The sequence below is a fragment of the Ixodes scapularis genome, unplaced genomic scaffold, assembly GCF_016920785.2.
Source record: "Ixodes scapularis isolate PalLabHiFi unplaced genomic scaffold, ASM1692078v2 PGA_scaffold9__187_contigs__length_104089568, whole genome shotgun sequence".
Lineage (NCBI taxonomy): Eukaryota > Metazoa > Arthropoda > Arachnida > Ixodida > Ixodidae > Ixodes > Ixodes scapularis.
In genome coordinates, this window is record NW_024609884.1 from 3,313,559 (window position 1) to 3,530,147 (window position 216,589).

At 45.2% G+C, this 216,589-nt stretch overlaps 6 protein-coding genes across 16 annotated transcripts in view; 4 read left to right on the forward strand and 2 right to left on the reverse strand.

Moving 5' to 3' along the window:
- Positions 1-2,205: 2,205 nt before the first annotated feature.
- Positions 2,206-17,380, forward strand: LOC8036307 (probable malonyl-CoA-acyl carrier protein transacylase, mitochondrial). Its single transcript, XM_029988299.4, has 5 exons — positions 2,206-2,911; positions 3,419-3,631; positions 6,438-6,525; positions 11,535-11,752; positions 14,624-17,380. Exons 1-5 carry the CDS (start codon positions 2,543-2,545, stop codon positions 15,017-15,019), a joined length of 1,284 nt encoding a protein of 427 aa, XP_029844159.3. The 5' UTR covers positions 2,206-2,542; the 3' UTR covers positions 15,020-17,380.
- A 4,289-nt stretch (positions 17,381-21,669) lies between these two features.
- Positions 21,670-103,933, forward strand: LOC8036305 (piezo-type mechanosensitive ion channel component). 10 transcript variants are annotated; one of them, XM_040207901.3, is made up of 42 exons: positions 21,670-22,399; positions 25,687-25,870; positions 26,167-26,259; positions 32,791-32,908; positions 35,085-35,230; positions 35,520-35,826; positions 37,987-38,167; positions 39,439-39,585; positions 48,221-48,286; positions 49,483-49,518; positions 52,975-53,199; positions 55,281-55,411; positions 57,282-57,471; positions 57,684-57,762; positions 58,235-58,452; positions 58,578-58,726; positions 58,891-59,040; positions 60,824-61,026; positions 62,074-62,207; positions 62,285-62,458; positions 63,355-63,471; positions 63,553-63,753; positions 66,940-67,141; positions 67,280-67,381; positions 68,677-68,848; positions 69,711-69,896; positions 72,132-72,189; positions 72,397-72,502; positions 77,416-77,763; positions 81,662-81,792; positions 82,501-82,662; positions 84,576-85,649; positions 87,820-87,880; positions 89,851-89,896; positions 90,806-90,953; positions 91,083-91,130; positions 91,736-92,067; positions 93,160-93,324; positions 93,890-94,130; positions 95,824-96,149; positions 99,356-99,631; positions 102,815-103,933. In XM_040207901.3, exons 2-42 carry the CDS (start codon positions 25,807-25,809, stop codon positions 103,086-103,088), a joined length of 7,587 nt encoding a protein of 2,528 aa, XP_040063835.2. In that variant the 5' UTR covers positions 21,670-22,399; positions 25,687-25,806; the 3' UTR covers positions 103,089-103,933. The 10 variants fall into 10 exon arrangements, with proteins under 10 accessions (XP_040063835.2, XP_040063840.2, XP_040356031.2 ...); XM_040207903.3 differs by having other exon boundaries at positions 21,886-22,399; positions 39,439-39,564; XM_040207902.3 differs by having other exon boundaries at positions 21,886-22,049.
- A 3,673-nt stretch (positions 103,934-107,606) lies between these two features.
- On the forward strand, positions 107,607-110,791 carry LOC8036310 (density-regulated protein homolog). Its single transcript, XM_002402167.5, has 2 exons — positions 107,607-108,102; positions 110,494-110,791. The coding sequence occupies exons 1-2, from the start codon at positions 107,780-107,782 to the stop codon at positions 110,723-110,725; spliced, it is 555 nt and encodes a 184-aa protein (XP_002402211.1). The 5' UTR covers positions 107,607-107,779; the 3' UTR covers positions 110,726-110,791.
- Positions 110,792-113,280: 2,489 nt separating this feature from the next.
- On the reverse strand, positions 113,281-115,945 carry LOC115327302 (Fanconi anemia core complex-associated protein 24). The gene is made up of 5 exons (XM_029988301.4): positions 115,618-115,945; positions 114,850-114,989; positions 114,094-114,246; positions 113,524-113,668; positions 113,281-113,420 (listed from the first exon to the last, which is right to left on the reverse strand). The coding sequence occupies exons 1-5, from the start codon at positions 115,745-115,747 to the stop codon at positions 113,320-113,322; spliced, it is 669 nt and encodes a 222-aa protein (XP_029844161.2). The 5' UTR covers positions 115,748-115,945; the 3' UTR covers positions 113,281-113,319.
- Positions 115,946-119,737: 3,792 nt separating this feature from the next.
- LOC8036309 (beta-1-syntrophin) lies at positions 119,738-188,883 on the forward strand. Of its 2 annotated transcripts, none has more exons than XM_040207909.3 (7): positions 119,738-120,336; positions 155,303-155,495; positions 160,543-160,744; positions 161,313-161,455; positions 171,111-171,325; positions 173,522-173,700; positions 185,499-188,883. In XM_040207909.3, the coding sequence occupies exons 1-7, from the start codon at positions 119,892-119,894 to the stop codon at positions 185,589-185,591; spliced, it is 1,470 nt and encodes a 489-aa protein (XP_040063843.1). In that variant the 5' UTR covers positions 119,738-119,891; the 3' UTR covers positions 185,592-188,883. The 2 variants fall into 2 exon arrangements, with proteins under 2 accessions (XP_040063843.1, XP_040063844.1); XM_040207910.3 differs by having other exon boundaries at positions 119,745-120,336; positions 171,135-171,325.
- Positions 188,884-213,699: 24,816 nt separating this feature from the next.
- The window catches only part of LOC8032069 (aminopeptidase NAALADL1-like), a 32,680-nt gene continuing 29,790 nt past the window's right edge, over positions 213,700-216,589 (reverse strand). Inside the window, exon 14 of the mRNA XM_042287171.1 lies at positions 213,700-214,027. Coding sequence (XP_042143105.1) covers positions 213,823-214,027 — 205 coding nt within the window. The 3' untranslated portion in view covers positions 213,700-213,822. The remainder of the gene's footprint in view (positions 214,028-216,589) is intronic.

A 216,589-nucleotide genomic window follows, 5' to 3' on the forward strand; every position in this document is an offset into this window, starting at 1 on the left:
TCCTTGAATCGCCCGGTAAAAAGCCCCGTCACAACTAGGGGTGTCGCGAACCGACCGCGGTCGACTTTTTCGAACTTTTAGTGGAAAGGTCGGCGAACTTTCTATTGAGGTTCGACTCGTGTGCGCATGCGCGACAGGCAGAGGCCAGTTGGCTTCGGATTGGATGATAATGGCTAAGAGATTAATTAAGTGCACTGCTGATTGGCTATATCAGTTAATACAGTACTAAAAATTAAGTTATTAACTTCTTCATTGATTAGAATTAGTTTCTTTTAATTGCAGCTGTTCACAATATAAAATAACCCTTTGCATATTTTTTTTTCTAAACCTAGACATGCTTGTATCAAGGTCTGGCCACACTGTCCCTAAAAGTCGAACAGGTCGATTCTGGTGAAAAGTTCGAAAGTTCGTCGAACCGGTTCGACCCAGTCGAACCCCGAAAGGTCGACCAAAAAATCTGGTTCGACAAAAGTTCGCGGCAGCCCTAGTTGCAACACAGCGGCAGACTGCGGCGGGGTAGTGCTTTGCCCAAGCCGTTTTTCGCAAAATGGTGGCATGCACTGAATCGCCTGTGAGCAAGGAGGTTAGAACCTAGAAGTACTAGGAGGGGGCACGTTACAAGGAGGATAGAAGGGTAGGAGAGGGCATGACGTCGGCCGCGTAGCGTTGGCGTAGGCTTCACAAGCCATGCTCCCTTGACGCCTCGCCTCTTTCTCATTTTCCTCCTTACTCTCCTCACTTACCATGCCAACGTGACCACATCACGTGACCGTAGCTAGCCTTCGTCTTGCTATGTGGTACTAGAATACACCACAGTGTAGCCTTCGATCTGATAAAACCTACCGGACGGAGCGCGCGCAAGCCTGCAAGGAGTCCTACAATCAACCATCCATCTCGCACGTGACATGTCACGCGCACCAATCGACAGAGAGATCTGTGGTCACGCGGGGCACAAAATCGTTTAAACTTTTTATGACTAGGCTTCACCAATATTGCACCATGTCCCCTCCTAGTACTTATAACCTCCTTGGCACGTTACAATATTGGTGAAGCCTAGTCATAAAAATTTTAAACGATTTTGTGCCCAGCGTGACCGCAGATCTGTCTGGCGATTGGTGCGCGTGACATGTCACGTGCGAGATGGATGGTTGATTGTAGGAGGATTCCTTGCAGGCTTGCGCGCGCTCTGTCCGGTAGGTTTTATTAGATCGAAGGCTAGACGAAGGCTAGCTATGGTCACGTGATGTGGTGAGAGTAAGGAGGAAAACGAGAAAGAGGCCAGGCGTCAAGGGAGCATGGCTTGTGGAGGCTACGCGGCTGACGTCATGCCCTCTCCTACCCTTCTATTCTCCATGCCTGTGATCCAATAAAATCTGTTTTATTATCCAAAACAAGTGAAGCAGTTGGCGTTGAACGTGCTGGGAGTAGTGCGAAAAGAATACGGCAAGGGAGCGTCTGTAAATTCCATAGTTCCATAGCGTTTAGTAAGAGCATTTTAACCTACCTTTTATTATCTTTCTGGTCTTGGTCCTGATCGGAAGGTTGAAAGAGGCTACTCACGTTCATTGGTAGAACAGAAGATAAAAGTGACGTTTAATACTTATACAGGGTGTCACAAAAGAAAATTTACACGGTCTTTTTTACCGCAAAAATAAACTAGGCATCGCCGAACGCCGAACGCAAAAGACCGTGTAAATTTTCTTTTGTGACACCCTGTATTTATACGTTTAATACTTATAGTGCGATTGGGGTGGCCACACAGGCTGAGGATCCGTTCACCGTCGCCACACAGCTGGCGTTCGAGTTCCACACGTGCGCGTGCACACACAGTGCTCCGGCCTCACGAGGTATCGTCGTCGTCTTTTTAGGGGGTCGCTTACTTGTGGGAAAAAGTCGCACGACGTTTTGAGCAGAGTCTCGTGCCTTTGTCGTCGTTCGGTCACCACGAGCCAGTTGCCACGAGCAGACGACAAGCAGACGACGCACGGAAAAAAAAAAACGTTAGGGGGGGGGGGGGGGGGGGAGGTTGGCCCTCCTGATTGGCTGAGAACATCTGTAGGTTCCACACTGCTGCACGGAACTACTGAGATAAAGTGGAGTTGCAGGGAGGTAAAGGTAAAGGGAGAAAATTTTTAAGTAAGAAAGCAAAAAAAAAAAAAAAGAATTAATTTAAGGCTAGGGGGCGCAAGCTACCACCCGCATAAAGGAAACAGCCAATATTTCTTTATCCATCCAGAGACGGCTCTGGCTCGTGTTCTGGCGTTCCGGCTGCGAGGAGGTTCCGGCAGGCTCTGGCACCCAATGCAGGCACCGTAGTTTTGCCGGCTTTGTTGCTTTTGCCACATGTTCCACTGTGCCTTTAACTTTTGGTCGTAGTTTCGGAAGTTTCGTCGTACCAGTGGTACCAGCGCGCTAGCGCCCGTCTACGCCGTGTAGTCGGTGTAATGTCGTCCGTCGTCTGCACGTGAAGTGTAGGTTCCGGAATTCCCTTCGGACTCCTGAGCGGTTATCGTAATCCTTAGAGGAAAATACCATTCATAGCATGACCATGGGCCCAGCGTTGCCGCTACTGGAACGTTCCTGCATGTTCCTGTTGTCCCGAAGCCGAACTTGCGTCTCGCGACAGCCCCTCCTCCGTTTGAGTACGGGCGCTGCACAGCGCAGCCCGGACAGTCGAGTCAGGGACGGTCTTAGCCCTGAGACGACGCACGAGCCCGGCTTCAAAAAAGAGAGTGTCGCAGAGCTTTTCCGTCGATCCGCGACGTTCGACAGCGACAGGCCCAAGGATGTCCACGATCTGTGGTCGTCGGCCACCTACCCCGTCAACTTCAAACTCCCGGAGGAGAAGGAAAAAGAGGAGTCGATCAGGATTGACCCTAAGAATACGAGCGTCGTCCTGTTCCCCGGACAGGTGAGGCGAATTTCTCTCGGCGGTCATCATTTGTTAGAGAGGCACGGAAATTGCTTATTGCTAGAATACTCCTAAGGTGCTGTTAACCCATGTAGCCAAGCATGAATGAAGCAGACTCCCAAAATTACGTTTGAGCGGTTAACTTAATTCATCAATCGGTACTTAATTAATTGCTGCAGTTAAATAAGTAAACAGGGGGCCACAAGCAACAAACTCCAAGTCTGTGGTCACAGACTGTCTCAATGCTTTTTTTCATTTTGAGTAACCTCATCTAGCTCGTTTGCGACCTTGCATTTGGCTTAGAAACTCCACCTACGCAAAAACCGCCTGTGTTAATTTAAAAAATAAAAAAAAAAAAAAAAAAAAAAGAGCCCGAAATAACTTTTATAGATTCCTATGTGTGCAGTGTTTGAATTTTACTTCTTTCTGTTCTATCACTTCTGTTTGGAGACAAAACGCAGAGTTTGACAACCTTGTGTGTATTTATGGAGCCATTTCTCGTCTCAGGGCTCGCAGTTTGTGGGCATGGGCAACGACCTGCTTCAGTACCCCAACGTGAAGGAGATGTATGAGCGGGCGAGTGAGATCCTCAAGTATGACCTTGAGAGGATGTGCTTGGAGGGACCCCGGCAAGATTTGAACCAGACGGTGCACTGCCAGGCTGCTGTGGTAGTCACCTCGCTGGCCGCTGTGGAGCGCCTCCGAGCTCTCCAGCCTTGGGTAAAGCACTCACTGCCAGTCACCACCGCAGCCACATTTGTCCTCCTGGGCACCTTTTCATCCTCATTTGCAGTTGACCACCACACTTTTAACACAAAATGTGTTTTATCTGCCCAATTCTATGAGAAAACCGTCACGAAGGATTGCGACGTCACCAAATGACATGACGTCAAGAGTGCCGCACGACATAATGGTGTTAGGTGACACTATGACCGCATGACGTCATGGGGCGTCGCACACACACACACACCATGTGCCAAGCTCAATTATGGCACGTTTTTTGCTCCCCAGTTTTTCGGCATGATCAAGCTAGTGTTATAGACCGATATCACCACCCAGCTTCATTACGTCGTCGCCATGCATACTGGGAACTGTAGTCTTTCTGCACAAGCAGAACACGAGACAACTCGTGAGACAGCACAAGCTGTCTCGTGCACTGGTGTCTGCCTTCTGAGAACTACAGTTTTGGTGGCGTCACTTATGCGTGGAATGTGTAATGAGGTTGGTCTATTAATCGCAATGTAACACTTGAAACTGTAGTGTGGAAAAGCTAAGAAACTTCAAGTCGAAGAAAAAGGCGACAGTAGGAGAACGTTCCGAGACATTCTCCTATTGTTGTCCGTTTCTCTGACTCGGGCGTTACATTATCCCAAGATTAATCATCGGGTGTTACGTTATGATTATCGCCTGCACACTCACAACTATTTCTGTAATTGTCCCCGAAACAAGCTTATTTCCTTTAGACATTGTGCGCTGCTTGTAGGAATGTGCTGTGTGTATGAATGCTTTTGCCTTCCTACACGTAAACAGTCTTAAGTGTCTCTGCCAAATTTTTTTTTGTGTGCCCGATATTGGTTTTCGGGACATCCAAGTTAGTAGCGGGTTCTTGCGTGTACATCGCACTGTGAAGTGCAAATGCACATGCGTCCGTGTTCTGCTACTGTACCCGTGACAGGGGACTTCATAGTGAATTCTTACGTACTTAGCGCACCGTGCAACGCAAATTCGCCGTGTCTGTGATCTGTGGTATCATTAATGAAAAGACAGAGTTTGCAGGCGAGCTGGTGACAGTTAATAATGATGTTTAAAACCCGAGACTGCGGCGAAAGAAAGAAGATAAGAAACTTTGAAATCGAAGGGTTGCCGTTTCACTTAAGTTGTAGCCCCCCCCCAACAAACACAAAAACACACACACACAGACTATTTATATTCATTTTGGGTGGCCATTCTTTTAGGGCTTTATGGTATATAAGCATTCCTAAGAGCCATGTTTTCACCTATCATTTAATCTCTGGGGAAAGGGATAGCTGCTCTACAAAATTAAACAAACATTTGGCATAATATTCCTTTTTATAATTAGAATGCAATTAATTGCAGAGGTGCAAGCGATCTGGACAAAAATGATGCAAATAATCCCTGGAGAAGGGGAACAAGGGGGACAGTCCCCCTTGTTCCCCTTCTCCAGGGATTATTTTCATTATTCCTTTTTCTTTTTGCATGTTTGGGGTGTGTGCTTTTGCTGAGACCACTTCCTCGCTCTTGAGTTGTGTCGTAAACGTAGGACTTGTCGAACAGCGTTCACCCACACCTTCTCTAATTTGTAGTCTGTTGGAAACTCGTGAAAAAGCACCTCCATGTTGTGCAGCGGGTTGTTTGAGCAGCTAGCCCACAGCGCTACAAGTTGCACATTGGCATCTTTTGAGGAACAGCTGGGCAGTCTTTGGCGCACCGAGTTGCTCGCTAAAATGAGTCTTAGAGTCCTCACAAGAAAATAAACAAAAGGCTATACCGAACCTACACGGGCTACAGATAAAAGCAACGGCTAAACACGCAAATCATAAGCCGAAGTAGCGGTGGTAGCGGCTTAAAGAAGCGCACTCCGCGCAACGCCCGGACTGGAGGAAAAAAAGAGAATGATATTGACGTCACGGCTCAATGTTGGTTTAGCGATCGGCAACCTGCTGGCTGCCCGCTAAGGAGCAGCGGCTCGCAGCAGGTCGCATTTTTATTATCAGCATTAGTTGAGAATGCGGCGTCCAACGGACGTAATATTTTGGCTGCGGTTGCATTTTGTGTCACTACAGCGATACCAGTAATTTATTTCATTTTGAGTTTTGACCGGAGTTGCCCTTTAAGGATAGGGTATGTTTTGGAACTGGTTCTGGAACGTCACAAACAGATGCTTTTTCGTTGTAATATTTTTCGTACTTAGAAAAGCACATCTGGGCTTTCACATGGCTTGCACAATACCTCACATTGCACACTTTTGACCACCATGAAAGAGAGGGAGAGAGAGGCCGCTTTTGTGGGAATTTTTAGTGACTGGTTAATTTTCTATAATCTTCTGGGAGAGCGACGTCTGGGCCAATTGCTAGGTCGTGGTAAGAGGGAAGCTCCCTTTGCCGTTCTTTCCCGGTGGCCATCGAAGCACTCTTTGGATGACATCATGTGCAAACCATGTATAGCCCCAAGTTCGACCTGGGTGACCAGCTCTGCAGATTTACTTATACTGCTACAAAACTCAACTTTTGTTGCTCCTGAGCTGCTCCAAAGCACAACTCTTACTGCCCCAAAACTGCTCCAAAGAGGCATCTTTGCCGCTCCTAGACCTGGTACGAAAGGCTGAAGCTTGCTTCCACCCCTGTTTACTGCACATATCTGGGAAACCCTTAGCATGCCTGTCTTGTCAAAACGATTATGTGCCATACGTAGCTGTTGCATCGAGGCAGGCAAGCCTAACCGAGTTCAGTTTGTTTGAAAAGCATTTCAACTGTGCTAATCACTTGTTTTGTCTTTCATCATTAAGGCTATTGAAAACTGCGTGGCTGCAGCAGGATTCAGCGTTGGAGAATACGCTGCCCTTGTATTCAGCCAGGCCCTCTCTTTTGAGGATGGTAAGGTTTTTGTATCTCTCGGTCAGCATCCTTACTAGGTTTTTTAAGTTGTGCTCTAGAGCCTAAGGAAACGGTAATTGATTGGGATCACTGTTATGAATTGGGCTAGACTTAAAGATCCTCCTATGCAAGTTAAGTGGATGAGGATACTTATGTTGATCTTGCATGTATAAGGGGTGTTCATATAAAATTCTTGTTATTTGTGGCAAAAAAAGTGAATATCGCCAAAACTTCCATGGTGGGACAAGCCCACGTCCCTGTACTCTTGGCTCATTTAAAAACATTCTCTCGCAGTGCCGAATTATTTGCCCCCGCATGGTGCGCTTACATTTTAGGTGTTACGTGCTTGGTGAGTGGCGTCACCACAGACCCCAGCCACGTGAGCCGCCATACCCAGGATGCAGGGGGCACCTGCTTTAGTAGGTGCTTGGTGAGTGGCGTCTCCACGAACCTCGAGCCATGTGGGTTCGCTCACCCACGCCCGGCTGTGCGTGGCTTAACCCGTGTCGTAGACGGGTGTCCTGGCTTGGCCCGACCAGGATGATTCAGTCGGTTGTCTTTCTCCACCTCTATTTTCTTTAACTTTCTCCTACTCTTCTTCCTTCTTATTTCACCTTCTTCGGTGTCAAAGGCTAACCCTGGGTGGTGACGGATTCCTTTCTAGACCCACACTTAGTTGTAGTTTCTTAGTACCACTAGTAGCTTAACTGTGTCAGCCAAGCCACTCCTGTTATGACACATTACCTATCCCCTTGTTGGGCTCGGTGGTGGGCAGTGCGCCACAGATTCCGAACACTCCTGCCTTTTTATGGCTGCCCTCTCTTCCAAAACCAACACGGTGCACTCCCCATAAAAGGGGTTGCACCATACTTAACTTTTGAAAAAGCATGTGAACCATCAAAGTTCCCAAGATTCCTTGTACTCCAAGTCTAAGATGAAGAAAACCCACTAGCTAAGCGTTTGCCTTTCCTTGTGTCAAAATGCCTTGATGCCATCATTGGCAAAGCTTTCAAGGCAGAAAATCTTTTGGTAATCTTGTCGAGGTCGAAAGAGAAGTTCAAAGCAGAACGCTTCTAAAACGGGCATGTCTGGACAAACACCAGATGAGTCGGCCCCCATCGGACGCTGATTAAATAGTGTTTGAGGTGTTATCTCCGAGGCTGATCTGATAGATTGCATTGAGGATGAAATCTTTACTGGACTTCAGAAACAGGCTGTGGTGGCCATCAAGCTGATCAATATATATAGACACTGGCAGGAGACCAACTAACCGAGCATTCAATCCTGACCTTTGAGCTGCAGACGCTTCCTGCCACCGTTACAGCTGGTTACCTCCATTGCAAACTCGGGCCATTTATCCCAAACCCACAAAGATGTTTTCGATGCCAATGCTTTGGGCATGATTTGTGGAACTGTCGGGGCCGTGAGACCTGCGCGTAGTGTGGTGGCACTGATCGTGTAGCCGACAGTTGTGAAAGCGCGCTCAAATCTATCAAGGAATCCATGCTGCTTGTGCCTGGGCATGTCCGCATGAAAGCAAGAGAAATAAATCTTAACCCTCAAAGGAAAAAACAAAAAAAACATTAGTTACCAGGAGGCAAAACAACAATTTTCTTTTTTGTCCAAAGGCATGTTTGCCCAGGCGGTGCGGAAGGGACCAGCTTCGCGAACAGAATCAAAGGCCACCCAGGTCTCGCCTGAGGTCCTGGCAGTGGCTCTTCAGTCCCCTACCACCCAGCAGGGGCAGTGGCTTTCCCCGGCTTCTGGAGGGAGTGCACCAGCTGCCCCTCGGCCATGGGACAGGCAGGGAGCCCCTCTGTCTGTCCCCACTCTGTCTCCCCCAGGGAGAAGGAGCGAGAGTCCCCCAACTCGCGGGAGAGGGCACCATCCAAGGAGCGGCATTGCGCCGTTCCTTCAGCAGCTGAGGTGCAGGGACGGATGGAGTTGGGCAACGCTCAGCCCAGCATCTCCAATGCTCACCCTTTGAGTGGGGGCGGTCGTGGCCGGGGTGTTTTGCCTCCCTCGACTCTGCCCAGACCTACACTACAAGCCTCGTCTCAAGAGGTGGAGGCGAGGGACGAGACCGCTGAGCCTTTCGTTCTTTCGTCTGACCAGGACGATATGGTGACTCCCAAATCTAAGAAGAAAAAAAACAATGAAAAAGCCAGTATTTCTATCAAAGTAGTTTTCCCTGGGAACTTCATTCTTGGGTTGAATTAATTTACTGTGTCCCGTATATCTGCATGTACTTCCGATATTAATGCCTTCACTTCTTTTTCACTGGAACTGTCGAGGCCTTCTTGCAAACTATGGTGATGTTACTGACCTGCTGGAGGAACACAGCCCCATTGCCTTCTGTTTGCAAGAGATTCACCTGAAGGAAAGTCACTCGAAAATCCTGAAGCCTTTCCAGCTGCATACCTGCCAAGTTTTACGATTTGATCGTAAAGTGTCTGCTTTCCAGCGCTTTCTTACGATTATCGTATTAACAACAATATTTGTATAATTTTCCGCACCCCGTGTAAAAAAAAAAAAAAAAGTTTTTGTTTAAGCTGCATCTCGCCTGTTTACAAGTTGGGGTTGGCAACACTGGTACATCGACTTGTATGCCAGGGGCGCAAGCTACCGCTCCAGTGTTGTAAGGGGTGGTATAGCCGCTAACATCCATCCATCCATCTTAATCCAAAACTGTTTAGGAAATCTCCTTTGTTGTGGCGACGTTGGTTGTGGCGAACGTTGTGCATTGTGTTACTGAAACTTTTACTCATGATCCCTTGAAACCATCTTTGCTACAGGATGTTGGGAAAAAAATACTTTCAAGTCTTTATTCCCAGCTGTTCAACCGACTTTCCATTTATGAAGACGTCGCGCAACCTGTCCGACCATTTAGTGGAACTCGGCACTCCCGTAACCGATTTGACTACGTAATTCTCGTGTGAGTTTGTGGGCCACGTTAGAGGTGACGTCCTTGACGAGGATGACATACTGGTTTCTTGTCCCCCCTAGCTGTGAGAGTTAGTAAAATAATGATATGCTCCCTTCGTACACATTGTTGACAGTTCAGGACATTGCCATACTTTCCATTTTTCGTCCTAACCTCGCGTTCTGTGAGCTGACGAGATGGGAGGTTGCCCAATGGGTAGTCTGTGGTTATGGCAAATCTCGTGGAGCATGTGGAGGAAACCGCTCTACAGCGGAGATTGCATCCAGTTTTATAGGCGGTACGTGGCTGACACTTTCATAATTAACGACGTGTAATCGACTTTGAGCAGTGTTGAACCATCCGTCCAATTCACCCATTCAGTAGAAGAGAACAGTGCCTTTCTTAGATGTACGCTGAAACAGCACTGGACATAAGAACCACTGTGTACTGCAATACCTGCGACACAGATAAACTCCAATCAACCTGTAGAGCATAAAAGAGTAGTCATAAAAATACATTGGTCTGAACACATTCCTCTGAATTTGGAACTGTGTGTGCTCAGAGATGCATATTGTTGAATCCCGTGAAGCGCGATTATCCTAGGCGATTTATTGAAAAGAGACGTAAACAGATTGGGATTGCTTTCAAGCGGGGGTTGTAACAATTGCATACATTAAGACCTCTTTGAACGTTAGGACTTTCAAAGCCCATCTCTAACTTCGTAATTTCATTTCTGAACTGCAAGACAGACGAGCCCCACAGTCCCAGTGCGATGTTGTCTCAAAATTGGGCTGTCTGTACTGTGACCGTGGTACATAAGGGCACCGGCTGGAAACAGCACACGTCTCCAAGAACAGATTAACTTGTTGACCATTGTTGGAAGACAATTTCAACTCTTCGGAATTTATTGGCCTTGGTGCATGAATAAAGGTGGGGCCCACCAAAAGAATCGTGGTGATTCTAAGTATCTTCGGAGTGATTCGTCGGCCTGCAATACTAACCAGGATTCCCTTCCTCAAGTCCTGGCTGTCATGCCTTCTCATTCATGCCACCTTGGCAGCATGCCACCTTGGCATGCCACCTTGGCTCCTGTATGGAGGAGTAATGTCCGATTAAGTTGTTAATCACGTTTAGGCAAGCCTGTGTATTTTGTTTTATCTTCACGGTAATTATACAAACTTTATGAACACCCCTTAGATGCTATCATGGCTGAGTGCACTGAGGATTAGAAATATCTGAATTCACTTTTGCAACTTTCCGCACCATGTCCTATGGCTATCGATCATGTATGACTTATGATTTAGTTTTCAGCTTAAATTTGGAATAAGTGTGGAAGCATTTTACCTCATCTCTCTCAAAAGAACAAATAATTGACTGCACTTGGATTTGTCATAATTTTGGAAGTTTATGACAGTGAAAGAACCAAGCATGTGCTACAGTGCCTAATAATTCTATTTCATTTCTCCTTCCCAAGGGCAAAGCAAAATTGATAAAATTACGATGGAACATCATATAACAAATTAGTAATTTTATTTTTAAAATCGGCAGTGTCTTGGTCAGACTATGGGTGTCGGGAGTGATTCTAATCAATGGAGGTCTGGGGAAGAAAAGGCATTGAGAAGGGACGTGGTACAATGGGGGATGCCTACTTTTAGCTGATGATTGGTTTGAATCGTGTGATATTGTTCTAAAATTGATAATAAAAGTAACAGGGAAGACTGAGGTGAGCTGCAGAACTTTCAACATCATTATGTGCGTTGTCCCCTTTTTTCCTCAGTCTCAAATTTCCACGATGCTGAAATCAACGTTTGACAAAGTATTGGGTTAGTGTAATAAATCTTGCAAAACAAACATAGATGAGATATTTTATTAGGAAGGAATTTCTGGATGGTAGGGACCAGACAACATTTTGGCTGTTCCTATCATAAGAAAGAGTGCCTAGTTTATTAAGAGTGCCTAGTCTACTAAGTACATTATGCAGGAAGGAACAGAGAGATATTATGGTGGCAAAAGTTTCTCCACATGAGGCTAGATGGCGGGTACCGCAGTCTGCAAGCTGCCGGATGTGCATATTTTGTGCATGCAGCGGTACGACTGGTGAAGATCCGTGGAGAAGCCATGCAGGCTGCGTCGGAGCTTGCGCCCGGAGGGCTGATGACCGTGTTCTTGGCCACCACGGCCAGGGCGAGTTACATTTGCAAGCTGGCCAGGGAGTGGTGCTACCGCCAGGGCTACGAGGATGCTGTGTGCAGCGTAGCCAACTACCTCTTCCCCCACTGCAAGGTCATCGGGGGCTCTGAACAGGTGGGCGTTCCCCGAGATTGTCTTTTTTGGGCGGCAGAGAAAAGCTCAGTGCCAAACTGTACGATGCGGAGAAAAGCTCACCAGCCTTTTGACCGATGCGGAGAAAAGCTCATCTACAAATCTGTGAATCGAGCGTTGACTCGAGTGAAATACGTTCACTCAACTGAAGTATGCTGTGATGCCTTAGGCGCATGCGGTCATTTTGCACTTCACTAGCAGAATATATTTTTAAAATATAAAAACATAGTGTAACACATCAGGCGTTGCACAGCGAAAATAAAATAAATAATTTCGATAGAACGCTAATTTTAAAAAAAATAATAACGGGGGAAATACGACTTGTGCAGAGGGCTGTAACTCGAGTAGTTTCTGGACACCTTTTATGTAGTATACGGGCACCGCATTGCCAAGTCACCGTATTTCACCATTTGTTGAAGAAACGGTGGTCTCAATTCTTACCTTATTCGAACGGAAAATAAAAAAAAGAAAGTTTGTATTTCCTCCATCCCAGCTATGTCAGAATTAAATATGGTGACACTCGTGCGAAATGGGTTGACATAAAAGCGGAACAAGGACTACAGTCAGGGCGGAGAATTAAAATCAAGATGGTTTCAATCGTGATTCAAATCGGACCGGTTTTACTAAGATGATTTAAATCGAAACTTGGTCGCAAAAATAATTTAAAAATTTTTTTAAATTTTTTTTTTGTTTTTTTTTTAGGGCCATATATTTTGTATTTAAATAGAAAAAAAAAAATCATCGCACATTAAAGACTTATATCGGACTAAACGTGAGAAAAAAAGTAGTAATCTTTGGAGCAAATCGATGCGTTGAGCTTTATTTCTACCGCAGAGTTTGTTCGTCAGTTACATTCAGAGCTTTTTCTAATGAAATTGGAACTTAAAATATAAAAGCGAAAACTGAAAAAGTATTGTCATATTGTAGAAAATCAGATCGAAAAAAAAAAAAAAGAAAATACAGCTTTTTTTGTTTAGAAAAAAAAACAACAAAACAAAGCTGTTTTTGTTTTACTGTGGCGGGGTTTTCATGAACCACTGATCGGAAGCATTGATCAAATAACCAGCCGTGTTTAGAAATGCATATAGTGATAAATAATCAATATATGCTTTTTTTTAATCTGAATTTTTTAAAATTATTTTTCCCACAGCAGAGCGATCTGGCGTGAAGTGTGTACACTGGGTGACAGTGTCAACATAAACAAACCATCAAATTTTTTCTTTTTCCTTTTTTGCATTTTAGTGTTTACTAAACTACCTACTAGTTTGGTGGAAATAGCTCATTCGAGGTATAAACTTATGCAATAATAGTTTGACGCTAATCAACACTTCTAAGTAAGATGCGAAAAATCCCTTTGTGCTAACTCTGTTGCACGGTGTACCGCCTGCGTGAGAGACGCATAAAACCTTGGTAGCACTACTGCTATTAACGTCCACTTTGCCTAATGATTTAATTCAAGGTGAGCTTTTCTCTGGGTCATTCAAGAGACTGGTGAGCTTTTCTCCAAACCCGCACAAAAGGGGGTGAGCTTCTCTCTGGTGAGCTTTTCTCCAAACCTGCACAAAAGGGGGTGAGCTTCTTTCTGGTGAGCTTTTTTCCGGTGAGCTTATCGCCGGTGAGCTTATCTCCGGTGAGCTTTTTTCTGGGATTTGTCTTTTTTTCTGCGGTCCAGGGAGGGTGGATGGGTACATGCAGCTGACATAAGAGGGAAGAAGCAACAAGTCTCTATGCTTCACAGTTGCACATTTGCTTAAATATTCCAATGTGAGAGGTCTTGTATACTGACCAAGCGTTTGCGCATCGCAATCGGCAAGTTACCAGCAATCGTTGCCCACCTTGCTGGGTCTTCTGTACGGTACATGTCGTGCACCTCATGTAGGAGTGCAACGTCTTCCCATCTTGAACATTGCACTTGCGAGGACGCCACCGACATCGCACTCACGGCAGCCATGGTGCTGCCGCTTGCAGTCCTGGGAGCTGCCATTTTCAAACTCTACACGTCTTGGCTTTAGCCAACTTCTTGACCTTGTTAGAGTAACACAAAAGTCTGCATTGCTTTTGTGAGGCTCGCGTAATTTCTGGAAACTAGCATATGCATGCAAAGCTCGAAAGCATTTTGTGTTCGGTGCATGCACAGTGGCGACGATGCTATTTTAAAACTCCCTAATATTTGAGGAAAAGGTTTTAATGAAATGGAGGCGAGACCTAAAAAAACATTAACAATTTGTATTGCAAAAAAAAGAAGCTAATTACGAAAAACAAAGCCTAAATTAGAAATCTGAATACATATTTGCAACAAAGATGACGCAGTGTCCAGTTTGGTTCAGTCCGGGCCAATCTGAGGAGTCAAGCCAGTGGACATCTCGTCACCATTCTCAAGGGCGTAAAATCATTTGCTATCTAAGAACAAGCTGTAGCTGGACCGTGGTGAAGAACTGGGGTGTAGGCATTGTTCACCGCCTCTCGGAAGCCATGTTGTGTGTCAGTGACTTCCGGCAACTGCCACAGTTTTGGGGGGTTGCCTGCAACAGCCCAGTTCCAGTTTGGGGCATGCTTTCCCTAGCACCCAATCCTGGCTGCCGGCTGTTCGGCGCAAACTGTTTAGTCTCCTCGCATGCCTCGCGCACCCTTATTCCCCTCCCTTTTTCTTGCTACAGTATTTGCATCATCACACGTACAGTCACGTATATGAGATCTTATAAACTCAGTCCTTTGCTCGCACAGGCCAGAGACTGTTAGTTGGTTAAATTTTTTTGCCACTCGGGGAAGCGGCACATTTTTGAAAATAGCTGCGACGGGTGGAATGCGAGTTGCGGCAGCAGTGAGTGACGCTGCCTCGGTTATGCGGCTCAGGCACTGCAGTTTGTGGAGCTGAACGCCCGTGATCTGGGCATCAAGCGGTACAAGCGGCTGTCGGTGAGCGGGGCCTTCCACACACCCCTGATGCGGCCCGCCCAAAAGCCGCTGGCTCGGGCGCTCCAGGCGGTGCACCTTTCGCCGCCACGTATCATGACCCACTCGAACCTGGACGGTGCGGCCTACACCCACCCCGAGGAGATAAGGCGCAAGCTGGAGGCGCAGCTGGTTATGCCGGTCAAGTGGGAGCAGCTCATGCAGCAGGTGTACAACAGGGACGTGGGGGAAGAGTTTCCACGGACCTTTGAGTGTGGGCCGGGCACGTCCCTGCGTGCTGTGCTCAAGATGGTCAATGGAAAGGCCTGGAATGTGTCTGAAAGCATCGGTGCGTAGCCCCCTGTTGCTGAAATGGCCTAGCCTGAGGCCGAGTCTCGCTAGAACAACGTTCGACCGACCCTGCTCGTGGTGCACAAAATCTGGTGCTTTGCTCTTGTTGACTGGCAATTGGGCAAGTCGGCACGTTCCTCTTGACTGCAGTTTTGAGCCTATGGTGCATGTGACACCTCAGTTGTTTAAATAGATCGATCATCATTTTCTCATCAGACACAGAAAAATGTTGTTGGTTGACTGACTATTAAACATGTTCATTGAAAGCTAGCAATGTTTGTTCAATAAGCGAGGCTGTTGTCATTGAATAAGTGTGCAATAAAATGGAACAAATGTTGAATATATTCACTCTGAAAACAATTCCGATTGCTAAACTGCAGTGGCTGACAGCATCCCATCTCTCGCTGCCAAAATGGAACCAGTGAAATCACTAATTGTCTTCTAATGGCATTCGGAGTGTATCGAGGGTCCATAAATTGATTTTTGTACTTTCTGTAAATACTGCTTAGAATTAATACTTGACATAACCTATGAAACAGATATTATTTTTTCTCTCCATCCAGTGGCACTCTCGTAAACATTTAGCGAATAACGAGCAGTATTCACCCCCCCTCAACTTGCAGCCAAAACATTGGTCACGTGATCTGGTACCAATGTTTGTCAAAGTCACATATGGGTTGGCAAAGCACAGAGCATGTGTTGAGTTGAGCTCCAGACATTATTAACGTCTGGCTATTCCTGTCATTGCGGCGATTGAACGTAGCCACTATCTAAAGGTAAGGCATTGATTGTCACGAGCCCTCATCATATACTCGTGTCCATTTTACTTTCGTCGGCATGTGGTAATCCCTGCGTCTACATCGACATGGTGATCAGTCTGGCTTATGGGGCTTTGCGCAGGAGGGACTAAAAACAAAATCCACATTTAATCCTCGAATTCTTCCCTTGAATTCACTTGATGACAAGGAATAAGCTTTTATACTTCATGTCACTAGTTGCGTGCAGCACAGGCAGAGGCAACGCCAGGCGAGGGGAGAAAGGGCAAGCAGTAGGAAGGCTGGGGACTAGGAGAGAAACCTCTCCCCTCTAAAGTTCGTAGTGGCCTCCCTTCGGCCTCCTTCCTAGTGCTTGCCCTTTCTCTCCGCCTGGCGTTGCCTTTGCCTACACTGCACACAACTAGTGACACGGAGTATAGGTCAGTGTGCACGAAGCATGGGGTGTGCTTATCTAGCAAGCGTCATTGTTTGTGACGTAGCCGGTAGGCTTCATCATGCAGGCCCCTCAGCTAGCTAGCTCACTTCGTACGTTATTTGGCAATGCGACAAAACTTGTGTTATGCTTTGTGTTTAATCAGTAGAGTAATATTTGTGGCTGGACCTTTCAGCATTATGTTAGATAGGCAAATATTTTTTGCGCTGAAGTGTTTAAACACTTTGATGCATAATGGGGCGCTTATTTGAATGAAATTCAATGGAGGAAGGAACCAAGCTAAAAATGGGCAAGTTAAAGGCAAGCTCTCGTGTGCAGGGACGGTGCCAAAGGGAGGCGAGGGGCGGCGGGCGCCTCCCCTAAAATTTGACCTACCTCCCCAAAATAAACTCACCTATACCCCCCCCCCCCCCCTCCCCTCCAAATGGCACTGATACTTGCTGGCCTGCTTGTCACTTTCCTAGTTCTCTCGTCCGTGCATTGTCTTGAAGCACACCCAGCCTAAGGAGGCCCCATACCGGGTGTTCTCAACTTCTTTGTGTCGCCTGCTTTCTTTCTTCGTACCCTGTGAAGAATGTAGGATGTACGGATATCGTGACGACCTGTCGAGGTGACGCCTCAAAATTGTCCAAGGTCGACCATGGAACATTTCCCGAAAGCAGCGTCTATAGGATTAGGGGCCGAGGTACTTCGCCCAAGGGATTACTCGGAGATCTGGAATGGAATCTTATCTGTACCGCTGTGTCGCTTCAAACCTGGCGGACAAAGGAACTCAAGGGCACTGTCTCTGTGCCTTGGCACTTATTAAAATATTATAGCGCAAAATGACGAAGGAAAAACGAGGGAGACAGGAAGGATCTTATTGTAGTTCCTTTAGGCACTGCCCACGTTCTGACCGAGGAAGTCCACCAAAGTCTTCCAAGTCTACGACTGCGACTCTGGTGTGCGACTGGTCCTTGAAGCAGCTTTGGTGACGATGACCGTGTGTTTGTGTGTGTGCTCGGTAAAGGGAACGGATGGAGCCTGGCGGTTGGAGAACTGCCACACTTTCATCATTAGTTGCCCTCGACCCTGGGGCAGAGTTTCCAGGAGTATGAGGTGTGTTGGTCTGTTTGCTCTAGGGGATGAAAGTAAATAAATACTGTTGCCAGTTGGGAATCATGTCTGTCTGTCCATTGATGTTCTCTCCCTAAACCCTGACCATGCCTCGAGAGCTGGGTAAAGGAGACTGATCTAAAGAATTTTGTGAAATGACACTTGCTTTCTGGTTCTAACTGAGCACAACAGTGGTTTTCTATCAAAACGCCCTTGCTCCCAAGGTTCCTGTTGCAGCCACGTAGTCGTGCCTGGTCCCATCCGAGCTCCACCAAGGGGCCAACCACTTGGTACCCATAAACATTGAGAAATGTCCGAGGAATTGCAACGGTGCACTATGGCATCCAATCGTCCGATTAGGGACTTTTTCCAACGAAAGGCAACAAAGCAGAAAGTTCCAGAAAACGCCTCCGATCCCGAAACTTCTAAAGCCAAGCGTTCACCTGATGAAGAATCCATGGTGTGTGCAGACACAAAGGAACATGAATTTGAGTCAAGTCTTTGTGATGGCAATGACAGCGGACCGATTGCCAACTTTCGGAATTAAGCACTAAGCCCAACCTCCTGGACTGAAGAAGTGCCACCAGATGTAGCTCGAACAGCTTATGATATACCATACAGCTCTGACTAAGTATGGTGGCGACTCCAGGACCTTCCAAGTCCAACTAGTAAACCAGCTTCCGTAGTTTGAGTGCAGCGTGTCTTCGAACTCTGCTTTTTGTTACCCCTGTCGGATGTTTTCTGGGCAAAAGAGGGGCAGCGCTGTTTTTTGTGACAGAGGGGTCTCGAAACTTGAAGAAGCAGAAGGACTGCGACTCCACTCCAACTGTGGGGCACACAAGATGTCCCAAGCGTAGACAGATTGTGGTTTTGCTAGCGTTGCTGAGGCTGGCGGCAGCATGGCAGCGTGCTGAAGACACGTTTTCTGCTCGTTCGTTGTCATTCGGCAAAGAAGTTTTTTAAGACCCTGTGTAAGTGTTGACTTGGCGTTGAGAACACGTGGACATTTTTATGAACGCGCAGTGCCGCAGGAAAAAGGGCACAACTCATCGAAAGCAAGTTTGGCTGGTCTCGCGGCGTCGTCAAAGCTTCCTTGGCACGCCGAAGTGCAAAGGAAGCTGCTCGTGTTCATCAATTGTGACTGAAAGGGAGTTTTTGCTCGCCTTTACTTTCATATAAGGAAGGCAAAGTGACTAGCTTTTGAACAGAAATATTTTTCACAATGACACATTCTTTAATATGTCAAGTGGCCACATTTATTATGGCCTATAACTGAAAAGGAGCGGAATAATAATAATAATATTTACAGCTATAACAAAGTTGAAGGAGCAGTCGTAATTATTTCGTTATAACCATTAATTTGTAATAGTCATTGTCCATTTCTTCCCACTATTAGCAAGCAAGGAGAATTATGATTGCTTTGTTATATCCGTTATTTTGTTATATCCCATTTTGTTATAACGAGGTTTTACTGTAGTGATAAGACGAGGTGCTCTGGGTGCCTCGCAAGGCTAGGGGCAGGTAGGTGGGGCCCGTATGCAGGAGCGTCTGCTAGCCAGCCATCCAGAGCCAGTAAGAATAGTGATGTACGCTTCTATGTCGCACCCACCCTGGTCGCACCGAAGAGACAAAATTGCTGCATTGTGCAAGGAAGCTTTAAATAGTAATTCATAGACTTATACAAAAAGAAATACTGCAATGCCTTAAGATAAAGACTAATCCATGACTAATAATATTTCGTGAAGTGCTGTCGTGGCCGTGTGTTCGAGTTAGTCTCAATTGTGCTACACCTTCTTTTGTTTTTGACTGACTATTTATAAAAAGCGCTAATGAAGCTATTAAAGCGGTACCATCAATGTTTCTAGATTACCTCAGTTGTGGAACTGCCGTAGAAGGGGGCACCCCTCTCACTAACTTCAGTCTGCCTCCCGTCGTTCGAAGTGAGTTCTAGATTTTCTTTTCATAACTGAGTTTCATAGAGTATGTGGAACGCCATCCAGACGCTTTGCTTCGAAACATACGTATCCCATAGAATACACTGCCGTAACCAAAGCAGCCGTCCGGCGCATCGAACGACGGGAGGCGAGTCATGGTGGTGTGAGGGGGTGGTGGGGTACTGCTCGTGCATGCAGTGTCTATGAACTAATCTAATAACATTAGGTATCATGTTCCGAAGACGTGCATAACATTTCACGGGAAGATAGGGTTTCATTTGTCAGTTTGAAACTCCCAGTAACACGAATTCCCGTCGCCATGCAGATTTGCTTTGGCCACGGTTTTTGCCCGATAAACTACAGGGTGAGACAAGGAGACGGCAGGCTCTTTAAATCGACCGGAAAATTCGGTTTCTTAACCTATCGCGCTACGACTTTGTGCAGCGTTGCCCACAGATGGTGAATTTTTTTTGTAAAATTTGCAAAGAGCGAGCTTACCTGAGGAAAAAGTAAAGAAAGAAAAAGGCCTAGCTCCTATGGAAACTGCGACGCCACTGGTCTGCAAACAACACGGCGCCGTTTCGCACGGGAGACAAGAGATGGCGCAAGTGGTCGCGACGCCAATTGCCGTCAACGAACGAGCAGACGACGCCGAGAGCCAGCGTAATTAGTAGACAAGGAACTGCAGTTCCTTGTTACCGGGCCTGTTTTAGAGCGCAGCTCTTAGGGGCCCGTTCCCGGCTTGAGCGGCGTCGCCGTCGGCGTAACCAAGGTCATCCCAAGGTCACTTGACCCCCAAGGTCATCCCAAGGTCACGTGACCCCTCCCCAAGGGTCACGTGACCCAAGGTCACTTGACTCCCCAAGGTCACGTGACCCCCGATGACGTCATCAGTGACGTCACTGATGACGTCACCGGCATCCGCATCGTCATCATCACTGATGACGTCATCAGTGACGTCACTGATGACGTCACCGACATTTGCATCGTCATCGTCACTGATGACGTCACCTGCATCGTCATTGTCATAATCACTGATGACGTCATCAGTGACGTCACTGATGACGTCTCCGGCATCCGCATCGTCATTGTCATCATCACTGATGACGTCATCAGTGACGTCACTGATGACGTCTCCGGCATCCGCATCGTCATCATCACTGATGATGTCACCGGCATCCGCATCGTCATCATCGCTGATGACGTCTCAGTGACGTCACTGATGACGTCACCGGCACCTGCATCGTCATTGTCATCATCACTGATGACGTCATCAGTGACGTCACTGATGACGTCTCCGGCATCCGCATCGTCATCATCACTGATGATGTTACCGGCATCCGCATCGTCATCGTCATCATCGCTGATGACGTCATCAGTGACGTCAATGATGACGTCACCGGCATCCGCATCGTCATCATCACTGATGACGTCACCGGCATCCGCATCGTCATTGTCATCATCACTGATGACGTCATCAGTGACGTCACTAATGACGTCATTGGTATCCGCATCGTCACTGATGACGTCATCGGCATCGTCACGTGACCCTTCTAGGTCACGTGACCCCCACCCAAGGTCACTTGACCCTCCCCCCCCCCCCAGTACCCTTCCCTCCTCCTCCTCAAGAGCTGCGCTCTAATTCGGCGTTACAGGGAGTTGTAAACGGCTTTCACTTTTTTGTTTCTGCGACTGTAGCCGCCTGCGGAACGCGCGCCGCTTTTGAGTCGAAAAGATTGTCTGCTAAAGACGCTGGATATCTCGGCGCCGTATGCTCGTTCGTTGGCGGCGTTCGTTGCGCCATCTCTTGTCTCCCGTGCGAAACGGCGCCGTGTTGTTTGAAGACCGGTGGCGTCGCTGCGTTTCCATAGGAGCTAAGCCTTTTTCTTTCTTTACTTTTTCCTCAGGTAAATTCGCTCTTTGCAAATTTTACAAAAAAAAAAAAATGCACCATCTGTGGGCAACGCTGCACAAAGTCGTAGCACGATAGGTTAAGAAACCGAATTTTCCGGTCGATTTAAAGAGCCTGCCGTCTCCCTGTTTCACCCTGTAATGCACGCAGAGAGCAAGTTCATCCAGTTCATCTGCTTCTTTTGCAGGGGTTTTGGTGACGTCAGAACGACGTCGAGTTTTGATTGGCTCTGATCGAAGGATGGGGTAGACCTCAAAGCAAGCTGCCTTGAAGTCTACCCACTATCCTTCAGTTAGAGCCAATCAGAGCTCGGCGTTCTGACGTCACTGCAACTCCTGCAAAAGATGCAGATGAGCTTGGTCTCCACATTCATTGCAAAACGTATGCAAGTCGTAAAGGCTATGCATAGAGCAAGTCGTCTGCTTCTTCTGCACGTCAGAACGACGCCGAGCTCAGATTAGCTAATTTGGTTGAAAGCCCTCAATGCTAGATGCCTTGTGAGCTCTGACATCATAGCAACCCTTGTGCAAGAAGCAGATGAACTTGCGCTCCGCATATTTTTCATAATGAGAATGGAAGTGAGGCAGAAAACAAATATTTAGTATTATATGGGCAAGCGAGGGAAATTTCGGCCGAAATAGAAAAATTTCAAGTGTCCGCTAGGGAAATTTTGACTTCCCGTGTTGGCAGCACTGGTAGAGCGGCTAGAGCGGAGCGACTTGATCGCTGTTGACTTGATTGTTTCGTCCAGCTGTTCTGTTGTTCTGCATGCGGCTCTGGGCTGATGGGTTGTGACTTTTACCTAGCGCTCACTCCAGACAGCGAGTTTCGCCCGCCCATATTTTGACGCCCCTCACCAATATACGACGAAGATATGCAAAACGACGTAAGTGGGACGGCGCTGCGGTGATCCCGCCAGGCAACTGTGCACGACACTTGGAAGTTTCTGCCGAAGCGTGATTGAACGTAGCTGCTATCGGCGCGATCGATATCTGGACACGTCCGGTGTGTGTGTGTGTGTGTCCGCGCGCGTTATCGGCGAGACTGTCAGTACAGTAGTGCCCGCCAGGTGACTGAGGTGACGGCAGTCCGGCCCTGTGGTCCGGCCTACAGTCTGGACCTGTGGTCGGGACGATGGTATTTCTTGGGTTTCGGGCCGTTTGACACATGGCTTTCGTCACTGGGTATCGTTCCCTCGGGACCTCCTACCCCGGCGCTTCGGCCGCTGCCGGCCCGGTAAGTTGACCGAGGCGCATCTGGTGCGGCCTATTTCTGTCACACCGCCCCTTCTCCCGTCGCCGGCGTGCTACGGGCGAGGCCGACTCGCGAGCTTTGCGACAGGCTCAGCTCCCGGTTTCAGTCACGCGTCCGACAAGGTTGAAGCAGGGACGCGTACACACTTTGCGCGCACAGCTGCGTAAAATTCGTGGAAAAGCTGCGTACACACGCCTGTACGGAGCTGCGCTTCCCCCGTGTCGGTATGTGTCATCTACTACTGATAACGAAGTGCCCGGGTGTCGGATCGGTGCGTGCGACAAGGAACGAGGCGTCCATATCTTACGGCACATATGTCCTCATTCACGTCTCTGGGTCGGAAGCAAAGACGTGGTATTTTCTACTACCTGCGGGATGGCACAGCGCGGGTCGCACAGAAAGGTGCAAACCGCCCAACCCTACAAACCAGAGAAGGTTTGAGTTAGTTGTCATAGACGTGGCACGAGCAGGTTTAAATTTCGGGCGGTTTGTTACCATAATCCTGGAGCACGTTGGTAGGTTTTGCTGTTGCAGTCCAAAGCCCTATCGGCGGTTCCTGATGGGAGTGTGCAAATATAATAAGAGACTTGGAAAATAACTCTTGGTAGTTCCATGGAGGGGCATCGAGCTCGATTATTCATCTAGGACATTCAACTTGGCCGTACAAAAAAACGCTGAGGGAGGACCTGTTGATGTTGTTACAGCAAGTGTCGTATCTTGCCTTACAGCAGGATAATCTTGAAAACCAGTCTCAAAGATAAATTTTTTTTTTTTTTTATGGTATTCCAGACTGAGAACAAGTTGTGGCCTGTTTCTGAACAAAATATCACGACGCTGTGTCGCGATAACCTCAGTTACAGTCTTGAACTGTCCACTGTGTAACGTGCTCATAGACAGGTGCCTTCAGTTCGCAGTAGAACAGACCCATAATAGTTCCATTTAGGTCGTTCAAGACCAAGCCAGAACTTTTGCTTCGTAGCCCCAAGCTAACGAACACATTGTTAGTCTCGGTGATCATTTCTCACTGAGGGTGCGTACGGAACATAAGAAACTACTTGATCGGTACCATGGCTCAATCCAACTGTTCTTAACTCTGTTTCCCTCAAACTGCACTGTTTACCGAAACAATAATCACGGTGGCTATGTATTTCTGCTTGTAAATCGGAGCTAGAACAGCACTCCCAGAGACATTAGGGCCGTGTCTTGTGAGACAGTCTTTGGGAAGATTTCTCTTTCCCGTGGTGAATATTTAACAGTTAGCTCATTTTTTATAGACCTCCATCCAGCACTGTCCAGCCTCTTCTTTCACATGCATACAGTGCATTAACAGGAGTTGATCCGGGTCAGGTTGTTTTGGGCAGAGATTTTAATCTTCCAGATTTTTTTTGGTTAAACCACCGAGCCGTGATTAATAATTTTGTCTGTTTATTCCATGTTTTTGGATATTCTAAATTGCTTCGATTTTTATCAGTTTGTCACTGTGCTTGCAAGAACTGGTGTTAGTCGTTCAAGGGTTTTGGACTCTTGTCTCTCTAATTCTAGGTATAAGTGATGGCAATTGTTGCAACTTTTAAATGCACCAAGATATCGAAGCCAACCTAAAAAAGTTTACATGTACAACAGAGGCGATTCCGGTAGCTGGGGTTGTGATCTTATGCACTTTTTGGTTGAATTCCAAGTGTAGTGTGTCGACTATGTGAATTTCCTGTATAATATCTCTGAGGATAAGATACAAGAATTGGTCGAAATTTATGTTCCATCCAAGATAGTCTGTGCAAAGTGCAAGCAAGATAAGTCATGAATCAATTCAGATATTAGACGTTCAGTAAACAAAAATAAACGTGTTTTCACACAATATAAGAAAAGTAGTCATTCACTTATTTTAGACCACCTTAGAAACCTACAAGGTGAGCTGAAAATAAGTAAAACTGCACAGTCAAATTACTCTTTTTTTTTCACTTGGTCATGAGCTTGCTGTCCCAAAGAACTATGAAAATATGTTAAATCTCAAAGAAAGGATCTGGCCGACATTCCCGCCCTAATGGTCGATGGTGAGCTTGTTACATATGATAGTGCAAAAGCATCCACTTTCAATATGTATTTCAAATCTGTTTTTTTAACATTCACCCCTACATCTTTTCTATCTACTTTTAACAAAACTACCGTAATATCCCGAGAGATGCCTCACCCCCGAAAAATAACCCACCCCTATTTTTAACTTGATTTGCTATTTTTTCTTAAACAACGAAAGATAGCCCACTTCTAGTAATCAGTGTTTGGATCAATGATGGCCACGGAGTAAATGCTGCTAGTTAGCTATGATGGGATATAAGCAAACATTGCTGTCTGGGAAGTACAGTCATCTTTGCTTTATTGCCCCTTGCCGCTATAACAAGTTTGGCAGGAACATATGACCTAAAAATAGCTTTTTTTTTAAACTTTTCTTGATTGCACATCGAAAGTTGGCCCACTCCTAATTTTTTACCCGATTTGCTCTTGATTTTAGGTGGGCTATCTCTCGAGATATAACGGAGTGGGAAAATGAAGGAAATTACATTTTACCACAGCGGAATAAGAAAATTACTAGGCAATATTAAAGTAGGAAAAGCTTCCAGACCCGGTGGAATCCCCAACAATGTATTACTGTTATTCATGAAATCGCTGAAAAGTAAGTATGTCCCGGATGATTGGATATCCGCCAACATAATCCCAATACACAAAAATGGTAAAAAAAACTGTTGAGAACTATAGGCCCATATCTCTTGCAAGTGAATGCTGCAAAATCGTGAAACATGTGATCTATTCTAACGTGCACCACTTTTACAGTTTTGTGTTTAACCGTTTCACTTTTACAGGTGTTTAGACATTTTTAAAGGTGCACCACTTTTACACTTTTTCAAAAGCCCACATGTTCAAGCTTTCTCTTCACGCATATAAAACTAATTTCATATAAACCAAGTTTACTGGTAGATGGAACCATGTAAGCAAAACCAGTTAGTGCATGCGTCACGTCGCTGTTATCCTCAATGGCCCCTGTGGTAACAGTGCTAGGGGCACAACATTGCAGAAATGAATGTTGTCGGGATAACTCGTTTAGCATCGGAATTTTCGCAATCTATGAAACCCTTCAACTGTGTTTGCACGGGTCACTGTCTGCACACAGACACATTACCCCACCTACCATAGATGAGTAAGACAGTCCGGTGCCTTCCCTCCCCTGGATTCCTGTCCTCCATGTTTGAAACTGAAGCATGCCATTCTTCTTGCAGATGCAGAATGGCGGAGCAGAGAAGAGCTCGGTGATTTGAGGGCGAGGAGCGCGTTTGTCACGCTTGGGACCGGTTTTCCTTGCACGGGCTGTGGATTGGTGCTGAAGGGGCAACAAAACCATGGTTCGAGCGGTGGTGTCGCAAGCGCTTTTCCGCGTTGCACTTCCCATCGTCTTGCTCCTGGGTGAGCTCGCATTTTTTGTTCTGTGTGTCTCACGCATGTTCCGTAAGGATTTTTGGAGGGCACTCTGGTGTGGAAGTGTATGCTGCAAGCAACAGTAAATTTGGGATATTTGAGGGAGGGAAATTTCCTAATTAGGGCTCAACTGTCCTGTATACTTTTGTCACTTATCCTTGCCACACGTGCAGAATGTGTCTTCATACTAATTCAGTTAAGAGTGATTATGCATTTTGTTTTCTCTCGCACGTACACCTCGAGTGCGAGCAGTGACCTCAAACTGTTCCTTGTCTTTGCTGCAGTGGTGCTCTTTCGATACAATGTGTTCTCCTTCGTGTACCTGCTCCTTCTGCTTGCCAACCCGTTGCTGCCTGGCCCCACCTCTCGACATGCCGGTGAGGGATGTCTGTCTGTTCATCTGGCACCATCTGATATTGTGCATAGGACTGGCTAGATCATACAATTTCTGCTGTATACACCTGGCTGTTTGATATTGAGGCTTTACTGTGCCAAATTGGATGCTCTTGAAGGGCAACTCCGCTCACTTCCGAAGATTTCGGGCCGAGTGATTTCGCATTAAAAAGCCCTAGTAAGAGACACTGCGTCATTTGCTTCGCGAAAAATGGGATATATATTTTTAAATCTAATTTTTAACACTAGCAGAAATCAAAACCGAATATTCGGCTCCGTCCGACAACACTTGCCTCGGGCCGCAAAGAACATGGCTGTCACGTGGTACGAGATGTTACGTGATCCTTTACGCAATGACGGGCGGGATTGGGGCAGGCGTGTGCCTGGTGCAACTGTCGTCTGCACTGCACTCTTCACCATGTTTTGGTGTCTACGACATTCAATGACGTCTTTATATCTGCGGCATAAGTCTGCGCACATAGTGTCCGTAGTGTGAACAAAACTCCGGGAGACAATAATCACAAATGGTGAGTGGGTTAATAGTTTTGTAATTAGCGGCAGCACACTGTTGCGCGAAGCAGCGTGAACGCAGGCAAGGGGCTGGCTTAACTTGTTTCCCAGTGATACACGCGCCGTTTGAAAAGGGTGACCCAAATCGCGCGAGCTCTCCGCGTCGTGCCTATAGGAGGTATTTACTGGACGCCATGTTTGAGGTAACTGCTCACAGCGCATGCCCGGGAAGAGTTTCCCGTCGGCTCTTGGGCAACCGCTCGAGAAGAGGGGAAGGTGAAATCCTCTTATCACCGAGACTCTCCTTTGTAGGACCCAAGCTTCCCCAGACGTCGCTATTCTCCCATCTAGAAGATAATAGAAGATTAACTTGCCACTCAAAACTCTTACAAAAGCATCGTTCCCCTCTCTCTTCCTTGGTGGTAAGAAAGCAGCAGCGAGCTCAGCTATGACCGCCAGTGAATACTCCCTATAGCCAATGCCAGTTGAGGTGCACGACGTAGTGCATATAGCTTTACTCGTGACGGAAACATAGCTGGATGAAACTGATCAGAGGCGAACTCCCGATTGCTTCCAGCCAAATGGCTCACAAATTCTTACCTGTGTAGATTACCTCTCAGTACTGAAACCGCGGCCACAATCATGACTGTTGCACAATTCTCAGAGTAGTGAAGCCGCTTTTACTGGAACAGACACATTTCTTCAGCATTAAAACATGCAAACGAACTAATTAAGCCAGATCTAGTAAAATATTGGGTGTCTCAAAGAGCGGCCAGGCTCTTTAAATCTACCGCAAAATTCAGTTTCTTAACCTATCGCGCTACGATTTTGTGCAGCATTGCCCACACGTGCTGCATTTTTTCTATTAAATTTGCAAACAGCGAACTTGACTGAGAAAAAAAGTAAAGAAAGAAAAAGGCTTAAATCCTATGGAAACCCGGCGAAGCCACCGGTCCTCAATCAATAGGGTGCCCTATTGTTTGAAGACCGGTTACTTCGCTACATTTCCATAGGAGTTAAGCTTTTTTCTTTTTTTACTTTTTCCTCAGGTAAGTTCGCTCTTTGAAAATTTTATAGAAAAAATGCAACACGCGTGGGCAACGCTGCACAAAATCGTAGCGCGATAGGCTAAGAAACCGAATTTCGCGGTCGACTTAAAGAGCCTGGCCGCTACTTGAGACATTTGGTAGTTGTTGTGGTATGCCAGGCTTACGCCAGTCCCGTTATGAAAACAAGCACCCGCACAGCACTTCCGTAGGTCTGTACCTGGGACAGTTCTTTGCTAAAAACTTCTTCGGTCAAGGACATCTTCCGCTATGGACCTCGGTGGACGCAAAACAACTTGCACCCATTAAAAAAAAAAAAAAAAAAAAACTGGCAAAGTTTAACGAGCTACTCAGTGTGTCAAACGCTCGCCGCAAACGTCGGCAGCCATGTTTGTTACCATTTAAAACCAAAACAGAAAGGATGATCTTTTGATATTTTTTAAAACAATAATTACTCTAGTTATATAGTTTGTTTCTCAAACAAAAAAAAAATAGACTAAGACTACCGCGGCACGGAAAAACAATTTCGCAATAAACATTCCGCATGTCAGTCTCCAACCAATGAGAGCGGGCTACCTCCATCTAAATTATGTCTAACAATGCAAATATTGCGGAAAAAAAGCACTACCTTTTCTAAGCAAAAATTGTGAAAAAAAAAATGTGTTCAAAATAGACCCATTTAAGAGTCTTGGAGAACATAATGGCGCTTCACGACAGGGACGAAGAGTAGGAATGAGACAACTCAATGCGTTAACTTCAACTGGTTTGATCGTCAGAAAATCGGTTAGCGCATTGTGTTGTCTCGTTCCCACTCTTTGTCCTTGTCGTGAAGCTCTATTATGTTCTCCAAGTTTCAGTACCAACTCGCCCAAGAATCCGCATTACTCAACTTCATTTAAGAGATGTTTTTACAGCGGAGCTGTTAAGGGCTAGGTTCCCCAGGATCGTGTCCGTGTATGTCGATACAAACCTACCTGGACAGCTACTGCCATCTATAAGCGACGACGGCAAGCACACAACCTGTATGGTTTCCGCCGTCGCTCGTTGATGGCGGCAAACTTTCCAGCTATAATAGAAGAATGGATAGTTGGGCGCGTTGGTGGGAATTCATTGTAGGAAACAGCGCGAAAAACAGACGACTAAGAAGAAGCACACAGTGTATCGAGTACAGCTCTGCTGGTCTTCCTTCACGAGAGTGGAAAAGCTGAACGTTTTTTTTTCTTTGTTTTATTTTAGTGTTTTTTTAAGCATTTTAGCAATTTTTGTATAAAGAAGCTCTGAAAGTGTGCATAAATGCAGTGACTGGGAATATTTTGTGAACATGAAAAGGGTCTAGATAGGGTGTTTTCCCAAATATACCTCGCGTCTCCGTAAAGGACACATGCAAAGAAAAAAAACTTTTTTTTTAAAACAGGCTAGATGGGAAAAGAATATTATAAAACAAATTTACAATGAAGAAGAGAAAAAATTTAGAGCTATATTTACGGCGCAAAATTAATTTGTAGTTGGCGCCTGCATGAGCCGCCGCTGGTCACGTGGTAGTCCTGTGCGCTGCATCGCCGCCGCCGCACACTGAGCGTTGTGCGACGCCACTTCAACGCGTTACTCCACGTCGCCGCCACCGCACAAGCTAGTCTGCTTCGGGGCGCCGCCGCCGTCGTCTGACCGGCGCACAGGTCTATCACGTCTGCTTGCGCTTTTTCAAGAGTTTCCTTTGGGCTCTAAAAGCTATTTATTAATCTTAATTTTTTGTTATACTTCAAACAAAGATGAATAAGTTACTTTTAGAGGCCATAGGAAGCTTCTGAAAGAGCGCAAGCACCACATGACAAATATCTACCAGTCACGTGATAGATAAGGGCCAGCTTTCTGCGGCACCCGCGGGCGCCAACTACAAATTAATATTGCGCCGTAAATATAGCTCTCAATTTTTTCTTCTTCGTTGTAAAATCGTTTTATGACATTCTTTTTCCATCTAAGCTGTTTAAGAAAAATGTTTTTTTTCTTTTGCAACCGAAAATCGAATTTCAGAAAACAGTGCAGAATCAATGAGCGGGGACGCTACAAATCCCAAAACGTCACTCATAAAGTGGTATCTCCAACAGATCGTCGTATTTTTGTAAAAGAAGAGCGCACTTGCACAAGGCCGACAAGATCTGTAATCTCACGATTCTCATTTCCTCCTCTTTTTGCTTTGACTCTGCGAGGGCGCGGAAAGGAAAGGGAGCGAGGCCATTTCTCCTTCTTCTCAACTCTTCTGTAATGAGATGACGTCAACATTCTCCCTCATTCGCTCCTTTATTTTCCAGAAATACGGCCAGCCACTCGAGATATGCCTATATGAGTGATGTTTCGTGGTTTATGGCGCCCTGTTGGAACACTTCTACAAGCTTATTTTGTGAAACCCGAATTTCGGTTCAGCATCCCTTTAAGAAGGCATTATTGTGAGGAAGTGGTACAAAGACATTTGAGCAAAATACAGAATGTGGTGCTGAGAGATATGAGAAGAATGCAAAAAGAACAAAATTTAAGGACTACAAGGTGGTTTTGCAGCAGCACGAACATAGAAAGCAATAGGATAAATTTTCTAAAGCATTATTTAACACATTTTTGAAGAGCGAGGTTGCTGATTTTGTGGCAAATATTTCTTCAGGCAGCGAGTTCCAGATGCTTGTTGTGCATGAAAAAAACATAGCATTTAAAGGCATCCTTTCTACATTTGTACTCTGGCACCTTTTTTGAGTGGTGGACCTCTGAAGGGCAGTAAAGATAATTAGGTTTGTAGAAACTTGTTCTATTTCTATCTCTAAGTGTTTGATGTTTCCCTTTGCTTAACAGTCTCGGGTATAATTCATTGTGGTTGTTGAACATTGAAAACCACTAAATAAGTCAGTTGGCAAGAAATTTGAAGCGTATGCTTTGTTTTTCTGGTTTCCAAACATAAATCCACCTTCAACGCCGCCCCCCCCCCCCCCCCCCCCCCCCTCCCCCCTTGGTTTATTAATTTCTTGTCATCCTCATTTTCGCTCCGCTATTTTGCGTGTGGCACAAACGCTAACTTTTGCTCGCCACCATGCTTCCCTTGTGCTCCGAGCCGTTATAAAATTGACTCATTTATTGGTTTTCAATGATGCCCAGCAAGTTCCTAATTAGAACTATGTTTACTTTACTAATTAAGAAATTAATTATGCAAAACTAATTAAATACTTGATTATTCAGTATGCTATGTACCTCACCAAATTGGCCCCTTGGCAGCACCAGTTCTTTTTTTGTGCAGCGAGTTTTTGGAGAAGTTTAGCCAATGTTTAGTGAAACACCAGGGGCCCTAAACTCGTCAAACACAAAGTTGGAGCCCAAAGTTCGAGAAGCGTGCTGATTGAACGTAGGCGAAAAAAGCGCCGAGTCATCGTCGTGATAGGCCAATCAGTGCGCTCCGTCAACTTCGGCCCCAACTTCGTGTTTGACGAGTTTAGAGGCCCAGGTTGTATATCGATAAAGCACTCAGTAGTGCTGAAGTTGTGACATATGCTTTCTGCGCAAATTTTTCTTTCAAGTTGCTTTCTTTGTGAAGCTTAAAATGACATCTTCACAATTCCAAATCTGGCTACTCCTACAGTTTTTCTAAGTATTTTTTTTTCTTAGTATAATAGGTGTGGTACAGTTGGCCTAGTGCTCTATAGAGGGCTTTCCATTCAATTTTTCTCCTTATATTTGGCCCTTATTAAGTTCTTGTCACTGTCAAAGGACATTAGGGACAACTACATTTTGTTTAATGGTGTTTTTGTTTTGCTTTCCAGTGGGCTCAGTATAGTGGCCATTATTTTTGTTCAGAGTTTTTAGGCAAATATTTTCGCATAAATTCAAGTATTTGAGAACTGGCAGAAACGAGCAGAATGGCAGTTTGTTCTAAGAATGCAGGAAACAGCTGACTTGGGCTGTTTAGTTGAACTCATTGCAAGTCTCTAGAGAAATTTAAAACTCGTGATGTTTATGTGTTGCACTCACCACCTGCTGTGCACCTGGCATTACCAGTACAATTTGTTCGTCGACTTTATCGCTTGATTTGCAGCATAAAGGATTGTCTGTTTATAGTATATTAAAACTTGATCAGTATGGCAGGGGATAAGGCCGTAGCATGCTAAGATCATAAGACTGAACTTGAAAATCCACTTTAGTGTTTCATTTTTCAAGCTTTTATTTCAAACTATATTTATTTTTGTCAACTGGTCGGCACTTTGCCTGTCTCACTACCCCAAAAATGAAGTGTCCACTGCTGCACCAGCACCAAGGAGGGGCGTGGGGCATGCGAAAAGGTTCCGAGCCTTGGTTCTCTTGTTTTCATGTGTCCTATTTTCTGCTCGGTACAGAGTGCAGGAAAGGTGCTTAAGATATTGTTTGACCTCTCCGGCGGCACTTTATGGCCCGGGCAGTTTATAGCCCTCCACCGTCAATTTTCTTTATCTGTTTTGGGACTTTCTCAGGCATTGAGTTACGACAGGTCTAATATCGCGGCATGGACCAAAGTCAGTTTTATTTTTTTGCCGAGTCGAGCGCGGTTGGGGTAATGATTGTGCTCCATATATATGGGCTTATGGGACCAATAAGCTCCGTCGTATTACCGCTTGGACGGCAATGTTTCGGGCTTTTATTTTTGGCTGATCTTCATAAAATCTGGTCAAAATAGCCTGAATCTTCCGGCATAATTGACCTTAGTAAGTTTGCCGACATGTTAAACATTATGCAAAGAGCTAGATACAAAAATGTATTTTATAAAATTTTTTTTGTCCAAGTGAGATATCTAGGATTAAAGGCATGGCCCTTGAATTTTGTGAACCTCTAATTTTCCCAGCCGATTTAAAATTGTTTGGTACTTATGGGAGCCTGGAATCGGGCCGACTGGTGCCAGTGCTTGAAGGTGGTTTGTCATGTCCGAGGTCATCTGAGGTCTGGCCATTGCAGGGCGAGCTGCATGCTACCTCAAGCTGGTGGTGGCTGTCAGTGCAGTCTTCTGCCTGTGCCAGGTGGTCTACCAAGTGGTGCTCATGTCGACTCAAAGCTACAGCAAGCCCGTGGAGAGGTGGGGTTGGCCCTGACAGGGCACATGCCATGCTGCGGCAGTCAGTCGCAGCCTCACTTAGTCAGCACAAACTGCAAAACTGTTCTAGCCATGAGAGAGGATTCTACCAATGGCAAGAGCTTTAGTCTTGCTTGATCTGCTTAAAATTCGAGCTTTAAAAGAACAAGATTATTGGAGCTACTGATATTAGTTACAATTTTGGTAACTGTGACTCGGTTAGATGTTGACAGAACACAAATTAGAATTTATGTATTTTAATGTCGGCGCTGTTTGTGTTGTCGTTTACTCAAACTGCCTCAAGCAGAGGCTGAATCAAGATGAAACTGCCAAATAACCTTTCTGCATGGAACCGTTTGTCAGTAATCGCAGCATACCTTGACATCATATGTGATAGTCTAGATGAGACTGGAATGCAATGTGGTGACTTTTGTGGGTGTCTGTAATTTATCAAAAATGAGTGATAAGCATGGGGGTCACGAAAAATTTGCGTTTCACGGTGTGAATTGCACGATAAACACGCGGGAGTTCGCTACTAACTCCCCTGTCACGGGAACGGATAACGCAGACTCGGCAGATTCGCGCTTCATGGTGGGATAAACACACGAGAACCCGCTACAAACACGGGTAGCACGGGAACCAATATTGTGCACGCAGATCGCCGACAAAAACGCAGGAACTCTCTACGAACTTGCATGTCATGGGAATGGATACCGCAGAGCAACGAGCTGGAGTTGAGCTAGTTGGTGCATGGTACTAGGATGGGGCCAGCTTGAACTTGAGAGAGAAAAATGTGAAAGTACAGAGATAAAAAGAGAGATTTCGGTGGACCACCAACTGTGGTTTAATACTTCTTCCTCTTTGTGTACCTTGACTACCTGCTTCTTTTTCTTCTTCATTCTAAGAGCTATAGATATGATTTAGTTTGAAATTACCCGCATTCCAGCGGGACGTGAAGCACCGCAGATATTGCCGGTGTTTTAAAAATCAGCCAACACAGATGGAAGGGAGTAGGCGAGAACTAAACAAAAAAATCGCAGTAGTAGGCTACATTCATGGCATAACCAACAATTTAAAAAAAGATAGCCGCGAGGCAGGACATTAAGCTTACCGGTTACCGCAGATCCAGTACCGCAGATCGTGCAGTTAATGAGATTCCTGTTGGACATCGCGTAATCAATATCCGACTGGAATCTAATTGGTCAATGGTTCTGAAATTTTGTTATCGAAATTCGGCCCAACAAGTGGAATGGACGGATCTCTTGGGGGCGGGGATTCATACAGGAGTTTGCATAGATATATTTTATAAATGTTTCTGTATTTATAACAAAAACTTCGTCTTTTAGCCCATCTTTTTTTTTTTTTTTTTTTTTCTCTCACATTAATTTTTGGTGTTGTACAAACAATTGGCATTTATGGGGGCTTATGTTGAAGAAAACAAGACTTGGGTTTTGGGGAAATGGGTTTTCCCAACTTCCAGGATACGTGTATGTGACCCGAATATTTAAAGAAATTGTGTTGAGTGGGGTCTGTTCCGGGGGACTGCAAAATGAAGAGGAAAACTTGTTTCCGTGAAGCTTGGGGCTTTTCATGTTCAAGCAGAGCTCAACTTCGGGGCTTTACAGTTTTCCCCGATTTTGGTAAAACTGACTCGAGGGTTTTACAGGGTTTATCGGATGTAGTGAAAAGACGGAACTCTACATGGTTACATTTTAACTCGGAACAACTTTTGCTGTAATTTAATTGCAAACTGTTGCAGCTCTGCTCTTGATTTATCGGTCTTTTCGGGAAAAAGTTAATTTTCTTGGGCGGCAACCATTACGCCAAATTGTGCGCGAGTAATGGGCAAGTCGTTGTATAATGAAGTTTGATTGAAGGGGGTGTTTCGGTATCGGTATGGCCAGACTATTTCAGACTAGATCTGAGCGCAGTGGACGCTACAATTGGGTGGATCTTTGTGCGTCTGCTATCGCGGGCTAAGCTAACGAGACACGGTGAATGTGCCATGGTGGGCTTTTCTCTGCGAGTGATATGCACGTTGGGTGCTGTTTGACCGGCTCCTCCGGATAGTTGCCTTGGCTGTGGACGACTGCTCCCAACCGGCCGAATGGGAGCCGAAGGTCGCATAGGGGCGACGAGACTGCAGCCGTTGGCTGACTGTTGGGGGTGTGCGTGTCAGGTGCCTTCTCCAGGAGCGGCTGCTGTCCCTGGCTGGCCTCAACCGTGCTGATGACATCCGGGCGCTGGAAGCTGTGCAGCTTCTCGGGTTCGACATGGCGGTGCTCTTTGCCAGTGCCATCACATTGATACTCTGCGACAAACTCGGTGAGTCCACTCTAGCAAGACAGTGTTTATTTTCTTCGAAAGCCACCTTGGCACTTGGCGACACTTTTTAGCCTTTTGCTCTACGAGTAAGTGCTAGTACCGCCTCGAGTGCTGCTGCGTGCATGCGCTGTACTACACGTTTTAATGACTCTGCAAGAAAGAAACGCCAGTGTTCTCCGCTCTGTCTGCTCGACGAGCTGGGGGCGTTTACCTAAGCGTGACCAGTAGACAAATTTCCATACCTCTCTCGGGCCAGGACAGCGAAGAGTTCTTGTTCCATCCCCTGCAGCTCTGGAAGAACACCGTGTGGTACCGCACCGTCGCCGCCGGGCCTTCCTGCAGCTCTTTGGCGAGTTTGTGGTGTTGGTGCTGATGGCAGCCGCTGGCGTGCTCCAAGCATCGCTCACCTCGCTGGCCTACTTCCTAGTCTTCCTCTGGGCCGCCACCTGGCTGGGCATGCACAAGCCCCTGACCAGCGGCTATCGCGCTGTGCGCACGGTGCTCCTGCTTTACAGTGCCCTCCACTTCATGGCACTGTACATCTACCAGCTGGACTACCTCCAGGAGTTGGTGCCTCCCTCCAGCCTGCAGGCCAGGTGCCTTTCTCCCTGCTCTACTCCGGCTGTGTTTAAGCTGACTCGGTCACAGTGACCATTGCTCGTCATTGCTGCCAGCCGGGAGCAAGTCTGCAAATTTTGTCATATTTTATGCGTTTTAGATTAAAACATACAAAAATAGTGCAAGAGTTTTTTTGTTGCACCTGATAGGGCACATTGTAAACCTTGATTTGTGAAAAGTAAAAAAAAAAAAAAGAAAAAAAACCCACTAAAGATGCTTTTTTTTATAAAATTGATTGTCAATTTATTGCAATGTGGTAGCCTGCCTACATTTGAGCGAAATTTTGAAAACTATGCACATTTTCTACTTTAATGAAAAGTGGTACCAATTTTGAACACAAGCAAAACAGTCTCTAGGATTTCTGAATATGGATTTACAAAGTCCTGGATTTGAACCAATTTGCATTTTTGTTTTGAGATTTTTATTACAAGTATAAAGTTTTGTTAACAGACATTGTATTGCAAGTGCAGTTTTTGCACACAATATATTAAGCCCACAGCAATAACAGTTTTATGTCATACGTTTCCGTAATGTCAATCTTGCGCATTTTGCAAAATGCGCTCTTGACTGACTGCAACTTTAAAATTTTTTTTTCCAATAAAAAAAAAAAAAAATTGAAGTTATTTTGGGGGCGCAAGCAGAAAGTATTTTTTTTTTTCATTGGAATTAAAAATTTTAATTGGACATGGTTGTTCTATCATCGATCTGAAAATGCCCAGTATGAATATTGCAATTGCGTGCTTGAGAGAAAAGCACACTTTTAAGGCAGAATGTGCGTGCGTGGTGTATTTGAAAAGAAACAAAAACAAAAAAAATGTTGATATCTGCATTGCAGTAAAATTGTCAAACTGAAAAGTAGGGCTATTATGCAAGAGTATTTATTAGGCAGAGATGTCCCAATAACCTGCGTATATCATTCATAATTTTTATTTTTTTTAAATTTGAGATTGAAGAAAAAGACATTTACATGCAGAAAAATGTAAATTCATTCATTTAGGTAAAGCTGGACATCTTTATAGGTTTAATTTAATGTCAAATCCGTAGTTTACTTGCCATCCCAAGGCATCGGACCTTCTGAGGTCGCTGTACAGAAATATAGTTTGATCAAAATTAGCTTCTAAATGGACGAGTGGAAGCTTGAGAACAACCTTCATGAGATTAGCTGGGTTTTCATTTATGCATGGTGCAACAGTAGTGAGAGGCTTGTATAGTCGATTAGAAAATATTCAGCCTAAACAACTAGGGTATTCGCTTCGAAGTTGCTTAAAAATCCACTATTCGCATATGACTAAAACGTTTATAATGCGATTGTTGCACAACGGGTCACTAGGTATCACGCTTTTTAATTTGTTCGTTGGATTAATTTTTATAGGAAAAAGGAACATACCTGTGCAGTGGCATAGCCAGGAAAGATTTTTTGGGGGTGTTGGCTCTGGAGCTGGGCGTGAAGAGTTGCGGGGGAGCAGAGGGTGCTGGATCCCGAAACCCGCCCTCTGCCTCTGCCACTCTACCTGTGGCAGTACTCTGTGAATTGCGAAAGAACCTTAGGACTTTGGCTTTTGCTTAGGTCAAACTGTCTACTTGCATAAAGCATGAAACAGGTAGTATTAGCTTTGAATTACATGTGCTAGTTTTTGTGAAGAAGGTTTCGGTGACACTCAAATTTCTTTTTGTTCCTCGACTACTTTTTTCCCCTGTGAGGGAACAATCTTGTGCGTACTAAACACGTAAAAGAATCTTTTGGCAGTAGGTCATTTGTTTAGTTGGTTGGGTTAGAAAAGAGCACTACTATGATGCCAGAGAGCTTTCACGGTAGTAAAATGGGAACAATTAGAGATACAAGCCCCGCATAGCCACTTGCAGCATTTTCTTGGAAAGCTGCAATAATGTCACAGTGCTGTAATCTCAAGAAAAACTATCCGGTTTGCCACCGTTTCGTTATCCTTTACTCGTAAAAGACGGTTCATACTCATATTTTTGGGGGTTTCTTGTTTTTTGTATGTATTTTATCTTGTGTTTGTTCTTGGGGTTTTTTCTACTGTACATTTCATTGCGGCGAGCAACTGTTCATGCTCCTGTTTGTTGCACTCTCAGCTGCTCTGTTTCAAGTGGACCTCGGACTGAAACTGTTGTTTCAGGCTCATTGGGCTGAGCCCCCTGCGAGTGCTTCCCTGCAATGCAACGGGCCCAACAATGCCGGACACGAGAGTGCTGATGTTTCGGCCGCTACACTGGACGCTGTATGTGAGCCCACTGACGGTGTTCTGCTTCTACGTTGTGGTGGCCACCGTCACCCGTTACCAGTTGCTGCAGCAGCCTGTGAGTGCTCTTCTCCCAAGTCTTGCAATGGTGACTTCTCTTGACAAACTCGCCCATCCGATGAGGAAAAAAATGACCCCATCTCCACGGGGTGAATGATGTTGATTGGGGCAAAGCTCTAGTTGTGCTGATGATACTGATTTTATTGTTCATAGGTAGTGCTGATGATGCTGATTTTTTTTGTTGCTCATAGGTAGTGCTGAGTTCCGGGTTGCGTTTCGACTTCATTATTACTGCTTTATGGTTGTTGAAATGCAGAGCTAGTGGTTCTTCTAGCGGATCAGCTTGGATCCGCTAGTAGCCGTGGGAACGCATCTCCACCGCTTATTGTAAAATACCGGGCAAGCGCCCACTCAAACTTTGGAGATAATCGCGAAAAAATGGGTATGGGCGCTTGTCCGGTCATGAATTTTACACATAAATGTACCATGCATATTTTCTCAGATCTTAAAAATTTGGTAATGGGCGCTTAATGTGGAATGGGCGGATCCGCGGCACTCTACGTTAAGTCAACGTTCCATGTCAGAGAATGTGGTATGGAACGTGGTTGTATATGCATTTGAGCATTTGACTGCAGCGCCCTCTCGTCTGTGAGCGTTGAGCCAATGCATGCAAAGTTTAACGCGATTATATATGCATTTGACTGCAGCGCCCTCTCCTGTATAGACTTTGAGCAGCTACATGCAACGTTTTATCCATGACAGGAACCCCAGCTCTTGAGTTACTGCCACATCTTGGAGCCCCCTACTCGTTCCGCAGTCGTGGCCGAGTGGTTAAGGCGATGGTCTAGAAATCCATTGGGGTCTCCCTGCACAGGTTCGAATCCTGTCAACTGCGCAAACATTTTTTCTTTTTATGTGAGCACGTACGCCGGACGGACGGACGGACAAGGCTAGACCCTAAGGAGCTTCGACCCTAAGAAATGGCCGCGTGGCTGGTGCTCAGTTTTGACAGCATTCGTCGTCACTTTTTTCTTGTTATTTGAAAAGAGCAGTGATGTCTTCTCTCTGCTTTTACTTTTGGTGTCTGGCAGATTTGGAAGTGTATCCAAGTCTGGCAGACATATTGTTATGAAAGGGGATCTTTTTCTTCATTCCCACCGGCTACTTGAGCTTGAACAATTTTCCTATGGGCGGGAAATTTTATCAGCAGCTTGGTGCTTTCATATTTGGATAAGTGCAGTTGGCAGAGACTGTAATCTTCAGTGCAAAAGAGTGTCCAAATGTGCAAATCTATGCTACAAATGTATGTCCATTGCTTCACTAATGCAGGCTCCTGAGTCGTCTGCTGTGTCTATGGCGGGTGGTGCCCCTTCACACAGTGGCAGGCTGGACTCCAAGCGTGGTTCCCAGCGTTCCACAGTTTCCTTTGCTCGGAGACATCGCAGAGACAGTGGGGTAACTGCGCCTGTGACCCTCTTACGGAAGGCATTTAGAGCCCTTTGTTACATTGTGGTAGAGTACCATCGAAACGGTCTACAAATCTCGTTCTCACAAGAAAATGGGTGCACAATTTTGAAAAAAGAGATATGTAGGTTTTTGCTGTTTGGTGCATTCTAGAGGAGGGTGTCTGCTGGAGCACGAGTGCAGTATCAGCAGACTCCAGCAGATTCTACCTTCTGTTACAGGTTCATGTTTTGTCTGCCACATAGATCTTACCTACTTTGAAAGCTCTGTGCCTTTGTTACTTGATGTCAAACCATGAACTTGAGAAAGGAGGTACAACCATTTATTTGGTAATGCACCGAATATTTGCAGCTTGGCTGAGAGGGCTGCTGTTTGATGCACTTGGTGGTGGAGATGAGGAAAACATTGATTTTATGTGCGGACGATGGGTGGTAGGTCTCTTGTATTTCAGGCTGTTTGAAGATTTTTCTTACTCAAACAGCCTGCAAAAACATTCTGCATCTATGGTGTTAATTATATCTTGTGTTTGGCTTTTTCAGTTTATTTTTTTTTTTTTTCAAATTCAGCATATTTTTAGAGACTTGATCTATAAACAAGTTTTTTAAAAATGTTTTAGTGTTTTTATGTTGACCGGTTTTTATAGTGGTAGCTGTTAGTGTCTCTTTGGGATGAAATCCAGTGAGATAAGTATGTAAAAACTATTTCACGGTGGGGAGAGCGAGATAGTAGTGCCGCCATATTTTCACTCTTGCCGTCGCTTCTCGCATTGCCCTCGTTCCTTCGTTTGATTTGGCGGACGACGGCGTTGCCCTCGCACAGCCAGATCAACTGCGGCAAGGCAGGATATTGGGCTGTTGCTCCCCCTCTCTCTCGGCCCCCTCTACTTTTAGGTGCTCGCTCGCTTCTCTCCTGCCCTCAGACATAACCGGGCCATGCAACATTTGCTCTCGGTGCAAGAAGCAGGAATGGCAAGTGCGCCACACTGAGCAGAGTAGACGTGTGCAGGGCCGTGGCGGCACGAAAACAGCACAAAGCCCCACCTATCATGCACATGAGGCACAGCGTTAAAAAAACATTTAAATTAAATTTTTTTTTTTTTTAAGGCAATAAATTAAATTGATTTTTTTTTTATACAAAAAAAAATAAATTTGCGCAATATTTATATTGTTAGACACAAGTTGGGTGGAGGTCATGACCCGCTCTAAGCCTCGCCCGCAGATAACTCGCCTCGCCCATTACTACTGGATTGGCTTGGCTGCTCGGCCGAATAAGCTAGCAAACCTAGTGTCTCCCTTTCGCGACATCTGGTGCGTCTAGCCTGGCGTCTGACACCGCCTGCCAGTTGTGCGAGCAGATGCGCGGCAGCCTCCGGCATCATCTGCTATTCCACCACCGTGTATTGTCATCTGCAATGCCCGAAAGACGCGGATATGAAAGCGGTGCGTCGGCGTTTTCGCCTTCATCCGTCTGCTATTCCGCCCTAGTCTAAAATCTTCAGCAACACTCGCAAGACGCGACCCTCTTAAGCGGCGTTCTAGTGTTCTATCATGTCCGAGTGACAGTCCAATACAAGCGACTGAGAGGATTAAAGAAAAAAAGACAAAATAAATACTGTAAACAACCTACTTTTCGCGAGTACCTAAATTTCGCGAGTCTCCTACAATTCTCGAAAAATAGGTCCTGCGAACAATTTCGGTAAAATGTAAACACGTTGGAATCTATATTGAGATCTTGAAAGTAAACATTTGGCAGAAATCTGCCTGGTTGGGTAAGAACAATTAGAAGAGGAGGAAGGAACGCCAACCAAAAATAAAAAGGAGCCCAACGTTTCGAAACCTGCTTGGTTTCTTCTTCAGGGGCGACTGTGTGCGCGAGGAGCAAGTGGTCTTCTTTTACGGCGGTGGACGTGATGTTTTCGCGATCGTAATGTGGCTGAGCCCGCTGACGTAAGCCGACGGTAAAGCGCCAAGCGACCGATTGATGTTTTGCGGTGTGGTTTGAATGTGCCATGACTCGACGAAGAGCCTTTGCCGGGAATTGGTCTCAATGTCGAGGATTTTTTAAATCCTCGACATTTTTAAGAAGTACCCTGACGCGCGGAGCCTTCATCTGCGGCTTCTGTGCAGGAATGGGTTTGCGCCCGGTTTCTACGGTCTTCCTAAGGTTCATAAGCCTAACGTCCCTCTCCGGCCGATCGTGGATTTCACAACCTCACCACTTCGGGGATTGTCGAACTACCTCCACAGCACTCTCTCTCCTCTCGTTGGAAACACAGCGACCTATGTGCGGAACACCGGGCACTTTGTGGAACAGGTTGCGCAACTAAAGGTAAACGATGACGAAAGCCTGGTGTCGTTCGACGTCGTCTCGCTCTTCACCAGCGTGCCGGTTCCCCTGGCAGTCGCCACAACCAGAGCTGCCCTCGAGGGAGACAAGAAGCTGAGCGAACGGACCAGCCTTACGGTGGACGAACTGTGCCGCCTGCTAGAGTTCTGCCTGGGGAGCACCTACTTCAGCTTTAAAGGAGAATTCTTCAAGCAGACCAGCGGAACCGCAATGGGCGCATCCATCTCCGTCACCACGGCCAACCTGACAATGGAAGCCATTGAACATCGCGCGCTGGAGTCTTTCACTGCACGCCCTAAAGTGTTTTTACGGTATGTCGACGATTGCTTCTGCATTATGAAGAAATCAGAAGTGAACAACTTTTTGGCACACCTCAACTCCATCGAGCCGGCCATCCAGTTCACCGTTGAAACTGAAAAGAACGACGCCCTGCCGTTTCTTGACGTGCTGGTCAAAAGACAAAAAGATCAATTGGAATTCACGGTGTACAGGAAACCGACACACACTGGGCGCTATCTCCGATTTGACTCAAACCACCCTGCGAGCCACAAGGCGTCGGTCGTCCGGACACTCCTGTCCCGAGCGAAGACTATTTGCTCGTCGGAGGACTACAGAAAAAAGGAAGAAGAAACCATCATCTCCGACCTGCTAAATAACGGCTACACACGCAGTTTTATTCAGCGAATCGCTCGTCGTCAACGTAAATCTGATCGACGCCTAAGACCAATCGGCGAAACACAAGAAATCGCACATCCCCGCTCAACCACGCGCATCTGCGTCCCTTACATAAAGGAAACCAGCGAAGCGCTCGCGCGTGTGCTGGCAAAAGAAGGCATCCAGATGTCCCACAAACCAGTGTCAACGCTTGGACACCTGATGCCCCGGCCAAAAGATCGTCCCCCAAAGGAAAGAGCGCAAGGCGTTATTTACCAGATTCCTTGTGCGGACTGCCCTGCCACATACATCGGCGAAACCAAAAACTTTAAAGAAAGACTTCGCCAGCACAAAACCGACGTGCGAAAATTCGATCATGAGCGCAGCGCGGTTGCGGAACACAGTGACTCGAATGACCACCGCATTGACTTTGACGACACACGTATCCTCGACATTGAGACCAATTCCCGGCAAAGGCTCTTCGTCGAGTCATGGCACATTCAAACCACACCGCAAAACATCAATCGGTCGCTTGGCGCTTTACCGTCGGCTTACGTCAGCGGGCTCAGCCACATTACGATCGCGAAAACATCACGTCCACCGCCGTAAAAGAAGACCACTTGCTCCTCGCGCACACAGTCGCCCCTGAAGAAGAAACCAAGCAGGTTTCGAAACGTTGGGCTCCTTTTTATATTGAGATCCCATCACGTCGCGAAAATTAAAACCCGCGAATTATTCCAGAACTTTAGCTCTGACCTAAATCGCGAAATATTGAGCCCTTGAAAAAAAAGTCGTTTACTGTATACAGTTCTTCCAACTTTTCTGTTTTTTTTTGTTTTTTTTTCGTGGAATCCACGAGCAAGTTGGGTGAGCGTCTTGACGCACAATTACAACACAACCTAATGATATTTGCTTTGGCAGGTGAGGTTCACTGCAGAACTTGAAAGCCACTTGCCTTTTGAAGCGACATGACGGGAACATACCTGGACAAACTTGATGCGAGCCGAACGCCCGATTGCTTCCAGCCAATTGGCTTGCGAATTCTTACCTGTTCAGATATCTTCTCGGTATTGAAACCATGATTCCCTTAAAGGCAGCGGGGCCGCCTTTACAAAAACCAACATGTTTATTCAGCATCAACGCACACAAACAAACAAATCTAGCAACATTGTTGACGTGGGATTTTAGGCATAGGACAGTCCCGCTACGAAAACGAGCACCTGCACAGTGCTTCCGAAGGCGCATACTTGCGACAGTTGTTTTCTGCAAACTTGGTTGACGATGCCTTCCTCTAAACACCTTGGTGAACACGAAACGACTCGCACTCATAAAAATGGGCAAGCTCAATGAGCTTCGCAATTTGGGAAAGTGCTGACTTCAAACGCCAGCAACCATGTTTGTTATCGTTTAGAACCAAAACGGAAAATAGTCTAGTGATATTTTTAAAAATAGTGACGACTGTCCATATGGATTGCTTCTCAAATAAAATGCCTTGAATAAAAACTACCGCGGCACGGAGAAACTATTTTGCAACAAACATTACACAGTTCATTCATCTCTCCAACCAATGAGAGTCGAGAAACGGAGTGTACGTTTTTGGGCGGGACCTAGGGCAGGCTCCACTTAAATTGTGTCTAACAACATAAATACTGTGCAAAATGTTTTGTTTGTGGAAAAAAAAATTAAAGAAAAATGTGTCCCAAATAAGCCCTTTGAAAATAATGTTTTTTATTTCAGTGTCCTACACCTGTGCTACTGCTAGAAGAGCTCTTAAAACAAATATCCTGAGGCACACCTTTCAATAACCCAACGGCTGCCAGTGTAGCATATCAAAAAAAGAAATATTTTCAGCTTGTCTTTTTGTGAGGACTGGGTGAATATTAGAAAGTTGTCTTGTTTATCATGGTGCTGTCATGGGGAGTTTGCAGCTGTCGTATACAAGGTAGGAAATCCTGAAACTATCTATAGGGTTTAAAATCCAACAAAATAAGTTCATAAACTAGCTTTTTTTTCTTTTGGCACAGTAGCGTGTGCAACATTAATTTAACGACGGAACAGTCAAATGTAGGCGCCAAAAGACAGTACCATGTTCCAAACCCCGCATACTTCATGCACATGGTAAACTGATTGAATGCTTCAATCTCGTCATTAGCCCCGATAGAAACTTTGAAAATGCCCTCATACAGTGTGTTCTCAAAGAAATGTAGAGTTTTTTTTCACGACAAAAGTAAACTACTCTATGCCGAACGCTCAGTCGTGGCCCGAATGTTGCACCAGTGGTCCAGAGCGCATGCCAAAGTTTTTGAAGGAACAGTGTTCTTATTCTGGAAATTAATGTTGATTTTGTGGAAATTTGGATGGAAAAATGGGTCCCGTTTCCGGCAGTTGATGCCATTCAGCTCCATACATTTGTGGGATTGGTTGGCCGCCATTTTATCATTTAAATTTTCTGGAATCACTGATTAACTTTTAACCCATTGCATAATCTATTATACATAGCTGTATTCTAAATCTGCAATTTGCACAAAAATAAATCAAACATTCCCTTGGCCCCCAGATGTTGTTTGTTGCTCTCTCTATTGATTCTTCGACACCCGATACATTCATTCAGTAGTTGCTACTGTGTCGTACTGTTGGAAACATTCAGGAAGGTGGAGAGCAACAAATATAGCATCTGGAGTGAATATTCGATCTAATATTTGTGCGAACTGCCGAATGTCGTCAGATTGGTGGCAAGACTCGTGACCGGAAAAGATAGTGCAGTCGTCCCTTTCAAGTAAAACTTTGTTCATTTCTTTATCAGCTAATGTGACGCTCCACGTTGAGGTAATGTCGGCTTTCTCACTCTCTGTCGAGACCAACCGAATAGTCTGAAGGAGATGGAGCAATAGTGGTATGCCGTGCACAAAACAAGCTTCGAAACCGTAACCCAAGCGAGGTTCGTGTTCGGGCTTCCTGTTCTTTAATGGACAGCACGAATAACACTTGGTGATTAGTATAGCCAAGGGGTTAAATAAGATAGTGGTTAATTCAGAAACTTTGGTATCGGTTTCGAACCACTAGTGTTACATGTGGGTGGAGACTGATCATTCGGCAATGCACAGTTTAATTTGTTTGATGATGAAGACACTGTAAATTATTTCTCAGGAATATGACCTTTTTGACAATAAAAAAAACGTCTAAACTTGATCTCGAAGGTCCCAAAGGAGAACAAAAATATAATCCCCAAAAGTATGCCTGTTGTTGAACCCCGCCGTGGGCATAAGACGGGGCAGTCCCGGAGATACATAACTCGACACACAAGTGCGTCGCAAGGTTGCACAGAAATGGCCCCCCTCCCCCCAAAACGCCCATCAGCTGTGCCATACTGCTCTAAAATACTGACATTTTCATATTCTGAAAAATAAATTCGGCATATGTTCGTCGGTTTATGTCGACAACACCAAATTACCCACCTTCTTCCCGACAGCCGGGCATCTAAACTTAAAAGATGTCTTTGAAAAAAAACCTCAATCAAATTGGTAATGCAGTTTTAGTGCAGGCTTGTGTGTGTTGCCAATAATGCATGCGAAACTGCATGCATGCATGGCCGACCCGATTTAGGCTTGATGCCCCAATGGAGTGGAATGATGATTGAATGCTGCTCTTCATATGGACACTGATGCACTAGTATAGCGATTTTCGAGACTCGGTTTCTACCTTGCATGAGCGTTGACCCCAAGTTTTATGCCGTGCTGCTAATACTTTCCGAAAGGCTGTTCAGAGTTCCTGGATGGAATGTATCTTACAGTATTTGTATCGTCCTGTTCATTCTGCCTATGCATACCTGTTTTATGTCCCCTTTTCTTTGGGCATTACTACTTGCTGCTAAGGAATGGATTACGACTGTGCAAAATGCACATGCCTCTACATTCTTACCGTCACCCTTTTCTACGAGAAATTTAAAAATGGAACTGCTTTTTCCGTTTCACGATTCTCCTCTCTTGGAACTTATTGCGATTAGTATTCAACTTTTATTGTGCATTTGAATTGCTTCACCAAATAGTATACTAGTCTTTTTTTAGGACCGGGAAAGTCTTGCCTTCGGAAAGTCAGACTTGGGCTATAGTATCTGGTTTGCCAGGGCCGTGCAAACTCTTACTGGTTTTGAAAATCTCATTATTGTCAACAGTATCCTTAAAGGGACCATGAAATGATATCGTATGGAATATCACTAAGAGCATATCGTGTAGTGTAGTGGGACATTCGGCGAACTAGAATATGAGGGCAAGGAGCCAGAATAGTGATTTTCACTGTGGCATTTTTAACTTTATTGGGATTCACTTAGTTCCGAATGCTGTCAGTAGCGTTGCAGCTGAATGTCTCACGAATCGGACAGCAAAATCCATCGCCGGTTTGCTTGCACAGAGTAAGAATTGGTCTGTCGACGAATATTCGGGTTTGCGTACGTGCTCAATTAACCTTTTGTGGTCGTGCAACTTTTCGCCTTGTTGGGCCCCCGGGTCAGAATTATTTTACACTAAAAACAATACAATTACTTAGTGGCCGTAAAATTAAATTCATTATCAAAGTGTCTGTGAAACCGTATTAAGGTGGCGATGCAAGCGAGTTGGTTTATGACTTGGGAAATTGGAAACAGCGCGCAAAAAGACGAAGACAACGAGAGAAGAGCACAGGACAAGCGCTTGTCCTGTGCTCTTCTCTCGTTGTCTTCGTCTTTTTGTGCGCTGTTTCCAATTTCCTAAATGTCTGTGAAACACGTGTTGGGTTCTTGGATTGTACAACGAGGAGTTTCAGAAGCTTGTTCTGCACCCATGTGGGTGTCAGCTGTGACAAATGGCAATGTCCATAAGGCTCATTTACAGAACTGTTACAATCATTCGGTTCATCACAGACTTTCAAAGCTCTCTTCAGGGTTGTCCTCTCGCTAAGCCACCTTCACTTTTACTTGAATTGCTAAAATATTTTCTGTCAAAAGCAAATAGAGCAAAAAGCTGCCATGATAAACAATGTGAGAATGTGCCAGGGAAACTTGGCTCGTCCAGAGGAAAAGAGTAGAAAAAGTCAGTTTCTAATGTAAAGCTAAAAAATTAACGGCATCATGCTTACGCTCCTGATGAGAGATGGTACAAGTTTAAATTGTCAAGGTGTACGCGACAATTGGTCGCAAAGCATAAATGAGACTGGGGGGGGGGGGGGGGGGGGGGGGGGTCGGGGCGGGGCAGGGCGGGGCGGGGCGGGGCGGCCTGATCGCAACATGAATATTCCTTTGTTAAGTGGCATCCGACACATGACCTCAAAGGGTTAATGCGTGACAGAAATTGCCGAACAACAATGTCGGGAGCACAGCATGTGCACTAAGCATCATCAAACCAGGCATGAGCCAGGAAAACACTAGACATGTTTTTCTGTTCACGAGTTAAGGAAAAAGCGCTGCTTGATTTTCTGCTGTGCATTCTGTAACAGGAAGTGCGTGGAACTAAAGATGGATGCGTGTCTTAAATACTGTGAACATTGGTGATCATGTCTAAGCGGTAGTATTTACTACAAAAATTGAGAAAACACATTTAATGATCCATTTAAAATATTCAAGAAAAATTATGCATGAAATGAAGAGAATATATGCTTGATTATTTTTTTGCAACAGTTTGAAAACCATGGCTGCAATATTGCTCTTGCTGAGATGTGCAGAGTCGATCCAAATAGCCCTAGGGTAAGCCAGAGTCTCAACCCTGATTTGTTGAGGGATGTTTGTCGCTTATGTCGAGTTCTTTCGCTTCATTTTAGCACTAGTAGTAAAATTATGCTCTATACAAACAAGTCCCGAAGGTACCATGTGTTATGGTGCAGTATTAGAAATGCCTATGTCACTTCACTGTGCCAAAGAATTCTGCTTGCTATTGCATCCTGGTTTTTCTTTGTGCCTTTGTGATACACTATACGAACCTAGTGCTTGCCAGGCTACGAGAAATAAAATTGGGAGGGCCTCTGGAGTCTGGGTTTGCACGACCCTGGTTTAGGCAGGGCCACCAAGCAGTCATTTGATCCATGGTCGACTCTTAAAATAATTGTTTTGGTCATCGGGAGTTACCGCCAGGTCCAGAAGGGCATTGGGGCTGCCAGCTGTTTATTCTTAGGCTTTACAGGTGTAGCCCTGAAAGCTGTGGTCTCTGCGGATGAGCTATATGGCCAGGAGGACACGATATAGGGGGCTAATTGTCACAATACGTCGGATAACTAACCACCATTTGCTAATTAACTCCTTCATTAGTAAAAATAAGCATGGTTCTTGTTAGAAACTTGCTGGGCATCATTGAAAACCACCAAACGAGCAAATATTAAAAATATTTGGGGCACGTGAAAAACACACTCCAGTTACTGCGGGGGCAAGGCTGGATGTGTGAAAATGCACATTAAAAAAAAAGGAAGAACCATGTGGGCACGCCGCCGGCCCTGCGCACTTTGCACTAGTAGTAAATTGAGCAGACCATCGCGCTTCTCACACACGGCACCAAGTCCTTCTAAAGTTTTCTGGTTTTCAATGATGCTCAGCGAGTTTCTAATTGAACCATGTGTTTACCTTTACTAATTAAAGCCCCCCTGGCCGTAAAACTTGTCTGCATAGGTCGCATCAGTGTAGCTTTTGCAGCTTTTTAAAAAGAAAAAACAGTTTGTAAAGCCGCCCCCGTACATCTGTATTTGAACCACTGAGCTGCCCGGTTGACTGGCCGAGTTCCGACAAACGTGCTGTTCTGGCTCGATGATTGCTTGGGATTCCTCCCGAGACTCCCTGCCTTTCTCCCGTGTTTATGGGCTCTTCCAGGTTCTGCCTTTAACGTGAGTTTCCTTTCTTTTCTTCCCTCCTTTCCCTGGGGCACGCCGTATCTTTTGCGTTGATGTGCTCGGTAGGCCGAAGTAGACGAAGACGCCAACCAGAAGGCTCCAGTACGTAAACTAATCTGGGTTGTTGGCTTTTTTGTTTGAGAATTTTTCTGTTTGAAGGACTTCCTGCATGAGATTGCATAGTAATATTTGTGACTTAATTAAGGCACTGGTCTTGGCATCTCTCGTAAGCAGAGAAAAAAAATAAAGAAGACAACTTAAAAAGCATGTGAATGGCTTTTATGGAAGACAAGCTTGCATTGTCAGGCTTAAAAGGGATGACATAAAGGCATGTCATGGCATTGGAGTTTTTTTTTTTTTTTTTGGAGGGAAACAATAGTGATGATGCTTCTAAGGCTGCTTTTAATTTGGGGACATCTGTCTCTTGGTGGCGAACTTTGTCACTGTTTGGTTGGGAGCTCGAAGAAATTAGAGTTGAGACAATAGTCACCCATGTTGGAGGTCCTTCCATGGGAACTGCTGCTCAAACTTGAATCACAGCTGCACTGCTGCATGCTTTTGCTACATTGCACTGTTCTTTTGCCTTGTCAATGGCCTGCACCTGCCTGACTGTGGATGCAACGCATGCTTCCCTTGTGGCATTTCTTGACGGGACCCAGCTAACATGTAGACAACATAATGTCTGTGACAAAAGATGGCCTCGAAGTTGGGCATTTACTTGAATGATTAAGAGGGTCCTTCAAAGTGGCTCCAAGTTTATTTTTGTCTCTTAACTTTTCATGAGAAGATTTTATGTGGGCGCTTCGAGGCTGATATACCAAATTATTTTCAGCCCAGCTGTAGATCCCTCCTAGTTGTGTTCCTTTCCACACTCCCCTCCTCCCCCCCATGCCACGAGTTTGGAAGGTAATTTCCATGGAAGGGGAAAAGGTATTTTTTCCGCAACATAGACCCAGAGTCAACCACAAACCTTTTCTCTAGTTGTGCAATGGTCTTTAGCAGGCCTTGTTGTTGCTTGCATTTGTGAGCTTGTACTTTGAACTCTGTGGATAAAACTTCACTGCGAGAATAGTGATAATATTGGGAGGCTTGACTTGCAGCTTCTGGTGAGCAGTGAAATGACTGCTCCTGGCTGACAGTCACGGGAAGAGTGTAGTCAGATGTTAGGTCTGGTGTTCAGATGTCCAGACTGTTTTATTGAGGGCTTTAAAAAGAAAAACCAAAAGTAGCGTGGTTGAGAAAAAAATGATACAAGCTTGATCGTGCTGACAGCCTGGCAAGCACAGATTGTGTGCTTTCCAGGGAAGAAGAGAAGGGCGTCTGAACAGCACCGCCTACCCACGGTTTCCTCTTGTATATAACATGCCCCGAGATGGCACAGCATGACAAGAAATGCCGTGAAGCACTAAAGATTTCGCTCTTGCGTGCTCCGACCACCGACCCCGGATAGCTCAAAGGGGCTTATCAAGTTTCTCATTAGAAGCTTATGTTTACTTTCACTAATTAAAAATTGCAAACGACCACACAGTGTGCTGCGATTGACGGCGCTAACTGCTGCATTGTGGAAAGGCGTATTGAAGGAGATTTGCCTTTAGCCAGTGTGCTGTACAATGTTTGCCATGGGTTCTTTGCTTTCAGTGGAATTGGTGTAGGAGGCGTGTGCGAGGAGGTGTGTGATTTGGTGGAACGATTGTGCGAGATGTCGCGTGTGTTGGAGTACACAGACTTGCTTCTTTTTTAGCTGAAACATTTTTTTTTAGATTGGGGGCACCCGTGTTTGTGCCTGCGGTGGAAGAAGGGAAAGTATGTATATGAGCTGTTCTTTAGAGGCACAGAGAGCACGCGAGAATGGAACCTGTGCGGCAGCAGTAGGGTGGCAAGGGAGCGGGTGGGTATTTGGCAATGGCGGCTGCCGAAGGGGTGGGGGAAGGGAGAGCGTCGCCGGACGGGGATGTAGCAAGCACGATGGGGAGGCGGAGAGTGCACTCTTCGTGATCACATGGAGAGCTGGAGAACAGCGGTGGCCTGCAGAGGGGAACGACGGGGAGAGCAGTGGTCTAGAGTGAGTTTCGAGTTGATACACCAGCATTTTTTTGCTGGGGCACTAACAGCTACCGCTCTAAAAGTTAAGTAGTAAATATGAGTTAATCTTGCAATTCCTGACGTCCGCCGTGGCTGGCAGTTTGCTCCCGGAAAGAGTCTTTTTTTCTCAACCACCCTATTTTTAGGGATTTTTGAAAGCCTTTGCTGAAGCACCCGGTATTGGGATGAGTATGCAGAAAGTTTTAACTATTCATTTAGTTTTCTTAAGTTTAAAAAAAAAAAAAAAATTGACTTGGGCCACTCTTTTAGAAGCATATGCCCTTTGATATAGCTGTCATGAAGCAGTGCTGAAATATAAGGTGAATATTGATTTGCTACCAGCCATGCTTAATGTGGATTATTGTCTTTCTTGCCAAAATGTCTTGACTACAACCTTTTAGGCTCATTGCAACATAATGCAAAGTGCGGTCGTTCGTGGATCGGACAAAGATAATGCTGCTCATATTTTCAAAACGGGGTTGTAAAGATTCAGTAACCCTATGTGAGTGCCAGTCTCTCGCCTGTAAGCAAAAGTGCCAAGCTCCCAAGGTGTTGAAATCTTTTTTGTATGTCCTTTCTTGTCAGTCTCAGCTTGGATTATTGTAAACAATTTTAGGGCTATAGGCTGAATCAGGAATGCCTGGTGTTTGGGAGAGAAGAATTGCACATTTTTCTAGCTGAAAAAGTAAACTGCATAGACAAGCGTTCAGTCTCTGCCCAGATGTAGCACTAGTGGTTGCGGCCAGTTGCCCAAGTTTCAGCGCATACTGTTTTCTGATTCGGAAGTTGGAGCTCGCAGACATATGGAGTTAAACGGTGTCTGCTACCAGAATGGGCCCTAGTTTCTCGTTGAAAATTTCCCAACAATGCTTCTAATTTTTGAATCGGCAAAGGGTAAGAGCCGAAACGTGAGCGTCTGGTCACAACTGCTAGCGTGCATTTTATTTGGGCAGAGACTGAGCATTTGACAGTGCATAGCTCATTTCTGCAGCAAGAAAAACATTTCAAACGCCCGGTAAACTATTCATCTCTCAATTTCCAGAATATTTGGCATGAATGGAACTTGTGATCCGGAATAAGTGGCCCATGGATCCACGCTGGTTCATAACCTTGGAATGATGTGTCTGCATGTGAAATGTTTAGAATGGAGAGGTGGGCTAGTTGGTGCATTGCTACGAAAATAAAAGTGCCAGAGAATGGGACAAGGAAGGTGAGACAAACAAAGAGCTATCAGCAAAAAGAATTTGAGTACATCACCGAGTAGAAGGTATATATTTCTCCGTTTTCCTGCATTAAAGATGAATTTCTCTCCTTGGTCCCAGTCTCTGGTGCTTTTCTTCTCGTTGAAGTGCTTAGCTCCACAAAAGTTCACTGCAAGAGGTAACTCGTTTGGAGTGTACTATACATACAGGGGAAAATATGGAAAGCACAAAGAACAATGCCTTACTTTTGTGGTTACCACGACACCATTTGCAGCTGTTGGACAATGATCATGTGGGCCGCTCGTACCAGAGCATGGCACCAAAAGAAAGCTCGGAGCCAATGAGCAGCGGCGGCGGGTCTTCTCAAGACGTCGGACACGTGACTTGTGTGGGGGGTCACGTGGCTGGTGCCATGGCTGCAGAGGACGACACCATGGCTGGCAGTGCACCTGAGCGGGGCCCCAGCGGCCGCCATGTTGCATTCATGCTTGGACTCCAGGCAAGGCCAATGCTTTTGCGTAATTGCAAGCAGTAAACTTTAGCAGCACTGAATTTGATCATAGATCACAACGTGATCCTTTTTTTTTATGCAAAAGTCCAGATAATGGTTTTCATAGTGAAATTGACCGTAAGCGATAGCAGCTTTTGTGTTCTAGGATGTTTAGAGTGCTTAGATTATCACTATAAAAAGACAAACATAAAAACCCTTTTAGTTCCCCTTTGACGTTATGTTGGACACATTCCATCATAAGAACAGACAGATTGAACAACATTGAGGCTTTGAAGCTGACCAAGATTTTGTCAAGTGTTCTGTGTACTTTTGGCTTGGTGTAGCTAATACATTTACTCACAAATGTTAATTGTGTCTTATATTACATTATGTGTAGGGTGACCACCCGTCCCGCAACTCGCGGGACTGTCCCGCATTGAGGGCTCGTGTCCCGCGAGAAATTCGAAAATCATCAAAATGTCCCGCCTTTCACACTGTCGTAAAATTCACTCCGCAACTCATGGTGCTGCCAAACAAAGGGGCACGGGAAAGTGCGGAGGTCGCATGGTAATCGTGTGAATCGCAATGATATGTTATTTTCTATCCAAGCATTGCGGGAAGCGACCTTCGTTCTTGCAGGATATTCGACGCGCATGCGTGGTTGTGCCTCTCCCTTTGGTGGCAAATATCGTAAGAAAAATTGCTCGCCAAAAGTTTAAATATGAAATATTGCAATAATTTTCAAATTGCTACGTCAATGCGAAAAGGTTGCTGTAGATATTTTTTTTTAGTGAAGGCAGCCGCATTTGCATCGGTCGGAAAAAAACAATGCTAAAACATTGTGTATGACCATGTTGATAAAAGTAAGCGTTGGCAGGAAACAAGAATTCGAATAAGATTTCCTGTTTCTTATTGCCATTTCATGCATTGAGTTCTAAGATCGTTGATTTTTATGTTTTCAACTTCGACACAATAAATAACATGTTTGGCATTAAAACAAATATATCAGTGGGAGTGGAAATTATTTGAGTTTAACTGCTGCAATACAATTATCAGGTGTATAAACCGTGCAGGGTAATAAATGCCTTAACAGAGCTTAGGTTCGTTGTGTGCGTGTTAATATATTTCCTCTAACCCCCCCCCCCTTGCCCCGCGTGTCCCGCATTTCGCTAGGAGGGAGGTGGTCACCCTAGTTATGTGCATCCAGTGCTTTGTTACTCGCTTTGTTTTTGTTGTGGCAATATTATTGTATCCTCTCTCACACAATATTCTGTCAGAGTCTCTTAAAGGGGCACTCAAGTGGATTCTGAGATTGTCTATTTGTTGTCATAACTCAGTTTATGGGCTCTAAGCATCCTAAAAAACCCGAAATTACATTCAAAGGCGGCCAATTTCCCTATTAAAAATCCAATCGAAGATTGTGTCACGTCCCCCTTCCTGCGGTGAACTAAATTTTCGAATATGTGCGCCTTCAAAAAATTAGTCCTCCGGGAAGCCGTCACTTGTGATAGACTGTTGCGTGCCCTCCCCTGCTGCCTTCCCGTCCGGTGGCGCCACCTGGTGTTCTGCGCCACAGCGCAGAAAAACAATTTTTGATTAGATTTTTAATAGAGAAATCGGTTGCCCTTGGATGTAATTGCAAGTTTTTTAGCATGCTTAGAGCCCATAGATTAAGTTATGATACAGTCGAATCTCGTTAATTCGAACTCGAGCCGAAGCCGAAAAAACATCGGCTTTACTCCGCTCTTTTAGGATCGGGGAAACTAGGTGCCGTGTCTAGGCTTTTCGCGTGGTTTCATAGCTGGGAGCTGGCTCCACTTGGAGAAAGGATTTAAGGTGCCGTTTTCGCGCTTCAAACTGATGACATTGGCTCGCTCCATGAGACAGTTGATGCTTTCGCATTAATAAGTGAACATCTCGAAGGGCAATTTTCATCTTGTGAATGAAAAGGACTGTTTGAATGAAGATGCCATTCAAATTCATATTATCTCCTTAAAAATTATTTATAGGCAAACACAATGGCATAAAAAATTGAAACCTTTAAGTGACTTCTGAGAGGCAAATTCCAATGTGACTTGTTTGTGCTGCAGGGTTGCCGTCTGATAACGCGAGGCAGCTACGTGGTGACACTGATCATGATGATGGCTTGGAGCATCACCTACCACTCGTGGCTGACTTTCATTCTGCTGCTGTGGTCGTGCGTGCTCTGGATGGTGCCCAGGTCAGTGTCCGCATTCACTGGGAGCGCAGGAACCTGGATTGGGGGGCACGTCCCTGCTATGTCTGCAAAATATTATCTGTACTCTCTTGGAAATATTTGCCAAAGCAAGGTACTGTGAGCAACCTAGGTATTATGAGAACACAACTTTTGTAAAATTTTGCAAATGGAGGGCAGTATTATAGACCAGGGGTTCTCAAACTGGGTTCCGGGGAACACAGGGGCTCCACGAGCTGGTCTCATGGGTTTCACAAACACCCAAATTGCAACCCCCATCCCCCCCCCCCCATGCCGCAGGCTGCGCGGCAGGACCATGCAAAGCACCTTCATCTCACTTTGTACTGACATTGCAATTGATATGGTGGGGATATATGGGAAGCAACACAAGCAAAATTGCCTACAATTATGCATCTGTCGCTTCTCGGTTGGCAAATATGGAGGGGGGGGGGGGGGGGGGGCAGTTTAGAAGCTTCCTGGGGTTCCGCGAAGCCAAAAAGTTTGAGAACCCCTGCTATAGACCTTTGCAAAAATTGCCTTTTGTGCTGCCATCTTTGTCTGCTGGGCTGTGGAACGCCTTGTGAGCATGCGCTGTTTGTCTGCTGTGCAGTAGATCAGACCCTGCGCATGAGTCCACAGCTCAGTGATTCAGCTTTTTTCACTCGAATGATAAGCGATGATAAGGTTTATACTACAGTAAAACCTGTTTAGAACGAACCCACGTACAGCGAATTATCGTCGATATCAAACTCACAAAAAATTTAAATAAAAATGCATGTAAAAAGTACCTTTTATAATGAACAACACATTGGCTATATCAAACTTTATTCTCCCGGAAAGGCTTTCAAAACTCGCTAACGATCGTCTTCTAGCCTGTCCCTTCCCCCCCCCCCCCCCCCCCCAAAATAAAAGAAGTAGGAAAGAAAGAAAATTCCAAAAACTCGAGTTGCAAACAAAATTGAGCGAAGAGAAGTGATTCAGAAGGGGAGAGAATGCTAAAAAATACACTTTGCATGCACGCACAGAAAAAAAAAATCTTCATAAAGCGTTTGCTTACGAAGAGAAGCAATTCTGAAGGGAAGATAAAAAAAACAAAAAAAAACTGCACGCATGCAAAAAAAAAAAAGCTTTCTAGCACGTTTTTACAAGGTGGAAGTGAAGAGATGGAGAAAGAACGAGAAGCTCCCGCGGCCCGCCTTACAACGAACGCATCGTGGAAGTTCGTTGTAAATGGTTTTTGCTATATCAAATTACTTGTTATATCGAACTGATCTTAGTGTTTCGTGCTGTTCGTTATAAACGGGTTTGACTTTATACCTGTGAAATATTGAGAAACTTCCTCATTGGTTGGATTTACAAAATATTGATCCTACTATGTTCTAGATGGTTACATTTATTTACTCTAAAATACTGGGGGAGCACCCAGCCCACTTTCACTGAAAACTGGGTTAATCTAGGCATGGGTGCTTAATGTATAATTTGCAGAATTCCCAAGCTTGGAAAATGTTTATAGTGGGCGCTTGTCCGAAGTTCGCTCTTCCGCGATATTATATGGCATTTATGTATTTATTTGCAAATACTTCATTCTCCAGTCGGAAGACTTGGTGGAATTAGAAAGAAGAAAAAAACAATTTCAAGGTAAACACAAACTTAGCTTTAGTAGTTCTTCAGTAGGATCCGAGGGGGATAGGGCTTCTCTTTCATCTTTTGTTGCGATTAGATTTGCAATGGCAGTTACTAGAATGGCAGCCACTACAATGGCAGTTACTTGGTGGCAGCTGCTTAACTTCCCTACCAACATAAATTAGTGCTCCTTGAACTGTGCTCGTAGACAGCGATCTTGAATCGAGGTCTGACCCCTCCGGCGGGCCCCTAGCTCGCGGCTGGCTTGTCTGCGGTCATCGCCGGCACTGGTGGCATATGCGGAGCTGCTGCTGCTCCTGCAATACCTGTACAGCCTGGCCCTGACGGATGAGGAACTGCCGCAGAACCTGAGTACGGTCAACCTGGCTCAGGTGGGGTTGATCAAGTACCACGAGAACTCCTACCAGCCCCTGGCAGTCAAGGTGGGCCCATTGTCTCTTGGTTCTTCGATTGGCGAGCATTGATTTCTTTCCCGACTAAACTTGGCAGATAGACTCCGTCAGTCTTTTAGTGTAACATGCAGCTGGCCTTAGGTTGCACTAGTATGTTACTGGTGTCGTTAAAATTAAAACCTGCTGGTTTTATGTTTCTGGTTGGGCCTTACAAACAAGTGCTGTATTCTTTCCTGGCACAGATTCTGTTTACTGTGATGTTCTGGATTACACTACGCCAGTACATCGAACACAAGACTGCACCTCCGGAAGCTGGCATTGGTAAGTTTAAACTCTAAGGAAACGTAATAAGCGATGAGAGCTGGCATTGTAGGTGCATTTGCATTCAGATAAAAAAGAAAACGGGACAAATTACTTATTTCTCGTGGTCTAGTATCCGAAGAAGGCGTTTATCTTACTTTTTATACCATATTTTGGTTGGTTTTCTTGTAGTACTCAATTTCATCCCACAGATTTACCGCTGTGGTATCTGACAGATGCATTCATCACAAAATGTGGCAGATTTCGACAATCTTTCTGTACAGTGGCAATGAATAATTGTATTCCATATCTAGCCTGCATTGCAACTTTAGTTAAGTATATATCTTCTACAGCGGGCTCTTTTACGTGCTAACTAGTCATGAACCAACTCGCCCGCATGGCCACTTTATTCCATAGCGGTTGGCTTTGCTGGGCCAGCTGGTTGCGCAGAAATGGGGTCTGCCGCGTGTGACTGGGTGGGGGCGGTGTGCAGAGCTGCGCCGGCAGATGAGCACAGCCACCAGCAGCCTGGGCATGGGGACCCAGCTGCGTGTGCGCCATTTGGGGCGCCTGATCAGCGAGTGGCTGACGCACTACTGGATCTGGGTGGTGGCCATCATGCTTATGGTGATCTCACTGGGAGGCACGGACGTGGTGCTCTACCGCATCGCCTACATGCTGCTCTTCCTCTTCTTCATCCTCGTGTTTCAGGCAAGTGGCAGGCGTTCCTCGGAAGCGACCAACATGTCCGGTTGGCCGGAGGGACTGGGAGACTCGCGCTCAGCAGCAGTAGCTATCTGTTACTGGACTTTCTCACATTCCTCTTGTGTTTCCAGATTTCGTACCAGCTGTGGATCAAAGTAATGTATGGCTTCTGGCTGACGGTCATCATCTACTCAATGTTGGTGCTGATCCTCATCTACACGTACCAGTTTGAGAAATTCCCAGAGTACTGGAGCACCTACCTGCACATTCCACAAGACATGTGAGTACTTTTGTCTCGAAATGTGCCGGGCATTTGTTCCTTGGTCCTTGTCCAACATAAAAGGCCCCATCTTCTGTGCCTTGTAGAGTTGCTCTGAGATTTACTTTTACTCGAACCACATGCAGCAGAGCGTGTTCAAGGTTTGCACTGTTCTCTGCTTGCAGTCAAAAGGACATTGGTCTGGAGGTATACCAGTCGGACCCTGGCACACTGTTTCTGAAGCTTCTGACACCAACATTCTTCCTCATTATAACCATCATTCAGCTGCATTACTTTCACAAGGAGTTCATCACTCTCAATGAAGACAACTACCGGTGAGGAGGCGTCCAAGCTTGTCCAACCAGTCGGTGTTTGAGGAGGACTCTCTTTAATCTAGCTGCATATGGTGGATACACTTTGTTCATCTGCAATGTCACGAGAATCTGAAATGGAGCTAAATCGAGCAGTTTTTTTTTATCTATTGATGAACTTTTTTTGTTAATGCTGTATTGGTATCTACCTGTCTGGCACTCTGACAGCGAAGCATTTGAAAGTGATTGATCACTTTCAAAGACTAAATTACACTTCCACCCGAATTGGAGCTCATCTTGCCCCCCTAGACGATCGTTGTGCAGCTGAAAAAATTTGCCCAGTCCGGGCTTTGATTCTGGGACCTCTTGAAGACTAGTGGGGAGCACCCTACCGACTGCGCTATACTCTGTTTCATCTTAAAGGGGCACTGACACCCCAAAAGTCGTATTTTTCTTTTTATTGTTTAAAACTATGCACATTGTTGTCATAAACACAAAAAAATACCGCATCAAAAAAAAAAAAAAAAAATTTTCACGCGCGCGTTCGCCTTTTTTTTGTTTTCCCCTCCCGCTCCTCACCTCCTCGCTTATTTTGATTGGTGACATCAAAAATCATGAAATTTAGAAGCTTTGTAGGTGACAATTCTATCACATTTAATAACGGCAATCGTGAAACATGTTTTTTAACACAATCGCGAATGCACTACGGCCCTTCTTTTTCAAATGCCAAATATCGAAGTCCGTTGTGATGTTGCCTTCTGGATTTTATCCTCCCTCGGAAAACATGGCGGCGCTCGACGCATGTAGCAGAGGGTGATCGGTGAGTCGGGGAATCGGACGAAATGGCCTTTTATAGGTGCCCGACGACCTCTCAGACTTCGAACAGGAAATCGTCAAACGGTCAAAACAACTGGGTTTTGGTGTCTGTGTATCGTAGTTTCGGTTGTGACACCGCCGGGGCACCGTCATCTGCTCGAAGCGATAGGCAGCACGGCACTCACGCAGGAAACCGGTTTCCTGGTACGGTAATTCCCGCGACGCCGGCGCCCTTCTCTCCTCGCTTCGGGTCGCGAAGTCACATTTTGGAGCGGAAGCGCGAAAGAAACTCGACTCTCAGGAGCCCTCAAAATTTGACGTCACTCCACTGGTGCGGATCACGCAGGAACTTCAAATTCGGCATTTGGAAATTGTTTTTTACTCCACAATTACTGAATTCCCAATTTTCGAATTTTGAGGGTAATGTCCAGGCATCGTTTTCAAAAGATTTTGATGTGTTAGTGTAAGTCCGAACGGGACCAAAAGGTAGTGCAACACACACAGAAATGCGCAGGCCGCCATGATACATTCTTTGCTCGAGCCTGATTAGATCATTTGGCGGTAAACATGTACAGAGAAGCCAGAAAAATGCTGCAATCTAGCACTTTCCGAGAAGCTTCATTGGCCCCATTCACTGGTAGCAGTGTTAGTGCTTGGACTTCAGTTGAAATGGAGTATAGCCTGGCATCAGGTGTGAACAAAAGCAGATGGAGAGCGCAAGTTGCACTCAGACTCGGGTGGAGGCACCATTTCTTCTGGAAGATTTCTTTACCTATTTGGAGCGTCCAAATTTTGAGACTGCTTTGACGTGCCATTTGTAGTGGCAGCTCTTGGGGCTTTTGTGTCTGCGATGTGGCCTCAATGGTCACGTGACCGTCATGGTGTTCGAGACGTTACGAAGGACCTATAAACAGGTCCTTAGGGATATACTGTAGAGACGGGCAGTTCTCTCCGACCTAGAACTTTCGGAGCAATGGGCATTCCCTTCTAGCCCTGCACCCAGCCGGGAGGAAGAGTCAAGCGAGAGCCGGTCACGGGTCAGCCCTTTGCCGGGAGACCACGACGTGTCCATTCCCGTCGAGGACGGCCCCCACCCGCAGGACGACTCGGAGGATGCGGCCACGCCGGCCACCATGGTGCCTTCCGGCTGTGGGCCGGGGACCACGATGGCGGATGTGCTCTGCAGCCCCAAGGGTGAGTGCCTGGCTCGCAGAACTGGACCGGTGCCCGAAGTTGCAGCAGACTTTGGCGATTGCTTCTTGAGTCCACCCGACATGTTTCTGAAAACTTTTTTTTTAGATAAATTTTCCCTTACTCGGAACAGAATGTAGAGGAGTGGTGCGATAGTTTAGTGAAAAAATATTTATTCCTCAATTATATTGAGTCTAATCTTGGTGTGATGAGCAAGACGGCACGATTGAGCATTCAGCTCTGCAGTAAGTGGCACTAGCCAACAATGAAACAACATTCATTCTTATGCTTGAGGATTAATATCACCATTGATTGTCATTGTCTTCCGGGTTGTCACTCTCATTCTTGCCCTACCTTCCGTGCTTGGATTTGGCACCACGCCGGGATTTTCAAACTCCAAGGAACTCCGTGGTTTTCCGGCGTTGGGGCTTCTCAAATGCGCCAAACTTCTTGGTATTTTGCCTTTTTAGCTGTCTGTTGATCTGTCATTAGGAACCATTCAATCCCACGTTCCTGCGTAGCGTGTATAGTGCTGGTGTGTCTGGGCATGTTTTGCTGCAATAACGTTCAGAGGGCTGGGTTTTTTTGTTTTTTTTTGAGGGCCAAAGGTTTCAGGAGCTCTTTACAACAGCATAAATGGAATGATTCCCACACAAACCTAACTCTCATGCAGAAAGCTTCCTTACAAAAGAATTCTTACAGTTCTTTTTCTGCAGGATATTTGGGTAATTGGGAAATTTTGTCTTAGTGTCCTAAGATTTTCATGTTGTAATCTTCATTTGTCATAACCCGTCTCAATGCTGAGACCAACATGCGTTGGGCTTCCGAGCATGATAACTTTCACGACCTCGGCTGTCGAAGGTTTTTGTTTACAACAAGTAAGCATGTTCAGGGCCACATTTAATCCCTGCAACTCCCTGCACCAGGCCTGCTTAAAAACTAGCGTGACCTGCTATCGTTTTACTAGTCAATACCAGAAAGGAGCTGGGGGCGTCCCACTTGCTTCTGCGGTGGACTGAGCTTGTGCATTCTTCCGATTGCCTTCATCAGCTGGCAGTCCACACATCTCTCTGGAGCGGATTGGTCGGTTCCTGTCGCAGGCCGCCGAAGTTGGCTGGCGACTGCTCGAGATTCACACCATGAAAGGAGTGCTGCTGGCGGTGTTCGGCCTTGCCATCTACGACGTAAGTGGTTGCTGCTTGTACTTTCGGGCGTGCGTTGAGACGTGAACCCCGAGGTCAGCTGTTGGATACATTTTCAGGTGTGTGCCGTGCACGTTGTTTTCGTTCTCCTGGCGGTGGTTGCCCTTCCCTTCCGCTGGCTCCAGTTGTTCCTTGTCCACTGCTGCTCTGTGTGGGCCTCAGTGCTGCTCCTCTCCAAGATGATCTATCAGCTGAACTTTGTCGACAAGTATGGCTGGTCCACCAACTGCACAGTGAGTGTGGTCCGTGCACCTCTAGGTCACGCCTGGAGGTCAGGACTGATGGCGTGTATATTTTGCTTGCAGTTTGGAGTCAGAGTGCACTTCCTTCTAGTACACATTTTTTAGCATAATGTTTTTTTTTATCACTCCGTAAAATCCAGATTAATTTGAACTCAGTTGATGAAAAGTTATGGAAGTGTTCTCAAATTCTTTTCCTGATTTGAAAATCTGATTTGCTAATGGATCAGCATATATAGAGTCAAGTCAAGTCAAAATGTCAAAACGGGGGTGCGTCTCATTGAACATCAGCCAGAATTTTTATCGTGCTTTGCGCAGCACTAAGATTGATATGTTTGTCACTATCAACGGTCTAGTTATCAAGTTAAATAGCGTTTAGTATAATCAAGTAAATTTTTATCCAGAGAAAATAAACATTGTTTCAAATGGAAATTTGATGGGCATCATGAGAAACATTTGGAGTGCATGCTTCGTTTTTCTGGATCTCGAAATCTATCCAACTTGGGTGCACCTGTGCAGCTTTTCGTTTTCTTACTGTCAGCATTTTCGCTTGTCCAGGCTTGCTCCTGTAGCACAAGCAGTGACTTCTGCGAAACATCTATGCTTCCCACGCCCTCCAAATATTTACCGATTTATAGTGGTTTTCAGTGACGCTCAGCAAGTTTCTTATTGGATACATGGGTCTTTGTTTTAAAAATTATGAATTATCTGGAATACTATGTACCCACTAAATAGTTCCTTTGGCAGTGCGTAATACGGCACCAATTGCTCTTCTGTGGAATGCATAGTTTTTGCAGGAATAGTTTGGCCGATGTTGGGTGAAACTCCCTCTACATGCTTGCTCTGTCAAATGGGAGTTGGGTTTGGTGACCCTGGAAGGTTTGTTTCAGGACGTCATTGGCATCCCCAGTAACATGACCGGCTTCCCAGCACCATTCAACACCACTATCGACAACCGCATTTGGATAGGGTTTGAGAAGACTTCAAACCTCACGTCTTACTGCAAGGTACGCCTTACCACTAAGTCTTGTCAATAGCATTGCTGTCTGGTTTAGTGATGGTACCTCTGGTTTCACCTTGTCTTCTAGGGCTACATTATGCTGATTGTTGTGTTCTCGGCACACGCCATGGTACGCTATCGGCAAAGCTTCTCACGGGCCCGTCACCAGCTTCCAGAGCCACGTCCCGGCGTGGTGTTTGCCTCGGTCAACCGCTTTAATGCCGACGATGGCATCCGTCAGTGCCTTATGTACTTGCTCAATTTCTTTTTCTACAAGTTTGGTGTGGAGGTGAGTTGACTTTGTTTGCTTTGCTAGTAGACGTGCATGAATAGTGATTTTTGGGGATTGACACCAATTCTAATCGGAGAGGCGTGCCATTTAAATAGTTTTGAGTCGAACATATGCAGTAGAACCTCATTGTGGGGTTTTAGAGAAATTTTCATATTTATGAAAGTATACTTGTCATATTATACACTGATGTAACACATCTCACACCTATTCCAAATATACAATCAGATATTGAATATCTTTACTAAAACCCAGGTTATGGAAGATTGATCTAATTTGTTGCGGGTCGTTAAAAAAATTATTCATAAATTGTCAAAATTTTTAATGGAACTGCATTCACAAAGGTGTGCGGTGATGCTATTTTAGGGCTCACCTGAGAGGGTTATGCTACTAAAAAAACAATTGTTAATGTAGTGTAAAAGATATACATTCTCGTTATTTAAGATAGCAATTAATTGAATAGAATAGTTGGAAGACTATAAAAATAGCATCACTGCACAGCTCCATTCTTCTCATTAAAATGGCACTAAACGTGTTAATATTGCAAAAGACAAACTTCAGAAAACGCCTGTAAGGCATCGGTACTTGTGAAAGAAGTGTGAAGAGAGAAAAAAGCACTTGGAAGTATGTGTACTACTGAATGTTCATAAAAAAATTAAGATTTCATTTATTTTTTTTTATATATTTAGAAAATAATCTGTTAGCTGGTTAAAAAAAATCTATCACGATTAAAGCATTAATCAATTCATTGGAAGGTTAATCGATAAAATGCCCAGCCATACTATTATTTTGTGTTTCGAACTTGGGAATTCTGCAAGTTATACGTCAAGCACCCGATTTGACCGGACGAGTGCCCATGACTAGATTAATCCACAGTAAAAGTGGGGTTGGCACTCTTCCAGTAGTTTATGGTAATGTGTGTACATGTGTAATTGTGTGGTTCTAGCATTAGTTTTAGTAGGTGTGTTAACAATATTAACGTCCCAATATTACGAACAAATTTCAGTGAAACCAAGCAGACAAGGGCAGTTTTCATGTAAAACATGTTTTGTCTTGTGGGGGGGGGGGGGGGGGGGGGGTCTAGAAATATGTGAAGCCGCAAAGTGAAGCCGCTGATTGACTTGATGCCGATTGGCTGAGCCGAGCCATGACGTCATACCCCCTAGTTCGACGCCGATCGGCCAACGGTTAAGCAATCGCTCCCGTGCCACCGCTTGCCCACCGGACGGCGGTTGGACGTTGTCGGAGAAACATCTGCAGCTATAGAGGGTTCTGGAAGAGCGCCAGGGGTTGAAAACCCGGGTTAGCGCCAGCATCTCTATTCTAGGAATTGCCATGGAGCGTACATGCCAAGTATTAAGCCAGGCGCTAAACTAACGATGAAGAGCGCCGAAAGCATAGACGTCGAACTCGGAGGAATCTGACCGAACATAGGTATCCCTAGTGCACCCGACTACGCGTCCCTGCGCACGTGACCGGGAAGACTGTGTAGGAGTTGGTACTTATGAAACCTCGAAAAAGGGGGAAAAAAAAAAACTAAGAAAGAAAAAAAGAACACGACGACGTAAGAAAACAAGTGTTCAGAGGGGTTCGGAGGCACTCGAAACTTAAATCTTTGACAATTTTTTTTAACTGATGCACACAGGCAAAATTGGTTTTCAGTACTTTACTCAAGACGTGACAGGGAGCAACTTTCATTAAGTCGGAAAATTGTTGCACGGCTCCTTTACTGCATCCAGGAACCACATTCCTGTATCCCACATAGAGATTTAAACGCAGTGTTTTCAAATATTAATTTTCCCCACTGGCAGTATAAGACTTAAATTCACTCGAAAATGATATAACGTAAAATCCTGTAAGAATGTCTACCCAAAATGAAGAGAAATGGTGAAAAACATGGAGTGGGCTATCTTTGGGGGTGCCAAAAGCAAAACTTCATCAAAAATTAATGATAAGCACCGGGGCACCTCCTACAAACCACATGACGCGGGAACTGATACCGCAGATCGTGGACACGGCAAATTCGCGTTTTACGATGCGATAAACACGCGGGAATTTGCTACAGACTCCTGTGTCACGGGAAAGGATACCGCAAGTGGCCGACGCAGCAGATTCGCGTTTAACGGTGCGAAGGACTCGCGCAAACCCGCCGAGAACTCGCATCTCACAGGAACGGATACCGCAGATTGGGACGCAGCGGATTCAAGTTTCATGTTGCAACAAAGACGTGGGAACCCGCTACAATCATGCCTGTCACGGAAATCATTATCGCGTGCGCAGATCGCGGACAAAAACGCGGGAATATGCTACAGACTCGCATATCACGGAAACAAATACCGCAGATGGCGGATGCAACAGAATCACATTTTACGATACAGTATACACGCAAGAACAACTTGCGTCTGTTACAACTAAGAATCAATATCGCGCGCGCAGATAGCGGACAAAAACATGGGAATCCACTACGAACTTGGGAACAGATAGCGCAAATTGCAAACACGGCAGATTCACATTTCACGATGCAATATACGCGCGGGAACAACTCGCGTGTTACGGGAGCCGATATCACGCGCGCAGAATACAGACAAAAACGTGGGAACCCGCTATGAACTCGCTTCTCGGTCGTACCAGTACCGCAGATCGCGCCATTGATGCGATCTTCCTGTCGGACATGGCTTGACGTCCAACAGGAATCGGGGGGTGGGCGATGTTTTGGAATTTCTATGTTACAGATATTTAGCCAGAAAAACGGGATGGTCGCTCTCTCGGGAAGGGGCCTCCTTACAAGATTTTACGGTAGTTTACTTTCCTCAATTGATAATATTACTGCTGCACTCAACAATATATTTTCTGAAACTGCTTTTTATGTGTTAATTTGGTTCTCTTTTTAGAGCACCGTGTAGTGTTAGCATTTAGAAATAAAAATTGTATTTGTTTTCCAAAATGCAAACCCTTCTAGGAGTGCTTCGACAGTTGCGCTTGACTGCGCTGCAGGAAAGCGCCGCCCTCGTAATTGCTGCCTAGTGCGGCAGAAAGCAGTCGTGCCACGGGGAAGCGCACTCAATGAAAGTCCGGCAGTCGCTACGTAACGAGTCTCAAAATGGCCTGAAACTTTTGGGAAGTTTGAAGGTTTCAATGGGTGGTCCCCATGGGGCTTGCGAGTGTCTTGCCCTTCCTGCTGCCCAGGTGTGCTTTGTGACGATGGTGAGCTGCATCGGGGTTCGCCTGGACGTGTTTGCCCTGCTGACGTCTCTGTGGCTGTGTGCCATGTTCCTGCTGCGGCGGCACAGCCTGGCCAAGGTGTGGCCCTTCTATGTGGCCTACCTCTGCCTGGTGCTTCCCCTCCAGTACCTGGTGGTGGTCGGACTGCCACCGGGCCTCTGCATCGGTAATCAAAACTGCTCTTGCGAAAGACCTTTTTAGTCGGTGCTGCAAATGGGTGTAGGCTTTTCGATAGCTATTGTCAAGTTATGATGAATGAAATGTCTGGGTCTCCCTTTTTTTTTTTTCCTACTTGGTGGTGCAGAATATCCTTGGTGGGACCCTTCTAATAAAACGCTTCGGGAGACCGCATTGTGGCTCTACCTGCCGGACTTCCAGGAACCTCCGCTCGCGAGAAAAATATTGGGTAAGTTTTTCTCTCATTTGTGTCTGAAGGTGGAGATTCACGAAAAAAAGTCTTGCACTGAACTACTTACCTGGAATCTGCTTTCTGAAACCCTTTTTCTCGCCAGCTTGACATTTCACACGTGTGGCTCGAAACAAGTTTCAAGATGATGGAGCTATCATTTTGGTACTTTTGGGGAATGTAGAGTTAGTCTTGTTCACACTAGAGGAGGATGGAATCTCAACCTTTATAACTAGACTTGCCATGCCCACCCTTTGAATAATGATTAGGTCCATCGAAGAAACTTGAGGATTAATCATGGTCTTGCCTTCTCCGAAAGTGCTCAAAGCTTTTTTTAAGGATACTGGCATAATAAATGCCAAGAACCACGTCACTATTATCTTAAGTCCTAAGAGTCGTGACGATTTTCTCATAGAAAGCGACCCATAAGACATTCTGTTCTATGGGCAGCGTAGAGGTGACGCAGGTAGCACTGTGTTGACTGCACTGTTGATTGCTCCACGACTCGCCTCTAGGATTAGCAGATTTTGTTGACTTGGTGCATCTCAATTTTTGTTTGCCAGTTTAACAAACATTTAGGCGAAATTATATTGAAATATTTGGCTTGTGGTCTTTGTAGGCGATACTAAAGAGAACTGCATTGTTTTCTCAATACCAAAAAAGAACCGGAGTTGTCCTTGCCATCACATTGCATCACCCATGACTACAATATTCACGAACCCCAGTGTTACCATTGTTAAATGTAAATGTTTAGGCTTTGAACCAATGAAGCCAAAATAGCCCATCTTGTTTCCTTTCGTGGCATCTAGTTTTTATCTGAGTTTCATAGCTAATGTTTTCAAGACTCATCTTACATTTCCAAGTGCCTCGATCATCCCCTCAAATTCAGCCTCCTTTCTCTCTTCACCTCTTTTACTTGCCATTAACGACTGGAATTCATTGCCCACACATGTTGTCCATGAGGCACCATACAAAAATCTGTGACGTTTTTAAAAACCCGGCTTTGATGTGTGTTCAGTGTCTGCTTACTGATGTTTTTGTTATATTTATTTGCATTTAATGTTGTATTCACTTTTCCCCCCTCATGCAATGTGTGTGATTTGAAATAGCTTTGAGTTAATAGAACTTAAGCAAGCTCCTTTTTGCAGTTCTAGAATCTCACATTTGTATAGTATTTAGTTGGTTCATTGCCAGCCTCTGGGCAATTTTGTTGGCTTTCCTGTCTTTTCGCGGTGGTGTGCATACGATTGACTATGAAGCTGGCTGCTGACTGATGACAAACTTGCTCTCTGCAGTGGACTTTGTGCAGCTCCTGTTTGCATGCTGCCAGCTGTATGTCTTCTTCCTGGAGGGTTCTCAGAACAGCGACTTTTACGAGGGAGGTTCAAACAAGGAGATCTACGACAAGGATGGTCTCTTTATTGGCCAAACCCCTAACCCAATAGCGGACTTCGTCACTTACACAAAGTAAGGAAATAGCTTTCCCTTTTGCACGCTTTTTTGGGGGAACTGGGCAGCACGTCCCGAGTGTAGTTGCCAGGATGTTCACTCATCAAATTTTACGTAAAAATTGGGAGCTAGTTCATAGCACTGAATTATCCATCCGATATGACTAGCATAAAATTTGTTTGTTTATTTATTTAACAATACTGCAGGCCTCACTAGGGACCAGGCAGGTGTGCATAACAAAAATGCGACAGGACGTGGTAAAAAAGTTGCATGTTCAGTAGACAAACACCGATAACAAATAACAAAAAAATTCAAATGGGCAAGTCTGTAAATACATTAAGCTTTGAGAAAAAGTCATCTGGTGATGGGTTTTTTTCTGTTTTATTCAGTTAGTTTTGTTTTGAAAAGAGGAGTTGAACTAATGGTGCTGTGGTATGGTTCTAGTAGTCTACCGAGATTAAATTGTGTGGTCCGACATGAACCAGGTGCCAAGTAGGGAGGAACGTCGATCTTCAGATGTCTGGGATAGAGGAAGTATAACAACTTGAGTTATTTGACAAATTTCAGGCTGCGGGGTGGGTGGGCATTAAGTTGGGATATTACAGCGTATCTTGGGATGGGGGTCTGTTATTGGTGAACTGCGCAATATGTCACTTGCCCATACGATGAATGTGATGAAGGGGACTTTGATCTTGCAGTGTGTTTGCTATTAATGTCTGCTATCTTGTGAAGTGTGCATGTGGGTGCTATGAGCCATGTTTTCTTCTGGTGTTGGGCGTGCCCCGTTGGGGGTGCCCCAGTGTCTCTTCGTGAGCAGTCGGTGACCAGGTGTCATGTGCAGATGGTTGTTTGAGCAGAAATGAATGTGGGGTGAATCCAGGTCGTACCTGTCCATGGTGAAGGTGTTCCTGTTCTTCTCCTTCTACTGGATCACCCTGGCAGTGATGTTCCTTGCTGGCACCAATCGCGTCAGCCTTTTCGCCATGGGTTATGTCCTGGGTTGCTTTTTCTTCCTCTGGAATGGCAACGAGTTCTACCTCAAGCCCATGAAGGTGCTCCTGAAAATGTAGGTATTGTTTTTGACTGCAATCTTTATTGTAATGTATACTTGTAGCATTTTCATCTGCCGCCCATGTGAAGGAGGAACAGTCTTATTGCCTGTATTTTTGCTTCTTTATGAGTTGGATACCTCCACCCTAGCTTTTTTGTCACGTTTGTTGCTGCCAATAGAGGAGAGAAATGCAGTTTTACCTGACAAGCTCGGACTGTATGGGCTTTGGCGAGGAGATTGAACTATAGGAGGTGCAGTTTCATTGTCGTCATCATCACCACAAACAATCGCTGTGTGGCAAACAACTCCGACGCCAGCACTCGCCTAGCATATGCCACATTGTTTCTGCGCTCGCTGCATGTTTTTTCTAGCGATATATTGTGCATTTGCTGCATACCGTAGAGCTAGAAGCTTGCTTTTGAACCGGGTCAGCGTGGAGGACTGCAACACGAACATGATGCCGACACAGTCGGCAGTTTGCTCCGATGACATGATTGCAGTTGAGCACATCCTCTCCTTTAACGAGACACCACTTGTTTCGCCTGTGTCGTCCATGATTGGCGTAACTGAAAAGTGAAGTGCGTGTTTTGTGAATCATTCAGAAAAACGCGGACGCCGCACCAACCACGCACAATTCAGCACGCGCGGCCGACACGACGCAGCTGGCCCCACGACGCAGCCGACACGACGCAGCTGCCAAGTTTGGCAGAGAATTTTATGTTTGCTCTTTGCTCCAGTTTGCAATCCATGATGAAATCGGCAATGTGCTCATGTACGTGGTTACAAAAACCGTGCACAGCTCAAAATGTTCACAGAACGACGCCCCTTGACGCAGTGACATATGAAGGTCTTCGTCAGCTGCGCATGCATCACCGTGCTGCATTTTCTTTTTATGCAATTAAACTAGTCTCGAGACTTTTTGATTGCACCTTGTTTAAAAGTAATGTTCATTGTTTGAAGTGTTCCTCTTCGTTGCTACTTTCGCTTAAGAATTGTCGTGCAGCCAGGGAGAGATATAGTATGCTGGGAGAAACGAGGACCAATCGCAGTGTCACGCGAGCACACATGATGTTCTCATTAACCGGTGCATTCACTCAAAAATGGCAGCGAGGGAGAGGCTGGGAGAGGGGGAATTACATTACTTTCCCATTTACAGGGGCTTTGGGTCAAAGTAGTGAAGCTTAAAGACAGACGACCAGTTCGCGCTTTCCACTTTTCCCCCGCTTCCTCCTCTCTCCCTTCTACCCCGTCCATTGTTGCCTGTTTCCTCCTCTCCCAGGGTGAGGAGGATCTTCTGCCTTGCAGAATCTTTTGTCTGGTCGTCGGCCTTTAATGCAAGTGGTGAAATGAAACTACTAGGGATGTGGAAAGATGGATGGGCTGATGCGAAAGCCTGAATCCCTTCGGAGCCAAGGTCATTCATGCCTTCCTGGGCTAAAAGCAAGGCATGGAGAGGCCGAGCTGGCGAGTGAAGGAAAAGGACGAGTGACCAGGCAGCCTGGTGCATCACATTGGTATTTTTTGGATGTAACATTCGGGGATGCAAATCGAACAAGCAGGAAATAATATGCACATCCCTGTGGAATGGGAATTCAAACAAACCGTGATTCATGAATGTAACATTCGGGAAAGCATATCAGCCAAAACAATATAGTCAAACCTCGATGTAACGAAGTCGGTAAAATTCGGAATTTACTTTGTTACATTGAAATTTTGCCACAGAAATTCGGGGCTAACGTTAAAGAATGTTTCCACAAATGTTTCCTGGGTGCACAAACCTCACTGAGGATGCCTTCATTTCGGTTGAAAGTAGTCGGTCACCTTTTTCTGGGCCACTCTTGACATTATTATTGGCATCACACGACGTTCGCACAGCCAGACGCGAACCATCTCATCCACCACTTCACGGTTACTGGGTACCTCGTAGGTGTCTTGCTCGTCAGGCTGGGGTCTTAGAGGTCAAAAATACATACATGGAGTGGATGCACTTGATTTTAGAAAAAGTTATGTTCTTTGTTACATCGGGGGTTTCGTTACATTGAAGTTTGTTACATCAAGGTTTGACTGTATTGGCAAGGTTCTATCATTGCTTACTAGTAATTGAGGCACCAACTTTTCAGATGATGAGAGCTGTGCGGAAGTGATTGGCATTGGTGCTAGTTGGGCTCTGTAGGCAGACTTTTCAGAGGAAACCTGTGTTAAGGATTCAGAAAACTCTCCAAGGATCACTCATGGGATCTTATTCTGCAGGTGGAACACTCTGCTGGCCTACAATGTCACAGTCATCTTCATCAAATGCATTTTACAGGCAAGTACACCTGTAATATACTAGCATGTAGCTTATAAAGGCTCCTGCTGCAGTTGCCTTATAATATTGCGTTTACAATGAAATGGATATTTTTGGCTTATTGCTATAAATATCTTAATGGTGACTGAGATATCTGCAGTGTTCTTGAAGATAATGATATCCTGCTTTTGATGGGGGTCAGCTCTCAAGACGTAAGCACTGTTCCAGGTGGTTGGCTGTGTCTTCCTCGATGAACTTGCCAAGAAATCCTGTTGGGTGGTTCAACTTCTTGGCATTGCTTGCCTAAAGAAGCTACAACCGGATGGCACTGCAGGTGGGTAACCTTTGTTAATGCTTCGCTGTACCTCGGCATTTGGAAACCACCTTAAAGTTATATTGAACCGAAATTTGGATTTCGCAAAATAAGGCCGCAGAAGCGTTGAATGGGACGGTACGAACTCCAAAACATCGCTCGTACATAGATATTTCAAACGGATGGTCGCATTTTTTTTAAAAAAAGGGAGCGATATCAAGCGAGGACTACGACGTCATTGTCCTCCTGGAAAATTTGAGAATGAGGGGAAGCGGCCTCGCTTCTCTCCTCTTCGCTTCAGTTCACTAGCTTCACGGGATGAAGCGTAGAGGAGAGGGAATGAGAATCGCAACGTCACATGTCTCGTTGGCCTCGTCGACCGTATTCAGTTGCCACTTCTTTTCCAAAAATACGGCCATCTGTTAGAGATTTCGCTGTACGAGTGATGTTTTTGGATTTTGCAGCGTCCCGCCCATCGCTCCAGCCTTGTTTTGTGAGCTCGAAATTTCGATTCAATATCCCTTTGAAAGAGGCATGTAGGCCAATGATTTGTCTTGTAATGTGTTGAAGGTACTACCATATAGTGCCTCCATTTATCTGGCAGAAATGCTCTGGAAGGTATTAATTGTGCGTTCTATACTCATATGTTCAATAGTCCAACCATCTGACTGCTACGGTGGAACTGCAATTGCTTGATATGACTGAATGTTGTACGCTGGAATATACGGGGCGTTTTTGTTTTAAGCTTTACGGATTTGTTTAAAAATATCTGAAAGCTAGACTGATGCAGTTTGTACAGGTGAGTTATGCGGCCGGGGGGACATAATACAGGAGGCTAATCGTCGCAATAAGTCGGCTAATTAAAGAGCAACTCTGGTCAATATTTTTTAATTTGGGATTACGACTGTCTTCAGCTCAGTCAGTAGTGTTCCTGAATTACAAGGTATAACCTTTTTCCTAAAGTGACCAGACGTCCCGATTTAGGCGGGACGGGTCCCGCTTTTGCAGCCAACTAACGGAAAGTTTTCCCTGCTATATTTAGCGGAAAATTTTCCCAGCTAAATTTAGTGGGAAAGTTTCCCTGCTAAATTAAGCGGAAAAGTTTCCCCGCTGAATCTAGCGGAAAATTTTCCCCGCTAAATCTAGCGGAAAATTGGCACCGCTAAATTAAGCGGAAAATTTCCCCCGCTAAATCTAGCAGAAAATCTTCCCAGCTAGATTTAGCGGATTATTTGCCGGGCTAAGTCTAGCGGAAAATTTTCCCTGCTAAATCTAGCGGAAAATTTGCACCGCTAAATTAAGCGGAAAATTTTCCCCGCTAAATGTAGCGGAAAATTTTCCCCGCTATATTTAGCGGAAAATTTCCCCCGCTAAATCTAGCGGAAAATCTTCCCAGCTAGATTTAGCGGAAAGTTTGCCCAGCTAAGTCTAGCGGAAAATTTGCCCGGCTAAGTCTAGCGGAAAATTTTCCCCGCTAAATTTAGCGGGGAAAATTTTCCGCTAGACTTAGCGGGGAAAGTTTTCCGCTAAATCTAGCTGAAAAAATTTTCCCCTAGATTTAGCGGGAAAACGTTTTCCGCTAAATTTAGCGGGGAAAATTTTCCGCTACATTTAGCGGGGGAATTTACCCATCATGTACTGCGAGGTTTCGCCGACACAGACGCCGCTCAAGCCAGAAATGGGTGCCTAAGAGCTGCGCTCTGAAAAGAGTAACCAACATATCAATTAAGCCTCGTCAGTAGTGGGACTAGTAACTCAAAGTAATCACACCAGTGATCAAATTATTGATTGCCCCCCAAAAATTCTAATTGAATCAACAATTGTTCTAAGTTACCAAATGTGGAAGCGAAACACGACCACTGAACGCAGTAAGTGCATATATATATTGTGGATTAAATTGACTGACCCCGGGATTAAATTGTGTGGCGCTTGGATTAAATTGTATGGCGCTTGGATTAAATTGTATGGTGCTTGGATTAAATTGAGGTCCCCCTGGATTAAATTCGTCGTCGCTTGGATTAAAATGAGCGGGAAAACCTGTAGATGGCACTTCAAATGACTGGAGGCAGACTGAAGTGAGTGAGGAGGGTACCCCCTTCCACGGGAGTTCCACAACTGGGGTAATGCACGGCATCTGGATGGCGTTCCACCATACTCAATGGAACACACAGTTGTGAAGCGAAAATCTAGATGGCACTTCAAACGACGGGAGGCGCGCCCTTTCGGGGAAAGGAGACAGGCTGCAGAAGGAGCAGTGACTTACGCAGCAGCGCAGCGCAACCGTGGCAAAGCCGCTGTCACCTCGACTTCCACTGCGTCCAGCGCTTCAGATTCCTACACCAAAGAGAACATCGCTCGCCTGGAAAGCCGCTGTCGAGAACAGAACCAGCGATGTAAAGGGCGCCGGCGGGCCAACGCCACGGACGACGATCGTGCCACGAAGGCAAAGCGCAAGCGCGAGGCCCGGCGACGACAGCACTCCACGCCGGCTGAACGGTTCCCGGGTGCGACGGCTACTTTCCAGAGGGAGTTCATGGAGAACCCGTTTGGCGTCACGTGCACCATGTGCGACCGACTCGCACATGGTGCACGTGCGGCAGTGTATCGAGTACGGCTTCGCTGGTCTTCCTTCTTCATGGGAGTGGAAAGGCTGAACGTTTTTTATTTCTTCTCTTGTTTTATGAGACGCTGCATTGTATTACAATGTAATTGATGTTTTATATTGATATGTCTTGTTTCATTTCATTTTTTGTGCATGATGTTATCTATTACTCCTTGTTTGTACTACCGAACTGTACAGGGGGGAGGGGCAGAGACTATCAGGCATCATGCCTTAATCTCTGCCCCCCTATGCGGATGCTATCTGCAAAACAAGGAAAAAAAGTGTTGCTTTGGTAAACGTTGATACCTTCTATGAACTCTCAATGGTCCATAGCCTTCACTGTTACAAAAACACAACTCCTCCTTCCCCTAAGAAGCACAAATAGTATGGCCCAAATTGGAGACCGGAACAGTTTCTTTTGTTGTCGCTCAAAAGTACAGTGGCCTTTTCTGAATGAACCTTGACAACATAAGTCGCAAGATCTCTTTTGTCCATGATCTGAGATTTTAAAGAAAACTGGGGTGGCATTTTCTCGGGACCATTTACCCTGTACGCTGACCAAATTTAAGTTTAAAGCACAGTCTCTTTGGGCAATTGGTACATTAAAATTTGGGGTTTGGTGGATAAATTCGAATTGCGGAAAATTTTGCCGGCGGGTGTGTTTCGAAGTTTTTGGATTCATCCCCCAAAAAAAGAACCCTGCTAATAAATCGCCTGTGCAGGTTGCAATAGTGTAGCTTTCTTAGCTTTTTTAAAGCAAATCTGTAAAGCCTTGGTAAAAAGAAAAAAACACCCTGTAATATGCCAATATCATATGTCACTTTTTGAGCCAAATATTAATTTCCTGGAAAATGGAGAGTGGGTTGCTATTCCCACCTTTCGGACAAAATATAGGTTCCCTGAAAAAATGTGTAAAGATTTCCCACCCCTACAGAAAAGCCCAACTGTAGAATGTTTGGCTTCATTTATTTATTTGGATATACGTACTATCGATCCCTTACGGGACCTAAGTAGGAGTAGGACACATAATCAAGGTTAACACAGTTTATGTGACAACTTAACAATCAGTCCACGCTGCCCTGCACCGAAACATGCACAATACTGCAGTCAAACAGGTGCAATGCCCACAATATTAACACAACAAACAGCCCTTGCCGCTATAAAACGCTAGAAACAAGAGATGCGAATTCCTCTTGGCTGCGTGCATTTACATTTCCCTGTAATTCGTTCCAATCCCTCGCTGTCTGCAAAAAGAATGAGTATCTAAAGCATTTCTTACTAAACCTTTTTTTCACGTGCCTTCCGTGCTTATTCCTTGTGATTTGCGGCATGTCTTCACTTATATATTGGTGCTTGCCGACAAGCACCAAGTTGTTAATAATGCTGTAAAAAAAGATTTAAGCTTTTCTGTTTTCTGCTGAGTTAGAGCATCGGTAAATTGGCTCTGCTGTACAGGTGTGAAACCGATTACTGTCTCCAATACTGGTAGTATATGAAATGCAATGCTTGTCGTTGTCGGCTTCACCAATTTTGACTCAAGTTTTTTTTTACATACGAATCCCATACTTCGCACGCGTATTCCAGTTTTGGGCGCACCAACTTCTTGTGTACGATCAGCTTGGTGTGCCGTGAAGCAAGCTTGAGCGTTCGTCTGATAAATCCTAACCTTTTGTTGGCATTGCTAACAAAAGTGAACGCCCATTTTCCCCTGGATGTTGCCATCCCCAACTGCGAGGTAGGAGGATGTTTGTGACAAAGAAGATGAAAGGAAAAGAATGTGGTGTTTCGGGTTGTCTGGGAATGGGAATAATAGCTACACTCTGAAGAAGAAAGCTCAGGCCATGGAGTGGCACGGAAAGCATGAATGGAGTACGAGTGCAATCTCACAATTCCGCTTCAATATGGACTATAAATATGTGCATAAGTGGTACTCCAAGTAGTACCTGACACTGATGCAAGACAGCTAGGACAATAGACACATTGACCCAAAGTAGAAACATGTTGCAAGGCTCGAAACGAGTCTCTTAGTGCAAATATTGCACTAAAAATGTCTTTCTTGGGGTTAAGGGTATTTTGTAGCATGTGTCCTCTCCGTACAGTCGAGAAAAAAAATTTTGGGGGGTTGGAGTTTGGTGTTTTTTAAAGATTTGCATAGCAAATGTGTCTTTATAACACTAAAGGTTACAACTTTATAACACTTAAGGTTACATTTGGACTGTTGTCAAACTTCTAGTTAAAGAAGCTATCTGTCTGCTGTGTTTTTTTTTTATTGGCGAACATATTAAGAGCTAGTCTAGACTCTCGATGTATTTTACCCGTTGCACTATCACAGGGATGAGCACCAAATCGAGCTCGAGTGACGGGGACAACATGTGCCGTGTTCCGGTGGACGAGGCGGGTCTGCTCTGGGATGGCATCTGCCTGGCCTTTCTGCTAGTGCAGAAGCGCTTGTTCACGTCGTACTACTTCCACCACCTGATCATTGAGATCCTAGCTCAGCAGCAACTGGCGTCACGTGGGGCCGAGATGATCCACGAGATCCAGATGAAGGACGTGCAGGAGCAACGAGCTGCCGAGAAGGACATCATGGAGAAGATAAAGCGCAAGATGGACAAGATTCGGGCCAACCAGCAGAAGGTGCGCGGGGGCGAGTATGTCGAGCCAGAGACCCACTTCCAAGGTGAGCCTGACTGGGCACCGCACCGCTTTCACTTTTCTACCCTTGGGGCCGGGCACAGAGGCCGCAAGGGGCACGCACAACTACAGGGGCTGCATCAAGTTATCCGGCAAGGAGGGGGTCTTGAAATAGGCCATATAGTACTGTAAATGACTTATTGTTCGCTAGTTAATCTTTATCTCACGAATGTGTCGCCCCATGCTAACGAGCAGAGCATATATCGCTCCGAATTCCAAGATGTTGGGCCCATAAAATAATCTCGAAACCCACATTTTCCAAAATTCACAAAATATTGAGCCAGCAAAAATAGTTGTTTGTAGTAGTATTCAGAGACTGACGTGAGCAAACTGGGAATGTTGGAAATCTTACAATTTTCTGACAAGATGAAAGCTATGGTATTGACAAAGCCTTCCAGTTCCTTACTAGAGCATAGTGGTAAACCTCAAATACAATCTGGAAATGCATCTAGCCAGGTGAATTCAAATTTGAGTGGGTTTAGGATGTGCATTACTGTGCAGACAGAAAGGATGAACAGGGTTGGTATATGAACCTATTTGGATTGTGTCGTTTTACTCTAGGACACAATATGAGGTATTTTCTGAGCTTGCATTCTTTGAATTTGAGCAACCTTTCAACTTTCGACCGGATTTATGAACATGTAACAGTATTCATCTCCCAAATAGCATCAACAGAAACACTTTTTTTTTTTTTACAGCGGAGCTGTTAAGGGCTAGTTTCCCCAGTATCGTGTCCGCGGGCAAACAAATCTCGACACAAAACTCTGGACAGCTACCGCCATCTATGAGCAACAATGGCAACTGACAACCGGTTTACTGGTTGTCTGGTTGTCACAGTCGTTCTTGGATAGCAGCAACCTTTCCAGCAGGAAGGGCGCTTCCGCTCTGGCTTGCTGACTTGCGGCCGGCCATTACATCATTCCCACCATAGTACAGCTTCGCTGGGTTTCCTTCTTCACCAAAGTGGAAAGGCTAAAAGTTTTTTTTTTTTTTTCTGAGCTTCTTTTAAAGCTACCCTACGTTATATTTTTCAGATGAAGCATGCGTTACTCGATATTGTACATTATTTTTACCTAAGGTTGAGAATTATTTTGATGCATCGATCCTGAATTCACATATTGTTAGTCATCATTTGCTTGGGGTACTTTTTAAAGCACTGGGGTAGCCCCACAGAACTGTCCTTGTTAGAAGGTGAACAGCACCTTTGAGTGCGCCGTACCACCAAAGTAAGCTAGTCAACACTCGACTGTTGTCATTGTTCCACCTCCTCACACCAAGGCACAAAGTGAAGCACTCGTAGTGGGCGGTGCACTCCGGACGTATCTGAAAGCAGGTTTCATTCGCAGGCCGATCGATTCAATGCTCCACTCCACCAAATGAGAAGCACTAAACACTTGCGCACAGATTTCGAATTAAACTAACCTATGTGTTGAATGCAAACGGTTTCCTGGAGTTGCGTGGCAGCGTCAATGGTTTCCCACCCACGAAGCTGGCTGAAGCTCACCACTCCCCACCCGCGTCCATGCGGTGTTAGCGCAGCCGAGCCCCGTTCCCCACAGAGTACTCGACACCGTACTCGACCCCGGCGGGGGGTCAGTCGCTGCTCGAAGAAGAGCCGCCCCCTGGGGGTGTGGAGTCTCCCTCAGTGGGTCAGCTGACGGTGTCCCCCGTGTCTGCGGGCTACACGGCCTACCTGGACAGCTACATGGAACCTCGGCTTTCGACGGCGGGACAGCAGCAGCACGTCCGGCTCTCGAGCGTGCCCCGGCCCACGGCGGCCCACGCTCCGGCGAGGAACGCCGGCGGCCAGCGGTCCTCGCACTACTCGTGTAACCCCCGTTCCCCTGGCACGAGAACTTCTTAGACTGTGGGAGGACAGGCAGTTAGTGCATGGAGACCGAATGGATTATTACATGGAGTAATGACCTCTTTTTCACCTTCTTTCTCCAACTTAGCTATGGTGTGGAAATTGTTGCTGAACGCTTGCCCAATTTTTGACGTGTGCATTTGAACACTACGAGATATTAGGCTTAATAGACTGTCACTTTGTGTAGAGGCTGCGACAGTGGAGAAAGTGTAAGCAAATGGTGAATTGAGTCCATACATGCAGACGTGTTGAAAAATAATTACAAAAAGAGCCATGCAAGCTTGTGTTCCTTTCTTTTTCTCTTTTTTTAGGTGACTATAGACTAGCTGAGACACCTTTATTTTCTTTTTTGTGCTCTTTTCCAGACATTGACCTCTTGTTTGATTCATAATTCTGAGCTTGTAATCTTGGAGGAACTTCTAACAGTTCGAGGGCCATTATGCAGAGATGCAGGCATATGCGTTCCATTGTCCCCCACATGTCTCGGAGGTTCTGCCCTTCATCTGCATCCACCAGCTTCTCTCGATGTTGCCACACTTGCATCCACTGCTTGTGATCTGCCTGCTTGTCTGGTCACGTGATACAGCACAGAAATGCACTGCACATGCACTGCCTACTGCCATACCGTTTTGGCTCACAATTGCAAACCTCGTCCGGATGTCCACTCATTTTCAAGGTGTAGAGCATCATCCAGGCTCCAGTCCTAAAAGATCTGGAGTCTGTGGAAGTAGACAGACTGTTGATTGCTAGTTGCATCAGAGGGATGCAGTGTGGATGTGCAAGAAAAGGAGGTGTTACACTCTTTCATTGCCATTGCTTATGTGTCAAATTAAATGAAGAGCATGTTGGTAAAGTTGACACGGAAAGAATAAAAGGAACTTGGGACAAGGGATGACAAACAGTTTTGGGGTTCTATGGCGCTTTTTCTCATCGTCGTCTGTAGGACATTTCTTAAAAAAAAACAAAATTGGCTGTACATGAGCTCTCCCCGTTAGGGGGATGCAAGAAAGTGCCTGTAGTTGATGTTACTACTTGCACATGCAAATTGGCGCAGTCTTCTACCCATTTATACGGTAGTACAGGGTGCGGCACTACGAGCTATCTGAACAGAATGCCGGCTGGAGCGGTTAAATCCCGCAGGGGGCACCTCGGGCATGATAAGCCGTCGGCAGAGACTGGGACAAACCTGCACAAATTTATGCGTGGAGATGTTTTCGTAGAATCGATAAGCCTCACATCTACAATGAACTAGAAATTTACCATCCTAAACAAAAGGTACAGCAACAAATGGCACGCAGCTTTCCAAGATATTGCATTTGCACTAACCAACGGCCCGATAAATGATGTATGAAGCTCACTGCAGATGCAGAGCCTATCCTTTCTACTTGCATGAATTTGGGGGTCTGTTCTAGTCTTGCTCCCAGTGCCTTAGGGTGCCTGGGCACACGGGGATTTTTACTATTCCGGTCATAGTGACACTCTATAAACCATTTTCGTTTAGGTCTTTGAGTCACTACTGCTGCAAGTTGAGGCAAATTCTTTGAATCGCTCAAACATCAAATGGGCTCAATAGTTTACTCCCAACATCAAAACTCTCAACATCAAATCTGTTTGATATGATTGAGAGTATGTAGCTTGACGCACCTATGACTTGGCTATTTGGGCTTGTGTGTTGGCTGACTGAACAGCATTGTGTCGGTGTTTGTAACTAGTATGCTTCAAAGTAATAGGTTGTGTATATAAGCTTAGTAGTTATGTGGCTTTTGCTGTTGCTACAAAACGTGCCTGTAAAGCCTTGCAGAGGCTTTACAATAGGCGTGTTAACGAGGAAGCTCAATTTGCATTGATAAGACGTCAGCATCCCGCTCACTGCAAGGCTTGTACTGATCTGATGGAAAATTATGTTTGTCCTGCAGTTTGATTGATGTCGATTTCTGACCCCTATACGTTCCGTGAATGCTTTTAATCGCTACTCTCCTCGTAACACTTATCGCTAATACAGCATTTCTCATTGCAGCTATACGTTCGGGTGACTTCTACCTCTTTGATGATTTGACTGGCATGGACATTGACCTTGACCTGGACATTAAGGGCCACAAGTCTGGCGAAACTGAGGATGCTGATGTGAAAGTCCGTGGTCTCAATGCGGTGAGTTGAGACTTGACTTTTCCCCTAAGATCGGGAGAACACTGCACAAGACAATTGGTGCAAATGTGATAGTGCTGCTTTTTTATTGCATTTTACTCGTACTTGTTCAGTTGAGTATCAGACGGCAAAAATTGCCGTATAAGTTGGTGCCACTTTTACAGCCATTGTTTTGATGGCAGTTCTGTGTGAGAAAGGACGGGAATATCCAGTGATTGCATATTGGTTCTGACTGTCGGATTCTCTACACCCATACGATAGATGTGCTTCAAAAGCAACCCCTTAATGTTTTACCAGCTTTCTTTAAACTCAGCCAAGTCTGAGAACCCAAAAGAGTGAGAGGAAAAGGAGGCATTGAATGGACCAAGTGCCTGCTGTGCCATTGTCTATGTAGTTAGCTCCTTGCATAGCATCCAAGGCGATGGAAGTACTTGCCTCAGTGGCTCGGAGGCAAACCACCGACCTACGAATCCCCAAGTGGCGGGTTTGAAGCCCAGCCGAGGTGCCCGCAACCTGACATTATTGCGGTATTGCGGAGAAGGCGGCGTTGAACCGAGATTTGATTTGCAGGTCATGATGTCCCAGGGGGTGGAAAATATTCCTCAGTCCTCCGCTGGGGCGTGCCAGATGCCCTTAGTTGGTTTGACACGCACTCCCAAATTTGACTTTGCTCGTACCCAACACGGGTGTGGACTGTGCCCTTGCATGCAGTTGCTGAGCAGTGCCATCAAGGCGGGCACCATCAAGTGTGCATCGGACGACGCTCGACTGGTCTCAGAGGAGGCAGATGACATGAATGACTCGAGCGGCCTCTCCCCTATCGTGAGCATGGACCGACTGCCACTGAGCCGCACGGTCTCGGGAGCCTCTCAGGTGCTTCACCCAAACTCGCCACTTTATCGGGTTGCAGCTTCTTTGTAGCCGACTTTGCAACAGGCTTGATCAGTGTGCCCTTGTGTGTTGTCAGAGCAACAGGATTTGTGGGACTATTGAAAGACCCAATCTTAGGTTTACCTTGATTTGAAAGGTTCTGCTGTAGTCATGTCGCAGCTACTTTGTTAAATCTCAAGCAGCTGTCATTCTGGCCTCTTTAATTCTTTGTCTTTTTCTTTATGTTGTAATATTATGCATATATTTTGGGTGTTTATTTTCCTATTATATACCTGTTATTTCTGCAGGTGTCTTGCTTCCTTGTTCTTTAGAACAACATTTTTGTGGTGGGCCCACACAAGCTGGAAGCCTGCTTGGTCGACGCAACTTGGCCAGCAGTGTTACTGCAGATAGTTGTATCTTGCACCTTGTTCCTGGCAAATCCACAGCCACTGAATGTTCAGAGTACCACATTCCATGCATCTGCTTGAATGGGAGAATCGAACCAATTAAACTTACTGAAGTGCTAGTGTCGGCCTTGAAGCCAGGAGAAAATGTAGGACATTCGTGAGGGAGCTCTGAGCAACTGGTCGGAAGGTGATGGGCATGTTGGTTCTTGTTGCTGATGGTTTATTCGTACAACAGATACTTATTGGCTGAAAAAACCGAACACGTTACACAGTTGTGACGAGGAAAAGTCGAGGGGAGGGGAGGGGAGGGGAGGGGAGGGGAGAGGAGAGGTGAGGTGGAGGTGGGTTAGAAAAGCATTCTCAAGTCAATATACAGCATGTAAACCCATGTTTTGAACCCACTTCATAAGGTCCACAAAAATTGGTTTCTCAATACATCGCACTGCGACTCGCTAGAAAGGCGTGGCTAGGTGGTGGAAGTTTACAGTGAACATATGAACCAATGAACTTGCCTCGTTCAAAACCGAAAAAAAAAACTATTTTGGGCAGTCATAGCGGCATTTCACAAATGTTGCGCGCCGTCTGAAAGGCATATAGATGCTGCAAGTGTCGAGAGCGTGCCAGTGCTGAGCTTAGCAGACAATCTTTGGGAAGTTTTGACTATATTTCCTTCAGCATGGTGTGCATCTTTCTCATGTACAATTTTGAAAGAGTGGTAATTTATTCATTTTTTAAAATAGACTAAATATGAAAACAGATGTTGAAAATTCTCGATCAGGGTCCCCTATTTCTGGTACAGAAATCGGGCTTGAGGCGCCACATCCTCTTGTGTCTCATGTTGTGCCATCCGTCAGCAGCACATACAGGTAGATGAGCACGGTCATGGCAACGTCCGTGAATTGCACTGTAGATTGCCTGAAACAGGTTCTTGTTTTTCTTTTTGAATAAGGTAAGTTAATCGGTTGAAATTTTCACTTGAAACTTGCATCACTTAGTTGCACCTCTATCGTAAATGGCAGCGTGATACGTTGAAAAGCTGATTTTGGCAGACTGTCTGAAGTGAGTTTGTGTGGATGATTGGGGCGAGATTTTATGTTGCGACCTTGGCATACTGGTCCAGCAAAAGGAGGGGTAAGGAGAAAGAAAAGGGCATCCCACAGCCGTGTGCTGCTTCTCGGAAACTAGGGGTGCAGTCTGATATTCTACGAGCCGGCCACAAAAACTGCCTGGTCATTTGCGAGATTAGCAGACATCATATGTGACCTCCGAATTCAATGACATCTCTTCCATAAAAGAACTCCCTTGTGGGAATACACCGTTTGCTGCCCATAATCTTATCCATGAAAGGCAGGCGCTTTCAGCTGTGCCCTCTCAGATTGAATTTGATTGCACGGGGCTGCCATTTCCATGGATTGCAGCTCCGTGATGTAGCTTGGGAGTGCATTGCAAAGGTTGGCCGCCCTTAGGCAAGCTGGCTCACCGCCGTGCCTCGTGGTTTTTCCCCAGCCCTCCAAGTCTTCGAGTAAGCAGCCTGCCACGTCGAGTGATCTTCCTTCGATGAGCGCCGAAGAAGACAAGACGGGTGTTCCCGAAGAATTGCACACTGAGCACATTGATCCACCAACCGAGCAACCAGCCGAAGAACTGCAGCAGCAGCTAGAGGAACAGCCTCCCGCCGAAGATACTCTCCTAGAGAAGGTTGTCAACTTGCTGGCCTTCAGCTGGGCTCTTCTGGACAGCATGCTAATTAGTGCCACCGCTAAGCTCAATTCAGTTTCGAGAGACTACCGGTACGTGGCACGCAAGCTTGCGGATGAGAAGCGCATTGTCAAGGCACAGTTTGTTACTGGTCTGGCTACCACACTCAATGAACCCGCTCTTAGAAACAGAAAGTTTCATTTTCACAAGCATTCGGAGGAGGTTGCTGTACCCACGGTTGACAAGAAGGGAAGCGACGCCGTGCTATTCGGTGACAGCATGGAAATGGTGGGCGGTGCTGACAAGCCTGACGGGCAGCCGAGCCACCCGTCCCTGGTGCGCTTCCTCATTGCATGCTACTACGCCATTGTGTCACGCTCCGAGGTGGTGTGCTATCTGGTGATTGTGCTAAATCAGATGAAGTCTGCCAGTCTGCTGTCCCTGCCCCTGCCGCTGATGGCCTTCCTCTGGGGTTCCTTGTCGGTGCCTCGCCCCACCAAGGCCTTCTGGATCACCATCATCACCTACACGGAGGCCATTGTGGTCATTAAGTACCTCTTCCAGTTTGACTTCTTTGACTGGAACGAGTCGGGGCCCGTGAACCGGCCCTTTGACCCGCCGCGCATCCTGGGCATCGAGAAGCGCAAGGAGGACAGTGACTATGCACTTTACGACCTGCTCCTCCTGTTGCTCGTCTTTTTCCACCGGTTCATGCTCAAGAGCCTGGGCCTGTGGAAGGACACTGACAGGGGCGCCAGCGTGTCGGTCGTCCAGTCTCCACCCGAGCCCGCATTGTGCGGCGAGGTCCGAGCTGACAGGCAGTCCTCCGACCACGCCAGTCCCGATCCAGCCACGTCGGGCTCCCAGGACGAAGCCAGCGAGGTGAGCACCGGTGTCGGTTTGGCCATTTTCAATGCTAGCTTGATGGCTGGTTGCGGCTACGAGCCTGCAAGGACAAATTACACAACGCAGTGCAGGAAACTAAGTGCCACCCAGGGTTTGCCACGAGGGTAGAGATGTTCAGGAAAACGTGGCAGCATGCCACGCACCTGGCATTCCACGGTCTAAAAAGTTGCAAAGGCTGCGAGCACCAAGGTGCCTGCCTGCAACAATTTTCACGCGTAATCTGAATGCAAAAGAAAATAGTATGTAAAAGAAACCACAAGTGCAAAACAAGTGGCAAATGTAGAAAGGGAGAAAGATTGAACGAGCAAGAGTAAAACTGCAAAACAAAAGCGTAACTACTATGGACATGCACTCAACTACTGTCAAATACGAGGGGAGCGCCCATTCCACTTTAACTGAAAACCGGGTTAGTCTAGGCATGGGCACTTGTCCGGTCAAATTGGGCGCTTAACATGTAATTTATAGAATTTCCAAATTTTGGGAAATGTTAATAGTGGGCGCTTGAATAAAGTGGGTGCTTCTGCGGTATTTTAAGGTACCTGGTCAAAACTTTTTTTTTTTTTTTTTTAGAGGGGTTTGTTTTAGGTTTTGGTTTTGACTTTGAGAAGTATGACATTCGCTCCAGGCACAAAAAAAAAAAGTCTTCTGGAGTATAGGGTCCATTGGCAGGCAGCATAATCTTTTAAATGTGATAGCATTTCTGAGTGAACCCTATGCACTTTCACGTCCATGGCTTTGTTTGTAAGCAATGAAGCAGGCGGCTCACATCTGTTATATACAGACTTGAGTTGTTACCACGGAGTAACGTACCCAATGAATGGAATATGATACATTAGCTTCTGAACGGCAAATACAATTACCAGGGGTCCTGTTATGTTTGTGTACACATGTTTATATCGATACAGTGAGAGAGAAACCTTTGAATTGCAGTAATTTAGCAACAAAAGTAATTGGTTGGTTGCGAGAGGCCCATGTGCAGGAAAAAGACAATTAGATCGGACATATATGTGGATTGGTTCGAAATGTGATAGAAGACTTCATGGACGTCAACAAAAAAAAATTCCTAGAGTTTCTACAGCAGTTTAATAAAGAAATGCTTACACAGTACAAGCTATGCATGCATTTCTGGCAATCTGTACAGCGATTTCGTCAACCATTTTTTTGTTTACAAACTTCTGTAGGGAAGCTAAACAAAATGTAATGGCACAATTGAGCTGGTAAGGGTTAATTGTATTGTACAAACCCTTGAGACTCTGGAAGGGCACGGTACTGATTGTCCTAATTACACATATGTAATACTTGCATAATGTGTGACTAGTGTGCGAAAAGTTTTAGTAGTACTTCACTTTTCTATTAAACTTCGCTTCTCACCAGGTATATGTATATACATCGATTTTTTTCATTTCCAAGGTTTCTTTTTAATGAGGGTTTCTTTAATTTGATATTTTCTTGTCAGAGTTGTTGCAGTATGGTGACCAACTGGTCGCTTTCAGGTTTGGAGTTTTAACCTGGTTGGGGGGTGATTGTTTAGATGAAGGATTTTTTAAAGCTGTATGTGAGAGTGAATTCTGGTTGCATTCACTTAGAAGAAAGGTCTTCCTAGAAGTTTCAGTCAGCTCAATAAAAATTCCAAGTATTGCCCGCTTTTTGCAAGTTTACCGCACAATTACTTTTTGATCTGAAAGGTTGAGCATGTCCCTTAACATTAATAGAACATTTTTCTTCTTAATTTAGAAGTTTTACCTAACTATTGATTATTTTGTAATTCTTTTGGTACTGTTTCGTTTTGGGGGGATTTTAAATGTAACCATGTACCACCAGGGAGAATTCCAAAGTTAGTGAAAGCTGTCTATAACTAGAAAACTTTGATATTTGTGCACTCCTACTTAGAAAGCATTCCCAAACCTTGTTCACACCTGGATAATCAGCTATATTAGAGAAATGCTGACTTTCCATAATGCTGAAATTGAGCGCTCTCTTCTCATTCTTCTTGCTGGACTTTAGAAGTACCATGAACATGGGATACCTTTGGTTTGCCAAATGCAATCCTTTTGTGGTAGGTGCACTGAGAGGCTTGTCCTTGTCCAGATAGTGTGATATTTGCCAGTTGTATAACCTTGTGCCATGTCTTGTGCCATGTTTGCAGAGCATCGACACCCTTGCACAGCCTCCAGACTCCCCTTCCCTGACTTCCAGAGGCGGTGATGGTGAGTAAACTTGTGCTCTGCTGCACGAGAAGGGGGACAATGCTGAAAGAAGGGCGAGTGCGCATGGGAGCTGGTGAAAACTTCACCCAAGCCGGAAGGAAAAGACATATGGGAGAATACTGTTGCTTTTGGTGGACTACATGCTCTGCCCTAAACTTTGTGTAGCAGTTCTCCTTGGTGGGATTTACATAATCTTTCATGAAAGTGTGGTTCAGTCTTTTATGACCCTTGGAAGGAGTCGTATGGTTCGTAGGCACTGGTCTAATAGTGCTGCGTGCATGGCCGAGTTGGCAGCACTTGGCTCTCGCAGGGATGCAGAGGGTTTGAAGCCCGCCACTCTAGTTCTTTTTATTTTACCTTTTGTTGCACCTCTCGAATGTTTGATTTGCATCTCAGAACCTGGTGAATGTTCTCGTCTAGAATGTTCTCAGAAACATAATCTCTATAAAATAATCCATGGTTGATAGCATTGGGTCAGTTGCCCTTCCTTGGCTGTCGCGGGATGTATGATGCCTCTTTTTAGTTGCAGGTAGAAGTTCGCCAGATTATACATGTGCTTTCAGTTCTATTTCGGTTTCCTATTTTTTATTTGTAACAATGGAAATTGATATTTCTCTACTCTAAATGAAAAATTCAGTTGATCTCTGGGGGAAATTAATGATGTCTGTCTCCATTTGGAGACATTTAGGTGCTTGACTGTTTGCCACACCAGATGGTCTCGTTTCTCGAGCGGCATTTGTAAATAAAGGGAGTGTTTAATCAATTGTGGCATTCTGTGCACCTCTTGGCAATTGGATTTGAAAGGGGCATGCAGTGGAATGCGCAAAGGACATACACGGCCGCTGCCACCGCCTTTTGGTGGTGTGCGGCGGCTCATTATAAACATGTTGGCGCATCTGATCTAAAGCACTGGATATTCAGAATTTCGCGCGCATCTTTTAATTCGACTTTCGGATAATTCGACCCAATTTCGCATGTCCCATCAAGGTTGAATTAAGGGAAGTCGACTGTACCACTGTCGCATGACAAAACTCTCAAACAAGGGTTGCTTCACTATATCTTTACTTGGGCCATACTTGCGTAAAATACACTTGAACTTTTTTTTTTTTTTGTTCTTGCGAGTTTTAAAATTGGAGTGGTTGGGGTAATTTCAAATTTTAAAAAGTTTTACCACCAAGTGTTTTCGGATTTTGTTTTTTTTTTTATTTGAAAACAGAAAATCTTATCTGGGTGGAAGGAAAAAATCCTCTTGCACTAAATTGAGGATTCTTGGGTCTAAATCTCTTTGACAAAATAAGCTCTAATTTGGAACAAAGTGAAGTACACTATTATCGTCCTAGGTTTCCCTCGATAGAATTTGCCAGTGCGTTGAGTGCCCAGTAAAAATCACATTGACCTGTGTATCGGGATGCCATGTGCAGTGTTCAACTATTTGCTCCAGTTCTTTCCAAGAATGTGCGATTGTTTTGCAAGCCAGAGAAAGATTTGTTTTGGTGAGATCGATCCAACATCCTCGATAAATGCCGTCAAATCAGCAAATTGTTTGGCATCCTTGACGGAGTTCAGACTGCTTCAAATTTCATGGGCAGCAGGGAAGAAAGGAGGTTATTTTCGATTCAGTTCATCCGATGTGAGATGCCACCGACCTTCCTGACTGTCACTAAAATGCTAGTTTTCATGAACGTTCTTTATCAAGGCATCTAGCACTAACCTTATCCAAACCTGCAAGCACATCGGACAAAGATGCTATGGTGGATTAACCTCACTTATGATCCACCTTTTTTTACATCCACTGCGGGTTCTGGTAACAGTCGACACTTTTTATCCCAGTATGCCATTTTTTTTATGAAAAGGAACCCCACGAGGCTGGCTTGTAACTGCCTGTGAGGCACCGGCTAACATTTGACTGTGAGAAAAGAATGCCATGCTGTGTTTGATGCTCCCTTCAGACTGTCCGTTTTCCTTTCTAGATCCTTTACAAGACAACTTCCTCTATGTGAGCAAGATGTTTGATGGGTGAGTGCAGCACTTGAGAATGTCGGTGTGTGATGTCTGCTCCAGGTACTTGCCAGAATTTAATGGGTCCTTAAATGTAGAAAAGGCTTCATTGTTGAGAATCTCTCTTGTCAAGCACTGACATCCGAAAGAGTCTTGGAACATGAATGATGCCAATACCAAGACCAAACTAATAGAAACAATGCTTTGGCATGCCTGTGATTATCATCTTGTCCAGAATGACCTTCAAAGCGTAATCAATTAGCATGATGAATGGCAAATGTTACGAAACCGTTTGAGGTGCAATTTTGTTTTTGTTTGAAGTTAAAATTTTCAACAGGGCTAGATTTGGAGGTACTAGAACTCCCAAAGTAGCTAAATTCAGAGCTAGATTTAGAGAAAAGAGCCAATTAAATTGGGTTGGCCACGAATTGGCCGCCCCCAAAAATTCTGCCGCCCTAGGCAGCTGCCTACTCTGCCTATTGGTCTGCCCCTGCTCACAGCTCACGTGTGTTGGAAGAAGTCTGTCATCTATCTGTTGCTCTCCTCTTTTCCTGTCTTTTTCTAAGCAACTTTAACCATGTTCAATTTGCACTGCAAGCGTATAAACTATTTATAGGTATGCCTACACCACTAATTTTGCTTAACTGGAGCACAGGGGTGCTGATCTGTGGCAAGAAAAGTGATAGTGCCTAGGTCATCATAGGTATGGGCACGGTAGGCATGGTCATGGTAGGCATGGAAGAGCAGAACGAAGGCACAAAAGGTGTATAAGAGGTGCCCAGGGATGTTGTTTGTTTTTGCTTAATGTTGGCAGAAATCTGAGTGGAGTATGCCTAGCAGGTGGCCTTGGGTACCATCCTCGCAGCATTATCCTAGTTTTCTTTGCAGCCTTGTTCAATCCTGAGCTCAGGGATGCTCTTTCTGCAGTGTCTCTCGCTATGTGGAGCCCTTCCACAACTTCTTCGAGAACCTCCTCCACCCAGTGTACAGGGTCACTACAGACGTCTACGCCTACATGTTTTTCTGCGACTTCATCAACTTCTTCATAATGGTCTTTGGCTACTGGGCCTTTGGTGTAGGTATCCTCTCCTTTCTGCATGTTGTGCATAGCAAAACATTCTAAAAACAAGTTTGTCAGGGAAGGTACTTTGACATAAGACATCTTGCGTAGCAGAGTGTGTGTCTGTGTCTTGTTTTATTGCAGACTGGGGGCTCTGAGGATGGCGTGGCCTCCTACTTCCAAAAGAATGAGGTACGTGGAGAATCGCTTCCTGAAGATGTACACAGCGCAACCTTATTAGTGCATACAAGCGCCAGTTTTTTCTGCTTTTCTTTTAAAATTGGAAGGTCGCCATCAAAACTAGTACTAGTAATGGAAAGTGCTGAATCGGGGCACCAACCTAAGCGGTTAAATTTAGTGCACACCAATATTTTCAAGTAAAATACAAAACAACACCAATGTCACGTTCGCACCAGCAGTGTCGTGCAGCATACTATCGGGCTCGAACGAAATGCGAACAGCGATGGAACTTCCAGCGCAACACTGGCGCAGTGTGCTGTTCAGCTATTTCTAAGCTTTACATAATGTTAGTTGTATGAACCTTATTTGTCTCAAAATCGTTGGTAGGCAGCCTATTCCGTGCTGCTGCTGGAGCTTTTTGAGATTTCTAATGGAAGAATTAATTGGCCATTATTTATTTATGCAGCGCTACCAACTCCAGTTGGAGTAAAGGTAGGTGCATGCCTAGCCGCAGTCATAGCTAACTGAAGCATCAGTTTCCAGAGTGTACACTGTCTGGGAAGAGGACCACAGTTTGGAAACTGGGAGGTTACGCTGCGCTTGTTTCTCCTTCCCAGGTGCCTGTGCCGTTCCTGATAATGCTGCTTGCACAGTTCGCACTCATTGTGATCGACCGAGCGCTCTACCTGCGCAAGTACATTCTGGGCAAGCTGATCTTCCAGGTGTTCATCGTGTTTGTCATCCACATTTGGATGTTTTTTGTGCTGCCGGGGATCTCGCAGCGGTCCTTTGTGGAAGAGAAGAACCTTCCGCCAAAGCTGTGGTATTTCATCAAGTGCATCTACCTGATTCTGTCGGCCTACCAGATTCGGTCGGGCTACCCGACACGCATTTTGGGGAACTTCTTCTGCAAGAAGTACAACTACATCAACTACTTCCTCTTCAAAGGGTGAGCTCATATCTTCAATAGTTGCTCGAGAACTCTGTTTTGGTGGGGGGCTTGTCCAGAATGGGTTAACCGAACCGCCCCCTCAGGAAAAAAGAAATGGCTAGAAAATTATTTTGTTTAAAATAGCCGAGGAAAAAAGCGACCGTCTGGGTGGACGAACAGTGCCGTGTGGCTTGTGCTTACACATTTTTTCCAATTCTCCTGAGGGGCTAACCCGCTGGTGCACGGTGAACCCGCAAGTGTATTTTACAAGAGGGGCCCTTTGCGCAAGGACAGGGAGGAGAGGGGAAGAGTAAGCACATATAAAAATAAATTGGAAAGATCTGTTTCTGACTAACATTTGTGTTGGTGTCTCTTTAAATGAAATCATTAGCGCTCGAAGGAAGAGGGATATTTGCCTCTTGCCTGAAAATGGGGGTACAGGTTTTCATTTGAATGTCAAAGAACAATGTGGGCAGAAACGGAGAGGAGACGAGAGTGTGCGTGGACGTTGGAGCACCGAGCTCTGGTTGGAATGCCTAGTGGGTAGACCCAAAGCTAGCTGCCTTCGTCTGTGCTGCACTGTTCAAACGTGTTTGGCACCCCCTCCCCCCTTGGAACCGCGCCTGGCTTGAGAGAAGTGACAAATGCCAGGGGAGGAATCCGGTTTTATGCTTCTGCAGCTGATATGCCAATTCATACTGGCCAATGTGCTGGACTTGAACCTAAGGTACTACTACTAGAGTTCCATGAAAAGCTTTATGCCATGCATGAACTAATGCCAGCATTTCTGGTGAATGTTGGAGTGAAGCCGTGGCATTCTCGTGTGGTGCCCATGTGCCGCAGGTCTAACCCTGAAGCTCGTTTATTGGTTGTGCTTAAAGGCTGACCAACAGAATGGTCTTCTGCCAAGCAGAAAACCCCTTTCCACTGTACATCTGTCCCTTTCTTCTAGCACTGGTTTTTCCTCCCCGAAAGGTCTGAGCCCCGCAGAAAGAAGGGTTCCCCTTTCTGTTGACTGGCGAGGAGGTTTTGGCCCTTTTCGATTGCTCGTCGGGCTCTAGGCCAGAGTGCAGCGGGGGAGGCGAATGAGATGTGGCGCTGTGACTGCAGGTACATGCTGATCCCGTTCCTGTACGAGCTGCGCTCTTTGATGGACTGGATCTGGACGGATACGAGCATGAACCTTAGCAACTGGCTCAAGATGGAGGACATCTTTGCCAACGTGTTCCTGCTCAAGTGCCAGCGCCGTGCTGAAGAGGAATATCCGACACCAAGGTTGGCTAGTTGCCCTCTCAGTCAAGGGCTCCAATTATTCACCAGACCCAATTCTGGTGACAACACTAGGCACTGGTCAGTCTGGGATAGCTATTAATACTTGCAGTTCTGACCAAGTCTCAAAAGGCTGAGACAAGATACCTTTCTCGATCTAGCAGGAGGTCCAAGTATTTATTCTATAGTCATTACTGCGGTGCATAAACGCACAAACTTACATGAGGTAGTATGTTTCTCGAGCTGTGAAGTACCAGAAGAACCCAGAGACCACACAATAACTTGAATGACTCTATTTATTCTTCTCCTTTTGAGTCGTCCATCTGTTATCCTCACTGTTACAATGCAGTGCATCCAACTTTGCCTATGGCTCACTGCATCCAAGTGGGAATTCGCCAAACTTAACTTTCCATAGTGGGACATATACTAAACAGTAAAGTTGGAAGTAGATAGGCTTCACTATGGGTCAGTGCGTGTTTCCCCATGATCGGATGGAACCTTGTCAGAGAGTACAGGAATCATTGACTGTACCCGAAGCGAGTGCCTCAAACAGTTCCAATTTGGTTCCCAGGGGTTCTCGTCGTTCATCACTGACCAAGTATGGCCTCGGAGGCATTTTGCTGTTTGCCATCATTCTGGTCATCTGGTTCCCGCTGCTCCTGTTCTCGTTAGGCAATACAGTGGGGCAGTCTCTTCTGCCCATGGACTGCACTTTTGAACTGAGCCTGGGAGGCTACGAGCCTATCTTCAAAATCAGCGCTCAGCAGGGCAGCCTGCAGCCACTGCCTTACGACAGCTGGGTGCGATTACAGGTGAGATCTCGCACACCTTTGCCCCTTGTACCAGCGTCGTATCCTTCTCCAAGCCTTCTCCAGTGATGCGATTGCTGCGCCAATTGCGCCAAACTGTGCCAAGGGGCTAACCCTGCTACATCCTGCTACATTTTGCCAAGATATGGATAATCTGCGCCAAGCCTGTGCCAAAGGACCAATTTTGGTCGCCTTGGTAAACCGAAACTAAACTGAGATCTGTAATTGAGTATGGGGTGAGCTAGGTGGCGCAAGCGGCCGCCCGACACAAAGTACCCTGCATCAATCGTTCATGCGGTCTTGCATGGTTTTCCCGTCATGTCTCGTTCCGTTTCCTCATCGTCTTGCATTTTTAAAATTTTTTAATATTATTTTTTTTTTAACGATAGACGCGGACATGTGCGGCGCTCCGATGCCAATGTGCTGGGGTACCAGCCATGTCGTCATGCTATGAAACGGAACCACGTTTTTGCGCGGCTGAAGCACTCGCTCCTGAAAGCAACGGCCATGGGAAAACTATATTTGGTCCCTGCCTGCCAGTCACCGTGGTCGCGCGACGTCGGGTGTTGCCGTCCCCACGTCGCTGCAGATATAGCGCTTTCTAAAATGAAACTAAATACCACCGCATCTTCATCAATATTCCTGTTCTTGTTTAATACGCTACTACAAAAATCCCTCTTTAGCTCAAAGACTTCTGTGTCGAACTACTGATTACCTAGGTTTTTTCTCGGTGGGCTTTCTTTCGGGAGGGGCCCCGGTATGTGAAAAATCTGCTGCGAAAGAGAGTTGGTGAAGGGAAGTGAGCCAAAGAAAAGAAGGCAATGTCTGCACGCTGAACCCGCACAGCGCGCTTGTTTGTCTCGAGTGCAGTCGTTGCACAAAGCGCTCCAAGAACTTTTTGACCCTGGCTCGTGATGATCTTGCATCGATGTGCTCAGGTTCTTTTTTTCTGTGTGTTTAGCTAGTACCTCGCCTGCCGGCCTGGCAAGCATGTGCCGCTGGACTGTTTTTTGTCGTATGCTGGACAGTTCCGTTTTGCATACAATTTTGGGAACCAGTTGGCGACGGAGCGGAGTGGCATGGTTTCGATCGAACAGCCATCTCCGCTGGTGCGACAATTTCGCATTGCACTGCAGTAGTTACGTCACGTGTTTCATCAGTTGGAGACTGCTTTCATTTATTTTATCGCTAGTCAACCTAATGCTGTGCTATTTATACTGAGCTGGTCATTTTCAAATAAATTTTAACATGTGCACTTTGGGTCTTATTTACCTATAGCGGGTACATATATACGTATCATTTAACTGAAGCACTGCAAAATGTGTCATGTCATTGGCATTTCAGTTACGTGTTGAAAGACTCCCAGGTGGTCTAACTTGACTATAATTTGTTTATTGCGGCAAGCAAAGTGTCCCTGGTTTGTCCAGCACTTGAACCATTATTTATTTTTTTCTAAGAATATCGGCTCCAAAAGCCACTTTTGCCGCTTTAAAACAATGTTTTGGCTGCTCCAAGGGCCACTTTTGCTGCTCCAAAACTCTGTTTTGGCTGCTCCAAAAGGTGCTCCAAAATGGCTTAGGCCAATCACATTACTGCTTCTCTAACAATCCAGGTCTGCAAAGTCCCTGTGCATGGATGAAACAGGTTGTTTGTTTTTCTGTCTGAGCAGTGGGTTGGGGAACTTGGGTGCCTGCAGGCGGAGTACAAGTCGAGTGGTGCGGCACAAAGTTTCCTGGCAACCTACGATGCGTCCGACGTGGCGGTGGTGCGGCTCAACGGCAACTCTACAGCCATCTGGACAGTGAGCCCTCCGAGCCAGGAGGCCCTGATCAAGGAATTGGGAGGGGCCATGGTCCCTCTGCGCCTGCGCTGGACATTTGCACGCTCTGTGGACAACACCAATGCCGACAAGGTTGTGGGCAACGAGCACACGGTGCAGCTGGTGCCCAACACGACCAGCAGCCTGGCCGAGATGCTGAACGGGACCAGCAAGAATGTCAGCGTGCCCTCGATCCTGCCCAGGTTCGTTGGGCTCTCCTTTGACCGGCTCTAGAGGTCCAGCTGGCATAGTGCAAGACTTTTCTTTTTTTTTTCTACATGTTTAATTGCTGTAAAAGCAATACTAATGTGGTTTGTGCAGTTAGATTGGATAATCGTGGGGGTGGGAGCGCTGCTCCAATTGTGACATTGTGCGCCAATCCACTTTTACTGCGCCATCCTGCTCCCAAGCACGCATGTTGCGCCAAAACTAGCCAAAAAAGTTTTTTAAGTTTTATTAATTGGAGTACTTTACTGGCCACAGCGGTTTACCGTGTTGTGTTCGTTTATGAGAGTTTTAGTGGATCATTTCGAAACCTTCGATACCCCCAATAACCATACCCGACAACAATACCACGTATACACAAAGGTGGCAGCGGAGTATCGGTTATCGTCATCGGAATGATCTACTAAGACACACCACCCTACCGATGTGGTTGTGTAGACGTCAAAGCAGGTGACTCTCGTTTGATGAAAACTTTTGCCAGGTGCCTATTTTTATCTAAAGAGGATGATCCTGATCTTTCCGGACCAGGTGAATGGACAGTGTTCCGTTTCGTTTCATGGTCTCAAGGGCGATTCACATACTTGCGTTGAGTCTGACAGAGTGCGAGGGTTGCTATTGCAACAGCTACATCCAACAAAATGGGGTAAAAAAGGGTTTTGTTAGAGGCCGACGCAGCTGTTGCCATAGCAGCCCTCGCACTCGGTCAGACTCAAAGCAACTGCGTGTGAATCGCCCTTCATGTTGATGAGCCGTCATGTGTCAGCAGCGCGAGGGAGAACCGTGCGAGTTGTTTAAGTCATCCGTTTCGAATGCGAGAAAAATGCAAACGCGGGGAAATATACCGTATTTAGACGAATATAAACAACCCACATTAAAAATCCTGTTTTTATTTCTGTTCCCCGTACTAGTGCCTTCGAAGCACTTGTTTGGGTGCGTTGGTTTGTGCCGCCAGTGCCACAGCTCGGCCAACAACAGCTTGTAAATGTCTGATCTCCGAAGATGGGGCGTGCTAGGTGGCTTTGTCAAAAGTATGAAGGCATCAGTTTGTCGTTTACTATTATATATAGGGTGTTCCAAGTCACCAGGCTCGATCTAAAACGGACCGTAAAAATTGACGCCTGCACGTAGCAATTTAAACCTTTCGTCAAAGGTGTATTTCACAGTTTGGCTTTTTCTTGTAAAATTACAAAGCATAGCTCCCTTTATCTAAAAAATGGGACCAAGAAACTTGCGAGAGTCAACGGCGGGCGGTGACGCAGACGACTAAGACGAGTGGCGTGTAGCATTTGGCGCTTATATTCATAGATGGCGCTACCTCTTTATCTAGGCTGCTCGCGATCACCGTGGCTTATTAAAATGAACATAATCTTTTTGTAATGTGCCTTTGGTTTAAGAATAGATGCGGACAATAAAATCAAAACTTAAAGTAAAAAAATGTGTTTGCATAATGACGGCTCTTTTGCTGCCAACGGATTTTGTCTGCATGTCGTCTGCTTTCTTTCGCTGGTCGGCTACACCTTCGGACGCTGCTCCCGACGCCATCTATCAATATGCGCGCCAAACACACCCCGCAACTCGACTTGGTCGTTTGTGTCTCCGCCCGCTGTTGACCCTGGCAAGTTTCTTGGTCCTATATTTTACAGAAAGAGAGCCATGCTTTGTAATTTTACAAGAAAAACATGACCTGTGAAATACGCTTTTGACGAAAAGTTGATTGCTACGTGCAGGTGTCGATATTTACGATCCACTTTAGATCGAGCCTTGTAGCTTGGAACACCCTATATATACACCGGGTGTTTTTTTTTTTTAAACCTAACAGATTTGTTTAAAAAAAGCCGTGAAAGTTACACTTCGGCGGTTTGTGCATGCGAGTTATATGGCCAGGGGGACAAAGTATAGGGGGCTAATCATAACGATCAGTCAGCTAATTAATTAAAATTCGTTAATTAACTTTTTATTCATGAAATTAAACATATGGTTCCAATTAGAAACTTGCTCAACGTCATCGAAAACCACTAAATCAGTTCTTTTTAGAAGGATATAAAGCAGGGCAGCATTTTACGGTGTTCTAAAAAAGCGCTCAATTTGGACGCGTTTCTAGGTTTCGCTTTCTCATCGGAGCGCATCTTTGCACCCGCAATCCTGCCCTTCAATGGTCGCGGCGCGAAACCACCCCCTGGCCTCCCTCGCTGCATGGAGGGAAGTTGGGCGCATGTGTGTTGCACGTCTCAGCCACTGGGGAGCGGGACCGCGGGCACAGAGATGCGCTCCAATAAGAAATCGAAACCTAGAAACACGACCAAATTGTGCGTTTTTATGGAATTCCGTAATATACTGCCCCTGCATTATATCCTTTTAAAAAGAGTTGATTGAGTGGTTTTCGATGACGCTGAGTATGAAGAGGCGTGCTGATAAAGGAGCACAGAATGTGTCCTGCACGAACCAGACTCCGTGTGCATTCAATTTTTTTATTATCTATCATTTATTTATGTTTTTGGTATTTCAGTTTTATAGATGTTGCTGTTTATTTTTATTTTGGTTTATTTTATTTCTTATTTATGTTTGTTTATTTATTATTTTCATACAAAAGCTGCCGCTCTTGCTGGCATTTTTGCATTCAAATAAGAGAATTGACCCTTCCAGACGAGCTGTGCTAGTAGCTCAGTGGCTATAGTATCCGATTGCCACTGCACCAACCCAGGTTAGAGCCCTGCCTCTACCTTGATATATAAACTAGATATATACTAACCTTGACGCTCTGAGCATGTTGCTCGTTCATGACGCTCATCATGATGCTCGTTCATGGCGATTTTCTCATAGACTCGTAAAACACATTCCGTGTCTTGGAAAAGGAAGTGAAAGATGCCCGTGATTGTGTTGATTGTCATACACCCCGCGATCAAGTTGAAGCACGCTGGGGCTGCACTAGAATGGAATGAAGGTCTCTCAATGCTGTCTCGAAAACAAAACTAGCTAGCGTCTGGTGCTGTAGCAATATTCAGTCTGTTCGGAGAATTAAATTTACCCTAGTTGCGTATTCGTTGTATTTGGGCGTAACTAATTTAGTGAATGGATACCAATTTTGAAAGTTGCGCGTTTTCTCGACTCTTTGCCGACGTGCACTGCTACTTGTTTAGGACTGCTCTGGGAAAGGAGGTTTTGATGAGGCGTTTCCTTTGGCCAGGTTCCTGCTGGTGCCCCGCAAGGGCAAAGTGGAAGTGGTGCGGGCCCTGGACTTGCCCGACAGGGAACCCTACCGGAACCTGACTCTGCGCCTGCGCACAGGGGCCTTTAAGAACCTGAGTGCACGCAGCGAGTGGTGGGAAGTCCAGGAGAGCTGCACAGATGCCTACCCGTACCCGTTCCTGCGCGACGACCAGGGGTCCTGCTCGAACCTCAGCATGGTCGTCTTCAACGAGAAGGTCTTTCCGCAGGCGCTGTCGCAGCTCACGGGATACGGGTGCGTGCCTTCCGCGGGTCTCCCAGACCTTTAGCATTTCATCCCACGGAGACCGGCAGCTAGGAACTTCTTTCATTTCAGCTCTTGGTAATTGCATTAAAAATGAAGGAATCGGCCGGTTTCTAGAGGGAGGCAATTGCTGCTCTTCTAAATCTGCCGTGTCTTTCCAACTGCTGCGTCGGAAAGATTGGATACGTTGTAATGACCAAAGTTCAGGTTTTATTAGACGACGCTGCCGCCATCTGCTGACGGAGAGCCAGTCATACGAATGGATCCATCCTCAATTAGTGCTGTTCATACACTCTGAACCTGTTAAAGACTACATTTTAATGAGCAAAGCAGTTGTTTTTGCTTGTGGGTGATCTTAGTGCTGGAGGCCCATGCGTAATTGTATGGCGAAGATAGTTTTTGAAACAGGAATACCAGATTCCACAAAACATGACCTATAGTTTGTTCCAAAAAAATCTTCATTGCTTTCCCAAAGAAGTTTTAGTGTACCCTAACCTAACCAAACCAAACCAAACGTAACCACTCCGGAGGAGCGCAGAAACGCAAGTGTCCACCTCTTCATGGTCTACAATTTTTACTCAAGGTTTTTGAGTGAAAATATTTGTGGATTTGTTTATACTATTGATTAGGCAATGACACACGAAAATGTCGACAAGCCGCGCCTTGGTCGATCTTATCTGACCCTAGTACTATTCTTAGCTGGATACCCATATTATGTGAAATAAGTGTCTTGCCTCCTAGCACCTATAGCCATTGCCATATCAAGAAAGTTTTTCACATATAACCAGAATAGAAACAAAAAAATTTACTTTTTTATTTCCAATTATATCAATTGGACCTATTAGATTTAAATCAGATCTACTTTATTTGAATCCCTATAGCTAGAGAAAAAGTGGTTCTTTATTACTAGATATATTTTTTTAACATGGCAGATTGATTGATCAATCTGTACGATCACTGAAAGGGAAGAAAGAATTACTGTAAATTTAAAGTACAGTCTAATTATTAAACTTTTTAATGAGGTTTGCCATACTTTCCATTATAACTCTGTGGCCAATCGGATTGCAGCATTACTCATTATGAACGCCGAAGAAGGAGTGGGGTAGCTCATGAACCTAATAAGCTCTGCCGTTCTTACTTTCTCAGTAAGAATGGCAGGGCTTATTACCTTCATGCGCTGCCCGATCCCTTCTTTAGCGTTCATAGCAAGTATTGCCGCAATCTGGTTGGCTGCGTAATGGGAAGCATGTGACAAGCGTGCGCATGAGTTGAATTGGCGCACCCCCTTTAGGTGTCGTAGGCTCCCTATAGCAGCTGATATAACGCTTTTCGAAGCCCCTCTGGTAGCACAGGAGTATAGCATCAAACTACTGACCGAGAACAAGGGACAAAGTTGCGATAATTTTTTAAAGAAACCTGGCCATGACTTTTCGTTACCTTTTGTGGTGTTTTAGACTTGGAAGCTTGCCCGAAAACACATTCTGCGCTAAACTTTGTTTTTTGTTGAAACATGTGGCACTGTGATAAAATTGCAAGTGACTGATATTACATGACGATACAAGTAAATGTCTTTATTGACCATGGAAAGGGGGAAATTGGTAACACTCTGCAAGAAGCCAGACTTTTTTCAATGGTTCTAGAGGTAAAAATGAGTATGCTATGTACTGCCACCTGCTAAGAATCTGGTGGGGAATAGAAGACATGCTGTAGTAGGTGTCAGGTTGAGTTCAGGGGTAAGTCCTTCTACCCCTCTCCACTTTAGCAGAGCGAACGCTGGAGAGGTGACCTCCTCTCCAGCGTTCCCTGAAAAGGGTGGAAGCGGCTTCCCCCAAGGTCCGATTTTGGTCACCACAAGAGCGAGGTCTAATTTGCCTCTGGCGGAGCAAGTGAAGATAGCACTCGTAGGCACTTTGCCTGCTAACGCGAGCAAAGAATGCAGTTCATCTGCTACGAAGCACCATTCGGAGATGGAAAGAAAAAAAGAAAACGCCATGCACCGTTTGCTAATGAACAAAGTAAAAGTTTATTGTGTACAACGAACAGAGCGCCACTGCAGAGCGAGATCGGACGCGGGCAGAAATTGTGACTGTCTGCTTTTTCACACTGGGAGCCATTGACAACCCGCATTTCATTTGCAGACCTCAAGTCGTTCTGCCGCCGTACACAAGCTAGCATTGACCGGTGGATTAAGGAGTACTAAGGGCAAGGTCATCAGGGGTCGCGAGGCCTTTCTCGCTATTTGGTAGTTGGTGAGACATTCTCACCAAACTTTTGTTTGATTTTGAACTCTTGAACGGGTCTAAAATGTCTCATTGGTTGATTATGTGCAATCTGTTGCGCCACTTTAAATCTGAGGCAGAGAATGCTCTTGCCCTCTCACTTTGACCAAACTCGAACCCCTGAACTCTTAACCTGTCACCGACTATAGGTACAAACAAACTAAAGGAAAAGCAAGAAATGATTGCCACCATTATCACTGTGCTCTGGAGCTGAGAATGGGCACTGACATACACGACACAGGAGCAAAGTATACAGTAAAAGTGTGCATTATTCTATGCTAATTCATGGAGCAAATCAGCTATGACTAGCGATAATCATCCCTGGAGAAGGGGAACAAAAGGGACAAAGGTCAAACACAAGTCTCCAAACACAACCATGTGATTGGTATCGAACTGGGGACCTCTCCCATTTCAGTAGAGCACTCTACCAACTGAACTAACCAGGTGTTGGTTGTCAGTAGAGCAAACAGATTTTATCAGCTACCACCAGTCTAACTCCAGCGAGGGTGAATAATGATCATAAATAACAATAATGATAATGTTTGTCCTTTGTCCCCCTTGTTCCCCTTCTCCAGGGATTATTGTTATTCTTGTCCAGCTCGCTTGCACCTTTTGCATTATCATCAGCTACGGCATTGCCTAATAATTAAATTTAACACACAATTGTGGAACCTTTTTGCTCCGCTTGAAAGGAACTTCCTAGAAGCCTTGGACCTCTTGCTAAGAGCTTCTTCAGGGCTGAAGAAGTGGAGTCTCGTTGCACAAGGCTGGCTGCCATGCTTTCCAGTTGAGCATGGCAGCAAACGGAGTGGTCAGGTTCTCTGGACCTGCTTGACTCTCGTACGTTTGCTGTGCAGTCAGTTTCACTGACTTGTGGAAAATTTCTTTGATGCAGGATTGTGGGCCTGTACACAACATTTGTGCTAGTTGTGTCTCGTCTCATCCGGGGCTTCATGGCTGGCAGTTCATTCATCATCATGTTCGACGACATTCCCAACGTGGACCGTGTTCTTCAGCTGTGCCTCGATATCTACCTGGTGCGCGAGAGCCGAGAACTAAGCCTGGAGGAGGACCTGTTTGCCAAGCTCATCTTCCTCTATCGCTCGCCAGAGACACTCATAAAATGGACACGCATGGCAGAAGTGCAGCAGTCACCTCACCGAAACTGATCTCGAATTGTCATTGGTGCATATTTCTGTTATCTTATGCTCTGTCCGTTTGCAAAGAGAGAGACTACCGAATGGAGTCGACAGAAAGGGCATTTCCACGTTTTTGGTGCTGCCAGAGCATTCCCACTCTTGGGAAATATGTGCATAATAGTGCAGCGACTAAGGTTTAGGCAGCCCATTTAATGGCCGCGGTGCTGCTGGTGTGCCGCCTACTCAGAGTGTGGTTGCAGGTGACCAAGCGGCAGATTCTATACTTATTGCATTATTTTTCTCTACTTCAGATACGATGGGACACTATGCAATATCTTTGATATAATTTTATGGGGGCTTTTAAAGATTGACGCCCCTGGTGTTTGAATGTGAAGTGACCCGTGTTGTTCATCAAGTTCCTGTTTACAGCCTTTAGGCGTGTGGTGCTAGAGTGCTTCAATTTAACTGTAATATATTTTTTTACGAGTTGATTAAACTTCAATCATGGAGATAAAACTCGAAGAGGTGATAGTTCATGTCTTGGCGAGAAGTGAAAATGAGATGGTTTTGTCTCAACGATTTGGAGGAAGAACAATTTCGTTCTAGAGACAATGAAATGTGACAAAGTATGTAGTCTGGAATGTTGGAAGCTAGGATACAATTCCAGTGAGCCCGATGTAGTGTTGGTGGTGTAATATTGTCAATGATTGCTGGAAGACGTTTTTGTAATGGAGTGTTCAGCTTACCAGCTGTGTACTTTGCAGTGATGGAATAAGAGTCTAGAAAGTCACTGGAATTAAACCTTTTGTAGACTCAGTCTGCACTTTTCAACAAAAATGAGACTAACAATAAAACTGAAAATATTTACTCAACTGCACCGCTTTTACATTGTTATGTATGGGAAAATGGGCTTACTAGCGTGTAGGGTTTTATGACCATGTGGAGCCACTTTGAGCAAAACGTAGATGAGACAACAGAAGCCGCATTTTATGCCCCGACTTTATCCTTCTTGGTGCAGGCCTCAAGAAGCATATATGCGAGCAAAGCGAGCATGCCTCGTCTGCTGGTACCCACAATAGTTTTAGCAGTTTCAGCCTGTTCAGTGCAGGAAAATGGGGCCATTCGCTGAAACGTTGGATGAAATGACAGTTGGACGAAGGGCCCGATATGGTCCATGTGTTCCCATAAACGGAACGTCTAAAAATCTGCTCGCTCGGAAGAAGCACCGTCGTAGGCACTTGAAACTGGTATATTTGGTAGGTTCACCCAGTTCACCCAAGGCACTGCCACAGTTATTGGTGTATGTGTACAGCATGTTATATTTTAATTTGAGCACATTTTTTGGAAAGGGGACGAGAGTTACATGGGTGCCATCTTCATGTATGTATCAGGTATGGCAGACGTTAGGTGGGCTAATTAAATAGTCTCTCGATCAACTTTTTAATTATTGGTTTTATGGGTCATGTTGCAATTGCAGTATTGATGGCAGTTACGAATAGTCTAAACCAATTTAAACAATATTTTTTTATGCCAAAGGGCTTTGAGATCATAAGTAACCTTGTGTGACATACAATCGTTTTGCACATTATGGACAGGAGTTTGGGCGCTCTTTCTGCATCTAAATTTGAAATCATTTGATAAAAATGTGAAAACTGATGGACAAATATATCGAAGTTTCAAGGCATTTAGCCTCCGTCCGTAAATGTCATCAATATGCACTATCAGTGGTGGAACTGACAAGTGGCGATTTGGAGCAGCTCTTGTAGCAGGGAACAACAGGTTTTGGAGCAGATTCCCACTCCTGGAGCAGACAGTTTTGCACTTTCATGTCAGAAAATTTTATACAATCTCTTTGAAAGTTGGCCTGTGGAAATAAACTGCAGTTGCTGGAGTGTTGGGAGACTATTTAGAACGTCGTACCCACAGGGGGCCTGGCCGTTGTGGATATTTATTTATTGAACATTCATAAGCGGGTAATTTTGCAGGTGTCTCAATTAACCTATTAGGAATGCCGATGGCGTCTCCGGTCTGTGTTTGACGTCAAAAGGTGATTTTGCCTACTTTGTAGGGTTTGTGTCACGGTGATGCAATTGTCACGAGTTTGACAGCAAATGGACACTTTTGTGTTGAATGTGTCTCACACTGCTCTCTGCTTAATAGTAGTTAGGGATGCGCAAATAATGGGTTTTGGGTTTGAAACAAACTCAAAGTGTATACTGGTTTTGGCCTAATATTTTTTAATTGAATATTGAACAATTGCGGTGTCTTTCTGCACACCTTTCACTATTGTTACAACACACTTAAACGAAAATTCAGCTGAACTCTCAAAGGTTGTTTCCAAGCTTCTAATTTCCCACTTATGAGCTCTGTTAAATTTAATCTAGCTATATTAATAGACTGTGACCTCAGAAAGTCCAATAAGTACATTGAGGTGGCAAGGAAACAACAGATTTTACATACAATTATACCTATAAAGGAGACCAGCCATACCTAATTGAGTGGATTTATAGATAATATTGCTATATGCAAATATTTTCTTCGATTCTGAACTAAAAAGAAGAAAAACACAAATAAGGAACACAGGTTGTTAGAACATCGCTGCCTAACACACCCCTGCGTAATAGCCAGGTAAAAGGTTAAGATTTTGCTGCACTGTAAATGTCAAAAATCACGTTTGTTTTTTTTGTTTGTTTTTTAATACTCCAGGCACGCGCGTGCACCGTACTGCTTTGATGGTGTTTTTTGCCTAAGCGCGCGGCTGCGCTGCGGCAAGGGAGCCGCGATATCGTGGTGTCAGCTCCGCGGGCATTGCTTCTCCGCAGTGCATCGGTGCTCGAGGAGAAGCGCACTCAAGGGGACTTCGAAAAGTATGAACATTGCAGTTAATTTTGAAGCGCTACTATGCATTAATAACAATGACTTCTGCCCATCAATACAATGCAGACACTCGACATATTCTTGGAAGATTTCAACACTGCTTTCCCCAATGGGCTTCCAGATGAAAAAGCCCAACATGTCCTCTATATATGCCCTGCTTGACTTCGAAGCACCAATCAATCATCCTGGCACCGGCCGAGCCCAATTTGTCCAACAATTGAAATTGTAACTAGAGTCTTCATATTGGCTAGACTAGTGGGTTAGGTCTTGGGGTCATCTCGCAGCCTTGGCCATGCCATGTGTGCTTGGGCCTCGGCAGTTCCTTCAACGGAAACCTGCCAAGAACTGTAGTTCCCCGAGGCACTAGTTGGATAATGCCTTTTTCAATGCGATATGTGAACACACCGTGTCATTGTTGAACACAGTGTTCAACAATGCCGGGTTAAATGGACTGCTACAGGGATCAAATGAATGAATGTTTAAAACTGCTCTGTTCACTGCTCCCTGGAAGTTGCAGCTAGTGGTTGAGGTGTGCTAGAGCTGGGTGAGGTTGCAGTGACTGCATTTAATGATCACTTCGCCCTTGCCAAATGAAACTGTTTGATTAATCAGGTGGACCTTGAAAGTGTTTGTCGCATAAATGAGACAAAAAAAAAAATTCAACGGAGTCTTAAAAAAACGGCAGATAAGAAAAACTCTACTGATTGCAACCTTGCAACTCTTGGCTGATTGCAACCTTCTCTATAACAAGGTACAATCAGTCAAGTGTTAAATGCACGAGTTAAGGTTGCCAAGGATTTTAAATAATCTCGGATACTAATCTGTTTGGAGGAATATTACAGAAACGACAGGGACGTTTTTCTGCTGTCCTGAAAGTGCTGCAGAACCCAAGGATCCTGGGTTCAATCCCCACCCTTGCCCGTTTCGATCTGGATGAGCATCGTACCGGCGTGCTGTCGTGTATCACTACTGCGTAATGCAAAGAACCCCAGGCTAGCGGCTGTACTGCACCGACTGAATTTGCTCATCTACAGCTGAGACAAGTCGCCCGTTGAGGCAGACTAACTTCAGGCTGTGTAACCATACAACACACACATACACACAGTGTCCTGAAGCAGCGCATCGCGTGAATATGGAGCGTGCACGCTCAGTGGATACACGAGGCTGTCAGCGTGAGCTCCTGCAATGCACTGTGTGCACGCCTGCAGGCTGCACTGCACTCGAGTGGCGGTGGTAACATCAAATCTACCCGCTTGTGCTGGTATGCTGGTAACTCAGCATAATATAAAGGCAGCGCACTCGGACTGGAAGCGTGAGTTGGGGCGTTATAAAGCGCTAATTAACGTCCCAGTTACAGTTCGCCGATAATTGTAGGCGATTTTTGCATTTTGGCTTCATCGACGACGTTCACGAAGCAAGCAGTACCGCAGCTGAGATCACATGACCAGAAAAACCGAAACTAAACAAATTAACTCGAAATCAAAGTACATATTTCTCTAAGAGGACTAGCTAAACTTCAGAAACGTGGGTTTTATTTTAGTAATCGAAGATGTAAAATTCTGATTGAAGCATTTTTGTTGCAGCGGTTGGCACCGTTGTCTTGTCACGGTCCTAGAGGGCAGTGGCTAACTTCCACTAATGAACGCCTCGGCATACATCTATCCGGTATCTGCATCCATCCCAGCCATCCCTTGCGGTGCCCGGCAGGTTGCCCAGGTGCTGTTGGACGAGTAGGGCGGAAGGCACAACTTTGGTCGCAGCTATTTTGCAGGAATTTTTGCGACTTTGGCCCCCATGTAGTGCACCTTCTGTAAAATTTAGGACTCGCGGCCTTATCCACAGTTATGTCCGAGGGAGGAACGAAAAACTACTTGCCCTCGGGCCCGCAGCCGGGAGTGACGTACCCGCTAGAAGTCTTGTACTGCGGGGAGTGCAGCATGCCGCTCGAATACTGTGAATACTACCCGGACGCCCAAAAATGCAAGGAGTGGCTGCAGAAGAACCTGCCCGAAGAGTTCGAGAGACGCCTGAACCTCGAAGACAGCTCCCAGTCCGGCGCTGCCGGTGACGAAGAGAAGAAGAGGCAGAAACGGGGCGGAAAGGGCATGGTCAAAGCCAAGAAGCGAGTCGAGAAGGACAAGAGGGTCTGTCTCTTCAGAGCGTCCAGGTGAGTCGGGCCACCGAAATGCTTCCATCCGCACGAAAACAGTCGTTTGAGTAGCAGCGGGCATTACTTATGACAAGTCGTCAGTGGCCCCAGGTTGCCATTTCAAACGGTTTATATGCACACCAAACAACCACATAATTGGGATGAGAGCTGTCATTACCTCGAAAGGAATCGGGGGATTAGTTGCCAAAATATCATCGTATCTCAAACGGCCGTTGTCTTGTGGACCATGTCCCTGCCCACTGCTAGGCGTGTCAGATGAGTCCTCCAAAAGCTACCATATTGCCTACAGTTGGCACGAGTTTGCAAGCGACACGACTGACGAAGCCAAACGTTTTGTTTCCTCCGTGTGTATGTGGCATTCATTAAAGTCACTGGATCCTGGGAAAGTAGACTGCTAGCCGGAGACATATACTAACATACAGACGACTAAAACCTCGTAAGGCGATTGGCTAATCGGCCTCCGTTGCTATGGCAATTGCCATTTCGGCCCCTTCAAATCTTCGAAAGGGTCATTCTAATCCAGTCGCACCAAGATCACCATGGAGCATCGTTGTACTGAAGGCATTCCTTGCCAATATGAGTCTTTGGCACTGTGTATGCAATAAACTTATCAGTTGTGCCCATCTCCACAAATCTCTTACAATTATATTGTTCTTTTAGCATATTTCAAAACAGGAAAATAATTTTTCAAATGCCTCCAAGCACTGACACCGCATGTGGTGGTGGTACGAAGATGTACGCTTGTTTCGTCAGTGTGTGGATAGCAAAATCTCGGTATACAAGAAACATCTCTATGAAGCTATGCATCACCAGCAAATTTAGATTGGCTCACCAAGAATGGAGAGATCGAAAAGAAATTGCTCATTTCATAAGCCAAAATGGCATCCATATGAGGAGCTGGGCGCTACTTTCCCACAATCCAGTTACTTTAATATTCACTGGGCTCCATACTTGAAATGAGTGCAGCGTCCACAGCGCATGCTCAGAACGACACCCCACTTACCTTCAAAGACTTACCATCTTCGTGGTGTGAAGTGTATGTTGCAGAAGCGTTGTGGAAGCTCATTGTGAGTTATTTTCACCAAATGCGCCGCAAGACAAGGACAGAGTGAGACAACACGAAGCGCTCATCGTGAGCTTGTGTTCTGCAACAGTGGATTCAACTATGGCCGCCAGTGAACACCACCTAAGGCCTTCCTGTCATGTGTTGTCTGAAACATGTACAAGTTTAATTCATTTGTTTCAAATGTGGCAACAGAGCACGAGTAAGTAGGAACTGGTTTGTCAGTTCTTAGAAGCAATTGTCACCAGTCGTAAAAGCACCAATGCTTTGCGAGGTTAATAGTCCTTTGCAAATTTCCAGTGATCACATACATCTGAGCAAAACGCCTGGCCATTTGGATTGCATGTGTTTGTATATATGTCAACTACGTAACTGGTGGAAGATGTTCGATTTAATATGAAGGAACACAGTATGTGGCAAATGCTGCTTATGAAGCACTGGGCACCTTTCTTCCTCAGTGCCAGACAAATAGATGCCTAATAGACCAAATTACATTAAAAGGAAATAGACTTTAAGCAGAAGACAGAAGTTATCATCAGTGGCAGGCATTTAAAGGCCAGTGCCTTTTTTCCTGCCTCTTGCAATTTGTTTTGACCTGAATTTGGGCATTGAGGAGGGGAGAACAAGGAATCAAGGAAAATGGGAAGGGGCTTTCAGCCAGGTAGAAATGGATTTTGGGTATCTGTTTTGAAGGGCACTTGTCAACTTGATTGCATAAAGAGAAAGCTACAGACTGCAGTCAGCATTAGGAGAGCACTTTCTAGTTGCGACCACCTCTGGGGCCAAAGCAGACAGCTTGAACCCTGGGTGATCCCTTCCTCAAGGAGTCTTTGGCACATCGCTCATTGCCTCGGTTGCTTTGTGACATAAAACCCCAACATTCTCGGTTTACTTCTAAGTGCGCACAGTGGTGTAGCTAGGCCATCCGGCACCTGGGGCCCTTATGTCATTCGTAGCGTACCCCCAACCCCTTTTATTTCCCGAGATCACAACCAACCAGTAAAGTGGGAAGAGTACAAGGTGCTGGCCAAAGGTGGCACCCCCCCCCCCCCCCCCGTGACTTGGGGACGCCTAGTACCTGGGGCCCCGGCTGCTACGCCACTGGTGGCACAACTTGAAGGAATTCGTGTTGGGATGGCTATAAGACAAATTACCTACAGTGGCCAGAAGAGCAAGTAACATGTTACTGAGCAATGGCACTGACCTTCAGTTTGGCTTGGTGCTCTTTCAGTTGTCTACCCAGAACAGTTGTGAATTTGTTGCAATTGCTCCAGAATGCTGATCTGGGCAAAAGGGTAACATCCCCTTCCTTTCATTTTGTGCAGGGGCAAGAAGAAGTTTGTCACAGTGGTCACCGGCCTCAGCACATTTGACATTGACCTAAAGGACGCTTCCAAATTCTTCTCACACAAGTTCTCCTGTGGGTCTTCTGTCACGGGTGATGATGAGATTGTCATCCAAGGTGACGTCAAAGACGACGTCTTCGATGTCATCAGCGAAAAGTGGCCCGAGATCGACGAAGACCTCATCGAAGATCTCGGGGATCAATCTCGCTAGGCGTGTACATAAGGGAGCTTTGCTGCTGTTGGCAAATAAATCTCTTGTTTTGATAATGTACAACCCTAAACCCTTGCTGTTTATTCAGTTTTGGAAACTGCAAAGGATTTTATAAACTGTAAGCATCCAACTTGCAAGAGTAAAGCATTGATGGGATTGCTGCACCATTAGCACCGAAGTGCTTACCCTGCTGCATCCCGTTTCATTTTACGAAAATGTGAGGAATTTATGCCAACATTGCGGCAAAACTTATTATTCCTTTAATAATACTGAAAATGTAATAGCTAAGGCCTTGCTACCCAGCCCAACCGTTACGATACACTTATGCGAGTTTTCCGAACTTTTGATTATCACCTCAAGTAATGTACTACTCGACTGAATTACCTATCCAAGACAGAGTACTCCGAAGTTTCGTAACGATTCTCATGTTCGTAGTGCATTCTGAACGGTTAACGAGTCTCATTGGGCGCACTGGTCTACTGCAGAGAAGCAACCGCGGAGTAAGCACCACGCTTCTGAATGTTGCTTCGCTGCGGCGCACCCTTGTACTAAGGGGAAAGCACTCGTCCAGAGCGAGATGCGACAATTTCTAATTACAACTTCGGCTTGTACATACGATGTACTGTGATAAGCTGGTGGTACCTTTACCAATTCGAGATTTAGCAAGGATACTTTGATATTACAAGATGATTTATATGTACTCTTCTTGTAAGATTATTTTTTAATGCAAACTCATTTATTTAGCTATATTTTTATATAGTTGCAAGTAAATTAGAACTAAATTGGCAGGAGCAGTGGATAGAAGCTTACGAAGAACCTTAACAAGTTTGGCGGGTTATGAAGTTCTACATATGAAATGCAATTGATGTTCAGAATCAAATGACAAGTGCTTTGTTTATCTCAATTATAAATCGCCATTTTATTACAACCTCTAGAATTTGAAGTATTAATTAAGGTGCTCAAAATGATTGTTCTCCAACATTGTCTCAGTGGGGTTTAGTGCCTACAATAACCCTTCACAGATTTGTGCTGTCCTTTGTCAGTCGTCTTGTTACCATGTCTGGTGCTTCTCCACGCAACTAAACACTAGTTCTGTGTTTGATGGAATCGCTTCTGCTGGTGCAATTGATGCTAACAAAGGGTTGCACGTCAGTGAGAAGGCAAAGTAGACATTGCCTTTTAGTTGGACAGGCCGACATATCTATCTTCACATAATATTTGCAGTGGTATGAACGAAAATGAAGTGTCTGCCCAAGCCCCGAAAGTTCTCTTTTCTGTTCCAAAATTGACTTTTGGCTGCTCCAAGAGCTGCTCCAAAATGACTCCGACCAATCACATCACTGGTAAAGCCACATGCTATGCTAGTTCTGTCTGTATGCATCTCATAGGAAGAGTGGCTTTATATATAAACATTGCACGAGCATATTAAACATATGACGAGAAATAATAAGTGGAAATTGAGCTTGGGAGCTCCCCAGATTCCCAGGCATTATCATGCATGTACAAAGTGTGACACTTTTAGCACAAAAATGTGATGGTGCTTTTTTTTCTCCTTTTTTATTCAGCTGAAAGGCTATTATCAAAACCACTACAGTACTAAATTCGTTTTGACTTCAAGAACCATAGTATATAAAAAGTTTGGCTTCTCACATAGCGTTACTAATTTACCTCTTATGGTGATGCAAGATGGTGAAGTATATACATTTAATTGTGGAAGTGGTCGGCTGAACAGAATACAACACAGTACACTCCCAAGATATACATCCACACTGCCGGTGAGTGTATAATTTATATGCATTTAAGACCAGTTATTTGTTATTTCATCAAAATGCAAAAACTGTTTTTTTCCCCCTCTGAAAATTAAATCTTCTGAGAACTACTTTGTGCAGTGCATAAACTATGCACAACATTTCCTTTGTTTTTCTTGAGGTGACAACAAGTATACTGCTGTAGCGGAATGTGTTTATGTGGGGCGCTGACCTGTGCGAGTAAACTACCCAAAAGTGTTGTCTTGTTTGTGTGTGTGTGCCGTGTAATGTACATATGATTGGTGAAAAGGTGAGCAGAGAATCTTTCTCAAGCCCTCTGCCACAGCTAAGATGGCACAACTAGGGTGGCACTGTGTAAAACGAAGACAGATTTCTATTTCTCACTAGGGCAATGCTCTGTTCTAAGGCTGCTCTTCCGCACTGACATTACTGTGAACAGCTGGGCAGCTCACATTCATGGCAGTCAAATGTGTGTTTCCAGAGAACTAAGCCCACCTAAGCTGAGTGGATGGTCAGTTCAGCTCTCCAGTGGGCTCATTTGGGCTTACAAGGCATTATAGCTGTGCACTAGCCAGGAATTTTTTCTGGGAAGGGGGGACTGGGTTAGCTGGGATGTCCATGACTTCGAGACTGGGAGGACGGGGGTTTTTAGAAGAGCAGAAGTAACAGAAAAAACAGACCTGTCTGTTTTTTCTGTTACTTCTGCTCTTCTAAAAAAACCCCAGTCTCAGGGTAAACAACGAAATGGTTGACTTCACTATGTTCACTTAAAGAAAGGACATTGAACAGTGATGGCATTCTGTATTTCTCAAAGTATGTCGAAGGTCAGGAGGTATTACAAAAGAATTTGACGACACATTTAGCTGGTGCACTCCCTATCACTTGCGCCAGGTCATCCACGCTGCACTGCGAAATTGCCTTGAGGCCTAAATAAAAGGGTGGAAGGGGGGGTGGCATTTTAGCAGCTTGTAGCATAGAGATACACACCGCGATGCTTCTGCTGAAAGGGGATTGCCGACTTGGACTCACTGTGCCACTTGCGCACCAAAGCCTTAGCTCTGACTTCTCCAAGGCCTGGGACTTTTAGAAGGCACCCAAGCACTGCTGCACTTGCTGGGGGAGCTCGCCGCTTCAGCAGGAACAAGTGCTGCTTCTCTTTGCTCTCAACCACTTCCTTTAGGATGAAATACAGTCCAGCTTATGCAGGGCTCTTAAAAAAAAAGTATGCATGCACCAATCTCTCCAGGCAGTTAATTTAAACCTTCAATCGGTTTCTTCGGGTTCACTTTCCAGTCTAAATATGGTTTGGAGGTCAGTTTTGGTTATTTTGGCAGTTTGGAGAGGGGCTCAAGCTGGGAGCGACAGTACATAACAGCAACTGCAATGATTGACAACTTCAATTTCCTAGTGCACATATGCAGCCCAGCTCTGCAGAAGTCAGATTTACGACAGAATAACGCATTCAACACTGGAGAGCTCTTGACGGGCTTAAGAGAAATGTGCAACCTCAATCCACTCGCTAGCATTCTTTAGTTTACTTTGGATCTCTGGACTATCTGGTATTTTGTGCTAACGCTGGGTGAAAGTGTCAAAGATTACCATTTGGGCCAACAGCTGTGCTGCCTCTGCCAGGTTTTCAAGAGGCAAAGTTGGAATGCCAATGTCCAACACTGCGAAACGCTGGAGGGATTTGTATTGCGACTGCACTGCTTCAGTGCGCTGAGCAATGATGTAGGTCTGCTTTGCATTGTTCTGCAATACCATTGAGAGGAAATGACTATAATGCATGACAAACAATGACTTCAAGTTAATGGACCTTTTCCACATACCGACGGCACCAGGCGATGGCTGCACGAACTGAAAATCAAGGAAGTGACCTACCTGCGCTACCAATCGATATAGGGAGCTATGCTACCAGTTGCTTCGCTCTCTGAGCAGCGGCGCCTGCCCAACGCGACTTTAAAGAGAGGCATCCGTAGCATCCACCCAAACGTCGTGTTTTCCTTCCCGTCGACGTTTTTTTTTTTGTGTAACACGATTATATATATGCTGCAGTTACGTGTTCTACTCGCTGATATACAGCCTCCTTCCGAATTTCCTCGATTTTTCGTTCCGACTTCCGCCGCTTGGCATCGGGAGCTCGCGCGTGCGCAGAACGCTTCTCGGAAAAGGTCCATTAATACCAATTATTTTGTTGCTTTTTTTTTTTTTTTTTTTTTTAACATTTTTAGGGAGGCTTGTTATTCTAGGCATGTGCTTTCTGAATTTCAAACTGCCTCCTGTGTTTTCGAGTGTTTTCTGCTGCATGCAAGTTGGACTCTAAGGAGTTAAAAAGTAGTTAGAGAAGCCTCTTACTTTTCTGAGCTTGACAATCTTGCGCTTCAGTGGGGATTCGTTGACAATGTCTACTTCGGTGGCATACAGCACTGCAGTGCCACTAGACGGATGAAAATCTACTAAACCTAGCTCATCTGATACCACAGTACGGGCGACTTCTGCAAAAAAAAAAAAATAACAATAATAATCTGACGTGTGCAAGTCATGAGGATACAGAAAATTGGCTCACACTTGATTCTTAACTAGCCCAGTATTGTATTCATCATTTTTCGGGGACAGAGTGTTTCCATTTGGCTGCCATGTCTGGCTCTGCGTATCGAAGCAATCAGTATGAAGGAATTGCTACCAGCGGATGAAAATGACGTCAGACGCAAGCTATAGTAACTTCCTTACCACTTGCAGACTTACTTACTCCAGTGGCGTAGCCCGGAATTAATTTTTCAGGCAAGGGGGATGTAAGTGGGGGAGGCTGAGCTGGCTGGTATGTCCATGACTTGGGGTGCGGAAAAGGGGGGAGGGTCAAAATGCACTTGTATACTCGTGGGTCGGCTGGATTTCGGGGTGGGTGGGTGGGGGGGGGGGGGGGGGGGAATGCACCTGTATACTTGTAGGTCGGCTGGATTTCGGGGGGGGGGGGGGGGGGGGGGGGGGTTGAAGCTCCACAGACCTACCTCCTGGCTACGCCACTACTTCACTTCTAATAGCGATAGGTTAGTAACGTTAGCAGCTCACCTACTTCCCTAGTGAGTGCGAGAGAAAGAAACGCCGCGTGGGCAATCGCCTTACTTTGCAGCGCTGCGTGGACATCACTTCCCACCCACTTCTCGGAAAGCATGACATGCCCGATGGGAACGCGAACCTCTCTCCGAATTGCGTTGCCAGTCAGCTGGGTTATGCTTGATGTGCTCGTGTTCATTATATCCAGGCCCACAGAATGCAGTAACGCACAAATGCGCTAACTCCGTGCTTATTTTTTTTTTTTATCTTTCTGTAATACCACAGTGCTGTGGACCGTCAAAGAAGTACAGCCTCTATCGTCCGTTTCATAGCCTGTTCACAAAGGCCGCTGCAGAGACGTTGGTCGAAAGAAGCGCGCCAGCCATTGGGCGCGTTCAGTAGCGCCTCCCTTGCCTCCGAACGGAGTGCCTCGAGTTGGAGTCATCGGAGCGCCTACTGAACGGCAAAAAAACCCGCGGCTCCAAACCTGCTTCTACGCAACTTCCGCTTCCTCCCCTGTGCCAGACGGTCTCCGAATAAACTGGAAGCAGACGATGGCGAGCACGATCGCTTTTATTTGACGCCGGTATTGAAGAAGTCTTGACAAGGTCGTTGAAGAAAAAGCGGGTGATTGTACACATCAGCGCTGCTGTTCGAAGCGATGCAAAGCGATCGAGCCCTTCGCCCCTTCGCTTGGCGGTGCAAAGGCAGCTACTGTTATAAAAGCCGACAAAAAACGTCGTCAGTACACGCAAAATACAGAGCTCAGCGAATCTACCCCGCCGGTTGCGATACTTTTATACGGCCATACGTTTGTTCTGCCCTTCGTAACGAACTTCCTATAAAATGTATTCGTATACACACGGGAAGTTCGGCCGCGCTCGGCGATCAAGGTTTTGTCGGCCGAAGCGAGCCTCAGTCAACGTGCACCCCGATTTAGCTACGCTAACAAAACATTAATCGGTATCATGCTCTGCGTGAGTGTCCAACCGGCTTCCAAAGTCGCGTTCATACCCCGTTTTGCTCTGTTGAGCGCGGACAGGACTATCGTCAATATTACCGAGTTTCCGTGCAACGGCGATCAAGACACGGCGTCAAATGAAAGTTTGCGTTGTTTATTAGCATATTCAAACCAAACAAAATACGGTCCAATGCATTTTCCGAAAGAGCCTTACCTGAAAAAGATATTCGAACGCGTTATTCGTCTTACCTTGACCACTTTTCATTAACAAAAGCGAGCAAACCGCGCACCCGCGACAGAACCGAAGCAGCTTATCCCGCCATATTGTTTGTTTTTTCCTCTTTTAGCGCCGGAAATCGTCACCAGTTAGGAAATGACGTCATTTTAGCTCCTTTGACTCTACGTGCACCGTCTCCGGACTCGGTGCTTCGGAGCTTGACTCCGAAGCCCCGGAGTTACGTGCACCGGAAGTGACTTTTGGCCGTCCAGTGGAAGGAGTCAGTGACTCCTTGACTCCGGGGCCGCTACTGAACGCGCCCATTATGATGGACTAGGGGCACTAGGGGGGAGGAGGTCACTTCTGCTTCCCGCAGCCGCCGAAAGCGGTCACCACCGGCGGGCTGCTACGTAACCATGGTACCCGCCAGAACGGCAAATACCAGTTAATTTTTTGGAAATTGGATTATTCTGTTCATATTCACGGTTGAACACATCCTTAGATTTAGAGTAATCAAATGCTCATTTTTTGTAAGCATCTTTTTCAGCCATAGAGTGCAAGGTGGCGCTGCCAGCACTCCAGACATCCCGCTACATCGATTCCTGCCAGAGCCGTGCTTCGATCTCGGATCTCTACTTTCAGCTCCAGAAAACCCAGCAAACAGATTATGTAGACTAGAGCCACTAAGTGAGCTACGCTGAGAGCAGTGCCGTAGCCAGGAAAGGCTGCGTTCGATTTACCCACACCTCCTGCACCCAACCCAAATACCACGTAAAAATCTTTTGAGAGCGGGCAAAAGGCTGGATGGATGGATGGATGAATACGGCTGAGCCCTTTGGATCGGGCGGTAGCTTACGTCACCTAGCCATTTTGTTTTACCATTTAAGCTTAGAATATTTAAATGTGAAATCTATATCCACTCCGCAGTGCAAAGAAAGTGAGGCTATGAAACCCCCTTGCCATCAGTGGATAAGAAAATACCTAGTTTTCTCTCGATTTCTGCCACCATTCACTTAATCTTTGCTTGGTAATCTCTACAGTCTTGAAATCCACTCTCCCTTCGCTGTCTCTAAAACCCAATGTCTTTATTAAATCTATGTTGTCTTCGGTAGGCATAGGGTGAAGCCCTTTACAGTAGAGTATCAAGTGCTCAGCCGTCTCGTCCTCCTCTCCACAAGCAGTGCACACTGTATCAATTTCCTGGTACTTCACTCTGTATGTTCTGGTTCGCAGAACACCCGTTCTTGCCTCAAACAGCAATGAGCTTCCCCTAGAATTGTCATAAATGCTTTCTTTGGCAATAACTCTTTTGTTTAATCTATAGCTTTCCAGAGCCGTCTTTGTCTGCATTCCCTCTAGCCACCAATCTCTTTCTGTGGCCTTAACTTTCTTCTTAACTGAGACTTGCTCTTCCTTTTCAAGGCGAAAAGTGATCGGAGCGCCCCTGGCGAGCTCGGAGTTTCCACTAGCAGACGAATTCTCCACAACGCATTGGTCTTGCCTAGAGTTTCGGAACTCTAGTCTTGCCTATCTCCGTCCAAAAAAAAAAAAAAAAAAAAAAAAAAAAAAAAGTTGCGCGTGCAAAAGAAAAAAAGAGGACAGCATCGTAGCGGAAATAAAGATGATTTCGGTTACGTTAAGTACGGTGCACAAATTCCGATTGTTAGCGCCGGGACGACTAACGTCTTCTGCGTCTTCTACAATAACTTCCATTTTTCAAAGTCCACTTTCTTTTTATGTTTGAGGCTATGCTATGGCGGCGCGGTCTCTCTTCCTACTGTTTTTTTATGTTTTTGGTTTTTTTTTCTTTTTTTTTTCTCCTTGTGCTTACTTCACGTTAAAACCCATCGCTTATTTTTCTTTGCCTTCTTTGACTTTCCTTCGTTTCGGCGTTTACTATGCCCGGACATTTTGAGGGCCGTCTACAACTTTGTGGTTGTTGTTGTTTTCTTTCACTGTCGTCTGCGATAGCCTCCTAATTTCGCCTTCGATCGAGTTTCTAATCCGAAACCTTCGTATGTGTTTTTCTATATGTATTAAATATTTAAAAAAAAGTGTAAGCTCGTTATACATTTCTATATAAGTTTTTTTTATTATTATTATTATTTTTTTTTTTTTTGGTTTACGGGAGCACATCTGCTATGGGTCATCATCTGTTGATCAATCGGCAGCTTTCGGGCTTACACCAGCACATACTTGAAGATGGCAGGCATGCCATGGGCTGCCTACCACTGGAAAAACAAGTTTCTGCGACGTGGTGGAAAATCCTCCTTCCTTTTCCCAAAGACCGAACAATCATAATTAAGTTATACTGCAGCATTCAAATTTAACTGGAAGAGCTACCCAAGTCTGGCTTTAAAATCGCCATTCACGCCTCAACAGACGATTATGACAACGCACAAAGATCGCGGAGAACTTCACGTACGACAGATCAGACCAGGGTGGATCAGACCAGGGTGGATCAGACCAGGGTGGATCAGACGTTGCGATCAATGGATTCCGCTTTGCTAGCGGAGTGGCCGTAATGAATTGTTTGAGCTGTTGGGGTGACGAAACGGGGCTCACAATGCTCGAGGACGTATTGCGTCGTCTGCTTCCGTAAACTCCAAGTCCGCTAGAGGCGCCGCTGTCACTTTCGCAGGTTCGACCGGAAGTACACCGCTCTACACTTTTCTGCACCGGTGCAGGAGGCGTAGGTAAATTGAACGCAGTTAGTGGTCACTACCAATGGCAAAGGAAAAACATGTTCAAAATTACTTTTGTAGGAAAAGTTTGATTTATATCAAGTAAAACAGGTGTGATTTATAAATCACTATTTCAATCATGATCTGAATCTCCTCGCCGGGGGGAGGAGGCAGAGGGAAGGAAGGTGACATTTTTTTCCCCGCTATGCCCCGAAGGCAGTGTTGCCCAAAGGTCAGCCTGGCGATCTTTTGGTTTTTAGTTTATAGGATAGGTGGCGCAAACTACCGTCCGTTATAAAGGGTACAGCTATTAGCATTCCTCCATCCATGTCTCGCCCTCGGTCGGATGGACGGATGGCCGCGGTAAACGTCTCCGCCGCCGATGTTTTTTCGACGCTGCTCTGAGCAGAGAGGGCCAGCGGGGCCGACGCGGCGAACATAGCGGGACCAGCGGCACAGCCGGGGTTGGTCGAGCCACAAGATGGCGGCCACGACGTCGTACACTCGCACAGGTCTGCTCGAAGTGTACGCCAAGCAGCAGTGGCACAAGGTTCTGGCCACGCTCGAAGAGGACCACCTGAGCCTGTGCTTGGACGAGACGTACGAGGCGCCAAACAACAACAACAACGGCACACTCTCCGACGGCGAGTTCAGCGACATCCCGGACAGCATCGCCAACACCAAGCGCATCGTGCGCGTCGTTAAGCAGGACAACAACGGCCTCGGGATCAGCATCAAGGGCGGCAAGGAAAACAAAATGCCCATCCTCATCAGCAAAATCTTCAAGGGCATGGCGGCCGACATGACCGAGCAGCTGTACGTCGGCGACGCCATCCTGTCCGTGAACGGCGAAGACCTGCGCGACGCGACGCACGACGAAGCGGTGCGCGCTCTCAAGCGTGCCGGCAAGATCGTCGACTTGGAAGGTGAGCTTTACGGTGGGCGCCTCTGCTGCTCGAGCCGGCCGAGGGGCCTAGCATGCCGTTGCTCGCCGAGGCCAAAGGGGGTGTGCCCGTCGTGCGCTCATTTCTCGCTCCGACGCACGCTCGACGGCCGGATTCCGCGGCCGAGGTTGCAGCTGCACGTCCGTGATTTGAGCGCGCCCTTGGCTGCCGCTACCACGCGAAGAGCAGCGTGCCCCATTTCTGGACGTCTGTCCGAGTGCCCGTAAGGTGGCAAAGACCGAAAAACAGAGACCACCTGTGCTTCACGGCACACCGTCGAGTAGCTTCGGCGCTTTGCTGTGTAAGCTAAACCACAATCTTGGAGAAACAAGGGTGATTGCCCAGGCGAGCTGGTGAACGATCATACTGAAAAACCTCGTCTCCGGGGTTTTTCAATGTGGACAACCTTAGACGTAAAAGCATCGTGCATTATATATATATATATATATATTAAGCGTTTAAATAATGCCTCACTTCAGAAGGTTTAAAATGGTTTTGGTTCGAGTCAGCCTGCGATTCATTCTGAAAGGAGGACACAAAAATTAAACTAGGGTTTGCGCGTCGATTAATCGGTGACCTTTACTCGATTAATCGGTCCAATGTGGAGGCTCATCGAATTGCTAAAGTATTGCGAAATTAACATATTTGGGACACGCGGAGTAGTACTTTTTGAAAAAGTACTTCCTTGAATTCATTGGTTTTTATGGATACATTCAAATGTCACGGGCTGATGGCAGGAGAGGACAGAAAAACGCATGGAGCTTGTATTATTGATGTCTGCGTTGCCAACTGCTAGCGTACAGTTAGTTGCCTAGAACGTTAGATGGTCCGAGGTGCTCCATATTTTCCTCCATATTTCGGTGTGAAACGAAGTTGGCTGTTTTCTGCTTTGAGAACTGGCGGTCCCAGAGGAGCCGAAATCTCGCCAGGGAAAAACAATTCTTGTGTTTGATAGCGACGGACGTGGTGCGCGGGACAACCCCGTGGATTCCACCTTTTTCCAAATATGTGCTGCCACCTAGACACGCGAATGGGTTCGAAGCCGTTTGGCACCCAAAACATCGGCTACATCCTGTTGTCCATTGAGCCACTGTGACCTAGATTCCCCAAACTTGGCCTTTGTCACCATCGTGGGTTATCATCTTCGGCCCCGAAGTTAATACAAAGGTACGGTCAAGCAGAAGCAAGAGTGAGAGGGCATTAATCGGCCAATAGATTAATTTCACAACTTTAATTTAAATACGTGATAAGAGGGAGTTTTCGTAGACCGCGTTCCCCCTCCGCCAAAGCCTCGGCAAGAAGCCGCTACTGCGCCTGCGCGCCGATGGCCTTGACTGTAGAGTTCCGGGTATCGTAGAGCAGAAGAGCCAATAGACCGAGTTCAATAAGTGTGCGGCGCATGCGTGAAGCCGGCATAACTTTAGTTTACAGGAGGCAGGCGCCAGTGCCCGAGACGGCTCGTGCAGTCTCGGGCTCTGCAAGTGCAGAGCTCAAACGAGGTTGTCGCACGTGCAGAAACACTAAAGTTCTCTCGATGCATTGCGGCAGCGGTGGTGTAACCAAAGTGGCTGGTGAGATCGGTCTATTATCCGTCTTGTGCCATCCAAGCAGTCGCCTCGACAAATTTCGTCGTGAGCGAAAGCAAGTGACGTGCGATTCGGTGCGAGTCAAGTATCTGCCGAGTTGGTCAAGTTTTCATCACCAAAACGTGGAAGTTGAGAAGAGAGGAGGAAAAAAGGAGGGCACGACGTCTGAGATTTTCTTGATGTAGCGAGGGAAGGGGGTGCAAGTACGAGGCATTCATGAATGCGCATTGGACGACGGCACCGCCTTTCCTGTTTTTATTTCTTCCGGCGTGTACTGGGGCGTAGCGCGCATTCCATTGGCACGCGTGTGCCAAGGGCGCGAGATGCCCTCGGGGTGTGTTTTAGGCCTCCTCGTCAAATGGGCTGCACAAAAAATCCCGATGGGAACGGTACCTGGGAGCATGGATTGGCATTGGGCTGTGAACCGAGCAGTGTTTTTAGAGACGCGGTCGGGAGTTTTTATCGCAACAGCTGATCAGCCGTGCCCGCAGTGGCTGTCGAACCAGCCTCAAGTTCCGCAAATGGTGTCACGCTGTGAAGCTTTGGTGACACAGCGTACACGGCCATCTTGACGAACGGCCCGTTTTCAGTATGGGAGATAGTCAAAAAGAAAAGAGAAAAAGGAAAAAGTGGAGCGGAACCGGTAAAATTACCCAGGGCCGGAGCGGGAATGGGCTCGTTCTGGCAAAGGCCGTTCTGGCCATGAACGCTGTTGACACTGAACAAAGAAAGCCAGTGTGCGCACCCGTCGTGAGCGAAGGCAGGCGGGCGTGATCGCGGGAATGCCCAACGCGCGAGAGATAGAATCCTTGGCCTCCTCGGTCGGCCAACGTCACTTGAAATCTGGGCGCGCGACAAGATAAACTCGCAACTTTTTTTTTTCTTTTACCCTTAGGGTCAAAGGCATTATAAGGGGAGACTGGACGGAGTACAAAACGGTGGAAGCAATCTATGGGTGAATTAATCTCAAATATTTCACGGAAAAGTTGGGTCTTCAAAAAGTGCGGAATAAAATTTTTGCGGTAATTTTCTAAACTAAAACATTGGCGCCAACCTTGTTTTATTCGATCGATTTTTGTTCTCGGGTTATTTGGCCGGAAAGGGGAGACGGTGGGTTAGGAAGTCTTTCCTATCGTCACCTCTGGCGACTTTGAGAGTATCTCCAGACGCACTTGCATTATTCGCCGTTCAAATAAATTTTACTTCTCATCAAACAGCATGCTGTAGTGAATTTTCTACCGTTTCAGAGGCCCTGACTTGTGTAATGTTTCCTAACTTAATATTTTTGTAAAAAAAAAAAAAAAAAAAAAAAAGACGTATCACGCTTTTTGAGAAGAAGGAGGAGGGGAGGGTATGCCCCTCCCCTCCTCCTCGCCTGCTGCCCTCCCATTTAGCGGGAAATGTTCGCTAAATTTAGTGAAAATTTCTCCGCTAAATTTAGCGGGGAAACTGAATTGGTGTTGAGGTCACGTGACGTCAATTTTTAGCGGGGAAACTTAATCCGCTAAATTTAGCGGGAAAAGTTTCCATAATGCAACGCGCGCGGTTACGTCGACGCCGCTCAACCCGAAACGGGCGCCTCAGGGCTGCGCTCTAAAATGGTATTTTATGTACGTTTAACTTGACAAAGTACAGAGCCAAGTGGCTCTGTACTTAACGTTTGCAAAAAAGGCTCCTGTGCGCTGCCATTTTGAGCGATGCTGGCGCCGCGTAGCGTTTCCACCATGTTGGGGTGTGCTGGGTCACATGATTGGGGTACGCGAATGTGGACCAACCAGGAAATGCAGTAGCCACGACTGTGACGTGTGGGCATGTGGGAGAGAAAGACGTTGACGCGGACAATGGCACTCGAGGGCTGGGCCCGGCAATGGATTGCTGGGCTTGCTCGGATAATGGTGTGTTACTTGTGTGTGCAGCCGGTCTTGTTGCGGGTAGGCAGTATGCACCCTAACGACGTCGGCGCGACGTGCAGCTTGGTGGCGGGCGCCATTTCGGAGGAACACTCGCTGGCGGCAATGGGATATGCATTCAAATGTGTGTGTGTGTGTGTTTTTTTTCTGGTTTGTGCTTTTCTGCGGTCGATGACAACACCTGTATGGTTTAAAGATACTTTTTGAGTCTCTCTCGGCGTCCAGTGGCTTGAGCAAGATACGCTTGGCAGCATTGAACGACAAGCAGCGAACGTCCTGTGGACGTGGGGGTCCGTTTCACCTCGTATCTCACTTGCGAAGGTGTAGCGATGACCCGCTACGAGTGCCTGCACTCTGCAGACAAGGCTAGCGCCGCGCATGCGCAGTAGTGGCGTTCCGGAGAGCGTATTGAAGCTAGCGGAGGCGCGCTACTAAAATTGCGAGAAACGTAGCACACGTATAGCAAGCAGCGCGGTTCCCTTGCGTGGCTCTCGCAAAAACGAGGTGAGATTGTAGGAGAGCCAGCGAGGGACTCAATTCAAGATGTCCGCCACGCCGCGTCCTCGCTTGGTCGCTGCAGCTACCCCTGGACTTTTCCATAGGGCCAATAGAGTCGACTTTTGTACAGCAGCGCCGAATTCCACTTCCGGTGTCTAATTCCTAAGGTGGCGTATTGCTTTAGTTCGCCAGGCACGGAGGACCGACTGCTATCAACTCCGGCGCGCTGTGACGCCAAGTAGTGACTCAAATTTCGTCTTTAACACGTGACCCTCCGGCGTCAAACGAGGGCGGTCTTTCCGGCGGGCATCGCGCGTTTAATTACCGACAGATTTAAAAAAAAAAAAAAAAAAAAAAAATGAATAACTCCAACCGTGTGATTGATATAGGATCTCTAAGAACCAGGCGGGCCTTCAACATTGATTGCCTCCACTTCTCAAATATAAGCTTTTGCCCTAAAATGTCTAATTAAGTGATTAGTGAATTTTCGTTAATTAGTCATCTTTTAGTTGCATTCTCTCTGGAACAGAATGTCCGCCTGGCCGTACAACTCACTTGCGCTCCATCTCCCAGCGTCTGTAATATCAATGTCGTCATGTTATTTAAAATTTTAAACTTATTTCCATCGTCAGGACGCAAAACAAACGTCTATCTTTAGAAAACAAACTAATGACGAATAATGCCGTTTTCGCACCCGGGACCAGAAATCAGTGACGTTTCAAATCAAAACATAGGGAGCCGAATTCTGTCTTTTTATTATCCTCCGTCTGGTTCGAAGACCGCCCGAGACCACATTCAAGATGAAACCCTATTGTTACGCTTTAAGTATGTTGTTGTGCACAATGCGAAGTGCGGCTAAGTGCTACGAGCTCTCCAGCTTAAAAGCGCAGTAGTTCGGGGATTAATTTCGTGGAGGATATTATAAATCATTTGTTTTTACTGTGAGATCAAAAACAAGACTGCCTCTAGTACGGTGAACCCGCTGACTTACAGCTATGGCCAGGACAAGTTCAATGTTAAATTCACCGAGAAAATAAAACAGTAATTATGGAAGAAGTACGAACTCACCTGTCGGTTGTTGAAAAACAACAACAACAACAACAACAAAACTAGTAGGTCTTGGCCTTTGCGCAGTCCGGACTGGAAATTTATCGAAAGTCCTGATCATAAAATATCATCCTACTTGAAGTCGGTGTCGCGGTTCAGCACGCATTTTCGGAAAACAAATGTTCAGTCGACTGCAGTTTTTATGACCTTTTAAAGGGGAACGGTACTGAAGTTTTAGCTCTTATTTCTTTGTTTAGCCAGAGTCTATGTTGTGTCAGTACCTTAGAAACCCCAGTCTTCCGCTCGAAAACGCGCGAAAACTAATTTTAAAACGAATAAATCGATTTCTTAATCCCGTTTTCTCGAACGCAAACCGTGGTTTAAAGTTAACTATTGTCCCTAGAACGGGGAATTTTAGGTCACGTGACTGGGCGAGCAGGGGCGCCGAGGGAGGAGCAGTACCTACAAGCAAAATGGCCGTGACGTCGCTTAATGAGGGCTAATAGTTCTGCTTGGTTCTGCCGAACATTCATTTCGATCCGGCTGTTATATTAATGACGCACCATCAACCTATTAGCACGTCAAGCAAAGCGGTAGTTCAGAGGGACAACTAAGCTAACCGACGGCAGCATTCCGCGAACGCATCACTCTTCAGCAATCCGAGATCCAAGACATATGACGGTACATAAGCCTTGCAAGTGTTTTTATGGTGAGTAAAAAAAAATGTTTTGCGAACGAGTGTTGGTACATACAGGGTGTCACAAAAGAAAATTTACGCGGTCTTTTTTACCGCAAAAATAAACTAGGCATCGCCGAACGCTCATTCTCCGCCCAAAGGTAGTGCTATAGGTCACAACCAGATGCCAAAGTTTCAGCCCGATCCGATAACTTAATCAAAAGTTATAAGTGATTTTTTGAAAATTTCAATGGGAAAATGGCGGCCGACGGAGTTTTTATACACATGGGGCTCTATGGCACCAGAAACCGAAAACGGGCGAAAATGGGCTCCATTTTTCCATTGAGATTTTCAGAAAATCACTAATAACTTTTGATTAACTTATCGGATGTGGCTGAAACTTTGGCATCTGGTTGTGACCTCTAGCTCTACCTTTGGGCAGAGAATGAGCGTTCGGCGATGCCTAGTTTATTTTTGCGGTAAAAAAGACCGTGTAAATTTTCTTTTGTGACACCCTGTATTTATACTAAGACGTTTAATTTGTTACACTATGCACGCCAACTCGTGAGCAGCGATTACTTTGCGGAGAAAGGGGGTTATTTTCGATCAAGTCTTCGTTCCGGGTGAACAGCTGGGACATTGTACTGTTTTTTTGTTCGCAGTGCGCCGACAGTATGCCGTCAGCATCGAGGTTTCTACATATCCCCGGTGGCCAGCAATTCAACGGTGGCGAGAAGCCGGTGACGAGAAGCTTAGCTTCTCGTCACCGGTGGATCGGTTGGGCAAACGGAAGAGAGGGCAAACAGTTGAGATCAGCAGGAATCGCATAAACGTGCGTCGCAAGGAACAAAAACGAGACTACAGCACCGGCGTTGCCAGACTGGAAGGAACACGGGAAAGTTATGCGTTGTTTATGGCGAAACATATTGAAGGAAATGTTTCTTACATTTTCGAATATTCGTCGACAAACTCTAGCATAGTAGCTAAAATTTCTTCGTACCATCTGAAGCAAATAAATTGGTCTTCAAGTACAACCTTACTATATTTTGACTTAAAATACCATACTAGATCGATGACAACCATTGGAAAAAGAGGATAAACAAAATGACTGGCTTGTTTCACCGATAGATGACGCATCTTACTGCCCAATCAAAAATAATTATTGCTGCTCTATATCCAGCCGTTTATTACAGTACCGAGGTCCTTTTTCTTTCCTAGGTACCGTGGTTTACTAAAATGGGTTTACCATCGCTTCGAGAAAACCGGCCCGTTGGGAGGCCGACGTAGTTACGGCGTTGAATGCCTCCCGCCCCAGCGCTACTCACGTTAAGTACAGCGCAAATGTGTAGACAACTCGGGCTTGAACGAAATCGCGAAGCTTGGCGAAGAAATTTAGTGTTAAAGGGGTACGGGAACGAAATTTTTGCACTTAGATGTGCTCGATATGATGTGATTTCCCTCCCCCCCCCCCTCCCCCCCCCTCTGTTTTTCTGAAGGCAACGACTGCTCAATTCACAATGCCCCCCCCCCCCTCCCCCCCTCCTTTTTTAAAAGTTTAGACACCCCCTAATTTCAATTCCTGAGAAAACCCCTGCCGGCAGCCCAGGTACATTAGTCTATAGACTAGTGTTTCTGGGCTGCCGACAGAAAAATCGAGAGAACTAATTTATAACGAATTAACATATTTCAAGGATGGATGCTTGGGCGAGTTGGTGAACCATATTCTACGGTGACAGCGCAGAGAAACAATCACACACCAGATACTTGGAAAGACAAGCACACGCGCTGTTGTTCCGTAATAGGTAGGAGTCGAGACCCACTGACAAGAGAAATAATGGAAACGCAAAGAATAGCGCCTCTGAAGGACATGCATATGTAAGTAGTCCTTCTATATTGTAAAACGACTTTTGTTTGGGCTAGTTGCTTCTTACTAGACATGATTAAAATAGCGCAAACTTGACAAGGACAACAAAGAAGGCACACGTACAACAGGACTGGCGCTTACTTCTAAGTTCATTTCATCATCAACCAAGCAATATATACCATCGCCAGCGAGCATAAAAACCTAAAAACACAAAAAATTATACTTTAAGATTATATGACTACCACGCGCCGTTCTTCAGATAAAACCATCAAGAAAAAATATTTCTTTGTCAATGAGACCCACCGACGGCATGCTGACGCACTTGTCTCCCGCTTTTTTGATAAAAAAACGCCTCTATAATTTCCCTCTCTGTCTTGTCCTTTGCATTCTTTAGGAACTTCGTCATATTCAAAAGTGGTTTGCACCCACATCGTTTAACATGCTCAGCAAGATGACCACCCGAATTGCTTCGTACAGACAGATTCTGTTCGCGCGCTCTCTCATTGAAACACCGACCCGTTTGTCCAATGCAAACACGGCCACAGCTAAAAGGAATTTCATAAACAACCCCACTTGTGCAGTTAGTGTACAAGACGGCATGTTTTTTTTGCGCATTGATCACTTTTTTTCCTTGTAAACATAGGACATATCTTGCCAAGCTTGCGGGGAGCCGAAAAAAGGAGATTAATACCGTATCTACCAGGCTATCTTTTTCAAATTATGCGACACCCTGTGCATATAAGGCACAACTTGGACTCTTTTTTTGTTGATCTGTTCTAGAGTACGTTTTTTTATTCTGTGATCCTTTAAGTTTCTGTAATAGGCTCTCGCAAACGCTTGAAAGTAACATGTTAGGGTATACCCTGCAGATTTTAACTTCCTAAACTGCTGATCGAAGGCGGTTGACATTTTGTGTTCGCAACTTTTTGTGAGGGCAGCCAGTAATTTTATACAAAAAAATGGTATATGTATTGGGTCTTCTGTCACCCCAGTGTTGTGCGATATTTATCTGGGCGAAATGGATAAACGTATATCTGGGTCTCTTGAAGATGTACACGTGCTTAAGGTTTATTGATACGTTGACGATTTTTTAATTGTTTAGGTGATTTGACTGGGACAAATGAAGTTGATGTTGCTTCGAAAATTATCGACATTTTTAATAGTCACTTGGGAGGTTTAAATTTCACTTGCGAATTTGCAAACCAGAATTGCATTCAGTTTTTAGATTTACAGCTTGATTTCTCTAGGCAACACTTGTGCTGGATGTACAACCCGCGATCCAAAAAAAAAAGTATTTTGTCATTTGAAAGTGCCACTCCAAACTTATAAAAAGAGGAATAGCTACAAATTGCTTACTGCCTGCTCTCACAAAAAGTTGCGAACACAAAATGTCAACCGCCTTCGATCAGCAGTTTAGGAAGTTAAAATCTGCAGGGTACCCTAACATGTTACTTTCTAGCGTTTGCGAGAGCCTATTACAGAAACTTACAAGGATCACAGAATAAAAAAACGTACTCTAGAACAGATCAACAAAAAAAGAGTCCAAGTTGTGCCTTATATGCACAGGGTATCGCATAATTTGAAAAAGATAGCTGGTAGATATTGTATTAATCTCCTTTTTTCGGCCCCCTGCAAGCTTGGCAAGATATGTCCTATGCTTACAAGGAAAAAAAGTGATCAATGCGCAAAAAAAACATGCCGTCATGTACACTAACTGCACAAGTGGGGTTGTTTATGAAATTCCTTTTAGCTGTGGCCGTGTTTGCATTGGACAAACGGGTCGGTGTTTCAATGAGAGAGCGCGCGAACATAATCTGTCTGTACGAAGCAAGAGACCGATCCCACCGAGCGTTCCACGCATGCGTGACGCCGCCATAACTGTAGTTCGTAGAAGGCAGACGCCAGTTCACGAGATAGCTCATTCCGCCTCGTGCTCTGCTCGCGCAGACCTCCAGCAGGGTTGTCGCGCGTGCAGAAAGACTACAGCTCCCACGATGCATGTCGGCAGCGGTGGCGTACTCAAACTAGCTGGTGAGATCGGTCTATTCGGGTGGTCATCTTGCTGAGCACGTTAAACGATGTGGGTGTAAGCCACTTTTGAAAATGACGAAGTTCCTAAAGAAAGCAAAGGACAAGATAGAGACGGAAATTATAGAGGCGTTTTTTTTATCAAAAAAGCGGTAGACAAGTGCGTCAGCATGCCGTCGGTAGGTCTCATTGACAAAGAAATATTTTTTTCCTGATGGTTTTATCTGAAGAACGGCACGTGGTAGGCATATAATCTTAAAGTATAATTTTTTTGAGCTTTTTGTGTTTTTATGCTCGCTGGCGATGGTATATATTGCTTGGTTGATGATGAAATAAACTTAGTTGGAAGTAAGCGCCAGTCCTGTTGTACGTGTGCCTTCTTTGTAGTCCTTGTCAAGTTTGCGCTATTTTTTACCACCTATAGAACACAAGGCCTGCGCGTTTCCTCCTCTAAACGTCATTAGTAGTAGATCCCCTCAGCGCCCCCTAGGTAGCCCGGATGAGCACCATCGTCTGCCAACGCCAAATACAATGAAGGAAATATTAATCAATACAATCGCGTTTTTTTTTTTTTGTTCAGCATTTCTTGTGGGTACCCAAAAAGCAACAACCGCCTTCGATGGTGTCCAGGCTCGTTCTGCCCACGCGCTCATCCCCGAGCGTCGGCTAGCCCCTCGCGCCCGACGACTGTCTTGATTCTTTTCTATGCCAACATCAAGCGTGAGTCCATTAAGGCTCGTTGCGCATCACCACGGTGTCCACCGCTCCGCCGAAACGGCTGAAGTATAGTTCATCGGGGCATCCTGCGTCCTCTCCTTTGCAAGAACCCTGCGCGATCGCCTTACACATACAGCTTTTTACACTATAACTGCTTTCGTCTCTGAGGACCCACCACTTCCAACCCAGACGGCAAGAAGATCAAATGTTCTTCGTCCGAAGTCAGTCACCACTCACTGTCGCAACCTCACGCACGAACAGTCGCACGAATTCTCACGAATAACACCGCAGTGCGCCAGGTCCATCGAGGACTGGTCTCGCTCCACTGTTCAGTCTTGCATAAGACGGTCGTGAACAGAAAACAGACGACTGTCGCACTAGTTGTCCTCGGCGGAACTGTCCTCGTCGTCCCTGTTGTTCGGCGATGAGCCCGGTCTCGTCTCGGCACAGCTGGCCGGGGAATCCCGAGTCTGCGCAGGGCCCCGACGTGGGTCCCGGGGAAGCGGCGAAGAAGCCCGGAGGACCCAGGAAAGGTCCGAAGGCGTGACTCGGGCTCAGGTAGTGGGGAGACCACAGCCCCTGGCGTTGGGCGAGCTTCATTCGCGCTGTCATCTGCTTCTTCCGTGTTCCGTCGTGCCAACGCTCTGTCGACGTGTCGACGTGCCAACGCTGTGTTGAGGATGTGTGTGGAGATGTGGTCGGGGAGGCGGGTATGACTAGTCGTCGATGTTAACGTTGTCGGAAGGAGGGGTGCACAGAGGGGACCTGTTCTTTGTTTCGTTCATGTCGCTTTGCCGGAAAGCTGGTGTACCACCATTAGCTTCTGTGATGCTGGGCTCAGTATCAGTAACCTGGACTGAACTTGCCGAAGTCTGTTTCCCTTCTTCGAGGCACGTTTCTGGCGGATTTTTGTATTCCAATTCGAAGCGAGCTGCAGGAACGTCAAAAGGAGTTGGTCTTGGCATCATCACTGGCACATGAAGAGCTTCAAGTACGAATGGTATTGCGGTGTGTCTTCTTTTCTGTAGGTCCCCGTACCAGGTGTTCCGTCGAACCGCAGACCGCTTGGACACTTCCTTGATGAACATCCACATTGCGATGAGCATGAGGAAGATACAGTGGCACATGATGTAGTAGAACTGCACGAATGCCATGATGACTTGAATTCAGGATATTCCAGAGTCACGCCGTCACCTTTCCAGGGGACAGGGCCCCCATTAGCGAAACGTCGCTGTCCATGTTGTGACATTCTCAGCTGAAGCGGGAACGGGAGTGCAGCGTTGCCCGATGCTGGGCCCGGGACGGCCGGTGGAGTCCGCCCTGGGTTCTGGACTCGCCCCCTCCAGAGGGACCTCATGGCGTGAACAAGACGCGATGTGGGTTCGACGTGGTCCGGGTTCTCGGTACCTAAGCTGCGCCGGGGCTGCGCCGGCTTCGCGCGTTGTCGCGGCGCGAAGCCACCTCCTCACCTCCCACGCAGAATGGAGGGAAGTTGGGCGCACGTGTGTTGCGCGTCTCAGCCACTGGGGAGCAGGACCGCGGGCGCGGTGATGCGTTCCGAGAAGAAACCGAAATCTAGAAACGCGTCCAAATGGAACGCTTTTACAGAACGCCGTAAAACGCTTCCCCGGCGTTATACGCTTCCAAAAATAGTTGATTTAGTGGTTTTCGATGATGCTCTACAAGTTTATAATTGACACCATATGTATATTTCCACTAATTAAAAAGTTAATTAACGAATTATAATTAATTAGCCGGCTTATCGCAAAGGCCACCCACGTAATGTCCGCCTGGCCGTATAACCCAGCCTGCATAAACCGCATTAGTGTAGCTTTCACGGTTTTTTTCAAACAAATGTGCAAGAATAAAAAAAACACCATATATATATATATATACCGGGTGTTTTCGCGAAGACTTTCAAAAAACCTAAACATTAGGGCGTTTGAAAAAAAGAGAAACTGTCTTCGGGAACAAACTACCAGACACGGCGGACGTCAGGAATTGCCAAGAACATACTAAGTAACCAGATAATTAATTAAAATGTGTTAATTATTTTTTTAATTAGTGGAAATAGACATGGTTCCAATTAGGAAGTTGCTGAGCGTTATCGAAAACCACTAAATCAGTCATTTTCAGAAAGACTTTGAGCGCGTGAGAAGAGTAGTAGTGCACTAAAGTCACCACTCGTGGAGCAGGTACAAGGCTAGCGGTTGCGGGAACGCGCCCGCGCGATTTTTCCGCCCCTTATCTAGCCCCAGCCTTGTACCTGCTCCACGAGTGGTAACTTCAGTGCACTACTACTCTTCTCACGCGCTCAAAGTCTTTCTGAAAATGACTGATTTAGTGGTTTTCGGTAACGCTCAGCACCTTTTTAATTGGAACCATATGTCTATTTCCACTAATTAAGAAGTTAATTAAGAAATTTTAATTAATTAGCTGGGTAATTAGTATGTTTTTTGGCAATTCCTGACGTCCGCCGTGGCTGGTAGCTTGTTCCCGAAGACAGTTTTTTTTTTTTTTTTTTTTAAACGCCCTAATGTTTAGGATTTTTGAAAGTCTTCGCGAGAACACCCGGTATATATATAATTTTGTTTTAAAGATAGACGCGGGTGTGTGAGGGCGTTCCGACACTAGCGTGTCGGGTACCACCCATGCCGTCATACTGTGAAACGAAACCACGTTTTTGTGCGGCGGGAGTTTGTGGGCTGAAGCACTCGCTCCTGAAAGCAATGGCTTTGGGAAAACTATATTTGGTCCCTGCCTTCCAGTCACCGTGGTCGCGCGACGTCGGGTGTTGCCGTCCCCACGTCGCTGCAGTTTTGTTGCTTTCTAAAATGAAACTAAATACCGCCGCATGTTCATCGACATTCCTGTTCTTGTTTAAATCATGCGTAACTACAAAAATCTCTATTTAACTCAAAGACTGCTGTGTTGATTACCTAGGTGTCTCTCGGTGGGCTTTCTTTCGAGAGGGACCCCGGTACCTGAAAAATCTGCTGTGAAAGAAAGTTGGTGTAGAGAAGTGAGCTAAAGCAAAGAAGGCAATGTCTGCACGCTGAACCCGCACAGCGCGCTTGTTTGTCTCGAGTTCAGTCGTTGCACAAAGTGCCCCAAGAACTTTTTGACCTTGGCTCGCAATGTATTGCATAAATGCGCTCAAGTTTTTTTTTTTTTTTTTTTTTGTGTGTGTGTGTGTGTTTAGCTTGTACCTTGTTTGCCGGCGTGACAAGCACGCGCCGCTGGACTGTTCTTCTGTCAAATGCTCGACAGTAACATTTTGCCTATCATTTTGGGAGCCAGTTGGCGACGGAGCGGAGTAGCATGGTTTCGACCGAGCAGACGTCTTCCCTCGAGCAGACGTCTTCCCTCGCGCGACGAAGCACGCGCAACTACAAGCCTGCCAGAGGTGCCCTCACGTGCATGCGAACATGATTGCACGACAGAGGCACCAGCCGGGACGCTTGCAACCCATTGTTTCACGCTTGCTTACTTTTGACAAAAATTTGGCACGTCGGGAACCAGTAAAACGATGGCAAGCGGTTTTTCGGAATTGCTCGGGAATGCCTACAGCGCTCTGCACTTGTGGGATGTCTCAGCAGTAAAAAACACAAGCAGCGACTTCCGCCACAACACGTCACATCAGAACACAACACAACACAAAGTGCCCTTTGTTTGTACAGCACTTAAAACGAATATATTTAGTTTTCTAAGAATATCTGCTCCAAAAGCCACTTTTGCTGCTCCGCAGCGCCGTCTTGGCTGCTCCAAAACACTGTTCTGGTCGCTCCAAAGGCCACATTTGCTGCTCCAAAGCATTGCTTTGGCTGTTCCGAAAGGTGCTCCAAAATGGTTTAGGCAATCACTGAGATTGTCAAGAATGGCGTAAAACGTATCTATCTCGAACCTTTTGCTGCCGTGAGTCCTGTCATGCGCTTCCACTGTTGTGAATTGCCCCGAAGGTCTCGATTTCCTTTACGTTGATAACACTGCTCTACGCTCAGTGCCTGAGCCCTCTCTTCGAAACCTTCAAATTTAGGCCGGAGGGAATTCACGAAGCCGTCAAGTGAGTTCAACAAGTCAACAGCTGTTGAGAGGTCTAAACCAGGCCTCTGAAGTACGGCACTGGTCTTGTCAAACCGCCCAAGAATATCATTCCACAGTGTTGCCAGTAACGCGTTTTCAAGCTTAGACAACTTCTTGAGAAGTGACTGCGCTTCAATACGAGCATCGCAGGTCTCATCTTCGTCGTTCATCATGCTACAAGACAATTCTGGATTCGTTTGAAATTACCCACAATTTATTTGCAGGAATCGGCGCGCCTTGACCATCTAGTGTCAGACAGGCTTCTCAGGACGGAGGGCTTTTGTCCTTGTTCAAGGCTGTTCATAAGATATCTCGAGCGCTTTGGCGAGGCAGAAAAGAACACGTACAGCTTCTGAGTTAGGCAGAAAAACTTCTCTGCCTCTACACAGCAATGGACACTGCAAGCTCCTACTAGATTTAAAGAATGACCCGAGCAAGGAACATAAATAGCTAGTGGCTTTTTTTTTTTTTTTTTTAATCTGGGCTGGGAGACCCTTGTACTTCCCCGACATGTTACAGGCAAGGCATTGCCCCTGCAGTTTTAATTGAAATGCCGTTCGCGTCAAGGAGAGAGAGTACTGCTGCTGCCAGGTGCTGATCCGTGTGCGATTCAATTGGAACAAATCCGGTGAAATTTCACGAACAATACCCATTAAGCAATATCGAAACAGACAGCTGGTCAACATGGACAATGTCGGAAGTAGAATCAACAATCAAAGAGTATAGCATTTGGCACGTTGCACCTGTTCGACAATTCGCTTTCGTACGGTCTGTGCCATCAAGTTAATGAACTCATCACAAGTGAACTTGGAGAGATACGACGGGTGACCCCCTACCCTTGTTGCCTTGGCGGGCAATGTGATCTCTCAGATCTCTGGCCCGTGTACCGTCTTTCGGAGGTAAAAATGTTTCGATCTATTTTGAAAGTATTGCGGGCCCTTCTTGATGCAGTGGGTTCGAAATTCGTTGGGTACAGCGGCAGGCCACTTATAACTGGATCGCTTTCAACAATGACGGGTCCTACCCCAAGGGGATGTGGAGACCATTCTAGGAGCCCACCGGATTCGTTGAGAGGTGATGCAAGTGTTCCTGAGAGATTCCCACTTGCATGGTCAGCATGCAACCGGCTCCGGTACAGTTGCGTGCAGGCCTGGGGTACATTGTTGAGCACTCACTTGGAGAGCTCCTTGAGATTGTTCTCCGCGGGGATGGCGGGTTGCTGGGTGCTCCGTGGCAGGCGCTCACACGCACCATTGAGCGGGCAGGATAGAGGAGACTATGGTGCCTTCATGAAGCGCACATGAAGGCACCCTGTAGAGTAGACGGGACAGAATCCTCGATAGTTAGTTCCTTTGGCCTGATCGATGGATTGTCCCCGGACCCCGGTAGTTAGGATTTAGGCTTTCTGGTGATCCAAATGGATCGATTTACAGCACCCTGCTTTTAGGATTTTCACCAGCTCTTGGCCCATGGGATAAGCTTTATCACAGCCTTTTAGGTTGTAAAATGTTCAGTGTGCAGGCAGTACGCGACCTCGTCGTCTCTATAAACTACACAATTTTTTTTCAAGATGTCGTCTTGTTCCGTCGGTTTCGTGTAAAAAAAAAAGTCGAAATTAAATGTATACTTTTGAGCCAGGGTTTAATTATTTTTCTTTTTTTTCTTTCCCATCTCCTTCTCGTGGAAAGTCGAGGTGTCCCACGCAGTTCTGGTGTGACACGGAGACGGAGTCTGTTCTGCGGCGACTCTACCTTTGTCCGAGTCGCTAGTGGGTGTTGCTGGGAGCTCCATTGCGGCCTATGGTCCCCGAACTGTTCGGCTGCAATGGAAACAGTCTGCCTGAATGCGAGTCTTTCACTCGGAATATACCCCTGGGCGGGTGCGCTCACGATGTGCGCCACGAGGAGGTCTGGAAGCGTTCGTTCCCCGAGCCCGAATGGAAGGCAAAAACAAGAAGACAAAAAGCAGCAAAAAACGAAACAAAAAGAAACGACAGTGGGTGTCCGGTTTCATAGCCTCTGACAAGTGCCCGGCTGCGTCTTCTCAGCGCTTTTGCTTTTGCGAGCTGCTTTTCTTGCTTTGAGGTGGCTGCGCATTTCTCATTCGGGGGGCGTTAGCGCCAGTGCTGTTTACTATCTATCGTTGGCGAGCAGTTCTTTTGGCGTCTCGCTGTTTATTTTCTGTCCTTTTCTGAGCTGTGCCAGGAGACGGACGACGTGAAATGCGGCCGTAATGGGGGGTGTGCACGGCAGACGGAACGCTTTTTGGTTTCCTCCTTCCTTTCACCGCCTTTTCTGTTTGGGATATCTATGTGGTTGAGATGTGTTCTCGTATATATACACTCTCTGTATATATATCTATATGTTTGTAGGTACATTAAGAGTGCCCTCGTTTAAAAAATATGGAAAAAGGTTGGCGCGGAATCTTGGGCGGTTGAAAGAACTTCGCCTGTCACCGAGTGCGGCTACCCGTGGTGTCTTGAAGAAGCAGAAAGGTGTGCAGGCCCACGGAGTACAAATAAGATGGCGAGGTTTTCTTCTTCATCGTAATGGATCTTTTAAGACTTTTACGAGCGATTGTTGTCGATACTTCGAGAGGCAGGGGAGACTCGGGCAGAAAGTGGCTGGAAGGTAAAAGACAACACAACGACTGTTTTCTGTCTTGCGTGTATCTTTTTTTTCTTGTTTGCGGGGGAGGGTAGGGTAAGGCGTGGAAGCGCTTTCAAGTGCCTTCGCAGATCGGGGCTTGGAGCGGTAGCCAGCGGCATAGCCTCTTTTATACTGGAAAGCCCGTCAAATTGGCGACGATAATAATCCCTGGAGAAGGGGAAAAAGAGGGACAAAGGACAAACAAAAATCTCCAAACACAGCTAGGTGACTGGTGCGCGACCGAAAAAATCCGCCTGGTCCGGGTAACGAACCAGGGACCTCTCCATTTCCAGTGGAGCGGTTTGCCAACTGAGCTAACGAGGAGACGTCAGTAGAGCAAACGGAATTTATCAGCTGCCACTAGTCTAACACCAACAAGGGTGAACGAACGGCCTGCATTTTTAAGGTTATGATGATAACAGAAAGGGGGGTGCAAGCGAGCTGTACAAGAATGACGGTAATAATCCCTGGGGTCCTAAACTCGTCAGACACAAAATTGGAGCCGAAAGTTCAATCGGTGCGCTCCATCAACTTGGGCCACCACAGGCCCTGGAGAAGGGGACTTGGGTGCTCGTCAGACTTGACGTCACGCGCCACCTGCCAATGCTGTCCATCTGTTCTGATGGGCCCTCGTATATCCTTGGACGTGTTCCAAGAGATCTTACTCCACGGCAAGGGCTTTGTACTTTCGCATCCGAACCCTGCCCGCGTCCAGCTTCGCTCTATCTGTTTTATCACGTGACACGACCCGCCGGAGTAGCTCGGATCTATTAGGGTAAGATTTCGAACGCGGCCCTTCCAGTAAAACCTTTTGGGCGGTCTAGTTGGTTCGTGTCTGTGGTAAATAAATAAACTGCGTAAAGGACGACCACAGAGGCAGAAACGAGTACCGCACACGGAGCGCGGATTTCCAACTGTTCATTGGGCGCAGACACAGCAGTAATCAGCTCGCGACGATAAAAGGGAGATTAAACATGACCATGCAAAAAAGCTGTCAAAAAGTGTTCCCGGGCCCTCAGGTTGAAACATCGCCCAGTCTCGCCAGTGAACAGACACCCGCCCGCAAGAATGCGCTATTTCATAAATAGTACTTGAAGTGCATTCCGTGTAGCGATTGCTGTGCTCCTTATTGCATTCTTGCCTGCTCCCGTTTGGCTGCACCATAGGGCACACTTTACCGAGTTTGCAAGACGCAGAAAAGACGAGCGAGGCAGGGTATGTGGCTGGCACTTTTTTTTTTTTTTTTTTTTTTAATTAGGGCCAGGCCATGATGGTACGGAATTACTTGCACGGGCATTCTTTTCTTTTTGCCTCTGCTCTTTGGAACTGGTTTTTAGCCTCCGTAGAAGGCGCTCACGTACAGCACAGACCAAGTGTTGGGGGTACCCTGCAGCAGTAAGGCGGTCACATTGACCGTGGAAGCTGCTCGCCATTTCATGTGCCAAATAAACAGTTGGAAGTCTGCGCTCCGTGTGTCGTGCTTGTTTCAGCCTCTGTCCTCGTCCTTTGCGCAGTTTATTTTATTTCCCTACACGACCCTTTCCCGTTTTCGGGACCTGCGGCGGGGTGGAGGTCTCGAGCGATTGACCGAGAACCAGCGAGCTTGTGATTGGCTGTCCAGACCCACGTGGCCCCCGTGGAGAACACGATCGCTTCACGAGAGCGCGCGCTCGGCTGCCGGCCACCTGACCGCGCAGGTCGAGGTTAAGCCGGGATCACACTTGCAAAAGTGTATAGACCTTTGCATTGCTTATCACCCGGGCGAAACATGCTGAGTCACTGAGCTGCGGACGCATGCGCAGGGCTGATACATCTCACAGCAGAGCAACAGCAGTGTTGCCGAATGTGCACCCCCATTCCATTCCAATTCCCCCCCCACCCCCCTCTCCTCCCTCCCCCCTCTGCACTTAGCTTTGACGCTTCTTTTTTGTATTGCATTTTTTGCGTATAAGTCTGTTAGAGCTCCACGCGGGTTAGCTGTTTCTCGTCCGCTCATTTTATTTCTTAGCAACTGGCTCGCTGACTGGCTCAAATTCGCTGACCGTAAACACACACACACACGCACGCACGCACGCACGCACACGCACGCACGCACGCACACACACGCACACGCACACACACACAAAAAAAAATAGAAGAACCGGGCTCATTCCATTCCCATTCCATTCCGGGCAAAAGACATCTAATTCCATTCCCATTCCATTCCGGGCAAAATGCATCTAATTCCATTCCCATTCCATTCTCTTCAACGCTGCCGCCATTCCATTCCCATTCCATTCCGGGGTCATTCCAACTCCGGAGTGGCAACTCCGCAACACTGAACAACACAGCATGCTCAGGGCGTTCCACAGTCCAGCAGACAAAGATGTCAGCGCGAACAAGACGATTTTTGCAAAAAGTCTGGTCAATGGGAGGAGCCGGCGGAAGCCCGGGTGGAGCGGCGGAAGCGGCGGCACCGCCAGCGCCGCATATTCCCCCTGTGATTACCTTGCGAATTAAGACTGCGCTGGGATGTCGTTGAATGATTCGCGTAGCGCGGCGCAGGTATTTTTTTGCTTCTGGATGAGGCTGAAAGTGCATGAATGAATAATTGTAAGAGATTGGTGGAAATAAGGAATATCAAGGTGCTGAGTGCGTTTACTGAGCCAGAAAAGGTGACATTGATGAGAAAAGTTTTACGAAACATGAGGCGACACTGCGAAATGGGGTACGCACGCGTTCGGGGTTTGCGTCAAAACTACCACGGAGTCGAATCCAGGGACTCGGTGTCCGAGTGGCTTAACGCATCTCCGCTCGGGAGTGTGGAACGAAAGCTTGCGCTGGGAACCTCCTGGGTTCGATCCCCACCGGCTCCGCCCGTTTCGATCTGGATGAGTTTCGTAACGGCACGCGTTCGAAAAGGCGTAAAAGAAAAAAAGAAGTGAAAAAATAGAGATTGTTGTGAGTCAGCGCTGTGTGAGTGTACCACTACTGCGTGATGCACGCAGCGGTTAGCGGATTGTACTGCACTGGCTAAATTTCTCATCTATAGCTAAGCGACCGGTCACCCGTTGAGGCGTACCAACATCAAGGCTGTATAAACATACAAAGCAAGCCAATTTCTTTTTTTGTTTCTTCGGAGTCGAATTTACCGTTTTTATTGTCCAGTCCGTGGTGGCGACGGTCGCGAGTGCATGCAGTCAAAAGAAAGTCTGAGTGCGTTCTGAACGTCGCCGTGACGACAACGTCACGTGCATTGCCCTTTCAACTCTAGCGTGCTGAAATGAAATACTTGAATATATCTTTACCTAAAAATTGTGACTGCCGGGGATGGGGAATATCTGAGGCTAGTGGTCACAAGATCTGTCAATCATCGCGCCCAAGATCATCGAAACAATTTCGGCCAATGACGTGCCCTTGTTGCCGCCCTATTCTTACCAATTAATGACCAAACTCCCTACACATACGGCTGTGGACGTCTAATGCAAATGAGCGGAGTAGGATGTATTCTCCCAAGTGAAGTATTTGGTAGAGACTGTATTCTCCTGATACGGCCACCAGACGATGGTGCCCCCAAAATAACCATTGGGTCCAATTGGAACCAACGGGGAAAACCGTTTGGAATTTCGGACTCCTCATTGAAAAAAAAAAAAAAAAATCCAAATTGGTTCCAGTTGTCGAAATCCAACTGAGCATTGCCAATTGAAACCAATTGGGAATGTCGTTAGTGATTTTGGACTCTTAGTTGAATAAATCAGTTGTTTGCAATTGTCAAAACCCAATTGAGTGTTGCTAATTGGAAGCAACTGAGCACCACCACGTGACAAAACTGTTCATGGTTTGTGATAACTGGGCAATGAAACACTAGTAGATGATTTTTGACAACGGCGTTCATTCTGCCTCCTCTTGCTGGGGCGTCGTCCTGTTGTTCAGGCGTTGGCCTCTGGTTCGCTAGTTTCCTCCTGGTTCAATTTTTCCTCTGCAGCTTTCCTAAGAGCACCAATGTGGGTTAAATTATTTTATGGGATATACGTGTTCATATTCAGGTAAGGCACAATAACATTTCCCGTCATAAAACATGACTGTGTATAGTTATTTAGAAATCAAGTCTCAGACTGCAGCAGAAGGCGGCCCCAGCTGCCCAACAGGGCTTTGCAGGCGGCGTTTTGGACTGGTCAGAAATATGGATCCACTAAAATTCTATTTTGCTTGAAGGAGAGCATTCGGCAATATGTGCAGTACATCCATAATCGATGTGCAAATTCTGGTAGAAGATAATTGGAGCATGTATTTTTACGTTACAAAGAAAAAGAACTGTGACCATGCTGACAATGTCCGATTCCAAACCTCGGATACTCAAATACTAGCTGTTTCCTATGAGCCACTGAGGCCTGCTCTGCTGCAAGGGGTTAGGACAGTTAATATGCTGTAACTATACACATACTGCATAGTTAAACGGTTTGAGAGAAATTTCTGGCGTGTTCTCTATTTTAATAAAGCTCTCCAGCGAAAGCATTTAGCTCCAGCCCTAAAGCGGCATTCAGTTTTACAGAAATAAGTTTCCAATGTACTGCATCTTTCCGCGAAAAGCGAATCGCGTTTTTCCGACCGCAAAAATAAACTACAGATCGTGGCGAGCTCAAACTTCGTCAGAACGTAACACAGCGGTTGGTGCATCATGCCAAAGTTTTGGAACAGTTAGTGATCTAATTCAAAACGTAGAAGCAGTTTTCTGGTAGCGTCTCTTCGCTAAAACGTCATTTGTTCATCTGATATAGACCCCGAAGTTTCAGGACCTACTAGTTTTTGTTTTATTATAAAGTTAACAGCGAATTTCGGAGACACTAAACCTCAATTCTCCATTCAAAATTTCCCAACAATCGCTTCATAACTGTTTAATCAGACAACTCTAAAACTGTGGTAATGCAGTGCTTTCGCAAATCTATAGTATATTTTAGAAATGCTTAAAACACTTTTTTTTTCTTTCGCGCTGGCATTTGATTAAACGGAGTATACTTTCGAATCGACAGCTCGGAAAATTCTTTTCTGTAATGTTTCATTCGTTCAGGCTTCCACCCTGTACTGACCATAAAGCTAAGGACGTGTCTCGGCATATTTATTAATTCGAAATCGCCGATTTGCAATTTCAGCAAGCACCAAGAACAAAACCAGCGACATCAACGCCGTAATGATCACCCCACTATTCAGCACTCGCAGCAATAAAACATGACAGAACTTCCTTGAATCTCTGCCGTAACCATGCCACAGATGCCGTGCGTGCCATGTTCGTGCGCGCTCCTTCATGGCCGCCATCTTTGCCCAGTGCATGTTCGTGCGCGCTCCTTCGTGGCTGCCATCTTTGCCCAGTGTGCACAAACGCTTCCAACGATTCCCGCCAATTCTAGCAAAAAAAAATAATGTGATAGTCAATTTACATGCACAAGATTTCCTCATTTTGAGATATAAAAAAGTACGTGCAAGTGCTATTAATTGGGACGCCCCATGATTGGGTTGAATCCCAATAAAATTATTTGCTACTTGGAACTTATTTTTTCAATTGATGTTGGGATTATTAAATACTTAATGAAAATACGATTACGATTGTTACCAATTGATATTCTAATTGGACCCAATGGATATTCTTAACTGGGCTGCCAAAAACGAAATATCTCCCGTAAAGTTCCGAGAGAACGCCCGCCCCCGAGAGATGGCCCATCCCGTTTTTCTGGCTAAATATCTGTAACATAAAAATTGCGAAACATCGCCCACCCCCCGATTCCCGTCGGACGTCACGCGAGGCCCGTCGGGAATCGCATCAACCGCGCAATTTGCTGTACCGACGCGTCTGACAAGCGAGTTCAAAGCGGGTTCCCGTGTTTTTGTCGGCGATTTGCGCGCGCGATGTCGGCTCCCGTAACACGCGAGCTTTTCCCACGTGTATGTTGCGCCGTGAAATGCGGATCTGCTGCGTCTGCAATCTACGGTATCCGTTCCCGTGTCATAAAGTTTGTAGCGGATTCCCGCGTTTTTGTCCGCGATCTTTTTTTATCACATCCTGGGTGGCGGGCTGGCAGGCGCACTCGCGTACGGGTTTTAACCTTTCTGCACAGCCGTGCACGCCACTCAGGATCAGATTTTTGGTATGCAAATAAATATTATTATTATTATTATTATTATTATCTGATTCTCCAATCACTCACTGAAAACAGGGTAAAATGAAGATTTACACTAAATTTAATTAAATAGTAAAGTGTGGATTAATTCAAAACTTTTTTCTTTATATATTGCGTCATACTAGCACAAAAGGAGGTTGATTTGTTTAGTTATTAAGAAAACTTTATATGCTGTAATACTTCAGCGAAACAAAATAACTCCAAAGTTTATATGAAAGTTTTCTATCGCCTTCATGGCGCACGGTGCCACTGTTGCCAGTAAACAAAGTATTAAAGGTCTTTTAACTGTCCCAAAAAGCAAAAAAAAAAAAGTCTTTGAATTTGAATCATATTATATTGCGTCATACTAGCACAAAAGGAGGTTGATTTGTTTAGTTATTAAGAAAGCTTTATATGCTGTAATACTTCAGCGAAACAAAATAACTCCAAAGTTTATATGAAAGTTTTCTATCGCCTTCATGGCGCACGGTGCCACTGTTGCCAGTAAACAAAGTATTAAAGGTCTTTTAACTGTCCCAAAAAGCAAAAAAAAAAAAGTCTTTGAATTTGAATCATATTATATTGCGTCATACTAGCACAAAAGGAGGTTGATTTGTTTAGTTATTAAGAAAGCTTTATATGCTGTAATACTTCAGCGAAACAAAATAACTCCAAAGTTTATATGAAAGTTTTCTATCGCCTTCATGGCGCACGGTGCCACTGTTGCCAGTAAACAAAGTATTAAAGGTCTTTTAACTGTCCCAAAAAGCAAAAAAAAAAGTCTTTGAATTTGAATCATATTATATTGCGTCATACTAGCACAAAAGGAGGTTGATTTGTTTAGTTATTAAGAAAGCTTTATATGCTGTAATACTTCAGCGAAACAAAAGAACTCCAAAGTTTATATGAAAGTTTTCTATCGCCTTCATGGCGCACGGTGCCACTGTTGCCAGTAAACAAAGTATTAACGGTCTTTTAACTGTCCCAAAAAGCAAAAAAAAAAAAGTCTTTGAATTTGAATCATATTATATTGCGTCATACTAGCACAAAAGGAGGTTGATTTGTTTAGTTATTAAGAAAGCTTTATATGCTGTAATACTTCAGCGAAACAAAATAACTCCAAAGTTTATATGAAAGTTTTCTATCGCCTTCATGGCGCACGGTGCCACTGTTGCCAGTAAACAAAGTATTAAAGGTCTTTTAACTGTCCCAAAAAGCAAAAAAAAAAAGTCTTTGAATTTGAATCATATTATATTGCGTCATACTAGCACAAAAGGAGGTTGATTTGTTTAGTTATTAAGAAAGCTTTATATGCTGTAATACTTCAGCGAAACAAAATAACTCCAAAGTTTATATGAAAGTTTTCTATCGCCTTCATGGCGCACGGTGCCACTGTTGCCAGTAAACAAAGTATTAAAGGTCTTTTAACTGTCCCAAAAAGCAAAAAAAAAAGTCTTTGAATTTGAATCATATTATATTGCGTCATACTAGCACAAAAGGAGGTTGATTTGTTTAGTTATTAAGAAAGCTTTATATGCTGTAATACTTCAGCGAAACAAAATAACTCCAAAGTTTATATGAAAGTTTTCTATCGCCTTCATGGCGCACGGTGCCACTGTTGCCAGTAAACAAAGTATTAAAGGTCTTTTAACTGTCCCAAAAAGCAAAAAAAAAAAGTCTTTGAATTTGAATCATATTATATTGCGTCATACTAGCACAAAAGGAGGTTGATTTGTTTAGTTATTAAGAAAGCTTTATATGCTGTAATACTTCAGCGAAACAAAATAACTCCAAAGTTTATATGAAAGTTTTCTATCGCCTTCATGGCGCACGGTGCCACTGTTGCCAGTAAACAAAGTATTAAAGGTCTTTTAACTGTCCCAAAAAGCAAAAAAAAAAAAGTCTTTGAATTTGAATCATATTATATTGCGTCATACTAGCACAAAAGGAGGTTGATTTGTTTAGTTATTAAGAAAGCTTTATATGCTGTAATACTTCAGCGAAACAAAATAACTCCAAAGTTTATATGAAAGTTTTCTATCGCCTTCATGGCGCACGGTGCCACTGTTGCCAGTAAACAAAGTATTAAAGGTCTTTTAACTGTCCCAAAAAGCAAAAAAAAAAGTCTTTGAATTTGAATCATATTATATTGCGTCATACTAGCACAAAAGGAGGTTGATTTGTTTAGTTATTAAGAAAGCTTTATATGCTGTAATACTTCAGCGAAACAAAATAACTCCAAAGTTTATATGAAAGTTTTCTATCGCCTTCATGGCGCACGGTGCCACTGTTGCCAGTAAACAAAGTATTAAAGGTCTTTTAACTGTCCCAAAAAGCAAAAAAAAAAAGTCTTTGAATTTGAATCATATTATATTGCGTCATACTAGCACAAAAGGAGGTTGATTTGTTTAGTTATTAAGAAAGCTTTATATGCTGTAATACTTCAGCGAAACAAAATAACTCCAAAGTTTATATGAAAGTTTTCTATCGCCTTCATGGCGCACGGTGCCACTGTTGCCAGTAAACAAAGTATTAAAGGTCTTTTAACTGTCCCAAAAAGCAAAAAAAAAAAGTCTTTGAATTTGAATCATATTATATTGCGTCATACTAGCACAAAAGGAGGTTGATTTGTTTAGTTATTAAGAAAGCTTTATATGCTGTAATACTTCAGCGAAACAAAATAACTCCAAAGTTTATATGAAAGTTTTCTATCGCCTTCTTGGCGCACGGTGCCACTGTTGCCAGTAAACAAAGTATTAAAGGTCTTTTAACTGTCCCAAAAAGCAAAAAAAAAAAAAGTCTTTGAATTTGAATCATATTATATTGCGTCATACTAGCACAAAAGGAGGTTGATTTGTTTAGTTATTAAGAAAGCTTTATATGCTGTAATACTTCAGCGAAACAAAATAACTCCAAAGTTTATATGAAAGTTTTCTATCGCCTTCATGGCGCACGGTGCCACTGTTGCCAGTAAACAAAGTATTAAAGGTCTTTTAACTGTCCCAAAAAGCAAAAAAAAAAAAAAGTCTTTGAATTTGAATCATATTATATTGCGTCATACTAGCACAAAAGGAGGTTGATTTGTTTAGTTATTAAGAAAGCTTTATATGCTGTAATACTTCAGCGAAACAAAATAACTCCAAAGTTTATATGAAAGTTTTCTATCGCCTTCATGGCGCACGGTGCCACTGTTGCCAGTAAACAAAGTATTAAAGGTCTTTTAACTGTCCCAAAAAGCAAAAAAAAAAAAGTCTTTGAATTTGAATCATATTATATTGCGTCATACTAGCACAAAAGGAGGTTGATTTGTTTAGTTATTAAGAAAGCTTTATATGCTGTAATACTTCAGCGAAACAAAATAACTCCAAAGTTTATATGAAAGTTTTCTATCGCCTTCATGGCGCACGGTGCCACTGTTGCCAGTAAACAAAGTATTAAAGGTCTTTTAACTGTCCCAAAAAGCAAAAAAAAAAGTCTTTGAATTTGAATCATATTATATTGCGTCATACTAGCACAAAAGGAGGTTGATTTGTTTAGTTATTAAGAAAGCTTTATATGCTGTAATACTTCAGCGAAACAAAATAACTCCAAAGTTTATATGAAAGTTTTCTATCGCCTTCATGGCGCACGGTGCCACTGTTGCCAGTAAACAAAGTATTAACGGTCTTTTAACTGTCCCAAAAAGCAAAAAAAAAAGTCTTTGAATTTGAATCATATTATATTGCGTCATACTAGCACAAAAGGAGGTTGATTTGTTTAGTTATTAAGAAAGCTTTATATGCTGTAATACTTCAGCGAAACAAAATAACTCCAAAGTTTATATGAAAGTTTTCTATCGCCTTCATGGCGCACGGTGCCACTGTTGCCAGTAAACAAAGTATTAAAGGTCTTTTAACTGTCCCAAAAAGCAAAAAAAAAAAGTCTTTGAATTTGAATCATATTATATTGCGTCATACTAGCACAAAAGGAGGTTGATTTGTTTAGTTATTAAGAAAGCTTTATATGCTGTAATACTTCAGCGAAACAAAATAACTCCAAAGTTTATATGAAAGTTTTCTATCGCCTTCATGGCGCACGGTGCCACTGTTGCCAGTAAACAAAGTATTAAAGGTCTTTTAACTGTCCCAAAAAGCAAAAAAAAAAGTCTTTGAATTTGAATCATATTATATTGCGTCATACTAGCACAAAAGGAGGTTGATTTGTTTAGTTATTAAGAAAGCTTTATATGCTGTAATACTTCAGCGAAACAAAATAACTCCAAAGTTTATATGAAAGTTTTCTATCGCCTTCATGGCGCACGGTGCCACTGTTGCCAGTAAACAAAGTATTAAAGGTCTTTTAACTGTCCCAAAAAGCAAAAAAAAAAGTCTTTGAATTTGAATCATATTATATTGCGTCATACTAGCACAAAAGGAGGTTGATTTGTTTAGTTATTAAGAAAGCTTTATATGCTGTAATACTTCAGCGAAACAAAATAACTCCAAAGTTTATATGAAAGTTTTCTATCGCCTTCATGGCGCACGGTGCCACTGTTGCCAGTAAACAAAGTATTAACGGTCTTTTAACTGTCCCAAAAAGCAAAAAAAAAAGTCTTTGAATTTGAATCATATTATATTGCGTCATACTAGCACAAAAGGAGGTTGATTTGTTTAGTTATTAAGAAAGCTTTATATGCTGTAATACTTCAGCGAAACAAAATAACTCCAAAGTTTATATGAAAGTTTTCTATCGCCTTCATGGCGCACGGTGCCACTGTTGCCAGTAAACAAAGTATTAAAGGTCTTTTAACTGTCCCAAAAAGCAAAAAAAAAAAGTCTTTGAATTTGAATCATATTATATTGCGTCATACTAGCACAAAAGGAGGTTGATTTGTTTAGTTATTAAGAAAGCTTTATATGCTGTAATACTTCAGCGAAACAAAATAACTCCAAAGTTTATATGAAAGTTTTCTATCGCCTTCATGGCGCACGGTGCCACTGTTGCCAGTAAACAAAGTATTAAAGGTCTTTTAACTGTCCCAAAAAGCAAAAAAAAAAGTCTTTGAATTTGAATCATATTATATTGCGTCATACTAGCACAAAAGGAGGTTGATTTGTTTAGTTATTAAGAAAGCTTTATATGCTGTAATACTTCAGCGAAACAAAATAACTCCAAAGTTTATATGAAAGTTTTCTATCGCCTTCATGGCGCACGGTGCCACTGTTGCCAGTAAACAAAGTATTAAAGGTCTTTTAACTGTCCCAAAAAGCAAAAAAAAAAAAAGTCTTTGAATTTGAATCATATTATATTGCGTCATACTAGCACAAAAGGAGGTTGATTTGTTTAGTTATTAAGAAAGCTTTATATGCTGTAATACTTCAGCGAAACAAAATAACTCCAAAGTTTATATGAAAGTTTTCTATCGCCTTCATGGCGCACGGTGCCACTGTTGCCAGTAAACAAAGTATTAAAGGTCTTTTAACTGTCCCAAAAAGCAAAAAAAAAAGTCTTTGAATTTGAATCATATTATATTGCGTCATACTAGCACAAAAGGAGGTTGATTTGTTTAGTTATTAAGAAAGCTTTATATGCTGTAATACTTCAGCGAAACAAAATAACTCCAAAGTTTATATGAAAGTTTTCTATCGCCTTCTTGGCGCACGGTGCCACTGTTGCCAGTAAACAAAGTATTAAAGGTCTTTTAACTGTCCCAAAAAGCAAAAAAAAAAAAAGTCTTTGAATTTGAATCATATTATATTGCGTCATACTAGCACAAAAGGAGGTTGATTTGTTTAGTTATTAAGAAAGCTTTATATGCTGTAATACTTCAGCGAAACAAAATAACTCCAAAGTTTATATGAAAGTTTTCTATCGCCTTCATGGCGCACGGTGCCACTGTTGCCAGTAAACAAAGTATTAAAGGTCTTTTAACTGTCCCAAAAAGCAAAAAAAAAAAAAGTCTTTGAATTTGAATCATATTATATTGCGTCATACTAGCACAAAAGGAGGTTGATTTGTTTAGTTATTAAGAAAGCTTTATATGCTGTAATACTTCAGCGAAACAAAATAACTCCAAAGTTTATATGAAAGTTTTCTATCGCCTTCATGGCGCACGGTGCCACTGTTGCCAGTAAACAAAGTATTAAAGGTCTTTTAACTGTCCCAAAAAGTAAAAAAAAAAAGTCTTTGAATTTGAATCATATTATATTGCGTCATACTAGCACAAAAGGAGGTTGATTTGTTTAGTTATTAAGAAAGCTTTATATGCTGTAATACTTCAGCGAAACAAAATAACTCCAAAGTTTATATGAAAGTTTTCTATCGCCTTCATGGCGCACGGTGCCACTGTTGCCAGTAAACAAAGTATTAACGGTCTTTTAACTGTCCCAAAAAGCAAAAAAAAAAAGTCTTTGAATTTGAATCATATTATATTGCGTCATACTAGCACAAAAGGAGGTTGATTTGTTTAGTTATTAAGAAAGCTTTATATGCTGTAATACTTCAGCGAAACAAAATAACTCCAAAGTTTATATGAAAGTTTTCTATCGCCTTCATGGCGCACGGTGCCACTGTTGCCAGTAAACAAAGTATTAACGGTCTTTTAACTGTCCCAAAAAGCAAAAAAAAAAAAAGTCTTTGAATTTGAATCATATTATATTGCGTCATACTAGCACAAAAGGAGGTTGATTTGTTTAGTTATTAAGAAAACTTTATATGCTGTAATACTTCAGCGAAACAAAATAACTCCAAAGTTTATATGAAAGTTTTCTATCGCCTTCATGGCGCACGGTGCCACTGTTGCCAGTAAACAAAGTATTAAAGGTCTTTTAACTGTCCCAAAAAGCAAAAAAAAAAGTCTTTGAATTTGAATCATATTATATTGCGTCATACTAGCACAAAAGGAGGTTGATTTGTTTAGTTATTAAGAAAGCTTTATATGCTGTAATACTTCAGCGAAACAAAATAACTCCAAAGTTTATATGAAAGTTTTCTATCGCCTTCATGGCGCACGGTGCCACTGTTGCCAGTAAACAAAGTATTAAAGGTCTTTTAACTGTCCCAAAAAGCAAAAAAAAAAAGTCTTTGAATTTGAATCATATTATATTGCGTCATACTAGCACAAAAGGAGGTTGATTTGTTTAGTTATTAAGAAAGCTTTATATGCTGTAATACTTCAGCGAAACAAAATAACTCCAAAGTTTATATGAAAGTTTTCTATCGCCTTCATGGCGCACGGTGCCACTGTTGCCAGTAAACAAAGTATTAAAGGTCTTTTAACTGTCCCAAAAAGCAAAAAAAAAAAAAGTCTTTGAATTTGAATCATATTATATTGCGTCATACTAGCACAAAAGGAGGTTGATTTGTTTAGTTATTAAGAAAGCTTTATATGCTGTAATACTTCAGCGAAACAAAATAACTCCAAAGTTTATATGAAAGTTTTCTATCGCCTTCATGGCGCACGGTGCCACTGTTGCCAGTAAACAAAGTATTAACGGTCTTTTAACTGTCCCAAAAAGCAAAAAAAAGAAAGTCTTTGAATTTGAATCATATTATATTGCGTCATACTAGCACAAAAGGAGGTTGATTTGTTTAGTTATTAAGAAAGCTTTATATGCTGTAATACTTCAGCGAAACAAAATAACTCCAAAGTTTATATGAAAGTTTTCTATCGCCTTCTTGGCGCACGGTGCCACTGTTGCCAGTAAACAAAGTATTAACGGTCTTTTAACTGTCCCAAAAAGCAAAAAAAAAAAGTCTTTGAATTTGAATCATATTATATTGCGTCATACTAGCACAAAAGGAGGTTGATTTGTTTAGTTATTAAGAAAGCTTTATATGCTGTAATACTTCAGCGAAACAAAATAACTCCAAAGTTTATATGAAAGTTTTCTATCGCCTTCATGGCGCACGGTGCCACTGTTGCCAGTAAACAAAGTATTAAAGGTCTTTTAACTGTCCCAAAAAGCAACAAAAAAAAAGTCTTTGAATTTGAATCATATTATATTGCGTCATACTAGCACAAAAGGAGGTTGATTTGTTTAGTTATTAAGAAAGCTTTATATGCTGTAATACTTCAGCGAAACAAAATAACTCCAAAGTTTATATGAAAGTTTTCTATCGCCTTCATGGCGCACGGTGCCACTGTTGCCAGTAAACAAAGTATTAACGGTCTTTTAACTGTCCCAAAAAGCAAAAAAAAGAAAGTCTTTGAATTTGAATCATATTATATTGCGTCATACTAGCACAAAAGGAGGTTGATTTGTTTAGTTATTAAGAAAGCTTTATATGCTGTAATACTTCAGCGAAACAAAATAACTCCAAAGTTTATATGAAAGTTTTCTATCGCCTTCTTGGCGCACGGTGCCACTGTTGCCAGTAAACAAAGTATTAAAGGTCTTTTAACTGTCCCAAAAAGCAACAAAAAAAAAGTCTTTGAATTTGAATCATATTATATTGCGTCATACTAGCACAAAAGGAGGTTGATTTGTTTAGTTATTAAGAAAGCTTTATATGCTGTAATACTTCAGCGAAACAAAATAACTCCAAAGTTTATATGAAAGTTTTCTATCGCCTTCATGGCGCACGGTGCCACTGTTGCCAGTAAACAAAGTATTAAAGGTCTTTTAACTGTCCCAAAAAGCAACAAAAAAAAAGTCTTTGAATTTGAATCATATTATATTGCGTCATACTAGCACAAAAGGAGGTTGATTTGTTTAGTTATTAAGAAAGCTTTATATGCTGTAATACTTCAGCGAAACAAAATAACTCCAAAGTTTATATGAAAGTTTTCTATCGCCTTCATGGCGCACGGTGCCACTGTTGCCAGTAAACAAAGTATTAACGGTCTTTTAACTGTCCCAAAAAGCAAAAAAAAGAAAGTCTTTGAATTTGAATCATATTATATTGCGTCATACTAGCACAAAAGGAGGTTGATTTGTTTAGTTATTAAGAAAGCTTTATATGCTGTAATACTTCAGCGAAACAAAATAACTCCAAAGTTTATATGAAAGTTTTCTATCGCCTTCTTGGCGCACGGTGCCACTGTTGCCAGTAAACAAAGTATTAAAGGTCTTTTAACTGTCCCAAAAAGCAACAAAAAAAAAGTCTTTGAATTTGAATCATATTATATTGCGTCATACTAGCACAAAAGGAGGTTGATTTGTTTAGTTATTAAGAAAGCTTTATATGCTGTAATACTTCAGCGAAACAAAATAACTCCAAAGTTTATATGAAAGTTTTCTATCGCCTTCATGGCGCACGGTGCCACTGTTGCCAGTAAACAAAGTATTAACGGTCTTTTAACTGTCCCAAAAAGCAAAAAAAAGAAAGTCTTTGAATTTGAATCATATTATATTGCGTCATACTAGCACAAAAGGAGGTTGATTTGTTTAGTTATTAAGAAAGCTTTATATGCCGTAATACTTCAGCGAAACAAAATAACTCCAAAGTTTATATGAAAGTTTTCTATCGCCTTCTTGGCGCACGGTGCCACTGTTGCCAGTAAACAAAGTATTAACGGTCTTTTAACTGTCCCAAAAAGCAAAAAAAAAAAGTCTTTGAATTTGAATCATATTATATTGCGTCATACTAGCACAAAAGGAGGTTGATTTGTTTAGTTATTAAGAAAGCTTTATATGCTGTAATACTTCAGCGAAACAAAATAACTCCAAAGTTTATATGAAAGTTTTCTATCGCCTTCATGGCGCACGGTGCCACTGTTGCCAGTAAACAAAGTATTAAAGGTCTTTTAACTGTCCCAAAAAGCAACAAAAAAAAAGTCTTTGAATTTGAATCATATTATATTGCGTCATACTAGCACAAAAGGAGGTTGATTTGTTTAGTTATTAAGAAAGCTTTATATGCTGTAATACTTCAGCGAAACAAAATAACTCCAAAGTTTATATGAAAGTTTTCTATCGCCTTCATGGCGCACGGTGCCACTGTTGCCAGTAAACAAAGTATTAAAGGTCTTTTAACTGTCCCAAAAAGCAAAAAAAAGTCTTTGAATTTGAATCATATTATATTGCGTCATACTAGCACAAAAGGAGGTTGATTTGTTTAGTTATTAAGAAAGCTTTATATGCTGTAATACTTCAGCGAAACAAAATAACTCCAAAGTTTATATGAAAGTTTTCTATCGCCTTCATGGCGCACGGTGCCACTGTTGCCAGTAAACAAAGTATTAAAGGTCTTTTAACTGTCCCAAAAAGCAAAAAAAAAAAGTCTTTGAATTTGAATCATATTATATTGCGTCATACTAGCACAAAAGGAGGTTGATTTGTTTAGTTATTAAGAAAGCTTTATATGCTGTAATACTTCAGCGAAACAAAATAACTCCAAAGTTTATATGAAAGTTTTCTATCGCCTTCATGGCGCACGGTGCCACTGTTGCCAGTAAACAAAGTATTAACAATCTTTTAACTGTCCCAAAAAGCAAAAAAAAAAAAAAGTCTGAATTTGACACAGTTCGCGAGTCGTTTAACGACAGTGACTTTCCCTTTTGGTTTTAAAGTGTGCAAGGCGGTGGCATAATCTCATAAAAAAAGGGGGCAAGCTCGTGTAAGACAAAACACATATACTTCTACTGACCGATGTAAGATGAACCTTACATGTACAATTAGCTCTGTCTGTGCCTCTCTCTCTCAGTCACTCCCTTTGTTGGTCTGTGTGCGTGTCTGTGCACACATACAAGTGTTTGTTTGTTTCTTCACATTCTGATATGCTTGGATGAGATGCCTCGCGGAATTGATAAAAGAAGTGGAAGATGTAAACAAAGCTCACCTCTCCGATTAGCGCAAAAGAGCAGTGCAGTTTCCTTGTGTTCAGCCTGTTACACATTTTTCTTTGCTTAATGTTATTTTTTTATTACAAACAAAAATAATTTGCATGGGTAGCATAAAATTACGGACAAATAATAATAAAAGCATTTCTGATATTAGTTCCGTGGGAAAGGATTTTTTTGAAGTAGGTGTTCCTGTGGAAAATCCTAGTGGAGTCCGTGTGGCTCAAATGACGATTCAAATCACCTTGATTTTTATTCTCCATCTTAAACTCAATGAATTTGTGGTAGATTAATTTCAGAATATCAATGCCTCGTCCATTTTGTGAAGAAGTGCAGTGGTTGCACCTTTTGGAAGCCGGGAAGGTTTCTCGTCGGAAGCCAGCCTTCAATGTGATGTTAAATTTATTTCCTGGGATATATAAGAACCGGAGAACAGCTAGATTGTCTTTTTTTAGGTCTGCCCCAGACCTTATGCAACGTCGCCCTTAATGTGTCGGCTCGAAGAAACAAAGTTCTGTCCGTGCGCGCTTCCGCCGCCACAACTTTGCACGCGAAAAGGTGCCGCAGGCTGCTGCTGAACGGTTGAACACCAGCTGCTCCGCTAGTGGCGTTGCGCGCGTTTTTCGAAACGCCCCTCCCGAAGTTTCCGCTTGGAGCGTATTGGCTCCATGGCTACCCATGCCACCAACTTAACCCCAGGGCTAAGACAACCCTAAGTTCCCCTCTTCTCAAAATTCTGGTCCCACAAAGTCTACATTAGTGCTTAAACTCCAACCACAGCTATTTCTTATGACCATGTGCACATATTTTTTAGTCTTTGACTTGTGCTATGGCCTTCTATGTGTTAGAGCTTGCACCCGTAGTAGTTGTTAGCGCGCCAATCGTGAATCGCAGCAGACCGTTTTGACGTCCTGTACGGATCTCGAGGGGGGGGATGTGGGGGTGGGAGCCAGCCCCAAAGCGGCCCCATGAACTCTTTTTGTTGGCTCTCTGTGCAGTGAAGTACCTGCGGGAGGTGACGCCCTACTTCCGCAAGGCGTCGGTGCTGGCTGAGATGGGCTGGGACTTTGCTCCGGGAGGTCTGCTGTCGCGGGACCACGTGGGAGGCGGCCCACAACCACGCGGCGACACGCGCCGTGTGCCCTTGCTCCTGTGTCAGCTCGCACGGTCGCTCACAGTGCCGGAGCCCAGGTGAGGCCTTGGCACTGTTAGGGGCCCGGGGCTTGGTTCAGAAAACCATGGGAAAAGGGGGGGGGGGGGGGGTCTTTTGTGGTGCCTAAAACCAACGATTCGCATGAAATATGCGCACATCGGGGGAGTGAAAGGTAAAATCTCAGAAATGTCGGAACGTTACGCAATAAACAAATTTAAATTGCAGGTTAAGCCTATAATATTGTCAGTCCAATCATGACGGAAGGCTGCTATAGTGTAATTTTGATGGCGGATATAGGTATGTCGGACCAGAACCGAACCGAAAATTTTATTATTAGAGGTGAAAAAGTAACTTTATAGAAATAATGAAGCACTTAGTAACTGTGCCAAATGTTAGGCACCTTTTTAGACAGGTTCTTTGATGGTGATTCATACTTAATCCGGGGTACTGAGTCCTCAGGCAACCATTGGAGGTGAGTTATACTTAGTCCAGCATACTTGGTCCGCAAGCCACCATTGGCGGCAAGTCACACTTAGTCCAGCATGCTTGGTTCATAGGCGACGGACTTGGTCTAGCATACTTAGTCCGCAGGTGACCGTCGGGGGTGAGTCATACATAGTCCAAATCGCTCGGCTCTAAGCTGCAGCCTAACGCCCGCTAATGTCAACAGAGAGAGGGAAAGGAAGCGTCCTCTGAGATAGCACACGGGAACCTACACGGCACTCCGAATGACGTCACAAGGAGGGGGACCAGGTGTGACCCTGAAAGGGGCGGTGCAACGATTTTCGTACTTCAGTCAAAGATTTCTGGAAGTTGCCCTCCGACACTTCTGAACTAAAGAACAGAAAACGGATTTCGCCTGCGTGTTCTAGTTATTGCGTAAAAAAGAGATAAATATTGGCATTTGGGGCACCCCTCAACTCCCTCGCAGCCTTCAGGGTCACACCTGGTCGCACTCCCAGTGACGTCATTTGGTGTGCCGTGTAGCTTCTCGTGTGCTATCTCGGAAGACGCTTCCTCTCCCTCTCTCTGCTGACAGTAGTGGACGTGCGGGAAACACGTGTACGACGAAACCGTCCGATCCGACGTCCGACCGCGCAATACGACGGTCGGAGGCGAGGGTTTTCAACGCTCTCCGATGCTACGAAAACCCTCGCCTCCGACCGTCGTATTGCGCGGTCGGACGTCGGATCGGACAGTTTCGTCGTACATGTGTTTCGCGCTTTATGCTGCAGCTTAGAGCCGAGCGAGGTCACGTAATCTTTTCGCCGTAGTTCCTTCGGCTGCCACTTGGGGCTGTAGGTGGCGGAAAAAGCTCGACTTTTGCTTTGCGATTATGCACCGGCATCGCGACATTTTTAATGAAGGAAGTGTTTTCTCTATCCTCCGGGACACGATAAACAACGTAAAAATGACGAGATGCAAATTATTTCAATCATAAAATCGTTGCACCGCCCCTTGAAGGCTGGGAGTGAGTTGAGGGGTGCCCGAAATGCCAATATCTATCTTTTTTTTACGCAACAACTAGGAGACGCAGGCCAAATCGGTTTCCTGTTTTTTACTTCAGAAATGTCAGAGGGCAACTTCCAGAAATCTTTGACCGAAGTTCGGAAATCGTTGCCCCCCCCCCCCCCCCCCCCTTTAAACCAAAACGTCGTGATGGCATCCGTGTATCCCATACATTCGGACACGTTCCACTTTTGCGAGACGGCTCTGCGCTACCACTGGAAGGTCAAAGTGACCTTTTCGGGTTAAAGCTGAATTTTAGAAAATGGATTCGACGCACTTTTATCGGTTTAAAGGGGTCATGAATCGCTTTTCCAACTTTTTCGTGTTTAGCTTTCCTCCTCAACTCATAAATCGCGCATTCTACCAAACAGTTCAAGAAGACGAAAAGAGGGGAGTCTCCTGTTGCTCGGACTCTTGTTTGTATACCCGGACAGAGCCATTGTCCCCCTAGAAGATTAGCCCGTCGCTCAAAATTCAGACAAAAGTTGCTTTCCCTAGGGTGCCTTCATGTGCACTTCGCAAAGCGCACATGAAGGCTCCCTAGCTTTCCCCATCCTGTTCACCGCGAAGCTGACAGTGCTGTGGGAGCTACGTGCTCGTTGGGTCAGCCACACTTTTGCCACATGATCACGCTCTCTCGCGCATACCCACGCGTAGAGAATGAGGTCAGGTGATGAAAGAGAGGCGGCTGATTGGTCCGGCAAGCGCGTAGCTTCCACCACAAAGGAGGAAGTACGAAATAGTCCGCTGTGTTTTCAAATTTTCGCACTAAAGTCAGGCTTTTGACTTTTTTTCTTTTGGCCCACTGAACGATGTGCTATTAGTAAAATCCCAATCTAAAGTGATTTATACCAGCCCAAAATTCGTTTCATGGGCCCTTTAAATCGAAAATGCCGAACTTAAAAACTGTCCTTTTTCGGTTAAAACCGACTTTCCGAAAATGGACTCGGCGTACTTTTATCGGATTAAACCGAAAACTCCAAACCCTAGTTATAACTTATAAGCAAGCATCTGAATAAAGAGTTATTGAATAATATCCGCCCAGCAAAGAAAGGCTTGCCTGTACAGTTGCGCATCTAAATTTGACTGACGACCGATAGATATCAGATAGGGTACTGCACGATGCCAGACAGTTTACAAATATTACTACAATCGTTTGTTGGGGAAAAAAACAAATTTCCAAGGACGCCTAGGTACTTTTTATGAGTTGTGAATGCGAAATAGTGCTTGGCGCCGAGAGGAGCAGAAGCGACTGCAACGCCGGTCGGTGCGCAGACCGCCCCGCCGTGTATTCAGAGACTTGACAACGATGGTGGATTTTGCCTACACGCAGCACATTCCTAGAAGCCACGCACCATGTCTCCCTATCGCACACGGCGAGCGCTGCGGCAGTGACGTCACGCTCCCCCACTGCTCAGGCTCAAAGAGACGAGGACAAACAAAGAAGGAACACAGACAGGCGCCTGTCTGTGTTCTGTGTTCCTTCCTCGTTTGTCCTTGTCTCTTCGTGCGCGATTTTTAACCATGTTTAGCGTTAACCAACTCGCCCAGCTTACTACTTTGCGAGCCGCCTCGGTGGCTCCGAGGCGAGAGCGCCGGCCTACGGATCCCCAGATGGCGGGTTCGAATCCCGACCGAGGTGCCCGCAATATGACGGAGGCTTATTGCGGAGAAGGCGCCGTGTAACCGAGCTTTCGGTTGCACGTCAAAATGCCCCCAGGTGGTCCAAATTAATCCTCAGTCCTCCGCTGGGGCGTGCCAGGTGCCCGTCGTAGGTTTGGCACGTAAAACCCCCAAATTTGACTTTACTACTTTGCGAACCTCGCCGGCTTCACGAAGGCTTCCGTGACGAAGCATCGCGTTGCTGGTGACCTTGAGCGCACCCGCCAGCTTCCGTGACGAGGCATCTGCGTTGCTGTGCTCTTCTTTGTAATTTTTTTTTTTCCGAGGCGCGTTTGCTTTGATCTTGAGCGGCCGTGCCAGCTTCCGTGACAAAGCATGTGATATGATTGCGTCACAGCCATTTTAGGTGGCATGGTGGCGTTTTTGGCGGGTACGGGGTTTTATGTCTCATTTTTGCGCGGCTACAGACGCTGCCGGCTCTGCTCTATGGGACAGTTAATACTTTCACATTAAAAACCTCCCGTAAAATACCAGGGAAGTTCCCACCCCACTTTCATTGAAAACTGGGTTAATCTAGATGTGGGCGCTTGTCCAGTCAAATCGGCAAAAATCAAGATGGCGGTAAATATAGAGCTCTGAAGGCAGGATGAACGGAATCAGAAAAAGCACATTTATTTTCACATGATAAATTATTTTATTTATTTATTTGAACATACTATCGATCCCTTACGGGACCAAGATAGGAGTAGGATACATAATTAAGGTCAATATGATTAACATGAAGGGGGGACACTAGCACCTACGACTCTTCCGGTTCAGTGCAAAAGAGGAGGTCAAATGCTCTTGTCACAAGTAGTTTTTCCCTTTCCATCGCAAGAATGCAGATATCCGCATCATCGCTGCTGGCGGTCTCGTGGCCGCTGCAACGGGCTGAATATTTTTGGCTGATGCCTGCGCTTTGGAGGAGGTAGGCGCTTAACATATGATTTGCAGAATTCCTAAGTTTGGGAAGTGTTAATAGAGGGCGATTGTGCAAAATGAGCGCTTCTGCGGTATTTTACGCTAACCCGATTTTACATAAAAATTGTTTCTTGGTAGGTAGGACCCATGCTACATAATGAAATATATGGTTACCTGGGACACCCTGTGGTATGACTCGTGCAGAAATCAGGAAATATAACTGCAGATTTTTACGGCTGCCTACATTTTATGTCGTGAAATTAAAGATTTTTGTTTCAGGGTGATACTGTGCTACACACATCCATGCAATGTTTACAGTTTAACCTGTGTTAAATATACAAGGTATGTGCAAAAAGCAACAACAACTGTACAAGGATTTTTTAATGTAAAAATAAACTATGAGTCACAGAACACGCAGCTTCTGCCGTAATGTTGCACTAGCAGTCCAGACTAGGTGCTAAAGTTTGCGAGCTTGCTGTTATCTGGTTCAAGAGTTTTTAAGCGATTTTTGGAAATTTTCATTGGGAAGATAGTGGCCGACGAAGCCCATGAATGCATGGAGATAAATGGCATTGGCTCCCAGGAACGCGCCCCATTTTCCCATTGAAAATTAAAGAAAATATTCTCATAACTTTTGACCCAGATAGCAGCAAGCTCTGAAACTTTGGCGTCTGGTCCGGACAGCTAGCTCTACTTTTGGGCAGACACTGAGCGTTGAGCGATGCATAGTTTGTTTGCGGTGAAAAAAAACACTGAATATTTTTTGCAAACACCCTTTAATCCATAAACTAGATAAAAAAAGAAGATACCCTCAACATGTTTTGTCCTTGGTCTCGAGTTTTACCATGTTTAACTTGAGCCAGCTCGTGTGCCTTTTTTGTTCAACTTGATACAGCAAATGGTGAGTGCCAATTGGGCAATTGAGAGCAGCTGTATCCTTTGTTTTTTTGCCACGAGGAACAAGTGAGCATGACACTCCTGTGATGTTTGAAGGGTACTGGAGCTTCACTCTCCCGACCGGCGGAGCGTGTGCCTTCTACGGTGTGCGGATGCGGCACAGTGCACGGCATGGTTCAACTCGCTGCATGCGGCTCTGGCTCGAGTGATGGCACAGGCCGTTGTTGAGACGGGTCACCTCCTGCGGGACGTGCTGGACCAGGCTCAGCTTCAGCACATGGGCTGGCTGGCCGAGAGGGTGAGGCCTCGCTCTTTGGCAGCGGCCACTAGGCCATCCGGCACCGGGGGCCCTTATGTTTTTCGTAGCCCTTTCCCCAACCCATTCACTCCCTGAGATTGGAACCAACCAGTAAAGCACGAGGTGGCGGGAGGGGGGGGGGGTGGGAAGGGGGGAAGAGGGGGAAGGGTTGCCTGGGACGCCTGGTACCTAGGGCCCAAGGCCCAGGGCCTCCCATCACCCCCCCCCCCCCCCACCCGTTGCTACGCCACTGCTCTTTGGCCACGCTCTGCCCAATGGCCGCTCTCTGCTGAGTGGATCGCGGACAGGCAGTAAGCATGCTGAGATGACGCCGGCTTTGTTTCGGATGTCTGAGCACCCTAGCTTCTCAAGAATTAAAGGAATTTTAAGCTCTAGCTGTTCATGGCCGCCCCGGTTTAGGCGTTATCTTCTACTGTCATCACTTCTGCTATCGTGGAAGTGTTTGGAAAGCTGTGTCATGTTTTGTCCCCACTTCCTACTTAAAAGACCCTGCATATGCATTGAGTCTAATTTCTTCTCACTTGTGGTTGCTTTTTTAACTCCACAGACGAGGGAGGACTCGGTGACGGCACAATGGCGCGCCGTTTTTGTGGCCATCACGGATCGGGATCTTCTCTTTTACGACCTTGTTCCCTGGACGAAGGAGGCCTGGGCTGTTCCTGTGCATAGTGTTCCCTTGTTGCACACCAGGTATGACTGAGCAGAACAGGTGGGAAGCTTTTAACTTTGGTGCTTGAACGTTGCTGCAGCTTCAGGCCTAAGAGAAAATGTTTGTTTGCTTTATCGCGTAATATTGCAAATATTGGGGCGTAAAGCAAGCCTGTTGGTAGTACCCTTTGGTTACCATTGCTTGCGTACGACACTACCCTAATATTCCAAGAGATGTCCCACCCTCCTCTACCAAATGTCTCACACTCGAGTCGTGCCGGCCTCGTTGCCATGCCAGAGAAGCCCGCGCGATGCGAAAATCCTGATTGGTTGATAGGGTCATGGCATCACAGCCACATGACCTAGGCTCGTCTGTCTGGAGGAGCGTACAGTTTCCATCCTTCATGGAGGAGCGGCAAGTTTCCGTCTGTCGCGGAGTGCGCCCAGTGGAGCTGTGGTTCTGCCGTCATCGTTCGTCTGTGGAGAATGCATACCTCGCTGCGGGGCTGGCGCTAGGCCGCTGGGAGAGAACACGTGTGTGTTGGATGTGCTGCCGTCTACCAGCGTGAGCAGCTCTTCCGAGTCGTCTTCCATGAGTGCGGATGCCACATCTACGTCTGCTCCTGCTTGGCGACGGGGTCGGCCACGTAAGGCTAAAGTCGAGAAGGTGGAGACGAAGGCTAGGCGTGCAGAGGCGATGCACCACAAGCTTGGCGAGGATTCAACAACACTATAGCGTTCCACTCTTAAAGGAAAAGCTTAAGCGTCCTCTTACATTTTTTGGTATGATTTACTGTTTTCTCCAAAACTCTAGTAATCGCAGTACCAGGGCCAATGGTGACCTCTGCGGAAATGAGGTTAGTTAGCTATGGCGGGGAGATAAGCGAACATTGCTGACTGAAATGGGCAGTCACCTTTGCCTTTTGCTCCTGCAATGAAGTAAGAACTGCGGTAATAAGTTTGGCAGGTCATATGATCAAGAAATAGCATTTTCTGAAGTTTTCTTGATTGCGCACTGAAAGTTAGCTCACTCCTTATTTTCACCCTATTGCTCTCGGTTTGAGGTGTGCTACTTTTCAGGATATTACGGTTGGGTTCGTTAGAGAAATGCCCGAAAATTGCTAAGTTGGTATTTTCCGGATGCAGTTGTCGACCAATTTTTCAGACTTAGCAGGGATAGAAAAAACGTCAGAATAATAGCCGTTAGAAAAATCAGCAGATTAAAAAACTTGCTTTTATTACGTCTAAGCGGGCTTAAAAAAGCCGTAAATAGTGCCTTGCTTCAGGTTACGCCTGCGCGCCTTTTTCATGTTACGCCTCCGTTTGCGTTCAGCAATTTTCTATTAGCTTGAGAATCGCTGCATTCTATTTTAGCGTTATGGTTCAGTACTTTCTGTGCTTCTCAGCAACACATCGCGACGGCGGAAGAACAGATGGGGGAAACACGTAAGCCAGCGTAGTCCAAAAACATGATTCACCGAGACGAGATTGAGATGAGAGGTGCAAGTCCACGACGGCATTGGCAAATGAACAAAGCAAAATGGTAACAACAATAATGATGACAATGGCACACAGCTAGAGGTGATGATGAATGTGATGAATGATGAATGAATGATGAAAAAAGCTGTACATCGTCACCTAGTGGTAGGATTAGCAGAACTCTAGTAGCACTGCCAAACCAAGCCAAATCAGGTGCAGCCAACATAGAATTTAAAATGTCCGCTTCTCGGTGGTGTTTCCCGCTGATCGCTCGCGACGATTTTGTCCGAAAAATCAAACTTGCGGACTTCAGATGTCCGAAACATTGGTCGTGAATAAGCACTATTTCTATCAGGGAGGTCACGGTTCCTCCTTTAGGTCCGAAATATCGAACAAGTCAGAATCATCGGCATCTGAAAAATCGGTCGGCGACTGTATACATCAGTGAAAAGACGGTGAGAGTGCAGGCGAGCTGGTGGTAGCTAATCATGTCGTATTACACCCGAGACTGCGGTGGAAGAAATCGGAAGAACTTTCAGTAGAAGGAACAGACACAGAGAACGTCTGTTGAGACGTTCTCTGTGTCTGTTCCTTCTACTGAAAGTTCTTCCGATTTCTTCCACCGCAGTCTCAGGTGTAATACGACATGATTGTATACATCACCCTGCTGGGTCTCTCTTTAGAGGCAACAAAAAGCCTCTTCAATGTGTGTTCAAGGACACTTGGGCAGCAGCTTTGTCTTGTGGGGCCAAGAGGTAATAAACTATTTCTGTTGGAAGAATAAGTGGTGTGGTTGGTTGCCTCTTGAGGGCATTGCAGTAAGACGAAGTCGCACCTGGCTTTCAATGTGGTTGTTCTTCCAACAGAAATAATTGACCCCACAAGACCAGTCTGCTGCCCAAGAGAAAGTGCCTCGAGCTCTTGTGGAAGGAACTTGTTGTTGCCTCCGAAGTGAGGGAACCTTAGTGTCGAACCGAAGTTTTTACCGGTTCGGGTTCACGGCTTTCGGTTCAGTGCCGATTAAGTTCCGGGGAGCAAAAATAACAGTTCAAACCGGTTTGAACCGGTTTGAAGTGTAAATTGAGAATATATTTTCCGCATCGTTCTGACAGTAGGCACTATTTAAGCTGTGAAACAATGAACTATATAATTTTTTCTATCGTTTGTGCAATCCACTTTTACTTTTAGGTACAAGAAATATGAAATTCCGTTAATTAATTTTGACACAGCAGTGAATGAAACTACATTAACGCACAAAACATTGTGTTTTTATGCGACTCAACATCCCTTTGTTTACCAGAGTCACGTATATTGTACCTGAATCAAAATGTTTTCGCGACGTGAGGTAGGTCACCAAAATACTTGGATTGGTACAAATTTCTGTCGCAGTATTAAAAGTTGAATCGTGGTTGAGCCCTTGAACTAAGAAATAATTACAGTTAGGGATGCCGCAAACTTCGCGAAGTTCGAGTTCGAAAGTTTTGAAATGTTCCAACTTCGCTAAGGTTTGAATTTGAAAAGTTTGGAACTTTAGAACCCCGCTGAGGCTCGAATTAGAATAATTAGAAAATTTTAAGGTTTCTGAAAGTTTGAGTTTGAAGATATAGAATTTTGTTATAGACAGTTTCAAGTCTAAATTTCACGGATGGAAATCAAATTCTGCAGTTTAAAACTAAGTTTTCGTGAATTCATGTAAGAAAAATCTCGAAATGTGCTACAAATTTTACTGAAAACGTTTCCTATTTCCCTTACGCCGTGAATATACTCCTTCCTTTTCAGTGCTGATATGTATCTGTATTACTCATTATTTGTCGTAACTTATGAAACAAGCGTTTAACTGGTTGAACGGTTCATCGCAAAGCCCTGAGGCGGTCAGATGAACATACTTCCTACTTATTTGCAAATTAGTAGCAGTCCGATCAAACGTCGCCTAAATGCAATGCTGGCATAACGCAACTAAATATGCAGGACAGTGCATTCACAAAATGGCATCCAAGCTTCCCAGCAGGTCGGTGGCGCCATCTAGTGAGGGCGTACAGATACACAGCACTCCTCCCTTTTTAATGAAGGCTACCTTGTTATTGAAGGCTATGTGAGTTTTATGGGCTTGCGGACAGTTTGTGTGGGTAGTCTCATGCAGGGCGTCCTTGCAGTCTCCACTGCCCTTGGTTCGCTCATTGCATTGGTTCTTGTCAGGTGGTAGTTGTTTCCCAGGACTTGATGCCAAAGTGGTCAAGTGTGGCTTGACTTGGTTGTCGTGGCGGCACACTTGCCCTTACGGAGTCGATACAATCACAATGGATGTTCCGCTGGTGTTGTCAACCTCACCCAACAACCATTGAGGCCCCTCGCCGAAATTGCAAACTGCAACCTTGTCCCTGTTGATCATTTTTCTTCCTCTGGAACTTGAGATGATTGGTGGTGCCTTTGCGTTGCGTTTTGCTGCTTCCGCTGACCTCGAGATTTCGACAGCCTTCTTCAGGGTTAGGGTTTTCTCCACGAACAGTCTTTGCTACACAGTCTTGTCCTGCATTCCACACACGAGGCGGTCCCTCAGCATGCAGTTGAGAGCCGTAGTTGCAGTGTTCTGCCATCTGCCGAAGTGCGGTGACAAACGTAGCGACGCTCTCGTTCTCGAGCTGTACTCGTGTGTTGAAGTTAAAACTCTCTGCGATTTCGGACGGTGGAGGGCTGAAGTGACTGTTCAAGGTAGCCATGAGCTCTTTCTACTTCTTCTCTTTTTGATTTGCAGGTGCTAGCAGACTCCGGAGTGTCGCGCAGGTGCTGGTCTCAACTGTTGTTAAGAAGATCCATTTCTTCTTTTCTTCGTCTTCGATGCCGTTTGCATTAAAGAATGCGACAACCCCTTCCGTGTAGAATAACCAGGGCTCCTTGTTGTCGTATTCGTCTAACTTGCCGAAAGTCACCATGTCTATAGTTTTGGAATTCACGCCTGGGAAGTTTGCGCACAGCGTAGATCCATAGAATTCCTACCGGGTCATCCCATGGTGCTGCTGCTTGGCGGCTTCTCTGGCTTGTCGTCGATCCGTTTCTCGTCGCCAATTGTTATGTACCTCGGGGTTGGGTTTTAGCATAATACTTAATTCACTAGTAACAAGCGGCCAGAACGACAGCCGCCTTCCATTCTCGCGGTTCCAGAGTCAGCTCCCTTTGACAAGAGTTTCTTAGCCTTCCTCGGTGCAATCGTTACGGAGCGGGTCGATGGCACCATCTGGTGAGGGTGTACAAATCTCACCGAAACGATCTCAAACGCAAAATATGTGAGTACAAGACCAGGACTGAGCTGCACAGAAATTAGTTTTTGTCAGAACTGTCAAGGACTGGAATGCATTGGATAAAACAATAATCTGTGCCGCAAATGCGGAAGCATTTCTTTTTTTTCAATTTTGTTTGCCCCCTGCAATACTGACTTAACAGGCACTGCAGGAGTTTCATGATTAAAGAATAAAGTTCAGGTTCGGCTAAAAATAATGCTTCTGTTCCGGTTTTCGGTTTGATAGCCTGGAGGGAACCCTCCTTTTGGCAGTTGTTGTCGACTCATTTGGCATGGCAGCACATGCGAAGGTGTGGCCTCTAGGCGTGATTCGGAAGTCAATATAAAGAGCGGGTTTGGAACGAAATGAGAGTGCATTATGCCAGGCTTTGATCTCTCTGGTAATAATGCAAACACACTTTTTGTGACAATATATGCCCGGTACCATGAGACCGTTCGGCTGGGCCAGGGGGCGCGCCGGAGCGATACCAGTGGTGCCGCACCGTGGCCCAAATTCGCCCTACTTAGCCGTTCGCTCATCCCATCGCACTGCCAGTTGCAATGGCGGGCACCGCGTTGAAGCTTTCTGTCCGTTAAAAAACTGTGATCATTTTTTAGGGAGGTGAACCTCCGCAAAGAAAGGTTGCCTGTGTGTCAGGTCTCCGAGGTGGAACAAATAATCCAGGTATAGGAATATTTGTCGTTTGCGAAGTGTGTCTCGCAAGTGCAAGACAGCCCCGACTGTAACATCCGCCTCGAGATAAATGCTCTTTTTCTTTATGGTTTCGCTAGCTTTTCAAAGTCAGGCCTATTTGGACAAAGATGAGGATGCAATATTGTTTAAATTGTCTTTTCGTGCACAGCTGCACTGTTGCATGCACACGTTGAACTCAGGTCAGTTCTTGGAGTTACCGGCTGATGGAAGCATGCCGCGCCTGTTCTAATTCATCCGAGTGAAGTTAACGACGAGGCACGTACAGCCTGATCGCAACACTGGGTCAAGTTCTAATATAAAACCGAAACGGTACGTCAATAAGGCCTCCGCTTTTATTTTGAGCGGGTCCAACAAAAAATATATATATTACTATATGCCGCAACACCTTGCTGTGTTTGCGCGCATCTGTCGCTGCCGTCAAAGCGGTAGAATCGCGATTCATGTATGTGCGTCAGTAACCCACTTTTAATTTTATTAGTGAAGAGAGGGATCTCCAATCGACTTGCATTTGCGTTGTAAAGCGTCCCCTTTTTAGGGTGACCACCTTCCTGCTAGCGAAATGCGGGACACGCGGGGGGGTGAGGGGGCGGGGGGAAGGTAGGCGAAATTTATTAACGAGCAGATCACGAACCGAGGTTCTGTTAACACATTTAATATCGTGTGCTGTTGTTTACACACCTGCAAATTGTATAGCAGCAATTAAGTTCAAATAATGTTCACTCCCAGTGATGTATTTTTATGCTAAATACGTTAATAAGTGTGTCGAAGTTGAAAACATAAAAATTGGCTGCAGCAGACCTCAATGCATCAAATGGAAATAAGAAACAGCAAATCTTTTTTTGGGTTACTGTTTCCTGTAAGCGCTACTTTTATCAACGTGGTCCTACACAAATTTTTAACATTATGTTATTTTTCGACCGTTGTGAGTTTCAGGTGTTTTTGCCTTGTGTGGCTGTCTTCACTAAAACAAATTCCACAGTAACCCTTTCGCATTGACAAAGCAATTAAAAAAAATTACAATAATTTATATTTAAACTTTTGACGAACAATTTTTTCTTACAATATTTTGCCACCAAGCGAAGCTAGAGGCACAACGGCGCGTGCGGGTCGGTTCTCCTACAAGAACGACACTCACTTCCCGCAATGCTTGTATAGAAAATAACGTACCATTGCGATTCACGAGATTACATCCGCGCTTCCCCGTGCCCCGTTGTTCGGCAGCTCATGAGTTGCAGAGTGAATTCTATCAGTGTGAAATGCAGGACATTTTGAAGATTCGGGAATTTCTCGCGGGACACGGGACACCAGCCCTCAATGTGGGGCAGTCCCGCGAGTCGCGGGACGGGTGGCCACCCTACCCCTTTTTTACCTCATTTTAATTGTTCTTTTTTTACCTTACCTCAATTGTTCCGGTTCACAACAAATAAAAAATTTTGCGTCACTATTTGTTTTGTTTGCTGTTTAGGTACAATTAAACTTGATTTATCTTGAATCTGTGTGCCAGGAGAGGATCGTCAATATTCCTTCACTCTCTCTCTCTCTGCAAGAAAAGATTACTTAATTTTAAATTTCAGTCATGAATGCTCAGTTACTGGCCTTTGTGACGTGCCCTGTCCTCGTCCTCTTTATTTTACTTTCAATTTATACATCTGACATTGCCAACACACTCTTATTGGTTGACCGAGGAATGTCCGGGTTTGATGTCTTAGAGTTACTTGGAAAGTAATTATGCCTGTTGTAGGTTAACTGCATCATTTTAATAATATAAAAAAAAGAACTAGAGTACAGCCGTCAGTGTAAATCTCGTTTCAACTACGCGCTCAAGTCAGTGCTCAATATGGGCTATGATTATCTGCCTCATTGGCCCTCATGTCTTTCGCTGCTTACTCGCCTTTTCTTGTAAGCATCAGGGAACAAACTTAATAGAAATTACTGTCAGAGTGCAGGCGATCCGGTTTGTATAATAACAATTTGGATGAATTGCCCGAGACTGGGTTGAAAAAACTAAAAATCTCAACCGTGTATGAGAGACACCTCTTTCTGTCCACGGTTGATGTTTCTAGTTTTCTCGACCCAGTCTCCACTAATTTATCAAAATGATAAAATGGCTAGTAAGCAAGGTGAGCTGGGTTCTCAAATTTAAACTTGTTTAAAAAATAGTAACTGCATAATCGGGTTTATTTTGTCGACGCCCACGGGGAGCCATCCTAGCTATTACATTAGGAACATCTAGCATCGCCAACACGCTCAAATTGGTCGACCCAGGGTGTTCTAGTGTCTAATTTCGTGACGCCCTTAGGAAGTAATTATGCCTGTTGTGGGCTAACTACATCATTTTAATATTATATAGAAAAACTAGAATACACCTATCAATTTCTTTTCAATTATGCGTTCAAGTCAGTACGCAATAGGGGCTACGATTATCTGCGTTTTTCCCCCAAGTCTGTTGCCGCTTACCCGCTCTTTGTTGTTAACATTGGGGAACAAAATGGGTGGGTAAGCAAAGTGAGCTTGATTCTCAAATTTAAAGTCTTTTATGAAAAAAAAAATGGTAACTGCATATTCGGGTTTCGTTTGTAGACAGCCATGGAAAACCATCGTAGCTATTACATTGGGGACTTATCGTAGAACGTCAGTGTTGGATTGCTGGCCCCACGGGAGCCAGCTCATACCGCCCCCAAGCAACGCAAAACCCCTGCATGCTCTCACGTGTGACCTACGAAAAGTCCCTATTAATGTGACAAGCAAGCGTAGCTGCATTACTGAATCACACGACAAGATAGAGAAACAATAATTAAGTAAACCTGTCCTCCGCACAGCTGGCGATTCATGCTTCTGGCGATCTTTCTTTAATCACCTCCCCGGAACCAAACAAATCTTTTTGGGAGGCGGATACCTTTCTGTTTAATACGATGCTGTTACTTTGGGTACCTTTTGCATTCCGTACATTACTTTACAAACGCGAGGCCAGCACGACAAGCGCACCACCCTCCCGCTTCGTCTGCTCCTCGTGCTTCTAACAAGTATCGGTGCGCCTCGCCAGAGAGAGGAGTGGCGCTGCGTATGCGCGGCGAAACTTCAGCCGCACAGCCCTATAGCCGAGCTTACGTTGGCATGGTTCACGACAAAAATACCTAGTCATTCAGACAGTTCAACTATGTGAAGACCAGTCCAATATTTGTTAGACTAGTTTGAATCTGGCTTAAACCAAGCAGCACCAGAAAGCCAGGAGCTGAGACCTGAAGACAACACACAATGCACCTGTTCTCCGTTTTTGCACCATTGCCTTTGTGGAAGCTTTACAATGTGCTGTTCTACAAGCTGTTCTCGAGCACTGTTGGGGCCTAAAAATGTTCCTATAAATAAACTTGTGAATGAGTGCAATTAATCTTTTTACAAAGGTTTCTTGAAGTCTCATATTTGATCAGTGTAGGTTTCAGGAAAACATTTTGAGCCTAAAAAAATCCCGTGTTTTCCTCTGCACAGGGAGTAATATGATAAAAACCGTCTGGTTGATGCTCAAGAAATTTTGAGATAAATACCTGAAAGCAAATCCAGCAGATTGGAGCGTCCGTGGTACCACCTATGAAAGTTCCAGCGTCAACTGGATGGTTTTGGCCGTTTTTCTCCCTGTGCTTGGGAAAAAAAAACTTTTTTTTTTTTCAGGCTTAAATTATTTACCTAAAACCTACACTCATTAAATTTGAGACGATAAATGCACCACCTAAAGGTGCAAAGTTCAATTTCACTCCGTCCCTTGGCTTAATTATACGGACTTTTATGCCCGAATAGAACACCTTGAAGTTTGCACAAATGTTGATGTTGATGTTTATTGCGTGCCAAAAATCACGATAAAGGTTTTGACATTGGTGCGCAGCAGGGGCTTTAATCTACACGGCGAAACCAAGTGGGACCAAGGCACTGGGACATTGCTGCCTGCTGCGATTGGTCAGCGGCGCCGAGCTGGCCAATCGCAGCTGACGGTGATGTCCCTGTCCCGCTTGGTCCCGCCATGTAGATTGGGGCCCCAGAAGTCACTTCCATAGGTCGTCATTTCTTTGGTGGGGGGGGGGGGGGGTGGGGGAGAACTTAGCTCTGGCCACATGTAACGATTTTGCCCGAAAACGGGCAAAAACAGCGGGTGCCGTAATCCGACGCCAGCAGGGACGGGACAGCTGTGACGGGAGAGCATGGCCGGGAAGGGTTAAGCAGCGGCCCCGGCTCTGCAGGCTGGTGACGACGAGTTCTGGCAGGGCCTCTGTGGGACCTTCACCAGCAGCGGGCAGCGGGGAGGCGACGACGCTGACGCTGCGCCTGGGCACGCGGCAGGGGGTGCAATCGCGGGTCATGCGGGTCGAGACGCACCGGGACCTGGCGCTCTGGGCCCGCCACTTGGTGCACGGTGCGCACCTGGCCGTGGCTGCCACCAAGGAAGTGCGCTTCCGTGAGTGCCAACATGTGTTGCATGCATGCACGGCCCGTTCACTGATGGCCGGCGAGCTTTGGTTTGGGTTTTGCAGATCAGAAGCCCAAAACTTTGACAAACATTCCAACTGAGGGACATGCCGAAAGGCTCTTTCCTGAGAAGGTCTATAATAAGTTGGGGAGGGACAGTATTTAAAACACTTTGCGTGCTATTCTGTATTTCATATTTACCGAAAAATACCAGCAAGCACCCACTCAGAATTTAAAGATAATCACGAAAAAATAGGGGATGGGTGCATGTGGAGACCGTCAGTTTTACGTATATATGTACTGTACATATTTTTTTGGATGTTTAAAATTTCGGGGGTGGGCACTTGGTGTGGAATGGGCGGATGCACGGTATTCTACGGTAAGTACATTCAGGGGAACATATTTGTCATTTAAGTAACAGAAACTGGGTCTTTCAAATACAGTTGTAGTCAGATAAAATTTTGGGCACCATTCTTTGCAATGTGAGTCATATGTAAAGGGCATGAACCTTGCTGCAGTTTCATCCTAGTAGGCATTGAAGAAGAAAAAAGAAAGAGAAGAACACTGAATGTACTGTCTTTAAAAATTGACTTTTTGGTTGGGGCGCTTTTGCTGTTGTGTCCTATAAGGCGTCGCATTTAAGCGTGTTACTTGAAAAGTTTCTCTGTGGGTTTAGAAGTTTGATTGAATTCATTCCTAAAATGCATTGTTTTCCCTGATGTTGTACCTGCCTATCTCTCATGAAACCAATTTTATTTCTAAAGCTTCTGCTTCTTTTTTAAGCACTTGCCTGTGGTAACAGGACTCCATTATCTATTTGTGCATTAACTTTTTTTTTCTGTATTAAATTAAAGTCTTGGGTGTCATTCTTTAGGGACCGAATGGATCTGAAAAAAGTATATGATGTCCCTGAAAAAGATATATGGTGTTGTTTTTAACCGCTAAAATAAACAATGTAAATGTAGCGGTCCGGACCAGATGCCAAAGTTTCCGAGCTTCCTGTTATCCTATTTAAAAGTTATAAAAATTTTTTTTAAATTTTAATAGGAAATTGGTGGCTGACGAGGCCCACAAACACATGGAGATGAATGGCATCAGCTACCGAAAATGGGCTTCAATTTCCCCATTGAAAGTTTCAGAAAATCTACAACTTTTGAATAAAATAACCGTTAGTTCTGAAATTTTTTCATCTAATCTGAACTGCTAGTGCTACATTTGGGCAGAGACGGAGCGTTCAGCGATGCCTACTTAAAGGGCTCATGAAACGAATTTCGAGCTGGAATAAATCAATTTATATGGGATTTTACTAATAGCACATCGTTCAGTGGGCCAAAAGAAAAAAAAGGTAGAAAGTAAAACATTTGACTTTTGGTACAAAAATTTGAAAACACAGCGGACTATTTCGTACCTCCTTCCCTTCGTAAGCTCTCCGCCTTTTCACAGTGATACATCCGCGGACCCCACAGCGCGTCACCGGGCCCAAATGTACGTCGCGCAGCACCGGACCTCACTTAATCCCTTCACCCCTAAGCTGACATTGTGGTGGAAGCTACGCGCTTGCCAAACCAATCAGCCGCCTCCCTTTCCTCACCTGATCTCATTCTCTGCGCGTGGGTATGCGCGAGAGAGCGTGATCACGTGGCAAAAGTGTGGCTGGCCCAAGGGGCACGTAGCTTCCACAGCACTGTCAGCTTCAGGGTGAATGGGGTGGGGAAAGCAACTTTTTTCTGAGTTTTGAGCGACGGGCTAATCTTCTAGGGGGACAATGGCTCTGTCCGGGTACACAAACGAGATTCCGAGCAAGAGCTTTTCGTCTTCTTGAACTGCTTGGTAGAATGCGCGATTTATGAGTTGAGGAGGAAAGCTAAACAGGAAAAAGTTGGAAAAGCGTTTCATGACTCCTTTAATTTTTGCAGTTAAAAAGACTATTTTTTGGGGGGGGGGGGGGGGGGGGGGGACAAATTGTATTTGCAGTCAATCAAATACTCCTACTAGGTGTATTTTTGTTTTGTATTCCAATACTTCACTCCAAAGTGTAGTGCACTTGTAATTGTAGATATGTTTTTGTCAAAGTATTTTGTCTTTGTATTCGAATGCTTTTTTGCTAGAAATTTGTTTATATATGTGAAGTCTCTTTTGTTGGGCAAAAGTTGGAAGTCCTGAATAGGTCCCTTTTCTGCTTCAGCCTGCCTCTTCCAAGGCCAGGAATGTACCCTGACGCTGCACTTTGAAGAAGGCTTCCAACTGCAGGAGAACAGGCGGCAGCTGACTCTGTGGCAGTTCCCCTTCGAGAGGCTGCGAAATTCTGGCGACGACGGGATGCGCCTGGCCTGGCTCGATTTTGGTGGCGAAGATGGTGATAAGGTACAGACCCAGCTCCAGTTTGGTCCATGTCACTTGCGTCCGAGACAGCCCAGGAATAGACGCCTCGGCATCGCGTATTTGTTGGGAATGATTGAAAATATGGAGTTCTTACTTTGCGCGAGGCATCCAGCTGTCCTGTTGGTGCCCACCATTGCAAACTTCACCCAGCTGCCCGAGTGCTTGCGGTTGCGTTGTTCGGCCAGTTAGTCGATTGCTGCATAGGACCTGAAGCTTGGAGCACTATTCCTCACTTATTGTAAAATACCGTGGAACCAGCCACTTCATTGAAGTGCACACTGTTAACGTTTCTCAAACTTGGGACAAGCGCCCATGTTTAGATTAAGCCAGTTTTTAGTTAAAGTGGGGTGGGCACTCCCCCGGTATTTTACGGTGGCTGGTAGTTCTATACTAGACCTTTCAAAAATGAGCTCTCCGGCCGCCGCCATTTTGCCACTCTTGTGTCCCCTATTAGCCGGAAATTTCTGCTACCCGCCTGGGCTGTGGATGCAAAAATATTCCAAAAGCCGGGAATCGTAATGATAAAAAAACTGTGCCGACTTTACTTAACAAGATGAACAATTTCATGAAACGTTTCGTCTCCCATGCGGGAAACATCATTAGTGAAACCTTCACCTGTGGAAACACGATCACCTCGACTCTCTGCCTGCACTGTGCATTCGGAGTTCACCGACCTTTCTTGAAAGTTTTTACTTTATTTGCCTATTCAGGATGCTTACCCTTATTGTATTATCTTCCACTATGTGAGAACCAGGGAATACCAGGGCAACAATACGTGGGCAGCAAACGGAGAGCACGAATCTCGAAACGGCCTGCGACATGGGCCGTTCGACGTTCTTGAGGATCATTTCCGCTGAAATGATCTCCGTAAAACCTTTGCGGCCTGCACAAAAAATAGCTGATCGGATGCAGGGCAGGGGATGGAGGAGACACATTTGTTTCTTTGCTTTGGTGCTGTGCAAAAAAACAAGCTCTCAAAACGTGCCTTAAAACCGCCGACACTGTAGATTGAATATGCTGTGTTATTTAAGATCTTTCTCAAATAAACTGTTTGAATAATGCGGCACCGTCGGGTTCATACAATATGTCGTTTGATTGGCGAGATTTGTTGAATTTCATGTTGTGAGCAGTGCCTTTGAGCGTGCCTTTTAGCTATCTTGCGAGGTCGAATTTTTTTAACAGTTAAGACCTTTGCAGGTTGACACGACTGATCGTTTGGCAAGGTCAAAAATCTGCATAAAATAAGGGCAAACATTCCAGTTGCATTCGTTCTGTCGTCATGGGCTCACCAAAAAATAGCTTTTATCTGTTTGTTTTTGTCCCCAAAAATGGTAGAATGCTTTCTCAAAGGCCTCGAGAAATTCTGTTTTGCCATAAAACACGCACACACAAAAGAAAAGAAAATGCAGCAATCTAGTTGCTACCAGTGTCTGGAATTGCACCTATGTGAGCTGCCACAGCTCACTGACGAGGAAATCCACAGCCCAGCACAGTTGGGCAATACTGACGTTCACTCTCAAAGCCAAGGACGAGCGCTGTAGATCGCCTGGTTCGAGACTGCCGGGGGATCGGTCGCCGAGTGGTCTAGCGGGCACCAGCTCGGAGCACGTGGAGCGAAAGCTCGCGCTGCAGAACACCGGGATCCTGGGTTCGAGCCCCACCCCTGCCCGTTTCGATCTGGATGAGCATCGTACCGGCGTGCGGTCGTGTATCACTACTGCGTGATGCACGTTAAAGACCCCAGGCTAGCGGCTGTACCGCACTGGCTAAATTTTTCATCTACAGCTGGGAGACTCGTCGCCCCTGTGAGGCAGACCAAGTTCTAGGCTGTATAAGCACACACACAACCCAATTTTTTTTCGAGACTGCCGCCTGCTGGAAAGGTGTATAGATAGGTAGTCCTCGTGGCAGTATCCAGTCTATGCCAATCTTTTTTATAAAGTTGATTATTCTACCCTTTTTGAAAAAAGATTATGAATGAAATGAGTAAGGGCCCTTTATATTTTCAGTCATGGGCGTTTGATCGATCTTGGTACGTGCTTCCCTGCCCGCCGCCTCGCCTGCTGGTGTCAGTACGCTGGCGAAAGGGGCGAGGGAAGGAGGTCACATCTCTTAAATTGCCCAACGACTGAGTGTGGCAGCTGCATTTATGCCTTTCACCACTTTCTAGCAGAGAGGCCCTTCAGGGGGGTGGGGGTGGGGGGGCAAATATATTCAATATTCATGGCCGATATCATTTCAAATTATGCAGGAAAAAGGCTTATGTCTCGAAAACTTTTGAGAAAAATATATATGCTGGGCAAATTCTTCACTAAGATGAAGCTGGAAAGTGCTTTTCCATCATTTTTTGTTTTTGATCTTTTTTGGCTTCTAAAGGGATGGGTTTTGGGATTTGGGTCACAAATCGCGTGTTTGGGAAGTTCGCCAGACTTCGATACCTTCTGCGCTACAAAGAACCCTTTTAAATGACTTTTTGAACTACATTAAAAGTGCCAAATGTTCATTAAAGTTTGCTGTTTTTATTTATTTATGTAAAAAAAAAAAACTCACAATTTGGCCTTTTTGACGATACTTTACCTGGTTTGGATGATGATAACTTTCGCTACATTCAGTTTGATGACATAAACTATATTCAAATGAAAGCTTAAACAAATTCCTATTCAGCAAGTGCAATATCATTATAATGAAATCAAGTTAACTTGGCAAAAAGCACCTTTGAATACAAGACAAAATTCTAAAAGTACAAATTTCAACAACAATTTTTTCAAAAAGGCCATTTTTTTTTTTTTCATATGAAGCACTTTTAATATGGTCTAAAACATCCAATAATGGTCAGATGTAGTACTTGTGGATAAAAACTCGTAATAAGGACGGTTCCTTATTTTATTTGAAAACAATTTGCTAAAGCTTCAGACCTATTTTAATGTCTCTCTATGGTCACGATACACTGTCTTGTGAACTTGTGTTACTACCGTAATATCCAGAGTCATCGTCCATCCCCGAGTTAGCCCCTCGCCCGCCCCACTTTTTGGGCGGATATCGATTTCCAAAAAAAACACCGACTGATTGCCCACCCCTACAATTACCCCAACGCAGACTTTGCAATCATTTATCCTACCTGAATAACGCAGCTGCTGAACTTTTTTTTTTTACCCCGTTCCAGGTAAATTATTGTCAAAGGGGCCAGGTTCTGGATCTTTTTACACAAATAAATAAAAACAATTTTTTATGAACATTTGGCATTTTTAATGTACTTTAAAACTAGTTAAAAAGTTTCTTTGTTCTGTGGAAGGTATCTGAGCCTGGCAAAGCTCCCAAATATTGAACCTGTGACAATCGTCCAAATTCCAAAATGCGCCTTTGGTCCTTTAGAAGTAAAAAAAATCAGGACTAAAAGTGTGATGCAAAAACGGTTTTCAGTTTCGTCCGAGTGAAGAATTTATCCAGCATATATATATTTTTTTTAAGTTTTTAGACGATTTGAGATGAAATTGCCCTGATATATATGCAACAAGCTTTTTTAGACAATTTGAGATGAAATTTCCATCATATATATGCATCAAGTACAAAGAAAATCGAGGCTTGCAGATCAGCCCTAAAAAAAGTGGGGAAAAAGCCACTTCGGCACGTCACTTTTCAGCCATCAACTCGCTGGATGTCAGCAGAAGAAAAGAAATGCAAGATAAAATCACAAAAAGTAATTAAAACATTCCACGAGCATGACATCATTTTATTATGCAGTTTAAAAACTATAAAAAGAGGGATTAGCTGTCTGTTGATCCTAGCAACCACATGAGACATGCTAGACGATTTTTGACTCAAGCTTCTTGAAATGGACCTGGAGGAGTACCGGTACCTGCAGTGCATCAGTCAGGAACAATTCCTCTAGCTTTCTTCACGCGTGGGACCAAGAATTGCGCGACAAAAGAAAACAGTGCGCCATCTTTTTTTTATCAGAAGAAAGGTGTGTTGTTGCCAGGCAAAACAGTTTTCGAGTCGAACCCCCGCCAGAAATCCGTGCAAAGCGTGGGCCAAAAAAGCCGAGTGCCTCTTCACTCGCGGATTTTTTTTACTGCAAACCACGCTCCAAATACGTTTAGTCTGGCAACGAAATATTGATTTCTTTTTAAAGAGCAATACAAAGATTGTTCATCATTGTGCTTTGTTCTGTTTTTGTTAGTTTGCTCATCTGTGTTGTCACGCAGTTCTTGGTACCACAAGTGAGAGAACCTGCAGAACCTATAAGCCTGGCTGATGCGCCTCAGGCTCTGGTATTCCTCCGGGTCTGTGCAAGGAAGCTTCTGTCAAAACTTCTCTAACACGCCGCCATCTCCTGCACATGCACTACAGCCTGTCATCCAGCAAGGCCCTTTTTTGCGACTTTGGTGTACTGAAGTGTTGCGCACAACTGTGTGGAGACAAACCGATGAGAACATTGGCAAACGCCCCTCTGCAATCCCAGGACTTGGTTCCAAGCACCCAAAGCGCCAGGTGGAAATTGCGAGCTTTTTCTGAACGCTGTGGAGTTCACATAGACGAATGTTTAAAACCATTTTCTGGACGTATTTGAGATTACGCCTGAATGGCGTTCTCGTTCCTTACGTTTTCCCGGATCATACATTTTATTTCCCCGGTTTCCTGAAAAACATATTAAAATGAGCAAAAGAAGAAAAGTGGCTTTGTTATCATGTTTGTTGTTCCAACCTTTCGTGACACTTGAGAATGAGAAGTGAGCCCTAAAACAGATTTCGTGTGAATAAGAGACAAGGAAGAAATGAGTGTTGCCATTTGTAATGCAAGGTATTCGTGGGCTTTGGTCTATTTTAATCTGCATAAATTAATATTTCTCTTTATGGGAATAAATTGGTTGACTGATAACGTGCAAGCCAGAGTGCCAGCGCATTATTACAGAACGACTCCCTCTTCTAAACTGCATTACGGTGACATCCATAGAATGACCTAGCGTCAATCAAATGTGCAGCTCCTACGGCTGCATGATCAGTCCTTGTGGTGCCATGAATTTTTTATGAATGGTACAGCGTAAAGGCTTTCGGCATAGAGTTAAAATCGGGGGGAAAAGTGAACGGGCCTTAGAGACTGGCCACTTTCACTGCTATGAGGCATCTTTTGGTCGCAGCTCCATCGTTCATATTTTCTCTGACCATAAGTGGCAAACCAGGAGTGGGGATCACTGATGCGAGCTGCTGGTTTAGCTCGCCATCTTCCGTCCAGGGCAGTAGAGACCCCCAGCGCTTAAATGACTGGGTGACAACTCGATTGATTACGGAGTTTTGTCAGAGTGGGCACGGCAGCGCGAGCCGAGGCATGTCGGCTAAACTTCTTCCTGTTATCGTGCAGCTTCTACTGATCGCCGACGGACGCGCTCCCATTCCTGATGCGTCATCTACACAACATGGATTCGGCGCAGTACCCCACTTTCGTCACATGGACCACATTCTTTTCGGCTTCGTGACATCGACGCCAGGGCCATCGTCTACAAAAGAATCTGCCCATCACGACTTCACCAGTGGGCACGGCAGCGCGAGCCGAGGCATGTCGGCTAAACTTCTTCCTGTTATCGTGCAGCTTCTACTGATCGCCGACGGACGCGCTCCCATTCCTGATGCGTCATCTACACAACATGGATTCGGCGCAGTACCCCACTTTCGTCACATGGACCACATTCTTTTCGGCTTCGTGACATCGACGCCAGGGCCATCGTCTACAAAAGAATCTGCCCATCACGACTTCACCAGTGGGCACGGCAGCGCGAGCCGAGGCATGTCGGCTAAACTTCTTCCTGTTATCGTGCAGCTTCTACTGATCGCCGACGGACGCGCTCCCATTCCTGATGCGTCATCTACACAACATGGATTCGGCGCAGTACCCCACTTTCGTCACATGGACCACATTCTTTTCGGCTTCGTGACATCGACGCCAGGGCCATCGTCTACAAAAGAATCTGCCCATCACGACTTCACCAGTGGGCACGGCAGCGCGAGCCGAGGCATGTCGGCTAAACTTCTTCCTGTTATCGTGCAGGTTAGTAAAAAGTGCTATCTCATTGACGTATTTAAGAGACATTATGTTGTTTTTTTAGTGCTGCCGTGCCCTGGCACAATTCTGTGTATTCTGGCCGACTGTCTTTATTCCTTTCGCACGGTGCTGTTAGAGTTGGCCGGTGATGTGGAACTTAACCCGGGACCGATGTCGGAGGCCCAAGTGATACAATTTAACCAGATGTTTACTTTGCTACAAGACCTAGGCAAGCGTTCAGTTAAAATTGAAAATGGTCAGTCTAACCTTATCCAAACAGTTAATGAAATAAAGCTGAACCAAGCTTCGATTGAAAAAAAATCGCAGATTTTGGCAAAAGACTTGAAGTGGTTGAATCAGAAACATCTGCCCTCGAGTCAACTCAGAAAGAACTGGTTGAAACACGGAAAATGGTTTCCTCTGTACAACAAGAAAACACCTCCCTGCGTAACCGTTTGGACGACTTTGAGGATAGATCACGGCGTGAAAACCTGCTGTTCTATGGTGTGGACGATTCAGGGTCAGAGACATGGGCGGAAACGGAAAATAAAATAGTTGGCATACTTCAACGTACGGTTGACCTTCAAATTGCCCCAGGAGACTTTGAGCGAACGCATAGACTCGGCTCTTTCACGGTTGAAAAATGTAGACCTGTCATTGTGAAGTTTTCTTCGTATAAGCTGAGAGAAAAAATTTTAGTCTCCCGCTCCAAACTAAAATCTGCAGGAACACCGGTCAGTGAGGACTTCTGCCCCGCGACGCGCCAGGCTAGGAAAAAACTTGTGGAGTTCGGTATCTCTCTAAACTCAACCTTCAAGCTGAGGTATAACAAACTTTTAGTTAACGGAGAGTGCTACAGTTATGATCACTTAACCAACAGTATTCATTTAACAACTAAAAGCAATTCCATCGCACTTGTCTCCGATGACCAAGTAAATGGAAATCCTTCCCCGATATCAAATCTGCAATAGCATGCCGCGCGGGGTGGTGGTTATCTTCAACCCTTGCCTCGTGATAACGTTTCCGTTCTGTTTACCAATATCAGGAGTGTTGTTCCCAAAAAAGAGGACTTGTGTTCGATTATCGACTCATCTAGTGCTGACATAGTTGTTCTTACTGAAACCTGGTTAACAAGCAAAATCCGGAACTCTGAAATTTTTCCCTGTAAAAAACACTTTAATATATATCGCCAAGATAGAAGGAGTAGGGCTGGAGGCGGTGTTCTTATTGCTGTCGCCGATTCTATTTCGTCATCCTGCATTAATGTGGTCTCCGACCTCGAGATAATTTGGGTTTCTGTTTGTATAAATTATAACAAGTATGTTTTGGGTGTCTGCTATCGCCCTCCCACAAAGAGCGCCAATTTTGTTGCCGAGCTTCACGATGTCGTTAACGCGGTCCATGTACGCTTCCCAAATGTTCCTGTAATACTCTTGGGAGACTTCAATTACCCAAACATTGTATGGACAAGCGACAGCCCCTTCCTTAACCCATTTTCTACAGAGAGTAATGATTTTTTAAACTTCTGTACCGATTTTAGCTTTTCGCAGACAGTAGTGCAGCCTACACGGGTTACTAATTCTACAGCCACTATATTAGATCTAGTGTTAACCACGTCAAGTGAACTTATTTCCCCTCTCACTTATTTACCCGGTCTTAGTGATCATTCTTTGTTGCTATTCTCCTTAAATATCCCAAAGTGTAAATCGTCGAAAAGTGTTAAACGCATATTTGACTATGCTCATGCTGATTTTACAGCCATCAACAACGATATGGGTTCGTTTTTGGCGGAATATCTGTGCAACTTTTCCGAGCGTTCCGTCGAGGCTAATTGGTGTTTATTTAAAGACAAAGTGAATTCCCTTACGAACATGTACATTCCTGTGCGAACTATTCGTTCTTCCACTCGATCCCCATGGTTCAATGGAGCGCTCAGAAGGCTTTCAAACAAAAAGAAACGGTTGTTTCGCTCTGCGAAGTTATCCGCTTCATCAATTGCTGATGTACGCTGGGCGGCATATCGCTCCGTCGCTGCTTTATATAAAACTACCGTCAGTGAAGCCAAACAGCATTTCTTCGGAAGTACTTTGCCAGCAATGTTGCTCAACAATCCTCGTCAGTTTTGGAATGTTGTGAACCCCTGCGAAAAACCTGGTGTAAGGCTTACCAACTCGGACGGGGAGGAGATACCAGAGAGGGAGTGTGCATCCGCGCTAAATGAAATGTTCGTCGACTCCTTTTCCAGCCCCAACGTTCTTGACTACCCTGATTTGCTCCCATCAAACTTTTGCACTATGGATTCCATTACTATAGAGTGTGGTGGCATTGTCAAAATTATTGATGGCCTTAAACTATCCTCATCATCTGGCACTGACAATATAAACTCAAAATTTTTAAAAAACACTAAAATGTACTCTTCTGTTATTCTAACTAAGCTTTTCCAGCAATCTCTCAATCTTGGTACTCTTCCCGAGGACTGGAAGGTGGGGAAGGTGATTCCGGTCCATAAAAGTGGCGATAAATCTAGCCTGAGTAATTATCGTCCGATTTCATTAACGAGCATCCCCTGCAAACTTCTGGAACACATAATTTATTCTCATCTTGTTGCTTTCCTTAATTCTAAGTCTTTTTTCACCCCGGCTCAACATGGATTTAGGAAACTATTTTCGTGCGAATCTCAATTGTTAACACTTACTCACAATCTTCATGTCGCTCTTGATCGTTCTTCCGCGGTAGATTGTGTATTTTTAGACTTCTCAAAAGCATTCGACAAAGTTTCACACCGGCTTCTTCTTCATAAACTCACTGTCCTTAACATAGAACCCCATATTCTTGCTTGGATTGAGTCTTTTTTAACTAACCGCTCACAATTTGTTCATGTTAATGGCTGCAACTCAGATCATTCACCAGTAAGTTCAGGCGTTCCCCAAGGTTCCGTACTAGGTCCTCTTTTATTTCTTATTTATATTAATGATTTACCTACTCATGTTTCTTCATCCATTGGCTTATTTGCAGATGACTGTGTCATCTACAGGGAAATAACCAATGATTCTGATATTCATTCTCTTCAGTCAGACCTTGACAGCATTTCCCGGTGGTGTGACTCATGGAATATGAAACTTAACATTAACAAATGCAAATCCATGAGAGTATCACATCAAATGAACACATGCCATTCTTACAATATTAGCGGCGTTGTCCTTGATTCTGTCTTATCATATAAATATCTCGGTGTGCATATAACAAATAACCTCTCCTGGGATACTCACATTCAATACGTAATCAACAATGCAAACCGCATGTTAGGCTATCTTAAAAGAAACTTCTCTCTTGCTTCCACCTCTTTAAAACTACTTCTTTACAAGTCTTTGGTTCGAAGTAAACTTGAATACGCCGCAGCTATATGGGACCCTGGTATAACACTTGCGTCATCACTTGAAGCCATTCAAAACCGTTCTGCTCGATTCATACTGCATAACTATCACCGAACATCCAGCGTATCAGCAATGAAATTCAATCTCTGCTTACCTGATCTCTCTCTTCGCAGGAAAGTGTCACGCTTGTGCTTATTTCACAAGATCCATTATCTTAACACGTCAATGCGCCAGCTTTTGTTAATACAACCGTCTTATATCTCATCGCGCGTCGACCATCGATATAAAGTTGGCATTGCTCACTGTCACACATCACGTTTTTTTCAGTCTTTTTTGCCCAAAACGTCACTGGACTGGAATCGCCTTCCCGCAGCTGTAGTCGAGATTGCCGAGAGCTCTGATTTTCGAATTGCTGTCTACAATTATTTTTTGCATCCTCTATAACTCCCTTGTTAAGTGAATTTGTTTGTGTATATATTGTTTCAAATTATATTTTTGTCCTGTTTAACTCACTAGTTAGGTATATTTCTTTTGTTTGTATATTGTTGCTATGCCCACCCCCCTTCTGTAATGCCTTCGGGCCCTGAAGGGTATCAATAAATAAATAAATAAATAAATAAATAATCTTCTCGGAAAATGGACCTCGAGCGTCGTTCAAGAACTTGGTACTTTTCGTGGTTTCTAAACCTGCTTTCACAGGCAGCTGAAACAAAGATAATCATCGTTTCCAATCCTCATTATTTGTTCCTATGGCGTGCCGAGGTCCCCTGGCGATGTCAATCTTTTAGGTATCGGCTAGCTTTGGGTGTTTTTTTTATAAATAGGAAATCATGCCAGAAACCAGGGCGTGATGGGATATTTCAGTAATCTCATTGCAAAATCTTATAAGCATAAACTTTCACACAAAACTTATTTCCTTATAGTCGGTGACAGGCCAAGAACAAAGTGGAAGCTCCTCCCACCTCTTTTCACTTTAGCAGAGCGAATGCGGGAGAAGACGCGACCTCCTTTCCACCGTTCACTCCACTGAAGTGGAAAGGGGTGGAAGGAGCTTCCACTTTGTTCTTGACCTGTCACCGACTATAGTCATGACAGCTGCCCCAACTATTGTGCCGCAAAAAAGAAAAAAAAGAGCATTGGGCAAGATCGAAATATAGTTGTCAGTCAATTCATTTCACTCCTTAACGGCATAGGGAAAAAATGCATATTTGAAATGTTGGTTTGGGCTGTACATTCTTTGATTTTCTTTGAATGGTCTAATCCAATGGTTCTTAAATGGGGGTCCACAGACACTTTGGGGTCCCTGAAGGGCCTTTTTAGGGTCCCCGAAGCCCTCAACCGAGGATTTGTTTCTAATTGATGCTGACTGTCTTATCATTGACTGCTGTTGAGTGAGTAGGGTTGATTAGTCTATGTTTCAGAGCTTCAGAGTTAGCTTGCATGCATTTTGTTTTCTTTATTTACCCTTTTGTCATCATAATTGTCTATTATCCTACCTCCTCCCCGGTGGATCACTTTCGCTGATCCAGATGGGGTCCTCCGAAACATCACCGGTCTCTAATCTATGAGAAACAAAGTTGGATGGTTGGATGAATTTAGATTTGTTCGTCCCAGTTTGACCATGGCACAATGCGTGATGAGGCTTTAAACAAGGATATCGTCTTCTATAGCCTGGCAGTTCCCAATCTGGGTGGGTTTTAACCCTTTCACAGGTGTTTTTTTTTTCCCAAAAGATGTGCCCCAGTAGTCGGGTTCTTTTTCAAATGGATAGTACAAGGGAAGAGTGAGCGTAGTTTCTTTTTCTTTTATTATCATTATCTAATTAGAGCACATACAGTGCTTGCAAGCTGTCCAGATTGAGGAGCATTGATTGCAAATATTGAGGCCCTTCTTCGGCTTCAATGGCGCGTCCTCTTCCGCGACATTCTGGCAGTCTTGGACTCTGAACGGGAGGTACTCTACAGAGCTTCCGCATTGGATGATCAGCTCTCGTACTCTTAATTTAATTGTGAGAAAGGTTAAAAAGCTGGAAGAGCCGACGCTTCGATAGCCACTACCGCCGGAGTAGCCGACACACAAAGCGACCATCTCGTGCATATCACGTGCACAGAGCATCTAATTTTGAAACTACCAATAGCCCCAGCAAGATGAAATATGGTATAACATTTCTATAGTAGCGCATCCTGGGCTGCGCGCGGTTTCGCGTTTAAGCAGAAACTTGCAAATGTGTTAATAGCGGTGACGTTTTCCTTGTAATCGTAATTTTTTGTACCAATTCTCGCCGTGCCATTTTATGCTTGCTCAATTTCGTTTTAATGTCAAATATTTTCTCGCACGTCCCTGACGGGAATTTTTGGTCTTCCGTCACAGGAGCTGGACATGATGCAATGCCCCAAGCCATTTGTGTTCACACTGCACACATTCCTCTCGGCTAAGGTAACCCGCATGGGGCTGGTGGCGTGACGACCACCGGACAGCCCTTCCCGGTGCAGCACCGACGCGCATGGACAAATGAATGCTGCGGCCACCCCTCTCCCCCGCCCCCCCCCCAGCACTTCGCTCCTCGTGTCGGAGCAGATTGTCTTAGCAGACCTCGGTCGTCCTTCAAACGACCCTCGGGTAGCCGTCAAAGGACCTTTGTGTGACTTTCCCAAGACGTTCAAATGAGCATTCCTCCATGAGAAAGGAAAATAGTTTCGACAGAGCTTTGGACGTCTTCAGCCGCCGTCAAGTGAAAGGCAGATTTTTATTCACGGGGGAACTACGACAGCAGTTACGATTGGGTGCACAAAACCCTCGAAAGAAGAGTTCCCCACGCCGGTCATCCACTGTCAGGATGGCATTGCAAGCGCATTTTTATTAGGTTGATTTTATTCTCCTTTATGTGTGTTTGGTTTGCCCCTTATTGCTTTTGTCATGCAGTGTTTGTTCTTTAATTAACTCAAGTGCGACGAAAGTCTTCTTCCTTAGCAGTGAGCTTGGTCTTTTTGAGAAAAGCGAGGAAGTGGCACAGCCTAAAGTGACACATGTGGACAATATTAAACCTGTTGGTCCTGCGAGATGTGTCGCACCTATGAAAAGAAAAGTCACCAAAAGTTTGTTGATTGCCGCAGTACACCGTTGCCACTGATTCGAACCAGGACACTAGTCAGTTCCCTTGTCCCGGGAAATTTGCAGTGCAAGTGCTGCTGGCGACATTGCTGTTCTATAACGCGTAATTATTAAACAATTATTATTTCTAGTGGTATTAACATACATACTATTTTATCTGGCCATTTGCGAGTGTCCTGTTTTGGCTGTCAAGCAAACGGACGTTGCACGCTGTTGGCAGTTATTGTTGGGCTGGGTCGCAGGTTTGGCTTTTAGATTTTATATCCAGTTTTGGCTTTATCTGGGAGGTATTTGATGGCTATTGAACTGGTGCCTGGACAGTATATGTGGACTAGTTGCGGGCATGGGGGATTGTAGCGCGAGGAAACTGCTAGGGATGCCACCAGCCTTACGGTGTATTCAAAGAAACAGCTTTTTCTCAAACGCCTCATTGGTTTGCGACTTGCAAAGAAAATTGAGCGCAGGGCAATAATATTGTTGTGCTCTTTTATATGAAGCAAGTATGTTGACAGTCTGTAAACCTGTTGGGTTTGGCGACTAGAGTCATGGGAAAACTTGAGGCGAGTGAAGGAGCTTTGTGTGGCAGTTTGCCTTATCCCATGTATGGTGGTATGGTGGTGGTATGGGATCATTTTGGTTGGTGTGCTGGTTACCTCACTGCATTTTTACAACGAAAGGAGCAGTTGCCTTGAGCGCCAAAGAGGACTTCCTGGGGTCGGGTGGAAAACGCACCCGTGCGGGCTCCAGACGCGAGGCCTTGGGGGAAACGAGAGAGTGCGACTATCCAAAGTGACCCGTGAACCCTCACTGTTTTCTGCATTGTAGTAGCATGCATATATTTTTTCAGTGGTTGGGAACAAGTTTCTAAGTATGCTGATTGAATATGCAACTTTCTAATATATCGATATATCAGAGTGTGTGTTTTTACATCTGTTGAGTGGAGCAATAAGTGACTTAGCAGCAGTCGTTTTTTTTTTTTTTTTTTCTTTTTCTTGTGGATGTGGTTGGTTCTCTTCATCTTGAGCTGGGAAACCCAGTGAGAATACGGTAAATAGAGTTGTGGTTCCACTAGCACAAAACAATTTTGAAACCTAATTTGTACACGGTATTCCTTGTGCATAGAGAAATATTGGTTGTATGCCGGAGTGGCGTGCACGTGTGTCCCAATTTCTTAGTCTCTGTCAGTGGTGCCCTTTAAACGGGCGAGGGCACTACATATCAAGTGCCGTTGTGTTTGAGAAAAAAAAAAGACTCCCTTTTTCTTGTCGTCTCCAAGACACGGTCAGTGGGCGTCTTGAGTTGCAGCGTGCGGCCGGTGCGCTATTTCTCGTTGCGGGGCAAAAATTAAACATTCTTGGGCGTTTCCTGTTGCACCATGACATGGTGAGGGTGTATGATCCTCAGGGCTTGCAAAACTCGGAAAAGAATCTAAACAAAGATCATTCTACCCCAAAACAGTCAAGAATGTAGAAAATGTATCCTGGAATGCAAAATGTACACTACCTGTGGGAGTAGCTGTTTCAGATAAGTACTCTGTCTTGCTCGGGTGCCTTACATGAGCCATATTTGCGTTTCACGAATGAGACAGTTTTCTCAAGCAGCATCCCAAAGTGTTTACAAGAATATGCCCCAATGTCACCGCTTGAAAGGTCTTGACTGGATCCAAAGGCTTTGGCAGCCCTACCGGCCAGACATATCATCCAACTACACCACCCAGATGGCAGCTGCACGCAGTCAGCCTCAAACAAGCGTGCAATTTAATTCCCACCATTTCATCGAGGCTACATGAATAATAATGAAGACACACTTGTCCAACAACATCCTTAAAAAATTGGCATTGCAGTGCTTACTTTGCATTCTAGCTTTTGTGGTAGGAGGTATAGGTGACAACACTAATTTTTGTGTATTTGGATGGTTTTGGGTTTTATATTAGGAAGCTACTACTGTTGTTGTATTTTCCTAACAGATTTCTTTTTTCTTCGAATGTTGAAAATCTTGGTAACATTTCCAGTCATTACCTATGTCAAGTTCACACTGTGCGCAGCTTTGAAACTTTGGAGACGACTCTCCAAGAGAATGTTTTGACAAAGATCCAGTATCGAACTTTAAAATGTAATTTTTTTTAAAATGTTGTAGCAACTAGCATAACGCAGATGAAACGATTGGGCAAGCCTGCAAAAATGAAATTGAGCTCTATGGAGAGTGCTCCAATGGTGTCGTTTCTATGCCTAGACTACGCTTGCTTTTTCTACTGGATCTAGAGAATGAACCAGTCGAGCAAAACTGTTTTTCCTCACCCCTAGCAATGTGAAGCCATTCTTGAAAAATGTGAGCATTTAGAATACTATCCGGAGGAGATTAAACTTATTGCAGGCAATTTCGGCAAACTGGCTTCCCACTTGCGGCTGGTGTCCCGTTATGTTGGATAGGTGAGGTGTTGAGCAGCATTTTCCGTACCTCATCTCTGTACCTTGTGAGTTTGTTTCTGGAGAGACTGCAATGGCCGCTGACCCAATTGGAAATAGTGTGACATCACTTGGCCTATGTGAATCGTGGACGATATATATCGGACTCCCAATGTATGTATTGCACGGGGCGAGTGTGACCTTCCTATATTTTATAATAAAAGAGGAAATGTTTGTTACAGATGACTGTAACTTGTGTGGTTGGGCTGCATGGCACCGTCTATTGGAAATGGCTGTGCATTTCATAATTTACTGCTGCAGTGAATCTGCAGTCGTAATCAAATTTCCTGACTGAAATGTGAATCTGCACATCTTTTCCCATGGGATGCTAGCCTGGTAGCAAGCAGCCTGTGGAATTGAAGAAAATGCATTGATTTCTCTCTCGTCTCATGTCTTAGTGCTGTGCTCTTGCATTATCCAACTATAGTTACCCAAGTAAAAAATTAAATATAGAAGCACCCTTATCTTCAACTTTTGTATGATACCGTTTGTTTGTGTGATTGAGCTTTCCTTACCAGTAAATCCAACTGAACTTGTATCATAGTGCTAAATGTAAAAAAAAAAAAAAAAAAAGTGAAATTGTCAACAAATAATTTCTATATTTTTTTTCTTTAATGTTCTTGCTGTGCTTGGAAATGTAATTGGTCCAACTAATTTTGGAGCAGCCAGAAATCCATTTCGCAGCAGAAAAAAGACGCACTTTGCAGCCCAAGTGGATAGGAATGCCTTTGCTTTCACATTCCTGTGCAAGCACTGATTAAAATTCATGGCACAGTAGCCCAGGCAGCGTATCTGAGCCACCCTTATTATTTAAACGGTCCCATTGCAGCAACAACATGATGATGGGTCAAAACAGGACCATTTGTGTGAATGTTAAGTTTAGGTGTAGAATCAAACCAAATCAAACCACCTGAAGAATTTTGGAATGGAGTAATTTTCAGTATTAAATTATTTTGTCTAGTTCAAATGTTTCATTAAAGATGAGCATTTAATAATTTCGTTTAAAAGTGAAGGTTTTGTAATTTAGTTACATAGTCACATTCGTCATAGTTTTATGAGAATATAAAGCTAGCACGTGGGCCATAAATGCCTGTATGAAAAGTGGTACGCAACTTTTGTGCATCCATTTGTGCATCTACCTTTACACAACCTTCCTGGCACTTGTGGGACCCACATATACGAGGCGTTCCCTAGAAAAAAACGTGCGCTTTGTCCCAGATAATTAAACTGCCTTACAGAAAGCTCAAACTCTGTGAGAATGTGTACTCTCGTCCCCAGCTACCTGGCAGGCATATCCGCTATGGGTGACGAAAAAATAAGGCATTTCAACCTGCAAATAGGAAAATAATAGCGGGGAGGCAAAACGAGAGTGGACGACGGTTACGCTTAAAACTTGTATCCCACATGCATTGTATTGGCGTGGCGACGGCTAAACAATGTTTTCGCCCATACTGGAAGTGACGATTTTCAAGATGGCGGCGCCGTTGTGAAAAAGCGCAAGAGGGGTTTATGGGGCTGAAGCCCCAATAAACCCCTCTTGCGCTTTTATAAAACAACCCCCCCCCCCATCCCCCCCCCCCAAAAAAAAAAAAAAAAAAAAAAAAACTGGTTATGCCATTGCCACTGGAGGCTAGCTGTTGTGATAGAACGCTAAACTTCGAGAATATGACGTTATCTACTGGGTGTCCTAAGGAGCGGCCAGGCTCTTTAAATCGACCGTGCAGCGTTGCCAGGGTGTCGAACCGAAATTTTTATCGGTTCGGTTCCGGTTCGGGTTCAGCGCTTTCGGTTCGGCTCCGGTTCAGTTCCGGGGAGCAAAAAATAACGGTTTGAACCGGTTCGAACCGGTTTGAACCGCAAAATTGAGACTATATTTTCCATGTTTTTTTGGCGACAGGCGATGAAATTGCCTTATTTAATTTAAACGAAACAGTAAAAGACTCCTAGATTAACATATATACGTCAACATCTATTTTTTTTTTTACCACGGTCGCATTTCTTTTACCTGAATCTATAGGTTATTCGTTTGGTATGTCGCCTAAAATACGCGTTAATGCTACAACTTTTCGTCGCAGTATTAAACGTCGAGTCTTTCTATGCTCTTGAACTTACGAATTAATTACAGTGCATAAAATTCTGAAATGGGAATATTCTCGCCTTATACTGTATATCCCGAAACCTAGTTTACAAAATACGTTTTAAAACATATATGATGACGACGCAACTGAGCTAAAAACGATAATATTTTCAAAATACCAGGAAAGTTTTAGGACAAATCCTTTCAGTCTACCTTTTATAGAAACACTGAGCGGCAATCAGAACGCCTGCTTTCCTGACCAATATTGTTAACACTCAGCACAGCGATGCAGGAAAATTCATGCGGAAAAAAGTGACCCTCGTACTCGGATCAGATCTGACCTAAAATAGCGCCTCCCGAAGTGAACATTTTCGACATTGCTTGCCGCTTGAGGTTTGTTCATGTCAAGATGCCGGTCAATTTAATTTGCAAATAAACATCACACTTGCTATTTTTTATACTTTTGTTAAATAAAACAAAGTAGTATTTTATACTCTGCTCAACATTACAGCTACTTAATTTGTCACTTTCTGACGATTTGCGCGCGCAATCGTCATAGTTCTGCCAAGCGCCACTGTGTACTTTGTTTTCGTCCAGCCCACAGACACATAAAATTCTTGTTCATCACATAAAAGGAGCAACATACTTTTATATGTTTTAGAGATTGAATATGTGTCAGGAACACATATGTGATTTAAATCAGCTTCAAAATAAAATATTTGTTTAAGGTTCCCCCAAATAACTTATAGACTTGCCTATAGATGATGAAAACTCCGGAAAAGATTTGCAGAGCATATTTCAGATAATTTGGGGATGCATTTAGTTATGATGTATATCTTTAGGGGGATCGGCCCTTTATATATGCTGTCAAGCCTTCAAACAGCAATAAAATATTTTTTCTTCTTATTGTCATCAATAAATTTGACTGTATGAAGTTCACATAACCGCTTGAGATCGACACGGGAGGATAATATTTGAGAATACGCCATCTGTTGAGTCTGCGGATTGCGTTTTTTTTGTTAGTTCTTTGGCAGTGTGAAACACCGGGTCGCGGGCTACGCCGAAAAGGACTGTGTGCTCACATTATAGATCTGAAGGCAAATACACGAAATGTGCAGAAAGAGATATAAAAATGTTACTCTTCTAAATAATCCCACACAGGACGCCTATACTGCAAAAATAAATATATAGCGTCGCGGGTTTTAAACGTAAACACGTTCGGCGGAACTCCGTCTGGTTGGGTCAAAATTTTGAGAAATAGAGACCATAACCAACCAAGTCCTAAACATTTAGGAGCCCGATATTTCAATAGGTCGGGCTCAGTAGGTCGAGAGCCACTTAACCACCGGCGTATGTCAACGGACTAGGGCACTTGAAGAACAAAGTTCGAGGACACCTAAGCACTTCTTATGAGTTGTGATAACGAAATTATGAACTCATTTCGCCTGTTATGTGAAAAATACGTCAAACTTTTTATTTTATTTTATGTTTAATGTGTTGCTAGAGTCTCTCGCTTGTTAGAGCGAACACGATGCAAATAAAAAGAAATGGCCCGAAACTCTTTGCAGGGCAGATGCAGGAGCTACAAGCGCGATGATGTGGTCCTGACCAGTGCTTGCACTGCAGGAGCGCGCGTTCTTGGCAAGAACGCTGAAAGTCCGGAACCCGCTTTCTTAGCTTCTGCATGCTACGCTCACACTTTAAGTGAAATCAAGCATTGTGTTGAGAACATCACATTTAACCAGAAAACTAGACTGTTTAACATGGTTTGCACGTGACATCATCAGATTTCTTTTTGCTGAGAAAATCAAATCTTGTGGTGCACAATGCATGCTGCAGAAGGTTCGCGCTCAGTGCAACTAATGTATTCAGATACAAAAATTATTTTTTCTTGGTGCAGCGTCGTGAGGAACGGCGCGAGCGTCTGGCACCACGAAAACGCGCTTTCTGGCAGGCGGTATTTTGCAAACGAAGTAGTTTTGTGCTATCACGCTGTCTGGTCTGCGTCCAAGATGCGAAGCAGAGGAACCTTTACTACACAGTATGTTTGTAAAACTCCCGCCCTCCCCCCCCCCCCCCCTTCCCTCTTTTCATTTCACGATGCTCCTCCAGATAATACTTTTTATTTCTGAGGGACTCCCTCCTTCGTTTGGGGGTGCCAATTCGGCAATTATATTTGTGTCATTTGTTAATCCTCCATTTCTTTTATCATTCACCCAAAAACTGCGAGGTTTAAACAAAACTGCTAGAATTTGAGCGGCTGCCTAAGGCCACTAGGATCTTTCTTTTCAGGTATCCCTGCCGAACAAACTTCTAGTTTTATTTATCGTCAGATTGAGAAACCACATTTAGTCCTTCCAATCCTTCTATTCTTGGGGACAACTTTCATGAGACAGTTCAGCACAACGAAAACATGTTTGGCTGCCTCGATGATGTGTACATGTAAAACGGTTCATGCAACAATTTTTGTACTTTCAGTAAGTACCACTAAGAGCTAATCCCTGACGTTGATAGCATGCAAAAACACCCATTAGTTTTTCTCCATTCAGTGGCAGACGCAGAAAAAATAAAGGAAAGAAATAGCTTTCCCCTCCTCAACTCGCTATTAGAACAAGCGGCGATGTGATCTGACGCTAACGGTATACCGCCAGTATTAGAGTTCGGTTAATTTCATCTTTGATTGAACACGAGCCAACACGAATGTTTGGTGATGCTGGTTGTAAAAAGCCCGAGCACTCGACTCGGACCTAGGACAATCGGGTACGTCGTGGTGTCACGTGACTCGCGGTGAGAAGTGGTGATGGCATGTCGCCTCACGGTGTCAACAACACTGATACATAGGTTGCACTGACGTCACGTCGCATATTTTTGGCCTCCATGTTAGAGGAGGAGAGGGAAGCTGCTTTTGTAAGAATTTTGAGTGCCAGGTTAATCTCCTATAATCTTCTGGGGGGAGAATAGACCTTTTTCGCAAGGGCGCCGACATCTTGAATTGTCGTCACTTCCAGTATGGGCGAAAACATTCTTTTGCCGTCGCCACGCCAACAGAAGGCATTTAGGACATAAACGACACTGTCACACATTCTCGTTTTGCCTCCTCTCTATTTTTTTACTATTTTCAGGTTGAAACTTTCTGATATTTTTTTGTCGCCCATGCCGGATATGCCTACTTGGCGCTCGGGGGCGAGAGTAAGCGGAAAAGGTCTATAGGCTCCTTGCATTGACGTCACATCGCACACATTTGCACACCAAGTAAAAGGAGGAGAGGGAAGCTGCTTTTGTAAGAATTTTGAGTGACGGGTTAATCTTCTATAATCTTCTGGGGGGAGAATAGCGACGCCTGTACAAATCCGGAAGGCACAAAGGAGGATCCTGATAAGAGGGGAGCTCCTTCTCCCCCTCTTCTCTGGAGGGTATCGGAAATGACGTCATGTGCAAGGAGCCTATAGCGAAGACTGGGCAAATCCGGGCGGCACAAAAGGCGGCCCTGATAGAGCGGAGCTCCTTCTCGCCCTCCTCTCTGGTGGTCATCGGAGCGCCCTTTGAATGACGTCACGTGCAAGCCATGTATACGTCCATAGTCCGTTGCAACTCCAGAATGTAGCGCGAGTGTAAGGAAGGCCGGGGCGAAAGAAGCAGACGGAACGCTGGAGAAGAAAGGGGGAAACCTCCTCCTCTCTCTAGCGTTCCGCCTGCTTCCTCCTCCCCGGCCTTCCCTTCCCTCGCCCTACCTTCTTGAGTTAAAACGGACTATAGTGACGTACTCAATTTAAGTCGACTTGACGCGGTGAGTCACGCGACTACGTCACAAAGCCACGTGACGTGACTTATTTGGCAGCATATTTTGGCACCATGACGTCACGTGACCACCTGATACATAATTAATCGTAGTGCCAATACAAAAGCGCCATGAAAACCCACATTTTTTTCATGCATTGCAGTTCGGTATATGACAATTTGATCACCACATAGAAATATAGCTGCCAATTTTTACTTGTCGAACACTCATTTTGTAATAAAAAAAATCCCTGTGAACCGTTTTGAACCGGTTACCGTTATATTTTTTCCGGTTCAGTTCCAAGATGGCGGCGAATATTTCGGTTCGGTTCAGTTCCGGTTCGGCTAAAAATAACGGTTCGGTTCCGGTTTTCGGTTCGGTTCGGTTCCGGTTCGACACTCTGAGCGTTGCCCGCAGATGGTGCATTTTTTTTTTTTTTTTTTTGTAAAATTTGCAAAGAGCGAATTTACCCGAGGAAAAAGTAAAGAAAGAAAGAGGCTTAGTTCCGATGGAAACGCAGCGAAACCATCGGTCTTCAAACAATACGGCGCCGTTTCGCACGGGAGACAAGAGATGGCGCAAGCGGTCGCGACGCCAAGTCTGCCGCCAACGAACGAACATACAGCGCTGAGAGCCGGCGTCTTTAGCAGACGATATTTTCGACTCGAAAGCGGCGCGCGTCTCTCAGCGGCGACAGTCGCAGAAACAAAAACAGGCGCGGTAACAAAAAAGGAACTGCAAAACAGACGACATCAATACCCCCCCCCCCCCCCCCCAAAAAAAAAAAAAAAAAAAAAAAGCGGTCAAAATATCCCGACAAACCACTTTTTAATCGATTATGTGTCCAATAAATATGTTTTATTAGTAAGGATGTTAAAATAATGTATTCGCAACTGATATCAGAAAAGCTTGCGCCGCTTTTGAGTCGAAAAGATCGTCTGCTAGAGACGCCGGCTCTCGGCGCCGTATGCTCGTTCGTTGGCGGCAGTTGGCGTCGCGACCGCTTGCGCCATCTCTTGTCTCCCGTGCGAAACGGCGCCGTGTTGTTTGAAGACCGGTGGCTTCGCTGCGTTTCCATAGGAGCTAAGCCTTTTTCCTCAGGTAAGTTCGGTCTTTGCAAATTTTACAAAAAAAAAAAAAAAAAGCACCATCTGTGGGCAATGCTGCACAAAATCGTAGCGCGATAGGTTAAGAAACCGAATTTTGCGGTCGATTTAAAGAGCCTGGCCGCTCCTGGGGACACCCAGTAGATCAAAAGATATTTGAAAAGACGGGATTTTTCTGAGCCGACGTCCACTTGTGGGCGCCTAGCATCTATTTCGGTGAAAACTTCTGAGCAAGAAAGAAAATATTCTCCCTGCTGAAAAGACATGATTTTCACATGCCTCCACTGTGTCGGTTCTTATTTTGACGATATTAGGCTTAGGTGAATATAACGCGCCCCACGTTGAACAGGGGGGGGGGGGGGTAGGTTAATACGCGTCCAGTGATGATACGCGCGCACTGCCGGCCGGCGCAGCAACCGCCCGTTGGTATGTGTGACAACACAGCGTCCTCGAGGAGCAGCCAATCCGGCGCGAGTGGCGTTGCCATTCCGCGTATCGCCTACCGTTTACAAATATGCGGGCAGGACACCCCCCAGCGGGTTGTTCCATGTTGCCCCATCTGATTAGATTAGTTGCCGCTAAGGCCACCAGTCCAGCGCTCGCCGGGGAAAGGCGCCTGCTCCCGCACGCGTAGTGGACAGGTGTGATTAGCACTGTACATATATCAGATAATGTCTCTATAATATTTGACATAATGAGCACACGAAGAAAAACTTTCCATTAAACACGCCATCGCACGCTCACACACACACACACACAAAAAAAAAAAAAGGTTTTGTTTACAGTGTAAGGTCGGCCTGCTTTGAGGGCGGCGACACTGGTTTCCGCGCAGTAGATGATAAATTTTGCCAGTGCAGTACCACTGCTAGCCTGGGATCGTTGACGTGCATCACGCAGTAGCGATACACGCCTGCATGCACGCCATCACAAATATGTAGTATGTGCATGATAACGTCCGAATCATTGCGTGCATGCGTTATTGCAGCGCCATTGCACTCGTTCGAAATAGGCCGGTTTCACTAAGCGTTGGGCGCATGCGTGACGCCGCCATAACTTTAGTTCACAAGATGCAGACGGCCGTGCGTGCGAGGGCTCGTGCCGTCACGTGCTACACACCATAAGAACCGTGCGCATCTAATTCAAGCCCCGACCAGGGCGCCCCTAGCGGCAAACGGGTCCATTGCATCGGGGAGCTTCTGCCAGTCGCTGCGTTGGCTGTGCGTTGAAGTGGGTTAGCGCTGTAATTTCTGAGATGGCTATTCCACACCAAGAAAGCCGCAACAATCGCTGCGTGGTCGGCTGCAACAGTACGTCGAAGATCGCGCACGGCACGTAGTACTACATCGTCCCTTCGAAGCTCTACGAGGCGGAGTACTGCGCGATCTGGGTGCGACTTGTGCGTCCATACAGGTTAGTGGTGTTTCTTACCTTCCAGTTCGCGCTTTGTTTAAGCTGCTGACGAATAATATAATTAACTTTTTTTTCTATTCTAGCTACGATGGAACAGCATCGACACCGACGGCAAACTCTAAAATATGCAGCAACTACTTCACCGGAATCGAGAAGCGGAATGCGGTCGCCCACCTAAGCCTACCCTTGGATGTTTCCATCAACCTACAGTGGGAATCGCGGAACGGCGCGAAAAAAATCGCCCAGTTATTGTCAAGCTGATTCAGAAATAAACGTACTACATAATTACCACAGTCCACTCAACGCCCACTACATTTTTTGCGGGCGCGCTTAATTTTGTTAGCGGTGTACGGCGCTCTGTGACATCCACTTGTCCGTCGAAACGGACCTCCTTCACGTCGTACACGCGGCCAGATTCACGAAGGAGTTTTCCCTTCGTCATATTGGTACCACGGAAGAAGCTTTCTGGATGCGTAACCGCCTTAAACCCCGTCGTAATCACGCCCGGAACACTGTCCGCTGTGCTGCTCATCGCCATTGCTTCCCCCCGATGATTCTGCACCATCTGCACTGGCTACCGAAGAAGCTTTCCGGATTCGGAACCGCCCACTCTCCTCTGTGGTGATCGTTGTTATCACTTCCCAATGATTCTGCGCCGACGGCACTCGCTACCGAAGGAACTTTCCGAGTTCGTAACTGCCTTAAATTCCTTTGTAATCACGACGGGGACACTGGCCGCCGTGCTGTTCGTCGCCATTGCTCCCCGATTCTCCTGCGGCGGCTACCGCTAGGTCGTGGCGAACAATAGGCGACCGCCGCGACACGGCCGGCTTGCTCGCTTCCTATAGCTTCTACTGACAAAGTTCGGCAGATGGCCACAAGACGCGACCGTCGAAAGCATGTAACGGGATGCCCGTTACATGCCTCTTGCAGACAAGAGGCATGTAACGGGCATCCCGCTGCGGCGAGACGCCGAAACACACTTGTCCCGAGCGATGGAATGTCCGCTCGTGCTTCTCGCGTTCCTCGGGCTACTGCTTTTTTTCTCGTCGTGGTTGAACTCAACCTCCGAGATCCCGAAGCGCGTGAACGCTTCTCCGGCCGTCCCATTCGTGTGGTGAAGGCGTTATCGGAAAAAGAGAAGAAGGTGGCGTCTCTCCGCGGGGAGGCGCTCCCAACCCAGTCACCGACAGCATGGCGCAAGGCAAAAAAGTTCAAGAACAACAATATCAGCCTTTTTATTCTGGTGAAGAAGGAAGACCAGTGGAGCTGTACAATGGAAAGTAATGGCCGGCCGCAAGTCGGCAAGCCAGAGTGGAAAGGCTGCCGCCATCTATGAGCGACGGCGGCAACCAGGTACGTGGCTTGCCGCCGTCGCTCATAGATGGCGGTACGTGTTTATAGTTCGGTGTCCTCATTTCTTGCGGGGGACACGATCCTGGGGAAGCTAGCCCTTAACAGCTCCGCTGTAAAAGTCTTGTTACGTCAAGTTACTGCAACTTCAACTTACACATTTTTGTGTACTGTGGTAGAACGGTGAACAACTGCTCTGGGACGTCGATAGACAAGTTGTGATGCTTATTTAATTTTTAATTTGAGACATTCATCTGGACATGTTGCAGCTAGCGCTACAAGCCCGCCTTGTGAAATATTTGACTGTAATCTGTAGCACGTATAGAACTTCAGAAAAAAATTAGCTCCGTACATAAACAATTCGGATTCCCCTAAATAAAAATAATCACGCTGCAATTTTTTTTTTCACACATTGTTTGGCGTAGTACTTTTAGCCTGAGCACGAGGTTTGATAATATATAGTGAAGTTCGTGTTGTCCTTCTTTTAATATATATGTTACTCAATTTTTGCGAGTCGTATTGTGGCGTTTGCTTCTACTAGAAGTACCTTTAAGCCGGGGTCAACTTTGTACATGAACACACAGCGCTTCAGTGTGCCTGAAATGGTAATAGCGCTATTCAAAATTATGCCGTGTCTACAAGCACATTCCTAACATTTAGCCACCGAGCAAACGAAAAAATCAACTTTACGGCCCTTCGACTCTCAAAGGCAAACATAAAGTTTGCCTTTAAAATAAATCAGGTACTCTGCTTCTTCAGACGCCGCGAGCAACGCAACGAAGCGTGCGCCTACGGTTCTGGCATTCGACAAGAATCAACGTTTGGTCTGCATTTCCATCTTTTCTGCTCACAGAACAACAACCACTCACGTTCACTTCAATTTTTTTTAAACAATTAGTGGTACTGCGTTAATTCGCGGTGCAATTACGAAGGAACCATCGCCAATGTCTGTTCCGAGAGTCACACAATCCATAACTCTTAAATTACCCAGATGAGGTGACGCGACTACTCGTGTGGTCACGTGATGTCATAACGTCAAGTGACACCAGGATGTCACGTGAGATTGCGACGTCACAAGACATTATGAAGTCACGTGACTCTGACGTCAAATTAGCTTTGTAGAAAACTGTTTAGGAGGATGAAGGAAAAGCCTCAAGTAGTGCATCAGGGCATACCGAGTCCTCTCCCTTGCAAGAACCGTGCGCGATAGCTTTGCGAATCCAGCTTTTTACACTAACTGCTTCCGTCTCGGAGGATCCACCACTGCCAACCCAGACGGCACGAAGATCAACTGTTCCTCGTCCGAAGTCAACCACCACTCACCAGTGATTTTCCTACACACCCCCTAGGGGGGTGTACACCTCCCCCCCCCCCCCTTGTTTAAAATTTAGACACCCCCCTAATTTCAATTCATAGCGAAACCCTGCCATTCACTGTAACAACCTCACGCACAAACAGTCTCATAAGTCCTCACGAATATCATCGCAATGCGCGAGGACTGGTCCCGCTCCGGTGTTCAGCCTTGCATAAGACGTGTCCGGTCGTGAAAAAAACAAAACAAAAAAAACAAGAAAACAGACTGCCGTCGCACTACTTATTGTCCTCGGCGGAACTGTCCTTGTCGTCCCTGTGGTTCGGCGATGAGCCTGGGCTCACGTCTTGGCACAGCTGGCCGGGGAGACCCGAGTTCTCGCACGGCCCCGACGTGGGTCCCGGGAGAGGAGCGAAGGAGCCCAGCTAGAGGACCCAGGAAAGGTCCGAAGGCGTGACTCAGGCTCAGGTAGTGGGGAGACCACAGCCCCTGGCGTTGGGCGAGCTTCATTCGCGCTGTCATCTGCTTCTTCCGTGTTCCGTCGTGCCAACCTGTGTCAACGTGTCGACGTGCCAACGCTGTGTTGAGGACGTGTGTGGAGATATGGTCGGGGAGGCGGGTCTGACTAGTCGGGTAACGTTGTCGGAAGGAGGGGTGCACAGAGGGGACCTGTTCTTTGTTTGGTTTATGTCGCTTTGTCGGAAAGCTGGTGCACTACCGTTGGCTACTGTGATGCTGGGCTAAGTATCAGTAACCTGGACTAAACTTGCCGAAGTCTGTTTCACTTCTTCGAGGCACGTTTCTGGCGGATTTTTGTATTCCACTTCGAAGCGAGCTGCAGGAGCGTCAAAGGCTCAGGTAGTGGGCAGACCACAGCCCCTGGCGTTGGGCGAGCTTCATTCGCGCTGTCATCTGCTTCTTCCGTGTTCCGTCGTGCCAACCTGTGTCAACGTGTCGACGTGCCAACGCTGTGTTGAGGACGTGTGTGGAGATATGGTCGGGGAGGCGGGTCTGACTAGTCGGGTAACGTTGTCGGAAGGAGGGGTGCACAGAGGGGACCTGTTCTTTGTTTGGTTTATGTCGCTTTGTCGGAAAGCTGGTGCACTACCGTTGGCTACTGTGATGCTGGGCTAAGTATCAGTAACCTGGACTAAACTTGCCGAAGTCTGTTTCACTTCTTCGAGGCACGTTTCTGGCGGATTTTTGTATTCCACTTCGAAGCGAGCTGCAGGAGCGTCAAAGACTCAGGTAGTGGGCAGACCACAGCCCCTGGCGTTGGGCGAGCTTCATTCGCGCTGTCATCTGCTTCTTCCGTGTTCCGTCGTGCCAACCTGTGTCAACGTGTCGACGTGCCAACGCTGTGCTGAGGATTTGTGTGGAGATATGGTCCGGGAGGCGGGTGTGACTAGTCGTCGATGTTAACGTTGTCGCTTTGCCGGAAAGCTGGTGGACTTCCCTTGGCTTCTGTGATGCTGGGCTCAATATAAGTGACCTGGACTGAACTTGTCAAATTCTGCTTCACTTCTTCGATGAATGTTTCTAGCGGATTTTTGTATTCCAATTCGAAGCGAGCTGCAGGAGCGTCAAAGGGAGTTGGTCTTGGCGTCATCACCGGCACATGAAGAGCTTCAAGTACGAATGGTATTGCGGTGTGTCTTCTTTGCTGTAGGTCCCCGTACCAGGCGTTCCATCGAACCGCAGACCGCTTGGACACTTCCTTGATGAACATCCACAGTGCGATGAGAATGAGAAAGATGCAGTGGCACATGATGCGGTAGAACTGTACGAATGCCGTGATGACTTCAATCCAGGATATTCCAGTGAGTCGTGCCGTCACCTTTCCAGGGGACAGAGCCCCCATTAGCGAAGCGTCGCTGTCCATGTTGTGACACCTCAGCTAAAGCGGGAACGGGAGAGCAGCGTTGCCCGATGCTGCAGGCCCGGGACGGCCGGCGGAGTCCGCCCTGGATTCTGGTCTCGCCCCTCGAGAGGGACCTCATGGCGTGAGCAAGACGCGATGTGAGTTCGACGCGGTCCGGGCTCTCGGTACCTAGGCTGCGCCGGGACGAGAGCCCGGACCGCGTCGAACTCACATCGCTTCTTGCTCACGCCATGAGGTCGCTCTCGAGGGGCAAGACCAGAATCCAGGGCAGACTCCACCGGCCGTCCCGGGCCCAGCATCGGACAACGCGGCCAGATTGTGGTCTCCAAAAAGCAACAACCGCCATGGATGATGTGCACGTTCATTCTGCCCACGCGCTCATCCCCGAGGACCGGCTAGCCCCGCGCGCCCGACGGCGTTCTTTATTCTTTTCTATGCCGACAACGTTTACACCCGGATATTATTCATTTATTTTTAATAAGAAACACTGCGAAATTAAACTTCGAATTTCGGAAAACTAAGAAAAAAAAAAAAAAAAAAAAAAAAACCTCCGATAAACTTTGAATTTTTACCAAAAAATAAACTCCAAAAAACACCCTCCGAATTTGGCGAAAAATAAACTCCGAAAACACGGAACCCTATTAATGTTGTATCTGACTATAAACGAATCAATCGCAGAGTGCATCGCGACTAAAATGAAATTTCCGGCTTTTTTAGTTGTTTCCTCAAATATATCACAAAAACCTCAAATACATTAAAATATACACTACATGTGTGTTTTGAATTAAGCTTCAGAGTAGCAGTTCACAAAAACTTGGCAAGAGTGCCCAAAGTGTCGACAAATCACTTAGGACCATTTCGTCTGGGTTTGCGCTTGGGACTGTCGTGTCTGTGACCCTTTTGTCCTACACTCCTTGTGGTCCGCCCTGTTTTGCGAAGGCTTTATTCTCAAAAAGTGCTTGCGCGTCTATACTTCCTCACTCAACAGAGCGCGTCGAGCACTCTGCCTGACTGAGGAAGTATAACACATCAAGCGGTCCTGCATCCCTTTAAAGGGGTACTCCGACACTTTTTTGAGCAACCCCAACTAACCATATTCCCAAAATCTCCGCCCTTTACTCTTTCCGGTATGCTGTTTAGTACCACGAATTGAGAATAGTTGTTGTGAAATCGGCACGTGAAAAGCATGCTAAAACCAACATTCAAATATATCCGCGCTTTTCAGTGCTGTGACGTCAGGGGAAGGCGGGCTTGCAGGTCGAGCGGGCAGTCTAAGAAGGGACTATGCCGAGCATTTGTCTCGTGCTGCTGCGCGGGTGCTGAAGCGAGCTTCCAATGCAGTCATTTGACGCCATGAAGCTGCCTGTGATCAGTTGGGAACAAATTCTACAGTTCAAAGAGTGAACGCCTGCCTTCCGCTGACGCCATTTTTTCATCGTTTCCCTGTAGAGGCTTTCACATTAAAAAAAAGCGCGGTGAGTACCAACAGTGTAAATTCAATAACTTCACCAATTTTTTTTTTATTTTGACCTAATATATGGGTTACTATATCAGCGATGTTTGTTGGTGTGTTTAGGAAATTTTTGAGGCAGAGTGGCAAGCGTATAGACCGTTTTATCGTGGGTAGCGCCATTTCGAAAGCGAGAGTGAAAAGGGGAAAGGGCTACCGGCGCTTTCCCCCTTTCTGGTGTGTAGAAAGAGTGAAAGTCCCGAATGAGAGGCTTGGCCAGTGTTGGGTGTCTGTAGAGCCCCAAACTTCATTCGCACTTTCTTTTCTCTTTTAAACTCGCAAACTTAATTAGAGCCACGGGCTTCGATGGCAACAGTCCCCCGGTCATCGGGGCACCATTGCTGGGTGAGAGGGTGCACGAATAACGACAGAAAGCCTCGAATACTGCCCAAGGACCTCGTAGCTTGCATGGAATCCGGCAAGGCAAGTGCGGCTGCAATGTTTTGAAGCTCCACCGCTTTCCGCATGACTGGAAATGATGAACCATTCATTAATTTTTGCTTGCAATAGGCCTATTTCAACGCAGCCGTTTTTAGTAATGAACAAGCGATACACGAAATGGGAACCTCAATTAACTTGTGTATTCACCCGGAGCTGCTACAGGTCGTTTTGCTGCGCTGCTTTTATCTTGCGTGTCCGTGTTCTTATATTTCCTTGTGGATGAACGCCGAAGACGTTCTAGATGTGCTTATATCGAACCGCAAAAAGCCTCAAAGCAGCAACGAAATATTTTACTATTTGATGCATGATTTTGTGTACTAACCTCCAATTTCTATCACTGACCATGATGTTGAGTACTAACCTCCAATTTCTATCACTGACACATTCGCTGCCGCTGTTCCCCCCGTCGCCGCACTGGCGGATGCCATGACTCGAACAAAGAAACGTGCACATTGGGCTCGAAGACGCAGATCGCAACACACGAGACGTACCCTGCAGCGACTATCCAGCGCTTCAAAGCGCCCAATCAACGGAAACAACCCACCAGCGGCACTCCAAGGAGCGCTTTTGCCGGCACTCTGGTATCGCGCAGGAGATCGCGATTCAGGAAAACCGATAGAACTACCTTTTCAACAATTTCTAGCCTCACCCGGCGGCGGAAATAAGCCTTCAACTAAGTGTTGCAAATGATGAAATCAAGTCAGTCACCACTGCAAATTATCAATATTAAGATAAATTCAGTTACCAAATTTTACAAGCTGAAACAGCAATTAGCGGCGAGATGTTTCGGTGGCGCCCTCCTATGGTTCCCCCTTGTGACGTCATTACCTTGCGAACAACAAGTTCGATGGTGTTTGTAAATAGCATGGTGGAAGCCTGAAATCATTGCGCTCTCGAAGTAACACTGCCAACACCGTCGAAATTAAAGTTCTTTCATGCCTCTTATTTCCGTCGATGGTATACCCTTTCCGACGTCATAGTCTGCTTTTGGGCCAATCGTGGAAGGCCGACCACGGCGACGCTTTCGGTCGCGCACGTCGCCAATTATCACGAGAAAACTGGCACGCACCTTGCAAGCGTACCTCATGTTCATCGGCGGTACAGCGTTCGGTGCGCGCTCCATTTACAAGATGTTCCGAGCACAGTCGAGAGGATGGCGTTTAGGAAACGTCTTTTCGGTTTACGGACGCAATCCACGGCCGCCAAGACCGGGGTCATGTGGAAAGCGATGGAGCTTAAAGACATTCCAGCCGCTCTCGCCTTGTCGGATTGCTTGCAAGCTTTTAGGTCCTCGGGCAGTATTCGACGCTTTCTGTCGTTATTCGTGCACCCTATGACCGAGGAATGGGGTCCCGGTGACCGGCGGACTGTTGCCATCGAAGCCCGTTGCTCTAATTAAGTTTGCGAGTTCAAAACAAAAAAGAAAGCGCGAACAAAGTTGGGGCACAGCAGACACCCAACACCGGCCAAGCTTTTCATCCGGGACTATCACTCTTTCTACACAACCAGAAAGGGGGAAAGCGCCGGTAGCCCTTTCCCCTTTTCCCTCTTACCCTCTTTCAGTAAAACGGTCTATACCGCACGGCGGATGCACTGCCCGACTCCGCAGAGTTCGCGAAAGTATTTACACTTATTCGCATATTATCACATGAGCGAATGACGTTTTAGCGAACAGTACTCATTTGAGTGAATCAACGTTTTAGCGAATCGTTACGAGTTGCGCGACGGCAGACATTCCTTTCCCGGATCCGTGCTGCTTAAACAATAAAATACCATTCTCAGTGAAAAAATAAAATAATATATATATATATATATATATATATATATCAGGGTGCCGAACCGGAACCGAACCGAACCGAAAACCGGAACCGAACCGGTATTTTTTCCGGAACTGAACCCGAACCGTTATATTGTTATCGCGATGAACCCGAACCGGAACTGAACCGGAAAAAAAATAACGGTTACCGGCTCATGTAAAAACGGTTCGGCCACGCGCTGTTGACAATGAATGCGCTATCAATGCCATTTGTTTTTTAAGTGCCTTCAACTGACACACACCTCGCTTACATATTTTTCTTCTCCACTCAGTCTTAGGAATATAAACGCTGCATCCATGAATCTTGACAAACGCTGCATCTATGAATCTTGACATAGGAACCAGTATTGCGCTGGTCGCGGCTTGCACGAAAAAAAAAAAAAAAGAATTAAAAGGCTGTGCAAAAAAAAAAAAAAAATCGCGTCACGGGATTTCATTTTTCTACAATCTCGTAAATCCTAAATGCTGCTGTGTGCTCATTTCATAACACGTTTCTAGAACGCGCGAGTTCTTGAAGCTTGCTTCTATCGGAATGAGAAAAGAAAAGGCTGTGGAGTTTGATAATAATGCATCCGGTTTGATATAGGCACTTAGACGCTAACATATTTGTGAGACAGCGAACTCTTCTATTTTAATATTTATCCTATTACGTCCTTCTGGCGTTGCGTTCGGTGAAGCGTTTTTCATATTCCGTATCTTGTTTAATGAAAACTTCTTTAAGGGTCTAATTTGAGTTAACGAAGGCTAGTTCAAATAAAGAAAGCTGTATTTTCTCTCCACTGTTCCTTCGATTGCTTACACGCCGAGGTGGCGGGATAGTTAGCGAGTTCTACTTGTAAATGGGTTTGTAAGGAGGTCGCGGATTTTACAGCTACTGCGTCGGACCCAATGGACCTTTTTCCAGTAAGCGTCTGCGCACGCGCACACCCTTTCCACTTGAAATTGACCACCCTTTCGCCATTTTTGGGGGGCACTGTTTTCTTGCGACACTAATCTGTTCCTATGGGAGAAGGCGAGTCCGGTTGCCCTCCATTTGTGGTAGGCGGCGAAACCGTCATGGGGCACTCCTTACTGGAAAAAGGTCCATTAGATGAAGTCCGAATGCGTACTCGTCGGTGAGGTAACCTTTGAGTGCACATAAAGAAACCATTCCTGGTAGAAATCCCTGAGCCTTACACTACGATGTATCCCGTTTCGTATGTGCTGATTTCAGATGTATTATTTGTAATTTATTTTGATGTTGCAATTTGTCATTTATAATTTCCGAACCGGTTCGCGAACCGGTTCAGCGCCCCGAACCGGTTCGCGGATCGAATTAATCGAACCGGAACTGAACCGGAACAAAATAAATTTACCTGAACCTGAACCGTAACCGAACCCGTATTTTTTTTAGTTCGACACACTGATATATATATATATATATATATATATATATATATATATATATATATATATATATATATATATGTGTGATTTCATCTCAAATCGTGCAGGCAAAAAGGGTCGAATTTTTAATTTCGCTGAAAAAAATATATGTTATGGCGTCGTCTCTAAAAACGCAGTTGCCACAAACCGCAAGTTTATCGGATTTTTCGTTCTCGACTTACGAATTTTAAAAGAGGCCGCGGCGGAAAGCAGTGTTTTTCACACCCGTCGTGGGTCGGATGTTTCGCTCGATCTCCTGGTGTGGATTGTGAGTCCACATTATATTAACCCTTTTCAAGCACTCTGTGAGCATATCTAAAAAGCTCTAATACCATGAAATAATTTTAGGCGTTTTGCTTTTTTTTTCTGTAAAAATGTCAAAAACGCCCCCTCGGTTAATTGTTCACGAACTTTGACAATTAAATACTGGCGATCTACTTGGGTGACATCAATATTTTTTATGTCTACAGAGAGTCCAAAACACACTCTTTATATATATTATAAAATGTAACGGGCTGTATGAAATATCCTTTGAGGGACGTTTACGTTAATATTATGCGAAAACCAAAAAGTAACAAGTTTGAAATCGATTTTTTCAAAAAAAAAAAAAAAGATATATATATATATATATATATATATATTTTCTATTTTTTTGTTAAAATGTAGATATGATAGTTGTCTACTCGAGAATCAAGTCGAGAAAGTGCGTATTTTGTTTGTATGTTCTATATTTAAGCCTCAATATCGGAAAAAGACATCTTCGTTTTGCAAGACCTAAGTCAGACTAGCGACCCGTGCGTTTCTATGAATGATGAAAAAGTTTTCTTGAATTTTCGTCTGCGTTTTGTAATAAATGATACACGTATTTTGTGGTATTGAATAGTTTTTTTATGTTTTGATAAGAGCAGGAAACCACAAGAAACATATCTAACCAAATCAGCAGGCCTAGTAGACATTCAATATCGAAGAGGCACAGACGTTGTATTGTTTCGATTTATAAAACTTTCACTGTAAACTAGCATGACTAGCTATGTTTTACCGCATACCGATGTTTTACCGCGTACCGACAAAACGATGTTTTACCGCATACCGGAGGTGACGACATTCAAGAAGGCTGCGCCCTTATGGAAAATGTGTATTGTTTCTCTGGTGAGCGGGTTCTTACTCTTAGCTCGGTATTTTTCTCGAAATCTGCTGAGCACCCGCAATCTGTGCAACGATTTTAACGTTGAAAAAATTTGCATCTTCTACTTTTGACATTGCTCACCTTGTCAAAAAGGACCGAAAACACACCTCCTTCCTTCGAAATGTTGCGATTCCGCCGCGTAATCGCGAGGCAAAAATTAGAATATTCCCCGACCTCCAGCCGCGAGCGGCGGCCATGAGAAACACGCGGCGTGACGTCTATGGGGGGTCTTGTAGAAAGATAGCAAGCTGTGCGAATACCTCCTCGATAAAAGGTAACTTGTCTATAAATCTTGTCGTTCCAACACATACATAAATGCATCAAAAACCTGATATCATCGACAAAACTTTTATTATACGGAGTTTTAGTGGCGCCATCTATCCTAGGTCCACAAAACAGTCAGCTCTACCTGGTACCGCGAACAGCCGCCAGAACCCGAAGGGGGAGGGGGACAGAGCCGGACGGGTATGGCCGGACCCGGATGAGGCTTTCCTCCTTTCACCATATTGCTCACGCTGCGCCCGCCGGCACGTGGCTACGCGGTCGCGAGCGGATGAGTTCTTGATGCTCACTGATGGCTCTAGAGAGAGAGCTTCACCGGAACCCCGCGCGTCCCCCATTGACGTCACAGCGCACGTGACTCGGAAGATGGTGAAGCAGTTGAGAGGTGCCGAAAACCTCGATCTTTGTCCATTTTTAAAATAAGAACTAGGGCATGCAGACAAAAGCGGTTTTTGTTCTTTAGAAAGGTCGAGACACTAACTCCCAAATTATTTAAGCAAGGCACTGAAACTGTGCAACAGTTTCAGTGCCTTGCTTAAATGCTTTGCGGTGGTTCTCAACCACGGATGTTTCGCGGACCCCCTGTGGATTGGCGGAGATTATGGAGAACCGTGTTCGTGGTGAGGGGAAGGTGAAGGTATAGGCTAATTATAATAAGGATTTCATAAATGGATATTACTATGGGCTAGTGTGAAGTAGACTTTTCTCATTGACATACACAAGAAAACTCCCCCTAAAGTTTGAACGTTTCTTTTCAATCTAAAAAAAGCCAACCTTTATTGCGGGGCTTGACTGATGAGGCAGGTCTTGACGGACTCGTAGAGTCCCTTCACAGACCTCCATTTGAGAACCACTGTCTTATACCCGTGCCACACGGGCAACTCGAATGCCATTTATAACGAATGACATTTGAGCGGACGGCCAATCAGCGCGACACTCCGGGCGTAGCGCATTCCACGCGCGACAGATTGCGAGCTGATTCGCCGATGACACAAATGTCATTTGTTGTAAATGGCATTCGAGTTGCCCGTGTGGCACGGGTATTAATCGATCATTTAAACTTGGGCCATGATTTTTACCACACGAGAGTGGAATATAATAAACCACTCCTTCAGAGCAAGGCACAAAGCATGTTCAGTATTTTTTGTGCAGCCGAATGGACGGTGTGCTGAGTGATTTACTAAACAATCGAAACAGGCTAGAAAGCTTGTTTGCATGGTGCTGAAAAGGTGACGTTAATGTTATGCGATTTCCTATCTTTTTAAGACCGTGTGAAACCTTATCTGTATAAGGAATAACAGCTGTCGTTCTTTTTGTCACTTGCATTTTTTAGAGCGCAGCTCTTAGGGGCCCGTTCCCGGCTTGAGCGGCGTCGGCGTAACCAAGGTCACCCCAAGGTCACGTGACCCCCAAGGTCATCCCAAGGTCACGTGACCCCCAGAGGTCACGTGACCCCTCCCCAATGACGTCATCGTCACTGATGACGTCACCGGCATCCACATCGTCATCATCACTGATGACGTCATCAGTGACGTCACTGATGACGTCACCGGCATCCGCATCGTCATCATCACTGATGACCTCACCCGCATCGTCATCATCACCGATGACGTCATCAGTGACGTCACTGATGACGTCACCGGCATCCGCATCGTCATCATCACGGATGACGTCATCAGTGATGTCACTGATGACGTCACCGACATCCGCATCGTCATCGTCATCATCACTGATGACGTCATCGGAGTCCGCATCGTCATCGTCACTGATGACGTCATCATCATTGACGTCACTGATGACATCATCGGCATCGTCACGTGACCCCCCAGGTCACTTCAACCCCCCCCCCCAGTACCCTTCCCTCCTCCTCCTCAAGAGCTGCGCTCTAATTCGGTGTTACAGGGAGTTGTAAACGGCTTTCACTTTTTAGGTTCACCCTTCCTTATTTTCTGGAGAAGATCTTCTGTTACTGCTGTTAATAAGTATCTACACTCTAAAAAACGCCCGTGCGTCTACTTTCCCGCACAACACTCGGAGAGCCAATCAGCGCAACTTACGGAGGCAGCTCAGCGAATGACGATGCGGAAACATATGTTTAGACCAAAAAACGCAGTCTGAGTTGTAACATTAAGCAATGCAAAACGCCACGCTTGCATTGCTTAATAGACAGTTTTAGTGGATCGTACGCTATAGCTTTGCGTACGCAAGGAACTTGCGGGTCGTGAACGCGCATGCGCAGAACGCAATAGAAGGGCTAGCGTATTGCGTACGCACGCAACGCTAGGGATCTTGCGTTGCGGGCTAGCGGGCTTTGCGGGAACCTCTCGAGAAATCTCGGGCCCAACGAGAGCGCCAGTTTCAAGATGGCGGTTACCTCGACTGGCGCAGCAAGGACGACGTGGTGTTCTCGAAGTTCAGCGTTACGTTAAATTGCGTGGAGTTCTGCTCGGCAATTCTTTCCGGGACCTACCGCGGTCGAATCAGATCGCCGAGCAGCTGAAGGGGTGCACAGTGAAAATGTTCACCGCTCGCAATGTGCGTCAACGCTGCGATCTGCTCAACGCTAAGCCTATTTGTACACTTCATCGCCGAGGGACGAACGATTCCTCAAGAAATCGCCGAAGTGGTCGCTATGCACCGGACATCAGTAGGTCATGGATTTCATTGCGCGATAGCATTGATAAAAGGTGCCGTTTCCACGGGACGATTGACGGAGGCTCCCGTAATCGAATTTGGCTGCCCACTCGTACTCGTATCCTCCCGATACCCCGCAGAAAAGCGCGCTTGACGAGGCAGCCGCGGCTTGGTTTAATTTGTAATAAAAGATTAGACACGATATCGTTTTCAATATTCTTTGAGAAGCATGGAAATGAGAAGCACGCGGAATGCTACGGCTCGCGCAAATCTAACCAAGATCACGCGAGGTGTTCACTCGGAAACGTAACGCAACGCTAAATTCGGTTCAAGCAGGTCGTTTTTAGTGTACGCTATACTGTTGCGTATTGTGTACGTAAGAGCCAGCAACGGTATACTAAAACTGTCTAATGTCACAACTCAGACTGAGTTTCTTTGTCTAAACACATGTTTCCGCATCGTCATTCGCTGAGCTGCCTCCGTAAGTTGCGCTGATTGGCTCTCCGAGTGTTGTGCGGGAAAGTGGACGCACGGGCTTTTTTTTAGAGTGATAGGGTACCCCGCCGATTGCAACCGGAAAAGTAACGTACATTACTTTTTATTAGTAACGGTAACGCATTCCTTTTATTTTGAGATAACGTAGGTCGGTAACGCGTTACTTTTACGTGCAAGTGACGGGTAACGTATTCCGTTGCTTTTTTCGGTAACGCGTGCAACACTGGTTTGTAGGCAGGACAAAAACAAAGTACACAGGGGGGCGTGGCGGAACTATGACGATTGCGCACGCAGCCCTACCGAAGAAACCAGTATAACGTTTCACATCATAGATTATGAAAATGGGAATCTAACTGGAATTGTTTCTGGAAACCTTAAACCCAATTTGCAGACAAAATAATTTCCGAAAACCTGAAATCCAGACAGAATCCACTTAAATTTCCATGTCCATAATCCAGATAGCGAAAAGTTGTTCTGTTTTTTTTCACTAGGGAGACCGCCAGCAAGTGACCAGTTAAGTAGCTGCAATGTCGAGTGGAGTATGCCATACTAGTTTGTTATTTTTAACAGCAAATCACCGACTAGCAAGGGTGATGCTTATTTGCAAATTGAATTGACCGGCATTTTGTCAAGAACAAACCACAAACGCCTAGTTATGCCGTAAATGTTCCCTTAAGTGTGCACTATTTTAGGCCAGATTCGATCTGACTACGAAGGTGTCTGTAGATTAGAGTGGACAATTTTGATCCCTCTTTTTTGCATGATTATTCGCCCGCATCATGGTGCTGAGTGTAAACAATGTTGGTCAGGAAAACAAGCGCTGTGATTGCCGCTCAGTGTTTCTATAAAAAGATGGACTGCAAGGGCCTGTCCTAAAACTTTCCTGGCATTTTGATAATATTACTTTTAGCTCAGTTGCGTCGTCATCATGTATATTGTGAAACATATTTCGTAAATTAGATTTCACGATATATATGGCGAGGAGGTGCCCATTCCATGATTTATGCACTGTAATTATTTCCCAAGTTCAAGAGCACAACTGGGACTCAACTTTTAATACTGCGACGGAACGTTGCACCAACTACGGGCATTTTAGGCGACCTACCAGACTTCGTGACAACCTTTCGATTCAGGTAAAATGTACGCGACTGAGGTCACGCAAATAAATGCTGAGTTGTATAAACACGGCGTTTTGTATGTTAATCTTGCTTTTCTCTTACTGTTTCACTGAAATTAAATAATGCAATTTCTTATTTTTGCCACCTGAAAACAAAAGTGGATTGTAGGAATGACAAAAATCTATCAAGCTTCTCGTTTCACGGTTGAAACAGTGCCTATTGCCAAAAAAAAAAAAAAAAAAAAAAAAAAACGCGAAAAATATAGTCTTAATTTAGCTGTTAAAGGTTCCGAACCGGTTTTAACAGCTAAATTGAGACTATATTTTTCGCGTTTTTATTTTTGCTCCCCGAACTGAACCGTAAGCCGTGAGCCCGAACGGAACCGATAAAAATTTCGGCTCGACACTCTGCGCAAACCACAAAACTTAACGAATATTGGGTGGGTCACTAGTTGAACTTATTCCTACATATGACAGGTCTTTCTGTTATCACTGTTATCAGCACATTACGATTTTATCAGAGACCATGGGATGGACGACCGCACGAACGATTATTTCAAGACTCAGCTCGAGTTGCGAACACAGCAACACAACGCTCACAAAAGGAGATCGGGCCAGCACGCTGCTGTTGGGCAGAGGGCGCATCCGGCAACTTGCACTCTGGAGGGTCTATAAAGACACGACAAGCTTCTCCAGTCTTCGAATCTTTCCACTTTAGAACGCTGGAGAGCAGGCATGGAGGAACTCGCCTCATCTCCACCGTTCGCTCTGGAGGGCCCCCCGAAAAAAAATTAATGGCTACGCTACTGAGCCCTTGTGAACCTCGATTTACTAAAAAAAAAAAAAAAAATGAATTTTTAAGAAAAAAAGGAACTCCAAATTTGAAACAAACAAAAACACAAAACAACCCCAAATTTAAAAAAAAGAGTATAAAAGCACTAATCAATTCGTAATCAGGCCCAATTAATTATGACGAGTAAGAAGTCCCAAACGGCTCAGTGGGAAGCGAACCCGGGACCATGGCGATCCGCAGCCCGACGCCATTGCTCGGCGCCGCGAAATGGAGGTTACAAGGGTGCTCAAGCAGCTTGAGCGTGAAGGACGCGAGCAAGAGGCCCGTCGGGTGTCTGAGAAAGGCTTAAGGAGTCTTTTATTTTACAAAATGCGCTAGTCTTGACCCCTTCCGGAAGGAGCCCCTTTCGCTCAGCTTCTCCTCTGTCCGTCCAAAATGAACGGCGGGGACAGCTCCCGCTGACCGGGACGTGGCAGGCCTGACGTGACCTTTGGCAGCGCCTCAGAGCAAGCCGTTCGGGTGAATGACGTGCGCGGCTTGCTGGAGCGCGTAGGTGATGAGCGATGCGTGCTGCATAGTGCCTTCCACCGCGACCACGAGGTCGAGCTCCGGTGATAATGATTGCAGCGCGATCAACTTGTCGCGCAGCATCGGGAAAGCCACCATTTCCTCGTCGCTGGCACTTGACAGGCCGAACACCACGTTCCTGGGCACAATCGACACGGAGACCTGTGAGCACTTCTTTGCATAGTTGCCATCATGCGCCTGCACTTGGAGAAAGATGTATTTTATACTCTAGGAGAGCCTGATGCAATAGCGACCACTGTAATACCTCCTGGCTTCTTCAGAGGGACCATCATCGTCAGTGTCATTCGGAAGGAACCCAGGATGTATTACGGGCAGGGTTCTTCGGAGAGAAAGGATTCCACTGAGAGACCACTGAGACTCCGAGATTTCCTTCACCCATGTCGCATCTCACGGCCACCGTCGCTGCTCATTCGGATTGTCCAAAACTGACACCAACAAACCCCGAAGACCTCAGTCTAGAGTGCGCTCCTCTGTGCGCACGAATGTGTACGGGTCACAATAACGCGGGCACTTCCCCGAGGGAGCTTGTGCTAGTTTAATGCATCTCCCCTTACTTCGACCTCTTGATCTATTCACAGCTACCATCCCGAATGCCGTTAAAAAGTATAATCGCCATGTCTGGTCAAAGGCATTTGCCCGAAATGAACCGTTTTGAGTGAGTATGTGTTTCAAACTGTCGCCTAAAGTGCTTCTGACTCACTCAGGGTGGGAGATGGGGCAACCAAGCCGGACAATATGTTGCCACATAAGAGAAAGGGAAGGTCCTGCAACAAGTTATTTACTTTCCATGATTGGTGATTAATCATGTGCGGAAAAAAATTAAGTAACTTTTTACGTCGAAGAAGAAGACAACAGTAGGAGCATAGCCATAGACTTCGAAAAGTCATTAAGGCTCGTGCCCCCCCCCCCTTCCCCTTTAATAATAATAATAATAATCCTTTATTTGTATAATGCCCCAGAACAACCTATTGGTTACAGTGTGGTGGCACATAAAAAGTTTAAAAAGAGAAAAAAAAAAACACCTAAAACAGTACACAATCTCAACCCCCCCCCCCCCCCCCCCCCCCGACATACGCTCTCGAAATTAAAACACTTCACAATCATAAACCAAAAATATGCATATCAAGTATTCGTTTGAACGCTGCAAAATTTAAGAATATGTCTACATGAGTCGGAAATTCATTTAAACAAATTTGCATTCGAGCCAAAGGGGACGGTCTCGTTTGGATAGATCTATAAAACACGCTTGAGTTTCTAACGACTCGGGCCGGTACATGAAAGTTTAAAGGCGACACAAGATTGCTATCAATTTGGCCGTGAACCACTTTGTATAAAAATATAATGTCACGAGCAATCCTTCTTTTTGAAAGGTTCTGGAGTGAAAGTTCTCTAAGAAGGTATTCATAATCAAAATAACATTTTCTATCAAAATATCTATCGTAAACAAGGCGTATAAATCGCTTCTGAACTCTTTCTATCCGTGCAGCGTCGGTCATTGTTAGCGAATTCCACACTGAACTACAAAACTCAAGTTTAACTCGTACAAGGGAACAGAACAATCGAACTACGCACATTATATTTGAAAAATCATGCGTCAAACGTGATATCATCCCCATTGTTCTAAAGGCAGAAGCAACAATTTGTGTAACATGATATGAAAAGGTAAGATTACTATCGAAATAAACACCAAGGTCACGAACTTGTTCCACACGTTCAATAGTGGAATTGCCGATAAAATATTGATGTAAAATTCTTTCGCGTTTTCTGCACATAGATAGCACTTTTGTTTTATCTGGATTGACCAGCAAAAAGTTACATGAGCACCAGTTTGAGATACGTGATACATCTTCTTGCAAAAGAGCACAATCATCTTCCGACTGGATACTAAGATAAAGCTTAATATCGTCCGCAAACAAGAGCAGTTTCGCATTTTGTATGCACAATTCTATATCACTGATGAATATAAGAAAAAGTAGCGGCCCCAAATTCGATCCCTGAGGGACTCCCGAAGTTGGAGTAAATACATCTGAGAAACTATTCAAGATTCTTATTCTACTCTTTCTATCCGACAGATAACTACGGAATAAGTTTAAAAGAGACGACGAAACGCCGTATAAAGAGAGCTTATACAAGAGTAAGTCATGATTAACCTTATCGAAGGCTTTTGATAGGTCAAAATACACAATATCAACTTGCCCACGTGTAAGAACAAATGGGACAGTATACTCAAGGAGAGAACAAAGGTCCGTTTCTACTGAACGCCCTTTTATAAATCCATGCTGAACGGTGCTCAGTTTTCGACAAAAGTAAAAAGAAAGACGGGCATGTAAAACTACCTCAAAAACCTTTGAAAAAGAACACAACAAAGACACGGGGCGGTAGTTATCTACCCTAGACACGTCACCGGCTTTGTGTATTGGCACTATCACTGATCTTTTCCAAAGACATGGGAAAACACCATTTCTCAGCGATAGGTTAAATATCTGCATAAGTAAAGGTGCAAACAAATCAGCGCATCCCTTAATAATAAATTTAGGTATTGTATCATCTCCCGCTGACTTCTTCGGTGTTAATTTTTGAATTGCCTCTAAAATTTCATTTATGTCGACCTCACTAAATGTGAAATTGTCGTTCCAACCAGTAGCGCAGATTGAAGACTTGCTTTTGAATTCTTCCTTGG

What these genes read in the sequence shown, in the direction of transcription:
- LOC8036305 (XM_040207901.3), top strand. Translation starts at nt 25,807, where the DNA reads ATGGTTCGAGCGGTGGTGTCGCAAGCGCTTTTCCGCGTTGCACTTCCC. An exon ending in TCCCATCGTCTTGCTCCTGG is followed by an intron (nt 25,871 to 26,166) that starts GTGAGCTCGCAT and finishes TCTTTGCTGCAG; the next exon opens with TGGTGCTCTTTCGATACAAT. An exon ending in AACTACTTCCTCTTCAAAGG is followed by an intron (nt 92,068 to 93,159) that starts GTGAGCTCATAT and finishes CTGTGACTGCAG; the next exon opens with GTACATGCTGATCCCGTTCC.
- LOC8036309 (XM_040207909.3), top strand. Translation starts at nt 119,892, where the DNA reads ATGGCGGCCACGACGTCGTACACTCGCACAGGTCTGCTCGAAGTGTAC. An exon ending in TGGGCTGGCTGGCCGAGAGG is followed by an intron (nt 160,745 to 161,312) that starts GTGAGGCCTCGC and finishes TTAACTCCACAG; the next exon opens with ACGAGGGAGGACTCGGTGAC. An exon ending in GTTCCCTTGTTGCACACCAG is followed by an intron (nt 161,456 to 171,110) that starts GTATGACTGAGC and finishes CCGGCTCTGCAG; the next exon opens with GCTGGTGACGACGAGTTCTG.
- LOC8036307 (XM_029988299.4), top strand. Translation starts at nt 2,543, where the DNA reads ATGACCATGGGCCCAGCGTTGCCGCTACTGGAACGTTCCTGCATGTTC. An exon ending in TCCGAGCTCTCCAGCCTTGG is followed by an intron (nt 3,632 to 6,437) that starts GTAAAGCACTCA and finishes TTCATCATTAAG; the next exon opens with GCTATTGAAAACTGCGTGGC. An exon ending in TCATCGGGGGCTCTGAACAG is followed by an intron (nt 11,753 to 14,623) that starts GTGGGCGTTCCC and finishes TATGCGGCTCAG; the next exon opens with GCACTGCAGTTTGTGGAGCT.
- LOC8036310 (XM_002402167.5), top strand. Translation starts at nt 107,780, where the DNA reads ATGTCCGAGGGAGGAACGAAAAACTACTTGCCCTCGGGCCCGCAGCCG. An exon ending in TGTCTCTTCAGAGCGTCCAG is followed by an intron (nt 108,103 to 110,493) that starts GTGAGTCGGGCC and finishes CATTTTGTGCAG; the next exon opens with GGGCAAGAAGAAGTTTGTCA.
- LOC115327302 (XM_029988301.4), bottom strand. Translation starts at nt 115,747, where the DNA reads ATGAACACGAGCACATCAAGCATAACCCAGCTGACTGGCAACGCAATT. An exon ending in TGTCCACGCAGCGCTGCAAA is followed by an intron (nt 114,990 to 115,617) that starts GTAAGGCGATTG and finishes TTTTTTTTGCAG; the next exon opens with AAGTCGCCCGTACTGTGGTA. An exon ending in AGATTGTCAAGCTCAGAAAA is followed by an intron (nt 114,247 to 114,849) that starts GTAAGAGGCTTC and finishes ATGGTATTGCAG; the next exon opens with AACAATGCAAAGCAGACCTA.